Source organism: Sturnira hondurensis, unplaced genomic scaffold (genome assembly GCF_014824575.4).
Source record: "Sturnira hondurensis isolate 20B ecotype Veracruz unplaced genomic scaffold, ASM1482457v3 Scaffold0006413, whole genome shotgun sequence".
NCBI lineage: Eukaryota > Metazoa > Chordata > Mammalia > Chiroptera > Phyllostomidae > Sturnira > Sturnira hondurensis.
This window is the reverse complement of record NW_028079044.1, coordinates 44330012-44618369: the sequence shown is the minus strand read 5'-3', so window position 1 is coordinate 44618369 and position 288358 is coordinate 44330012. Positions and strand designations below refer to the sequence as shown.

The window sequence follows — 288358 nt, the reverse complement described above, 5'->3', positions numbered from 1 at the left end:
AGACCCTGGTTTTCACCTTATGGCTGCATTACCTAGAGCATATTACTCCTTGCTGCACTTCATTTTCCTTGTCTAGGGAATGGGGTCACAGTCAGGATTGCGTGTGTGAGGCAGAAAGGAGTTTTTCTTTATCATTTTCTCATTTTCAAATCTTATGATGACAAAAATCATTTCACCCCCAGTCTCAGCTTTAAAAAATAATAGTTATTCTGAAACTTTTAGTTTAGAAACAAAATGTGGACTGATGTTAGGGAAATCCAGTGATTTATAGTGCACTAAGTTCATCATTATGAGTGGGTTATGCTGCAGAGGGTCATTTGTATGTAAGCCATCCTCCGTGTTCCAAGCACTGAACAGATGTGAGCTGCTGGGTGCCTTCCAGATGCAAATGGCCTCTGGCATTGCAGCCACGCCCACCGCAGCTTGTCTGTCTACCAACACTCACGGGGACAGTGAGGAGGCAAAAACTCACCCCTCCTAAAATTCAGACTCGAATTTCAGAAGGATTCTTCATAACTATAAATCTGATGAAATACATTGCAATAAAAATTCAAAAAACATCTACCCAGTCTTCAGCAAATATACTCATGTGCAAAGTAAGCCTCACAGGAGACTGGAAGAAAGTTCTCTCATCTCAGGCTGTTGTCCTGATGAACACACTCAGGTTTCTACTGAGTTAAAATGAGGCATTGGTTCTTTCCTCTCACTCATCTTTTCTGTGTCTTCCACCCCCAATGGATACAGCAGAACAAGAAATGTCAAGAGTCAGGAAAGAGGACTTGGGAAGTATGATCCTCAATGGTTAATAATGAAAGCAAACACAAAAGATACAAGAAGCAGTGTATTTTGGAGATGAGACAGAACATGCCACATGCGCATTAGAGACAGTAAGGTTCCCTGTTCGATACAATAGATCAATGTTACCTAAATATCTCACAGAAGTCAGGAAATGGGTTAGGAGTCTTGCCCATCACTCCAGTTGTGTATCGGAGATGGGACTCCAGCATTAGACGAATGGGTATCAGAGTTAGGAGAAATCCATACATTATTGGCAAGCACCCAGTCTGGAGACATCTTACTTCCTCCAAGGCTGAGTAAAGAGAATTTTTAAAAATGGACATAAAGAAATTACAGGAAAGGAAAATACAAGAACATTTTTTTGAAAGTGACATATTGTGATAGAAAAGAAAAATATTTTATTGAATATTTGATCAAATAAACCAGGAACAAAGAAATATCCATTAAATAGGAGGTGATGTAAGCTAAAAGAAGAGAAAACAATAGGATGGAAACAAAGTTGAATGAGTTAAAAAATCCAGAAATATCAAGATTATAGCAAAATTACAGGCTATGCTGGATGCAAATGGAGGTGGTAAATCAAATACAGATGGTGGAGGAAAACCTGCGAAAACAAAGACATGAAAATAAAGAGAAGGAACAGCAGAGAAGATGGTCACTCAAGACTAGCAAAGAGAACAACCTGGCAGCATCTGGATAACTGCTGTACCTGAAAAAGGAAACCTACAAATGCAACAAAAGTGGTGACGGAGTCTTTAAGCAAAAAGATCTCTGAGCTAAAGACTAAGGATGCAGATAGAAACAAGTGCATGCTAAGCAAAATCGAACAGCCATGCATTAGACACATCCTGGTAGAAACATGTATTTCAAATTGGAAAAAAAAAAGAAAAACTCTACAAACAGCTACATAGAAAAAAATAAAAAGGTTTCTTTCCACATGGACAAAAAGTAAACTAGCTTCTTTTTATAGGATAGTCTAACATATAAGCTAAATACTACTGAGGAAATTTGACCATGAATAAAAGATCAGGTTTGGGGACTTAGTGAAATTAAGCACTACGCACAGTGAAGTCCATGAGTCAAATGCTTATTTCACCCTACAGGAAAAAAATACATAAGTAGATTATTTTTGTTTCAATCTTATGACACATGCAGATAATTTTAAGATAGCCCCTGTGGCCTCTCATGCTACTAAGCTGTAGTGCACTTGACTTTAATTAAAATTTCCTCTTCCTTCCTCCCTCATCTGTATTGCAAAGATGACTTGCTTACATCTTTTTATTGAGTCCATATAATCTTGAGCACCTCCATGCATAAACAGAACGCAAATGCCTCTCCTAACAGTGCGCCAGGGACTCTTTCACCAAAGCGTGTTAATAAAATTGGAGACGGTGAATGTCTTTAACACATTTACTAAGTTTTTCCTTATGTTCAGGATCTTTATGGACGGCGTGTTGAATCCCATCTACTCCTGGTTCCCCACAGCTACCAATCCTCCCCCAACTGGATGAATGTTCACTTTTTGGTCCACTGTCAAGCTATGCTGTCTCAATGCATTGTGTGTTTTCTCCATCTCCTAGATGGAGATTTGTGTGTGTGTGGGCAACACTCTAACTGAATTCCACCAAGTAATTGCTCAAAAAGCAGGCTGCATAATTCCCAGGGTTAATGAGAAAGCCAAGGTCTCTTTAGAGTCCTGCCTTCCAGCGTCTTTTCATTTCACTACAGAGACTGTTTCCTTTGGGAGAGAAAGCTGTGTGCAGATTACTTCCCCTGCTGTAGGTCCTGAGTTGAAGTGGCCCTTTTGTCGCATTAATGCACTGCACTAGGAGAAAAATAATAACAATTAGCTCACGGCATATGTCCTTAAGGTTTGATAAAGGACCACGAGGGGCATCTCGAGGAAGATGAGTGTGGAAAAGATTCCTTCGTATTAAGCTTAGCAGGGTAGCAGGTTCAGGATATTCATTTCCAGAGATAAACAAACAAGGCAAAGCAAAGGAACATCTGCTTGGAAGGGCTCCTCCAACATGTAGCAGATGTGTTTTAACAACAAAGCGTGTCCTAGAAGCATTTCGGGGTTTAATTATTTAGTTATTTCATTGAGCTGAGGAGCAAAGGGGTGGGGATGGATGGAGGAGGCATATTGTAAATTTACTGAGCCTGGAAATTCCATTTTGAATGCAGTTTAAGCCTTCACATGCTCAAGTGTCTCTCAGAAAATGTGCTAACTGCTTTCTGATGCAAAGACCCCTACAGGATTGCGTCATCTCATTGCATGGATTGGGGGGTATTACCCTGAATCATCCTCTCCACTCCAGCCCCCAAACCGTACCCTCAACATTCCACTGTGTTTTCATGACAACTTCCCATCTCCTCTGTCTGCCTTTAGTTTCACCTGCTAAAAACTGTCATCATGGGACAGTCTTTCTAAAATGCACATCTGATCACTGGAGTTGTAAGACAGAAAGGGAGGGACATGGTGTGAGATATTGGGGAAGGATTGTTCCGAGGCAAACGAAAATGGATCTAGGACAGGAGGAAGGCAGAAAATAAAGTAGCAACAGCAGAATGTGTCCAGACATTAGCCCAAGGGTTCAGAAGATAACAGTTGTATTATGTGCAGTGTGTGGAATCGAGCCCTTCTGAGCGGTGCCTTCTCCGAGGAAGGCACAGGTTCTACAGGAGCATGTCGGTACAGAGGTTATGCAATGCAAGGCTGTGTGCAGTTGCTGGAAAGGCTGGTCAATTGGAGAACAAGGCATCTTGTTACAGTGGCCCAGCAGAAGCCAGAGCAACCTCCTCTGGCTTCCTTTTCAGCGTCCTCCATTGCCCACAGGATAAAAGTCCAAGAACTGTAGTGAGGTTTACCAGAACTCCTAGTTCTCTTTTTCTAGACTCTTCCTCCAAGCTTCTCCAGTGTCCTTGGCACTCCAGCAAGCATTTGCAATTTGCATTGCCCCAAAGAGCTATTTCTATGATTTTATAAGTCTTCCCTTCTCAGGATAGACCATACTGTGAATTTTGATCTTTGTCTTTCTGAAGCCTTCCCCGCACACCTTCACATCAGTCTTTGTAAAGAACAGTCCCCATAATCGGCTTCCATAAGGCCTGGCCTTCCACTCTATGTTTAGCAGTTATCATTTCATTTTTCTCATCTTTTCCTCCAATAGGATACAATTGTGTGGAAGGCCATAATATGTTCAGTTTATTTGAATGGAATGAATGAGTAGTGTGGTCAGTATTGCGTAGTATTACATGCTATATGACCAAGTTACATAGCAGGCGGATCGGGTGGGGCAGCCGAGGGTATTCAGGGACATGCCTTCCCTTTCAACTTATCAGAGTAACAACTGTGGCCAAAAGCAATGTAGGCTGAAGATTAGAAAAGTAGCAAAAAATGCCCCATCTTTTTTATTTCTTTTTTTAAAGATTTTTTACTTACTTATTTTTAGAAAAAAGGAAGGGAAAGAGAAAAAGAGGGAGAGAAACATTAATGTGTGGTTGCCTCTTGCATGGCTTCTACTGGGAACCCGGCCTGCAGCCCAGGCATGTGCCCCACCTGGGAATCAAACCAGCGACCCTTTGGTTCACAGGTCAGCACTCAATCCACTGAGCCACACCAACCAGGGTGATCTTTTTTATTCATTTATGTTTTTCAGTCAATATTTTAGTTACAATGCTTTCAATCCCAACTGTCAAGCAATTCATCTTATCTAAGCAAAAACATCTAAAGTTCAGCTCCAGAGAAGGCTTGATTGAAGACTTGTGAAGAGGGATTAGTATTCATTCCTCCCATTGGCAGGCTCTGTTTTCTTTCATGTTGGCTTCATGCCTAGGCTCCCTGGAGAAGCCCAGGGCAGCTCGGGGTACTGGGCATCTTTGCTGTTGAACGGTCTTGGAGAAGAGCCTGCTTCTCACTTGGCTGTCCCAGCACAAGGCTTATTGCACTGGCCACACCAGGAACCCATCCTCAGAGGGGTCTCTATGGCCAAGTGACATTCTTGTTGACCAGGCCCAACTCACACGTCCATCTCTGGGGCTACTTCATTCCAAATGTGTAGACAGAATGTATAGGACAAAGTTTTCACTTACAGGTAACAAAACTATATAATATATTGAACAAGCCAGGACACTTTTGAGAGTGAGGAAGGTACTTTTAACAAAGCAGTGCACAAGCATAAACTGCACTGTCCAGGCAACTCTGTGTATCATCACCCTGTCCATAAGTAAAACAGGACACTATTACCATACACCACATATGTATGCAATATGACATACCATGTGTGCATACATGGTAATATATGTACATGTATGTATATATGTACACATATGGTCACATTTGTGTGTGTGTGTGAAGTTATAAGGTGTTTTAAGACTTTTATTTTACATAAATTTGCAGAAAGAACTCTGGACTACTTTAGTGAAACACGTTATTAGCTTTACCTCTTCCAACTGGCAGATTACTTTGGACAGATCTCTTTACTTCTCAGGTTCCTATCTCCTTATTTTTTGAAATTGGATGCTTTAAGGAGAATTTCTAGCATCCTCTCTAGCTCTAAAGTTCTCTGGGGTAGTATCATGATTCCAGAGAAAGGACAAGACAAAACCCAGGTGGACTGGGAGGTGACCGACTCTTGAGACAGGCCAAATCACATAGTTATAACGTTTTGGGCTCCATGTGGCGGACTTGACATTTTCAAAGCCAGAACAAAAAAAATCAATAAAAGCAACAGCTATGTATCAGTGCTTATTATCTGCCAACAACAGCACTGAGCTCTTTCTGTGTTATTTCAACTGTCTTCACCCAGCTCATCGAGAAAAGTATCATTACCCCCATTTTATAGATGAGATAGCTGTCACTTTCATCGGTCACTCACTGAATATTCACTGAATGCTTACTCTGTGCCAGACCTTGTCACAGGTCCCAAGGAAACAGTGATGGATATAACAGCATAGGCCTCAGAATTTGCAGAAATTACATCCTATGGAAGTAAAGCCATCGGGGGTTTGCCTACCTCCTATTCACTCACCATTCAAGGGCAAGTCCAGCTCCCAGAGTAGAAGTCTATGGAAAGTAGTTGGCCATTCATGGCTCTACCTCTGTGAGTTCACAGACTAGCCTCTGGTGGTCATTATTGGTCAGCAGGCTGGAAGTCAGGAAGGAGACCTGGACATGGGTTGAGGAAGGTGAGGACACACTGGAACCTGTTCGCATCTCTGCACCTGTCCCTCACCCCTCTGTCTGGTGATGAACTTGAGAACAGTGACTGCTGATTCACTCCCACCTCTCCATCTCATGCAGAGTCTCCTGAGGGCCAGCCCTCACCTGGTTCCATAAAGCAAGGCCGTCCTGAGAAATCCACCTCCTCCAGGTTAAATTGGCACAGCACCATGCCACCAGAGAGGGGACGGGTGGGGATGGTGGTGAGTTAAGAGAGACAGACAATAAACAATTTAAAAATAAACATATCAGTGCCCACATGGAGAAAATTACAGTGGGAGACTGAGCAATAGAGTCACTGGTGGCCAGTTCGGATGAGAATCAGGAAACTTTTCGGAGTGGACAAGTGGAGAAGCAGAGACCCAAACCCAGGCAGTGTGGCTCTGAAGTCAGTTATTTTACCTTCCACACAAATTCTCTGCAAACTTGAATAACAATAATTTCCTGGGGGCAGAGGTTGTATCTTAAAAAATGCCAATGATCAGGCACCTTCCCAGAGCAATGGGATCAGATTCTCCAAGTCCTAGAGTCTGTGGTTTCAATAAACACCAGGGGTGGGATTTAGCAGACCAGTTTAGAGAACACTGTACTGGTGCTTCAGAAAGAGCAACCGGTTCCTGTAATGGGCTGCTCACACATTTCAGCAAAGTCCTTGGGTTACTTTGAGCCATCAGCTTTTCAGGTAGCGACTACATGGGCGGACCCAGTGCACCACAGAGACAGCTGTGCAGTTTTGCTATGACTTCCGCTACAACAGAGAAGTCTCCTCCATTTGCCATTTTGTCTACAACATGCAAACGCCCCACAATGCACACATCCACACACTGTCAGCTTTTCTGATCTAGCACAGAACTCTGTGTGTGTTTGTGTGTGTGTGTGTGTGTGTATTCAGGAAGCTGAACCCGCAAAGCCTTTCAACTCCTCCAAGGTACTTGAAAAGCACTGTTTAGACATTTCAGCAACTCCCCCCGTACACCTGGGAGAGATGGGAATGAAAATGTGCTTCACTTCTATGGAGGGGCTTTATCAGGCTTTACAAGCGCAGTCTGAAAGGCGAAACTTCAACAGCAATAGGCGCACATCAACATTAATGAAAACGTTCGCTCCCCTCGATGCCGACGGCTTCCATAGGGGATTAATTGTTTAATATGCACAAAGGACTCTGAGGATGAAAAGACCGACACAAAAGCTGAAAATGAACCCTCACTTTGTTTGCTTTTCTCATCCCGTGGTTGAATCTGCAGGGCCACCGTGTGTTTGAAGCGGCTCCAAGATTATAATAATTATGATGACCACGCTTAGAGCTGGGAGAGCAGAGTGAGCAGGGAAGAATAATGTAGACTCAGCCATAATTCTAGTAACTGCAAAAGCAAGGACTTTAGTAATAAACAGAGTCCTGACATCTGCCCCCTGCCAGCTGTGTGACCTTGGGCAAGTTGCTTACCCTTTGTGACATTCTATTTCCTTAGCTGAAAATGGGATAATCTGTCTACCTGGTTATTGTGAATTAGAGGTGTTTGAGAAGACTTAGGTGGTGCTTGGCACTTGCTGGTAGTTGTGCAGCTATAACTATTGTGGCTATTGCTGGTGTTTGCGAAATATTAGTAAATAAGGTTTCCATGGCCCAGTGCTGCAGAAGCCAACACTGATCTTAAATAAATTAAAGAGTGACAAAAGAGAAGGGATGAACCACACTGACAGGCAAAAAATCTTTTAAATTATCTTTGGGTATGTGTGTGTGTGTACGTGTGTACATACTAGAGATCTCTGCTATTATTTATTCAAGATTAAATAACTTCAAGTCATTTAGTTCATAATTGCTTAATTTTTCTTCTAATATCCCAACTAATTTCTTTCATATTGCTCTACGTCACCTGCCACTCACACCCTCCCTGCAGTGCTTATCGAAGGTGAGGAGTTAAGGACTTCTGCAAATTGTCTGAGCTGCTCTGCATTAAGTGGAGACTCTCAATGCATATAGTGTAGCTATGAGAGGCTAGGGAAGAGACACTAGATTTTAAAACCACTTCTCTCTCCATCCTGTATCTTCCCACTTTTTCCAAACTGGGAGCACTCCAGGTAATGAGGTGGAAGTTGGTAGGAAGGGGTAGGAGAACCACAGTGTTTCTCTGCTTTGAATTCTACCCACTCTTATTCCAGGTGGGGCTTCCCTGACTGCCACTGCCCAGCTCCTGTGCACTGTCCCCTTGGGTCTGAGGCTGCTTCTCCTAACTCAAGGAAGTAATGACCCTGGCCTAGGCTCCACCCCCTATAATGACCACAGCAAATCCGCAAACATGGTAGTTGTGCATCTATGGGTATCTGACCATACCATCATGGAGACAAAAAAGAAAATCAAGGATCCCCAATGGGTCCATTTTCTCAACTTTAAAAAACACTGGTCTGTAGAGCTCCTGTTTATAGCAAGAGTCATCTGGCTTCTCTGATATAGGCATATTAGATAACCTGGAATCCTAAAAATTGCAGGGCAAGAGTGTAATGCCTGAAAGTTTGTGGCAGGGTCAGTGGCCCTTCCGAAGCCAGAAAGGACTTGAGGAAAAGAGTGTCTCTCTGTTCTCCCTTGTGTATTGTCATGTTATATGGGCAAGGCTAGAGAAGGTAGCTTACAAACTCTTTAAGAAAAATTTCCCTGAGTCCGTTGCAGAAAAAAAAATTCCAGGGCCACAATAACTGGATTGGAAGGGGGAGGGAATGGACCCCATTCAGGAGCAACATTGATAATAAATAGCTCACCAAGAGAACTACCTTTAACATTAATTAGCTGTGTGATGTTAGGAAATTCAATTAAACTTTGCTGGCCTTTTTTTTTTTTTTTTTGCTTGCTTGCTTGTTTGTTTGCTCTTTTTTCCCTCTAATTGAGATAGCAAAAAAACTTTTAATGAGACAACTTACTAAATTTTGACGGGAATTTCTCTGCATGTGAATATATTCCTCCAAGGACAAAACTCACAGTTGGAGCTTCTTAACTTCTCAGTGTCCTTAGTTGGGAGTACAAGTGCGCTGATCTTCCCAGCCACACATGGCTGGGAATGGATCCTAGGCAGAGCAATGGCAATACAGATTTGACTCAAGGGCGCAGAGCATTATAATAAACTCTGTCTTGGTTTGGTAAGAATTGATATCCAGCCCTGGCTGGTATAGCTCAGTGGATTGAGTGCCAGCCTGAAAACCAAAGGGTCTCTGGTTCAATTCCCAGTCAGGCCACATGCCTGGGTTGCTGGCTACATTCCCAGTTGGGGGCATGCGAAAGGCAATCACACATCAATGTTTCTCTCCCTCTCTTTCTCCCTCCCTTCTCTCTTCAAAAATAAATAAGTAACATCTTTTTTTAAAGAGAATTGATATCCACAAACATGCAAACTCGGGGTATATAAATTGTATCCAGGAATACTTAATCTGGAAATGGTGAATAAATTATATAAGGAATGCCAGCAGAAGCCATCCAGAATCAGTGGAACGCCCAGGAACAGCCCATCATACCTGCTCATCACAGGCAACATGCGCAAGGCGAGGGCCCCGGCTAGAAAATGTAGGGCTCAGACTCAGTGGCTTCAGAGGAGGGTTCTATCAGAAATGAGGAAGTGAAGAGAAGGAAACTGAGGCAAAAATCTAGGCAAAGAGGACACAATGGTGGGAGAGGGGGCAAGAGAGTAGGGAAAGGGCTCATGTAGTGGGAGTTTAGGCTCCCCTGTATTTGGGAAACATTGACTAAGTCATGACCCTTTTTCCTGAAGAACCAACACTGCACATATCTGAGAGCCCCTAATAAATGAGCTCCCAGATTTCTGCTTCTAGCCAAGATGGACTAACATAGATCAGATTTACCCCTCCACCTAAAACAAACAGGAAATTAGACAAGATAAATAAAGTCATGATTTTAATACCATAGAGATGAGTAAAGAAGAGCAGTGATTTCTGGCCCTTGGGAGACAAACATTTTGGTGAGCCCTACAATAGCCTCAGTAAAAGAAATTTTAGGCTCAGTTGGTATGGGGAGCGAAGACATGGGCAAAGATCGGTGGAATCCTTGAACTGAAGAAACGGAGCCTGGGAAGGCCCAAGTGGCTATATGTCCAAGCACTGGAGAGGAGACAGCTGCACAGAGAGAACTTCGCACACCTGCAGAGACTCCCCGTGGAATGCCCAGCCGACTACCAAGCAGTGAACGCATGTGAGGCAAAATGCCCGAGGCCAGGGACAGACCCAGCCCGAAGGATCCAAGGAAGGAGTCACTGGTGCTCACGCAGAACCATTAGTACTGCCTTGTGCTATGGTCTTCCTGAAGGTAAAGGAGAACCAATAAGGAGTCTGCAATGGAGGAGCAACATGGTCCTGTTGACCCTTTAGAAACAGAGCTTTGGGTACAATGTGGAAAACTGATTAAAGGAGAAAAAACCCAAATCAAAATAAAGGAATAAAAAAGAGAAATTATTAACTATTTTCTTTTTAAATATGGGCAGGTACTATGAATGAGGCATTGCACTAGGTTGATTACATGCATCATCTTACTCCATCCAACCACTAATTGAGGTCAGACAAGGCAAATAAATTGCACAAGGTCACAGAGCTTGTAAGAAGATGAACCAGGATTCAAATCCAAAATCTGTACCTAGTCCCTACTTCTTGCTGCTTCCTTTCTTGAATTTGGCTAATTCAGTCCTGAGACCATAAATCAAAGTCCTGTATTTGTCCTAGAAGTAGACGTTAGCAAAACTCTTGCCTTGACACATGACAGCACATAAAAACAGTATTCATCTAACAGTAACAACTGGCATTTGTCTCCTATTTAGTATCTCTCCAGTCTATGTGTTATACCTGCTTACCTGTGTTTAGTGCTCTCAACAAGCAAGAAAGGAGTCTGTTAATTTTTCCCTCTGAAGGGTCTAGCTCCAGAGCCGGTACATTAACCAGCCAGGCCTCCACGGTCCACTGCCCTCGCGTCAAGCAGGCCTCCTGACTTCAGTGCAGAGCAGACATCAGCAGCACGCCAAAGAGCAATGTGCAGAGGAAAGTAACATTGCAGCTAATAAAGTCACTCCTCTTTAATGACCTCAAGATCTTTATTTAGTGGACAAAGTGCAGAAACCCAAAGTGGTTCCTCAATACCAAAGGGACAGCTGAAGTCCTAACCAGGATAATATGAACTTTGATTCTCTTTTTCTAAGAACTGCAGAATTTAAACACCATGTTTGAGACTCATTCTCCTGATGCCTTATTGGACCCAATGTTCAGTAAGGTAGACCGATCCTGTTGGGTGCTGCTTCCCAGGTACAGGTCACTGGGCACTCTGAATCCTCGGCTTCCTAGCATAGCTTTTTTGTCCAGTTACCAGCCCTCTTTTCTTCTTTACTGTACAAAGTAAAAATCAGTAATGAATCAGAATGTGCTGGTTTTTAAGAGCAACCTACTTTCCAGTTAAAAGAAGGGACAGTAGACATTAAATTATTCCTATTTACTCAAAAAAAAAGAAAAGAAAAGAAACAAGAGTTTCCAGACAATGTAGCCAATGAGGGGGCTGCATTTTGACCGAAGAAACAATCGTCTCCCTACTAAGATTCTCATTTTGTAACCGTGTGTGTTCATGTGTGTTAGTGTATGTGTGTGCACAAAGACAAGTATGCAGCATTCCTACATACTTTGTTCAGTCCTAAGAAAGCTCCTGACAGATGCTAATAATTGATTGTACAGTTTTTTTCTCCTTGCCCAACATAGAATCTCAGACTCTTTGTCAATGCAGTTCAACTCTAAAAACTCCACCACTTTATCAAATTGGCATTTAAAGTGAATCCTATTAGCTTTCTGTAGACCTGTCTTTCAACTTGACATTTCCAGCAACAGAGGACCCCCTATTTCTAAGCCAGCAAGCCCAATTTTCAGATTGTTTTAATTGTTTGAAGTTCTTTCTTGTATTGAATGAAAATTTACCTTCAATTCATTTGTACCCATAAGTCCTAATTCTGCTTTCTGGTCCCAGTGGAAAATCAGTGTATATTACTTTATACCCTGAAAATGGTTTTCAAACTCCAATCTGCAACTATCTTTATTTAATTTGAACTTCTTCATTTTTATTTAAGAGTGAAGTCTTTCAAGGAGCAATTATCCACTGAGCACTGTACTTGGTTGTGGAGGTAAAACAGCAAGGAAGCAAACTTTGTCCTGTTCTCATGTAACTTTCTATGGAATAAAGGAATCAAGTACATGGCAGTCAGAGCAGAGAGTGATCTGTACTCAGACAGGAGGAGCTCAGGGCACTATAAGAGCATAAACAAGGGGCCAAGAAACCCTGAAATCTGGAGCAAGGGTTGTCAAGAATGGCTTTCAAACCGAAATAAAGCCTAGAAGAATGCGTAGGAAGTAGCAGGCAAGGGTTTGGTAGAGTGGAAGTTTGAGGCACCAAAGTGATCCAGTAAAGAGAATAGAATGCCCAGAGGATAGGAGGTAAAAATCAGAAAGATCTGCCTGTGGAGAGTGTGTATGTGTGAAGCGGGGAGTGGGTACAAGAACCGGAGAACTTTTGAAGCCTTCCTTGTTGAGCTCAATGTCATTCCATAGGCCTTGAGATGAACTGCAGCCAAGTGCAACATTTGTCATGGAGAGAGATCACCCAGACCAGTCAGGAAACTATTCCCCTAACTACGAAGCGAGATGAGGTACAGAAATCGGGATGGCGGTAGACATTTCTCATCCTCTCATCATGATGGTCACTCGTCTCATTAAGTTCAATCTTTCAAAGTTCCTTGGATGACTTAATACTCTGCAAGTGAATAAAAATTCCAGTTATGATCTGAACCACTGCAGAATAAAGATGAGTTATTGCCTTGCTTTTTTCGGACACTGCAGAAAATGGTCACATTTATTTTGGGTCACTGTACCACATTGTTTAGTAACATTATGATTGCAGTGGACTAGAACACATTGATCCTTTTTTGTGCTATATAAGCACATATTTCTTTCTCTGATAATTAAGCTATATTTCTTATTTCAGGTACAAAAATGTTGCATTTATGCTTGATACAATACATATTTCTTAGGTGTCTCCCAGAATTCCAGATTACTGAGAATTTATTTCTGATATCCAGATGGAAGCTCAGATTTAAAACACTACAATCTTTAAAGTCAGACAGACCTTGGCTAAAGTCCTGGCCTGACAACTTAATTAGATTTTTGGTGCTAAGAGACTTAACTTTTCTAACCTTAACATTTTTTAATGCAATTTAAGGTTGATTATATTATTGCATTATATTTATATATATGTAAATATATGTAATGTATAATACCACTGTGAGGATTAATAGAAATAATACCTGTAAAATGCCTGCCATGTAGTTATTAAATGACAATTATCAAACTGTGGCCTCTTGGCTCCAAACACATGATCTGCTTCTAGCTTTGGGACATTGGACCAAAGTAACTTGTGTTTTCCAGTGTGCATACTTACCCTGTCTTCATAAACAAAACTTTATTAGCCCTTGCACTCTCTTAACTTGAGTTTTATTAATGGGACTTTGAATTCGGTGACCAAGAGTAGAAATTAGCAGCTATTTAGAAATTAACTTCCCATAAGAGCAAATACTGTTTAGCAAAGAATATTTATTACTTACCAGGAACTCTTAATGCTTTACATGTATAAACACATTTTATCCTCAATAAACTTATGGAGGAGTTTGCTGCTGTTATTATCACCCCCATTATAGAGTGAACCAGACTAAACATTATACAGTTGAAAATTGCATAGTTTTTTTCTAGTGAGTTGAACACTGGTCTCTCAAGTGATATGTCCGCCCAGAAACTGAACGTGACCTTGTTTGGGGAAAAAATATCTTTGCAGATGTGATTAAGAATTTCAGGAAGGATCATTTTTTATTAGGATGGACCCTGAATTGAATGATGTGTCTTTATAAAAGATGATAAATGGGGAGAAAGGGTGTGGAGATGGAAGCAAAGGTTTAAGTGACACATGTACACACCAAGAACAGCCAAGGACTGCCAGCAACTGGGAGAGAGGCATGGAACAGATTCACCCTTGGGGCGTCCAGAAGCCAACCATTCTGGCCCCTTGAGTCGGCTTTGAGATGTCTGGCCTTCAGACTGTAAGAAAACAAATTTCTGTTATTTTAAGTCACCATACTCATGCTGATTTGTTATAGCGGCCTGAGAAAGCAAATACATTCATAGAGTTAGTAAGCGCCAAAGCTGGGACTTGAACCCACCTAGTATGGTTTCCAGAGACCAACCACTCAACTATTAAGGTTTATTGCCTTTCTATCCTGAAAACAAGGCCATGGAAAAGATTGATGCTAAATTCCCCCAGAAAGTGGAACAGAGGAGGTCAAAGCTGAAGGAGCTGATAAACCTTTCAGAGTTTCTCCCCTGGAAATGGGAATTGAACTGGGGTGCAGGGGCCTCAAGGATGGACTGGTCAGTTGCCATGTTCGCATTGTCATGTGTGGTCACCATCCTCCCTTTCCCCTAGGGGTGACAATATTTCCAATGGTGTGGCTTGTTGATGTTGATGTGACAGAAGTCTTGGAGGAGAGCTTTTAGAGCCACAGGGAAAGATTGCGAATCCAGGGTTGGCAACGGGAATTTTGTGGCCCTGGACCAAGCATCCATCAGCGAGTATAAACCAGGATAAACTCTCGGGGTGATCTGCACTAGGTAAGACCTTAGGACATTTCCATAATCCCAGGGGAGGGATGGGGCAGGCTTCTCAGTTGAGATTCACATAGGCTTTCCTCTGAGCCCAGTGTAAAGGACCTAAAAGTAGATACAACTAAATTTGGGGAAATGGATGAATCAATGAGAGTGACATTTTAGGGTTATAAGGGATAAACTTTCTAGCTGATATTTATAAATATTTGTTCACTCACAGAAGATTTCATTAATGGGCTTCCATGGCTGTGTGAGAGGGCACAGAGGTCCTCTAGGGAATACTTGAACTATTGAAATTATCTGTAAACTGTGTGTGTGTGCATGTGTCCATGACATTGAAAATGTACTTTGAAAGGTCCACATCTCTCAACATAGCGGAAACCACTAGCCTACATGAATTGAGAGGCACCTTCCAGCCCTGGCATTTTATGACTCAGTTACTTTGCAATGGAATAGAGTAGGAATCTGTACAATGCTTAACCTCAAACTACCAGAGAGGTAAATCAATGTTAAAAATGTACCTTCAACACTCACTCTTGTCAAATAAAGAATATAAAGACAGTTCTTGCTGGTGTGGCTCACTGGATTGGGCACCAGCCTGCAAACCAAAGGGTCACCAGTTCAATTCCCACTCAGGGCACACGCTTGGGTTGTGAGCCAGGTCTCCAGTAGGGGGCACACAAGAGGCAACCACACATTGATGTTCCTCTCTTTCTCCCTTCCCCTCTCTCTAAAAATAAGTAAATAACATCTTTTAAAAAGTAAAATACAAAAAATATTTTAAGAATATAAAGACATATTTTGCTATTCCATCGTTGCTGTTCTTCCACAGCTGAAAAACCTTCCAAATCCACATTTCATTGAATTGACCTATGTTCTGACTTCAGGACTCATGGGTTTTCAAGGTTGGTAGTTTATTCAATTGAGGATTAAAACTACCAGTGATTAAATGTACAATTCAGAGGTTTTAAGTTAGGTAAATCATTCTTCTAACTACATAAAGAACATAACTCAGCATAGGAATTGAGGAAGATTTTATAATGTGCCCATAAAGACATCTCACTTATGTTTATTTCCCAGGATGTTGTAAGTATCACTGCCATGCCAAGACCAAAGTCTGTGGGTCATGATGGAGATAGAGAGGACTCAGGGGTTAGACATTTCTGCAAAAAAAAATGGGGAGTGGAAGGAGGGTTGACATTTAGAAGTCTCAAGTTAAAACTTCAAGTAGATGAGAGGGTAGACAGAGTAATAGGTTTGGCAGAAAATAGCGGGCATTGGTTTAAAATAGTCAAGGTTCAGGGACAAGATTTTTATCTTGGGAAATATGAGGAAGGAAATACAGACTAGATAAGACCCTAATTCCAGTCCATTCCACTCGACATACAATTCTTGAGACCTTGTATGCTCTCTACCTAATGGCACTGGGGACACAGAGGTAAATGAGACCCCATCTCTGTCCTTGTAAAGCTCATGTTCTGGGTAGAGAAAGAAGGGTGGTGTGGGGGATGGGAGAGGGCCTAATGAACTAGTAACTCATCCAATTTGATAAGGGCTGCCACAGAGATAGAAACAAAGTGCATAAGCAGGAAACTACTGATTCTACAAGAGTTAAGGACTTGAGGAGGAGTGTATTGTTGGGAATGTGCTAGGGGCTATAGTAAGGAGACCCCAGTTATAAAATAGCCCCAAATAAATTCACTCTGGCTCTTGTAACAGTCCTCAATGGATGAACGGGTCAGTAGGTTGACTGTCCATCAGAATAAGGAGTATTTGTCTCCTTTGAAATACTCATCTGAAATAAGGAGTATTTCAGAGACTCGGGCTGACAGGACAATCGACATACTCGACACACAGCTCCTTGAATCATTGTGTGCTTCTCCTTGTTGGCAGGCAAATGGAAAAAGAGCCTGGATAAGCCAACTTGAAAGGGTTTTTATAAGCTGTGCCCAGAAATGATAATATCCCTTTTGTTTATATTCTATGTCTAGAACAAAGACATGTGGCTATCCCTACCTACACAGAAAGTTAAGAAACGTAAAATAACTGTGTGGCCCTGGAAAAGAGGAGAACATGAGTTTTTGTGAGCAGGTAGCAGTAATATCTGAGCGTAATTTTGTAGGACAAGAAAGTTCACCGGTCAGAAGGACTGATCATACGCAGAAGCATTCCAAATTCCCAAGCAACATTGAACACAGTGTACATTTCTTCTTCTCTGTTACTTACCAATCACTCTGATACCTCTGGAAAAAAAATGTCCTTATAAATACTCTCCAAACACACTCTAAAGAAAGGAAAAAAGTAAAGACTTATTCATGTGCCCCTAGTGTTACATGTATTTATATCAAGGTAAATAATCGTGTGGCTGAGTTTTTTTGATGCTATTGAGTATCACAAGGGCAATCAATCTTTCTCAAGGCTAGAGGGTCAAAAAAATTGGAAATGTGTACGCCTTCTTTCATGCAGAGACAAAATAATTTAACTTGCTGATTCAATAAGGGTCCATCCAGGTAAACAAAAACCATGCCAGGTAAATTAAATAGACAGACATTAATACAGAGCATTAGTTACAGAAATGCTGGCAGATCTGAAAGAACAAAGGGGAAATAATGAAATTAGAAACCCTGGGAAGTCACTCCTGTCCCTAGAGCTGGAGGGAAGATGGGTGGGGCTGGCCCACCACAGCAGGAGCCAGAATAAAACATTGAGAGCTAGACTCACAGTGACTCTGGTAGACAGGAACTGAGCCCATGCATCTGAGCCCAGGAACTGAGCCCAGGAACTGAGCCCAGGAACTGAGCCCAAGGAATCGGGACATGGGAGGGCAGGTGCTGAAGCCACGGAGAAAACACAGGTGGCTAACACACCGCCCAAGGCAAAGAGAGAGGGAGAAATACCTGGGCTCTTCTCTTCTGCTCTCTCTATTCAGCCTCCAGGGATTCCCACTGGCCCTTCCAGCACCTCTGTGGTGTTCAGGAATCTGTCCTTCCAAAAGCAGAACAAAGAAAGGGCACAGAATTCATCTGAGAGCAAGCAAGCAAATGACTGGTCACTTGCCTTAATTGTATTCCAAATAGTTAATTCTTCTATCTAACTCGATGATGAAGGGTAATTTTTATTTTCTGCTTTGAAGGTTATAATGGTTGTGTGTATGTTGTTGTTAGTTTTCTGAAGTGGTGGAAGCTTTAACAAGCTCGTGTAATAGAAAAACAGAGCATGGAATTTTTCCTTTATAGGCTCTGCTCTTAGGTTAGGAAAAGGATGGAAACTTACATGTGAGAAATGAAATGGCCATTTGATATCCTTGCCCTATATTTGAAGACTCTGGCTTGCAAACACAGAAAAAGCAAAATAATTACATGGGTTTATATTTTCACAGTCCACCATGACAATGGATTGAATACTTCCAGATTTCTCAAAACATTTCACAGCTATTCTGTTATCAGATACTCACTATCTGATTGAACAGTAGTTGATTCAGAGAAATGAATCCCTCTTTCACAGGAGAGGGAAAAGGCCTGGGGGCAGTAAGTGCCTTGCCTAGGGTCTCTGTTTGGGGTGGTAGCATGTTGAGAATGAGATCCTTGCTCTCTCTTTTTGAATCCTTACCTTCTTTGCACCAGGCAGGTATTTGGAACCCTGGAGAATTCCCCCATTTCTCTGAGGTCAATCTTACTCACATTTCCTAAGAATTTTCCTCTCTTGATGGCCTAAGGAAACCACTACTAATCAGGGACCATTGGATTGAGAATGGACCGGATGCTCTTTCTAAATAGACCTTGTATTAGCTTCCAAGGGCCACCCTAACGAATGGGGCTTTAGAGGCTGAGAGTCTGAAATCAGGATGTTGGCAGGGTCATGCTCCCACTGAAGTTTATAGGGGAAAGATCTTCTTTGCCTCTCTTCTAGTTTCTGTGTTTGCAGAAAATCCTGGTGTCCCTGGGTTTATAGCTGCATCACTGCAATCTCTGCCTCTGTTTTCTGAGAAAATCAACATAGATGAAGCCAATTCAAAATGGGGTCAAAACCGCCATCCCAGAGGAAAGGGCTTGGATATCTTGCTTCCTGAACCTCTGGAATGTTTGAAGTGGGCAAGGGAACCTTTGGCCTGGGCCACACCAACATTGTTTTACAAGCCGTGTTTGTCAAGCTAACAGGAAAGCAAACTTCCTAACCACAAGGACTGAAAATTAAGGACATTATTTAGAATCAGTAACCAGCCATGTATAACTAAAGAGTAACTTAGCTTATTACCACTAAGAGAAATTCCTTCTTTGGATTCATCTAATTATTTTCTTTCCTTTTATCATAAACCTTTTCCTTGCCTTTACCCCATAATGACAACATAATTCGGTTTTATGCCTGAAGCTATACCCCAGATTGCAATTACATTGTTTATTCCATATAAACACTTGTTGCTTCTCACTTCGGCTTTTTATTTTTAGGTTACTACATCTCTGGACTTTGCCCTTCCCCCCCCCACCCCACAGTGTATCCATGTCTCTATGTGGAAATTTTCTTCTTCTTTTAGAAGGACACCAGTTTTACTGGATTTAGAACTCACTCTTATTCAATATAACCTTGTTGTAACTCTATTGTATATGCAAAACCCCTATTTCTAATTAAGGTTACATTCACAAGGTCCAGGCAGACGTGAATTTGGGGCAAACACTATTCAACCCGGTATAAAACCTGTGTTGTGGTAAACTATATTTAGAAAACCCTTAAGTCCAGTAGAGGCTTCAGCCAGTTTTAAGTATTAGCATTCTATTTTCTATACCCCATTCCTAAGGTTTTTTAAGATTTCATTTTGGGTATTTTAGAGTAAAATATACTAAGCTCTTGAGGTAGAGCTGCAAATATCAAAGATGCTGAATTTGCAGTGACAACCTTGAGTCTGGTTCTTAGCTTGGCTACCACCTAGTTCTTTTATTGCAGTTGTCCCCATATTCCCCCTGTTTCTTTCCCCTGCCCCATCCTTCACAGTCAATTTCCACCGTGCTGTCTGTGGGTCATTTGTACTTGTTCTTTAACTAGGCCCTTCCCTTTCTTTCCTCCCTCATCCCCCTCACCTCCCCCAACCCCCAACCATCCCTGTCCTTTGTTTCCAGGCCTCTGGTTCTATTTTGCTCATTTGTTTGTTTTTCTCATTAGATTCCATGAACATCATATGGTATTTGTCTTTTACCACCTGCCTTATTTCACTTAGCATAATGCTCTCCAGGTCCATCCATGCTATCTCGAAGGGTAGGAGCTCCTTCTTTTTGTTGCGTAGTATTCCATTGTGTAAATGTACCACAGTTTTTTGATCCACTCATTTACTGATGGACACTTAGGCTGTTTCCAGGATTTGGCTACTGTAAATAATGCAAAAATAGTGAGCATAAGGGTGCATAGTACAATTTTTAATAGGAATATTTTTAAAAATTGTTCTGTTATAGTTGACATGCAATATTATGTTAGTTGCAGGTGTCCAAGATAGTGTTTAGACATTTATATAACTTACACAGTGACCACCCCAATAAGTTTAGTGCCTACCTTTAACCTGTAGAGCAAGTTGCATTCTGTTTTTAGTTTGTTCAGTGCCTTTATCATGAATTCCATTGAATGATTTCTTGTTACAATACTTACAATCTGGAATAAATCCCATTTAAATATAATTTGTAATCCTCTTAATCTGCTGCCAGATTTGGTTTGCTAGTATTTTGTTGAGGATTTTAAGGTATTTTCTTTTTAAATGAAACTAAATCAGTTATGATTATATTGTAATGCAACTCATATTTGTTGAATGACTTGGTATCTGTTAGAGAATACTAGTCACAACTTCTCATTTAGAAAAATTCCAGTTTCTGTCTGACCTTTAAAGTAATACCTCTATATCTCTTTGAAATATACTGTAATTTAGATTGTTTTTGCAGCCACACTGCAATTTCCTCAAAATTAGTCTGAGATCTACGGCCTACCCAGCCCAGATGCAAAGGATTTTGTAGAAAATACAGTACTTGCCTTTGACATTAAAATTTCAGCTTTGCCCATTTCAATCCTAGGGGTTGTCGATAAAGAGCTTTGAGACTGTTTGAAGGCCATCTTCTCAAATTGCAGTGGTGCAGACAGGTTCTGGAGTCAGACAGGCGTGGATTTGAATCAAGAGTCAAATATTTGGGAGTCCTTAGACAAGTTATCTAACACCTCTGTGCAGCTATTCCCTCATTGTCATTCACTCACATTATAACAATGGCATCTATTTAATAGCATTCTCGGAAGCACTGAATGAGAAAATGCAGGTAAGCCATTTCAAATCATGACTGGCACACACTGAATGCTTAATTAATGATGGCTTTTACGATAATTATCTGATTGGATTGCAGACAATCAACTTCTTTATTCCCACTTAGGTTTAAATCTATTTAGGGAGCACTGATTTCTTACTGAATTACATATGGTTGTAAATTGTCTGTACATATCTCTGAGCAAATATTAAATAAGAGAAGAAAAGGTAGAAAAGAGGATTGGCAAAACAATGATATAGGTGTCATATTCCACTTCCCGCAGAAATATGTGATGTGACACCAAGCAGTGAAGTCAAAGTAGCTCAAAAGTTTCTCAACTGGAATCGAGAGTGAGATTGGGGAGGGGCAGAGACAGAGCCAAGCAAAGCAAAATATTAAGAGGTTCCTTAAGCCCTGGCTGGTGTAGCTCAGTGGATTGAGCGCGGGCCTGCGACTCAGACGATCGCGGTTCGATTCTCAGTCAGGGCACATGCCTGGGTTGCAGGCCAGTTCCCTGTAGGCCAACTCCCAGCAGGGGATGCACGAAAGGCAACCATACATTGATGTTTCTCTCCCTCTCTCCTTCCCTTCCCCTCTAAAGATAAATAAATAAAATCTTTAAAAAAAAAAAAAAGAGGTTCCTTAATATTCCCCATGACAAACGTATCGTGCATTAAATTAATCCTGCCCATTTGCAAATTGACACACCATGCTAAAAGTGGTCATCCAAAGAGTTATTTAGTATCTGTGATACATTATATTATGTTAAAAATAAGTATATCTCCTTTTTTGTGGTGTCCCCTCTCTGGGAGAATTTTTTTCATTCCACTGACAGCAGTTTTGTCCATCTGTCTGGCTTTAGCCAGTGAAATGTGAATGGCTGTGACAATGGACGTTACTCCTCGGCAAAAATTTAAGGTGGGTCCATTTCTCTGTCTGCCTCTGTTGTAAAACTTGCCCTGTCCAAAATGGAGGCTGCTCCTTCAGGCCAGGGCTGAACATGAAGACAGTGTGGAACAGAGCCGCAATCAACTTGCCATAGACAAATAACCTGGAAGGAAATAAGACTTTGTTATCATAAGCCACACAGATTTGGGGGTAAATTATTGCTGCAATATAATTTTGCCTAAGGGGAAAAATTTCTTTCCAAAACAGTTAAAAAGTCATCCATAGCAAAAGAATATTTTAGTGTTGCCAATACATAATTTTCTAAGATTAGAACAAGACAGTATATATATCTTTAAATGTGCTATATACCACATCCTCTTGAATTTTTAACTACAGAAAACTGACTCTAAAATTCACATAGAAATGCAAATGACCAAAAAAAAGGGCCCAAAATAACTTTGGTAAAGAACAAAGTCCAAGGATTTAGACTCTCAGATTTCAATACATGTCCCAAAGCTAGAGTTAGCAGGATAGTCTGGGTTTTGCTCAAGACAGACACAGCCATGGAGCAGAGCAGACACCCAGAGCTAGACTCACACTCGTTTGTTCAAAGTATGAAAGCAATCCTGTGGGTGCAAGGTGGTCTCATCAACAAGTCATGCTGGAAAAACTGGGGGCCACATGTAAAGATATGAAATTCAATCCATTCCTTGTACCATATGCAAGTACCAGTCAATATTGATCACACACCGAAACCTAAAACTATAACATTTCTAGAAGGACACACTGAAGAAACATTCTGTGGCTTTGGATAAACCAAAGATGTCTTATATGTGATTCCGAAAATAAAATCTACAAAAGAAAAAAAACAATACATTTGGATTTCACCAAAAGTTAACAACTTCTCTTAAAAGATAACATGAAAGGAATCAAAAGACAAGTTACAGACTGGAGGAAGATATATTCCTATAATATATCAGGTAAAGAATTTATTTCCAGAATATACATGTGTACTTTAAATTCAGAAACTCAATAATGAGAAAACAATGCCTTGAAAATGACATGATGAAATATTTAAACACACCCTTCACCGTGGAAGATATATGAAAAGATTCTCAACGCGGTTAATCATAAATGAAATGAAAATTGAAACCGTGAGATTCCTTGGCCATTCGCAGAAGATCTAAAACTGAACAACTGACTGTCTCAAATACTGACAACGATGTGGGGCATCTACAACTTTACTCGCTGCCGGCATTAACGTAAAACGCTTCAAACACTTCAGGAGACTGCTGGAAGTTTTTGAAGATGTTAAATATACACGTATGGTAGGATCCAGCCATTCTATTTGTAGACATTTACCTAGGAGACAGGAAAGTGTATGTCCATGCAAACACTTGTACACACATATTCACTGACGCTGTATCTGTCATTGTCATACAATGGGATATTGCTCATCGGGGAGAAGCAATGGACCATGGATGCACACGAGCATATGGGTAGCCATCAAAATAACTATGCTGAGTGAAAGAAGCCAACCAAAAAGGAGTACACAGCGTATGATTTCATTCGTGTGTAATACTGGAAAACGCAAACTAATTTATGGTGACAGAAATCAAATCAGTGGTTGCCCGGGGCCTGGGATGGGGCAGATGGATGGAGGAGATTCCAAAGAAACACTGGAAAACTTGAGAGGATTGGGTATGTTTGTTATCTTTATCATGGTGATAGTTTCACAGACATATACATGTTTCAAAATGCATAAAATTGTACACTTTTAATAATGCAGCTTATTTCACATCACTTATACTTCAATAAAGATGTTTAAAAATTCTCAATTGTCACTTAATTTCCAACCAATAAGATAAAATCTAAAAATGCTCATTGGTGGCCTAGCCTACTAAGCAGCCTAACTCCAAGACATGATCAGTATTTAATGATTTGTAGAGTTTTCCATTGTACCCTGTACCATTATAGGCATTATTCTCCTCAGGAATAGGTGGCCCACTCCTAACAGAGATACTTTGGGGAGGATGAGTAACTGTAGCTCTCCTTGCTGATCTATTATAGGTCCATCCATCTCTTCATCCATCCACGCCTCCTGACTTCCCTTATCTGTGGATGTTTACCTGTGGGAGCTTACCTGTAGCTGTTTAATATGCACCAACCATAAATTATTGATTCGCTATTCCTATAGCTGTAGACGTGAAAACAAAGCAAAGCAAAAACAAACAGACAAAAATCTCTTTGCTCTCTTTGGGAGCATAAACGTAGTAAAAACATAAAAAATTACCTTTAGAATTATATTATCTTACGGATTTCCCCCAAATGTACACACCCTTATGGAAGACTTTCCTGAGGAGGTAATACTGATTTTTTTTTTCTAGAAAGTCACTTGGGTAAAAAAAGTTTTCTGTATACATGAAAATAATCATTCTGAGCCTGACCAATACAGAAAGAAGTAACTAAATAGGTAGATAAATAAGTAAAGGCACCTATTATTCCAGAATCTTTAAAAATGTGACCTCAGTTTGGGAGGAATTTCTTTTTATGCTGTAACACACAACAGAGTGAAAAGCAAAGCACCTGACTTCCCCGTTTCAGATCGCTGACTCCCCTACCCCACTTTTTACTGCCCAGCAGGTACCTTCTGCCTGAGTAGGTTTCTACCACATGACCGTGTACAAGAAGAAAGAAAAATGCCACCCGGACAAATGATCTTTATAGTGGTACCCCAAATTCCAGCGCAGTCTGCCCCCTGATCACATCTGCTGGCGGCGGCTGGCAGGGTGGCCTTCGGGAAGGACCAGGATCCCCGTTATGGTCTCCAAAAGCACCTCCGCATTGGAGAGAAAATGAGCTGAGCAAACGTGTTGCGATCCTGCTGCAGGCCAGGCGTCGCGCAAGGTTTCCAAGAAGAGGAATGAGGACGCGCTCTCTTCCCTCTGAAAATCCAGCCCGCAGTGCAAGGTGGTAAACTGAAGGGTTCTACCCCGCTGTTAGGCACGGAGAAGAGCACCCTTCTGCAACTCAGAGGAAGAGAAGGGCTCCCTGGACGCCAGTGAGGAGGAAAGACTGGAAGGAGCAGCCCCTTTGTCTTCCCTCCTCCCATCTCCAGCTTCATTGAGTGGGATCAAAGTGATGAGGCGGTGTCTCTGGGTCAAGGAACAAGATGATTTGGGGGATATTATGGATGGTTGCACTGCAAAAGCCTTAGCAATCCACTTTCTCAAACTCCAAGAAAGTGTTGCTCTTTCCAACTCCAGGAGAGAGGGCCTGTTTTTGTTCATGATACCCCTGGGAACTGCAGGTCAAGTCGAACCCCTTCTTCCCCCAGTGATTTCTCTCATGGATGCTCACTACCCCTTCAACTCACAAATCTGCAACATCCATCATGTCTTATGCCAACAAGTAAACAAAAGGCTGAGTGGAGGTATTGGATATTCTTTAGGGTCATGGGGTGGCGGGAAAAAAATTTAGTTATCACTCGGTTTGAACCACTTTATCCGACATCATTTTGTGTCATGATAGAAATGGTAACAAATTCTTTCTCACAGACCGGACTTAAAGGGTGACCGAAATGAAAAATCTCGTGTGAAATCAACCAGAAAGAAATAAATAAAACAGCAGGGGTTGGGGAAGATAGATATTGGAGATGAGGCTTGGATTTAGCATCTATTAGAAAAATTCCTGGAGAAGCAAGTCATTATGCCCTTCTGAGAGCAACGCCGAGGAGCGGCATTTATTGGCGAAGAGGAAGGCCAGGGAAAGCACGCAGGCTGTGACCCGCCGGAGAGGAAGGGGCTTCTAACACCCACATCTGGTCCAGCTCGGGGAGCGGTTTTCGGCTATAAAACCTCTTTCACTCCATTTTTTAAAAGCCACCCCGGCCTCTGTCTCTGCGTTTATTTACTGCCTCCTCCTCCTCGGCCGCCCACCTGGCATTTCCCTTCACTTCCAGGAGTCCTCAGGACCCGCAACAGCAGCCAGCGAGCTGATTAAAAATTAATGAGAGACTCAGAGGGGAAGTACCAAGATGCGGTTGGCTCTGTGATCGGCGATTTTTTTGAGGTTCTTTAAATACCTAATTATTTTCAGGACACCTACAGAACAGAAGCCACAGGACATGGGAAATCAGTTTTCAGGCCAGAGGGAATATATTTTTAAGCAATATTCTTTTAACTTGGAGAAGAGAAGAATTGTATTTGCAGTACTTCTCTTTATTAACAGCCCCCGCTCCCACCCCCTGGCCCATCTCTACGTATTTTGTTTCTCTTTTATAGTTTGAGGAGACTGCCCCAGCAGGTGTGGTAGGAATTTATCTTCAGTGTAAACTTCATTATTCTACAGCGGTTCTTCATTTGCCCAGGAGGTAACAATGCTGTGTTGAAAAACAAAAATACAGAAAAAGCAGTGAGTGAATTAAAATCAGGCCTGGGAATACTTAATGATATACTACGTTCTGACTCAACCAGGAAGAAAATTTAAACCTGCTATGACAAGGAACGGAGAAGCTCAGGTTTCTATTACAATGTTTCTTTGGATGAGAAACACGGTCTTAAAGAGCTTAATGAATGCACCTAACCATAAAATGGTCTCTAAATACTGTAACAATGGATCTGTAGGAAATCTTTTCAGTACCACTTTCATTCTGCCATCTCCTAAAACCTGTATTGCAGTTAGTAAAATATTTATGTTACACTCCAGAAACCTGTTATTTACGAGGCTCACACAGGAAGGAGTGCCTCTGATGACCACATTTTCATTTAGCCATGGGAAGGAGCCAATTGCGATTGAGTTACTAACGCAGAAACAAATCTAGCAAAGGTGCAGAAGATGTGTCTCACCAGAGATGGGGCTGTCAGGAAGCGGTGCTGTTAATATGGCTCAGAGGAAGAGCTGTGTGTTATCTGTACCTTCCAACAGGTTGTCAAAAAATCAGCAGGCTGAGGGGGAGTTTTCAACAAAGGCTGGAAAGATAAAACAAAGAATGGGTTTTAAAATGTAGTGTTAATGGCATGCTGAATTTTTAGCATTGTGGGGGGGGGGAATCAAGCTAAATTTTGGTACAGTCAATTGGACTGTCACTTTCTTATAAGGTGTGTGCTATTTTTCAGTCAAAGCTAATGTGCCTTCGCACCACTGTTAACTTTGAAGAAGCAGAAAGCTCAGGAGATCTGAATTATGTTTTCAGAATTGTCTGGTAGGTCTTACTGTAAATCAGTTAGCTGTCTGAAACAAATTCTTTGCACTCCATTCTTCTGCTGTAAGAAAGAATAATTATGTATATGTTCTGACATGCTACAATTACAAATGGGATGGTGAAATTACTTAGAAGAGTAAAACTAAAGAATAAGGGAAATTAACTATGAAATAATATCCCACTTAACGTTTATTGACCATTTATCAAGAGCTTTTGTACGGAAAATTTACTTAGAACTCTGGTTAGCTATGATTTATGTAACTCATGCTTCTTAACACACTCTATCTTTCTATTTGTTTATTTGATTTGGTTTCTTTTTATGTATTTATTTTCTCTCTCTTTCTTAAAAAAGGATTTGAGAAGGTTAACCACAGGATATTTCTCCACATGGGACAAAAACAAATCAAATTTATTAGTTAAAGAGAGATTACCAAAAGATGGTCATATAATATCAGTCTATTGCTCAAAAAAATGTCATTTGCTCCCTGTTGGCTTCTGACTAGAGTCAAAATGCTTCCAGCATAGCATTCAAGGATCCAGAGTCTGTCTCCAAGCAGCTTGGCAGAAACCACAGGGAGTGTTGGAAGTCTGGGTGTTGATTCCACCTCTGGTCAATTGCATGAGATTTGTCAATATACTTAGTCTTTCTGCATCTAGGAAACAGAGCGTTAAGTTTCTTTGAGGGGTACGATTCAAGTTTCTGCGAAGGATATGGTCCAATCAGGTGTTTTCTGATAGTGACCTCAACTCCAAAGCATTATCCTGACCGTCTAGCTTCCATCACTCTTGGGATTGATCTTCGATCTCGTTATTTGTGCCTTTCCAGATTATCAGAAAGGACCGACTTCCCTTCCTTGGGGTTCCAAGCATCCAGCATGCTTCCTGGCGTGCCCTAAAATGTGTGGACTCTACTGCTACCCCTTCCTCGTTCTTGGATTTTCCCACTGTTCTCCCCAAGTTCTGCTTTCTCTTCATTTAGTATCCACCCTTTCCAATACGCTAGAGTCAGACTAGGAATTTACATAAAGAAGAAAGGCAACTAACTACGCTGGGTACAGGCCCAAACTCAGCACAATGTCATCCGGGTCAAGCCTCCACATTTGGGACTTGAGTGGTGGCGTTTTGAAATCCTCGGGTGTCTAACGGATGGCATTTGCTGGGTAGAGGTTTGAGTTTCTGAACTCAATTCAATGACTCCCTAAAATGTATGTTACAACAAACTTGCTCAAATGAAAATGCTGTGATTTAGGCTGGCCCTTAGCGTTATGAAAGCAGAAGACTTTTTCTAAGCACAGCCTAGAGCAGAAAGAACGTACATACGAGAGTGTGCATGTCTATAAATATGCTGGGAAAATGGTAGGCACTAGACAACTTTCTTAGTAGTCTCCTGGGTTTAAGGTGAGTGTATGTATGTGTGTGTTTTATGTAACTTCAGAGTTGCTGATTCCTAACCTCAGACTTTTCCCATTTTCAAACTTAAGTGTGATAATACATTAGAGACAAATGAAAAATGCTTCGATTTTCTATTATTTCAATTTATGGCATACCTGTTTTCACTGCCTGCTTGTTTAGCCCAAGTTCTGTCACACTGGGTTTAACCAAGAACAGACTAGTCCGGGAGAGACTTCTCTCGCAAGTCCCCCCAGGTGCCACAGACGAAAGTGAATAATGACCGAGACATGACGGATCTGCTTGGGGAGGAAAAGTGAGCTGTGGCCAGTTTCTCAGGGGAGACAAAGGCCAGCAGAGGCCAGTTTCTCTGAGGAGAAAAAGGCCCCGAGCACTTTCCTCCATAGCCTTTTATTGGGTTGTAATACACAGGAATACTGGGCGGCAAGGATCAAACAGTAGATAACATCTCAAAGATATCTGAGAGCTTCAAGGTCTGAGTCAGTGTCTCTCAGGAAGAGAATTGCAGAAACTTTGGGAGACATACTCATTTCCTCTTGGACCCTTATCATATGAATCAAAGCACTCTTACCAGAGCAGATTTCACAGGTTTATCAGCAAGTCTTTGTGATGCCAGATTTTCCCCCAGGACACGCTCTACCAAGGTAAGGAGCTGCACCCTTCCCCATCAGGTATTCAGGCTTAAGGGGATTAGAGCCAGGAAGTGCTTCTCCCAGAGAACATGGGGACTCGAGCTATGTCAAAGCCGGGTTGAGAGTCCATTGCTCTTTGTTGCAGCTCCATGCCCCCCCACCCCGCCGCAGTCCTTCCATGAAGGCCTCCCAAGTGATCCAGTCTGGCTTAGGTTGCTCCCCACCCCCCCACCCCCCCACACACCCCCGCTGTGAGGAGTCTTACCCTTCATTGACTTCCAACCAAGTTTTGGGGGCAGGGAGAGGAAACTGAGGCAGAGTTTGCTACCAGAGACAAGCTTTGTCTCCTGCGGCTGGCATTCCAAAGGTGGTCCTTCGCCCTTAACCACAAGGGGTTGAGATACAGTTCCTAAAACCAGGCAGAGCAGTCTACAACAGACTAGGAATGAAGTAAGTTGGCTCATCATTTTCAGGAAAAAGTTGCTCAGTTAATATAGATCAAATCAACCTTGGGATTAGTGACTACTTTGCATCTGAGCTAAGATCACTGTTGTTTTGTGCCTATGGCCAGCTGGGATCTAGCGTATTAGACTTCGAAGAGAACTCTAAATGTGGGCTCAGAACTGCTCAAAACACATTCGTTTTATGTGTAATGGTTCCACCACCCTCAGACAGAAGAGTGCCAGAGAAGAGTCATTTCTGAGAGTGGATGGCGGTCACGGCGGCGGTCTACAGCAGCAGAACTGCAGTCTAGGGAAGGAGGCTTCGGCCCAAGACAAAGGAAGGACAGGTACGAGCCAGACACTCTTGTAGATGCTCAGTGTGCATTGTATCATTTGGTTCTCACAGTACCCTGTGTATTTGCTGTGTATTTGCTGTGGGGGGATTAAAAAGGTTTTTACATTTTATGTAGAATCTAGAGAACAAAACAGATGAACAGAGAAAGTTGAGACAGACTCATAGGCACCGAGAGGATTGGTGGTTGTCAGAGGAGGAGGGGCTTGGGGGACTGGGACAAAGAGGTGAAGGGATTAAGGGGTATGCGAAGGTAGTTACCAAATAGTTGTGGAGATGTGAAGTCCAGCGTATAGGGAGTATCGGCAATGATGACTGTGTGGTGCAGGGGGGGTAGTAGAAGTATCGGGGGAACACGTTGTAAAGTATATGATTGCCTAACCACTAAGCTGTACATCTGAAACTAAGAAAATAATATTGAAAGTACACTGTAACTGAAAAAAATTTTAAAAATTAAAGCCTAGAGAAGAACTTAATAGCCTGTTAAAGAAAGTAATAAAAAATAGCAAATGGGATAACATTTGGTAATGTTTCGAAAACCAGTGTTTACTTACTTCACAAAAAAAATGCCGTATGAAACATCAATTAAGAAGTTACATCGTACACAATTTATAGTCCTTGTTACAAGCTGTAAGACATCTGTACTGCAAAATACTATCACTATTTTTTTCACTTTTTCAATGAAAGTGGAAACATATTTGTAAACAAAGAAAAAGTTTTTACACCAAAAACTTTAAGAAGACTAAGCCCTCCAGGGTGATTAAATAAGTGATTTTTGCTGTTACGATGTTGACTTCGGAGCCATATTTTTTCAAGGATAACATTAGGATGATGGAAGCAGCAGGGGAAGTGTCGATGATCACAATACTCAGAGGAGAAAACTCCATGTTTTGGATAATGCACCAAAATGGCAATCCTCTACATACTGACTCTTTGAATAACAGGTCAGTGGAGACTGAGGCATGAACGCATTTCTTATCTACTCAAAGGCGTCTTCATGACATTGACTCCAGTGAACCAGGATGCTGAGAAAGAGAGAGAGATTAGACAAAACATCAGAAACCTGTGACTTACAACTTCAGAGGAGAAAATATTTCAGAACACCCAGCAATGAACGGTGAAAATTAGCATTTTCTGTGAAGCCTGTTGGGGCTGAAATAGGAGCCTTCAGAAGGCACTTGATGTGTTTTCCTTCATAGGGAAAAGGTAGACGGGAAAACCGAGTGCCACCGTCATCAGCTGGGATAAGAGTACTTCAGCCGTCATCGTACTGTGTGAACGTAATGTGAATACATTACTAAGGGTCCGTCAATGCTAATACATTTACGTGACTGTGGTGATAAAGGAGAATTGTGTAAGTATAGGAAAGTCTTTGTGTAACCTGTTTCCTATATTTAAATCGTTTACCCTAAAACATCCAGAGATTTTCCAACATGAAAAAATATTTTTAGGTTTATGGGACATATCAATTGATTCCTTCAAGCATGAGGTTATTGGAATAGTGTTTCCACTGAAAAATGGCCTTAAATTCTCATAGCATCTTATTTCTCCTATTTACATTTTGTGCCCTTTTCTCTGCCCTCTCTCATTTCTTCCTGTATTCAAGCAAACATGAAACATGTATACTTATTTAAGGCAGCATTGCAGGCGTGTATGAGAGAATATAGCTATTCGTCTGATAGGCCCACTTACAGGAGACACATACCTACCAAAGTTATAGGTAACTTAGTTCTTCAAGAATTAATTCATAAGGATACCAGAAGGGTTCTTCAGTCTGGGACTTTATGAAGACAATGAGAGGGTCTCTTGGAAATGGTTGAAGTCTTACACACTTATTCACTCATATGCGGTGCTTACTATGTGTCCTAGGTGGTTAATTGTGATAACTCAGGCAATATAAGAAGATAATAAGGCATCTTTTGTGCCTTCAGGAGGTTCCCGATTAGCAAAGCAAAGCTGGAACAAGAACCTAGGATTTCTGAGGACAAATTCAGAGCTACTTAGAATTGTAATAGCTTCAATGAAATATTTTTGTTTTAAAAACCTTTTGGGGACACTGCTGGCACCCTCATTCAGAATTATTGCTTAATTGTTTCAATACCAGGACATCCTAAGCATTTGGAAACATCCTTCTTGACCAGAATGCACATGTCCGGTAGATGACAGATTTCATGGAGTCCATCCAACATAACTGCGTTATGACTAATGCTATATATACAGCATTATATAAAAGCGAATAGGCCAGCAACTAAAAAAAATTAAACAATCAAAATATTTAGTGTAGTATGTCTCAAAAAAGGCAATGGAAACAGAAGTGGCAAGAGGACTCGCTGTATTCTTGGAAGCCAGCAAAACTCCTTTTAAAAATTCCCTTTCTACTTACACTTCCTTTCAATTTCCCGTTTACCTTCATACTTGTCTCAGATCGCTTATTTTGCCACTACCTGCACCTCAGAAAAGTCCCTTCTCCTCACCCTAAAACAACCATTGTCTCTCTCCCCAACATTGACCTCTGTGGCTCAGAGCTTCTGCTCTGTTTCCTATGATCCTTTGTGTTTTGTTTTGATTTTTATGTAAACAAAGGAGAATCTAGAGTTGACCGAGCAAGTCTGAAGTCTCTCTCCTTTGGGAGATGCGAGGGGGGCGGGGGAGGGAGAGAGAGAGACGATGTAAATGTTTATGATTTAATGCCTTTCCTTTTATCCTCTTCACACTTGAATTTTTAAAACTGGAGTTAATGTTGCATGTCCTAGCTTCAGGATGGTGCTACAAGGCCCAATCTGCCTTTTCACTCACCTGAGAAATTGCTGCTGTGCCGCTCTGAGAGCATACGCATTGGGCCTGGCTCTACAACAGATTCACTGGGAGTTTAACAACTCCAGCAGCAGCAGAAATATCCCCAGTAAATCCAAGTTTACGGATCTCACACTATGGACTTCATGAGTGAGAGTGCTGGGACGGGGTGGGTAACAGCGGGCTTCCCTTCCTCCCCGCCCCCTCTCCCCCTTCCCCTTCCCTCGACCCTTCCCCTCAGTCTATACCAAAGGGGCTGTGGAAGGTGAGAGTTTGAGATGAAGGCTTTAGAATGATCTCGACTAAAAATAGACTGTTTTAATCATCGGAATGCCTAAAATGGCTGCTAACCATTGAGAAAGGAAGATTCAACAGAGCAGTTAACGGTGTCGGTGAGAAGAAAACATTCCACGTTTTCGTACCTCATACCTCGCAGAGTTGAACTTGCGCCTTCTGCAGGCAAGGTCCTTCCCGGACTGCGCCACTGATTCCCCGGGGTGCGCGCCCACGTGCTTAGGGCAAAAGCCCTCCTGTTTTTCTTTCTTCTTCCAGCTGAAATTTATAATAACTTTTCAAGTTCCAAGACAAAAATGTCGATTTCCTTGAGTGGAAATGCTGTGAATTCATAGGTTATTAGAGCATTTGGCATTTTTACAACGTTAACTCTTTCCACCCCCCAAATTAGTTAGTTCTCTCCTTTTATGCAAATCTTTTTGTATATCCACAGAATTTATTTCTGTTTCAGCTACATTCCGCATGTCTGGAGATTCATTTATCCACTCATTAAATATTTATTGCACATTAATGATGTGCTAGGCGCTGTTTTAGATATTGAGGATATAGAAATGAAGAAACCAGACACAATCTTTGTCCTTGTGGAGCTTAAATCCTGGTGAAAAAAGACAGAGAATGAAAGGAAAACAAAGAGCTGTTCTTAATGATCACATCTTGGAATTTTATATACCTTTGCACTGAAAAATCTGTGTGTACATTTTGGATTTTTTTTGAGGATAGAACATCAGCAATTAAATTCCTATATAGATTATGAACAGGTACAGAGTTCAGTTGATTTCTGAAAAGGCTTAGACATATTAATATATCCTTGGAGAAGTAATCAGTTTTGACTAGACGACATTCGATGCCGTCTTTGCCACTTGTTAGCTTTTTATTCAACTACGCTGATCTTGATTTTCTCACCTATAAAATCCTGTGATTCTAATCATCACAATCTAGTAGTTAGCATAGAATTTTATCAGATACCATTTGTAGTCCAGCTGAAGCCCTTGAGAAATAATAATAAAAATGAATAATTATAACAGCAACCAGTATTTCCAAGTGTTTCCCACATTCTTTGCATAGTGCTAAGGGCTTTATATTGGTTACCCACTTAATCCTCACACACACAAAAAAACATACAATATGGTTGTATACTGGGATGTTAAACTTCTCAAACACACATACCATACAATATGGTAGCCAAAATATTTACCATCTTGGGCTGTTGAAACAACTGTGAGCATAAGCATTCATTCTACCACACCCATTTTACAGATGGGGATGCTGTGGCATAGGAACTTCCAATAGCTGCCTAAGAACACAAGGCCTATAGGTGGGCATGAGTTTAAATAGTCTGACTTCATAGACTATAAAATGAAAGAATTTTTTCTACACTACCTCCCAATCTCAAGATCCAGCGAGGGTGTCTTTAACCTTTCATTTTATTTCCTTGGGAAGCCCTAAGCCTTCCTGACCTGTCGGCATACCTGTGACCCACCAGGCCAAGCCATCACAGCTGTTCTCTTACTTGCAGCATCCGAATCTTCCACCAAATACAATTGTCAAGGTTTATTGGACTGAGAGCTAATGTTGTGAGTCACTCTGAGCCAAAGTGATTATTGTAATTGTAAGAGATAATAGCAGTTATTAAGAGTGATTTTGGTAAAAGCAAGCTAAAAATTGAGTTTATTTAAATAGTTCAATTAAGAGCAACATTAGAACCTGGGTGTGGAAGGAAGGTCTGCGATAAAGTGAAGGTGACATTAATGGCAAAGAAACCCTCACTAATGAAATGACATGAAATGCCACAACCTTGTCAGGTCCACTTCACACAGGCTCTTTGACAATGGGAGGACTAACACGGAAGGTTGTTTCCTGAGGCAAAATAAATCAATTCAAATGCAGAAAGCAAAACAGATCATTATGATTGAGACACTGGGGGAGTCTAGAGACAGAGGCAAGTGTCTGCTCTTGCCTGCAAGCAGCATGAAAATGGAATTTCTAGGGAGGAATTTCTACAGCCCCTCCAAGACTCATGCCAACTATGAGCCTGTGAAGTAGAACCATGGCATGTGTATATGTGTAGTGTGGTATGTCTGTATGTAGTATGGTGTGTGGCTATGTGTATCTGCATGTGTATCTGTAGTTAGTTTGGTGATGGTAAGGAAAAATATTTGATTTACCTGTTAAACTTCTCAAACACACATACAAATATACATGCATCTTGTAAGTCCCTCATGAAGGAATTCAGACACAGGAGAACAGCATCTGTGAAGCCTTCCCTGGCAAACCCCCATGTGTATCTAAACATTGACCCCCCTCTTCCTTCTCTAAGCCCATGCACTTCCTGTACTGTCTTTGTTTTGATGTTGAATTGTGCCTCTGACCTCCCTCACTCAATGTGTCATCTCTTACTCAAGCCTAATCTTCCCTGACCAATACAGCAGAAAGTTGCATCTGGTCTACAGCACCTGCCCTCTGGCTGATGTCAGGATGCTAATGTGTTCTTTGTTCTTAGTCCAAGTTGATAACCCCAATCAATCTTAGATTGTTCTCATTCAAGCCAGGCAGGCACACTCACGGATCATAATAAAGACATATCTGGGACACTCCAATACTATTCATGGCAATTATCCCTTTACTTGATCCCTATTTTTATCATACATCCAATAACTCAGGGGTCCCCAAGCCCTGGGCGATGGCCCCATCCATGCCTGTTAGGACCCAGGCCACACAGCAGGAGGTGAGCCTGAATGTAAAGCAGCATTTAAATCATCATGAAACCGTGCCCCCCACCCAGTCCATGGAAAAATTGTCTTCCACAAAACCAGTCCCTGGTGCTCAAAAGGTCGGGGACTGCTGCTGAATAACTTTCTTTAAAACATGTTGATTACCTACCTATAGTCACTGTCCAATAGGAAAGAGTTAGGAATTAAAGGAGAGTTTAATACAGGTGTGGCCAGGGGTTATGGAAACCAGCAAAGAATAGTGCGATGCTCTTGGGTTAGAAAGAGGAACCCTTGCCACTCATAGGTCTGGAGAGCCAAGGAGGGGGACTGGGACCTGGAACCCTGAAAGGGGACCTGTGGCCTTAAGTAGACAGACAGAGGAAACCCAGGGTAGATTGACTAGAAAGAGCCAAGGGAGAAGTATCCTGACCTCCCTTTCTCCCCTTTATTCTCTTGCTGTTTCCCACTAGCCAAACCTGAGTGGAGACCACAAGATAAGAAATCCCACTGATGTCATCCATACAGGTCAGTTTCCATGATACAGAGTTAAGAAGTGCAGAGAGTGGACTTGGGGGTGGGCATCAACAAAAACACAAGGGAGCCCATAGGGGTCAGACATTGGCATTAGAGTCTGGGTAGGAGTTCATCAGGAAAGGGGGTTCGTGCAGCAGGAAGGCACAGCTTTCCAGGCTGAGAGGATATTATAAACAAAGGCCTAAAAATGGTCTGTTTTATCCATAAAGGCTATTTTATCAATAAAGGCACAAACCATGGGTGTTATAGTGGTGAGATATGAAAAAAAGAGCTGTGTGTCACCAAAGCTCAATTTCAAACAATGAAAGTTGTCTTGCTTGTATTTCCTGAACTCCACTGGGAGACCCCCTGCTAGACCCAATAGTGTCCAGAAATATTTCTCAATATGTTTCTTCTCTCATCTTTGGGACTCACACACTACAGGTGCTCTCAAACCTATCCAAAATACACAAATGAAAGCAAAGACAAGGAAAAGCAATTCATCTCTATCAAATAGGTCTCATTTCATTACAAATGGCCCGAACTAACTCTTCCTCAAAGGAAACGAAATTAATTAGTTCATGTAATTAGTATATTGGGCGTGGGGGTGTGAGAGGTCCACAGGATTTATTGACATCCTCCTGACTTCTGCTGTGTGCCAGTTGCATTCTTGCATGGCCTCTGACCTTAGGACCGTGAGGTTGAGGTGGAGCCATGATTCCAGGCTTTAGCCTCCAGATTTGGATCCAATCTGCACGCCCTTCACAGACCCTGGGATTTCTCTGTTGCACCTGAATGTGTTTCTCTCTGAATCACTGTAGGCAAACAGATATGCTCCACCTCCTAAGTCAGGGTTCCAGTCCTCCCCGGACCACATAAAGTGGGAACCAGAGCCCTGACTGGTGTGTTTCAGTTAGTTGGACATTGTCCCACAAAGAGAAAGATCCTCGGTTCAGTTCTAGGTCAAGGCACATACCTGGGTTGCAGGTTTCATCCCCGGTCAGGGCACGTATGAGAAACAACCAATCCATGTTTCTCTTTCACATCAATGTTTCTCTCCCTCTCTTTTCCCCTCCTTTCCCCTCTCTCTAAAACTAAACAAATAAATGAACAAATAAATAAATGTTTTATTAGGAACCAGAAATGGTAAACCTGCAAAAAACTAATTTGTACATATTTTTCTGAAAATATGAGAGGCAATTCAACCAATTCCACCACAACAACCAGCCTCTGCTGTCTGCTATTTACTCCATATTTTATTTCCCATTAACTGTCATTAAACCTAAGATTTGGCTTGGAAAACCAGGACACTTCTGGTAGGGAGGGTTCCAAGGTGGGCACACTCCAATAACAGCTTTTTTCTTATCATGTGCATTATTTCATTCCATTATCACAGCCACACTCTGACACAGCAGCATTTCCCCAGGTGTACAGATGATGCAAGTACATTTTAGAGAGTGAAGAAAGAGGCCTGATGTCTATGGGGTTACGGAGAGGGAGCTCCAAGGTTAGACTTCAAGTTCCAAAGAAATGCTGCTCCTGTCCTGAGACACCTGACGATGGAAAGTTCCCTTTCTCTCTCTCTCTCTGCCCTCGAAGTTCTGCCTCTTCACCTGCCTTGGCTCACAATAAACCGCGACCGAATTTTTTTTCTCCTGCTTCTTAAATGTAACAACAATGAGTTGACTTCATTAGACATTTATACATGCTTGTTTAAAAAATCAGAAAATGCCCACAAATAAAAAAAAACTAACGAAATCATCTAAAACAACACCACCTAGAAATAGTAATAATGAAAATTAAATAGCACTCAAAATACCTCACTGTGCAGATATAGCTATGAGAATAAAAACTGTATTACTATCTTATATTCTGTACGCTTTTGAATATTTCTATTTTGGATTACTTCGCATGCTATTTTAAATAAATTTCTACTTTGAGTTTTCTTTGAATTTAGCAAAGGAAATTGCACTCACATTAAAGATGTTTCTAGGCTTCGGACAAAGGTGTGTTATCTACCTGACTAGTCTTCTTACCATTTCTGTTGTTCACTAGGATTTCATCAGTTGTTTTTGCTGAGAAAGGCTCATATTTGAGAACACCTTCCTGTTGCTTTATATTTGATGTACTACCTGGTGGTGTTTAGTTTTCTTTTAGAATTGTGCAGACTTAGTTCCATTGTTGTCTGGCACTAATTGGTGCCACAGAGAACTTGTAGGGAAATCTGATTTTCTTCCTTATAACCAATTTCTTCTTTATTCCCAGATGCCTAGCAGGTCTGTCTCATCTGAGTCATTATTTTCTGGGAACATAAACTACTATTTTGTTCTGAATATTCAGGGTTTTTTTAATTCAAGTTTTCTATTTCAAGTATACAAATGATCCTGTGATTTCATGTCTTTTGTACCATATCTACTGTTGAGTCTTTAGGAATTTCTCCATCTTTATAGACAATCACCATGAGATCACAGTTTTCTTTTGCCACTAATTTCAACTTTCTGATATAGCTTATCTGTTTTTTATTTGTAATTTGAATTGTTTTCTATAATGATACCATTTTATTGTCTATATCCTTTCTCATATAATTATCTTATTTAGTCATCTTGAAACTCTTATTTGTCAAAAATACATCTATTCAGAGGACATGTTCTTCTTGTTTGAGTTATAATTTTTTTGAGAGTGGATTCATCTGCCTTTTTCATGCCATACTCATTTCTCTTTTTTAAATTTATTGAATTATTTTTCAAGTACAGTTTTCTGTCTATGACTCCCATCCCATCCCACCCCTGTGCTCCCCCCTCCCTCCCATTTCCACCCTTCTCAGTTGTTGTCCATGTATCCTTTATATATGTTCCTCTAAATTCCTCCCCTATTTCCCCTGAAATTCCCTCCCCTCTCCCCTCTGGTCGCTGTTCCCCTGTTCTCTATTTCAATGTTTCTGGTTATATTTTGCTTGCTTGTTTGTTTTGTCGTTTAGCTTCCTGTTAAAGGTGAGATCATATAGTATTTGTCCTTCAACACCTCATGCCATAGTCATTTTGGGGGTTCATATTTGAGTATGTGTTTAGCTATTGTTACTTTGCACTGAAGGTCGAGTCATTGTGTTAATCAGTGTTTTAAAATGTGTTGTGATCGGCTCTGGCTTTCCATTGAACTCCTAAGTTATTTGGAATCTCTTTGTCTTCTCAGACATGATCTGAGGTGAGGTTGTTTCAGTGAGGGGCGAAGGTGATTCCCACAGGCTCTATAGCTCCATCTTCGCTGGTGTGCTCCTTTCTTTTATGAAGTATTTTTTTTAATTTCTTATATCAGTATTTATACCCTATAGTCGGACATATATATCTCATTTTCATGAGTGGATACAGTTAAATTTTGATCATTCTCCCATTCACCATGAATCTCTGAGAAAATACTATGAGTCCTAGGAATAGTGTATATGTGTGTGTAGGTCTCAAAATCTTTGAAGATAAATAAAAATTTTAATGCTAGGGATTTGAAAAAAAAACCTTTCCTTGGTCTGCCTATTAGTAACCTCACACTGAGGGGCATTGATATGACTCTTCTTCTAAGAAGTAGGGTCCGGAGCAGGGCTGTTGGGGACATTCTGTGTGTCCTTTGGCAGCTACTTCTACTCTTTGTGGACCTCACATCATGCCTAGTTTCTTACTGATCTGCTGCTGGTGGGGTTTTTGCTGACACTGTTTTGGTGGTGGTGGTGGTGGTGGTGTTAGGTCATAGTAAGCCAAGATTTACTCTGCTGCTCACATACAAGTTTTCAGAGTCAAATTTCATGCTCACCTGCTGCAGTCATCTTTGTTCTGGTTCTTGGAAAAATTATTTCCCTCCTTCATCTGTGGGGTGTTCAGTCTCTTTTTGTATACCATCATAGTCACCATCACCAGCAAGTTCTGTGCATGCCTCAGTCAAACTTGCCTCGGATAACTTTTGGAAGCAGGAATATAAGCCATATGTAACGTAAGTGGAAAAACAGATTGAGCTTTCTTCAACTCCAGTTTGCACTTGAAGAACAGAGATCTAAAGAAATTAAGTGGAAGTTATATTCACACAACTGATTCTTTTCCAAGGAAGTTCAAGATTATGAATGAAGCCAGTTTGGTATTAAGGCCTAGTTTACCCTCAGATTATCTCTGTGGTCTTGGCCAAATCATTTAATTCTTATAAAAATCACTTTCTTATACTTGAAAGTGGAATCATAACATCATGCAGTATTGTGAGGCTCAGAAATAATTTAGCATATTACCTGGCATATAATATTTAATAGTCAATAGTTATGATGGATATTACCTGTTACTTGTAGGCCAGGGTCCTTTCTCTCAAACAGTGTCAGGGTATAAGTTATTATTAAAATTTGTTTAAATCGTTTTTCCTCCATGTTGAACGAATTCTTATTTTCACCTTAAACAAAAATAGTGGCTAATACTTATCATTCCTGTTTTTCTCTACTACATGCAAATAAGCAAAGACTGATATGAATGCAGCATGCTTAGTGGAGTGTTCAGTTTGATTTATTTGCTGATTAGTATCCATTAGACTTTGAAGGGACAGCGGAATGATGTGTTCATACAAATGTTTGCAGGTGACAAAACCGCTTAGGTTTTCGAAAAAAGGGCTCCTGCCCAGCAAGCCAGACACCGGTGAGGTGTGTCCTATTTGTGAGAGTGCACTGAGAACACAATATGCAGTGCACTTTGCATGATGCGGGGGTAAGAGCACAGTGCAGCAAGGGCGAAAGGGCAGAGGAGATGAATGGTGGGAAAACACCATTCACCACAGGAGAAAGCTGGCCTTCTGTCTGCATTAGGGATCCTCCAGCAGTTTAGTTCAGATATCCCCAGGGTCCTGTAATCAAGTGGGATTTATCCAGCACTTTGCTTTCAGAAGGAATCCAATGCAATGCAACAAAAGTCTCCTGAGTGCTCTCTACAACCCTGCCATTGGAGATAGAAGATTCCAGTCAGAATCCCTGCTGTCAGGTAATACATAGTCTAGTGGAGGTGGCAATATGCGTACGAAGCAATCAATTAATTGGCTGATTGTAATAAATGTTATCATGAGAATAGCACCAAAAGGAATAAATGAATTCTAAGTGTGTTTAAACCAGATGCTGATTAATAAAGAAAATGTTGACACATGCAGGACAGGGAGTCAAGTCCTAATTAATTAAATTAGTATGAGCTTCCTGGGTTTTCCAAGGGGTGAGAGGAGAAGGGGGATGTTGAATATCAATACTAGGAAGCTTCAGAGTTCGGGTTGCGTTGGGGTACTTTGCTTGGAATGCACTGAACCTGTTTCACACATCGCCCTGAGCAAACCTTGTCCTTACCTCTTTGCACTTCTGTTAAGGTGGGTACCAGGGCTGCAGGCTATCGGGCACCAAAGAAACAGATGTCCTTTGGGTGTCTGAAACAGGAAACTCAGCCCATGACGAGCTTACGTTTTAAGAGAATAAGTGGTAACTAAATTGGGACAGAGAACTAGCCCCCTGACACTATGGTACCTGCTTTCACTGGGTTTGTATTCCGATGAGTATGACAGATCATAATTAAACAAATAGAGAAGATAAGAGCAGGTTGGAATGAATGCAGTAAAGGAAATAACAGGGGTGGCAGAGAACTTGGAAAGGACTCTTTAGATAAAAGTGTTGAGATGAAAGGAATTTGAACAACAAAGGGGAAGACATTCTGGACAGAGGGGAAAGTAAATATAAGAATTCTACTACTGAGTATATATTTAAAATAACCAAAGCACTAATTCAAAAGAATATAGGCAGCCCTCTGTTCACTGCAGCATTATTTACAATAACCAAGAAGGGAAGCAACTCTACTGCCCATCAATACATGAGCAGATACAAAAAGAAGTGGTACCCATATACAATGAAATATTACTTGGCCATGAAAGAGAAGAAACTCTTACTATTTGTGACAGCATGGGTAAAACTAGACAGTATTATGCTAAGTAAAATAAGTTAGTCAGAGAAAGATAAATGCCATATGATTTTAGTTATTTGTAGAATCTAAAGAGCAAAATAAATAAACAAAACAGAAACTGACTCATAGATACAGAGAACAGGCTGATGGGGCCAGATGGGAGGAGGGAGGAGGGAGGAGGNTACTGAGTATATATTTAAAATAACCAAAGCACTAATTCAAAAGAATATAGGCAGCCCTCTGTTCACTGCAGCATTATCTACAATAACCAAGAAGGGAAGCAACTCTACTGCCCATCAATACATGAGCAGATACAAAAAGAAGTGGTACCCATATACAATGAAATATTACTTGGCCATGAAAAAGAAGAAACTCTTACTATTTGTGACAGCATGGGTAAAACTAGACAGTATTATGCTAAGTAAAATATGTTAGTCAGAGAAAGATAAATGCCATATGATTTTAGTTATTTGTAGAATCTAAAGAGCAAAATAAATAAGCAAAACAGAAACTGACTCATAGATACAGAGAACAGGCTGATGGGGCCAGATGGGAGGAGGGAGGAGAGAGGAGGGTCTGGGTAAAAAGGTGAAGGGATTAAAAAGTACAAATTGGTAGTTACAGAATAGTCACAAGAATGTAAAGTATAGCACAAAGAATATAGTCAATAATATTGTAATAACCGTGTATGGTGCCATGTGGGTACTTAAAATACCAGGGACCATTTTGTAAAGTATATGATTATTTAACTACTATGCTGTACACCTGAAACTAATACAAAAGAATATTGAATATAAACTATAATTGAAAAATTGAAAAGAGTTCCAAGGCGACACAGTATTGGCATGTTGAAGCAACAGAATGAAAACCAGCTTGGCTGGAATACAGTAATTGAAGGGAAGGCTTGAATGAGATGAAACCAAAGATGTCAGGAGAACGATTCAGTAAGCATTGCCGGTGGCACAAGTTTGGGTTTTATCCTCAGAGAAACAAGAAGCCATTGAATCATGTGAGGCATCGTTGCAAAATATTCTGCTTTAGTCTTTAAAATGCATTTGGCTGCTGTGTAGCAGATGGTGGGATGGGCTGTCTCTTGTCAGCTGAGTGTTACCACCATGTCCTTCTAAGGTTGGTAAGTGTTTCTCAGAATCACCTTCTATGTTAGGTTTGGGGCTAGATTTTGCCAAGGAGTGCCAGGTCTGTGGTGTCTGGAAAGTGGAAGTGAATTGGAAACTTTATCTCTAGAGGCAATGGGAAACAGATGTATATGCAGGTGTGAGCATCAGAACAGCTTCCCAGCAGACTCCTAAAAACTGCCTATCGGTGGCTGCAAGACTGAGCCTGCTCAGGAGCTTCTCAGACGTCTGAGAATTATAGCAACTTCCAGGAAAGCTTCAGAAAACCACCAAGTGGGATAATCCAGGCTGAGATCTTGGGTGTGGACTTGAATGGCTTCAGCATTTCTCTGGCATCTGCCCCCACCTCTCAGCTTTTCCCTTTGTTTCTGCAATGCATCGAGTAGTTTGTTTCCTGACTGACATAAAAAATATTGTAAAGGATTAGAAGCCGTGAGAAGACATATGTCATGATAGAGTAGCAGGGAATAATGATGGATTTGAGACATAATTGGTAGAAGCATAGAAACTATTAATGTGTGGATTGGATGGGACAGTGAAGTAAGAGAAAGAATGGCGGATATCGTCCATATTTTTAGCTTGGTGATGGTGCCATTGAATGAGATGCAGAAGTTGAAGGCTGAACAGGTTATAAAGATAGATAGATAACCTGCCCTGCTTGGTGTGGCTCCGTGGATTGAGCACCAAAGGGTGCTGCAAACCAAAGGGTCACCGGTTTGATTCCCAGTCAGGGCACTTGCTTGGGTTGCAGGCCAGGTCCCCAGGAGGGGGCTCATGAGAGGCAACCACACATTGATATTTTCTCCCTTTCTTTCTCCCTCCTTTCCCTTCTGTCTAAATAAATAAATAAATAAATAAATAAAACCCTTTTAAAAATGATAGATAACCTAAGAATGTGGGGAAATCTTTGAGAGAGAGAGATAGCAGGTGAAGACCATGGACTTTCTGAAAAGACATTGGGGTTTCTGGGCCTGATAGGAATGCAGAGGCTTTTGGGTCTAAGAGTCAGTTGGATAAAGACATATTTTCACATTTTTCTGCCTGGAGAGTTTAAAGGACTACAGTGCATTTAAGGAAAGGAATCAGGAAGCGGGCTTGAAGAATCTCAGGAACAGTTCACTTGCAGGGAGATTAGGTTATTTTGAGCTGAAGAAAACTGAGTTCAAATTCCAACTCCACCACGTAGTAGCTATGTGTCTCAGGGGACGCTAATTTCTTGGAGCCTCAATCTCTTTATGTGTGTGTTAGAAATAATTTTAGCATCTACCCAAAACACCAAATTAAACTGTGAGTATTGAATACCTGGTCATTAATTATAGCCCTCATCCATCCTGAGCAACTACTAAGTACTGGCGATGGAGCCAGGCAATTTGAATATAAACGCTCCTAAAAAGTGCGGGGTGCCACTAATCAGATTACGAGGGGCCCTGACCTACTCTGGGGAGCCAGGGAAAGTTTCCTAGGCAGTGATGTTTGTGCTGAGCCCTAGACGTTGAGCAGGAATCAACTAGATATGTATAATGAGAGTTTTTGTCGGCAGGTTAGGGGGTGGAGATGAAGAGCATCCCAGGTCTCAGGTGCGACATCTCTGAAACAGGGTGCAGGAACGTACCTTTGGTGCTCAGAAAAGACCCGTGGGGCTGGTGCTGAAGGCCTGAGGGCAGGGAGAATAAGAAGATGTTTGGATTCTTTCTCACTAGTCCCATACAACTCCCAAGAGTTAACTAGAGACAATAATTTAAAGTAGCTATTTTTAATCAGCCCATAGTCATTACTTGGAAAGAACTTACTATCAGGTTGGCCAAAAAATCTGATACCTTTTTTCTGTACAATGGTTCTAGTAGTGCTTAGTGTCTTTGATTTCATTCAAAAAATTTTGGTTAGGTTGTATTATGACAGCTATCATATGAGCATGCATTAAAAATGTATCAAAATCAGGCCCTGGCTGGTGTAGCTCAGTGGATTGAGCACAGGCCTGCGAACCAGAGGATCGCGGTTCAATTCCCAGTCAGGGCACATGCCTGGGTTGCAGGCCAGTTCCCTGCAGGCCAACTCCCAGCAGGGGATGCACAAAAGGCAACCATACATTGATGTTTCTCTCCTTCCCCTCTAAAGATAAATAAATAAATAAAATCTTAAAAAATGACTGTGATGTACTGAGTATAACAATGGATTGCTATCATTTAAAAAAATGTATCAAAATCAATAAATTTTTTGTACCCATTTTAATATTGAAAATGGAAGAAAATATGCAACATTTTTGGCATATTATGCTTCATTATTTCAAGAAATGTAAAACACAACTAAAACACACAAAAAGCATTTGTGCAGTGTATGGAGAAGGCGCTGTGGCTGATTGGATGTGTCAAAAGTGGTTTGTGAAGTTTCACCCTGGAGATTTCTCGCTGGACGATGCTCCACGGTCAGGTAGAGCAGTTGAAGTTGATAGCGATCAAACTGAGACATTAACTGAGAACAACCAATGTTATACCACGTGGGAAATAGCTAACATACTCAAAATGTCCAGATCAATAAAGTTATTGGTGAAAATGAAAAATGTCTTTTATATTATTAAAAAAACTAAATGGACTTTTTGGCCAACCCGATATTTGCCAGGCACTGCATTCAGCACCTGCTCGTTAGGAGATGGTTGAACACACAACACCCAACGTTGGACAAATGAGTCAGACAATTTATTCGTCATATAATCACAGACAATGGGGAGAGGACACCACATGTCAGTCAAGGGCAAGGTCATATGAAGGGGTGCACTCTGGAACCCAGTGAACAAGTAGGGGCTGTGGGAGGCAGACATTGTAGTATCCACAGGGTGGGGTGCCCCCTGGTTCCATGGGAAGATGCGAGTGGCTTGTTTGAATAATTTCATGGACTGGCATGCAAGCTGAAACCTGCTGTCCAGAGGTGGGCAGAACCGTGCCTGATCCTTTGATAAGGGGGACGGTTTAGCTAGGGACCTGTATTCACAGGAGCAGAGTGGGGAAAGAAACGAGGTTAGACCATTTGAGCCCTCCTGATTTTCCAGCAATAGGATTGAATCTTAATTTTAGATCTTATACCGCAACTGGGAGGTAAATGGTCATCTGATTACTGTCCCATTAGAGAGCTACAGGTAGCCTAGGCAAGAGTGGATTTTATGTTGGATCATATTCTTGTGCTCCCAATTTATTATAAGTCTCTTCTTTTCCATTTCTCTATATCCCAAAGCCCAGGGGAAGTGATACAAACTCAGTGGGATTGTCACAGAATAATGGGTGCACCTTGCAAAAGATTATCTGATGGATGGCAGTAAATCATGAGCTAATATTCTGAGCATTGTGCTAAGCACAGTGAGAAATCCACAGGGCCTGCTTAGCTGAACTTGACATTCTAGCAGGGGAGAAAAATCTTACACATGGGAAATGATCAGCCAAAATGTGTTTATTGTAGAAAGAGAACTAGAATCAATGTGTCTGAACCCAGCCTGGCCAAATAACAAACTGAGGGAATTTGATCAAGCCATTCCCACTTCTGAGCCCTGGTTCACTGTCTATAGAAGGTAGAGAGAGAGATATAATGTAAGCCACATAGAAGTCCCTAAATATGTTGCCCAACTTGACTTGAAACAGCATCTTGGTTCCTAAGAATCCCAACATTTGTCAAAAAGTCAAAGTAACCCTGTGTCTCCTAGGAATATAATTTTTGTATGTTTGTTTTGTTATATTTTTCTCAAATTTTTCCTAGTTATGAAAACCATTCTTTAGGCTATTCAATAAAAATAGAGATTTCTGGGCACCTCCCACTGAAGATTCTAAAAAGTAGGTCTGATATGGAAACTTATAAATGACGCTAGACGTGAAATCACAAGGTCTGAGTTTAGTCAGGTCTCTGCCTCTGATTAGATCCATGACATCAGACAGGCCATTTGGCTTCTTGTCCTTAACATGGAGACAACAACATTGATATGAGAATAAAATGACAGCACCTACCTAAATCACCCAACACCCAACCCAGCACATTCTGGGTGCTTATTGAGTCCAATCTGAGCTCGTGATATTTGGAGGTTAGGTTAGCACGGTAAGTCTTCCACTTTTCATTAGGAGTCACCAGATAATTGTGGACTCAAGTGTCCTCCCCCCAATGGATACACAGACAACATTTCAACTCTGTAACTGAGGCCCATCCCTGAACTTGATTTCTCTGCTACAATTCTTACAGCTGAGACAGTTTTCAATCAAAAACATTGACTTTGCAGCTTCTGAGACGAACACAATGCCCCTTACACCGTGAAGGAATAAAGTTCACAGACTTTACACAGAATATCTAGAAAATGAGAAAGGAAATCTCTGCCCAGTCTTGGGACTGGGCATTTTGAAGAGGCAATCTCTCCAATATTACACATTGGACATAAAATGATGAAGAAAAGAATATCATCTACTAAGTTCCAGGCATCATCCTTATATCAGCCCAACATCACAGATAAGAAAAACTCAGGTTTCACAAGATTAAATGGATGGGATTTCAATGTGATTCTAATGGACACAAAGGAAAGTCCATTGCTGGTGCTAGAACCCTAGTCTCTCTCATTCCCAGTCTGGCCTTCTTTCCAATATGTCGGGATGGATGGACTATTTTATTTTTAAGTGCTTAATGTTAGAATACTGATCTGGAGAATCTAGACCAAAGTCCTGTGATGTGGGCATATTATTCACTGATAGATGATGTGCTGAAACAAAGAACTGAGTTAGAATTCATGATATAAATTAGAAGTGACATCCTGAGCTGCTGAACCTTTGTCAAACAACTTTCACCCACTGGACAGCTTGGCATCTCCTAGCGGAGGCACCGGCATGGGGAACTTCATAAGAAGGGAGAAGAATGAGTGGTATAAATAACACGCATGAGTTACCGGCTGCTCAATAGCTCATGAAGAACAAGCCTTTGTGATATGTGGTGTCCCTCCTCTGAGACCATAGGGTGGCCATAAATGCCATGGAGTGACAAATGACTGTAAAATCTCCAAGCCAGCACTCCACAAAGCCAAACTCCTGAGCTTCAGCAGGAGGAAGGCAGAGCTGTGGAATGACAGAGGGCAGCTGACAGCCTGCGGTATGAACTCGTCACTGCCTCTTCAACCCACTTCATCCCCCAGCGTCCCCAAAGGAACTGTTTTTGCCCGGAGGCCCACCATTTATTTCACCTTTTGTCTGTTTTGTCCCCTTGCCCAGAATACTCTATCCTTCTTGTAGCCGGAGTGACATGCTTTAATATTCAGTGCAAGCACCTCTTCTCCAATTGAGCTTTTCTTACTCCATCCAAGTTCGTTGTCCTCATCTGTACTTTCCCAATTTTCCATGCATATTTATTCCACGCAGTTGTAATGCACTAATAAGTATGATTATAATTGTCTTTATGTGCTTGTCTCTTCCATAAGCCTCTGAACTAGCTGAGGTCAGGGAATCTGCCTTTTCTTTTTAAATCCTTAGTGCCCAACATGCAGCCTATATGCTGTGGTTCTCCAGTTTTAGTGTCTACCTGAATCCCTGCAGACCCCGACGTTTCTGCTTCAAGAAGTCTGGGCCAGGGCCTGAAAGCTTACATCCACAACAAGTTCCCGGCTGACGCTAATGGTGCCGTTCTGAGGACGAATTTTGAGACCCACGTGCCATTCACCGTAGTTAGTCCTTATTAAACACACGTGTGTTATATCGCCTACATGGTTACAAGTACCTGGTATAAAGTCACCCAGACCTGGGGTTGAAATCACAGTTCTCCAAGCTGCATGACCTTGGGCAAGTCACTTAAGTTCTCTAGCCTAGGTTTCCTTGTCTAATACATGGGTGCAGTAAGAAAATACGAAAGCATTTATTAGCAGGCTGCACATGGCTTCGAGCTCCTGATGGTTTGGAGCTGGACGGGGAAGCACCAGGAGGAGAAATGAGAGCAGGCAGGATGCAACAGTTCAGTGATCCCTGAACGAGGACCAGCCTCACACAAGGAGCCCAGCAGTGCCTTTAATTAAATACTACACACATTTACTTACTGAAGGATTTTATTTGCTTAACATAAACTGATAAGAGATCAGTAGGGCATGACAGCCTTCAGGGCGCTGGGAAGAATCTGTTTTGAATTTTTATACATCAATCAAGCGATTCATACACACCCCCTCTTCAGCGAGGGCTTGCAAAATTCAGTCTGGTGGGTTTTCCACCAGGGCTTTCTACTAAAACCCTCTCATTAATAAGTAATCAGCCTCTACTGATCTGCTCCCACGCTGCCCTCCAGAGCAGCTGTTTCCTCCCGTGTTGCGATTTAAGCTCTGCTAACAGTGATGAAAACAGATTTGTGTTGCTTCTCTCCTCATTAACCTTATTATAGAGTTTGGCTCCCCGGATACATACTTTGAAAAAATATGCCTTATTTAGAAAAGGGTGAAAACTTTTTTTTCACCTTGGTTGGCTTGATATTTCTCAATAGCCAGACAGAGTAAATGGATTTGGTCAATTTTCAAATCATGGGCTCTAGAGGAGGAGAGGCATGGTCCGTACATAGCCCAGCCTCCAATTTTTCCTCAGTGAAGAGGGAGAAACTTCAGAGAATAATAACATAGAACAGCAGTTGAACTGGGATGTGTAAAGCCAGGCGCAGCGATTTGTGTGCGGTGGGTAGAGACCAGGGATGCTGCTACACCTCCTATACCTCCTATACCTCCTATACCTCCTACAATGCACAGCCCAGGCTCCTTTTCCCCCACCCTCTCCACCCCTCCCAACACCCACTGTGCTGAGGAGGACGCTGAACTAGACTGGAACTCCTGGTTCATAAACTAAAGGATCTGGAGCTTCAGTGGGGCCATCAACACTTCAATGGTCCACGCCCATTTGAAATGTGACCACAGTTTGTCCTGTGGCGTCTCAGCAGGTGAGTCTCATCTTTTGGGGCCCGTGTCTTGGCCACCTGAAACTTCTCTAGGTAAAAATCAGGAAGTCATCTGTCTCCGTGCTACTCAGAGAGGTTATAGCATCTGTCTCCGTGCTACTCCAGCTTCGTTTAGGAGGTCAGGGAATGGGAGAGGGTAGGGAATGTTCGAGCTGAATCCTAAGAGGTCGGAGAAGTTAGCACAAGTGGAAGAGACACCACCATACCCAAAGGTCCGGGGAGAAAAAGAACTGGTATGTCTGGGGAACCATCAGTGATTCAATATGACCAGAGTGGAAGGATGATAAGGTCTGTGGACATACCAGAAAGCTCTTTGTGCCCAAGTAAAGGTCTTGGGTTTTATCCTCAGGCCAATAAGCAGTCAGTGAACACTTCTAACTTATCCATACGTTTGCTCTTTCTCTGCAAATCTACCTAAAAACTTAATACCCTTGCCTCAGGAATGTATCCCTGCTACCTTTTTCTTCAAGGATTAAAGTCCTTCCCTGGACCCTCAGGCTTCTGTGAATCTCGCATTCCGGGCCCCACCTAAGGCTGTGTGCCGGCTTGCACTTACAGGTATTATTTGTCCTGGATCCTTGAGGCTTGAGGCCAGTTTGTTTTTTCTTCAAATCTTTCTGACTGGCTGTATCAGTGACTCCCACGTTACTGAGCCCTCCAGTGCAGGCTGATCCTCACGTCTCTGTGGGTCTTCTGGGGCAGCCCTCGCTCCCCCAAAACCATCGGCCGGCCTCGTGGGGCACATTGCACTCAGCCAGCCAGATCACCGCCAGAAGGGTGGTGACCAGCTGTCCAGGTTGCCTGGGACTGGGAGAGCTCTAAAAGTGGGATTTTCCAGTTTAAAACCAGGAAAGTCCGGGCAAACCAGCATGAGTTGGTGTCCGCCCCTACCCATTCTGCAAAGGCAAGTGGCCACGCCCACCTAGTCCTGAGGTCCAGACTGTTTGCAATTCGCCCTCGACTTTCCAGCGTGCAAAGTTTAACTCAGGCAGTTTTGAGTTTTCAGATAGCTTTTCATCACCCTCTTGCCACCTGTCTCGGCTTCCCAAACTGGTGGTGCCACCAGGCAAAAGTATAACTAATTAAGCACAAAGGCAGGGTGGAGATAACTGTGAACCGTTTTAAACCTAGCCTAGGGAAATCAGTTGTCAGTGGTTCAGGAAGGCAGGCAGCAGCATGGGCATGGTGATAATCCTTCCCTAAACACGTTTCTAAAATATTGTTTTCTCTGTTCTGTCATTTATTTTTTAGTTAGAAATAATATGTATGTCCCAGCCTCACCTTCGGCTTTGTTATATTTTTCCAATGCCCTGCGGCTCCATTGCAGCTAAACATTGTTTACGTATTTCAGTTTTGAGGTGAGTCAGCCTCAGGCAGGAGGAGGATGTCAGGTAAGATTTGTTTTCTTACCTGATTTCCCTGCCTGATTGCCCCCTTTCATTTCTGGAGCTACAGAGAGCCTGACCCAGCAGTGGACCAGGAAACCCGCAGGTTTAGAAATGCAGAGAATGAAAAGCTCGCCGTCTCTTTGTAACAGCTTGAAGATATTTTGCTTAAATATGAAATGTGCTCAGGTAACCCGTTTGAACACACCCATTCACATGCCTACCCTCTTCACCTCTCAGGTGTCTTCTCGTTGAACTATACCCTTTGAAGCAAGCTGATTCCAGACATACTTACAAAGCGAGCCCAATAATAAAATAAGTATGAAATGGTTGTAGCTTTGGCCGGCACATTGGAAGTGAATGTTTTCCAAGAGAAATGGTGGGATCCTGGGCTCACCACAGTCTGGCCAATATCTGTCTTTCCAGACGTATCATCCCTCCCCCGTACACATGCTGCTCAGCCACACACAATAGTTCTCCCAGACCCATTATGCCGTTTCAGGCCTCCATTCCTCTTCACACTCACTGTTTTCATAACCCAGAATATCCTCTGCACCCCCTTCTTGCCTGCTAAATGCCTACTGAGTTTTTAGGATGCATTTCAAATAACATCCCTAAAGGTTTTCTGGACTCCAGCAAGAAATTATTTATTCATGCCTCTTTGCTCTCTTAGCCTGTGGAGCAAGCCTCTGTGTGGGTCAGATCGCCACTGGAAGCTCTGGAGCCTGTGCCAATCTGGAAATGTCTGGGAGCCCATAGAGACATGGTGTGGCGATGAAATGGAGTGTTGGCATGAGGCACCTGAAACTCCACGTGAAAGGGGAAGCTGGGCTCCTTTGGGACTGATAACAATATCTAAGACTCCTCAGAGGAAAAAATTAGTTTTCCCTTTCACTTGATAGTTGTGACAGCTTATATTTTTTGTTTCTTCAGTCCCCTTTCCCATGAATCTTTTCCCAGTAGCAGGTAAACTCTGTTGCTGGTCATAGTGGTAGACATGTCTAGAGGTCCTGCCAATCATAGAACCCCATCTCTCTAAAAGCAGTGTGATTGGTTCACACTGCTGTAAACATGACTCAAGCAGTCAATCAGAATCTTTCCTGGGACCGATATATAAATAGTGGGAAGAGCCACTGGGGAATCTGGTTCAGAGTGTGAAAAAAGGCCCAAGCCAACTCAGGCTGCAGGAACTGTGGGCTGTTGCCATGGTAGCAGTGACAGGCAAGACAAGCTGATGATGAGCAAGTTCCTTGTCTCTAAATTTCTGCCTGTCTCCCTCTAGTGTCCCCTGGTGGCAGAGCCCAAAAGCAAGTCAACTGGCAAAGGGGACATTTAGTTTGCAGGTTGCAGCTCAACCTTATAGAACAGAGCGTGGAAAGATGATTCGGAGCTGAGATGCAGTAACTTGTGCAGAGAAGAACAGACAAATTCACTTATATGTTAATGACTCAAATTCTCAAAACAGTCCTGAAAAAGGGTATCACTGTCCCCACTTGCACTGAGAGAATAGAATAACTGAGTTACTTCCCCTAGTCACCCCACGAGGGAGAGGTGGCCCCAGCAGGCCAATCAATGCTGTCTTTGTGAATTAGACAGGATTGGTGCCTGTTTGTGCAAAGTGATTGGAGATTTCAGAGTCACTGGTCAGTCACCTTGTCATCATCTTTAGGTGAAATCAGCTGGGAGACAGGTCCTGAGATTGTGTGATTTAGCATGCTGACTAGATGAGAGTACAAAGTCCCCAGGGAAGTATCTAACCTTTTTCCCCAGGCCTCCCACCCCTCTGCCCAGACAGGGGTTATTGCTGTAGTGTGTCTAAAACCTTGTGAGATAAGATAAGTTCAGCTTGGGGAGAGCCAGAGATATATTACTTTATAGGGCTTAAGCCAATTTCAATTGTGTTTCCTTAGCCTCACAAGATAAGCAACTTTGAGCTAAGTAAGGGAGAGAATTAAAGCAACCGACTGTTTGGCACCAGAGAACTCAAAAGATCAAAGTCCCTTGACACCAAGAAATTGATAATATCAAGGGGCTTGTTCTAATAAAATGGTTCAACACAAGACAAGGACCTTTGCAAGTGAGATGTGTACCAGTTGCCCCATTATTACCGGGACTTCCCGGACTTCCCATCTGTGCTATGCAGACATCTGTGAACTCAGAACAGAGGGTAGCTCTGTGCCTGACACAGGAGATTTGCCTAGAAATAAGGATTTTAAAGATTATTTATTTATTTATCTTTAGAGGGGAAGGGGAGAGGGAGAGAAATATCAATGTATGCTAGCCTCTCATGCATCCCCTACTGGGAACGGGCCTGCAACCCAGGCATGTGTCCTGACTGGGAATCGAACCGTGATCCTCTGGTTTGCAGGCCCACGTTCAATCCACTGAGCTACACCAGCCAGGGTGAAATGAGGACTTGAAATAAGACCATTCAATTCCACTTTGCTCAACCGTTTTGGTTTCCTAGAATTTCACTAGTAAGGCTCACGTTAGTCCAGCCAAAACACAATAGCCTACTAGTCACTCAGGACTGTTTTTAACTGGCCACATGGAATGACATCACCCTTCAGATATTGGTCAACTAATGTAATCTGGGATTCATTGCTGTCCAAAGAGTTTAAAAATGGTTCCATTTATGTGATATAAATTCCATCATGATTTTTTACAAAAGGAGTAAAGTGCCGATACATGCTACAACACGGATGGACCTTGAAAAGAATCAGTGACATACTGGGCCATGCTTGTAAAAAGCCAAGAACGTAACATAGACTAAGAAGAAAAAAGATGTATGAGGTTCAATGGGAAAGGAAAATAGGAAATACATGAAATAGAACTTGTCTCTCTTCTCTTTTGCCCTGAATATTTTTGTTACAACACTTATGACCAGCAAATGTTTGGTTGTATGAATGTTGTGTCATTGTATATTTTTAATAGACTTTGTTAGACACAGTCTAAACTTCAGTATACTTTTTTCAGAGCAGTTCTAGATTTGTGGCCTAACCCTGTCCACTCCTCATATAGCCCCAAATCTAGATTTCATGCTAATGCTATGGATTGGAACAACTTAAACCGCATCTCGACCCAGAGCCACAGGAAGGCTACAAATGCATTGTGGGGTTTTACAGTTTCTGAAATTTGGAAGGTATTCTAGAAGAAAGTATAAACGAATGTTGAGCAAGTCAGTCTATACATTTTCCACAGTTTCACAGTATGGACAAGGGATTAGAGAGAAGCCAGATTTTGAATCTTTGACTGGCCAGCACCTTCAGTCCCCTTTTATTAGTTTTAATCATTTGAATCAGTCAATACATCATTCTATAGGGCTTAAGCCATGTGGTTTTTATGTCATTTGCCAGAGTTCTCACTGACACAAACTTCAAGCTTCCTTCCAAATCTAGTGTCCTATGATTAATTTTACTTTGCTCAAGAAATTTACCAGAAATGTGTTGGTGGAAAGGAAATGCAATATTAAACAGGAAAGACCTAGATCAAAACTATGAATAACATGGAGTCTATCTCTCTCTTCCCCGTTTAGCCTACTATCGTCCCTAAAACTTATGTTGATATACCAGGGAACGTATATTACCATTCCTAGAGGGAGCAGAGTGCCCTAAATGAGCCATAGGATATTTAGTCTGGCAAAAGTAGAAAAGGTTTAAGCACTTTTAGTACCTTGGCAGGAGGACTCCAGGCCTATCTAACAATGAAAAGTTCAATGGAACAGGTCTCAGGGCGTAGACAAAGGGGTAGTTGACCTGAACTTCTTTTCCTTGTGCAAGACAATGGAGATAAGGGTTTGGAGCAGATGACAGTACCCAGTGGGAAAGGTATATAAGATAAAAAAGAAATATGCTCTTTCTCTCCATGCAGTACAAATGCACGTTTATTAGGTTCTAGGACTACAAAGACAAATAACATAGAGCTATTAAAAGAACACAAGGAAATAGTTTCCCCAATTCAAAAGAGAGAAGTAATATTTTAGAAAACACATTGACGACAAACTTGGAATTTCACATTTGCATTGGGAATGAATCTTTCTTCAGAGAGTAGAAAACTATGCTTTTGGTGAGATTTCCTCTGTTATATTTTCTCTTAATAGCATTTTATTACAGTTGTGCATAATTATTTGTGCAACTGCTTGGTTAATGTCCATGTCCCATGATAAATATCAAATTCTGTAGGGCCAAATATGTTATCTAACTTGTTAATAGCTGTTTTTCCAGAACTAGCACGCAGCCTGGAAAATAAGAAATTAGATAATATTTTTTAATGTAGTGGAATGGAACTACTGTCCTGATTTCGAAATCAGGATAATTGCAAAAGTTAGAAGCCATTGCTCTCCAAACTTCCTTCGCCCTCTACCTTCAAAGCAAAATCTTCCCTGCCTACCAAACTCAAGATGAAACAGAATAACATCTTTCACCCCTAAAAATTCAGAAGCCTAAATATCTAGAAAGTACTATGCTTTCTGTCACATTCACACATGTTCCCTAACTACCGTAAATGTACATCTGCTCTGTGTCTGATACCTACATATTGGCTTTAATGATAGGATTCAATTTACCCTTTATCATTATCTTCTAAGACTGTCTTCTGAAATAGGCACCATCATTTTATAGATGAGGAAACTAAGGCCCCGAGAATTTAAGTTAGAAATTGATAGAGCTCAGATATAAACCCAGTTCCTTTTACCGGTAATTCCAAAGTTGGAGTCTGTCCCAGGCTGGCTGGGCACATCATTTCCCAAAATGAATCAGGCCAAAGCGTCTTCTCCTCCTGATTTAACCACAGAAGAGCTGATATAAACTGTATTTTATCTCTGGCCCTAGTAGTTTTCAATGGGATTTCTAGAATTGTCCCTGAATCCCATTACAACCGAACAGTTTGGACAAATGCAGAGGTTTATTCTGGTTTCAGGTGATGCAGGATCACCCAGCCACTCTCCTCTGAAAGACGAGACAGACGGTACCCATTCTGGTGGTAGGTCCCACGCCGCTGGTTCTGTCACAGGTGTTTTACTTTAACTCTGAATCTCTGAAAGCTCCTTGGTAAAGTCACGGCAGGCTTGGGTTTGTTTTGGTGTTCAGGGCGGAACGGTGGCCTGCACTTTTACAGTTATGATCTCTCGGAGGACTCTCCACCCCTTCATGATACAGCGCAGCATGAGCCAAACATTTTTATTTTTAATTCCCCAGTGACAATGGCAGTCTAGATAACTCTGACGAAATATGCCTTTGAGTTGCTAGGTAGTTCCACAGGAGGTAGGGACTTGTTATGGTTGGATGCAGGCATGCTCTTTAAAGGCGAGATGCAGCAACCTCTTTTTTTCCAACACCCGGTGAGAAGGCAGAATAGAATTGTAACTTTGCAGATATTATAATGAAAAGCGAAGGCCCTCGTCAAAGAACTTTATTTTTCTAGCCTAAGTTTTGCTCTGCTTTCTAACAGCTGAGGCTCGTGGGGTAGAATTCCCAGAGCTCTGTCAATAATGTGGCTCACTAGCAAATTTGAGATGTTTCCTCCACTGTAACAGAGCCTGTTTGCCCACAGCTCCCCAAGGGATCAGAAGTCTGGAGGTTTCTATCAGCATTTGGAAGACTGTGATTATTTTAAAGTTTTGTGAGCAGGTAGAGAACACTTAGAACTATCTGAAGCTTGAGTACGCTCCCACCCAACTATTTCATTCAGTGTGCCGCTGCCAAAAGGTATTCCTCTACAGAGGGGCCACAGAGATTTGGAAGAAAGAATAGATTCAGATTCATCTAATCTGGTTTCATTTTAATAGCCTTATGTGGTCTGACCTAAACATGAAGAAAGGCCATCAAAGGCATCCATTAACAAGGGTTGTATTTTAAAATCTATCGTAGTTAAGGACGCTGGACTTTTGGGAGCTGATTGTCCTGCATGAAAGCCAGCAGTGCATATTAGTGAATGATATGTACAACACCTACATGTGAATTATGCTCAGGTATAGCTTCCTAAACCTAGGATATCTAAGTGTGTCCTCACCTTGGGAGGCATCGGAGTCTGTATGGAAATTCCATCATCTTTTAGGAAAAACAGGACATAGCCTTTGTCCTTTACAAAACTGTGGTCCTTGCTCTTGGTTGATAATGCTGTATACTGTATAATTGTAGCAATTTTCTAACAGAAAACATGTCAGAGTATATTCTGCTATATATAGGGACCAGGAAAGAAGTGGCATAGAGTCAGGGCTAAAAACTACAGACCTTGAAATCAACAGACCACAGATTTAATTCCGGTTTCTCAGATTCTTTTTTATGCAGCCTGGGACTGGGTAGCCTGCCAGTAGGCCCACATTCACAACGCAAGAATTGTAATACTATCTTTCTTACAGGACTATTATTGGAATCAATCGATGTCATGTATGTACAGTGTTTAAATGATTACTGTCTTGTGGTGGGCCCTCAGTTCCTGGGAACGGCTGTTGCCCTCACTTAAAGGGTCAAGATCAGTGCTGCCAATTAACATAGCCTTTGGCTCCCTTCAGAATGACTGACAATTTTCTAAGTCCATCATTAGCTTTTCCATGTTGCAATCACTTCAGGTGTGACTGCTCTCAAGGGAAAAGAATTGACATGAATCTATTATCATTCACTTACAGAACCACTGAAATTAAAAAAGCCCCCAGATTGAAATAAATGGGAGATGATCATACGCATTCTCACAAATACAGACTGAAAAGCTCCTATTAAGATTACTTTCTCTGATAGCCCGAGCAAGCATTTTGCTCAAGAGGATTTTAAATTTCTTAGGAGATCAAGAAGAGAGAAAGAAAGTAGGAAAAAAAAATACTTTCTGCTCTCAGGCAGGAATTCAAAGAGGAAAAAGCAGTTCTCTTGTTGATCTTTTACCCCGGATTTTTATGAAATAGACTTAAAGATCCCTTCTAGTTTTTATTTTACCATTTTTACCCTCGGGGAAACCAGAGGAAATTGCATAAGCAAGGCCTGGTACAAACTTCAAGCTATGTATCAAGAAGAATTAGAATAAAGACTGCAAATAATAGGCCTTCTCAGCTGCCTACCTCTCCCCCAAGGCAGAATCAAGATTCTATTGTGGGTTGTCCCTACTGTTTTAACAATTTTCACATTATTTGCTAATTGGTTACTTAACTTTCTCTTTGTATGGTGTTCCAAACCATTGTTGTTGTTTCTTTTCTTTCTTTTTTTTTTTTCTCAGCCAAAATAGTGGGTCCCACTGGCCTGGGGGACTCTGTAAGGTTATGATTATTGGGCCCCAGCTGTCTTTGGAGAACGAATAACACCTGGAGCTGTGGTTATCCACCGGGGTGGTTTTGCCCCCTGGGGGCATTTGATAGCTATTCAGAGACATTTCTGATCGTCACGACTGGGTGCTGCTACTGACATCTAGTGGGTAGAGGCCAGGGATGTTGCTAAATATCCTCCAATGTGCAGGAAAGCCCCCAGAACAGAGAATTATGTGGCCCAAATGCACTAGTACCAACGAGGTTAGGAAACCCTGGTCTGGAGTGAAGACCTGCTCAGGGCTTTGGTCAAAGAAATGTACCCATGCTAAGGCTTCAGTGCATATAACTATTTCAGCCACCTCGCAGGGCAGCTGATGTCACATGTGGTCAATCCAGGGTTTTACACAATATCGGTCTAGACACCCTTCTAAGCTTAAAGCTCGTTTGGTTAATCAACAAACTTTCTCATGCTGCCCCTGGGAGAATTAGGTTGCAATCCTTAGAAAGTTTCTAAACTTAGAAACTTAGAAGTTTCTAAAGTTTGATTAATTCAAACTTTAGAAACTTCATTCCTGGGTTCCCCTTGCTGATTGATAGAAGAGACCAGCTTTCTGTTTTCACTTCTTTCTTTCTTCATGATAATTTTATTCCTGGGCCTATTGCTTTTCCATAACTTTTGGTGAGGGCCACTCTTGGTTCCCCGAAATTTGAATCTCTGAGAAAATAGTTTAGGGACTTAGTGCTTCTCCTTGACGTGGGCTCCTCAGGAAAATTGGTCCGCCCCCTTTTCAGGATTCCTTAGGGAATTAGAAGGTTTTTGCTAAAGAAGGAAATTCTCAAATTCTGCTGTACCTTCCCCTGAGTCATAGGCAGAGACATCATGGATTCTTGCCGTAGTCAACAAAGTCTTCACTAATGTCATGAGCATAATTTCTGAGTAGCTGCCTCACATGACACCCCATTTATAGAAACCTCTAAAATAAAAGGATTTTAAGAAGGTTGCTTCCAGACCAGGTGCAGATTGAGTTTCCAGCTTTGACCCAGACATCCTAGGCTACAAGAGAATGGGTGCATCCAAGCAAGACATTTTCTACTTACATGTATTTGGTACTCAGTATATAGCTTACCTGCCTCACCCCTTATAAGAAAACTCATCAGTATGATGCCTGTTGGTCATTAATGCCTCAGGATAAGTAAATACAACACTCATGTCAATCAGCTTTCCTTCGATATCAAGGGTATTATTGTGAGCAAGGATGGGGAGAAATCTCCCACTTGGCATTGCTTTAAATCTCACTGATGGGTGAGAATTAATGAGACAAAGAAGGAAAGAATGGTCTCTTTTTCATAGAGGAAGACATGATCATTTGAGGCTAGAAAGGAGAAAAAGTGGTAAAAATTTGAGGCATGGCTAGGAACCAAGTGAAAAAAAAAAACAGAGATGAGGAAAACTAGGACCATTTCCTCTCCTGTGTAACTTTTCTTCATGATCTCTTTCCACAGGATTTGCTTTCTCTAGCACACATCCAGCTCTTTAGACCACCCTCCATTATCTAGAATATCCAGAAAGGGTAGAGAGAGGAGGAGGGGGCAATCAAACTTTTTTTAAGCCTCAAATCTGTTCTATTGAATTTTCTAAAGCAAGGTCTATTCTGAGAAGCATGATGAAGTATTTGCCAGCAACACTTTGGGGGCCTCTTCAGGACAGCCAAGATGTCAAAATTCTAAAGATATCGCATCATTCTTAGACTGTGACCTTCAAGGAAATTAATTGTCACTCCCGTTCATTCCTCCTTGAAGACACCCCAAGCCTTCGGGTTTGGTGGTGTTTCTGGCGGCATCTGTGTGAATGTTTAAATGGTTAAATCTTAGTCAAAGAGCATCAGTGTGAAATGAGATTTATGCCAGCTTGTCTAATGGACCTGACAAAGCAATTCAAATATTATCCCAACCTGGATGCTCTCGTATCCACCAAGATGCAAATTAAGTACCACATGGGCTCAAGATGAGCATCTCCAAGGGGAAGTCTCCCCCACCTCCCATTCTCCCTTGCTATGTTCTCCACGATTAGATAATAAGCATCCTGCTGAGAGAGAACAGTTATGATTCTACGTAATGGGGTGCATGATACAAAAACAAAGGGAGGATCAGCAAAGATGTCATATCAGTCATTCGAATATTATTACAATGCTCTATTTCTGTACTGTTTTTCCCTTCAAAGCTGCAGTGACAGCCCCTTAAAAAGTAAATTTATGAAGCACCTTGTATGTTCCAGATGCTTGGCTCATTATTCATGAGAACACAGGATAAAAACAGATAGGATGTCTACCATCAAGGTGGTGTGCAGTGCAGTTTCTGATAACGATGAAAGATCCTTGTCAGGGTGACGTGGGAGTTGTTATACCCAGAAGTGAGCCCCAACGATCTGTGCCACAAGGCGCTTAGGAGCTGAGTGGCTCCAGCGTTCCTAGTGGTTTTGGGGGGTTCTTTGCAAAGAAGGTAAACTCCTTCTTAGGAAGCAAACTTAGGCAACACTCTGCATTTTTCTGTATGGCTGTTCTGCTTTTTATTTGATAGGTGTAAAGCATGAGTCATTGAGAGTTTTGCCCATTGTTAAACTAGTTGTACAACTCTGAACACATCACTGAACCTCATTTTCTTGATTTATACAATGGCAACCATGAGACCAACTTTGAAATGTGCTTATGAGACCACTTTCAAAAAAATAACATCAGAAAAGCTCTTTTTCACAGTGAGTGGCTTAGCTGCCTCTGGATTGACCCTATATAGCCTTAATTTTGCATTTATGGTCTTTCTTAAGAGGACCAATCAAAAATGTCACTTCTTTCAAAAGGTCTAACTAAACTAAACAAGCCTAACTGTAATAGATGTAACTATTGCTCCCCTCAGCTTTCGGGTGTGGCTGTGGGAACAAATGTGATGCGTGGCACTTCCGTGTGGAAAAATGCCGTTAGTTGTTGGCGCGGACACCTTCAGCCCACCCCTCTCAGCTGGGGCGACAGTGGAGGTCCCACTCGCTGTGGAGACTCTGTGCTGAGCGGTAACATGAAGCACAGCTGCCCCAGAGAGAGGCCCAAATCCGTAGCAGACTTTTTTGCACACGTAAGAAATAAACCTTTGTTGTTTTTATTAAAACATGGAGATTACCATAATAAACCTCAAAAAATGTTGCTGGTAGATTCACCTAAGTAATCAGCTTTCAGATGAAATTAAGAAGATTAATGCGTTATTATTAATAAGGGACTTCATGCTGAAGCTAAGAAAGAAAGAATATCTGTGCACTACCTGGAGACTCCAATACGTTCCTCTCCAAGGTGTGACAATATCTGAAATCTCAAATAATAAGCATCGATCATCAGAATTCTGTAATGAAGTGTAAGCTCCTTCTCAGATGGTGCTCATTATGTATCAATAGATAAAGATGCGAAGTCTAAAAAAGAATAAAAAATTGGACTGCGGCACCCCATTCTTGCCAACAATGCCATCTGGTTTGGCAAAATTAATCCTTGAATGAGAAACGCGTGGAATTTCCAAGATAAACTTCTTGGAAACTTTTGGCAACCAAAAGTTTGGTTGGAAGCATCCTTGGCCAGAACTCCGCGAGCTGAGAAACTGCTCCAACAACAAACAGCGTGGCTTTCAATGTCAATGCTGCGCATTAACTTTGTGTCTTGGTCCCATCACCTTCACACCTCTGGACCCGAGTTTCCCAGCCACAGGAAGGAAGTGTTGAATGACTGATATCCAAGGTCTCTTTTAACACCGTACGGATCTATAACGTGTATGTTCAAATGAAAAAAAATAAAATAGAAACCTCTCTCTCTGTAAGCTAGAACTTGTTACTCTGGAAAAGTTAAAGCTCGGGATGAAATCTGGATATTTTTCTCAATTTAGATGCTAACCAATCACAGAGAAGTACTATGAATTACCATTATTGCCTATTGAGTAAAAGTGTGAAAATACTCCTGAGATAAAGCCATCTTGAAGGTAAGTTGTCCTCCTCCTCATCTTTTTATATCCATGTAACATGCTGTATACGGAAAGAGTCAACTGTGTTCAAAAACTATTTACTGAGTTGGTAGCGGGAGTGATAATTTTGTGGTTGGTTACATGGAAAAGATGAATATTGAGGATATTCCCTTGGCAGTTTTTGTCCCGTGTATGTAAAAGTTACCACATAATGTGCTCTTTGTGATAAAAACACGGTGAGCACACATTTTAAAGTGCTTGAATAAACAGAATGCAATAGAAAGACGTAGGTTTCAAAAGACCTTGGTTGCATTAATTTATGATGTGATTTTGCATCTTTACCTGTAGATGCAACTTCACCTATTGAAGCCCAGTAAGAGTTTCTGTGAACATAAGAGATGAAACATGAATAATCTTTGAAAAATGAATATGTATTGTCAAATACATGTTTGCTGCCTGGTTGCCAAAGAAGAACGCCTTATAGTTATGAGAGTAAAGGTTCTTTCTCAAAAGCAGTGGCCCCAAACATCCTTTGTGAAAGCAGGAAGTCATCCAGCAGTACACTGAAACTTGTATTTTCATTAAACTTCCTATTCTTCCTTTAGAAAAGTCACCACTCAGAATTTCCTTGTCCTCAAAGTAGACATCACTGTTACTTTTCCTGCCAATAACATTTTTTTCCCCAATCTTTGAAATTCTTCGGTCAGATTTCACTTCCCTTGCCAAACTCTAGATGTCAGTGTGTCCCCAGCTCCAATCTGTGGGCTGTTTCTCTGGACACTCAACTCTCGGTTATGTCATCCAGACCTATGATTTCAGTAGGATGACCACTGCCAAGTTTAGGTCCATCTTTTACCTTGACCTGGAATCTAGACTCTCATTTCATTCTGCTTACTCGGCATATCCAGTTGTGTATGTAACAGGCATCTCAATCTCAACGAACTCACCCATTTGACTCCCCCAGGTCTTCACTCAGCTCTGCAAAAAACACCAAGCACCCAATATCTAAGGCCCCAAACTTTGGGATGCCTTTGACTTCTACTTTTCTCCCACGTTCCACATCTAGTCTAGCCATAAAATTCTGTCTGATTGCTCAGCTTCCCTGTTTTCTCTCTCCTTGATGACTGCATGAGCCGTCCATCTGGTCTCTCAGCTCACATTCATACTCTACTGCCAGAATATTTTTCACCATGGACATACCCATCTTTTAAACATGTTAGATCGAAGCATGGGCTTTGCCTAAGGTTACTCCTTTGCTTGGCTTCCTCCTCTTTCCTGTTTTCTGCACTCTTTACTGGCTTTCTCTAGCAATACCTCCTTCTCAAATTCCTGCCCAAGAATCCTCAGCTTGGGATCAACTTCTATGGAACTCACTGACGTGCATGGCTGTGACGTCTACTTCCTAGTCTCTCAAACAGGAGTAATGCCCCGTATCCAGAGTCCCTGGTATTGACTCAGATGCCAGAAGAGCAGGGGTGTGCACGTTCTCGGGCAGCTCAGTCTGCGGTTTCTTTCTCTCTATTGTCTCTGGCCCTCGGGAATTTCCCATACCTCTTGTGCACTCAGAAATGTGTGTAAAATAAATTTGTTGTAAGTTATCCAGTACGTGTGCATTTTAAGGCAGTTGACCTCTTTTCAGGGTACTCAGAGCACAGTGCTGCTGGAAGTATAAGACTTTTTGCTCATTATTCTTAGATTTTAGGTTAGCTCCTGTGTTTTTGGTCTTTCCGTCTTACCAATGGATTTAAAAATACATTTGTCTATTAACACCCCACATGTTTTTGTTATATATTCTTTCATTGTCATCTAGCTCCAAGTGTTTTGTCATTTACTATGTATCTTCTCTAACACAGCTTTTCTATAAGCATATTATTGATTTAAAGTTATAAATAACTTAAAAGTCTACCCTTTTGGACATTCATTTCTAACTTTATATAGTTTGTGTATAGGAGATACTGTATGGGAAAATGTTAATTTTTCAGAACTGTTTAAAGATAGACTTGTGGTCTAGTGCATGACAGATTCTTGTGACCCTTCCAATAATTACAGAAATTTCTCTACATATCTTCATATTATCTTCATTAATCAACTCATACAATCTGTAGTATGATCTTCTAATTTTTGTCTGTTTTTTGTGTCAGTTTCTGAGAGGGATATGTTAAAACCTCCAATTACACAGCTAATCACTACATTAATCTGAGACTTGTTGCTTCAACATATTTCGAATTTACATATAGTTAGTTATATGCGCGTCTTTGATGATTGCTTTATCTTCAGGATCTATTACTCTTCTTCATAGTAAAAAGCATCTCTCTTCCTTACTGATTATGCTCTTGCCATAGGTTCTATCTTGTGCTGTATTAAAATTCCTACTCTAGTTTTTCTGGTTTACATTTGCCTCACGTTTTCACATTAACTCTGTTTTTCACTCCGGCCTGTACGCTAATTATGTCTCTTACAAAAAGTGTCTTCCACAAATCAGCAATGAAATATGAGTTTGCTATATATTTGTTGTTGTTGTTTTTGCTCTTGTTACCTAATATGATCTGAGTGTTGCTTTCTTTAACCAGAGAGTTTAACCAGTTTTTATTCATTAGAATTTACTTTACATTCAGTATATACTATATAATACAGGGTGGGGCAAAAGTAGGTTCACATTGTGAGTATGTAAAACACAAAGTTTATTTTTATATTATTACTTATTATTGTATTACTTTCCATACAAACAACTATAAACCTACTCTTGCCGTACCTGTATGTATATTAGGTGTGTATCATGATTTATTTTTGTCCTTTAATTTTAATGCTTTCTAATTACCAAGCTCTTTCTGCTTTTAATTTAACTTCTTTCTACCTTCTACTACAGATTGAATCCCAATTTAGTAATGTTCATACTTAAATTATTTTCCCTTTCAATGCTCAAAGTTTACCAATATGTCTATTTCTCTCAAACCTGCTCGCCCACCATCACTCTTCAATTTCCAGGTTATTGAAAATATTTGTACAAGTAATTCCTTATTTAAGGTGTAACATAACTTATAAAAATTTTTATTACTCATATTTCATATACTTTATTATTAATTCCAAGGTTTACGCTTTATCTTATTAGGGTATGTCCATCAAGAGCTCATTCAAAGAAGTTTAATGTGGTCAAATTCCAAAATAATGCCATGTGCATCGGAATACTTTTTTATGTTGGGTTTTTAGATGGGGCTGAGTTAAACATAAATTCTCAGTCCCAAGTTCTTTTCTTCTAACAATTTTTTTAATATTTTATTTATTTATCTTTCGAGGGGAAGGGAAGGAGAGAGGGAGAGAAACATCAATGTATGGTTGCCTTTCGTGCGTCCCCTGCTGGGAGTTGGCCCGCAGGGAACTGGCCTGCAACCCAGGCATGTTCCCTGACTGGGAATCGAACCGCGATCGTCTGGTTCGCAGGTCCGCGCTCAATCCACTGAGCTACACCAGCCAGGGCTTCTTCTAACAATTCAAAGATGCTGTACCACTGGCTAAAGAACTGATGTTGAAAAGTCGGGCATCATTCAGAAATTAATCTCTTTTGGCTTTCAAATGCTGCACTTGTAAAAGGACAAGGCTATTGTAGCAATTGTGTGTAAGGGGGCTGCATTGGTTAGAAACATTCCTGGTGGCAAGGGACATATTTTTTATTAAGAATGGGTTAGTGGACACATGGGAATTTATGTCTCTCATGTAAAAAGAAGTCATTGGGCAAGAAATTCTAAGTTAGCACAAGAGCCCAAAGTCCTTGAATCTCTGGTAAAGAAATCTCTAGTTTTCCCATCCTTAAAATGAAGGGATTGCATAAGACAGCTACTAAGATTTCTTGCACGCCCAGCAATCTGCTGTTCATAGAACAACATCACACAGTATCATCTTATAGCCTCGTGATAATCCAGTTTTCAAGAAAGTAATACATCATGCAGTTTGAGAGAAGCATTTAATGAAATGAGGTTTTTTGTTTTGTTTGTTTGCTTTGGTTTCGTGGTATTGTTTTATGTGTATGTGTGGCTATTTGTTTTTGTCTTGTTTTGTTTTTTGCCTCACAAAGGCTGGCAGATTACTCAGACAGGTATACACAGCGAAGAAAATCTTACAGAGGTCCCTATAGTTCAAGGTCTAATTTTTATCTTTCTTTATTTAAAATAATATTACTAATGTATCTGGTGATCGTACAGCTCTTAAATATTGGATTCCATTACTAAATTTATGTGAGACTAACCTATAAATACCAGAATGACTATGTATTCAATTACAATAAAAACAAAATAAGCAAGTGAGCTCCTTGCCCACGCCCTGTTCTCTTTGCATTCTGTTTCTATGGAAAATTTAATGATATAGGCATATTCATTTTCAGAATGTGGCTTGATGAGCAAGGGAACAGATCCAAGATAGGAAAGTATGGACTCATTCATTTGTTCATTCTTTCAAAGATACTGGTTTAGAGTATACCATGTGGTAGGAACTTCTGAGAAATTAAAATATAAGGGTGAGCAAATTTTTATCTGAAGAAAAATGTACATACAATAAAATGCATAAATATTAATTTAGGGCTCAGTAAATTATTCAAGTCTGTATCTGATGACTACCTTCCATATCTAGAAATAGTATTTCCAACAACTAATAAAGTTCTTTGCTGCCAATATCTGGCCCCAATTATTTGACCGTTATCCTGATATCTACAATACTAAGGACATTTTGTCAGTTCTTGTACTTCATATTCAATGAATGTACAGTCTTTATTCTTTTGTGTCTGTCTTCTTTTTATGAAAGCATATTTTAAAGGCTCATTTTTTAGTAATTTAGAGACTCATTTTATGTGCATAAGTTCATTTCTTTTAATTTCTGAGTAATGTTCCATTGTGTGAACATAGCACAACTTGTTTATTTATTTTCCTGTTTATAAATATTTAGTGTTTCCATTTTTAATGCAATGAACAAAGCTACTATGGATCTTCTTGTAGAAGATTTTATAGACATATGCACTTATTTATCCTTGGTATAGGTCTGAGTTGAATTTCTTGATCACAGGATAGATGTATCTTTTAGTCTTTCAGAAACTTCCAAAAGTTTTCCATAGCAATATTGATATTTTAAATTCCCAAGGGCAGTGTATAAGGGTTCTAGTTTTTCTCGATTATTTATTCATTTCTGCAGTAAAGGTTTAACTCGCAGGTTTGGGGTGCTCGAACCCTGCCCCTTCCATAGAATCAACAGTCCCTTGAGCAAATCCTGGGAGCTAACCTCTGAACCCTCAGAATGTGCTGCCTGATCAAAGTGACTTTACACACCTGCAGCCTTGGCCCCTGCCAGGGGGTTTATGCTAACAGTCTGGTTTACGATGGGGAGCTGGGCCTGTGCTGTATCAGTGTGACCTCTTGGGGGGTCAGCTACATGAGCACAATGTGCCTATGAGACCAAATCCCAGGAAAATCTCCGGACACCAACGCTGGCATGAGCTTCCCTGGTTGATAGTATTCCATATGTTTCGTCACTCATTATTTCTGGGAGAATTATTCACTCTTCACACAACTTACCTGGGAAAGGACTAGCAGAAGCTGGTGCCTGTCCTGTGCTGGAGAGACCTCTGTTTACTGTGGCTGACTTGAATCTGTCTCTTTTCACAGTAACAAATTGTGACCGTGAGTATAGCAGCTTCTCTGAGTTCTGGAAGTCCTTCTAGACACACAGTGAATCTGAGGGTGCTCTCAGAAGCCAGGACACAATATGTTAAAACTGAGCTATTTTGGTGGTTTTGGTACTTTAGGGAGGCGTCTCATCATGGTTTTAATTTGCTTTTCTCTGAAGACTAATGATGTTCTGTACCTTTCCATATAATTACAGGTCATTCTGATATTTTCTTTTGTGGGACACCTGCTTAAATGATACATTATTTTTAATTGGATATTCCTCTTTCTGATTTGTGAAAGTTCTTCATGTACTCTATGTGGGAGTTTATACCCAAGACACACACACATAGATAATCTTCTCTCATACTCTTCATCCCTCTTCCTTTTCAATGTTTTGGCCAAGACTGTGAACACAAAAAAAATAAGATATAGAAAAGCAGAAATGTTTGGTTTTTTTCCACTAATATATACTAAGGATCTGGAATAGTATCTAAGAATTAACAAATAATTTATGAATTTAAAAAATGATTTGTAAAGAATTTGTCCTATAACATATTACTTAGTAATCCCTGTGAGTGATTGAATTACTACTAAGAATTACTTAGTAATTCTCTGTGAGTATATTTAGTAAATAAAAGGGAGTATGATTGAATGTGTATGTTTATTTAAATAGTAACTTAAGTTACTTTACTATTAGATGAGTAATTTGAGCACCTGGGCTCTATTTTTTATTCTCTATTTTACAGGTGAACAGACTAACCATGGAATAGTTCAGTAGCTTGCCAGAGCTATAGACTAGCAAATATCAGAGCCAACATTTAAGCAGATAGACCAGCTCTGGAGTTTAGGATCTTGACCACTATGTTTTACTGTCTGTCAACATGTCATTCGGATTAGTTGTTTTTCCACCACCTTCGATTCAACATATCATTTAATTGCATGATGCTAAATTACTCTTTTAAGAGAATTAGTGCACATTCAAAGTTCTATTCTGTTGTCATAAATATTGATAAGAAACTGCATTTATGTTCTTTCATTACTAAAATTATGGTTTCTTCCTTCCTTCCTTTCTTTTTTTTTCTGCCTATATTTAGATCAACCCAAAAGCAAAGTAATAAAAAATACTTAACACCTTCTTCAATTGACTGGCAAAATATATTTAGGTAAAATACAAGTTCTTCTATGATAAATACTCTTCTTAAAGTTCTTTTTCTTTTTAAATCCTAAATTTATGCAATGTCATACGAACTAAGACATATAAAAATATTCTGAGGTTAAGATTTCTAAGCCTCAGAAATAAAGTCTTAATCCAAATAGGTCAAGTACAGGATATTTCAGTTAAACAGTTGTCTATTCCCCTGTTGGGGTTGATATTTGTTCTATTATTCTCTTTCATGTTTTCCGGAGTTTCTGCTTCCTTGTTCTTTTATGTTATTTTCTATAAGAACAACGTTTCACTTGCTTTTATCTTTTCAGTGGTTTAAAGAGTTCATATGTCATTGTAATTCTACACAAAGAAATCACTAAGTTTTTGAAAAATAGCCCTTAAGCTCTATTTCTCTAATTAATAGTGGCAAAAAATGTGCTGTAATTCATTTCTAAATTATAAGAGATAGAAGTCAGTACATTTTATTCACTTTCACCATTATCTCATCCCCTACAATACCTATTTTCCTATGTTCACAAAAGTAATCTGGTATTGTAAATTGTTATTATTGTTATAGTCTTTTGTATTATTATGTTTAACATATTGGGCTTGCAAATGGTACAAAAATATTATAAAAGCACCAGTGTGCCCATACCCCAGCTTGGGAAAATAAAGCTTTGTGAAGACAAGTGAAGGTTTCTCTATGACCATTGAAATTAACTGCTATCCTGAATTTGTTTTTCTTTCTCTACATTTAAAATTGTTACTACATATACACTTCATTATAAATGTGTACCTATATAAACATATGTCTGTATGTATACACATATGTATCTATATTGTATATTGTAGTGTTTTGTATCTTTTAAGCCCCATGAAATGATATATTCCATAGACTACTCTGCAGTGTACTTCACTCCAAATTGAGGTTTTAGAGAGTGTCTGTGCTGGTATATGATTCTTCATTTGGATAATTTAAAAGTGGCATTGAATAGGCTGACCCTAACCTGATTGTCCTCCCATGAATGGACACTTAGGCACTATGCAGACCCTGGCCATTGCAGACAACATGCTGTAAATATTCTTGCGTGTGCCTTCCTGTGAAAGGGTCTCCAGGGTCAAAGCCACCAAGTAGATGCCTGGGCCATGGCTTTGACTTGACAAAGGCTTTGACTGTACTGGGTAGTGCCAGATTTTTTTTTCTGCCGTTCTGCTGCATATGAAATAGTTCTATATGGGTTTTATTTTTATTTCCCTGGTTATTGGCCAGGTTAGACATCATCTCATTTTTTTATTGGCTATTAAGATATTGTCTTTCCTGTGTATTACCAGTTCATATACAGGGTTTTTTTCTTTTTGGTGGCCATTGCCACCAAAATATCCATTGCCTTTTTCTTACAAATTAATGAGAGTTATTCTACTATTTACTCGAGATTCAAAATCTTTGTCAGTTATATGCATTACTATCATCTTCTCAAAATCTACTGCTTGCCATTTTTTATGTTTTCATAATAAACACCTTTTATTTATTTTTTTAATATAATTTTTATTTAATTCTTGTTCAAGTACAGGTTTCTGTCTTATATTCCCAACCCTGCCCTCCCCCCACCCCATGCTCCCCGCCTCCCTCCCCTTTCCACCCCCCACCGTTAGTTATTGTCCATGTGTCCTTTATACTTGTTCATGTGAGTCCATTCCCTTTTTCTGCTTGCCATTTTTAAAATGCTTTTTTCTGAAAGAAGTATAAAATTTGAAAATAAGCAATGTATCCTTTTTTCTTGAATGATTTGGGTTTTACAGTGTCTTCAGATACTCTTTCCTTCCCAAGGTCATAATATTTTCTTCAAAAGTTGTACTTTACACATTAAGGTACTAATTCACTTAGAATGTGTTTTTATGTATCATGTGAGGTAGAACAGTATCATCTTTATATGTTCACAACAAATTATTTGAAGCAACATGATAGAACAGTCTATTCTTTCTCCATCAGGTTTAGTGACTCATTTGTTATATATCATATTTTTGTATTTGTGGGTCTTTTTCTGGGTTCTTTATTATATTCTCTTACTCAAGGTCTATGTGTCAATTTCTAGCACAATATTATATTTGCCTAATTATTACATGTCAAAATACATCTTGATATCTGATAATGAGGCTCATATTATGAAACTTTGTAATTTGAAAAATTAGAAATATCCATTGCCTCAGTTTTGATCAGACCCTTTTTATTCTGAATATGTCGGCTTGGGAGGAATTCAGCTCTGGAAGATATTCTTAAATTATGTTGTTGATTATTAATATTTGCAAACATTTATCAAGCTGGGTTTTTAATCTTAGTCCTCTCTGTCTAGTGCCTTTTTTCATCCATTTACCTTTTTCTTTACCATTTCAAGAAGTTTATCAATTGTGTTCTCCACATATCTGATCTGACATTTTATGTCTTAAATTTGGCTTTTACTTTCTCTTTCTCATCTTTATAAGAACTCTTACGATGACATTGGGTGCAACTGGGTAATCCATGGTCATCTCCCATCATTTCAAGGTCAGTTGAACCTTATTTTATCTGCAACTTTAATTCTCTTTTCCATGTGACCCAACGTATTTACAGATTCTGGGGATTAGGATGGAGATACCTTTGGAGGACCGACCACTGTTCTGTCTACTGCAGTCTCTTAGATGACCAAGCCCCAATTTTACAAATCAGGAATTTGAGATCAATGAAGTTCCAGTGATCTGCCTCCAATCATAGAGCAAACTCTAATCTTGCCAGAATGTAGATTGGAATCAAATATTCCCGATCTCAAACCAGAGTAATCTTCACACAGCAGACCCAACATACATTATATAACTCAGCCCTCCTCCCACATAAAGTATGTAAACTATTTTGAAAGTCGAATACACAGTCTAGAGATTCTGCATGCACTTTTCCTTTTAAACTCAAAATACAAGGCCTAATAATACTATTAGAATACTAGGTGCAATGAAGATGACAACAAAAACAAATTATGCAACTGAGATTTTAATGAATATTCCTACCAGTAAAACCTGACAATCCAAACACCGATACAAGAAGGAAATTGTTCTTTTTATTTAACATACATTGAATTTGCACACGTCTGAAGGGATTTCCTGTCACAGCACTGAAACTCCGGGTTTGATCTTCAGGTTCAAATTTAAACTGACACACTGCAGATACTTCTCTTTTTTAAATTAATTAGTGTCTTAGCATCTTTTTCTTGGAAAGGTCAGCATTCAGTGATATCACTGAAATGCCTGTCTTTTTCAGCGAGGTGAGTGGAGGCAATGCCAGCTCCTGGAATTGTGAGACCCGAGAGAGCTGAAGAGGTCGACACGCTGGCCAACATGATGCCCAGGTACCACCTTGAAGAGTCACTCCCCTTCAGTGATTTTGTTTCCTTCTGTTTTGACTCCAGAAAGAAAGGTGCTGTCAACCTCATTTAGAAGGTTATTTCACATTTCTACTTAATAGGTATACTTTTCACTCCATTTCTTTTATTTTTATTAGACTCGTAGATAGAGAGTAGGATGACAGCTATTGGAGAGGGTTAGCGGGTGGAGGGATCGAGCCAAACTTTCTCCTTTTTTATTAGAACCCAATGGTCTTGGTTATTATCATTCACTTCCAAGCATATATTTTCTCATGAACTTGTCTGGATAATTTTGATGTATGGAAAGAATCAGTTAGCTCCTGTATACTCTGAAAAGGGCTTCAGCCTCTTCGGAGAGTGATGAGGCAGGCAGAGGAGAGAGAATTAAAAGACCAGCTCCATAGCTGAGTTTGAGGCCTGAGGTTTAAAAGGACCAGAATTGTTCTCCCTGGAAATCTCAGGATCCCTCAGTTCAGGACATATCCAGGGGGAAAAAGTCGCAGGCAGGGAGGTTTGAAAGAGATGCTATTAGGCTACTGGGGAAGTCAGTGCAACCTGATCCTACTGCAGACCACGCGGTGCCTTTCTAGGCACGGACGACCATGCCAATAATGCATAGCCCTATGCACCAAAATCTAAAAATGTCATTGTGGAAGAGTTAGATTATTATTTTTAGAAAATATATTTGTACTATCTGGAGGAACAAACAAACAAAAATAAGATGAAGACGAAGACATCTTCTTCACGAGCAGGGAGAAGGGAAGGGAGAGTTTTTCAAAAAAGAAAAGTTCTTCGAGGGCGGTGATGGATTCTTTGATGTAATTCAAGCACCACGCAGTGTGAGGAGCCTGCAGTATGACACGGAGAAGCTTGTTTGGAGGGATTTTTTTCCCCAAACTGGAGAAGAAATGTGTAAAAGAAGAATAAGAAAGACTGTGTAGTCATACAAACCTTGGTTTGAAAATTACTCTAGGAGTCACTACTGGGAGGTTTTGCAGTGTATTTAACTACCCTTACTCCCAGTTTCCTCATCAGAAAGGGTTTTAGGCGAGGATGTCGAGCTTATAGGCTTGTTCTGTTGGTGAGGTGAGAAACCACCCAGACAGTTGGAATTGCCCAGCAGGAAATCATAAAAGTCATAGGATTCTGATAAATGATAATGATTGCATTCTTTGTCCTCATTTTGCTTCTCTTGCCTTCTCCTTTTTTTCCTTCACAATGGGCCACCAGGAAAGGTAAGAAAGAGAAATGGAACCCACCATCCTTGCTTCACCACCTCTGTTTACTAAGTTGCCATCAAGATGTCCCACCACCATTTCCAATGCTCAGTCCCATACTCCATGTTGGCATATCACATTGGATAAAAATATTTCTCAGCTCAAAACAAAGGTCTTCAGCATAGAAATCAAATCCACCCACAACCTAGTCCCTGTCTACTTCTCTCACTTACAGATATAAGTCTATTCATTTATTCATTCACTCAACAAATATTTATAGAATACCTACTATGAGCAAGGTACTGCTTTAGGTGTTAGGTGATAAAACTTGAACATTGTGTCAAGACAAGATGGTATAAATGTAGTTTTATAGATCTACACTTTCATGCTCCCTAGCTTATTTACTCATATAATTAATTTTTAAAGCCTATCAGGGCCATGTGATCTCTATTTTATTGATGAAGACATAAAGGCTCATGAAAAGAAACAAATTTCTCACAATAAAACAGGTTATGAAGAAGGCAGCACAATTTGAATGATATATTTAAAAATCTGCACCCTGACCAGTGTGCTCAATGGATTGGGCATCGTCCTGCAAACCAAAGGGTCACCAGTTCTATTCCCAGTCAGGGCACATGCCTGGGTTGCAGGCCAGGTCCCAGGTTGGGGGCAGGTGAGAGACAACCACACACTGATGTGTCTCTCCCTCTCTTTCTCTCCCCCTTCTACCTTCTCTAAAAATAAATATAATCTTTAAAAATCTTTAAATTATATTTCTCTTTGCCTTTTAGGTTAAAGAATATTTTTTGTCTCTGTCCTCCCTAATAAGTCTTGTAAAGATATTTATGTTATCAAAGATATTTTAATTTAAGTGGCATCTAACCAAACACTTAAGATTTTGTTGCCCTGGCTGGAGTAGCTCAGTGGATTGAGCGTGAGCCTGTGAATCACACGATCGCGGTTCGATTCTCAGTCAGGGCACATGCCTGGGTTGCAGGCCAGTTCCTGGTTCCCGGCAGGGGACGCACAAGAGGCAACCATACATTGATGTTTCTCTCCCTCTCTCCTTCCCTTCCCCTCTAAAGGTAAATAAATAAAATCTTTAAAAAAAAGATTTTGTTTTTCCCCTCCATCAGCAATAGGTGAATTTCCTACATTAGCGAGAAAACAGTGAATGAAACCATTGAGCAATGCAGTTCCTGAATTTTTATAATTACTTCTGGCCTAGAATTTTTCTCCTTGGGAGGTTCAGAACATTATTTATACATGACATTTTGAGGTTGGTAGCCCTCTTCAGAAATTTTCTTTCCTTGTAATGTCAAGGAAAAGAAAATCTCTTTGCATACATTTTTTTTTAATCTCAAGAACTCTCAGACATGTAATCAATTCTGACCCATTTAGAAAACATGGTCTCTGCGACCTTGGTAACAATTGTCCCAATTTTCCCATCACAGCCCAAGAAGGTCTTTAATGACAAAACTCTTGTCAAAATATCCTCACTTGTTTGTTATGCTGGACTGGCTGGGCAGTGGCCTAATTACAAAGGAGTTTTTTTGGTCTTGTGCTTTTATCTCCTTGGGTTCCGGTGTCAAGTGAGAATGCCGTGCTTCTGCCAACCAAGGACAGGATGATAAATCAAAGGACAGGAGTGTGCCCTGGGTTATCTTGAGGAGACTGTCCCTTTCTCCTCTGGATTCTCTCCTCCTTTGAGGTCTTCTCTCAGAATCCCAGCTCTGAGGAACCACATCTCACACCCAGAGCTTCTAGATCTCCTGAGTGCAGATTCCTCTTCTTTCTTTCTCTAGTCTTGTCTGTCTGTCCTCAGATGCTAAGTGACACCAGGACAAGTATTAATTTCTGTACGGGAGACTTCCTGCTAGGCTCTCCAACTCATCTTTCTGCACTCTCGGCTTGGAGGTAACCTAGAATGTGCTGCTGAGGCTGTCCCCACCCACCACCATTCCCTGGAGGAACCAGCCATCCAGGACACTATCTTACATGTGTAACCCAAGTTCCCATACCCTCTACTTTTCACTGGAAGTAGACACCCAGATAAGGATATTTGGCTGTATGGCTGAGTGAAACCTGTTCTGTGGGCAAAACCAATGAGTCAGTGTGGGGGTTGCCATTCAATTGCTTTTTACTCTGGGTGTACAGGTGCCAGGTGTGCAGGCTTTTGCTGCCAAACTCAATTTTATCATCAGGCCTCCTGTGGTGACTTTAGCTGAGATTTCTCTCTTTAATGCTCTGTTGTCTATTTTAAGTCTTCCTGGGATTTTTAAGAGTTCCTGGTATTTCAAAGACTCTTGTGTACATCACAATTAGGGTTTTATTAACTTACATGCCTTTTTGTCATTTTGCATTTGGAACAAGAATGGGAATGTGTGGCCAGTTTCAGATTGCCATCTTAAACAAGTACTTTAAATCTGTGTTCTCTAAGAGGCTCAAGAAACTGCAAACACCAACAACAAACCTTGAGAGTTTACCCCACTGTTTGTTTTTGCCCTCAACAAATTGGACAGTCGAAATAATGTCTGTCATTACATTCACTCCAGGCTAATTCTTGGTCTTTGACCAGGAGAAGGGAAATAAAAATGAAGCCATAGTCTCATTCCTGCAAGAATTCTCCCCTTGGTAGAAACACTCAGTCAAAGTTGAAGGAGAATATGTACTCTCCACTGGAATGAGCTTAAGGAACCCCAGTGATCAGACTGTGTAGTGAGACTCACAGGAATCAGAGAGTTTATCCATTGCTGGGATTCACTAACATTTTTAAGGATGCAGGTGACTGTAAACACAGGCAAAGCAGAGAGAGGCCCAAGACACGGTGCTGATCCCCAGGCCTTTTCTTCCCACATCAAATGAGCTCTGGTCCTGGTTACAAGGTGCAGTTTCTAAGATGTGTGATCACCTCGCTAACTCCTGAAACTTCTCTGTTTTTTACCTAGCTTATCCAACTTCTTGCACCAAAGCACGCCTCATAAATTCATACATTCCACTTTTGTTGGCTCTAAGCAGCTAGACAACCAGCACATTCTGCTAAAAGCATTCTTTAGATAAGGATTTTTCTGCCAGCAGACACCACAGAGTTTGAGTGACAGGAGGTCTAGCATTAGTGTGTCAAAAGGAGATTAGACTGCGTCATAAGCATCCTTCTTTCTCAGGAGTGTCTCCTTCTCCTCACTCCACGACCATCCTCGTAAAAGGAGTAAATGGATTGGAGACTCGCTGTTTAACTCTTTTCTTCCCAGCAAAACATCAACATAAAATCAATTTTGTGTTATAAGAGCTACTATTGCATTCAATTCTAATTCAGTACACTAGTAAGGAACTGAGCGGTTGCTGTTTTTAATTCTTTCTTCCAATTCTCTGAGAACTGAATTGAAAATTTGAATTAGAAGCAAAGAAATAAAGCAATTATGAGGATCATTCTTTATTGTTTTGCTATACATACTTTCAAAGCCTCTAGTTGGTTGCCCCCCATATTATACCATTAAATGTATAAAATTCTAATTGTTAAAATTTCACTCTTACAAATTAAGGTTTCTAATCTATCTGGAAAAAAACTGGTAATTTTCTAAATCAGAGGCAAAAAGGAACATTCCATTTTGCTTGTCAACTCCTGTTGTTTGAGAGTGGCTATGTGGAGCACTGTGTTGACTGGGGCACCCTCCACTTCCCCCATTAACACCCTTCTGCAGAAAAATAAGCCAGGGTATGCATTTATCAGCCCCCCCCCCAAGGTCCTACTGCCTGTTGTTTAGCCTGATCTTTAACCACCATTGGGAAAAAAGGAGAAGAAAAATAGAACCATAGTACAAAACCTATTACGGAGTTTTAGTAAATAAACTCTAAGGTGGACCCTTTTTTAAAAAATGATCTAATTTTTGTTTCTAAAATAGAAATTATGCCTAGCATTTATAATGGCTCAGGCCTTCCTCAAGCACTTTTCTCATACATTTTAACATTAGTGTCCTTGAGGCTGTGTAACTGCAGGTAACGTGTTTTTTAAACCACATTCTTTTCCTAGAGCTCCTTTAAAGCTCTCATTCCTGTAATGATATTTGGACCTCAAGCTAGACTTATTGGTGCATAAGGAGCAATAGATGCTTAAATGTCAGGCCTACTTACCGACTGGAAGGATGGCTGATGGAGAGGCATTTGTCTTCTGTGGGACACGCTGACTGTGACTCATTTTATTGTTCCTGATGGGACAGAGTTCTCCTGAGTCCAAAGCTATTTAACCCAACCAAGCTTCAGCATGGAGAATTACACTCTGGGTCATGCAACTTCCCAGTATGTTTTTAACTGGAGTGATCACTGATGTTGCCACATGGTCTTCCCCGCTGGCCTGAAGCAACCTCTATCCTGGGCAGGCACTAAACCTGGGTTTTCCAGATCCTCATGTTTCTGGTGCTTGTTACACAAGCTGGAAGACAGAGAGCTGCCCAGTAAATGTTTGTCTGCTTTAGTCTCACCTCTCTTTCTATATCATCTGTTTCTTTTTAATTAATGTTTGGAAGTTTTAGATTCAGCCTCCTTAGTCATAATTCTCACATCCAGCCTCTCTCAGCTCCATTCTCTCATCGCCTGGTCCAGGCCACCATCATCTCCCCACTGGATTCTTGGGCATCCTTCTAACAAGTATCACCCTCCTCCATCCATTCCCCACCTGGATGCCGACTGGAAGCAAGCTTTGCTACCTTCCCACTGAAAACACAGCACTCCCCTCTGCCCAGCTCTTACCACAGGAAAAAATAAATCTAAACTCCTCAGCAATCACACAAGAACCCTTTTGGATCTGGTCTCTCAGTATTTTCTAGTTTTATTTCTTACTTAACACGTCTAGGCAAGCTGTGGTCCAATCAGTCCAGACTCCTCCATCCAAGAATACTTCATGTGCTCTCCTTCATTGTGTCTTATTGCGTGATTTTTTTTCTCTTGAGACTGGAATATTTCTTCCTGTCAACTTGGCTTATCAAAATTCTACTCTTCCTTTCTGATCCTGCGAAAATGCTTCCAACACCCCCAAATCCTTTCCTACATCTTTCCTGTGTAAAATGGTTGTGCCTTCCTCTGTGTTCGCACACTGCACCCAGTGTTGCGGTCTGGCAGGAGGGCGGCAGAGCAAAGCGGTGAACAGCCCAGACCTGGGAACTGCCTGCTGGGCTCCAACCCAAGCCCTGCCACTTGCTGGCCCGGTGACCGTAAGCAAGTTACTTTATCTCTCTTTCTCAGTGTCCTCGACTGTTAAATGGGAAAAAGAACAGTGTCCCCCCCTAGCAGTGCTGTGATAATTAAACGACGTCATTGTCCGATGCATTGTGCTGATACAAGTGCTCTGTGAGCATTTCTTCCGTTAGAGAAACACAGCCGCGGAGGCACGGACGAGCACTGGTCTCCTAACTCACTGCTCGGTGGTTCTCCGAGTGTGATCCAGCCGTGCGCATCAGTCTCGCCCGGGACCTTGTCGGAGATCGAAAGGGTCAGATCGCACCATGGACCCGCTGACTCAGAAATTCCGAGTGTGGGCCCAACAGCGTCTATTTTAACAAACTCTGTGGGTGGTGCTGATGCCAGATCGAGTTTGTGAATCGCTCTAAAGAGGATTTTTAATTTAAAATGCCTTTCAGTCCTCGCCGCCTATAGACTGATTACAATTCTTCTGTTCAGAGTCATTGAAACATAGGCAATGCCCTTGAAGACAATTCTCAAAGTTCGGAGAGAGCAGTGAGGAATTAGGTCAGAGAGCTGGAAATGAAATAGAGGCAAAGTATCCATTTACATGAGGGAAAAATGATGCAAGAAGGAAAAACGTTACAGAAAAAAAGCCAAAATATTTCATTCTATTTCTTCTCTCATAAAATCAGGAAGCTTCACATGGGTTAATTGTTGTAAAGATTTATTCTGGGTTTTAAAAAAATATTTCTATATTCTAGTTCTGTATTTTATATATTCTATATTTCTATATATAAAGGTATTTTCTATATTTCTTAAAATATGTCCATAAGAAATTTTAAGTTATCAGAAAAAAGTTTTAGTAAAACCCTCTTCTCTTTGAACAATTGGGGATTTTTTTTTTAAAAAATGGGAAATTTTACTGAAAAATGCAACCAATTTCATATTTATCTCCCAACATAAATATGTGTAGAAAACTAAAATAAGGTATAAAGGCAGCTGAATGTAGCACCAAGCATACAACATAGTTCTTTGTGAGACTGAACTCATACAGCAGATACCATTGTCAAAACCAAGGGAATTATGAATTATTGTAGACATAGGAAAAGTATGGAATAACAACATAAGTATCTGGACACGCACCTACCACCCAGCTTAAGAAGTAATTTTTAAAGCAGTTGAAAGAGTCTATGCATTCAAATGCTGTCTGCTTGTTGAAATTTTAACAGAAAGCACAGCACAGGGCTTACCACCAAAAAAATGTTCATTCTTCTGTTCGCTTCTTTGCAAAACGTATGAACAAGCTCTCTGGCAGTGGCGGTGGGGGGGGGGGGTCCAACATAGATGTGTTTCTGGGTAAGTTTGGGGATGGTGAAACTGTTACCAGTGAGTAAAACAATTACCACTGTTGCCCTTTCCAAATGATGCCATGTGGTCCTACAGGAGGCTTATTTTCCCCTCTTACAAATAAAGGTTTTGTCCTGAAAATGCTTTGGAAAGCTCCCAGGGATAATTCCATTATTCAAGTACAGTACTTGAGATTCTGAGGGTGGAGGATGAATGATAATTAGTTCTGGTGATTGTGAAGGTTTTGTCATCTCTTCTTTTCATTCAAGCATGGGGGAAAATAGGGCCATGTGAACCTATAGAGAAATTAGCCAAATGTGTAAAATCAACAAAGTCTACTTTCTATGTGCTCTTCTCTTGATTTCCCTGGAACTCTGGATTAACAAGTTGAATAAAAAGAACATTAAGCGACATAATAATCACAGTTGCTTTTATTGATCAGCTTTCAGGTGAGAGTCATCATGCTGAGCACTATAGAGATATTAATTTGTTTAAACTTTATAATGACTCAAGCAATAGGTATATTATTTCATGTACTTTTTCTAGCAAAGGAAATCAATCATAAGAGAAGTTGGGTAACTTCTCCAGAGTCACGGAGTTGAGAAATGGCAGTATTGAGATCCCAACTCGTGGACCATCTGGAGGATAACTGTCAAAGACGGGGGTCCCCAGTGGCATAGGGAGCAGTTGACGGAGAAGTGGCTCATCTAGTCCAACCCCTTCCCTTTATAGGTGAGGAAACTCAGGCTGAAATGGAAAGACGCTTCTGCAAGGTTGCAGAGCTAAGCTTGGAATTCAGGGTTCCCGAATCTCCCTTCAGGCCAGGGCATGTCCGTCTTTGCCTCTGACGCCTGTTTGTCCAGCCATCTTCCAGAGCATGCGGTCAGCAACACCGGGTCTCTCGATGCTGGCTACCCTGGAGGGTCATCTGGGGAAGGGTCAAAAAATACCCAGAGTGTCACTCAAGAGATTTTTATAGATTTTGGTCTGGAAGGGGACCAGGCGTCCATATCCCCTCCACACTTGAAGGTACTCTAGGGTCTTCAAAATGGGATACATCATTTATTATGCACACTTATGTCCGTGTGCACAGCTTGCCCTCTTCTTTCCTATCTCCTCGACCTCACAGCTGAACCTTTCTCATCTCAGTAAACGGCACCACCAGTACCAGGGGTTGCTCCAGTCAGAAGCCTAGCATCCTTCCCTTATTCCTTTCTTTTCCTTCTGTCTACTCTCAATCCATCAGTTTGTGTCGGATGTTGGGTAAATATTTGATAAATGAAGAAATGCAGGGATTTATTGTGGGCTTCCTTCAGAAGGGTAAAAGTTTTTAAATTGCATACATGGTGGGCAGGTATCCTTTTAGAACTGCTAGTTCTGTCATTCCTCCTTGTCTGGAAGGCACGGGGGCCCCTTGGGAAGGGCTGAACTGAAGGCTCCCTAGAGAGAGCCCCACACACACACACAATGCTCTAAGTGATGCCCTGACACCATGAAAAGGCGCGGGTCCCTTTGGAGCCCTCACATCTTTCAGCTTTCTTCTTCCCACCGGTCTCTCCTGCCCATTGCATCCCTGGCGTGTATACACAGGGAATTTGCATGGCCCTGGGGAGAATTCTCAGCTCTGGCAGAGCTGACACAGAAAGGTTCTTTCTAGCAATAATCTCCACTGCTTTTTAGTCAAGCAAAGAAGAAATGGCTGCCAGGCTTGACTGAACAGACAAGTCAAGCAGAGGCTTCCAATCAGTGATGAATGCTCTCTGTCTGGCTGGTACTGCCACCGAGGGACAGCACCTCTCTGCTGCCCACTCCCCAGCCTCCCTCATTCTCAGTGGTGAGGACAGACCCCACGGACCCTCGGCTGTGACTAGCCACAGCAAGGAGAGGCAATGGCAGCTAGCAGTTTGAAAGTCAGAAAAGCATAGAAGGAAGCTACTTGATTTCTGATGATCGTGAGGTCACATGGCAGGTACAGTGCTTCAAAGTTCGGGCTTTGGACTTTTATCTGAGAAATAAAAAGATTCTAGAACAGTCTTGTCAAGTAAAAGTAAAGATGAGCAACATATGGAATTTTCAGTTTTCTAGCAGCCACACTGAAAGTGGTGAGAACCTGGGCAATGAGTTTTAATAGTATTTTTTGTCCTGATACAGGGTAGGGCAAAAGTAGGTTTATTGCTGTTTGCGTGGAAAACAATACAATAATTAATAATAACACATGAATAAACTGTTTTGCATACTCGTGACTGTAAACGTACTTTTGCTCCACCCTGTATACCAAAATTATCATTTTTACATATAATAAACGTAAAAGATTATTGATAAAATATTTTACATTTTTTCTTCATACTAGCCTTCAAAATCCAATGTGTATCTTCTGCTTACAGCACATCTCAGTTCGTGTGCTCAGTTTTGAGCAGTTTAAGTGAATGTAGGCCTATCAAAACAGTAGTTGTATTTAATGGAAAATATTTTAAATTTTAACTGAAATTGATAAAGATGAAATAAAATTAGAAATTGAGTTCCTTGGCTACACTGTCCACATTTCAAGTGCTTAAAGCCACAGGGGCTGGTAGTAACTATAATAGACAGCCCATCTCTTCAGACTAGAATATGGATTTTACTCATTTTATAGTATTCACAGAACCTTGTAAAATATCCTGTTCTCATTTAATGTTATTGACTGGTTACTGGCAAATAAAATGATAACAAATGACTAAGAAACAAAAGAAAGATATCACATTCATAATAACCAAGAGGAGCAAATTTGTTTTCCGTTTCATAAACTCAATTTTCTCACATGTGAACAGCAATGATAAGTACCTTGGTACCTCCCACAGTGAATCTGTGGGTAAATTACTCCCATAAGCACATTTGTGAAAAGCTATAGACTAATTCATCTTATTGAAGATTCACAAAGCAGATGAGCACTATCTTTTGCATTCATGGATCCAATATACAAAACAATCCTTGTTTCATACTCTGTTCTCCTCTTCAGTCTATAATTATCTGTCTTCTTTTCTCTTTCTCCTTTTTAAACAATATTAAAAGCAAGTATGAACCCATCACCCAATCAAAATTCCAAGGCTTTTATGATAGCACACATCCCACATCTAAAATAGCCATCATCCCAAATTCTATGCTCGTTTTTTACCTGCTTGCACTTGCTATAGTTTTATGTCACACATGTGTTGTTAAGAGTGTGATGGCCCTGGCTGGTGTAGCTCAGTGGATTGAGCGTGGGCCTGCGAACCAGAGGATCGCGGTTCAATTCCCAGTCAGGGCACATGCCTGGGTTGTAGGCCGGTTCCCTGCAGGCCAACTCCCAGCAGGGGATGCACAAAAGGCAACCATACATTGATGTTTCTCTCCCTCTCTCCTTCCCCTCTAAAGATGAATAAATAAATAAAAAAAAAGAGTGTGATACATCATTTATTATGCACACATTTAGTCATGGCAGAGTGAGTGATCATACTATATAAATTCTCGAAACTGCTGGATGCTGAGTCAAATTCAAACATTTCTAAGCTATCTCCTTCTTCGATTTCTCTTTAGGCCTTTATCATCTCTAAATATCCTTTTTTATTTTTTTAATTTTATTTTTCAATTACAGTTTATATTCAATATTATTTTATATTTAAATTTTAGATGTATAGGATACATCTAATTTAAGTGGCTAGATAATCAATATACTTTACAAAGTGTTCCCCTTGATATTTCTAATACCCAACTGGATCCATATGCAGTTATTACAATGTTATTGACCATATTTCCCATGCTGTAATTTACCTCCACATGACTGTTTTGTAACTACCAATTGTACTTCTCATTTCTGTCACCTTTCTCACTCAGTCCCACAACTCTCTCCCCTCTGCCAATGTTAGTTTGTCTTCCATTAGTTTGTACCGTAATCTGACATTACTCCCATCCAGTTGTAAAGTTCATTTCTGTATCTTCTTGGTCTACACTAGCCTATAATTCTCTTTGACCTATGGGAGATGACAGAAACGACAGGATGCAACTTCTGGAGTCAGACTTTATGAGACTTTGCATCTTCGGCTTTTGTTCTTCTAGAAAATTTCCCTGAGGCAACCATGGAAGGAAGCTGAATTCACTTACTTAAAAATGAGAGGCCGTGTAGAAAAAATCAGAAATTTCAGCCAAAATCTAGCAGGCAAACATTGAGTGGGTGAGGTATTTTGCACCTTCCAGTGAATCCAGGCAAAATCAGTGTGGAATCTTACAACTGATCCACAAAATGATCAGAAATTTTAAAACTCAGAATTAGTTGAAGACCCAACTCAGAAATTATGGATGTGGCTTTGGGGCACAGAGCGAACCTCTCATCAGATTCCTAGAAAACCCACAATTTTTTAAGGGAATCTCATTGGCGAAAATGTTGGCAGTTTGCATTCAAAGGGACAAAGATAGTTCAGAATTAGCTCTCAACTTCTCATGTTCAGGAAACATGCTTCCTAAGAGCTAAACATCTGCAAACATGAGTCATTTGTTTTCTTTAGTTTTTAACAGCTTTATTGAGATCTAATTTGTATACCCTACAATTCACTCACTTAAATGTATAATACAAAGATTTTTATTACAGTCTCAAATTTGAAACCATCACCACAGTCAATTTTGAGAACATTTTCATCACCTCCGGAAAAAAATGTAGGATTTCTATTCCTCCCACCCCATGCTCATCACCCCTCCTCCCCAGCCATAAACATGAAGTATTTCTTAAGCATCACTGTTTTCCAGGAACACAGAGCTTAGGTAAAGTCCAACATAGTCTTTCCTTCCTTTTGTTCAATATTAATGAATATAACAGGTTCCTAAACAACTAAGAGACAAGTATAAAACTCCTGAGTGAGATGAAACAGGATCTCGTTAATAGTCTTTCTAGGACTCTTGTTGGTGTTGTTTCCATGAAATAAGTTGGACCATCTGTTGAAAGGTCAGTTGTTTTAGAATTTTGAAGTCTGGGCATATGAAACAGGACTCCTGAAATGCAAAAGAAAAATATTAATATAAAAGTTTGAGTTACATCCTGTGGAGTACAAGTCTAGTGGATTCTAAGAGGTGAGTGGTGGGGGGGGATCTTTTGATTAAGCAACACTGCTGTAATAAGAAATGAAAAACCACCCTCTTAAGAATGAGCAAAGACTATTTATGGCTTGTTATACAGCAAGGGAGTCAGCCACCAACACTTACATTTGGCAAAGTCTAAGAAAACAACCAGGCATTTTGGTCACAGAAAAGTAGTACTCAATAAGGACACTTGGAGATCTAGGAAAAAAAAAGAAAGTAATCGATAAGGTATGATCAGTAGATTGTAATAATTGATAAAGTAATTTACTAGTTGATTTTTAATATCATTTTCCATGTAGGTGCAAGCAGAAATGTCATCCACTGTATTTCATTATGGTCTCATTTGATGACATTGGACTTGCCCAGAGGTTTTATAATGGGATCCAGTGATGGATTGCATATCCATCAGACAGTAAGACTGAGGGCAGTGGCTACTGTCTGATTTAACTTAAGAATGGCATTAAAATAAGTATGTTCCAACCTAACAATTATTCAAGGAGGGAAAAATTGAGAGAAGTTGCTATTATATGTGAACAACAACTAAGGGACTATAAACAATGAGAAGAATGATAATGAGCAGAGAGATTAAAAAACAAAACAGGAATCAGACAGAGGTCCTATTCCAGCATCTTGGGCAGAAGCTGTCCACTCTTTAAATCATCTGCTTGTTCTAAAGATCAGCTGTGTCTACACGATCTCTGAGTATTCTCCATTTGATGCCCCCTGTTGGAGTACCTTCCAATTGTGTGGAATTCTGAATTCCTTAGCACAATGGAATTTGACCTAGCACAATTCAGCTAGCACAGGGAAAGGATAGATTTTTCAGAGGCATTGGCATTGGCACTGGGGGTTTTAGGATGGTTGGGGAAAGTCAGAAGGTCTGGACAAAGGGGAAAAGGAGGGAGGGGCTGACAGAGGTGTGGAAGAAAAGAAGTCAGACTGAAGGATAGGAGGGAAGAGAGACAGAAGAGCAGGATATATGGAAGCAACTGAAGGACAAAGAAGATTTACTAGGTAAATTGGTGTGCTTTGTCATTAGTTAAGTTGGTCTAATTGCTCATGGTTTTGGCCAAAGATTCTTTTAGTGGAGCAATTTCTTAAATTCAGAATTTTCTTTGGAGGCTTCTGAATACCCATCTAAAAAGCTACCCATTTAGGCTGAGAAAGCTTACTCCTTTTTGTTTCTAAGAAAACTTTCAAATGAATAATTTTGTTAAAGGGAAATGTTCCCCAGCATACCCACTGAAAGCCTACATCGTACTTGGGAAAATCATGTTATTTGGAAAGATAGATAAAGGAATTAGAACTGTAATGAGAGTAAGTTAAAAAAGCAACACTTTTCCTGGAAAAGGAGATTCAGATTTAGATGAACTTGTGCGAACTGGCAATGGTTGGTAGAAAGAAAATGCTTGTGAACCTCCTATGTCAGGTCCTTAGACTGATGACTGGCTACCTCCAAATATAGCCCTGACAATCTGCACCCCCAGGCAGGTGTAATACCAGAGGGAATTTTCTCTCTGAATCAAAAACTAAAGCTCTTAAAAAAAAAAAAAAAACTAAAGCTCTGAGAACTAAAACTAGAGACAGATGGAGAACCTCATCCAGTTTTATTGGTGACCTACAGCAAAGTTTGTCCAAATGGGCAGTTCTGATAAGAACACAAAGTCACTGGTCTGTAACCTGCCATCAACAACAGATGTATAAGACATATACTTGTGTTCTAGTCTCCTTTTATGACAAATCACCATAAAGCTATTTGTGGTGTCCTTGAGACAGCATACCACTAAATGGTACCAGAAATGCAGCAAAGAGTCATGAAAACAGTGCTAGATTCCACCAAGGAAATCAAGCAAGTGGGAATCTGGGTTCCAACCTGAGAATAAATAACTAAGAAACTCAACACAAAAAGGGTGGAGGGCAGACCTGGTACTGACTTACCACATTGTTGTGGACTTGACAAGAAGCCAGCAGCAAGGCACAAGGGCTCCCACACCTGCGTGAAGACTGGAGTCCATGGCGATGGTCAGTGCAAACTGTATTTTGATGGAAGCTTCTAGAAATTGTGGAAATACATGAAGGTCACTCAAATGAAAACCAAAAAAAGCCATTTATTCAGAACTTGCTATAGTAAGTGCATCACCACCATTACAGAATATGGCAGAAATTCAAATGCATGTGGAGCAATGAGAAAGCTCTAGTGGGAAACAGGAGAGGCTTCAGGTAGGCCCTACCTGGAGGTTGTTACAATGCAGAAGCTGGAATCAAGCTAACTAGAAGTGGGCCAACCTATATAATTTATTAGGAATGTATTTTGGCTTTCTGTGGTTGGTCCTAAGTTAGAAGTAGGGGCAAAAACTTAGGGAAGCTGGAAATTATTGACCAGGTCATGATTCAGAGCTGATGTTGAAGAGGTTGTTGTTGGATAGGTAGACTGGGGGCTACAGAGGAGGTGTGTCAGAGTTTTATTTTTATGTGTGGTCTTGCCATTGTCTGTTTCTATATTCATGCTCTCACCGTTCATTGAATTTTTTGAAGTTACGTTGTCAGCTGCACTGATGATGTTGTCCAAAGCATTGGTTACTTCTCCAATCAGGGCATGAGTGACCTAAGAATTTCACCAGACTTCTTGTAGTAGTTTAAACAGTAGGTTATCCAAGGAGAGATCTGTACCACAAATCGTCCACTAAAATGATGAGTCCTTCTTCTAGGCTTACAATAAGCCCTCAGGCTTGAGCTTACGATGACTCTTCAGATCCTGGGGGCAAGGAACAGCTACAAAGCAATCTCAGGGTCTCAGTAAGGATCTGGAAGTTTTAGTTTTCAGTGACTCCATGTCACAAAGGAAGGAGAAAATTGGAAACTCAGTTTGAAGGCTCAGGTTAGGTTGTAGCCAGATAATGAAGAAATCTGGAAGGACTAAAATTCTGGTAGGGGTTGACAATCTGTACAAGGTGAGAGAATTCAGTTCAACACCAAAAACATGTTTTCACAGTGAATGAGAAAGCTTGCTTACCAGATAATACAAAGTTTGCATATGGCTCAGCTGCAATTTACAAACAAAATAGCAAAATAGGTGCAAAATAGCTCAAAGACAATGAATAGAATCAGAATCTGATCATTCAGAAGAGTTTGTTAGAGTTTCCCAATGGAACACAAATTTCTCTCTACAGGTCTTTCTACCCCTTTTGCTCAAAGGCAATCTCAAAAAAAGCTTACTCTGGCTCACAAAATAAGGTTGGTCTCATTAGATGTGGCCCGGCCATTTGCATAGATGCACCAAGAATGACAATTTACCACATAGGTCTCAGATTTGCTTTGCTGGAAGTTTTCATGAAGAATCTCAGATTGGACACTTCAAAGCCTCATGAGGATAGGAAGCCAAGCCAAGAATTCACCAGGACTTGTCACCTGCAGTGCCCAGTGAGTTGGTGGCAATTCCTCTCTTCCCGAGGTCCCCAAAACAGCCCAAGATTCCTGAGCTTGCCAGGAAGTGGCCCTTCCTCCCTCACCTGTGAGGCTGGGAACCCTAGGAGGCCAGTTACCAGGCCAGTCTGCCCATGAGAGACTTTCTAAGCACTGGCCCCACCAAGTCAAACGTAGTTCCTAGAAGCATCTGGTCATATGTGACGAAATGAGCATCATTCTCAAATGTGACATTATAGGCAAAGCCTTGGTTGCATAACCCATGTTTCCAATTATGTGCTATTAACAAGGTGGACAGACTCTTGTTGAATCTATGCAAATAACTGAAAATAACTTACTTTCATTGCCATGAAAATAAGAAGCCTCAGTGGGAGTTTCAGAATTGTGGAAAGGTGAGTCAGGGTAGACCAGAAAAAAATGTTTCATTTCTGTTTACAAGAGCACAGGCTACTGAATTGTTATGAAAGGTAGCTAGCTTAACAGGAAGCAGTTCCTTATATCCAGAAATAGTACATTAATGCATCAGCACTATTCCAAACAAAGTTCATATTCATTTTGTTCATCAGTTCATTCAGTCCCATGTAATTAATTACTCTTCTTCCACTTGAACTTGGGTCAGTAGTCCCATGAATGCATCTGCTTTCCCGTAGAGGTTTGGAACTCCTGGCTTGGCCCACTGGTATAATTTTACTGTTGTTTAAGCAATGCCATCAGAAGCCGGTACCCAAGGGTAGCTAGCACAGTCCTTTCCACCAGGCTCTAAGACGGTCTTTCTTTGATGAGACGGAATGCTCTGCCCTATAACTGAGTGCGAGCGCCTTCATGGAGGCATCAGGAGTAAAACAAAGCACACAATCAAAACTATCCACAGCTGTCCAAAGACTAAAAATTACTATCCTTTACTTATTGATATTTTTCCAAAGGGAATAAGCTAAAGAGAGTTTGTCACAAGAGTGATGCAATTAACAAGCATATCTAGCTGTTGCCGTGGCATGCAAAACAAACTCAGTCCAATACAATTCTGTACAAAATACCTGTAAACACAAAGATTTAAGTCCGTTTTCAAAAAAAAAAGGTGGATATTACATCTAATTCATGACAGTACCAGAGCATAATCTTCACAGAGAAAACATTCTCAGATATAATATATAACAGTCCTGAGACATGAGATGCCATGCATACCAGCATGTTGTTAGAAAGTAACAAGAATCTATCAAGATTACCAAGCAACGGGGAAGAAGCCAGGTGTCCCAGGGAACCATAGGCAATGTTTTCCCCAGAAAACACTTTCTAATCATCTTTCCTGTCTTCACAGCCTTGTTCCTCTTTGTTCATCCATCTCAAAGAATATATCCCACCAAAGATTTTTTATCTATAAGAATAATAACATTTTGCACTGTGCCTATGGAAGAAAAATTATCTAGTAAATACATTCAGTACATCCGGAATTGGCTTTAAACATTCATAAATTAATAAAACTCCACAGATAGGTGTTGCCAGTTCCCAATAGAAAACTACTGGCCTGCAATACACTAGATTCAAATGAAAGAAGTTACAAGCAAGTAAGTGGTTTGAAAAGTAACTGAAATTATGACTAATAACACTATACAGCTTTTGTCTTACAGGCAAAGCAATACCAGGACCCAGGTAAATAGAAACAAATCATGCTCAACAAAAACATTGACAGTTCTCCAGAACTACTCATACAGAATACAAGTTTTTAAATATTTATGTCAGTAACATTTTACCCATACAAATTCAACCTAGGACAGTCTAAGCATTTCTTTTGATTTGATATTTTTAATGCAACACATCATCAGTCACATATCAACCCTTTTTCTAACATTTCTCTTTATACAAAATGAAAGAACACATCTTGGTGATTTTTCAGGAACCCTCTGGGAAAGCACAAAGGCAATTTTCAGTGTGACAAGCCTAATGAAACTTTGAACTTGACATCATTAAGACCTCAATTCTTTGAGAACTTCCTGCCTTTTAACTTGTTTGCTTCATCTTAGGTACAGACCCAGCCCTTGTACCTAACCACAATCAACATTTCCTGTCTTGACATTTTGTTGATGAGGCTTGGTAAAATTCAAAAACCCCCTCCAATCACCAACTTTATCACCACCCCCCACCCACATTCTACCGCCATCTCTGCATTTAAAAGACTTGCCCAACTGTTTCTTCCCCAGGACATTTCTGAGTTAGCCTCTGGGCATCTTCCTATTATAATACTCCCCTGCTCCTATGGCAATATTCTCTTAAGGAAGTCTTTTATACTAACATCCAGATTGCAATTTCTTTTTCTTTAACAGGAATGACGCCATGACTCTGATGAAGAGATGACTGAGCCTCAGACCCTGCCTTTTTTACCCAAGCATTAAGGTTGTTTAATTAGACTGTGTCCTTTCTCAGCTGGGAAATCAGGATCCACACCGGTAAGTGATCCCTTAATACAGCCTTCCAAATGTTTGTCTGTGGTAGCACGGTAAAGACTTCGCTTTCTTTTCCCTCTATTTTTTGTCTTTTTCTCTGCTGCTCTGTCTCCTCGTTCTGCCAGTGTTGAGTGAGGTTGAAGCCCCTGCCCCTCTCCCTGGAAGTTACCCCTGGGCTCCAGTCGGGAGGTCTCAGCACCAACAGGTGTTATCGCAGGAGACTGTCAATCGGATCATTGTCTCTCAGATCTCTTCCTTCTGGAGTGTGTCCAGTATCTTCAAACTGGCAAAATTTTACTAGTGTCCACTTACAGTGCCAATGGCCTCATTGGGAACTTGGTCTCTCCTCCTTTTCTTTCCTGAAATAGGCCCCAGTGGCTCATTCTGAGTACGGTGCCTGAATCCCCTGATTTCAAGATCTCATCTGAACCATGAACTGTCTCGGAGACTATTCTTTCTCTCAAAAACCACCTTCCTACCTACACAACGCCTAAGACCTATTTCTTCTCACCTCTCACCCTCCCAAATTCTCCTTTTTCCTACTTTCTACCCTCAAGCTCCTTGAAGCCTTTGATCTCCCCCTTCACCACCTCCAATTCCCCCCTTCTCCGTCCACCCTAGCCAGATCTTTCCTTTCTCACTCCAGCTCTCAGCCTCCTTTCAGGCACTTGAGATTGAGCCCCTCTAACACTCTAATGACCAGGTAGGAGCTCAGAGACACCAAGAACAACAGCCTGAGGTTGTTAAAGCTACTAGAAAACAGTCTGGGTAACGTTTCCACTCACAGGGACTTTGGAAACACCTGAGGGCTGCTTGGCCTCTCCTCTGTCCCTCTCCCCTGCCCCTCTCCTGATACTTAGCCCACAGCCTTCACAGGACTGCACTTGGTGGCAAAGGACATCTTAAAGGTCCCCTCCACAAATATTGGTGAAGATGTTTCAGCCTCACACTGAGCAGGTTACTTCAATTTGTCCCATACACTAGGAATAAAGTCTTTGTAAAAATGCCAACGTGAGGCAAGGATGAGAATTACCTATTTCATATGAGCCATTGAGTTTTGTATTTTGGGGTTTATGCCTGAACCATGGCTAAAATTTTAAAATTAAAGCCGTAGGTTCTCTATCTGTCATTCTATATGTAGAAGTGTATATGTATGTACATGTGTGTGTATAATGTATGTGTAATATTTTCCTACCTACAAATTGTATTACTACATTATACTATAAAATCCCTTTTAAAAGGTCCTTTCATATTGGCTAACAGATAAATATGAGGCTATAATTTTTTAAATTCCTAAAATTCTCAGAAATAAAAAAATTAAATTTCTATATATACACAATATAAAAGAAGTTTTCTTACATACAGTTACCAAAATGTTTTAAAAATTCCAGTTCACGTAAGTAAATTCTTGGCAAATGAGACTAGCTTGATGTTTTTCATTTCACAAATACAGCTATGTCTTCTGAGTTATTAATCCCACAAAAAATACACTTTTATTCTAACTAGATATGTTTTTCTTAAATTTATACAGCCTTACTGAACCTCTTTGTTTTATAGTCTAGATATATTATTGCTTTATTCAAATTGTTTGCTTGATATATGGCGTATTATATTTCAGTATTATTACATCTGACATTTTTCTCATTAAAGAGTATGTAACTTCATTTTTATAAATTGGATGTAATATCTACCATTCTTGGAAAATAAGATGAATCACCATGTTTATACACACTTTGTTTAAAACTTTCTGGACTGACTTGAAGTGTCACATGTTCAAATGTCCTTATCTGTTGCATTACTTTTTATAGCAACCCGTCACCAAGCTTTCACTTTTGAAAATTATCAGAAATTCATTAACCATGACTATTTCCAGTCTTTTGTCATCTACAGATAGTTTTGTGTTTTACTCTAATGCATCACAAGGAGCACTTGCAGATCCGCTACCAACCCAAGTGCTTTGTCTTCAAGCAAACAGGACAGTCTCAGAGACTCAGGCTCCTGCTAGCATTGATTAAATAACTCTGGTTATTGGTGGACTAAGTCAGGATTTCCAGAACTTTAGTTGAGAAGGAGATGGATTTATGAGACTGCTAATCCAAGACAGAGTGAGACAGGTTTGATAGCACAGGACTGAATGAATAGATGACAAATAGGCATAGGCTGTGTTTGGAATAGTACTAGTGCATTAATGTTCTATTTTCTGGATACAAGGAACTGCTTCCTGTTAAGCTAGCTACCTTTCATAACAATTCAGTAGCCTGTGCTCTTGTAAACAGAAATGAAACATTTTTTTCTGGTCTACCCTGACTCACCTTTCCACAATTCTGAAACTCCCACTGAGGCTTCTTATTTTCATGGCAATGAAAGTAAGTTATTTTCAGTTATTTGCATAGATTCAACAAGAGTCTGTCCACCTTGTTAATAGCACATAATTGGAAACATGGGTTATGCAACCAAGGCTTTGCCTATAATGTCTCATTTGAGAATGATGCTCATTTCGTCACATATGACCAGATGCTTCTAGGAACTACGTTTGACTTGGTGGGGCCAGTGCTTAGAAAGTCTCTCATGGGCAGACTGGCCTGGTAACTGGCCTCCTAGGGTTCCCAGCCTCACAGGTGAGGGAGGAAGGGCCACTTCCTGGCAAGCTCAGGAATCTTGGGCTGTTTTGGGGACCTCGGGAAGAGAGGAATTGCCACTAACTCACTGGGCACTGCAGGTGACAAGTCCTGGTGAATTCTTGGCTTGGCTTCCTATCCTCACGAGGCTTTGAAGTGTCCAATCTGAGATTCTTCATGAAAACTTCCAGCAAAGCAAATCTGAGACCTATGTGGTAAATTGTCATTCTTGGTGCATCTATGCAAATGGCCAGGCCACATCTAATGAGACCAGCCTTATTTTGTGAGCCAGAGTATGCTTTTTTTTGAGACTGTCTTTGACCAAAAGGGGTAGAAAGGCCTGTAGAGAGAAATTTGTGTTCCAATGGGAAAGTCTTCTGGATGATCAGATTCTGATCCTATTCACTGTCTTTGAGCGATTCTGCACTTCTTCCCAAACTGCAGGCATTTGGTTGATGTGCAAATTCAGTCTTCTCTGGTAGATACTTGATTGGCTTCCTCTCCACTATCAATAAACTAGTTTTGATGCCTATTTATAAATTGGATCTGGGTCTGTTAACATAGTACACATTGTTAACTCTCACCAAATCTTTCAATTCTTTCAGTTTCCTTCAATATCTGGCTACAGACTTCCAAAATAACCTATCTACCTCTTCTCCCTTTCTCTTGACTTGAACTCTAAGATCTAAAACCTGATTGTCCAGAGCTTTATTGGGACTTTGAATTACTCTATAATTTCCTTTTCCCCAAGATTTGAGGAAACACTACAGGCTAAAGCCTGACAACTCATTTTAAGTCTAGAAGGACTCATCACTGCAATAAACCATGCATGGGCCAATTTCTCCCTTGATAAGCTGCTGTCTAGGTCACAGGAAATCCAGCGAAATGCTCAGGTCATGTATACCCTCACCAGAGAAGTAATTTGGATGTTGGACATGATTAAGATCATAAAATTATGCAAAAAGCTGTACTTCATAAATAAATGGTTTCATCCACCTTCCTTGAAATTCACTGGACTAGATATCCTCAGGGTTCAACTTCTGGCTTTTTAATTACTTTGCTTTGTACTAACATTTTTTTAATTTTTTTTTATTTTAGGGATCCTGCTTTTAAGATGCCTGACCTAATGGACACTGAAATGACTGGCCGTGGCCCACACACAAAACAAAGGGTTCAGCCAGTCCTCTAGGGACGTCATGGAGAAATGCTGACCCTGGGAACTGTTTCTCTCAGCCACCCCTAGTTCGAAATATTTCTTATCCCAGTATTGTTCAAGGACAGTCTCTCTGAGCCTACCTTGGACGAGAAAAGGGACTTACAAAGCTTGTTAAACTTTGTGCTGAACACAGCCATAGGCAGCTTTACTGAGGACCACCAGGCCCTCAACTCCATGTGAACTTCCTGCACTTGAGCTTGTTTGCTAGATGTCAGCCCCGGAATCTCAACCCCATACACTTCATTGCACACCAGCTTTGCTGCCTCAACTTTTCTCTTAGTACAATATTTGATACAGTTCAAGTTGAAGGTCTCCTCCCATTCACCACCTTCAGCATTGTACCTCTTTTCCACTTTCTTCGGGGACCTATTCCAGGTCTCAGCATCTAAAGCTTTGCTAGCCCATCCCTTACCTGAAACTTGTCTGTCTTAGGCTTTGAGCATCTCCCTATTGCAAAACTCTTGCTTATAGTGTCTTTCCATACTCAAATCTAGATTTACATTGTTTTCCTTGGCAATGCAAGAAGGTTTTTTGGAAGGTAAAATATAAAAGGTTGTCAGGAAGCTTCAACACTTGACTCAGTAGGGCCGTAGATTACTGAGGAACAGTATTTGGTATCTATTTAACAATATAATAATATATACTTTTAAAAGTAGACACAGGTGGCAATACTATTGTAAAGAATTTTAGCTCTTTTAAGTGAAAACTGTATTCTCTTAAATTATCAAGGGTATGACAAATTCAACACAAAATGTAGAAAAGTATTCTGATAAAACTTTGATTAGTTGTGTTCTAGATAGATTAATCAAAAGGTGAAGAAAAACCCTTTACTAGCTCTTACTGGGAAACCAGTAATCAAAAAAAAGTCACTTCAGTAGGAAGAAAACAAAATCCTACTTTTGAAACTAAAGCTCTTATTTTAAAATCTTAAAAATAAACTCATTAAACGTAAGCCAGTTTTGGCTATAAGAAATACAATTTTCTTTCCATAAACCTTCTACAACTTTCTCTATCCAGGAAGGTTTTTTATGTACTTTTATCTTTCTCCTCTGGAGCATCTAGTCCTTTTACTTCAGAACAAAACTGGTCTCATTTTCCTTAACAAAATACATCCCGCGTATTTGGCATGCAAGGTTTTCTCTTTCCGCTACTATTGCTCCTATTAGAGTCTAATTCACATGTATTGATTATAGTTTTATAACTACAGTAACTTCAGCTGCACAGAGAATACCAGGAGGTGGGTTGAAAAGAACTTATGCCCTGCACACTTGTTGAAGTAGTCAGACAGATCTTACTTGCACTACCCCAGAGAGGAAAAGAGACTTCAGTAAGGAACTGAGCTCAGTTTTCAATCTGGCAAAGACAGCTGGACATGCACAGCCAAGGAACACACTGAAGGGTCAGTGAATGGAAAATTACTAAGAAGAGCTTGATTCCATATAAAGGGTGTAGGGACTCTAGCTAAAATGGCTTAACAGAATTTTGATAGACCAAGGTCATAGATATTCAAGGCAAAGGATTAGGAAGTTGATCCAATATTGGTGGGGGTAGTGGAAGGGGGTTCTTAGGATTCTTTGCTAAAACTGGGTTTAGCAGCCTAAGGTCAAGGTCTAATCTACAACAGGTCTAAGAGCTTGACCGAAGTTTGGTCAAGGAGGAAGTCTCCGTCAGTAGAAAATTATAAACTACCTTCATACATCAGTATATTCTAGCAGACTAGCAAAGCTTATAAATGCCCATCTCATAACTTTCTATAGCTATAAATATCCCTTATTAACTTCTTAATGTGGCAGAAATAAACTTGTCCCTTAACATATTCAAAAATATAGCCTCTCTGTATTACATAAAAGTAGAAAGTAAAAAGTATGGAAAAAATTAAATGATATTTAGTGATCGATGCTTTGGTATTTTATCTTACTTAGATATGTTCTAGGTATCTGACTAATTAACTCAATTTAGCATCAGTCTAAGCTTTTAAGTTACCAAGAGATTTTGAAAACTATCTTCCAGTTGACATACTATAAACATAATTACTTTTTTAATAAAATTTGTCAGAAAAATGATATAATTTGACAAAATACAAATTTCCATTTTATAACCTTAAAAATATAGTAACTGAAATGCTAGCTTACTAAATCATCAAGCCATTATAAGTTGAGAAAGAACATGTCCTAAAAATATATGTTTGTATTATACCTAATGATAATAACTCAGAAGATATCGCTGTTTTTATTAAGCCAATAATATTAAATTAGCCTCATTTGCCAAAATTTACTCAATTATGTAAACTTAAATTCTTAGAACCTTAAAGTTAGTGCCTGTAAGAATATCATTAGCCCATTAAAGTTAGTGCTGTAAGACTATCGTTAGCCCATTAAAAATTAGAAGTTTAATTTTTCTGATATTTGGAAATTTTAGGAATATTGCATTTGCATCAGGTCTTATTTAGTTCTAAGTCAATTAGAATGATGCTCTTTAGAAACTGTTTATACATTTATAAGATGGAGTGTATTTCAGCTATAAAAAAAGAAGGAAATCTTTTCTTTTGCAACTGCATGAATGGACCTGGAGTGTATTATGCCAAGTGAAATAAGCTAGTCAGAAAAAGACAAATATGATTTCACTTATATCTGAAATCTAATGAACAAGAGACAGAATAGAAACAGGCTTGTACACACAGAGAATGGACCAACAGCTGTCACAGAGAAGAGGATAGAAAGGCTGGGTGAAAAAGGGGGAGGGATGAAGCAAAAAATAAAAGCAAACAAACAAAAAGTCTCATAGACAGATAACAGTGTGGTTGTTACCAAAAGGAAATGGGGTTGAGGGATATGAGAGGGTAGAGAAAAGATACAAATGGTGATGGAAAGAGACATGACCCGGGGTGGTGAACACACAATGCAATATACGGCAATATACATGATGTAGTATAGAGTTGTACCCCTAAAGCCTATATAATTTTATTAACCAATGTAACTCCAATAAATTCTATTTGACAATGCAGTAAATTCAATGATATAATTTGACAAAATACAAATTTATATTTTTATAACCTTAAAATATAGTAACTGAAATGCTAGCTTATTAAATCATCAAACTGTTATAAGTTGAGAAAGAATGTGCCCTAGAAGAATAAGAATATCTGTTTGTATTATACCTAATGATGATAACTCAGAAGATACTGCTGTTTTTATTAAACCAAAAAGTTTTATAATATAATTTAGTAATGCCTTCTGAACATAGGATATTACCTACCCAAGACAAATAAATATACATACAGGCATAGAGAACTTAGATCTTCAATTCTAAAATTTCAGTCCATAAGTCAGGCATAAATTCAGAAATACAATGTTCACTTTTCATATAAAAAGAATTATTTTCTTCCTAGTGGATATAAATTATTAATTGATTTGAGTTCAAAATAGAGAAAAGTAAATAAACAAAGAGTAAGAAGTAACAAACTTGATTTTCTATCAGCAAAAAGTAAAAGGTAACAAACTTGATTTTCTATTATCTTTTACCCAACAAAGCTAAGATACCTGTAAACCATTCATTTATAGAGATTACCAAAAGATCACACTATATAACAAAGCCAAACAAAAAAAATCCAGTACCAGAAATCAACTAAGTACTCCAAAAAACAGTCAAAGTCAAATTCTTACCATGCTACCAACAGACAAGAGGCTGAACATAGGACCAGAATCAGAGCTTACCTTTAGATCCCTGAGTTATCAGTCAAGAAGGGAACACAAAAATCTCCAAGTGACCTTATTACCTGGCTGAAGCAGACTAGAGTCTGAAGGCAAGTTATGATCTCAAGTCTTGGCACCAAATTGTCAAAGACAAAAAAGAGAGAGAGACAAGTTAGAAGACTAATATTACTGAGACTATTGCAGTAGAGAGCTTACCCCAGTATGAAGATCTTCAGATGCATGTGTCCTTTTATAAAGAGCAAGGACGGAAATATATGCAAATTGGTGGTTTACAGTGTGGTTATTGCCAGGTGCTGCAGCAAGTTCATTAGTCATCAAAACAGGAAGTGGGTTTTAAGATAGCAGAAATTTTGTGCTAGAATTTCAACTGCAGGTAAAAGTCAATCATGAGACAAAGAACAGGAAGTAGAAGTGTAGATGTTTTGCCTTATCAGTAGATTTAGGCAAAAGGAGAAAGTTTGTTAATTTTTGCCAGATCTTAATAGGAAAGTATCTCAAACACAAGTAACAACAAAACTAATCTAGTCTAGTCTCTAGCCCTCTAACCCTGAATCTAGGCTAAATTATGTCTCCTTCCCTAGCTCAGCTGGTTCTTCTGCATGGACTGGACTTACTTTTCATGCCCTCCTGGACCCCACCAACCTCTTTACATGTTTCCTTTCTTTCTTCTACTTATTACCACTACCCACATCTCTACCTCTACCTCTCTCCATTGGTCAAGATGCTGATCCAATCATTATGTCCCATTATCCCTTCAAGATGGTTGCACAACCTTCCTAAATGGTCTTCTTCCTTCCAGTTTTTTCTAACAGTGGTCTCCAGAGAGCAGTCAGAGGGAACTAAAATGAAAATCTGACTTTTTTACTACTCTGTTCAAAATTTTCAATCTCTATCTATTGCCCTTTAAAAATAGTGGGTACTGTACTGCATAGCCCCCAAGCCCTCTTGCTTGGGGTTCCTCCTTTCTTTTGCCAGCCCTTTGTAGACTTCGCAACCCAGCTCTGTTGAACTAAAACTGAAAAAGTGAGCTTTTGGGCTGCCTGTCACTACCAGAACCAATAAATAGAGACAAGGATTGACTCTTTATGGATGCTTTATCCAGATGCTGGTGATCTGAGAAGACAGTAGGTTATGTACCCTAAAAACCATCTTAACATCTTATCTCAAGCCAACCTTTTTATAAGGAGAAAAAAAAGTAGGTAAGGGGGTTGCAAAAGGATAATCAGATAAGAGTTGCAGTCCAGCACTGCTTTTGCTAGTATTTCTATATTTACTAATCATCGCTTCTTTGTCTGTGTCAACCTCCTGAAGTCACATAGGTCATGCATCCCAGTTTCTAGAACAACAGTGTTCCACATGCACTAATCCCTTGAGCCTGTCAACTGTAACTAAAGTTAAAATTTTTAACTCTTGAGTTCCCTCATTATTCTCCATGGTTAGTTTAAATCATCTTATTTCTATGAGATTAGTTTCATATGCAAGTGATCATTTTGCTGATGAGCATGTAGGAATAAACAGTCCTTCCACGTATTAGACATGATCCTGCAGCAATTTAATGTGACTGAAGGTGTAAGTTGTGTTGCAACTCATCTCCATATCTGGTGAAAGCATAAAGCAGTTTTTTTAAAAAATTTTATTTATTTATTTATCTTCAGAGGGGAAGGAGAGAGGGAGAGAAACATCAATGTACGGTTGCCTTTTGTGCGTCCCCTGCTGGTAGTTAGCCTGCAAGGAACCGGCCTGCAACCCAGGCATGTGCCCTGACTGGGAATCGAACCGTGATCGTCTGGTTCGCAGGCCCGCGCTCAATCCACTGAGCTACGCCAGCCAGGGCTGTAAAGCAGTTTTTAGTACAGTTGACAAAGGTTGCACATTCTCCAGCTGGGGCTACACTAGTGATTTTTAAAGAAGATATTTCCCTGTCCTTTAGAGTTACCACCAGTCCCCAATTGTATTAATAATTTGGGAGCTTTCCAAGGGAGTACAAATGCCTCCAAGACATGAAGTGAAAGTTTGTTCAACATAGGTTCCTCCTGCAAAACCAAAGTCAGGGATATTTAGGATATTTTTACTAAATATACCCAAATATTTTCATCTCCTTTGAAAGGAATAAGTTCTCTATAAGATGGGGAAAGAATATGTCATTGTTTTTGAAAGATGACTTTCAGGTCTTCTTGTGGTTTGACAGTACATTGTCTTTCCAGTGCTATCTTTGTGCTGGTGTGATGAATCCAAGGCTTTATTCCTGCTAATTTTACTACTGTTGGCATGGTTAGGAGTACATCTCAAGGTCCAGCCCACTTTTTTTAATGGATTTCTGGGCATCCTGGCTTCCAAGTCTTGAGTAGCAGCTTATCTTTGTGTTCAAAGGAATGTAGCAAGCCCAGGGGGGAGAGATCTCTAATACAAGCTGTCAGGATGGGCGGGGTAGGACAAAATGGCGGCTGAACTACAACCCCGAAAAGACAGCTGACATCAAACCAGAGAGCCGAAAGGGTGGGCTTTGCCAAAACAGATATCCACATAGCAACCTGAGCCTGAGGAAAGCCACCAATGATATATTATATTGCCGCTTTGTTCAAAGGGGACCAATCCCCAGCTCCTGATACAGGGTGCAGCCAAAGGGGGGTGCCCAGGAAAGATTTGGAATGGTGTCCAGAACTCAAAGTGTACAGGAATATTGGAGGAAATATTAAGATATCCTCACCCCACCCCCAAGGTGTGAGTTGGGGGAAGGGACACATAGACCAGGAACATGCAGGGTTGTTTTGTAAAGCCACAGCCCTGCAGCTAATCCATGGCCTGGTCGTTTAACATATCTATAGCCTTTGGCGGGTCACTTGGATATGTTAAATGGCTGTGGCCATGCTTGGAGCTAGGGGAATGAAGTCACTCCCCCCCAAGATGTGACTGGGGACAGATCCCCTGAGTTACAGCACCTGCGTGGGGGCTTGGAGGAGATTGGCTCTAGGACATAGGACCATACCTGCCCAGACTAACAATGGCAGCCCAGTAAACTTATAATAATACAGAAATACTGGCAGGTGTAACTGATTGTGGGAGGAGTCGGAAATAGGGGTACAGAGGAAGATGGGCACCAGGGGATTTAAACCCAGACACGGCAGCCATTAGGGAGAGAGACACGAGGTTTCAGCAGAGTGAGGACCCTCTGTAGCCATTAGGAGAGAGAGAGCCACACGGGTCTCAGCAGGGTGCAGACCCCCTCTTGGCCAGGTGAAAGGGAAGACCACGCAGCTTTGCCAGAATGGAGATCCCTGCGGCCAGGTGAAGAAGAAAGACGCGCACTTTTGGTGGAGTGCGGCTTTGGTAGAAGAGGCCCACGCAGCTTTGGCGTGCTCCCTTTGGCTGAGTGGCCTGGAAAGCAGGAGAGACTTTGACTGGAACTTGGTACAAAGAACTCTTGCCAGTGAAAGGTGCCACATGACTTTGGATTAATTGGAGATCCTGCCTGGACAGGCAGGCGACACAGCTCACGTGCCAGCGACCTGAAAAACGGACGTGTGCTCTTTTCCTGATTTACGGTACCCGGAGTTGGGACAGTGGGAGAAGGGAGCGCTGTGTGTGTGTGTGTGTGTGTGTGTGTGTGTGTGTGTGTAGGTGTATACCCTTAAAGACTTTAATATTTTAAGGAAGGCATTAGGCCTGAATAGCATTAAATAAACATTTTGTTTCCTTTTCACAAATCTCTGGCATTAAGAGATGTCTTTCCAATTGGCGGCGGACAGAAGAGCCCTATAGATATTAGTGTATCGTCCTTGGGAGGGGCCCCTGTTTTCTGAAGTAGTTTTTGGCATCCCTCGGTGGGCCAAGTATTGCCCCCCCCTCGGACCCTTTGTTCGGTAACACTCCCACGAAGAGAGCCAACCAAAATAAAACCCTGCCACATCCCCTGCTTGGGCACGACTTCCCCAGCCCCACTCTGCGGACCAGAGAACCTCGCCTGAGTGCGCGAACCCCAGTAAAGCTCTATACTGCCTAACTTTGTGGCTGACCGGCATTTCTTCCTCGGTGGAGCCTAAGAAAACCTTTCACAAGCAAGTTCATTAATCATAGCTAAGGTCCGACTTAGATGTTGTACATAGGTCTCTACCTTCCCTTCTTGCTCTACATATATTATCTCCCGCTCCAGTAGCCTTAAATGATCACTGTCACAATTTCATAAGGACTCAATTGAATCCTACCACGAGGAGCTATCCTGAGCCGTGCAATAGGTAAAACTTGATACCGATGGAGATGAGTTTCTTGACACAGTTTGACTACATTTTTCTTCAAAGTGTTATTCATTGATGTGAACCCCGGCTCATGGGGTCTGCCACATTGTGGATGGGGGAGAGACATTCACATGGAGGAAGAGGGCAGGTGACTTCGCTCTCAAGAGGAACCAAAAGCCGCGGCCTCTGCCACGACAGGCTTTTATTTCTTTTTTCTCTGCACATTACATGATGATCCTCATTTACTATGCCCAGGTTGGCTCTAGGTGGTTACCTTTTACAGAACACAAAGAAGCTAATGCCACTAATCACATCACAGAAGAGGAATATTTGCAAATGAAAAGGGAAAAGTAGTTGAACCTGCTACACTCATCCTTGGAAGGTTTAGCATGGATTTTAGGACGTTACTTTGCCATAAATGTTTGCTGTAAATCAGGGTGAGGGAGTTTTTAGCAAAAGCAAGACTCAACGTGCATTGCAGGCCTGATTCCCCACAGGAGAACCTATCCGTGGGTGTGGGTCCTGTGCATCTCCGAGTGGGAACTGGGTCCACACCACATAGAACAGTCTCCTACAATTCATCTTCCCTACCTTCCCAGAAGTCTCTGGGCTCCATGCCATGTGGAATCTCCACCTGACTCCTAAAAATGTACCAATTTTCTGTGTAATTTCTGGAACAAAAGCAGGTCCATTTTTAGCTCTGGCTGCTGCCAGGCAGACCAAAGCAAGGAATTATTTCCTTCAGTAGGGCTTTCACTACTTCTGAGGATTTCTCAGTTCCAGTAAAATAGGGTTCTACCCATCCTGAGAGGGTATCTATAAAGACTAATAAATATTTCTATCCTTGGACCCTCAGCTTCTGGGTAAAGTCTATTTGCCAGTCCTCAAATGGGCACTGTCCTTGGCATTGTTACCCTTCTTTCTTCTGATGGGGATCTGTCTGTGGGTCGTTCTGGAAGACAACAAATCGAACTATTATTTTTCATATGGCTTTAGGAATTCCAGGATCTATGAGCCATGGTTTAATTCAGGTAGTTAATGGAGCCCTTCAATTGTTAGTGACCTCATACAAATGCTTCCTGACTGGCTCAACTAAACGTTCAGGAAGCAGTATAACTCCTTTCTAATGTTTCTGCATGTACTGCTGGTGTTTTCTTCATCAAAACCCCACTTTTTCTCTAAATATGCAGTCAAACATTCAGGGTCCAATTGTGACAAATCTAGAACAGGCACCAAAGGCATTATAAAAGTCCCTTTGGCAGCCCCTTTCAGTGTTTGATCAGCCAGACTGTGTCCTGTAGCCACTTCAGCATCCTCTTTCTGATGCCTGGGCAGTGCATAACCGCCACCTTTAAAGATGCCTGAACAGCTTCTAATAACTTTAAAATTTCTGGTGCATACTTAACATTCTTTTTTATTGGAGGTTCGTAGCCCCCTTTTCTTCCAGACTGAGCCGTGTGCATCCAAAATTAGATTATACCTCAAGTCAGTGTCCGCATTGACTTCCTTTCCATAGGACAATTCCGGTGCCCTTTCAATGCAATCGGTTTGGCTTTTGAGCAGAGGTGCCTGGCAGTAAAATGTTTGGCCTCTGCTTCAGAAGTCACAACTGCATATCCAGCCTTTCTTCCCCACGCCCACGTAACCACTTCCGTCCACATGGAGAGCCCAGTCTACCTCTACTAGAGGATGGTCCTGTAAATCAATCCTGCCAGAACAAACTCCGTCAATCATCTCAGCACAGCCATGCATGAGCACAGCTGAGACAGGCTCCAGAAGAGAGGCAGGATTTAACTTACAGATAGGAGGGAGCTAGGATTGCCAGGAAGAATTGCTTGGCTCTTTCCCATTCTTCCAGCAGAAGCCACGAATTTCCTGTTTGCTCTGATAAACTTGGCAGGGTACATAAATTGTGATAGGCTCATTCTCAGTTTCTCCTGGACAGAATTGCTTTTCTTCTGCCTCCCATGGTTTCATAAGAAACTGCCAGGCATGCTCTAGAGGGACCTATAAGTGAAGCTGTTGTTCTTCTGGAGAGAAAGTGATTTGAGCATGAAGTTTGGACAGCAAGTTCCTTCCCAGAAGAGGAATTGGACACTCAGGAGTATATAAATATTTATGAGTTAAAAATTATCTCCCATAGCACATTCTAATGGCTTCAAGGAAAATTGGCTTTCAGAGTTTCCAGAAATCCCAGTTATAGTTACAGTCTGCCACAAGTACTCAGTTGGAGTTCTACAGACCACAGAATATGTCTCTCTGGTATCAATAAGAAATTCTACAATTTGTTCCCACACTGTTAGTTTTACCCAAGTTTCCAGGGGGTGACATTAACAGATTGTTGTAATGATTAAACCTCTGAGCTCTATCATTCACTGTTGGAGCCATTTCCTCTTCAAAGCATAACTCCTTGGAATACCTTTTTCCTCTGAATACCTTTTCCCTCTCTTGGGGCACTCAATTTTTCCAGGGCCTCTTTCCTTTGCAGTATATGCATTGGTCAGTCGCAAGCATTTTAGACAATGGCTGGGCACCTTTGCCTGCCGATGGAATCGCCCTGAGGCCTGTTCCAAGAAAACAGTGGGCCCTGGCCAGTGTGTCTCAGTGGCTTGAGTGCTGGACTGAGAACCAGAGGGTCGCCGGTTCAATTCCCAGTCAGAACACATGCTGGGTTGCGGGCCAGGTCTCTAGTAGGGGGCGCTCAAGTGGCAACCACACATTGCTATTTTTCTCCCTCTCTTAAAAAAACAGAAAAAGAAAAAAGAAACAAAAGAAAAAGCAGTGGCTTCTTGGGCCTTTTTCTGTTCTCTGTTATTATAAACTTTGAAGGCAATGTCTACTAATTGGGAAGAATTCATACCTATTTCTTTCAAAGTTTCTTCTTGATGTCAGGTGCACTTTGAAAGATAAAGGTCATGTTCACCATTCTAATATTTTCACGGACTTGTGATCCAAATCAGTATAGTTTTCTATAGGCCTGGTGGATTATTTCAAGAAACCAGAGGGCTTTTGTGGGTGTTTGTTGTACCACCTGTACTACATTCAGACTTTTCTGCTTAGGGACTCCTTCCATTAGTCCCTCAAGGATAAACCTCTTACAATGCTCTCAGAGAGGAAGGCCATACTCACAAGGGTCCCAGTTAAAGGTGTTGCCTTAGTAGGGCTGGGAGCTGCATCTGGATTTTCTTGGTCCAGTCTCTGAGTCTCTTCATTTGCCTTAACCAATACCAGCCTCCTCCCATCCCCTATAAATGAAATACTCAGTAAGTCTTCTACATCTGCCCATTTGGCATGGTGGGCGGCAAGAACTGATGTAACTAAGTCGATCATTTTAGTAGGATCACCCCTATGAGAAGGGTTTGAGCTTTTCCAAGTTAACATGTCTGATGTAGAAAAGGGAGTATGTGCCCAATAATATCCAGTGGGCTGGCCCTCTGGCCCTACTCCCACTAAAAGCCTTTGCAGGGGATATTGCCCTGCCCCAGTCAGGGTTTGCCTTCCACTGAATGTGGCTCCTTGATGGGTTCAGGATGGGGAGACCAGTTCAAGCTCACCTCCTTTGGCTCCCTCAGCCATGTAAGGAAAAGGATCCCCCAGGGCTGGAGGGGATGTGGGACCTCTGACCACCATCACGGCAGCCATGACACCCTGCTCTTCCTGACCCCTCTCTTCTCAGGTCCTGCAATCTACCACAGGTAAATTCCCTTTTCTCTGGGCCATCAATTTATTTCCCTTTAATCCTGCATTGGTATCTTTATTATGTAAAATCATAAAAGCCTGTACATACGGTATGCCATCCCATGTCCCTGATCTTTGACAAAACAACTCTAATTTAAGTATAGTGTAGTACAGTATAGTAGTTTAAGACCCATTCAGCAGCCAGTGCTCTCTTGAGTCTGGATTATATTTAAATTAAGCAGTATTGCAATTTAAATTTTTTTCTTTTTAGTCATAGGTTCCTTTTAAGCATAGGTTGACCAATCAGCCAGTATTCTCGCCAAAGGGCTGTTTTCTGGAATAAAGCAGCCTCCCACCTCCATTCTACCAGACAGAGCTGGTAGTAGGACAGAAACCAGAAGGCACCTTAGTTCTTTTTTAAAAAAAAAAAATTATTTATTTTTAGAGAGTGGGTAAGGGAGGAAGAAAGAGAGTGAGAGAAACATTAACGTGCCAGACATACATCAGTCAGCTGCCTCTTGCCCACTCCCAAGTGGAGACCTGGCCCACAACCCAGGCATGTGCTCTGACTGGGAATCAAACTGGTTACCTTTGGGTTCACAGACTACCATTTAGTCCCCTAAGCCACACCAGCAAGGGCAGCACCTTAGCTCTTGATGAAGGCTCTAAGCCATAACCTAGGACTGCAATCTTGAACCAGAAAGCACAACAATTCAATCAAAAGTGAAGGCAGTGGAGAGTGCCAAGAATCAAAGGAGAATCTCCAAGTGAAATCACTTGGTAGCTGCTAGGCACCCCAAGGCTCCCCAGTCCAGGCAGCCAATGAGACTCCCCACTAAATACTTTGACTTACCAGAGAGTCCCAAAGCTGTCCCACCAGAGTCACCAGAAAATAAAGCTGGAAAAGTCAATTTTTGTGCTGCCTGTCATCACCAGAATCAGTAAGTAGAGAGAAAGATTTAACCTTCATAGGTGCTTTATTCAGATACTGGTGATCTGAGAAGATGGAGGGTTATGTACCCTAAAAACCATCTTAACATCTCATCTCAAGCTGACTTTTTATAAGGAGAAGAAAAGGATAGGTAAGGGGTTTGGGAAAAGATTAATCAGATACGAGTTGCAGTTCTGTGGCGATTTTCCTAGTATTTCTTTATTTACTGATCAAAAATCCTTTATCTTTGCCATTACCTCCCTGGAACACAATTGCTCAAATACCATCCCAACTGCTTGCAGACCCCCTGGGGAACAAAGGTTGAACTGCTTGTCAACTTCCTGGAGTCACCTAGGTCATATTCCAGTTCCTAGAAGAAAGAATTTCCACATGCATTAATCACTTAAGCCTATCAACTATAACTAAAGCTAAAATCTTTAACTCTTAAGTTCCCCTATTAGAACCACTTGCGGTCCCTCCACATCCCATGCTCTTCTCCACGCTTATGTCCACACACTTGCTTGTGTGTTTTCTCCTGCCTGCAATGCCCTCTCTCCACTGAGCTAAGTCCTTAATGTGTGTATACATGAAGTTTAGATGATACTGCCCCTGGATTCATCCCTGGTCCCACCTCCCCTCTCAGCCTTCCCAAGTCTGAATGGGCTGAAATTTCTCAATTCCATACTCTTGTCTCCGATAGTACTTACCACACCATTCAGGAAATTTGTAGCAATTTGAAGATCTAGGTATGATTATTATCTCTGTTGCATAGAGACAGAAATTAGGGCTCAGAGAGGCAAAGTCACTTCCTAAAGGTCAGATAACTGCTTCGTAAAGAGGCTGAGATTATACTGCACAGAGGAAAGAGCCCTGGCTTGCTCCTGGAAGGTGGTCAAAAAGGCTGTACTCTCAGTCCTGGTCCTGTTAGCCAAGAGATCAGAAGGAAAATCACACTCTTTAGTCTTCAGTTTCATTTACCGAATAAACCCCCTGACACTCACTCAGTTTATTTCCATCTATCTACCCATCCATTTGTCTTTCCTGGAGCATTTAACTTTCCCTGTTTTTTTTTTTTTTATTTTCTTCATAAGAGTAGTGACTCTTACAGCTCTAAAAGAATAGAAAGTATGTCATCTTCATCTTCACTTCCGTAGTTCCAGGCCACTGTCTTATATGTTTCCAATGTATTGACTCATTTAATCTTCACAATACCAAAAGGAAGGTTTCACTTTTATCCTCATTTATTTCACACTTAAGGAATTTCACACTGGCCCTAATCACAATTATATATGCATGATGTCAGGTGGATCTGAAACTAGGTAGTCTGGATCCAGACTCCATGCTCTTAATTGCTATGCTGTAAAGAAAGCAATTGAATTTTCTTCAATCTAGGTCTAGTTTCATAATGGATTTTTATATATACCTTTATGTCCTCTTTCCGTGGACTCCTTAACTCTTGCTTTTATTCTGTGATCTGCATTTATGTTTGTGAAATAAAATCATTTTACTACACTCTGGAAATTTCAAATATTAAATCTCACTTATATGTTTATATTAATTTATCACTGAGGAGCCACTTTAAAGTCTTCCTCTAATTTTCAACTTTTACAACCTTAAACGGGAAGAGTAATTTCTCCAAAATATGCCACTTTGGCAAAAGGATTACTTTGAACTGCGGCAATTAAGAAAGAGCTGTCAAAAAAATGTTCTCTGTCCTCCCCCTATTTGCCTAAAAGCAGGATATAAAATAACTAAGGTGTCCCCTCTCCTCTCCTTTCTCTGCTGGGAAGGACAAAAGTGAATCATCACAGGTAGCCTTAGACCTTTACCTGCCTAAAGGTGGCACCAGGGAAATGCACATGGCAAACCTTCCTAACTGGCCTTCATCTACCATGAGCTTTGGTGATGAGAAAACAGCTTTTGTGAGTTGCTGCCTAGGTGTTTTACAGTGTGATAGCCGCTCACCCTGAGTTTGGACCTTTAGATAAGGGCCTGAATTGAGGATTTCCACCCCGAGTTCTCTACTTCGCTTCTTTCAGGGCACCTTTTAAAATAACCATAGAGTTGGTGACAGGTGCTTGCTATCCTGCTCTGCCTCCTGCTGGCTTGTGACCTAGGACAGAGGACAGCTCATTGTGCCCGCTCCCAGCCTGCTTCTGGAAACTGTGAGTAATGAATCTTGTGACTCTACTTCCTCTGTTTGAATGTCTTGAAACTGTGCCTTCAATCAAAATGACCCTTTCACTTCCCTAAAGTGAGAGAGTCCAGGTGCTGAGTGGGCTCCCCCCTGACCAGAATCTGTGATTTGCGGCCCCTCATTAAGCAGATCACAGCCTGCATATTCCTAATGCAATACACCAGCTAAAAGCCCCCAACACAGTTTTCTGCCCCTTCTAATATTTATAGTATATTCACCTTCACACAATTTGTTGCCCCTGGAGACCCAAAGTTGTTTCCTTTGTGCTGTCATTTCTCTAAAAATGGATGGTTCCCTTGTCCCGCAAGCTCTAACCAAACCTTTGAGCCTCTTGTCCCTGGCTTTCTCCTGGGTATGTATGAGATGTGCATGTTAACAAACACCTGTGTGTTTTTCCCTTATTAATCTGTCTTTGCTACAGAGCTCTAGCTGAAACCTGAAAGGGGTAAAAGAAAAGATTCTTTTTTCTTCCCTGCAAATCCAAGGACCTGATCTCGCCCATGTCTGAGGGCAGTGAGTGCAACAATGTTAAAGACACACAAATGTGAATGACTGCAGGTGTTGCCTCTTAGACTTGGAGAAGTCAAGGGTTGGGATAGAAAGCAACACAAATCTAAGTAAGGTGAGCAAAACAATGGTGCTGAGCCTGGGCCCTCAATATGCTCATGCTGGCTAGTGGGACATAGAAAACACATGACAGGTAAGGATTAAAAAATGACTGCAACAGTCCCTCACATTTGAAAAATAGAAGTAATTTAAAGGTCCAAGAATAATTAAAGTATCAAGAATAAAACTAAGTGAAACATTAATTTTTAAAAGCAAACACTATGATTTTTGTAAAAGGAAGCAGTAAAGTATCTGAAGAAAAGTGGTCAATTAGGCATTTCGTTGTGAAAGTCGTACGGTGTCACCAAAGAATAAAGCAACTTCTGACAATCAAAACCTGACTCCCAGAGATTTATATGAAGAACTAAAGGAGACCAAGCCTAAAATATAAACAGATTCGCTCTTTAATGTGACTTTTATCATTTACTTAACAACGAGCAATCAGGAAACATAAAATGAACTGCCAGAGTCATTGTTTTCAGCAAGTGTTTTGGGATTCATGGAATGGAATACAATCCAATCAAATACAATATTGTGTAATGCAGTCTGATACAAGCACACAGTTTGAAATAATGGAAAAATAATATATAAGGTAAAGATAGATAATAGATGATAGAGAAATTTCAGTAAGTATGCTTTTAAGAAGATTAGTCACCATATTCCCCCAGACTGTTTAAATCTGAAAAAGTGCTACTTCTGATCTGTCCTCAAACAGAAGCAGGTCAGTGAACTTCTTGTTATCCACCTATGAGAGAATGGCTGTGAAAAACTGATAACAAGTTTTTAGAAACTTTTATAAGAGTCTGACGAGGAAATTGCATGTCTGTTTCATCTAATAATAAAGGTCAGAGTTTCATTTTCTGTCTTTCTGTACTTTTTCTAGTAATTCATTTTTTATTAGATTTTATAAAAGCAGCCGACTATTCTGGATTAGAAATTTAAGAAAATGAAACTGTCCCTTTTCTATAGGTGGTTTGAGAAGCAAGTAATAAAATTATATTTGGTTAAGGAGGATGCTGTGGATTCTTCCCTCTCGGTGGTATACAAATCCACAGGTTTAATTCAGCCATCATTTTTGCCTTTCCAGGAATTATAATTGCCCACGCTGCCCGGGAGAGACATCAGAAGTGAGCTGAGGGAAGGGGAAGACGGCCGTCCTGCTTGGCAGCCGCAACCTAGAACTGTAAGTAAAAACCTTAGAGATTCCACAGTCCGTTTTAGGCCAGTGCTTTGCCCATTTGTACCAAGCGTTCTAAGGTTATTATTAACCTTGTTTGCCTCTTCACATAGTTCTTCAAAACACAGTGCTGGATTTCATTCAATCCCTCACAGACACCACAAGATACCTTCTCCCTGTAAATTCTAGGCTAACCGGCAGTGAAAACTTCGAGGACCCATCTTGGCTTCGGGGAACTGACTGTGGTGTCTCTGATTTGCATCCATCCCCCCTCGTTTTGGTGGTCCTTATGTGACTGTGGATTGGCATCCATGCGGGACAGCGCAGGCATTCATGGGGACGGGGCGGGGGGGGGGGGGNGCAGGCATTCATGGGGACGGGGGGGGGGGGGGGGGGGCGATACTGGAGGCCCTCGGAGGGCTGCAAGCCCCAAAGGTTGCACCACCCTTTCATCTTCCTTAGCTGCAAACCACGAAATGTACAGAAGGTGATTTCTCAGATTTTTGTTTACTTTCACGGCACGTTTTCTGAGAAGAGATAAGGGCTAACTTTCGAATTCGCTTCTCAGAAAATAGACAAAAGGTAATTGACCTTAGAGAACATCTGCCTGTTTGTTGCTCTGCTGGTCTCATGATGAGCCTCGGGACCCCTGGGACCTATAATGTACAAAATCTCTGCTGATTGCCAGATGTCGGGGCCATCTCGCTCTTAGACTGACCCTCTTACTAGTAGCAAATAAAGCCTTTTCTTTTCTTACCTCCAAACCTTTCAACAAGAGGCTTTTGTCAGAATTCAGTCCCTCTTGCTGCCAGGCAGTTCTTTCTCTAGAATTCTCTGACGTGCCCCCTGCCTGTGAGCTGTAGGGTAGACAGGAATGTTGAGTTCCATGATGGGTCCTCCAGATGCTGGAAAGAAAACCTGAAGAGAGTTTGGTCATTGACTAAGCCACATGTTCCAAGGATTCGTAGCTCAGCCTGTCTGTCAGGACCTGTGGCTCGGTCTAAGGACACTTGTAGCTAGTTTTGTTTAAATTGACATCATCTGCTAAAGAGGTTGAGGCCAGAGGCTGCCCAGATTCTTGTTTTGTTTCTCCAAGAGGAGAAGTAATCTGCCCATTAAAAAATGCCAATAAAAATAAAAATTAAAAGGTAAGTAGAAAGAATCCTATAACCTGTGTTAATATTTTAAAGTGAAATAAAAATTAGATGAGCTCAAATGAGTTTAACGAGAGAAGAAAAAGTTACACAACATCTATTGCACGTAGGGATCCATGAAAAGAAAACTCTAGGAAGAGCAAAACTGGATTTATAGGATGAAAGAGAGAATCCAAAGTGTGTTCTGTGTACAAAAGGTATTCAATGCTTTCTCAGATCTGTTAACTTTTATGGCACATTTTCTGAGAAGAGACAGGGCATTGTGCGTATCCTGGTGATTTCCATTGAAAAGAACCTTTTCTGAATTTCAAAATGAGATATAACAAATTATAGCCTACAAAGACATGTTTAACAGAACAAATGAATACATGTATTCGAGCACTGGAAATGGTGCCGGAAGAGTAATTAACTAGCCAAAATGTAGTAATTTGTGCTATTGCTATTACAAAGAGAATACCAACACAATAAGCTTACCCTCAAATATGTATTAAATACATATTTCAAAGGCAGAAGGAAGATGACAACCTGAAGTCATGAATAAAACAATGGAATGATGCCATTGAAGTGATATCTGATACTAGCAATACATAATAATGCTTTGAAAAACATTTTAAATTTATATATTTGAATCTAACCAAATTATCAAAAATTAAAAAGTACAACAATGAACAAAACTTAAAATGAGAAATGAGAAATCTAGTGATCTCCTTATACCTGTATGATATCTATTAGCATTTTGTTGTGTCCACATTGATTTATATCAGTGTCTGTCTCTACAAGTGGATCGAGACCTTCGTAGAGATGGTGGGTGGGTTATGTTCAGGTTTTGGTAAATGTTTTTGAATAGATGAGAATGTAAAGGAAAAAAAAACATCTTTAAGTTACAAGCTAAGATCAAGAGACTTGGAATATAATAGGTTAACAGTGACTTAAAAATTAAAATCCCCACATGTGACACATGTGCTGGCCTTCTCCAGACACCGAAAAAGGGGTAAAGGAAGATAAGAGCAAACTATGATTTTTGGAGGGATACTATGGGCCAGGCACCATGTCCAGATTTTTGTAAATTTAAAAAGGCAGTGTAAGAGTCAGAATAAAAAATGCTGAAATATCAATGTTTGTGGATGATATGATGGTAAAAGTAGAAACCAAGAGAAAAAAGAATCCTAAAACAAATTAAGCTTTTTGTTGTATGATATAAGGCAACCCCCAGCATTGCAATTAAAGTCCTAAGCACCAGTGATAGCTACAATGTGAAGTGAGTGAACTCTGTTCCTGACAGAAGAAAAAACAAGGATTTATGAATGAATGCATTGAGAAATAGATCTATCACACACACACACACACATACACACACCACCCTAAATGTACACGAACACACATATCAGTGAAGAGGGGAAGTATCCATGAGGTTGAAAAGACTTTCTATCTGTACTTTTCTGAGTAGTAATTCATTCCAGCGATTTTATTCCTGAGTCCTATCCTTCCCAACCTCACTCCATTCTAGTTTCCCCCACCAGATTACCAGATTGATTACCCTAAAATAGAAATTGATGAGCCATTCAATGGTCCCAAACTTCTTCATCTGCCTGTCAGAGCCCAGAACAGGATCAAAATCCAGTCTCATCCATTTTTGACATATCTCCACTTCCTTGTTAAAATTTATAATTATTGGGCTTTTATTTTTTATTATAGTAACAATAGTTCCCATGAGACTCTTTTTAACAGATTCTGAAGTGTACGGTGCAGTAATTTCCACTGAAGGCATGACGTCCAACTGATGGCTAGAACTTTATCTGCAGAATGGAAATTTTATGCCCCTTGAATAATAATTCCCTTTGGCCCTTGCCTCCCAGCCCTGGGAACCACCAAGGGGGTTCCCCTTTCTGCTTCTATGAGTTTAGCTTACTTTAGGTTTCTCATATAAGTTGAAGATTATTTTAGATTTCTCATATAAGTTTCTCATTTGCATTTCTCATATAAGACTTTTGTGTGTGTGTGTGCATCTGCTTTATTTCACTGCAGATCATGTCTTCCAGGTTCATCCATGTTATTGCACTTACTTTTTTAAAAATGTTTTTTAAAGATTTTATTTATTTATCTTTAGAGGGAAAGGGAAGGAGAGAGGGAGAAGACATACCAATGTATGGTTGCGTCTTATGCATCCCCTGCTCTGGGAACTGGCCTGCAACCCAGGCATGTGCCCTGACTGGGAATCGAACCACGATCCTTAAGTTTGCAGGCCCGCGCTCAGTCCGCTGAGCCACACCAGCCAGGGCTTGCACTTACTTCTATATCCATGTTTTGATCCCTCCAAAGTTGCCCATGTATTCACCTCCCATGCCTGTGCCACATGCTCCCCACCCTGTATTTTTCTATTTTTGTGCCTTTCATGAAGCTTTTCCAGATTTTTCCAACTTAGGCCACCTATCCCTTTGTCATACAGAATTTAGTCTTTACAGTACATGTCTGCCATTTGCTGAAACCTTATATGTCATGTGACAATTCTTCAGGCTTCACTTTCACCACCATTTAATAGTCTGTGTGTTTCTAACATTTCTAATTAGATGAAACATGTGTTAGATACAATATTTACATCCCTCATAATATTTAGCATAATGTTTTATACATAGTAATTATGCAGTGAATACCGTTTAATCAATTGAATGGTAACAAACTCCTTAAAGGAACACTTTATTTATCATTTTATTTAGTTCATAAGTATAAACTAAATATTTATGCTCAGTGTCCCCAAGGCACAGGAAGTACTTGACATGCAGTAAACACTCAGTAAATACTGGGTTGTGTATGGGAGAGACAGAAAGAATGACATGATTTGGCTACGACCACACTGCTACATTCAGAGGTCAATTCTTTGTTCTCTTCTTTTTTAGTAATTCTTTTCATTTTTCCATTACAGTTGACAGACAACGTTAGTTTTTTCTCATTTGACCTGTCGGCAGTGTTTGACCCAGCTGGTAGCTCCTTCCTACCCGAAACACGTCTTTCACTGGACTTCTAGGAACTCATTCTCCTGGTCTGCCTCCCACGTCACTGACGATTCCTTCTCAGTCTACTTCACTGTCTTTGTCTCCTCCCAGCCTCTTTACCTTCAAATGCTTCAGGGACTACTCCCTGGTGCCTTTCTTCTCTAACATTTATTCCCTTAGGTGATCACATTACTTCATGGCTTTTAAAGAAAACCCATTGCTGATGCGCTGATAGCTCCCATATATACATCTCCAACTCTGACACCTTCACTAACTCCAAACCTGTAATGTCCTATTGCCTACCTGATACTTCCACCAGGGTGTCCAATAAATGTTTCAAATTCAATACATGCCAGCCTGAGCTCTCAATCTTCCTCCTTGAGCTGGCTCCTCCAACGGGGTGCCTCATCTCAGCTAAGAATAGAAACATCATCCTTCCAGTGTCAGGCATTCTTAACTATCTTGTTCTCAATCCATCAGGTAACACTTCTTTCCTCGACCTATACAGATGCCAACAACCTCTCCCCTCCCAGCCCTCTGCCAGCTGGGCCAGAGCCATCGCCATTGCTCACCTGGATTGTTACAACAGCGCCTGCAACTGACTTTCTACACAACAAACAGCCTGAGACATCCTTTGAGAATGTAAGTCAGAGCCAGTCATCTCTCTTTCAAAACCCTACAGGGGCCCTCCATGTCACTCAGAGTAAAACCCAAAGTTGGTATGAATTAGGAATTATCCATTTGGACTGCCCGTGTTTCTCTCTGACTTTATCTTTTACCAATTTCCCTCTTGCTCACTCCCCTCCAGTTACAATGCCCTCCTTGTGATTTATTTCAGCCATGTATTGTGCCTTAACAATCTACCCCCAAATTAAGTGGCTTAAAACAAGAGTTTGTTCTCCACTGTATGTTGACTGACATCAGCTGAGAGATCTTACTTAAGGTTTCTTGTGTGGTTGAAGTCCAAGGTCAGCTGGGTCTGGAGTTATCTGAAGGCTCAGTGGGCTGGGCATCCAAGATGGCCCACTGTCATGACTGACAGCCGATGCTGGGCCTTAGCTGAGGCTGTGGACCAGGACACCACCAGATGGCCCTTCCATGTGCACTGGGCTTCTCACAACGTGGCAGCCAGGGCAGACAGTGTTCTGAGAGTCAACGTCATAAGAGTACGTGTTAGAGGAGGCAGGAAGTAGAAGTTTCTGGGCCAGGTAAGGACCACACCTGGAATGGCCACAGTGACACTTGAGTCAAATTCTACTGATTTAAGCAGTCACAGAGCCTGGCAGAATTTGAAGACATGAAGAAATAAACCCCACCGGTCCATGGGTGTGTGGCAAGACTGCACTACAAAAGATCGTGTGGGATGGGAGAGATTTGGGGAGCTACCTGAAAAATACACTCTGTCACGCTACTTTTCAAACATGGCAGTAATCTCTTGTACTACTAGCCTTCCCTGCTGCCAGGAATGGTTTCTCCCAGGACCAGCATCTTTCGCTCCTTCATGGTTCTCAGGTCCTTACTTTCTAGCTTACTTTGGCTCTGCTAACTTGTCACCTTCTCAAGGAGCCCATCTCTGAACGCCCATTTAACATCATACATAAACACTCCCCCATGGCCACAATCGCACACAATCACTTCATCCATTGAAAATTGGCTTGACCACCTCTAACCATGCTCCTTTCTTCCCCAAAGCCCCTAAAATTTGGTTTTCCCTCAAGTTTCAAGAACCTGTAAGCCACTAAGGGGCAACACATCACCCTCCCCCACCTTTAAGAGCTAATTCTGAGAAATGAATTCACTAACCACAAAGAAAAATATTTTTTGTTTAAGCACCCCAGTGATGCCACCTCCTTGCCCCACCCACTTGCCTTGCTCCCCACAAACTTCCTGCTGTGAAAGAAAGCTATTTTGTTCTTTTTAATGGTGCACTTTTCTGAAATTAAAGCATTCTCCCTATTGCATTCGTCTTTTTAAATAAAGTCTTTCTTATTGTAGGTGTCCAGAAAGCATTTGCTCATTTAATGGACAAACTCTCACCTGTGTGTGATAAAAGCGGGCCTACCTAACATATAAAGATGTAGAATAAAGAAATATTTGCTCATGATTTCATGGGATCTTATTATTCCCTCCAGATAATTGAGTCTCTGACATGTTCCTTGGGCCAGCTTTTCGTTTGAATCATGTAGTTCCTATAAAACTCTCAGTAAGGCTCTGCTGTGTTTTTCTTGGTCCTGCCTGGTCCTTTCCCTCTCCGCTCTTGGACTTAGCTCAGAATCTGGAGGCTGGTTATTTGGGAACAGTTTTCTGTGATTCTGCTAACTCATGGGACATTTATTTTCTCTTGGCACACCCTTGTTAACTTGTGCTGAGTTAATATCCTACATATTCCACTCCTCTGACCTCCCCTACAGTCTGCTCCATGCTCTAAGGCACAATACGGTCATTTATCTGCTCTGGACCACCTATTTTCCTCTCCAGCTAACCTGTCCCACCTAAGCTGGCCCTGACTCACTAGGCAAGAGGCCATTGCTGTTGCTGACACCTCCTAGTCTTCCACATCCTTCTTTAGTAAATTAAGCTCCTTCTAGACACATCCTGAGACAGAAGAAAAAGAGACTTATTTTTTTCTTCATGATCATGCATAGGTGACCATGCAAAAGATGTACCACTGGGCTCAAACAGTAGTTCTCAGAAAGAGCTGACAGCACAGTGACTTTTATGTTCTAAGTTATTCCTCCATTCCTAAACTCCAGGCAGAGAGAGAAAAAGGTGGGAAAAAGTCAAAAATCTTACAGTTATAGTGGACTTTGGTTCATGGGTACATAATTCACCTGTTTTTACACACTGCGGCTCTTTAAATAAAGTTTCAGAGCCCTGTTGGCATGAATGAGATACCAGTGCCTCAGAGCCTCACCCAAGCATCGCCAATAAAAGGGCAATCTTCGGATAGATTAGAACTGCAGAGAGCTCTTGAGTTGCAAGATTGAGCTGGAAATCAGTTGAAGAAAATTTATGGAATTTCCGGATTTATGGGAGATAGGACACTAAACCACGGGGAGAATCTCTCCTCTCCTGGAAGCTTTTGCTGTCAGCGCTGCTTTTGGGAAATGGCTCACACTGGTTTTCATATCTTCCTGCCTTGGTTTCTGACTCTAGTCTTGCAAGTGAAGCAGGAGGAGTAACAAAATTCCCCAGGGTCATCCAAGTAGGCAGCCTGGGTTCCGTCTTCCTCCATCCAACTTCTGAGTCTCGTTATGAAGTGTAAATCATAATTATACACCTACCCCACTGGCAATATATGGATTAAACAAGAGGACAAATTAAAATATTTTTAATACTAAACATAACCAATTGCAGGACTACATAGTAATTTAGGGTGTAAAAAAAAAGCTGGTATAAATGGAAATATACCTGTAACAGATCATTAATATTTTAAATGCCATTTTCCCCAAATTAATATCTAAATTAAATGTATTTTAAAATACACTTGAAAATGAGTCTAAGCTTTAATTAAAATAGTAAATATATGAGATACAGGTATGTTTGAGGGGGAAAGAAGGAAGAATAAAAGGGTGTTTGTTCTATCTACTATATAAAATAAAATATTGAGCTAAAATAGTAGTTCTCAAGTGAGGACAACTTTATCCCCCAGAGGATTTTCAATAATGTGCTTGAGACATTTTTGCTCGTCACAAATGAGTTGGGATACGGGGGGGGAGGCCAAAGACGCCACTAAACATCCTACAGTGCGTAAGACTTTTCTCTACCACAAAGAATTGTCTAGTCCAAAATGCCAATAGTGCCGAGGTCAAGAAACTGAGCTTTTCACTTCAGCTTGCTCGCCAAGCAGTCCTTGAGAGGTGAGAAGGGGAGCATTTATGGGCATGAACACTAACACTGGGATGTGCAGCTCCACTCAGGACAGTGGAGCGCAGCTGGGTTTACTCACGTCAACAGAAGCCACCTTTCTCAAGCTTTCTTGCCCCCCCCCCCCAGCACTGTTCCTTAGAGCTGACTGGATCTGTTGAACCAGGTTTTCTTGGGACAGAACTCAAGTATAATTAAAACTATAGAACTATTTCCCACCAGTGGAGAAATTTCACTGGAAATCAGAATGAAATTGAAATCTGAGTTTTGAAATTGAAAGAAAATGTCTCTTGTAATTGAAATCACAGAGGGTCAAACAGGTCAATATTGTCATAATCCAAGTAGGCTCAGGAAGTGATCAGAATTTAGCAACTAGAGTCAAAATGAGGCTGAAGAAGCTAGAACGATTAGAGGATTAGTAGGTGATTTAGGAAGGAAGTCATTTTGGGGGCTGGGCCCTGAAAAGGCATAACCTGATCTATCTTCTAAACAAATAAAATAATAGCAAGGACTTATATGGTGGGATCTGTTCTAAACACTTCATAAAATACGTATTAAATGATTTGGTCCTCACAACAACTCTGCAACACAACTACTGTTCTTAACCCTGTATTCCAGATGACAAAGCTAACCCAAAGACAGGTTACGTAACTCAAATTCACAGAGCTAATACGTGGGGAATCAGACTGAGATCTAACCTTGTAAGGCCATGCCAGCCATGCTATACTGTGCCTGCACTTATGAAGCCTACCGTCAAAAAGGGAAAACAAATATTAATCTACGGACCCATTAGAGAATGTAGAGCAGCAAAGTGAGTGAGACGCCCTGAAGAAAAGGTGGAAAGGCCTCTCTCTATCAGTGATTATTCACAGGAAGCAGAGCTGGGCCCGTAGCATCAGGGTCGCGTGTGCTGAGAGAGGTGTCAACCAATGCTCTTTGAGACCAATTCAACTTCAACAAAAATCACTAATTTGGGGTGAAGAAGGACACTTTATTCAGTGCCAAACAGCTCAGTTGTGATACAGCACGGCTGTGAAACACAGCACAGCATGGCTGTGAGGCAGCCCTGGGGCCTTGCAGTGCTAGGGGCCAGGTCCCTCTCTGGTTAGGTAGTCCTGCTCTGCTCCTCCTCTCTGATCTGCTTTGCTCTGCTCCCTGCCAGTCTGGTCTGCCCTGCTCCAGCCTGCTACTGCTCTGTGCCAGTCTCTTCTGGCCTGCACTGGTCTGCCCTGCTCAGCTCTGGTGAGGCATCTTTGGTTTTCAGCTCAGCCAGGAATATGCAGTCTTCAATCTCAGTGGAAAGGGAAGTGCACTCGCAATGGGGACCTGACATATACAGGCAGAAGTCTCTTTCCCTGGTACCCAATTGTTCCATCCTCATGCAAATGAAGACTCCAAATCCTCACTGTTCGATTGATCCAAAATGCACTGTCCTGATTGTCAGAATGAAGCTGCTCTGATTGGTCAGTGAAGACGTTGATAGGGATATATCTGTGCAGCTCCAATTAGATAGGAACTCAGTCCTATTGGTTGAAATGGGATTCTAGGAACTGCTAGCTCTGATGGCAAGAACACAGTACAGACATGCAGTTCAGTACAGAGTCAGGTAGTTCAACGTAGGCTTCTCCCTGAAGTGCGATTTGCTTGAGAGGCCCCTGTGTAGAAATGGCAACTAGGCTCTGTTTTTAAAAATTTGAGCCCTGGTAGCCACCAGGAACCCTTCTCAGTATGTATCTTCTTTCTTGGGGTCTACAGAGGCTTAGGCTGGAGCCTAAGGGTGAAAAGGCTTTAGTTAGGTGACAAAAGAGTGACAAAGGGAGACTGCTAGGCAGAAGAAGCAGTACTTGTAAAGGCAAGAGTGAGCAGACACTGAGGCTGCCAGGTGTGCCAAGCTTTCAGGAGAGCAGGTGGGGTGCCCTGAGACTGGAGCAGGGGCCAGTGCCTGGCAGACCAGGCACCTGAGTGCATCACGATCATTGAACGAAGGGCCATGGGAAACCACTGCGGCCAAGGCAGTCTCTAGTCTATGTGCAACTGGATATTTGGACTTTGCATAGGCATAATAGCTGGGTAACCCCTAGCAAGTTAAACTAGCTCTATAATTCTCCATTTCTTCAACTACGCAAAGGCAATTGCAGTGTCAATTATGAAAATAATCATGTTTCCAAATACCACACACAGCTTTTGATATATGTGCAATAAGTGACATTTCATTTGGAGCTATAGCTTTCTCCTGTTTGATCCGCACAGTGTGACACAGTTATGACTCCCTCCCAACCCATTTTGCAGATGATGGAATCACCAGAGCCCAGACTACTTCACTAGCCTACCAGTTGCCAGCAAGTGATGGGACCGTGACCCAAGCCCACTTCATTCTGCTTGCAAACAAAGCGACCTTCCAGACTCTGCTCTCACAGTTAGTGGAGAGAGGCCCTGTCTGTGCCTGTTGGAGTCACACAGATCCTGAGGAGCTCCAAGCCGGTAAGAGACATATTAAGAAAGAGAAATGGTTAGAGTGAAACCCTGCCTTTCCCAGCAGGCAGGGTGAGTGAGAGGAAAAGGGTGGTTACCTGGACCATCCCTGCTGTGGAGTGAAGCCTCGCGGTGGCTACTGGGCCTCCATGAGCTCACGTGGCTGAGATGCTGGCACCTTGTAAGTGCGTACAGTGATGGTTAAGCCAGTTAATCCTGCAGGGATTCTCTGGAAGACATGGTCACTGGCACACATTAGCACAACTTCTTGGGTTGTAGGACATTTCAGAGACTGGAGCAAGTGTGTCATTGCTTTCCCTAAAGCCTTCCCATCCTCCTTTCCCTTTGTTGCATTCATCCCAGTTTGGAGATGGTGGGATAGGCTGAGTGTTTAGAGACCATTCCCTGGCTGTTTTTGTTCCCTAGGCCACCGTGTCTGGAAAATCTGCATACAATCTTGGAATCCAGATTGAACACAACCCTGTCACAGTCTATAAGCTCCATTCACCTCCATATTTCTAGTGGGCATGTCATGGGTGTGTAGTCAATAACTACTGAAATAGTATGGAGTTAGTGAGAGAAGCCCAAAAGGTGTATGTTAGGTTTGATTGAATGGAGTTATGTTTATAAACAAGAAGACCCGACTCGGAATTCTCTTGCTATGGAATGGGTTGTAATGGTCTTCTGCCACTCCTGTGAAGTCAGGAGTGATACTACCTATGCTGAGGAAACAGCAAAAATGTGTTTGTTCTAAAACATCTCTCTCACACACTTCCTTTCAATGCCCTTCTTATGAGTTTTAACAAGCTGTCGAGTGTTGAATAGTGTAGCAAGCTGCCGAGTGACTTCTGATTTGCTGTCAGACACGTGATCCTAGGGAACATGCGTGGGCTTTGATGTTGTACTACGACCCCTGCAACCTCTTGGCAAGTAATTCCAGTGGTTGACTTAACTCTGAGACCCTATATCTTCTTCAGCCAAATGAAACTGATTATAGCCACTGAATGACAGGTGGAACAGTCATGATGTAGTCGTAATGGGGCACACGTCCAGAGTTTAAGTCATTGTCCCATCACTGTGCTGGGTGCTGGAGTGCTCCACTCAGATGCCTCCTCGGGACTGAGAAACTCATTGCTGCCACTGCTGGACATGTGGGGTTCTGACAGCTCACAGCTGAGTTCCCCACCCCCTCCAGGCACTACCCTCCACTGGTTTTGCTCAAAGTCATACCCCTTTTCGTGGGACAATGTGTGTGGGTTCAAGACTTGGCCCTCCTTCATTCAGAGCAGCTCCGAAGGGCCATCCCATCTCCAGAAATGCCTGGAGGGTCAGCTGCCGCTTCGTAGCAGCCGCCTTCACCTAGTCCCGCTTCTCTCCCTCCCCGGCTGATGGTGGTACACAGAACACTGCCGGAGAGGTTCTGACTCCTGCAAGAAAATCTCCATTGCAGAGTCTATTTCCTGGAGTCTTGCCCATTCCTTTGAAATTTACTACTTATAGTGGACAGTTCTTCAAAGGTCAAAGTGTTACATAGAAAATTAACACATGGTAGAATTGGGATCCTGATAAGAATCTCATGATTTCAAGTCCAAGGCTCCTCTTGGCTCTGTCATTTGGTCCTGTACTCATGAAATGAGGTGGAAGAAGTCACAACACAACAGACCCATGTATTTTAGTTCATCAAGGATCACCCTATTCAGGTGTTGGGGCAATTTTTGTCAAGATGTTGGCCATCCTTTCAAAATCAGTGTGATCCCTCCAGTTTTCCCACCACTGAGCACAGACAGTCTGGGCCTCAGTCAGACATAGTAAGCTTTCTCAACACTTGAGATGCATTTTTATTTTTTTAAAAATCTTCCTATTGAACTGATACAAAGGACAAGCTTGAGTGATAAGAATGTGGGGAGTAAATAAGTCCTAGGGATGTACTTCACAATAGGATGAGTAGTTACCATTGCTATATGGAAAAACTATATAGAAAATTATTGAGGGAGTGAAGCTTAGGAGTTCTCATCACAGGGAGATATTTTTTATTTTTTATTTTCTTCTTTCTTTTCTTTTTATTCTATCTATATGAGATGATAGATGTTAGCTGAACTTTACCTGGTAATCATTTATAATATGTGTAAATCAAACCATCATACCATTCACCATAAACTTATACAGTGATATATATCAATTCATTCTCAATAAAACTAGAAAAAAATTCAGAAGGTAGTAATACAAATGAGCAAAGGTATCTGTCATTCATTCATTATTCCCATTTTTTTAATGCACCCACCCATCTCATCACTGTGTCGTGTTTTTTATGTGCCATGAAATGTTTTTAACACTTTCCATACATGTTCTTCTTTCATCTTTACATCAACAACGTGAAGCCTAGGTACTGAAACTTGTCCAAGGTGGACCAGATGGGAAGAGGCAGGTTGAGAAATAATCCAGATGTTTCCCAGGACCATTGTACTTGTATTGTGTTGTCTTCCCCACTGGTCCATAATTAAAATAAAAGTTAAACTGTGACAGTTTAACTAGTATCAGATACAGGAGAGATGATGCATTTAGATAGGTGAGTCTTCAGAGTTTCTTGGAGAAGGCACAAGCTGGCTTTGGCAGACACCAAGACTCACTTTCAGAGTGAAAGCTCAGCAATTTCATTTGAGAGAGACTGGAAGGATCCTGTCCGGCAAACTTGGATTTGAGTCCTGTATTTACTACTAGCTTGTGACCCTGGCTAGAAATTTAAATTTTCTGAGCCTTCACTCTGTCCACATGAGAGACTTCACTGACTTTCTGTAAAGCTTAAAGAAAGTATGAGACATGCCTCTTCCAATACCTGATAACATTGTAGACATTTACCAAATAATGTTCAATTCAGCCAACTCAAATCTCTAAATTGTAGTAAGAAATGGAGAAACATTTAATTACTTTCTCCAGTTTGTGTCTAAGCAAAGACTAAGTCAAAGGAAAACTTTGCTCTTGTCCTCATAACTCATGTTACACTACTGACTGTGACACATACACTTGCGCATGCACTCATGTGAACACACATGTACATCCATACACACCTGCACATACACAGATACTCAAGCAGGAGCCACAGACCCACGAGGAAGTCCTCAGTGTTTAGGCACCATGATAAACTTTCACATGAAGTACAGTGCTGTAGTGTTCTAAATTAAAATCTCTAAAATACTCTAGTTGAGGATATCACCACCCAAAGTTGCATTTACACTGTTAATTATCCAAGTTACAGTGAATAAGAAACAACACCCAGGCCTCCCATAAAATTTCCAAAAATTAAACCAGGAAAATGGGCAATAAATGCCATTTGAAGAGGTACTGATGCCAGTTAATTGCAAGACAACTGTAAAATAATGGGGCGTGAGGTGCTTCAACAATGCCTAATTAGTAACTGTATGGACATTTTCTTGGGGGAAAATGGCAATTACACGGTGCACACACTTAGCAGTCATCGTCAGAGGCCCTTTACCATTATTAGCTAATTAATCTTCCCCACAACACCCGGGGCAGAAGTAGTACAAGTCCTCGTGGAAAGAGTGAGACACACGGGCCAAGATATAAAAATGGCAAATTCCCTTCCTGCTGCACTGCCAAAATGCAGGTTGGCACGCTCAACCTAAAAGCACCAGGGGATCCCTAGACAAAGGGGAATACCGCGCCTGGTGATGTGTAAGGCCGATGTGGTAAATTCTTTGATTCCTCCTGATCTCCAGCCATGCCTCATATACTGTCTGCACATATCAGCTCTTTCCCTTCTTCTCACCATGAAAACTTTTTATTTCAAATGCATTAAACCAAAGAGGGGGAGGTAGCTATGCCTCTTTTCATAAAGCTATATTTATTGTATTAGAACTTGCCCAGCACTTTTGGTTTCAAACCAGCTATAAGGTCTAGAATTATTTCTGGAGTGTGATTGATTTCAGTTACGTATAAATATAAGAAGGAGTGAATGGTGTCATTAATGTGGATTAAATTAGTGTTAGATTAGCATGCACTGATGTAATCCACATTAAAGTTTTATACTAACAATGAGAAAAGGAAGGAGAAAGGGGAGAGTGGAGAGGAACAGAAAGAGGAAGAGGAGAAAAGAGAAGAAGAAGGTTGTGGGAAAGGGGAAAGAGAAACAAGAGCAGCACATGTCAAGCTTGAAACTCAGTGCTTTATCCATATTAGCCTTTAGTCTTCACAGCCACACTATGAAGTGTGTGTAATTACCATCCCCATTTTCCAGATAATGAAACTAAGGTGTGGAGAGGTTAAATGGCCTCCCAGATTCCATAGGTAGTGACCAGTCCTTGATCTTATATTAGTTTTTTCCTATAACACTGCCTTTATTATGAGTTTCTTTTCCACCTTCTGTCTGGCTCCCAGCCAAATTTCCCGGTTTACTTCTACAGCAAGGAGCTCTTATGTGAAGACCAATATCAAGCACTGTGCCATGGTAATGGGAATTTTAAAAATTAAAAGTGACAGCAATTCCCCTAATGGTGACTACAGGCTTGTGTAAAACAAGTTCATGAACTATTCTAGTACCACTCAGAAAGTGTCATGAGTGGAGTGTGCCCCAAATTGGGACTGGCAGGCAGGTTTCATCTAGATTGCCAACTCTGGTTCATTAGTAGTAGCTGCCTAGAATGACTTCCAAAGAATTCCAAAGTGAATCCAGGCTCAGCCAAGAAAGCACACCGTCATTGACAAGTGATGTGTGCCAGGAGAGTAAGGGACAGGACTGTGATGGTGGCAGTACTGTGGAAGCAGAGGAGTGGCTATGAGCACAACCTTGGGACTCAGGGATGACTTCCTACGATGCATGATGTCTGAGATGACCCTGAAGGAGAAGCAGAAAACAGACAGATGAGGTGGGTAGAGGTGCCAGTGGAGGAAGAGAAGGGAGTAGTTCTCTTACACAGGAACAGCCTCAGCAGAGAATATGGTGAAGAGTATGTTCCGAAAGCTTCCAGCAGCTGAGTATGACTCCTGTGTAAAATGTAAGAGGTCAGGGTCAATAAGAGGCTGACAGGTAGACTGGAATCAAGTGGTGTGGGACCCTTTGTCCCCCTTTGGTACACAGCTGATTTGACATGAGAAAAATAAAGTTATACATACACTCATTTACAAGGGACTAGTTGAATGTTTTATATACCTACAAGAGTGGGTAATGGATTACCTGTCCACCTCACATTCATGGCTCATTTTTAACACCAATCAAGTGTTTTCCACCACATGAGAGAGTAAAGTTCAATGACATAGACAATATGGTAAACATAATTAGAAACATGAGGATTAAACCATCTTTAGGTGGATATCCAGAACTGTTGACCATTCCCAGGAAAGTTCATTAAAACCAACTTCTTACCCAATTGAGGAATCCCTACTGTCACATTTTTAACGTGGTGTTCTTGAACATCTCTGAAAAAGGGTCGGGGGAGGGTTAGGAAGCAACTGCTTCCACTACTTAATAATGCTAACATTCTTTCCTACCAGGGTACGATGACATCTTTCCCCATGTCACTTCCAACCCTGATCATTGTCCTCTCTGGAGCTAGATAGAGTGAACTTTACTTCTATTGAATAGATGTTTTCATATTTGAAGAACTCATTTCTGAATCTTTGCTTCTTCAGCCCCAAACTGGAAAGGTCCTCAATGGTTCCTCTTTCAAATTATCTTCATATTTCTCATCCTATGACTGTCTTCTCCTGGGTGTACTCCAATTTTTTAGTGTTTCTCTTAGGCTATGGGCACCTAAATCTGGACAATCCTCTAATCGCCTTTAAAAAGGATAGATAATTCCACAGCCCATGGCAGGATTTTCTGCCACATAGTCTTCTGTGCAATAGAAAGGCCACGGGTCCCCTGGGAATCAGTCACCCAGTGGATATTCTGCTATTATGAGAACATAAAGCAGTGGCCTGGGAAAACCTGCCAGTATTTATTGACCCTGAGGACTCTGATATCATTTGAGTCTGCTCATAAAGAGAATATCCATCCGTATCCCACACCCTTAAGAGTCAATTCCCCAAATCAGCCATAAGGCTAATTCCTAAAACATCCCCATCATCGACTATTTTATGTGCCAGTCTCAATCCAGATGGCATTTGGCTTAACACTTTATTGGCTGACAGAATGGAGATCTTGGAAAATGACACTTGTCTGCCTTCTTATTTATATACATTTGGACTGATTTCTAGTCCCCTAATTAAATCTTTCTGAGACTGACACAAGCTGATGACAAGTAGATCTGCTGATGGAACTCAGTATTTTCAGTTTTCTCTTCTAGGGTAGACATCCAGCACAATTTTAGAGATCAGAGACTTGGTGAATGTAGGAGGTTATCATATAAAAAAGGATGTAAGCAACATGGGTGGCTCTCGGGGTATTATGATAAATAAAATGAATCAGACAAAGACAGCTAAAATATGGTCTCACTTAGTGGTATCTGCAAAAAGCCAAACTCATAGAAACAGATCAGATTTGTGGCTGCTGCAAGCAGAAGTGGGAGAGACTGGGTGAAGATGCTGAAAAGGTACAAGCATTTAATTATGAGATAACTAAGTACAGGGCATGTAATGTATAACATGATGACTCTAGCTAATAATATGATTTTGTATATTTCGAAGTTGCCCAGAGAGTAGACTTTAAAGATGTCACTATAGGAACTGGATGAGGTAATGGATGTTAACCAACTAAACCAAATATAGGAATGCTTTCACAGTACATACATGTATTGAGTTATTTTTTATACCTTGAACATATATAATATTGTAGTCAATTCTATCCCAACAAACCAAAAAACAAAATTGGGATAAATTTAGGAAGTAAAAAGAAAAGATAAAAGCATGAAGCCAGCATCAGAGGAGACATCTCCATGGACAGGGGAAGGAGGCCAGGAAATGTGTTGACGGAAGTCATCCTCTCCTCACTCTCCAGGGACCAAAATTCCCGAGGCAAATGCATAGACACACCCGTGGACAAATACTTTTACTTCTGTAGTAAACATCAACCACTCTCTCCTGATCCCACAACACATCACGGAATGAAGCAGTGATCCCTGGCCACAGAGTTCATAGACTTGGCTGTGAGAACTTAATTCTACTTCTTATTGGCAAAGCCTGTCAGTCCACTCTCTGAACTTCAGATAATAAAGTATATTATCTGAACTTCAGATAATGGCCACTATTGGGTAAGCTCCAAGTTATATAGGTTAGTGAAAATACTTTGTGCTGCTATGAAATGTTATAGAGGGCAAAGCGTTAATGACACCCAATTCTGCCTCCTATAATTACTTGTACATATGACCCTCTAGAATGTAAGTGCTGGACATCAGGAATTGCTGTCATCTCAGCCTTCTCCATATCTAGCATAGTACTTGTCATGTACTAGGAGCTTAATAAATGATTGCTGAATTGCCTTTGATTGAATTACTAACCTGCGTGGTCTTTGGGGCAATTGCAGAATCTCATTTCACATTGCCACCGTCATCTTGCTTGAAGCTGATAGGAGGCAGTGTGCAATAAATAGTGAGTAAATGAATGAATGCATTGAGAAGACTGAAAAGAAGGTTCTCTTCTTTGAATGCACTTTAGAATCAGGTTCGTTTGAAAGTTCCCCAATATATTCTAATGTCTAATACAATCAAGGTTGAGAACCAATGACTTTAAACAATAGGAAAATATGGAAAAGTTCTACCCCTCCACTCCTTTTTAAAACTCTAACTGTCACAGGTGGGCACAGGTAACCAGGTTCTTGGTGATTGGGACAAAGAATTGAACTGAACACACAGAGTTTATAGCAGAGAACATGGGAGCAGGCCAACTCAAAGCAGAGCTTGACCTCATGGACTGGAGGGATTTTATTCTTATAGGGCAGATCCCTCCTGGCTAGTTTTGGCGGGTTTTTATTGTACATGTACAAGTAGTTGTGTTACTTTAAAGCTACTGCGCATGTGGTTTCCCATGATTTTCCCTCATTGGCCACCAGAGAAGGGGTTGCACCATGTTACCAAATGGACCCCCTCTTCTGGGGTCCCCCTGTACTAGGTTTGCCTTGCCTACCACGAGGGAATTATAGCTCTCCATGTCAGAGATTGGTGAAAAGGAAAGGAATTATTTATTCAAAAGTTATACAGACTTAAGAGTAATGACTTAGTGTCTTCATTAAAATCCCAAAGTTCCTTAAAATACCCTCAAACACACACAATCCTTCCTTTCCCCCTGTGTCTGGTCTGGGGTACCATATCTCAGGAAAAGAAATGGATGTCTGTGGCTCAGGTAGCCCCTGATTCTCCCCAGTAATCTGTGCTCAGCTGGCAGGCCTCCCTCAGTTCCCAGCACCATCAGCTGTGTCACCACCATGATCTCCAATGCTTAATCCAAATCCATGCGGCACCTTCTCCTGGCCTGCCAGCCAGTCTTTTCACCCTTTTCCTACCCACAGCATCTGTCCTGAATTCTTCCAAACTGCTAAGACACAGCTCCCCATCAGCACTGCATCTTGCTCTCCAGCTTCCTGAGATGTATGGCAAAGGGAGATCCAAAGCTGCGTGGTCCTCCCCTGCCAACGCCACATTGTTTTTCTTGTCCTGGCTGCTGGGCATGGGTTTAAATCCCAGCACAATCTTTCTTTGCAGTCCCATTTCCGACTCCTCCCACAATCAGCTACACTTGCCAGCGTTCCTATATTTTTCCAACTTTTCTGGGCTGCCACAGTAAGTCCAGGCAGGCGTGGCCATATGGTGTGGAGCCAATCATCTCCAAGCTCTTACACAGGCTCTGTCACCAGGGGGAGTTGTCTCCCAGTTACACCCTGGATAGAAGTCACTCCCATCTCCCTGGCTCAAAGCATGGCCACAGCTATTTAACATATTCATGAAACCGGTCAAAAGTTACAGATATGTTAAATGACCATTCTAGAAGTTATTCGAAAAACTGTTGCTATGCAAAACAACTCTCAATGACCCTGTCATGTGTCCCATCCCCCAGTTGAGACTTGTGAGGGTGAGGACTTCCCATACGTTTAATATTTCCTGGACACCCTGAGTTCAGGACCACATTCCAAATCCTTCTTTGGTGGGGGGGGGGGGGGGCCTGGCTGCACCCTCTTATGTAACTACTGTATGTTTTAGATTCTTGCGTGGGATCTAAAATAAGAGTGTTGATGTTACTGCTTTTTAGAAAACACTGTTAAGAAGTGGTTAGGGTTAGGGTTAGGGTTAGTACTTGAACAAGAATTAAATAATAAATAAATAAATAAATAAATAAATAAAGAGGTTTCCTAGTTGATGGGCTGATGGAACCCTTGGCAGCTATCGCCTTGGCAGACACTTGACCTTGATATGGCTGAGCCATGAGAAGATCTATCACCGACACAAGGGCTCAGGACTTCTGCTTAGCCCTGGGGTGCTAAGACACTGCCACCTTGTGGTCATTCTGCAACGACTATTATAGCAGCTTCCTTAAAACAGGCTTGTCTCAGACTGCTATAGGTTTTATTCTTTCACAAATTATATGCAAAGCCTAATGAAATATTCTGTGAAATGAAATAAGGAAAAAAGGGATTCTGGATTCTTCATGGTAACGAGAATGCTCAAACAGTAACACGGGGCATGATTTAGAGGTTATATGCACAGGTGATTTATTTATCTCTATTGAATAACAAGCAACAGAGGTCAAGAAAAAATAGTGTTCTCAGTAGGAAACCAGGCTTCATGTCCAAGGTCTAAGTATTGGTTAGGTTAACCCATCCATAAATTATTAGTGCCCTGAAAATAAAGTAGACAAGCAGTAACATTCCCACTTCACAGGCTGAAAGACAGAGACCCCAGGAATAAACTATTTTTGTCAAAGTTGGGTGGCAAACTGCTAGAGGGGCTCAAACTGGAAACCGACTATTTAAATCAAAGACTTTAAAAATGAGATTTTTCTTATTCTAAAAAGTAAAATACAGAAGCAAAAGTAAATTTCAAGACTGGACTTATATGTGTGTGTGTGTATAGGGGGAAATATACACATATACGCAACTATTTTTTAAACTTCATAATGAGGACTAATTGGATGATAAAAGGTTTTATTTCCTGAAAAATTATACTGTGTGATACTGTTAAAGAAATACATTTTCTTCGGAGACACACACTAATTCAAACAACTATCTACATTTTCAAGTCTTGTCAAACCTGCTCTAATGAATAGATAAAACTCCCTGGTAAAGGAACCTGGAATCCAAATATGCAGTATAAATTAAATACTTCGATACTTCACACCAGCTTGATTTTTAAGGAGAATTAAATGTACAAGAAGTGGAAACGGCTCTCCTGGGCGCCGTATAGACTGGGATGTGTGTGTCAGCTATACCATCCTGAGCTCTGAGGTATTGCAAAATTTTCTTGAACTCCCTAAGCTTCAGTTCCCTCGCCTACAAGTAAGAGTGGTATTGGCAACTTGCTACTAATTCCTATTGCTGTTAAGTAAAAACATGTACCAGACAGAAGGCCTATGACAGGAAGCACCAAAATATTAATGAGTGAATAGATAATGGTTTTCCTTCTGTGCACTATGATTTTCTTAAAGTGGTTGGGCTAGCTGATAAAATTGCTCATCAGTGGGGACAAATTAATTTGGCACTAAACTACACTAGATGTCCAGAATTTTAAAAGGGTGCAGGAAACAAATGTACACCATCAGGGAAGAAAATGAAAAGGGTGCTTCAGACAGCTATTCTGAGAGGAGCTGGGAAGTGCTGAATGGATTACCATAGTCATCATAGTGGGTTAAATTGCGTATTTGGATGCAGTTTTGGCCGGTAATTTGTTGAGCAGCAGCTGTATGAAGCAACCCTAAACTCAGCTACCAAGAAGCCTGTGATTTTTGCCTCCCACCTGGCTGGGGCACAAGCCAGCTGGTGTCTAAAGAGTCAAATCTGGAAGGAACGGGGCTGGGCTTTGATGGCCACCGGTGGTGCGTTCACACATCATGGGTGAGGGACGCAACTTGAGAAGCTAAGAGACAAAGACTTCCCAAAACGGAATCTCCAAGTCAGACACTAGACACTAGACATGGGAAATCTCTGTTGAAACCAGGGAAGCTTCCTAAGCTGCCTCCCTATTTTATAGGCTCCCTGTAAAATACTTGGTCTTGTCCAAATGCCTGTATTCATCGTGTTTCTCCTTCTTTGTTTTTCTCCGGTACTAGTAAATTGAAGGAAGCGTGGTGTTTGTACAGTGAGTGAACACACAATTATGACAGGGGTAGTATCTACACTCACACAACACATGGGGATAGGGTAACCAGAGGTGGATGATCAAAGCCTTTAACAATGACTACCCATTTTAAGAACGGAGTCTAGAGGTAGTGACTTAAAGCACTTAATGACTTAAAATATTTCAAAAGCTACTGGCATTAAAATCCTATCAGGCTATTAAAGAGGAGAAGCTATTACTCCACATATCAAGAAATGTCAAAGTCAGTAACACAGGAGATGCTCAATTATGCTTTGTGTTGAAACTGGCAGATTGGACACTTACCTGTGAGGTGTGGTTTGGAGGGCCCAGCATAACCACAGAACCCCTTAACCTCCAGAATTCTAGGGAGCCCGGCTTTCTTTTTTCCGATTTAAGAATCCTCTCCAGAAGGATTCTATTAAAAAGCAAAAAATGTTTCCTTGGAAAAAGCCTTATCTGACCTGGGTTATTTTATCACATATACAGAAAAAAACTTGAGGTAGAGAAAGGAGGAAAGTGGGAAGAAAAGGAGGAAAGAGAAGGAAGAAAATTGGAGAGGCAGGCTCCCCATATCTACCCATCTAACCTCTAGACTTGCACTGTCCAATGTGGTAGCTTCTACTCGCATGTGGCTACTTAAATTGAAATTCACCCAAATTAAGCAAAAGAAACGATTCAGCTCATTGATCCTGTTAGTCCTATTTCCAGGGCTCAATAGACCATACGAGGCAAGTGGCCCATGCAGACAGAGAATTTTTCATCACTGTAGAAATTTCTATTAGACAGCACCATCCTACTGAGTGACGCTTACAGAGGAGCCGTATCATGGGCTTCAGAACTCACAGGCTTAAAATAAGAGCTGAGCACACTGTACTAGAGAGCAAGTAATAGTATCATGTGGCCTTTCCTAGCTTTGACATAAAGAACCAAGAAGCACATATTTCATTGCAAGCTAACCTGTATGGGGAAAGGAAAGGATGGGTCACAGTGAAAAAGATTCAGGCATGAGAAGCCAGAGGTCTCTTCCTTAGCAACCCCAGATGAGAAGAGTTCACCAGTGGGCACTAAATAGAGAGGGACGTTGAAAGGCACTTTGTTCCTCAGAGCTAATTGACTCTGACCATGAGTTTGTGTGTTCTCATGGCGGAGTGGGCTCAGCTCTCACAGGTTTCCTTGGACATCTTTATGATTTCCAGGTTATAGAGCCTCTTCGTGTATTTTATAGACAGGGTGGCTGCTACCTGACCATAGGATTATATGAGAATCAAGATTTTGGAGGTTAAATTTAAAAACAAACAAACCAAAAAAAAAAGATAATCTGAATTTGAACCCAAGCCTTTGTGACTCTGGAGTCCAGACTTTTAAATCATACCATGCTGTCTCCTTGATGAAGAAAAAGTATCAGAAAAGAGTTGTTTTAGCCAGAAGTAAGTGCAGGGAAGACCCCTATGGAAGGCCCCTCTCTATGGCCCTGGCAATGTTGGGGAACTCCTGGCTCGATCATATGCTCAGGACACTCACAGCATCTCTGGGCCTCAGAACCCCCTTCTGGAAAGTAGAGGGGTTGGAGCAAATGACCTTGGGCCCCTTTCAATTCTACCTGATTTTTAACACCCTAGATTTTTAAGAAGTATCCATCGTGAAACCTTTCCAAGTGAGGATTACTTTTGTTATCTAGCAAAGATGGTTTTATTGGCGCATATTATTTTAATGCCAAGAAAGGGCATCAGTGCATGTTAGGTAACCACAAAATTGATAGATACTCACTTAAAAATACTCACTAGCCAATTTCTCAAGTACATGTGAAGCCTTAAAGGATTTTTTAATTAAAAGTTATTTTTTTCAGTAGGATTCTTGTCAGTTTTTCTCACATTCATCACCTGAATAGTTTTTGCACGTAAGAGGTCTGTCTGGAAAAAGTCCAGCCATTGTTAATGTAACAAAAATGGTTTGCATGACATCAATGTGACCTGGCAGCCAAGGGGAGGGGACTGGAATGTGCATGTGTGGACAATGACAACTTCACTGCACTAGTGGGTGGGGGTGGTAGATGTCACTGAGTGAGCATGTGTATTGTGTGGTCATTGCATTCAAAGTGACTGAGCAAGTAGAGCAACGAATCTGCATCGAAGTTTGCATTAAGCCTGTACATTCCTCCACAGAAACTATTCAGGTGATTCAGAAGGGTTTCAGGGACAATACAATGAGGGCAGCACAAATAAAATTGTGGCACAAATGCTTCAAAGACAAATTGAGAATCTGTTGAAAAGGACCCACGTTCTGGAAGGCCCGCAACAAGCAGAACACCTGAGAATGTTGAATGTGTACAGGCTACAATCAAATAAGATCAGTGGCTGACAGTACAGGAACTGAAATCCGACCTGGGGATTTCAAAGTCTACTGTGTCTGAGATTTTGACACAGGACCTTGGCATGGAACATGTTGTGGCAAAATTTGTTCTGCAGATTCTCCTACCAGAGTAGGAGCATTGTACTGCAGATGCTAAGGATGCTGGGAGAACTGTGTGAGGTCTCAAGGTGCCTACTTTGAAGGAGACTGAGGAGTCATTGTCCTATGTACAATGTTTCTTGTATCATGTATCTTCTTCAAGAAATGTCTCTATGTTTCATAGTATGTGGCTGGGTACTTTGTGGACAGGCCTTACATATGTCATCTTCACGTGCATGTTAGTTTCTGCCCCTCCCATTCCCCCAAGCTAACCATGTTTATGCTGGAAGTTGTTTTGTGAATCCCAAGAAAGCATTTGAAGAAAATTAAAAATCTCTGCCAGAAACTATAACCATCACCAAGCTTGGCCATAAACTTTAATTGGGAAGCTGATATTATGTATCTTTATTACATTTTGAAAGCATGAATAATATATGTAATCATCCAAGGGCTGAGCTATGAGTGTTGCTTTATCATTCAAACATAAATGAAAGGGTACTATATTATCAATTAGTGCCCAGCTTCTTTGGAAGAGCAAGAATAAAGTCTGTTGGCCCTGGCTGGTGTGGCTCAGTGGATTGAGTGCGGGCCTGCAAACCAGACGATCGCGGTTCGATTCCCAGTCAGGGCACATGCCTGGGTTGCAGGCCAGTTCCCAGCAGGGGCCAGTTCCCAGCAGGGGATGCACGAGAAGCAACCATACATTGATGTTTCTCTGCCTCTTTCCTTCCCTTCCCCTCTAAAGATAAATAAATAAATATTAAAAAATAAAATCTGTTGGACCTCAGCTATTGATTTACATTCTCAAATATCTTTATTCACAAGCTTAAAAAACAGGCTAGTAACAGTCCACAAAACAGTCGCCCAAACAACTTTACTCTGGATTCATTATAACTACTCCAAGAAAAATATCTATGAAGAATTTAATTAACAAATGCCCTCATCTTCTTTGGCCTCCAAAAGGATGGGTTCCCCTTTAATTCAAAGTCCTAAAGAATGGGATTCAATGGAATCAGACATAGGCACACCCACATTCATAGACACTGGGTAATTATACAATAATGAAGCCATTTAGGGGGTTACACAGGGTCTGCCTTGGTAGTTTATACATGTTTATTGAATGATTGTAAGTGAGTACATAAGTAAGATGTTCTAGATATAAATAACAATGCTGTGAATACAGGTATACAAATTATATATTTATATTTATGTATTTTCCTTCTTCCCTCTTCTCAAAAAGAAATAGGCACTCCATTGGAAAATTAATTGAAACAGTATACTAACATCAAAGGAAAGACGAATTAGAAAAACTTGAAGGCATTTTAGAATTTTGGGGACTATGCTTTTTAATTGGTTCTGAGCTTCCAGGTGACCATGGCAATAATGAAAATGGAATAAATTTCATGACTTACATTATTCCTCTCAGAAGGGAATTATTTTTATTCTTCTAAATTATAAAAGAAAACATGATTGGGCCTGGATGTGTTTGAAATCCATATATATTTCTACCATTACCAAATTCCTGATGTAAGTGCCATACGTACCGATACTTCTTTTCTCATTTAGTTTTCATTCTTGTGTCATGCAACTTTGTGAATCTCATCTGTTAGTTCTGATAGCTATTTTTGTAAATTCCATTAGACTTCCTACGTAGATAATAAAACCAGGTTTACTTCATCCATTCCAACCTGGAGGCAGCTACTTTTCTTTTTCTTGCCTAATTGCACTAGCTAGAACCACAGTTCGATTTGGAATGAAAGTGAAGAGAACGGATAGCCTTGCCTTGGTTCTGATCATAAGAGGAAACCGGTCTGGCTTTCCCCATTCAGTATAACACTGACTATAAAGTTTTTTATTTTCATAAATGCTCTTTATCAGGTTGAGTATGCTTCTTTTTTCCTAGTTTGCTGAGAGTGTTTATCCAGAGCTAATTTGCGTTTTCCTCTGCCCTTGTACACTTTTCTCACAGGCATGCACTCATTCATTGGTACTCAGCTAAAAACTAGAGGCGAAGCCACCTGCAGTGTTCAGGGTTCCCCCTGCATGCTGCGGCCCTGTTCTCCAGTGCTTTACTCTGCAACTGACCACTTTGGCTTCTCAGATGTCCAAGTCCACTTCCCCAACCCAGGAAGACCACCAGCAATACAACCTGGAAACCCTTTCAAGACAGTAATCTGGAATAGTCCTAGGGCTCTCCTATTTGTTTCCTCTCATTCAGGGATCATTGTTCTTGGTGGTCTGATGTCCAATGTCTTAAAAATCATTGTTTCATCTGTTTTGTCTGGTTTTTAACTTGTTTCTGCAGGGAAGTTAATATAGTTCCCACTATTCCATCTCAGTTGGAAACAGCAATCTCTCCTGAGATTTTATACACGCACATTCTTAGGTCTTATTCTGTACATAAATCATGGGTTGGCTCTTTAGAATCTGTATATTTTCAAAAGTCCCCACTAAGTTTATTGGCTCCTGGTTTGTGAGGTACAGATGTACCCCTCATTTTATATCTAAGGAAACCCGAGCTCTGTGGGGTAAGTTTCAGGGCATGACTAGAACCCTGGACCCATGTTCTCTGCCCCTTCAGCCGTGACTTCTATGGCTTCCCATATGTACCACCAATGTCCATGTTGGCTACATTAGCACTGATGCTGGGAATGCCAATTTTTTCAGTTGTGCTTAACATCTAAGTGTTAGAAAGACTACCTGTCAGAGAAATTAGGTTGCTCAGTAGAAATTGGATGTCTCTTGCCCTGCTGTAAATATTACATATGACGTGTTTTTAACAGATGAGCAAAGGACAATAATTCTGTTATATATATATATATGTATAACCATTTTCTTAAAGGGAAAAATCATCCAAGTTTTAATGCAGTGCATATTCAGCAAGATTGCCATCCTCCCTTTGTCCTTATGTGTCACTGGACACCTGTCCAAGAGAGCACCACCTCAGTAACTGTGTTTCCCAAAGATGTTGTTTGTTCCTAGACCTGCTTTGAAACGCAGCTGGGAAGCCACCTCCTCTCTGATGTCTTCTCACAAAATTCAGAGTGGCTTTAATCACTTCCACGTCTGCAGGTTTACTGTGCAATGAACATAACAGTGTTTTAGCCTTCTTCACACCATACCGAGAATGTGCATTTATATTAATAATGTTTATATCAATACATTCTCATGTGAATGTCCCCAGGGATATAATTTCATGAAGATGATTAACTTGCCATATCTATTCCTCCTATTCTGTTATTCTAAAAATAGTCAGAAACCTAAAATATATGGTTATATATATACTATAGAATCTGAATATATAATTATGAATACATTTATGATTATGTAATTTAAGTATGCATATAATATGAATATAGATTTATTTCCTCTCTGGTGTTCTGTCTGGAAATAGATGAAAAATAGATAACCGAGTTATATTAAGTTTAATTAATATTAAACAGCATTAAGTTGCCAAGTCCCCTGTTTCCTGTGCAGCCAATTTCTGATCTCATGGGTGTCTAATCTGGTCTACGAGGCTGTATACATAAGGAGTCATTTCTATTTGGGATTCTTCAGGAGCAAACACATCCTGATACTACAGTTCCAATTTCTTAGGGTCGTCCGTGTACCCTTCAACCCAACACTGGTTTTTAGGGAGTCAAGGAAAATCATCTTTGGCAGGGCCTAATGCCTCCACACAAATGTTAATGCACTGAAATGTTATTCCTTTGTTCTTCAGATCATCTTCTAAATTATTCATACCCTGTCAAACTTAATGTATAAGCCAAAGAACAGAATTTCATTCTAGTTCAATAGTTTGAGTTTCAGCGAAGTTTGACTGCTCTGAGGATTTAAAAACGATAGGTGGGCTATGGGTATTCACACAGCTGAAATTCACACAGACTATCCCACTAATCTCAGTAGGGAATTTGACCATGTGCAAACCCAATGGATAATGAACTCAATACTCTGAAACTGAGGTTCAAAAATTAAAAAAATAGAAGAAGGTCTCCGTGTATAATCTAGCTCAATCCATTGATCAGAAAAACCCTACTGCTGTAGAAAAGAGTAGCCATGGACATATTTTATCTGAAGAAGCGCTTGAAATCATCTAGTGTTGTACTTCTCAAATGGGTGGGAGACGGGCATGGTGGTTAGAATTGTCTGGGGTGGTGAGGAAGAGAATGAAGGGTCCTGAACACAAGTAGTTTGAAAAACCTCCAAGGATATACCTTCTAACCTTTCATAATTTATGAATGATGTGTCCGAACAATGCTTTATAGGCCTGGCTATAATTCAGCCCATCTGGGGAGTTCTCATAAATCCATGATCACTCCAAGAACTCCAGCATTGTTTATTGTTTGTTTATTTGTTTGGCATTGGTCTAAAAAATTATAATAATGTTGGGAGAAGAGGATGTAAAAGCTGTCTTGTGTACCAGGATACCGTTTTCTTCTTAGCTCTTGTTCTGCCACTGATCTATAGCATCCCTCACAGTTGGAAGTCTCTGTCTGCAGGTGTGACTTAGACACACCTACCATTATTGGTTCAAGAAAAAGATATCTTGCTTCAGGGAATAAGCTGTTTTCTCTTGATGCTGTAACCTGGTATGGTCACATGAGATGAGTTGCCTTGAGTTCAATGCTATAGCTCAAGTTCTAATGACCTACATCCACACATACTCATGGATATTTTTGTGAGACGCAACCACAGGACAGGTTGGCACAATTAGAAAAGATTCTACCATCAGCCACACATTGTACCCAAAACTGGATCTCAAGATAGGGAGACAGGCATGACACTACTTCATTCTACTCCAAAAGGTCAGTCTTGTTTCTTCTTACCATCTTTTAGCAAGGCAAGAACAAATAAAGATTTGGCCATAAGAATCCAGAGCTCCACCACACTGGGGCTGATGCTGTTACTTGTTCTGCCACTGGACTGAGTTGGAATTGGTAGTACACATACTTGCCTGTCTTCATAAGATCAAAGGCAATTCATACACCTCTGTCCACCTCTCAGCAACCTTCAAAACTGATTCCCACTTCCCCCTGCTTCTCTCTTTGTTCCTCCTAAGTCAATAATTACTCTCCCTGTACCATTTATTAACTCATTATCTATTCAGCATTCATTCAACAGATTTTTATTGAGTACCTTGTACTAGCCAGACACTATTCTTGACACCTGATTCAAGAATGCACAGAAAGTAATCCCTGCCTTTGTCGAGGTTACATTCTAGTCCCAAGGTCTACCTTATTTCCTGTCCCAATTATTGGCAGTTCAAAAGATACTCAGTCATCTTACCCATGGCCCTGAAGGTAATCTCCTAAACAAAACAGCAAAACTTGGTATATTTTCAAGGTCTAGACTCCTTAGTATTATTTAGAGTCAGCATATAAAATTTCAAGAGAAAGGAAAAAACCAGATGTGACACATCAGAAACAAAATTCCATATTGGAACCTAAGAGTGGAATGGGAAGTAATGTTTGGTGCCAATGTGCAGAATGTTCTTAAAGCAATCACAAGCAAGCCTCTGTAGCTGGTTTTTTAAAAAGCTGCATGTAAACCGAAAGATGACAAAAATCTTAGGACTCCAGTAGCAACACCATGGAATCCTTCTCCCCAGGTGCAAATGCAAACTACTGGATAAAAATAAATGATGGAACTCATTGCTTCACTTTGTTTCCCTTCATAACATGATAATTCTAAGAGCCTCAGTTTGGCTCTCTTAGATACCAAAACAAATGAGGTCTTGGATGAATAGGTTTATCTAGAAATCCATTAACTGATGATGAAGAGGAGGCAGAACATTGGAAGCAGAAACCATGTGACCCTCACATATTGAAGCTGAAATAGTTCTTATAATCCAAAGCCCAGAGAATGCTGACGTCAAGAGCTTAGAAGAAGAGCCCTGGCTGGTGTAGCTCAGTGGATTGAGCACAGTCCTGTGAAGCAAAGGATTGCTGGTTCATTTCCCAGTCAGGGCACATGCCTGGGTTGCAGGCCAGGTCCCCAGTAGGGGACACATGAGAGGCAACCACACATTGATGTTTCTCTCCCACTCTTTCTCCTTCCCTTCCCCTCTCTATAAAAATAAATAAATAAAATATTTTTTAAAAAAGAGCTTAGAAGAAGAGAAGCACCTGTGATAGGAGTCATGACCCAAGGGGAGTAGAGAGAGTAGAAATTCAGGACAGATTCCATGAAGACCTTTTGACCCAAAGCCTATGTTGACATGAGTTCATCTGAGAACCTCCCCCTCCCACCTCATCCCACCAAAGACAAGAAGAGGACCAAAGATAGAAGAGAAGAGAGAGGGGAGCCTGGACTCTGCAATTATGCAGGTCATAGTTGAGACCTAAGTTGTAATTTTGAATTGACAGTGTGATTTCACCATTCTAAGGTTCTCATGGTGACAATTAGTTATGAAGCTACAATTATCCTAGTATACATCCTGCTTTTCCCCCTGCCATTCTGAGAATGATAGAAATCGATGGAGTCCTTAGCAATCGCCCTAGCTCTCAAGTGTCTTTGTCACCGTCTTCACCAAATCATTCCACGTCTTGTTCTACTTGGTGACCGGTGGGTGGGCTGAAACTGACAGAAGAATCAAAGTCACCATTTTGTGCAAACACAGGTTTTAAACTAGGTTTGCACGACTTTACCAGTTTAGGGCAAGGGTTAAGAAATGTCTGATTTTACCAGACGAAAATTTGCAGAGGTGACGAGAGGGACAAAGTTTTGATTATTCAATACTGGATCTCGCTGAGATATCTGAAACACCTCAAGCTTTTAACACCTTTAAAAAAAATCAGTTCTCTTTGAGTCTGTGTACTTCTTGTTCTTGATTATGGTTAGACAGACTCAGGCTAGCATCTCAACTTTGCCACTGGCTCTGTGATCTTGGTTTAATTACTCATTTTGGGGATCTCAAATTTCTCAGTGAAGATACAAAGAACTACCTTTTAGGGATCATGTAAAAATTAAATGAAATAGTACAAATGCAAGGGTTTAGTAGAACATATACTCTGTTATAGTTTTTCAATTAATATTTGCTTAATGATAAATGATTGCATGAATGGGCAATCAGTAAAGGGAGAAATGTTTCTTTCCTTACACACCCTCATTCCCAAGTCATCTAAGACATACACATGAAAAATAAACACTGGTTTATTCTCACATAGGAATTCATTATTTATAAAATGAGACCTTATCACATACAATCTTCATAAAAGTCCTTGAAAGACAGTTAAGTCAGGAGTTGCCATTTACATTTTATAAGAGGACAAAGTGAGGTTAAGGGTAGTAATATGTAATTGTCAAAATTCATATAGTTAAAGGAAGAAAGGGAGGGAGAGAGGAAGGACTCAATCCCAGGTCTGCTAACTTTGTCTCCAAATTCTCTCCATTTTAGAAAGCCACCAGCCTGTCGACCCTTGAACACTGAATGAACCCATCTGTAAGCATTGAACCAAAAGTTAACACAATCAAAATAGGTATTTCCTTCCTGATTAAACTTGATTAATGGCATAATCTAGCTACAGTATCATTTCTGAGAAACACAAAAGAGGCTTCATTTTTCATATGATGTTGTCAGCAAAGGTTCGAGCTCAGAAAAAGCCGTCTTTTCAACATCTTCTTCAGTTGTGCTTGTTCCAGTGGCTTCTAGTGGAGCAATGATTAGGGCGTAGTCCTCTCAACAGCTCATTCTTAGTGTTCTTACAGGTCAGTGTCTAGGGCAATTTCCCATGAAGCCATGGTCAGGCTGATGATGAAAGAGAACACCTAGATTAGACACCAAAGAGATGAACTAATTCAGAAATTCCAAGAACACTTGGCTACCTAAATGGGATGACATCTTTAGGTCAAACAGAAAAATTAAATGGCCAAGAGATAGATTAATATTTACCAAATGCCTATTACATGCTAAGCACTGAAGTAAAAACTCTAAATATGGTGTCCCACTAAATCTCCCCACATACATAAAAGGTAGATATTTCTATCCCCATTGTACAAAAAAAGACTCTGGAGTTCATAGAATTAGGTAACTTGTTCAGAATTAGTGCCTTAGCTTCAATTAAAACTCTGACTTTTCTGAACCCAGAGCCCATGTTTTATCACCTGATCAGAAATTCTTCACTAGCAATCTACTGATCAGAGCAGGGCTGACAGAAAAGGAAAAACACAAATATCTATGTCCCATTCTAGCACCAATATTCTGATTCAATACATCAGCAATGGAACTCATAATTCTGTAGCTTCAACAAGTTTTCTGGGATATCATAAGGGACACGCAGGTATGAAAAACAATTCCATATTGCCTACTCAGGGGACAAAAGCATATTTCTTAACAGCAGGTGGAACTTGACATATTTAGCACTTAGCTGGGGTAATGAGTATGGATTGTTCCTCAACATCTTAGGTGCAAGAAAGATCCTATTTCTCTGTATTTGCAAATCAAATTATGTCCTTTCAAACTCTCCCTTATCTATGCTGGTCAGTCATATGAACAACCTTGGGACATGCTAGAAGCTCTTGGGATTATTCAAAAATCAGGAAGGGACCTTTACTCCTGGCCACTTATGGTCATCACCATCACTCAGTCTCTCACATAGCATTGATTCTCCCCATTTGCACAGGCTACAAAACCGCCAGCCCCTCACAGAGACACTGGCTCCCAAGCTGTGGCCCTAAACTCCCATCTCTTTAAGGCCCTGGCATTTTCTGTGCACTCCTGGGAGTAGATCTAACTAACTCAAGGGACCTAAAAGTCCAAGCACTCTTCTTAATCTCATGAAAGCTCCCTTATCTCCTCCTAACTAACTGAGTAAAATCGCCCTTATGTTCAGTCCTCAGACCACTGTTCCCTTGTCTTTCTCCATATTCTCTCTTTGACAAGGAAATGTAATGGTGAAATAATATGCATAAAATAGTTTAGGTCCAAGGATTATCAGATAGCATTTTTATCTTTTATGGAACTAAAATTAGTCTGGAAAATGCATGAGTTAGGATGAACAACTACTACCTCAAAGCAACCAAAAGAAAACACAAGTTTGAGTCTTTCTATTCATCTACATTAAATTCTGATTACCCCACCTTGCCACACTGTTTGCAGACTCCGGTGCAAAATGAGATGGTCTTCGAATCAATGTGCATATATTTGGCCATGACCGGTGCCTAATACCAAATTAGCAGAATACGGTAAAACAAAACAACCATGAAATATGGCCCCTCCCTCACAAAGCCTTCCTAACCCTATTGTGAAATGGAATATATGTGGAATGACCCTGAAATTTCATACACTGAGATTCCTTTCTCTTTTCTGTTATTTACTACTTTTAGCACTCTGAATCTAGATTTTCTACCCTGGGAGAAAAAAATGAAAACATTGACACAACGATACATTCTCTTTAAACAACAAAATAAGGCATGGCAATGTGCTTTGAAAACTGTAAAGTTTTATACCAATGTACCAGAAGTTCCAAAATAAAAGTAGAAAAAGTAGAAAATTTTATCACTGCACTATGCAATAACCTCACCTCTGGCTTCGTCTTATTTTTTCTACCCTAATTTCTTCCTTGTTCCACTGTCCTCAACCACATACGCTTATGTTTAATTGTGTTTTATCTTATTAAGTTCAATGTATTCAAAGAAAATGTTTCACATCCTATCTGTAATAAAATGAGATATTAAATAAATCAGCAAACACAGAAGCCTTATTTTTTAAGAATCTACAAAGTGATGCTAATTCAAGTGCTGCATAGGGGTACAAACCTTTAACGGAGTCCAAAGATGACTTGGCTGCAGTAGCTCAGTGGATTGAGTGCTGGCCTGTGAACCAAGGGATCACCAACTTGATTCCCAGTCAGGGCACATGCCTGGCTTATGGGCCAGGTCCCCAATAAAGGGTACGCAATAGGCAATCACACATGATGTTTCTCTTCCCCTCTTTCTCCCTCCCTTTCCCTCTCTAAAAATAAATACATAAAATTATTTTTTAAAAAAATAAGGGTCCAAAGATTGAAAGATTGAGAAGGACGAGGTTAGGAAAGGCTGGATGAAAGAGACCAGGAAAATTAAAGTTCCAGGGCAAGGGGTAGGATTTGGACAAAATGTCATATATAATAGACAGTGAGGTTGCCTGACCAGGTCAGAGTTCATATTGATGAGCAGTAAAAGACAAAACTGTGCCTTCAAGGAGGTGAAGCATAATTCTTCTCTCTTTAAGTGTGGGCTGCACACAGCAACTTCCTTCCAAAAGGTTCAGTTTGGACAGCAGGTGAAAAAAGCAACTTCACAGTGAAGGTACTTGACAGGCAATCCCTCAGCCAAATACATGAGGTTAGCATCTATATTGATAAGTCATGTTTATAGTGCACATTCTTCATATATGACAAAAATATCACTTTGCCACCTCTGCAGCCCTCCTCCCAGAAACCCATTCCCTTGATCCAATCATGAGAAAAGCACCAGATAATTCCCAAGTGAGGAGCATTCTAAAAAATACCCAACCTGTAGTCCTCAAAACTGCCAAGGTTATCAAAATTAAGGAAAGTCTGAAAAACAGTCACAGCCTAAAGGAGCCTAGGAAGACATAATGACTAAGCATAACACAGTATTCTGGATTGGCTGCAGGGAGAGATTTAAAGATATCGGATAACAACAAAAGAAATATGAATCAAGTAAGAACTTTGGTTGATTCATTCATTCATTGTAACAAATATGCTGTTACAATAGAAGATGGTAATAACTGGGGAAGCTGGGTGAGGGGTATGTGGGTGCACGTTGTGCTGTCTTCATAATGTTTCGGTAAATCTAAAACTGCTCTGAGATTAAAAGTTAATAAAAACAACAGATTTTTTAAGGAAATAAAGGCTACTAAATGTCAAAAAAATTGCAAGTGTTTAGCTCAAGGTCATTCAACCATCATACTTATGTCTGAGTTAGAATCCGAGTTGAGATCTTGAGTGACTCTGGGCCCTGGAAAGGCAAAGCAAGGAATCAAAACAAGAGGAAATTATGGAATACTATGCTTAGAGTATCTTCTTTCAAATGAAAACCTACCTACCTGTTTCTGATCTTTATAGAATACAAAGGAAGCTCAGACAATGACAATGTGCCAACTGATGATGACGTCAACGGGAAAAGGAGCAGAATGCGTTTCTTTTCCAAGTCATGCAGGTTTTCTCAAGTTGGCTTAAGCTACATTAGATATTCCACCTTCAAACCCTAAAGGAAACGGTTAGATTATAGACATGAAACCTCTGCTTTTGCAATCATGTAAACATTCCAAGATTTATAAAAGGCATTGGGTTTACCAGGAGAGAAGATCACTGCTTGGTCTGATGCTAGCTCACACATGCATGGGTTCCTATCACTGGCCATACACTTCGCCGGTGCTTATCCATGAAGCCCTCAGAATAATGCCATGAGGTCAAAAACATCACCTATTTCCAAGCTTGAGCCAACTACACTCTCCAGAGGTTAGGTGATTTGTTCAAAGTCATACAAGTGAATTGGAACCCTGGTATGCTTATTCAGAGAATCATAGTGCCTTTCTAACTCTCTGACCTTAGATGAATAATTGCATTTATTTTTCAAATACTCTATGATGTTTATCATGTGCTAAGAACAATTCTAAATAAAAATATGAATTTTTAATACAACATTTACTAAGTAGTTGTCATTGATGTCCCCATTTTAGAAACAAAGGAACTGACTTAATCTTTCTGAGTCTTTACTTCTTTTTTTATACAGAAGATTTCTACGAGTCCCCTATAGCTCTTGCCATCACCAGTTAAATAACAGACATTATCTCTCAAAGTCAAGCTGGAGCCCTATGCCTGAGACAAAGACCACTTTGAGGACTGGGCAAAATCTTTTGCCTTGTTACCTTAATCCTCAGGTCAAAACACTGGAACAAAAACTCATCAGATTTAATCCTCCCTGGAAAAGTTATAGCAGACAGATGACATCAGCTGACATTTGTGCAAGTTGCTATTTTAATACATATTCATTGAAAGGATGCCTAAAAGTATAATAAAGAAGTGAAGGGATCCAAAAAGCTTTTGTCAAAAGTATTCAGTCTTTCATCTTTTCACTTAACATAAAAAGAAAAGGAAAAAAAAGAGGGAAAAAGGGAGGAGGGAAGGGACAAAAGAAAAGAGAGACAGAGAGAGGCTTAAGGAAAGAAAGAAATGTAATTATATTTAACCTAGTGAAGCCCTTCTAGAAGTTAATGACAGACTAGATTAAATGAACAAGTACAATATATAGACTTAGTGTTAGCTAAACCTGGGATCAAATCTCTCTTCCATCCTTTAAGACTATTGACAAGTTCCTTAACATCTTAAATTACCAGTTTCTTTACCTGAAAATCAGAACATCTACTTTATAAGATTTGTGCTTGATTAAATGAAAAAATGTATGTCAAGAGTCTAGTATATGCCTAGCACATTACAGGTACTAAACATAAATTAATCCTTTGCCAACCACTTACTAGATGCCTCAAAGAGTGGTAGATAAGTCAGGGAGGGAATGTCTAAAAACATCATAAAAATACAAATGGAAAGCCTGACTTTGAACCATCACAACAAAAAGTAATATTTGAATGGCTATTATCACAAGTTGGCACCAGATGATCTAGAAATCATAGAGAAATAAAAATGTATTTTTATTATGTTTTTAGACATTCTGCACTGAAAGAGATATTGCTAATCCCAACTGATCCATTCTATTTAAGTTCACTTTGAACAATGAGCAGAATAAAAAGAGGCTCAGACGGATTGAATGTATTGCTTTTCTTAGTTCCCCTTGTGGCTATCCTTTTTCCCGATTAACCTGAGTAATTTGGTAACCTGCAAATCAGTCCTCTTGGCTACCAGAATCCCTAATCATTGTCAGTCCATAAAACTAATAGGTATGTCTTGAGAGTTTCTTCGGTGACATTGTTCAGTCATGGAAAATATCAACACCACCATCTAAAATTTTATTCTTCTTTCCATTTATAAGCTGGAGGTTGTCTCCTAAGTGCAAATGCCCGAGAATTCCACAAGATAAACTCTCAATAATTATCCCATTTATTCAAGAAAATCCATCTCTCTTTACATCCTTCAGCCAACATTTCTTTCAGGCTCACAATATCAGAATTTGCTACTAAAAATCTGGATTCAAATTCCTGATTTTTTAGTTATATACAAGCTGTCTGGGCCTCAGTTTTCTCGTTTAAAATGTGGAGTTAAGATTAGGTCTTCATAGGGAATCAAATGAACTCATAGAGTCTAAATGTCCATGGTGTCTCTACACACATTTAATACTCAATATGTGGTAGGTGCCAACTTATTTATTCATATTATTGCTTATTGTCATCTCTGAGTTCTGTTCCTTATTAATGCTCTCAAACAGTCTGAACTCATAATGCTTTCATACCTCAGACACCATACCTAAAATCCTGGCCTTCTGGTACAGTTTACAGTTTCCTAATCTGGATGATTCTGACCAAGTCTTTTACCAAGAGCTTCTCAGGAAACTCTGTTTGGAAATCTGACCAAGAGAAAAAGTCCTGCCCTGGCTCTACATAAGATTAAGAGCCGGAAGTAATCCAGTCATTGACCGATGGGCATCTAGGTTGCTTCCAACTCTTGGCTATCGTGAATTGTGCTGCTATGAACATTGGGGTGCATAGGTTCTTTTGGATTGGTGTTTCAGGATTCTTAGGATATACTCCTAAGAGTGGAATTGCTGAGCGAAATAAGCCAGGCCGTGAAAGACAAATATCATATGATCTCACCGTTAACAGGATTCTAAACAAACCAAACAAGCAAGCAAAATACGACCAATGACACTCAAACATGGAACAAGCTGACAGGGTCCAGAGGGGAGAGGGGAGAGAATCATAGGGGAAAAAGGGATGGACTCACATGAACAAGTATAAAGGACACATGGACAATAACTAAGGGTGGGGGTGGAAAGGGGAGGGAGGCGGGGAGCATGGGGCGGGGGGCGGGCAGGGTTGGGAATATAAGACAGAAACCTGTACGTGAACAAGAATTAAATAAAAATTATATTTTAAAAAAAAGAGCCGGAAGTAAAAGTATTCTAACATTATAAAGGGAGATGTGACTATTTGGCACATTGGTTAATAATCAAGGAGAAGATGCCAGTAGCCCATAGGACTGATTTGCAGATTATCAAATTACTCAGGTTAATTGGGAAGAAGGATGGCCCACAAGAAGTGAGAAAAGCAAGACATTCAACAGCAGTGTGGAAATGGGTACACAGCTCTCTCACATTGCCAAAAATAACAAATGACATGAGCATTCCGGATTTTGAAGAGTTTCTGACTCTGATCACGCATTCAAATGGAATCCTTGAGATCATTAAAACATCCCCAAAACTAGTGAGTGAAGTGTCAAATCAGATAACTCAGTAGAGCTGTCAGCTCTCTGTATTACAGCCATCAAAACAATGACTAAGATTTAAGACTAGAATGGTTTTCACTTTCCTTGGCCAATTGGTGGAACGACAGTGACTTTTTCCTAGAGTATGCTCAATAAAGTGTAGGCTTTGGAAAGGAGGGAGGGGAAGGAAGCTGAGCTGCTCGAGGGATTACATCACAGATAACTCTACTGCAAACTGTTGCAAAGACCTGGTTTTACCTCTTCTTCCTGTGCCAGAAATAATTTTGGAAAACGCAAAGGTAATTTGATGTTCTTCTCTGATTAAAACTCTCCAGAAAGGTCACACTTCATGGAATGCATCATCTTTTGTGATCTAACTTTTAATCATCAAATGAACAGTTTTTCATAAGGCTTGTGGACAACTAATTGGCATCCCTTCCCCTCACTTCATCCCTACCCTTTACCAATATATGTCCTATGTATTTCTCTAGGGATATTTTTGTAAGTTATTTGTCCTGGTTCAAGGGCTCCAGTAAGCTATCTCTATGTGGCACAGAGCTCCAGGTGGGATTTCCTGAGTGTGGAGAACCCGAGAACCATCAAGGTATCTTTTGTTATGGTAATGAGGTGACTTTGGGAAAGCACCTAAGGATGGAGGTTGGTTGTCAGTGGAGCCAACCATATAATTATAGGGTTGGAACTTCCAATTCTGTTCCTGACTTCCCAGGAGCAGAGAAGATCTGGAGGTTGAATCAATCACCAATAGTCAGTCATTTAATTAGGTGTGCCTATGCGATGAGGCCTCCATAAAAACCCAGCATGACAGGGTTCTGAGAGTTTCCTTGCTGGTGGACACACAGAATTCTGGGAGAGGGGCATGGAAGCCTCATGCACCTTCCCATTCTCCTTGCCCTGTGCATCCCTTCCATGGGGCTACTCCTGACAGGCCCTTTTGAGAATACAACAGTAATCTAGTAAGTAAAGTGTTTCTCTGAGTTTTGTGACTTCTCTAGCAAATAATCAAATCCAAGGAGGGGCCCTTGGGAACCTCCAATTTATCAGTCAGAAGCATAGCTAACAACTGAGGTTTGTGATGGTGTCTGAAGTAGGGGATGGGGGGAGGTCTCCTTGGATTGAACCCTTACCCTAAGGAATCTGGTGCTATCTCCAGATAGATAGCGTCACATTGAATTAAATTATAGAACATCCAGCTGTTGTTGGAGAATCGCTTGGCAGTATGGGAATATTGCAAGGCAATCTTCTCGCAAGGCTGATGGCTATAAGTGTGGGGTATACAAGGAGTGGGGGAGGAGAAGGGGAAAGAGAGAATTACTTACTCAGCTTCTCTGCAACCTTTTGCACTTCTGTGCCTTTCTGTTTCTGGGTGGATTGATTTCTGCATTTTCCAGAGTGACTGTGCCAAGCAATTGTCAAGAGCCAAGGGTCCTTTGTCTTCTGACACTGAGTATGCCAATTGATATATCAATATTTGTTCTGATTGATTCTGGCTTATCTATTCCCCGTCCTGAAATGTTGTGCTGACTNAAGGCTGATGGCTATAAGTGTGGGGTATACAAGGAGTGGGGGAGGAGAAGGGGAAAGAGAGAATTACTTACTCAGCTTCTCTGCAACCTTTTGCACTTCTGTGCCTTTCTGTTTCTGGGTGGATTGATTTCTGCATTTTCCAGAGTGACTGTGCCAAGCAATTGTCAAGAGCCAAGGGTCCTTTGTCTTCTGGCACTGAGTATGCCAATTGATATATCAATATTTGTTCTGATTGATTCTGGCTTATCTATTCCCCATCCTGAAATGTTGTGCTGACTCAAGTACCATCCAGGGAATGTGGAAGAATTTGGTGGGTTTTCCGGGACCGTTTCTCACCTTATCTCACAAGTTACTGACAGTCCTGTGAGTGGATTGAGCTACTTAGGGGTGGGTGACAGTGGAGTTCATTAGATTAAAAGTAACAAACATCGGGAATAGAAAACATATGGATAAGAAAAAAGATAATAAACGGTAGAGCTCTTTAGCCAGGGAGTGCTGGAAAGAGTAGGAGGAAGAAAATATCCAAGACTTTATACATAGTTAATGACTCACTTCATTGAATTTTGAGCAATGTTTTGCCTGGGTAGTTTATATCTCTCAAAACTGCTACTGCTTATGTGCACAAATAAAACCAAATAATATATAAGTTCCACTCAACTGTTCTGCTACCCATTAAGGGGACCATATTAATATGAACATATGACCCTCTCGAGGTCATGCTGTCTTGTTTTCTAGAGTCTTCAGTATGTTCACGAGTCATCTCTCTACTAGATAGAGATGTCCTCTAAACCCCAAGGGTCCTGATGCTCTCCAAAAGCCTTCTTGGATACTTAGCTCTGCCGTGGGTCTTCCTGACAGCAGTATGGCACCTTGGTATAAGGACAATGTACAATGTACAATGTACAGAGTGCATTTGAGAAATCAGGAGTTACCTACTGATGACTCACCCAGCTCAAACTGATGCCACTACCTGTCTCATACCAGCAGTGCTCTCGTTGCCACATGACACATGGCTTCCCTCTTCCACCTGTCCCTGCTTGGTGACTGTTATCAGTTATGATGAATGGATTCTCAGCTCTTTGCCAGAGAATAAGGAATGGTTTTCAAGTTCACATTTACAAATGAACACACTGTGAAGATAAAGGGAAGTGGATGAGAGAGAAAATGTTCACATGATTTCCCTTCATCAATGATCCTAAAGTCTCCTTTCTCTTCTGGGTGGCAGCAATCTGTGCCTTCCTCTATCAGAATTCAAATTTCCTGCCTATTAGTTGAGACTTAGCTTGTAGCCTATTCCTGAAGACTTCTCTGATCATTCATTCCATCTGTCCACGGAAGAACTTGAGCAGACTAGGCACAGCATAGCACCTAACTCTAGAATTTGCACTGCTTCTTTTCTGTGCCATTTCACCTTCTCTTTGTCCATGTTGAATAAACTTGAATCACAAACTATTAGATATGAAAGGGGAGCATTAAAAATGAAAATAACATGGGATCTGGAGTCAAGGAGACATAGGTTTGAATCCCAACTCCACCACTTAGTAGCAATATTAGTCAAAAATTGACTAAACAAACTAACCTGTACTAACACTGGCTTATACAAATAGGGATTCATTTTCCTCATATAAGTAAGGATCCAGAAAAGGCAACCCAGGACTGATGCAGCTGTTCACAGATGCCATCAAGACCCTAGTGTCTAATTGCTCCTCCCTTCTGAGTGTACTTGGATTTCAACCTCATGCTTGTAGCCCATGGTTGTATGATGCCTGCTGACTTCTAGTTGATAGTAATTCCCTGTTCTGTTTTTCTATTATAAGCTGGAAAAACCATTACAGATGGAGAGGTGACTGATATAGAAGGGAAGGAGGATATAATTTTGCAGAATAAAGCAGACTTATCTTTCTGACATATCATGCAGCAATTTTTATACTTCATGTATTGTACTTGGTACATGAAAATATACTTAGTTACACCCCCTATACTAGGATATACCCCAAATCAGAGACCCAAACAGTTTTCAAATTCTATCCTCTGCATTTGAAACTGTGCAGAGCACATAGTTAGCATGTCACTGTTGAGCCATTGAATTGAACACTTTAAAAAATTTCAAAACAATTTTAAAAGCATAAACCCTGTGAATATCATTTTTAATTAACTTTAATAAGAAGTGGAACATTACACATGTTTAAAGTAACAATAATATCTCCTACCTACTGTGTAAATTCACCTTTTTGTTGGTGTGGGTCAGGGGGAAAGCACAGATGTTTCTTGCCATAATTATGTTGGATAATTAACAGACCTGGATTCTGGTGGCCCCTGAGACCTATCCGCTTGTCAACTCATTATATAAATAAGAAAATCCAAATTAATACATGCACAGCCCAGGCGTTTATATGCACAATGAGATTTGGAGGCATCCCGAATTGTCTTGAAGTCTTCCTTCTTTATAATAAATAATGTCTTTCTTCTTTTTTGAAGTATCTGCGGTGAAGGATGATTAAAATGCAGCTTATTGGATTGGAAACCAAATAAAGCGATGTTGTTTTCTTTAAGGCTAGGTAGCTCACCAGGAACGGATTTTTCAATATTTATTTATCTTTAATAATCTCCAATGGACAGATCTTTACGATTGATCTGTCGAGAGTCAGTGAAAAATGAGGGGAACTCTTCTTCTTGTTCACCTCTGTGGGGCCTTGAGTTCTCGCTGGCATTCGTGCTGTCTGTGTCCCCTGTGGCAGAAATGACAAGCAGCATTGCAAGAAAGATTTGTCTGTGGCTTTCATCCCTGGAGCACTGGAGGGATGTAAAACTAGGTGTTCTTAAGGGAACAGCATCATTACAGATCCTCGGAATTTTCCACAGACGCCTCGAATCCAGACTGCCATGTGATTTTTAAAAAATACCTATTAGTCCAGAGAATCTTTAATATGAGCCTGTGCAGTGCTCACTTTGGGGGGAGTTTGTGATTATCGAAATCCCTGAATCTATATCGAGGGGCTTCAATACATGCTGAAAAATAGCCAAACACCAAATAGACTACTTCAGTCCAAGTATTAGACCCTCAACATTTCCTTTCGAAAAGGAAACATTCCAATAAATAACTATAGTGTATGTAAAGAAGTTTTGGCCTCCAGTCCTAAATACAGCTTAGGGTTTATCTATTAAAAGGGAGAGGACCATTGAAACTTCTGAGAGATAGAAATGCAGTCAGGAAAATAAGCCATTTTTTAATCAACACATTAGAACTTACCCAAGTTCTTGGCCAATTAAAAGTGGTCCCTTCAAGAAACTAACAAGCTTATTCTTACAAAGTTACCACAATGAGGACAATTTGGGTATCCCTCTTCTGGAATTCTTTTTAGAGCATGAAATGCATCCTTTTAAGTAGCTTTTGTGCCAGTAATTAGATCTTTATGCTCAAAAAGAGAATTTATTTTTTGATGTTTATTATACATTAGAAACTATCAAAAATCACTCAGAGCTGAACTTGAACCAAAAACTGAGTGACTAAAGGTGGGTCACAGCTCTAGTCTAACTTTGATTTTGTTGACTGAATTACTTAGCAATGCTATTAGAACCTGGTCAAAAAGGTGACTGACGGCCCAGGGGGGAATCTTAGAAATAGCCTGGGTGAGAGAAGGCCACTGGGAGTCATTGTGTGCCCTCCCCAAGAGATGTGCTTTGAGCAAAGAAAAACTGCAATCATAAGTATGACTCTAGGCATGCTTATGGAAAAGCCCTTCTGTTCATTCACTCACTCACTAATTTAGCAGCATGTTCAGCAAGCATTATTGACCAACTGCCAAGCTCTGACCACAGTGGTAAATGCTGGGGACGTCTCTTCCCTGGAGTGCCTACAGTCTAGCTGGTGAGAGACAGATGGAGTATTACAGAAAGGGCGGGGGGGGGGGGAGTTCTTTGGTAGAAACATGAATAGGCATCACAACAAGCAAATATGACCAAGAGAGTTAGGATGTCATAACCTATTTTGGGTCGTGGAGACTTTGGTGATCTGGTGAAACTTATGACCCCTTTACAAGTGGTGGACTTAATAACTACTCTAGTTACCAAATAATGAAGAATGTAGTCAATATTTTGAGATACTTGCAACAACTGGAATTTGCTATGAAACTACCTGTGCTTTCTTTGGTAACTAAATCACAAACACTGCTATCACTAGTGGGATTTTTTAACTACATTCATTGTTAAAAGAAGTGATTGACTTCTGTCAAAAGTTAATAAAAATAAAGATAATCCCCCCATCTTTAGGTCCCCTGAATTCTGTTCATGCATATGTTGAAGGATTTAAACCCTGATGAGAACCCTTGTCTAGTGGACAATACCCAAGCTAACTTAGGGGCTAAGCAGAAGAGTCTGGGTATAGCCATGAGATTCCCCCAGGCCTCCGGGGCTCTGTGAGCAAAGACACACAGGTAGGAAGAAGCATGGCATCTTTGGGGAATTTCAAGCCATTTTCATTACAAATAACTGGTATTTCATAATATTATTTCTAGTGATGATGACTTATGATTTCATTTCTTTCCATTTGTTGTATATCTGTGGATGTGCCAATAGAGATAATCTATAGATAGCCCCTATTCTCTAGGAGGTATTAGCTTCAGGACAACTGTTACCCTTCCTAGTCTGTTTTCTCAACATTGCTCAGAGGAAGTGTACAAGAGGAAACCTGGATTCTAGTTCTGGCTTCTGACATTCTTTACTTCCTACTGCAAGACAAAATATTCATTCATGCATGCACTCACTACATTAGTACTGCTTGAACACCTAGTGTGTGCCAGGCACTGTGTTGGGCACTGAGAGTACCTAGGTGAATAAATCACAGATTCTGCCTTCAAGGAGGTCCCCATCTAGTGGAAGATATATGACTTGAATGTGAATACCCACCAGCACAGCGACCAAACCACTTAGTCCAGTTCTTAGTGCCTAGAAAGCATTCAATAAATGATCATTGTGTTTAAGTTCTATTGGGCTCTCAGGGCGAACGCAATGCGTCTTTCTGAAGAGCATCCACGAAGGCTTCCCATTAAAGATGACTCCCTTTCTGAGGCTCACTTTCCACAACTGTGAAACAACAGAACTTAAACTAAAGTCCAGGTTGTCTCGGACATCCTTTCCTGCCATTCTCTCTCTCTACAGATTCATGGTATGGTTTTAGGTAGCAGGAGGGGTGGTGTTCAGTAAAGGGTTAAGTCATCAGGCCTGGGGTGCCCAAACTGAACATTTCAAAAGATCTTCAAAACTGACCTTCAACCATCTCCTGGCAGTAATCTCTGAGCCCCTGGAGTACCCACTGTCTTTCGATACCTGAGGCCTTGGCCGCAGCCAACAGTTTATCCTAACGAACTGACTCAGGTGGCATGCCTGTTTTTGTCCACCTGGGACTTTGAGCTACAGTGTATCAATTTGACTTTTAGAGGGGTTTGGAGTCTGAGCCACTGAGGTCATTTGCACAGTTGTTCCATGCCTATGTGGCTGACCCTCCAATAACAGCTCTGGACACCACATCTTGGGTGAGCTTCCTGGAGTGACAATATTCCGTGCATGTCACATGTCATTACTCAGAGACTGAAGTGAGTTTTCTGTGACTCTGCTGAGAGAGAACAACTAGAATCTGGCACCTGCTGATGGATCCCATGCGATGTGCCTTTTTCTTTTGCTCGTTTTAATCTCAATCTTTCTCCTGAAGCTGTGATATGTAATAGGTTGCCTTTTTGATCTCTGAGACCTTCTAGGGAACCACCAATCCTGTGTGTTCTTGGGGAGCCCCAATATACGTTTTTTTCTCATAAAGCCTCCCCCTTTTAATCCAAGTTGTTCTCTGCTTCCAAGCTACTCTAGAACTTAAAGCATAGTCTGTGACACACGTATGAATTTATATCATTCAGTTTTTTTTTTACTGCTTCACAACTGGGTACTCTATCCACCAGAGTCTTAATTCTACAAGGCCTCCCTTGTATCTTCTACTCCACATAGGTCCCACACAGCCAGGACTGGGCACACAGCATCCACCCGATGCATACTTGCTACAATAAAGTGAATTGCTGGGTTGTATTTGAGAAAGCCAGCAGGAGAGGAGGAAATAAGACTCTTGAACACAGGAAGGAGAAATGAACCAGAACCTTTGCTTTGGTATAGAAGGTGAACAAGTTGGAAAGTAAGGAGATTAGGCAGGTATGAGAAGAAATCTGCCTAGAATAGAAACAGGGAAAATAAATAGGAAACCTGTAGCAGGGAGATGACACTGAGATTATATTGGAAGTTGCAGGATAAAAGGGGAGGCAAGAGGAATGAAGTAACAGCAATAAGCCAGGTCCTAGCAGACACAGCTGTGCACTGAGTGGGGGCAGGGATGGTCTCTGTTTTTAAAGATTAGCAGGGAGGAGACAGGGACAAGGCCAGGAAGCATGATAAGCCTGAACTCTCTTGGGGCCACAACTGGGTTTGGTGCTGTTGGGCCTTCTAATGTTGTGGATGAGATAAGAATGGATTAACCAGAGGTGGAAAGAGGTAAAGGGGTTTCTAGCAGGTACACATTCTAATCAGGTCAAATCTGGATTAAAGGGAAGACTGTCACAGGCCAGAGAGGACTTCAGAGGCTTCCACACCCAGCCCCAGGTGCAGGCTGACAGAGGGGCCTCCCATGCTTGCAAACATGTTTCTCTCATGGAGCTCCCATGTCTATGTCTGACCCTGCCAGCCTCCCCACCGCTCTGGAAGTTAAGGGCCTGAGGGACCAGCATTTTTCTTCTTTACTTAGGAGCCTCACCCTGACCTAGTATTGATGTCCTATGTCCTTCCATTCAGTTCAACAAGGACCCACTGCATGTCAGGCAGCATGAAGCAGGCTGTCAATGCCTTGGGCAAACCCTTAGATCTTCCAGAGAATAACCACAGACAGGTGTCCGGCACCATCTCTGACTGTGGGTATTCTCCAGCAGGGGACATGCTTAGGCAGCTCATAGCACAGCCTAGTACAGGGGAACTAACTCCTAGGAGCCAAGCTGAACAAATGAAGGGTTCAATTTGGTGGACAAATACCGCAGCTTCCTTGGCCCTCAGTGGGACAGGTCTGAGGTGGGTTCTACTGAATTTATCACAACCTGCACACTCACCCTTTAATGCTTTTACTCTCTTCCTTATCTCCTTCTCCATCCTTAACAGTGCTCTCTGGAATTAATTCCCAAATGAACTACTTTCAGCCTAATCCTTGACTCAGGGGCTATTTTTAAGAGAAACACAGCTAACACACCATGTCTGGCATGAATTATAACAGAAAGAACACAACACTTCTGAGTGCTTACTGTAGCTAAAGACTTCATAGGTGTGACCCCCATTTAATCCTCACAACAACCTGTCAAGGTAAGTGTTATTATCCTGAAAACTAAAATCCAGACAAATGAAATAGCTTAGCTCAGAGTGCTTGCTAGGAGCTGGCAGAGCTGGGGGACAAATGCAGTCCTGTCAAATTCCCAGTCACACCCCTTTCTGCTCCATCATAGCCCTTTCTACTGCATTACACAACGGCTCTGGCCAGCCGTGCTATTGTGGGACTGGTGGTTATTCGAGGTGGTATTCAGGGCGGATTGGATGCAAGGACACCACAGACCAGAGAGCAGTTCAGAGGCTTTTATAATCAGCCATGTGGAGGAACCTGAATTAGCCATGTCATGAAAGTGAACAGGGGAGAGTTGACTCCAAGATTGGGGAAGCAGGAGTGTCCAAATCTGACAACATACTACAACTCACAGTAGTCACATCATGGCACCAGCCCAGGAAACCTGCATCACTGACCCCCGGAGGCACAGCCTCACACATTGCACAGAGCGTGAGGTCATGAGAAATTGGGAGTGGAGAATAATTAGTGATGGGTAGCAGTTACATCCACATTCTGATGAAACCGTTCAGACCCGAAAGTGGACCTATGAAGGTTTTCATTCATTTGAAATCTTACCAGGCTGTCAGTTTATAGCCCTCTTCAAAATTCAGAACAATGGGTCAGTATTCCAAAAGCCTCCGTGGCGAGTCTTGATGGGATGTTGCCAGCATAAACCAGAGACCAGGAGGGAGCTGGGCCTAAAGAGGAGTTCCATGGAGGAACTGACCAGCTACTGGACCATCCCTAGTCAGGGCAGAGGACCGTCTGGTCGACCCATGTGCAGAAGTTACCTGAACATGGCTGCAATCAAGTAGTTGTTGGAATATATCCTTCAAGGACCTGTCCAATGAGTAGAATAAGGACAATATTCCACAGGGAATATTCCAAGCTGGGGTAACTATTACCCCCAAATAGCGTATCTGTTTCAGAATGTGACCAAAGCCAGCAATAGAGAAATAAGGGTTCTAAGGAGAGGTCCTGACAAAACTTATGTAGGCAAGACATCAAGAATCCTGCCATGTCTAGAAGGTGTGAGGAAAGAGATCCAATCCTAACAGCGTCATTGGACTGAAAGTCACGGCCCTAAGTTTAGCAAACAGTGCAAATACAGGGTGACTTAGGTAGAGGGTGACCCCTAAGTCAGATCACAGCAGCCAGATAATTGTTACTGATCCTCCTGATACCCTACCAACCCCCATGGGTTCAGTTACATGGACCTTGGGAAAAGTAAAGGTTGAAAACTGCAACAATGGCCCACTCTCCGTTCCACTTTAAGCAGTGAAACCTCAGCTAGGGTAACATGGTATCAATTCTCAACCCTATAGTGTCCCTACCTCTACAGAGCTTGTATGTACTACACTACTTCAGGGTAGGGAGGGTACAGGTCTGAGATCCAGTCTGCCAGGAAAATGGAAGGCTATTATAGTTCAGTATGTGCTCATATGAGGTTGAATGTGAGATGAAATGGCTTATTCATTCATTCCTTTGTCGTTATTTTTTTTGATTATTCCTCTTATTCCATGAATGTTGGTTGCTAGATACAGTAGTCCCCCTCATTAGTAGAATAAGGAAATGAAACCATTATTCCTGGTTTCATTTTCCATGGTTTCAGTTACATGTGGTCACCTTTGGTCAGCTTTCGACTCAAAATATTAAATGGGAAATTCCAAAAATAAACAACTCATACATTTTAAATTTTACACCAGTCTGTGTGGTGTGATGAAATCTCNACGGGGTGACTTAGGTAGAGGGTGACCCCTAAGTCAGATCACAGCAGCCAGATAATTGTTACTGATCCTCCTGATACCCTACCAACCCCAATGGGTTCAGTTACATGGACCTTGGGAAAAGTAAAGGTTGAAAACTGCAACAATGGCCCACTCTCCGTTCCACTTTAAGCAGTGAAACCTCAGCTAGGGTGACATGGTATCAATTCTCAACCCTATAGTGTCCCTACCTCTACAGAGCTTGTACGTACTACACTACTTCAGGGTAGGGAGGGTACAGGTCTGAGATCCAGTCTGCCAGGAAAATGGAAGGCTATTATAGTTCAGTATGTGCTCATATGAGGCTGAATGTGAGATGAAATGGCTTATTCATTCATTCCTTTGTCATTATTTTTTTTTATTATTCCTCTTCTACCATGAATGTTGGTTGCTAGATACAGTAGTCCCCCTCATTAGTAGAATAAGGAAATGAAACCATTATTCCTGGTTTCATTTTCCATGGTTTCAGTTACATGTGGTCACCTTTGGTCAGCTTTCGACTCAAAATATTAAATGGGAAATTCCAAAAATAAACAACTCATACATTTTAAATTTTACACCAGTCTGTGTGGTGTGATGAAATCTCACACTATCCCACTTCACCCTGCCTGGAACATAATTCATTCATGCTATATATGCTCCCCACCCCCATCCACCCCTGAGTCACCTGAAAGTTGTCTTAGTTATCAAATTGACTGTCACAGTATCACAGTTCTTGTGTTTGAGTCACCTTCACTGCACTTAATAATAGTCCCAAGGTTAAAGAGTCCTGATTCTGGCAATCTGAGTATGCCCAAGTGAAGTCATAAAGTACTTCCTGTAAGGGCAAAGCTGAGCGCAGTACAATAACATATTCTGAGACAGAGCAAGGCCACAGTCACATAATTTTTATTATAGTGTATTATACAATTGTTCTATTTTATTACTGTTTTTAATATCTTACTGTACCTAATTTATACATTAAACTTTATTATATGTATGTATAGAGGAAAAACATGGTATGGACAGGGTTTAGTACCAGCCATGGTTTCAGGCATCCACTGGCGATCTTGTAATGCATCTCCATAGAGAAGGGCGAACTACTGTAATTAGCATAACCCTACAGGTTAAAAGGCTTATAAAAATAGTAGCTACTATTTATTGAGTGGAACTTGTATGGTAGACCCTACACTAAGTGGGTTTTTTTTCTCTTTTTCAATCCTTACAATAAAACTGTCAAATAGAAAACATTATTTCTGTTTTATATGTCCAGGAACTGAGATCTGGATTGTGTAAGTAATTTGCTTACTCACAAAGATGATAACCAACAGAGTGATGTGTGCACCCCACTCATTTGACCCCATAGCCTTTTTCCTTCCTTACTTTGCTACCTTATGTAAACTATCATTCTGAAAATACTATAAATGTCTATACCTATAACAATTATCAAAGAAGAAATAAAGTCTACGCATCAGATATTTGGAGATACTTGTGTATTTTAATATACAAACAGCCCACTGTCAATAAAGAGAGCTCTTAAGAAACTGTGCAAGCAGAACTTCTCAATCAAAATTCTAACCTAGGCCTTTGTTGGAGAAAACCAATGTTATGTCATTGAAATGGACAATAAAGAGAGTAAAAAGAATTTGGTGTGGGATCTAATTGGGCAGGAAAAGTGTACTCTGAATGTGTATTTAATTTCAAAGAACAAATTGTCAATCAGAATTCAATTCCAAAACCACACGAGAGAAAGCTGGAATACCATCTCAACAAATCTACAGAAAGTGACATGTCCTTTTGAGTACAATCATCACAGCACAAATACCAGAAGACGTAAGAGCCTAGATATGTACATTCTAGTGTCACAGGGACATTCATACTTTGCAAAAGTCATCTCTGAAAGGCCATCTCCAAAATGACAGAGTGATTCTTGGAAAAGTGAAGGTCAGACTTCATCGCACCATCTTGGATATTTTCAAGACCCCAGAGGTTAAAAGTACAGGAAGACCACAAGAGCTTCAAGAAGGGGACTCGAGTTCTTTCCTAATCTACTTGTCCTTAAAGCTACACAGCTCAGGGGCTTCAAGCTCAAAGGAAGATTCTCAGAAATTTACCTAAAGGGAAGCAAGCTCTGAGACAGTAAAAATGTCTTTCTGGATCACCGTTTGGGAACTATTGATACACAGACCTATTGATATACAGACGTAAGAACAAGACTAGAAGACATGTGATTCAGGTTCTGACCATGACATCTGCACTTTCATCTCCAGATGACATTGAGCAATTTAGTCACCTTCACTATACTTGGCTTCCCTACCCTCAAAATGATCTGGTAATGTGAAGGCTGTCAAACTTGCATCTTTGTGAGGACCAGAGAAATAAAGGATGCAAATCTATGCTGTAAATAATATGGTTCAAATGTAAAATGGTGTTAGTATCTCCCTCTTCCCTTAAGACTGAACAATTTTCCAATTTTTAAATTTTTAAAGCTCATTTTAATTAGAAATTTAAGTCACCATCAAAAGAACCAACTATGCATATAGTTGCTCAAGGTTAAAAGCAGGGTTTTTTAGCGAGGAACCTGGGAGTGAGGGGGCATGGGCTGGGGACTATTGCATTTTATTATTGCCCTTCAGTACCTTTGATTCTTATAATGTACATTTAATTCCAAGTAAACCATTTACAGACAATTAAGTATCAATTCACACCATGCCATTTTCCCTTCCCCCACCCATACACTTATATGACTATTTTTCTAACCATTGACTTTTATGTTTAAACACTATATTTGCTCCTTTGTTTTTTATTCATCAAATATTATTAGCCATAAAGCAACTTTTAAGACAATACATGACCAGCCTTGCCCTTTCTTTACCTGTTTTCCCCCCATACCCCCACCAAGTTCCACTCATAAATTCTGTAGTTTACGTTTATATTGGCAAGATTGACAGCATTTGCATTTTGTATCAACGTTGTTCTAAGCATTAATTACAGTGTAAATAACACCTTCAAGACTCGCTTCTTTTAGTATATTGGGGACTCCTAGGCATCGGTTAACCTCAGCAAGCATTCAATCAAAGGATAAAACAAAAGGGGGTGGGATTTATGCTTGCCCTTCGTGGAGTATAAAATTTCTTGACCAAGAAAGCTACATTACAGATGTGATATTGAGGAGGAAATTAAATGCCAAAAACGTTATTTTCCCCAAGAAGTTTGGGTCAGGATATATGAAGTACTCTTCTGGAACAACAGAGCTCTACAGATTTTTTCCAGTCCAGGTTGCTTGCCATGAACTCCATCCATGAGTGCAAAGTGCATATGGATTCAGTCAGAAGGTACGTATCTGCTCATCTACACTTTCCTGTTTGCACAGTAATGACAGATAAATTACACATATCAATGAAGCATCTTGGAAGCTGGCTCTTCCCAATCACTGTCACCTTAACCTTTCCTGAAGAACTGACACATCTGGAAACAGTCATCCTATCACATGGTAAGTCACATGTTTAATCACTGGGGTGTACACCTGAAGCTAGTATATACTATATGTCGATTGTAATTGAAAAATAAAAACTACTTTAAAATAAAAATAAAAGCGGTCACCCTGGGCTCAGTGTCAAAAACCCCTGTTTGTCGCGTCAGCCATAGCTAAGATTTTTCTGGAAATAGCACCAGTGCAGAGTTGTTTCATCGGCATTTGCAAATTTGTTAAGGATTAAGTTTTCATCAGAGGTAATCTTAGCAAATTTATATATGTAATTCTCAGCTGCTTCATGATCAATGGAAGCTTTTCCACCACAGATTATCAAATATTTTTACACCATGACATTTGCTAAGTTTCTGCACCCAACTTTCTGAATATTCATACCCACCTTCAATATTTACTTTTTTCATGGAATAGCCTGGCTGGTTTTAGGATCAGCAAGTAAGTCAGTGGCAAATATTCACTTTATTATTTTTTTTGATCTAAGAAAAAGCGATAACATTTCTTAATGGACTGCTTTTGTGTACATATTATTTCAAAATATTTTTAATAATGTACATATTTTTTCATTTATTAAGTGACTGAGTAGATAGCTCTGCTCTGCTTTTTGTTGTTACAGGGGTGACTCATTTCTAGCCGCATCCTTTCCATAGGTCTCTGGTCTATCGCTTTTGAAAATCTCTAAACATATACATTTATCTCTGCCCTTTCTAAGAATCCTATTTAAAACTGTAAATGGATGAGACACAACCAAACAAAATAAACCATGGACACACAGGGGAAAAAGAACATGCAATAACAGCACCAACATTTGGAAGCTAGAAAGGAAAATGAGCGATTGAGCAATAACCTTTATAGCAGACTGGGAAAAGCTGAATTCTTGCCCAACAGTGGGTAAAACAAAGAAGCAGCCCTCTTCATTTCTAAGAATCTTTAGAGGGTTTTGAAAAATGTTTGCACCAAATACCTTTGAAAGAGAGTTCGAGCAAGGAAGATTACTTGAAAGTCTAGTCATAAAGTAGCCAAACTGTATGGCCTTTACTCCATACCAGTTGGTTTATGCTCCGTTTGCACCTAGCAGAACACAGAAGTCCTGTTCTTAAGATGGTAGGCTGAACCCACTGATTTAATGGTTATCAATGAAATGGCAGTAAAGAAATGTAACGAGGCAATGCATACTAACCAAGATGATAAGAATGGACTCATCTCAGGACAAGAAAATGGGAATAGATCCCTCCAACAGTAAGAAGTTTCAAAAATATTCAGGAAGGTGGAAAGCAGATGGCCTAAGTAGATGAAAGGGCTGGTGGGGCGGGGGGGTGGGGGGGGCTGCAACCTGCAACGCATTTGGATAGGGCTGCCCTGAAGTCCGGGAGCAACACCTTTACAGAACATTGCAAAGGCTCTGGACTTGGCAACAAAAGGTGCAACCAAAGCTGGTCGTGTGAACTAGGGCTAAAAGGAGGAGGGCTACACAAACATCCATTTGAGGAACAATGAACTACGCCCCAAATGCTCCGAACCTGGAAGAACAAAATGCCATACCTTTTACTCTTAGGAAAACAGTAAGATGGAATGGGGAGATACTCAAGCCTGGCGATACCATGAACTCCTGGGAGTTCTACAGACGGAACTACTTCTGTAGCACATGGCTGCATGGTACATCTAGAGAAGCAAGGTCATGGGTACCAGGATCCCCAGACTCAGAAAAGTGTCAGGTGTCCGTAAAAGGAGCAGAGCTGCAAACATTAAGGAACAGTGTGGTCCTGAAAAATGCTCATCAGTACGGTTCAAAGATTGGGAGGCCTCCCCAGAGGTTTTCTCTCTTCTTAAGACCCCTGAGGCCTCTGTAAAACCCTTGGAATTAAAGACAAAAGGCCCAATAATGACTGTGATTGAATTTACTGCTGGCCAACCTGGCTTGTGTTTAGATTTAACCTGATTTTAAGAAAATAAGTATTGACCATACATTTTTTATCTCTCTTGGTAACTTTTATTTCCTGGGAGTTTGTAATTTTTCATAACTATAACATATATTTCATGCTCTATATATAACATGTATTTTATGTTCTATAACATAAAATGTGTCACTGTATCTTATGAGTTTTTAACGTCTGCATGCTGAGTAATAATTTGATATTTCATTTCTTGTTTGTGTTTACTTTTATTTTTAAATTACAGTTTACTTTTAATATTATTTTGTATTGGTTTCAGGTATACAGTACAGTGGTTATATAATCATATAGTTTACAAAGTGTTCCCTGTGATGCTTCTGATACTCACCTGTTACCATACAGTTATCACAGTATTTTTTAGTGTATTTCCTATGTTGTACTTTATATCCCCATGACTATTTTATAACTACCAATTTGTACTTCTTAATCTCTTTACCTCTTTCACCCAATTCCCCAACCCCCCTCCTATCTGGCAACCACCAGCTATGTATTTTAAGTCTAAAAACAAAAAAGAACTGTACAGAAATATTATATTTTAGTTAGTAAGTTTTTACAATATGAATATTGGTTGACTTAAATATGATTTTAAACACTAAGTATTGACTATATATTCTAAAACTAACCACAAAGAGAAGCATGCACAAATATTGTATTCTAGTTAGTAGGTCCCTTTTTCACAGGGGTATGTTTGACCATTTTGAAACTACTTATATGTATTCTGGGATTGAGCAAATAAGTTAATATATTATAGATACAGAGACCCAAGCTGGTTACTGCTGGAGAAAGGAAGTATAAATAAGGAAAGAGGGAAAATTCTCGTGAATCCTGTGTTGTTCCATCGGAATTGGATGTATCAGAATAAACGCAGTTTTTAAACACACAGATACAGATAGATACAGAAGTAGATGTAACTGTCTGCTGAGAGGATTCCAAGCAATGACATCCTGATAACTAATGAGAGGCTCTTGGTTTCCGCACGTCACTCTCCAAGACTTTGAGAAATGGTTGATCCAAGGGACTGGTGCAGGGAAAGTAGATGATGGGTGACTGGTCACTAGGACAAGGCCAGGTTTCATTCACCATTATGCGTCCAGCCATTAGCACAGTACCCGCCTCTAGTAAAGACCCAGTAAATACTTGTGGCTAAAATTGATAAATTTTAAGCCATGCTCAACACACAAGCTTTGATTAATGACTGTTGATGTGATTAAATTTTCCTTCTTCAGGATCACGAGCAATGTAAAAAGACTAATTGAGCCTCTTCATGGGCCTGCGTCAAGCTTACAAATGTACCTTTGTCACCTTCCTGCTACCCTCCCATAGAAAACAAGAGTCCTGACTCTGGGGAGCCCTGCATTGTGAATCACTGTGTTGATGGTCATTAACATTAAACTCGGGCATGTTCCCATCTCATTATGTGTTGGAGAATGTGTGTTTTTCACAAGGCTATCAAAGTGAGCTGCAGGAAAGCTACCAATGGGTTTCTGAAGTGCTTTTTGGCAATCTTATTTCCATCAGCTTCATGTGGTTCTGCACCTATTAACACATCCCTTTGAGATTCAATTTCATTCCAAACTCCATCAGTTCAAAACCACGCGGATCAAATGAAACACCAGGACATTTCATCAAAATATGCCAATTAATTTCAACTAATTTCATTTAAGCTAGACAATTTCAAACACTGAAACTTATGTCATTCTTGCAAGGGCATACATGAATTGAATTTGCACCCATCAGATTCTTTGCTTTTTACTCCTCTTACAAAGTGCCTCTCAACATGTTTACTATCACACCTCTATGACTATACAAAATCTCCTCAATTCCTAATAATTTGAGAAGGTCAATGTGTTGCTATGACCATCTTAATCACCTCCCCGCTAGTAGCCGTGATTCCTCTGCTATCAATATTATAACAGAGAAGCCAGAGCTGCCTCAGGACATTTATGGACATGAGAGCAGATGAGAGTAGACATCATTCAGTGCCGCTTGCATGACCTTTTTCCCACATTGACATCTTTTCCCATTTCCCCCCACCTTAACTTAACCTTCTGCCATTNGTGTCTCTCAACATGTTTACTATCACACCTCTATGACTATACAAAATCTCCTCAATTCCTAATAATTTGAGAAGGTCAATGTGTTGCTATGACCATCTTAATCACCTCCCCGCTAGTAGCCGTGGTTTCTCTGCTATCAATATTATAACAGAGAAGCCAGAGCTGCCTCAGGACATTTATGGACATGAGAGCAGATGAGAGTAGACATCGTTCAGTGCAGCTTGCATGACCGTTTTCCCACATTGACATCTTTTCCCATTTCCCCCCACCTTAACTTAACCTTCTGCCATTGTACCAATCCACAGTCCGTGATGAATAGCTTGACCCAGTAGTGCACACTTTCAGGTTCTTTGGCTTGGTGTGCAGAGGAAGTCTTACTCTCTGAATTGAAGTCTTACTCTCCATTGAAGAAGAGGCCACACACTTGCATTTTCTACCCCCCCCCATGCAAGCTCCCCCCTCCCCCCAATGCAAGCTCAAACTAAGCTAGGCTCCTTCAGTCACATGCATCTGGATGCCAATGTGGTTTGAAGGAGAGGGAAGAAAGTGACACACCAGATATACTACAAATGACAGGCAGCATTCTGAGGAGACAGTGGAGGACATCCTGGAGGCTTTGCTTCCTGTCCAGCATCGTCCATGAAAGATATGGCATCTGTGTCCACTGGTGGGAGCAGTCAGGTCTCAGTGGGAACAGTCATGGAGGGCCGTTGGAATATTTTCCACCTACATGGTCTCCAATCATTATTTTCTGATGTCCCCAGAGGTTGAGTAAGATACATGATACCCTTCAAGAATTTCTTAATTTCCTTAAGTTGACTGGAGCACGGAAATCCTGTTGTGTGTGCTCTAAACCCTGACTGATGCAGGTCTGGGATCACCACTTCTAACAATAAGGGTTCATTGAAGCGCCACCTATGTGCCAGGCATTGTTCTAGATTCTAGATCAGCATTACTGTCTGACACTGTGTAGAACAGACATGGGACCTGCCTAACTGAGCTTGTGTTCTCATAAAGAATTGAGCGGAAAAGTGTGTCTCTTTTCAGAGTCTGAGATTTCATGGGAATGAGGACTATAGCATACAAACCTTATACAGGTGGCACTTTGCTGTAGTAAGCTCAAAGATACATCATCTTTTGAAAAAGGGATATCAGAGCATATGAGGGTCGAGACACTTTGTGAATATGGCTCGGCGGAAGGGATTCATAGGGCCAGGTATGGGACAAGAGGCAAGGAGCCTCTTTGTAGGGCACGCCATCCTCTCAACACCTCTGTGTGTTCACCAACTCCAAGCTCTGAACCCCTTTGTTTACGGTTTTTATGAGGTTTCAGTTCAAAGACTCAACTGGTTGAATCACTAGCCATTGATTAATCCTCAAAGGTGGAAGATGGGGGTGAAAGTTCCAACCCTTTAATCAAGTCTTGATCTTTCTGGTGACCAGCCCCCATCTAGAAGCTGTCTAAAGTACCCAGCCACCAGCCATTAAGATACAAATGACACTCATCCCTCAGAGATTCCAAGAGTTTTAGGAGCTGTGTGTGCCAGAAACAGGGAACAAAGACCAAATATTTATTTGTTATTATTCTACAGTATTTTAATAGATCCACAAAGAAAAGGCTTTAGGAAATGCAGGAGTGAAAGCAATGAGGCGCCAGCCAGGAAGCTACTGGCATAATCCAGGCAGAGACAAACCTATAGTAGCTGGGCTACGGGGGTAGCAGTAAAACTATTCGAAGGGTCTCTGCTTGGGCAATCCTAGGAAGGGTGCCTACTAAGAACACAGAAGCGAAGGGTCCATTCCTTTCTTGGGAAGTCTAAATAGTTAGAAAATTCTTCTTTAAGCAATTTGACAAAACATATCTATATTCTTTGGTTAAAACATCCTACTCTGGCCTGGCTGGTGTGGCTCAGTGGATTGAGCACAGGCCTGTGAACCACACAATCACGGTTCGATTCCCAGTCAGGGCACATGCCTGGGTTGCAGGCCGGTTCCCAGCGGGGTACTCATGAGAGGCAACTGTTACCTAACAAGGGTCCGAGGGAGGGCAATACTTGGCCCACCCAGGGACGCCAAAAACTGCTTCAGAAAACAGGGGCCCCTCCCAAGGACAGTATACTAATATCTATTGGGCTCTTCTGTCCGCCGCCAATTGGAAAGACATCTCTCAATGCCAGAGATTTGTGAAAAGGAAACAAAATGTTTATTTAAGGCTATTCAGGTCTAATGCCTTCCTTAAAATATTAAAGTCTTTAAGGGTATACACCCACACACACACACACACACACACACACACACACAGTGCTCCCTTCTCCCACTGTCCCAACTCCGGGTACCGTAAATCAGGAAAAGAGCACACATCCGTTTTTCAGATCACTGGCACTGTGGGCTTTGTCGCCTGTCCAGGCAGGATCTCCAATTAATCCAAAGTCATGCAGCTCCTTCCACTGGCAAGAGTTCTTTGTACCAAGTTCCAGTCAAAGTCTCTCCTGCTTTCCAGGCCACTCAGCCAAAGGGAGCACCCCAAAGCCGTGTGGGCCTCTTCTACCAAAGCCACACTCCACCAAAAGCGCGTCTTTCTGCTTCACCTGGCCGCAGGGATCTCCATTCTGGCAAAGCTGCGTGATCTTCCCTTTCACCTGGCCAAGAGGGCATCTTCACTCTGCTAAAGCCACAAGGCTCTCCCGTAGGCACTATCTCAGAGAAGCAGCCCCCAATTCCATCCTGGGTAGCAGCCACTCACCTCTCCCTGGCCCAAAACTTGGCCACAGCCATTTAACATATCTATGAAACCAGTTAGAGGTTATAGATATGTTAAATGACCATTCCAGAGGTTAGCTGCAAAACTGTTGCTATGCAAAACAGCTCTCAATGGCCCTGCTCCATTCGTCCCTTCCCCCAACTGACACCTGAGGGGTTGGGGGGGACATCTTAATATTTCCTCCAATATTCCTGTACATTTTGAGTTCTGGACACCATTCCAAATCTTTTCTGGGCCCCCCCTTGGCTGCACCCTGTATCACAACCATACATTGATATTTCTCTCCTTCTCTCCTTCCTTTCCCCTCTAAAGATAAAATAAATAAAATCTTAAGAAAAAAAGAAATCCTACTCTAAATAATGTACTTTAAAGAAATATTTTAACAAAACAAAAGAAAAAGGGAATATGTAGACCTATTTATTGTGGTATTAATTTTGACAGGGAAAAACTTTAAAATCCGGTCATAGAAAAATGATAAATAATTACAGTATCATAACTCTGTGGGATTTAATGCGACATCTAAAAAATTAAAGTGTGAAGAAAAAGTTCATCCTAGAAATTGTGTGGAATATAAAGCAAAGAAGATGACTATAAAAGGTAGGTCGACTTGTATCCACTTTCTTAAAGTAGGTCAGAATGTGAGCAATGCTTGGAAAAAAACATGGCGAAGTAATTGATGTGCTAAAGGAGCTGAGAGTATTTTTCTTAAAAACCATTTTCTGTGGATTTTACAGGCTACTGGTTTTGATTTTGGCCTCTAAGAGATTTCCTGTTCCCTTGAGAGTGGTTCCAGACCAAGGAAATCAAATGGCTCTCTGGTAAGTAACACATAAACTTCCCCTATAAATTTAACCATACCCCTAAATGAATCAGAGGAAATTGCTCTTCTTTGGCATCATCAGTCTTTCTTTAGAACCCAAGGCCAAGGATGAAAAGGTACAACTATAAATCTGGAAACAAATCTTGAGGCCTTTATGTCAGTTTAATGTCTTGGAGCAAAGAATGCACTGGTTCAACACTTCTCTTTCCTTCTGTAACCCCCACTTCTTGACAGAGCAAAAGAGTCAGCTCACTAGGTGACCCCTCTCATTTTGCTCTAGTGCATGAGTAGCTCTAACTTTGCATAACTAGAATTTCAAAGAGAAGTCAGTGAGATCTGTTGAGTGTCTTGCCCCATGAAAATCTAAGTATAAGATCTCCTAAGGAACAACCAACGCTACTACTATAAAATGATAGAAAACAGAGAGAAGCCTACAACCCTGACGTTAAGGGCATATGACACAGGCCATTTTCAAACAGAATTGGAATGCTCTTTGGGGGAGGATGTTATTATAATAAAATCAAGAAGGGATTTGGTAAGATTTAATTTTATCACTTTTTTTCCAAATCCAAATGGCTTTATCAATTGCATGCCCTCCCTCTGTTTAACCTTGTAACACAAAGCAAGTATTTATCAAGCATACGGTGCTCTTAGAAACTGTTCTTTGAAATCAATGTGTTATCTTGTGGGCATAAGAGATTCACACCAGCCTGAATTAGAGACCACACCAACACATATGTAATGAAATCCTGGACTTAATGGTGACGTTACATGGTATAGGGGACAGAACTTCCTTCTGAATCACTAACTTGACTTTACATTACAATTCTACCAGGCACTATTAAGTGATCTTGGATGTGTCATTTTAATTTCTTTGAGCTTCTGTTACTTGTTTTAAAATAGAAATAACAACACTAATAATGGAGCCCCCTGCGTGTGAGAGAGTTGCCTCCTGCAGTGAAGTTCAGGTTTCAGAAGAATGTCTGGAATGAATGCCTGTGGTTTTGAGTTTCAGGCAGAGACAGTTGAATACAATTATAAAAGTAATTGGCATATCCTGAGGCCAAAATAGCTGCCCTTTTTGTAACAATGAGCGTAGAGGTAGAGGAACTGACAAAGGGCATATCCGACTCCTTTTGTCCCCACAAAGAAGCAGGGGACAGGAAGCGGTTTGGAGGAGCCTCTTGAGTTGGGCACCACCTGCAGGTGGTTACCTGTTGGCCAAGGATCGGTATAGGCTGATAGCATTCAGTATACACACAAGCTGGTGTCGTAGAACCGAGGTAATCCTTGTTCTCCTGGCTAAATGCTGGGGCCTCTCTCCACATGCAGACGGGACTACTCTACAAAACTTTACCGCATTTAAAATCTGAGTATTTATCAAAAAAAGTCACCCTTCCCAAAATGCAACAGTTGCATTTTTTAAAAGAGGAATAAGTGACAGTAAGCTAAGTGGCAAAGATCACTCACCAGGAAAATATGCCCATGAAAGCTGTAATGGTAGATAAAAACTGTAATCAAGTTTAGCACCATCACAATGAATGAAACAATTGCCCCTTTAAAACAATGGATATAAATGCTGGCTCAGCCTTAGCTCACTGGATGAACTGATGGTTCCCACAGCGGAAGATCCATTTCGGTTATCAAGCAACTGCAAAGCGACTGACTCTGACTGCAGGTGCTAGAGGAAAGTGAGGAGTTTCTGCAGGGCCTCTCTGAGACACATGAGGCAAGAACCCCACCTGCACCAGAGTCAGAGCCCTCCATGCCTCTTCCCATGGAGGGGACAGCCAACATGAGTCAAGTCAGACCAGGGATGACTCTCTTGAAGCCACCGTGATGATTTCTGCGTGTTCTAACATTCCTGGGACAATCATTGACCAAAATTCAACAGTACTCCCTGTGATAAAGCCCTTAATATGGAGACCTAAGTAAGACTTCTTGCCATGAACCTGAAGGTGACCTCCTGTGACCAGGGAGAACCCACAGCAGCCCACAGTTTGGTAGGTGTTTAGCACTGCGCCACCGCATAATAGGGACTGAATATTATTTGTAAGCTTAAAACAATGGTATAAAAGGTGGGGAGGGCTGGAGGTGTTGGGCTTGCGGGGGGGAGGCAGAAAACTGTACTTGAACAACAGTAAAAAAATTTTTTTTAATTTTAATTAAAAAGAAAATATCTTTTAAAAATGGTATAAAGTTTCAGTAATGCAAGATAAGTTCTCAAGTTCTTAGGAATGCTATAAGGAGAAACCTGAAAACATTCCTAAAGACACACACATACAGAAAACTAAAACCAAGGAAAAATATGATGTGTTCTCATTATAAATATAACATATCATAAATATATTCATTATTCCCACTTAATGTATAAATTTAATGCAATCCAGATAAAAATTTATAAATTTTACATTACCATACATTTCAAATAGGCACTCTGGCTCTCAAGTCTCTATGCAAAGACAGATTTTCAGTATATTCTAAAAATTAAAAGTAATGAAGTAGGAACTGCTCTAATCAGACACTGAAATATTTTATAAAAACTGCAAAAATTAAAATAGCATTATATTGCCACACGGGTTATAAAAACATTAGAACAAGATGGAGAACAGAATCGATGTGTATTAAACCCCAATACATATAAGTGATACAGGTGGCTTTACATACAAGTTGAGAAAACATGGATTCAACTGAGTAGCTATGTGGTGAAAAAAGCAAAATTATATTTAATTCCAATGTAGTTATTCACAAAAAAGTAGGCTTTAGATAGAAAAAAATATCAAAATATAATATTATACAATCATAAGAGTTCTAGAGGAAAATAATTTTGAAATTTTAGAGGTAATTTTTAAAAATAATTTCTGCATTTTAAAGGTAAATATTTTTCTAAGTAAGGCATAAATCCCAGAGGCCATACAGGGAAACAATTGATCATTTTTATTAATATTTTAAAAATATATCATGAAAAGGAAAAAGATGCTTTGAGAAATGAAATTATAACTGGCACTCAACCATTAAAAATTGTATGCATGTTCTCATATAGTGAGATAGGCAGACATCCCTGTATGATTAACACCACTCCCTAATTATCAGACTGACAAAAAGTCAAGAAAACACTTAATAACACAATAGTTTGACAAGGACATTTGCGGTGGGATTATAAATTTATATATACTCTACGAAGAGCCACTTGGAAATATCCATTACACATAAAAACATACATCTAGCAATTCCACTCCTTGAAATTTATCCTACAGGTATTCTTGCACTTGAAAAAAAAGTGATATATGTATACTGCAGAATTATTTGTTGTAGCAAAAGTTAGGCAGTGACCTAAAATCCCATCAGTAGAGAATTTGTTAAATAAATTATTGTGCAGCTAATAGCAATGAAATAATTTACAGCCACCAGGCGAATGAAAAGTTACTCTACATACAAATAGGGAGTAAATCTTCAAGATATATTGTTAAGCAATAAAAGCAATGTATAATGTGTGTACAGTAATGTAGTATGAATCCATCTGTGTGTGGGTGTGTGTGGGTGTTTGCATATGCATTTGAAACCTCATGGACTATTTCAGGAGAACTACAGAAGAAACTAGTAATAGTATTTATCTCTGGAGAGTGGAAACGGGTGTCCAGGGGACAGAAATAGGAAAAAAAAGCTGCTTCCTGCCCCCTCCCCCCTTTGATTCTGCTAAATTTTGCATTGTCTGGTCAAAAAAAAATTGATTTCTTAAACTATTGCCTCAGGAAATTGGGACTAGATCAAGGACAGGGGAATGGCAGTTTTTGTTATTTTTTGTTGTTGTTGTTTTTTTTTTACTGTAAGCTCATTTCTGTATTGTTTGACTTAACGTGTGTTATTTTTATGTTGCTTTAAAATTAAGCATAAAAATCATTTTAAATATTCTGTTCTATTTAAAATACTCTATCCCACTATTCAGCTGTTTGTGCCAAGTTTAAGAGTAGCAAATATGTCACTGTAGCTAAAATAGTGACAAATGTTCAGCATATTGTGGGAACACAAAAGAGAGATCAATTAATTCTGGGGTTAGATGGATTGGTTACCAGGAAACTCAAGGATGGGACGTTCAGGTTAAGGGGCCCAGAATGTATATTAAGTTCACCAGGCAGATACCTGTGCAAAACCCTTGAGGCATAAGGACGCACCCCTGTAGGAACCCTTGTGGGATGCAGCACAAGCAAAAGCATTAAGATGCACGGAGCATGTCGCTTTGAAGAGCCACATGTGATCTGGTGGGGTGGGAGGGAAGGAATGACACCTAGGAGAATAGCTGGCCGCCAGCTGGAAAGGAGAGGGGGAGTTGGGGGGAATACCGCAAAGGGCCTTAAGTAAGGAATATTGACCTTGTTCAATACCTCAGTGGATCCTAAACTAAAGTGTCATTCAAATTAAAAGGGGGGACTTTGTAAAAATACAAACCCCAAGCCCTTCCCACATACCACTTATTTCTGACTTTCTGGTGCAAAGACCTGGGAATCTGTAATTCACAACTGAAGTCCCCCTGCCTCAGCCGTAGACAAAGGAGAATCATCAGATTCCCCCTTATGGTGTTTAGGAGCACTGTTCTGGGTGCAAGGGGAGAGAGACGGAGCCAAATGCACCATTAGGAGGTGATTAAGAATTAATCGTACATACGGTCTCACTTCTTATACCTGTCAGGCTGGGAATTAAGATCTCTGTCTAAGTACTTGAAATTCTGAACACATTCTGGCCTGGGCATGCTGAAGATAGGACAGCAGAGACAAGGAAGGGCTGCTGTTTAATCTCCTACCTTTGTTTTCCCCAGTCGCTCCCTCCAAACATTCTCATTATGTTCATGCGGTGAATACCTAGTCAGGAAGATCCAGCATATTTATTAAGGTTTTCCCTTAGAAGCAAGGATTCTTTCCCTGTCTGTTATTAAAACAGCAATAACCACAACCCATAACCAGTCCATGTCCTGGGCAGCAAGTTTTGTGTGACCTGGACAGCAGATTCAATTGCTGTCCTCAGGTCCCAGGCTGATGCTAATTGCACAAGTGATGTTTGCCCCAAACTGGTGCTGATGAATTCCTCCAGAATTCTCCTTCCACTAACGTTTTGCTTCGTTTATGTAACACATCTGCTGCACAGAGATATGAGGATACGTTAGACACAGGTCCTGTCCTCAAGGATGTCACCCTTCCCTAGTGATGAATACATCTGCTGTGATTTCTTCATCCTGCCCTGATCCTAGCAAGGAAGAGCCACCTCAGAGTAGCAACAATCCAAAGGGCAGGTCTTCAGTAGGATAATCCCGGCTGATTTTAGTCTGGACCTAAACACAGAATATTGAATTTGAAAAGAAGTTGTTTTTTTTAAAGATTTTATTTATTTATCTTTAGAGAGGAAGGGAAAGAGAGAAGGAGAGAAATGTCAATGTATGGTTGCCTCTCATGAGTCCCCTGCTGGGAACTGGCCTGCAACCCAGGCATGTGCCCTGACTGGGAATCGGACCACGATCCTGTGGTTCACAGGCCCCACAGGCCCACGCTCAATCCACTGAGCTACACTAGCCAGGGATGAAGAAGTTTTAAATCATTTCATCCAACCTCCTCAATCTATAAATGACAAAATGAAGATGCAGAACAATGCATTGGTTTGTTTAAAGTTACACAGGAGGCNTTTAGAGAGGAAGGGAAAGAGAGAAGGAGAGAAATGTCAATGTATGGTTGCCTCTCATGAGTCCCCTGCTGGGAACTGGCCTGCAACCCAGGCATGTGCCCTGACTGGGAATCGAACCGCGATCCTGTGGTTCACAGGCCCCACAGGCTCACGCTCAATCCACTGAGCTACACCAGCCAGGGATCAAGAAGTTTTAAATCATTTCATCCAGCCTCCTCAATCTATAAATGACAAAATGAAGATGCAGAACAATGCATTGGTTTGTTTAAAGTTACACAGGAGGCAAAGGGTAAACCTCAAGGTGAATTCAAGCAGCCTGACTTGCATCCCAAATCTTGTAGATGGGGCAGCTACAATTTCATGTCCCCACGCTATAACCAACCTGCCTGAGTGGAGTGGGAGCAATGGTAAGCATTTGAGTCACTTCCTCTCTTGAGGAAGGTGAGACAATTTGAGAACTTTAAAGTTACTGGGACGGGATATATTGACACCCAAGAGGGATATTATGACTTAAATTTATTCCTGTGAATGTTAAATCATGCAGATTAAGTCCAAGATTTTTGACTTGATTATTGCCAATTACCTCACCCAAGACACATAATAGTGAATGTGGTTAATTGTGCTTGTTCTCATCTATGCTATCTCCAAACCTACAGTTTACCCATATTCCCTTATTTCCTTCTCAAGTTCGGATCTCAAGGAAGAAGCAGGGATGACAAATACACAGCATGCATGCTACCTCTGTCCTGGCCACTGCACTTGGCAGACAGCATTAATCAATCATAGCACTCTTTCACTATATTGTATAGAGACCTTAGAATCATTCCCCCACGCAACTCTAGACAATGGCTGTCAATCTACCTAGGATGACAGATGAGTGCATGCATCTGCTCACTTGCCTTCCTACACCAAAACTGAAAATAGAATTGCTTTAAGGATAGAGGAGAGGAGAAAAAGCAAGAGGAGTGTTCTATTGGGTAACACAAAACAACGGGCTGTAGCATTGCTCAGATCAGTTCAGAATGCTTCAATACATGTTTATTGAGTGGCAGCCCCACACTGGATGAAGGGTATACGGATATGAACAGTCAGATTTCCATCTTCAAGAGTTTCCACAGCAGAGTGAGAACAGTTTCTATAAACAGGTAATTTGTAAACAATATAGTAATGACTATAACTGAATAAGTTCCATGCCTTCAGGTAGGGATCGTGACTATATTTTTCACAGTTCTCTACACAGCGCCCAACATCATATCTGGCACAGACTAGGAACTCAATAGTATTTGCTAAATGGCCACGGAAGGGATTAGAGTACCTAATTTTTCTGGAATAAATGGGCAAAAGCCTTAAGGAACAAGTCAAACTTTTTATGAATGTTAAGAAATCAGTATAAATTTTCCAGATGAAGAACTTAAAGAGAGCTCTTATTTATAATTTCGCTCTAATATTATGATGAAAAACAAAATAAGCCATTTGTGCTTTATTTGTTCATAGATGACAATCACTCACTTCCCAAATGATTTCAGAGAGTGCTTAATGAATATACAATATAGTGAAAGGCATAACTGTTTTCATCAAAGCTGTTGTAATCTATCTTTATTTGCAATAGATACCCTAGAAACCCCCAATTCAAGAGCGCTCAAAGATCTCACCTGGGTACATGCTCACAGAGTGATATTTTATCTGGTTTCTTTTGTGGAGCGCTAATGAAAATCAGTTAGGGTGACATGTCATTTACTAGCTTGGTTTTCCTAGAGCATAACAAAGAGAGGGAAGAAAAGATTGAAGGGTAATAATGTGCTACTTGTTTTTACTCCTGAAATTGAGGATGTCTGTCTGTAATGGATGAGCAACTGAAATTTCAAAGCACCTGCTTCAAGCATAACTAAACGCCTTCCATCAAGCTGCGGTATTAGAGATTTGATTAACATGATCTCTTCGATTGTGCTTGAGAGAATTCACTCCCCATGCTTTTCGTGAAGAATACCTTCGCTCCTATTTACCTTTGAATTTTGATAAGCCTTTGATAGCCCATGCCCCACTCTCTTGGGCTTAATGATATACTCTTTTGTGTGATGTATTGTTTATGTGTGTGCTAAGTTGTGTGTCTCCAGCAAGCTTGTCGGTCCAAGGCAAAGAGATCCGGTCTCCTACTTCCTTTATATTACACGTAAAAGGAAGGAGAGAGGACAAAGGGAATAAAGAAGAAGAGAAGGGAAGGAAGGAAAACAAGGAGAAAGGGGGGAAAAGAAGGAAGAAGAGTGAGACAGGCACATATTGAGCATCCATTATCTTCCCTGTGAGGGGCTATGTGCTTTTATAGGACATATGCCACTCAGTCCTTTTACGAATATGGAAAAGTTGCCCTGGCTGGTGTAGCTCAGTGGATTGAGCGCGAGCCTGCGAACCACACGATCGCGGTTCAATTCCCGGTCAAGGGCACATGCCTGGGTTGCGTGCAGGTCAGTTCCTGGGTCCCGGCAGGGGACGCACGAGAGGCAACCATACATTGATATTTCTCTCCCTCTCTCCTTCCCTTCCCCTCTAAAGATAAATAAATAAAATCTTTTAAAAAAAGAATATGGAAAAATAAGCTCCTCTTTTCTCTTTGGAGATGAGAGCCCTGAACACAAATTGGTCACCAGCTGAATGGCAGAAGCAGAAGGGAAATCCAGGTCTGTTCTTCCTGCGCGCTCCTTCCGAAGGCAGTCGCCCTGTGCGAGCCCTGGCCAGGCGACGGTGGGGGGCAGGCGCGCTTTATACCGTGAGACTCTGGCTTTCCCCCATCCCGCAGGCACCAGTGACTGATGTCAGCATCTGAGGTGTGGCCATATGCTGTATGAAAAGATTAAGCCATTCAGATTATTTTTATTATTTGACCTCAAAAATACGTTAGTTAAATGTGAGACATAAAATAAAATTTAAAAACGAAGACATTTCCTGTCAGGCCTCAGAGAGGAATATATTTACAAAACATGTAACCCACAAAGGACTTACATATATAAGGGTGAGGCAAAAGTTAGGTTTACAATTCTTCGCATGGGAAATAATACAATAATTCATGAACAATAATACAAGGGTACTCTCTGTGTTCCATGTATTCACAGTTGTAAACCTGCTTTTTCCCTATCATATATATATATATATAAGAAAAAACAGACAATATGACAGATAGTGAAAATATTTGAATGGATACTTCACAAGAGAATATATACTACACAGAGTGGCCATGGAATGTGTCCTCCAAACTGTGACACTTTGCAAGGTGAAAGGGAGCCCTACTCCAAACTGTCCCAGACCAACGGGAGTAAGCCAGGACTGACCTAACAGGAGAACTACATTCGTATGGTAATGATTTTTGCACAAAATTGAAAGCCCCCTTCGGATCTCTTTTGGTGAGCAAAAATGCATAGTAATGGAGGCCTTTTGCAAAAGCGAAGTCGTGTAACTTTCAGAAAGTAGCAGACACCCACATCGACATTCGGATGATATGATCAAGACTGGCATAAATTTCGTCTTCCTGCTTCACAGTTTCATGTATAGAAAATTTGTTCTTACTGTAGATCTTAGCCACCTTAGCGTACTTTTGTTTTCATTTAAGTCAAGAACTTTCATCTTTTCACTTAAAGGAAGCACTTTATGATTTCTCTTTGGCATATCCGAATTGCCAGAATCACCACTCTTGATTTAGGGGAAGTTATTAAGTCACATAAGGGTGACTTGAACACAAGCACTGTGATACTGTGACAGTTGGTTGGATAATGAAGACAGCTACTAAGTGACGAACAGGCAGGTAGCATCTACAGTGAGGATACACTGGACGAGGGGTGATTTCCGTCCTGGGCAGGAAAGAGTGGGAATCCCCAGATTTCATCCTGTTACTTGGAGAAATGTTCAATTTAAAACATATAAATTGTTTATTTCTAGAATTTTTCTCTAACATTTTTGGACTGTAATTGACAGCAAATAACCGAAACTGTGGAAAACAAAACCACAGATAAGGGGGACTATTGTAGTTAGTTATTTCTCCAGGAGGCATGAGAAGAAGCTACATACAAAGAACTATCAGGTTGAGCCCCGAAGAACGCTCTCTAGTTTATTTGGAGACAAGGAAAAACATCCCAAGGCAAAGAGAACACCATGGGAGAAATTAGGGGCATGTATGTGTGTGCATAATTTGTTCACACTTCTTGGTTGCAACCCAATCAATAAAAAGTGGAAAAATGTGGGTAATATATGTTACCAGATAAATCAAAGTAGTTGAGGATTAAGTACCCTGGCTTATTGATTTTCAGAGGTGGTCTTCACACTGAGTTTCATAGAGCCCTAAGAGCAACCACCACATAAACCACCCTGGAGTGAAAGAAGGAAGGAAAGCAGACCCCTGGTTTAACGAGAACAGCTCCTTTCTCATCTGTCTTCTGAATTGGAGTTTTCTGTGAGATCTTACTGAGAAAGTCATTTTCCATATAAGTGGGAAGTTACTCTACTTTTTTATAAGTAAGATTTGTAAACAACTGATCTATAAAGTACACATTTACAGAGTAATTATACAGCCATTCACTACACTTTGTGTAGACAAAATTTAATAGCAGTAAGTAAAAAAAAACACTCTACTGACTTTTATTCCTTTGAAATTATAAGCCACCTTGACATCCCTAGTCTATAGCAAAGTAATACCTACTTGTGATTTTTAAAAGAGAAGAAAGACGTCTGTCACAATGGTGTCACAGATGAAGGAGCTAGTCAGTGTGCTAATTTTGGTTACCTCCCCTCACTCTCATATCCTGTACTGTGTGGGGTTTGGGGGTATTCTTTGCACTGGGAACCATGGGGCCCTTTAAACGTGTCTCTTGGTTGCCATGCTGCTTTGGTGGCTGGGGTGAGAAATAAAACATGATCTCATACTCTTCTCTCAGATTTCCCCATGTAGTCACGGCTCATGACTTCATTTGCATGCACTCACATTCTTTATTTCATTTATGAAATAAGTCACAAGATTTTGTAGGCCCACTTCCTGTGATAACACAGAGGCTGCCCATGCGATTTCCAGATAGTGTGTATCTTCCATTGATTCATTTCCTTTGTCTTTCCCGTCAGCTCTCCTGATGTCACTGTTCCTTTTTTAGCAAAGCAATTTTATAAGTTCTTGAAGTAATAGATGTCTGTGTATATATAATTAAAATTGACTAGCTACATATATGTGTACATATATTATTACATTATATAGACACATATATAATTATATATATAATTTCACTATATCACCTGTAAATAAAATTAGTCAATTTCCCTTCTCTTGCTTACTAGTTGGCTTCCTCAACTGTAAAATAGGAATAATTGTGCCCTGGCTGGCTCAGTGGGTTGAGTGCCAGCCTTCAAACCAAGGGGTCACCAATTCAATTCCCAGTCAGTGCACATGCCTGGATTGTGGGTCAGGTCATGTCCCTGGTGTGGGGCACGTAAGAGGCAACCACACATTGATGTTTCTCTCCCTCTTTTTCTCCCTCCCTTTCCCTCTGTCTAGAATAAATGAATGAAATCTTTTTTTAAAAAAAATAAATAAAATATAATAGGAATCGTTGTATCTAAATTTGACAGGTTTGTATAAAGATGCATCGTATTTGTATAATAGGCTAGCATGCTATAATTGATCTTCATGCCCTGCCATTGTTCTTCTATGGCTTTAACCATAAACTGAGAAATTAATTTTAATTAACTGTGATTAGAACTGTCATATCCAGGTGAGTACTGTTTTTCCATGTGACTACCCTAGGAACCTGAAATTTATTCCAACAATCTTTGTTCAACAAAAACGTATTGGCTACCCCTATCTGTAAGGGAGGCACTGAGTTTGGGAGTGAAATTGAATTATACAAAATCTATGCTTTCTTGCAATTTAAGGGAGACAAAGATCAATCAAAAAGTCACATCATTAAATGTATAATTACAATCATAGAACAAGTTTTGACTGAGAGGAAACATTCCCACGAGGGCTTATGTAAAGGAGCTGACCCAGCCTGGAAGGGTCAGGGAAGGGCCTCTGAGTGGGAATCTGAAGGATGAGTAGAAGTTAAGAAGGCACACTGGGTTGGAGGAGGACTAGAAAGAAAAGACATCAACAAGAAAAACTCACAGACATGGGGGATAGGAAGAACTAAAGAAAGGCCTTGAGTTAGGAGCACAGGTGGAGGGAGGAGAGTGGAATGAGACTATTGGCCAATAGCGACCCATCAGAGCGCCCTCTTTGGAGACTAACTATCTGGTTTCGCTCTAGCCTACGCTGATCCACAGCTTTCCCACATGCAAGGGAAACTCCCCTAAACATGGCTGCACCAGTGTTTTCTATCTCACATACTTCTCTGCCATGTGACCTTGAGACTCCCCCATGAAGAAGGAGACTATATTTCCCTATGCCCTTGAATTTGAGAGAGCCTATGGCAGCTTTCACCAACAGGATATGGTGGAAATGATGCTCTGCCAGTCTCATATGTAAATTTACCTGTCCTGGGAGCTTCTTCTTTCTACCATCTCAGAAGCTAACTATCACCCAAGAAGTATGACTACCTTGAATCCACTATGCGGTAAAAAGTACAAGACAAGATGTGATGTAGGAACAGAAAAAGGCCAAAAAACACCAAGACACCAGACGTGCAAGTAGAAAGACATCATGGGCATCTGGCCCAGCTGATTCTTCTGATGGCCCCAGCCCCAGCTGCCACCGCGTGAGAGGTCCCAAGTAAGAACCACCCAGCTGAGCCCAGGCTACCCCTAGCACTCTGACATGTAATAATAAATTGTGGTTTTAAGTCCCTACATTCTAGAGTGGTTCGTTAGCAATATGAGATAACTGAGAATGCTAGCTATGTGATCTTGGGAGAGCCACCTAATCTACCTGAGCCTCAGTTTCCCCAGATGTCACAGAAGAGACACAAAAGACATATTCATTCCTTTACTATCTTTTTTCAAGGCTGTGGCAGCGATTTTATATTTGTTTTTCCATTCTCATGCAACATCTTTAGAGGGAGGATGTGCTTCCTCTTGATCTAATGGGGATGTAAGAAAGCAGAGGCATGCATTATTGATGTACCGAACACTTCACCTCTTCTTCGCTAACATTAACTTGAGTATCCCTTGCATTGTCACTTCTATAAAAAGATGAGAGACCAGCTGTCTGAGCTCCACCTTACCTCTTTCATCCTAATGGAAATCTCAGAAAGAAAAACACATTGCATTCAGACACCTTCCCTGGAAGCCGGGGCCTTTCAAGCCCCTGTCTTTTGCATATTTGTCTGCTGTTAAAAGGGGTAACTTCTTCCAAACCATTGTCAGTGTGAGTGCCAAAAATGCCTTCTTAGGACTATGACCATTATAGGTACCTAGTATTCAATGAATCTTAAATGATGCAGAAAAGGAGGATGCTTTGCATCATTTTTATTGGGAAACTGTATTTCAAAACTTCTATTTTCAAAGGATGTTCACAGAAAATACCACAACATAGTCATGAGGCTGCTTGGTTAAAAATGTAGATTCCAGACACTAATTGAATCAGAATCTCTTGGAGAGGAAGCTGGGAATTTGTATATTTAACAAGCACCCACAGTGATTATTAACAGCATTAAAATTCAAATTCAAGAACCACACTCTAAATTCTCAAGTTTAATTTGGAAACTATTAAATGGTTTAAGATTGTGAACAAAAGATCCAGGAAATTTTTTAAAACTCTGGTGCCTTGCATACTTCTTTACAGAATGAATTATGTCTGTGGACTTCTTCTACCCCTAAGGATATAAACACTACAGATGGTTCACTGATTTTTTTAATCTGTTTTTCCTTAATGTGCCTAAATGTAAAACAAAAATGAGAATATTTTAATTTCTAAGGCTTCAGTAAAAGTGTTTATTTAAATGCATGGAACATATTAATGGTAAAGTGTGGTTGGTTCTTTCCCAGAATAAAGATAACTCCCTAGAGTTGACCAGGTTCTCTAAATAAAGGAGCACAGGATTTAGAGGATGACCTTGGGCAAATCAATTAACTTCTCTGACCCCCATTTATCTCATCTAAGAGGATTTCTATGAGGATTACATGAGGTCATCATATTGCACAACTTGACATTGAAGTCTCTGTGCTGTTCACAATTTGAACATCTATACATAGAAGTCCTATGAGTGAGTGAGGCAATGTATATGAAGGCTTGCCATATACTGTAGGGATGCTAGTATGAGATGGTGATGGGATGAAAAAATTAAAGCTTGATTTGGGTCTATAAAACAAGTACCTGAGAAAGAGATTGTGTAGATATAAAATTTGAAGCTGTTGCTCAGTAAGATAGCTGCTTAGCCCGGAAACATATGCACATGTGTGCACATGTAGCCACCCACAAACATGCAGGAATACACATTGCAGTTCCCTACCCATACTTTAAATGCATTCTCTTTCCTTCTCGAAAATCCCTTGATTTTTGGACAGACCTACTATTCCTTCAGTCTCTGGACATGAGGTCTGTGTAGGGCTCCACATTCAGCTATGAGGATGAAAAGCACAACCCATGCTTTAGCCAAGCATCTCACCTTGGGAGAAGAGAAGGAGTACACACCCCAAACTGGACCAGCCGGTCAGTTGCAGACTTGTACAGGCACTCCTGGAAGGGCCCTGGATTTCCTCTGCTGGACTGGAACTGAGATGGGGTGAGGCAGGGGCTGTTACTGCCACTTGATAGTAGGAAGGGTGAGCCTGGAGCTGCTCAGACAGGGGGGAATCACTTGGAGTTTGAGGACTGGATCCTCCTATGCCTGAAACAGAATTTTCAGCTATATATATTGGTCAGTTCTTCTTCATGTTTTTGTTTTGGTCAGTTTCAGTTGTTTTGCTATTGTTTGAAAGTCACAAAATGAATACTACACACAGCAACAACTTCCACTGTTTGGCTATTTACTCTGTCTGTTGCTTGCCTATCTGCGAGTTTTAATAGCTTTGAGACATCAAATTTAACTATGGTGAATATATAATTTATCACTCATAGCAGGACACTTTGAAGAGTGAAAGGGGTACGATTGATACTAATGTCAGGACAAAAGCATAGTCCAAGGCAAACTGGGACATGTGACCATTCTAATTATGACCAAATGGTCAGACTGTTGATAGTTTGAAACTATAACCAGAGTCCATTTTTTAAAGTGATTTGCTCTATAAGGCTCACCACTGTATTCCTAATACTTAGAACAACATTCAGCACAGAACAATACTCATTTAATTAATAAATAAATTTGAACATTTCAGTGTATTTATTTGAACAAATAAATTTGAACAAAAACATTTCAGTGTACTTATTCATGTATGCTAACAAACACTTGAGTGCATTTTCTATGCCAAGCATTGTTCTAGGCACAGATGGCACAGATCTGAGTGAGGGAAATAAGGTCCCTCCCCTCCTGGAGTGGTTATTCTTGGGGAAAGGGACCAAACGATACACAAGCAAGCAAAGGAGTACTTTCTGGTAAGGGTACATGCTGGGGGAGAAATGAAACAATGGCATCTGAAGAGAGAGCGCCATTTGCCTGCAAAATGATCAGGAATTATCTCTCTGAAAAGTTGAGTCTCTGAAAATGTGCACTGAAATAGAGCCAACCAGGCCAAGAGTGAGGGGGCTCCCTAGGGCCAAGAGCAGTTCTCCATCTGCTCCTATGCACCGCTGCCCAGCTCACAGCGTGCCCCACATGGTCACACAGGGCTGGGGACTCCAACTGCTGCCAGTGGATTGACCTTGAGGGGGTGCCAAACTGGTGCTATCAGCATCTCAGGACAGGAGAGATTAGAGCATTCTGGGATTCAGGGTGGCACAGGGAGGGGCTTCGTGGAGCAGGAAATGAGATTTAGGGTTACCGAGTAGAGCAGTGGCCCAAGGCTTTCCAATCAGGCTCTGAGATCAGGTTCTGGCTTTGAATATTGGCTCTTCTGCTTATCAGCTTTGTGACCTTGAGCATATAATCCCTGTGGAATTCACTATTTCATCTGTAAGACTGAGATAATAATAATAGTATCCCAGTATGTACTCAGGGTTTAGCACAGCATCTGAGAAACAGTAAGTGATCAGTAAATATTAGCTATTATTACAGAATAGTAAGAGACAGTAACAACTTAAACAGGTTTGCCAGCATTTCCCCTCAGGAATCTCATTGTATATTCAGTCACGGGAATTCTCAAACATACTCGGACCAAATGCCAGGCTCCTGATGGAGATGCTCTGCCATCCAACAAAATAATGGCCATTTTTCCTAATGAACAGGGAAAAGAAATCCGTTTAAGATCGCATTTTTTCCAACTTCAAGTTTTCTTCCCAGCTATATTTTTCTTAATCTTTGGACACCTGCTACCTAGAGTACTGGCAGATGAGAAAACAAGAGAACAAGCCGCAGACAAATATTACCAGGAAAAACACAGGAACAGCTGATGGTGTTTAGACCAACAGCTTGCTCTTTTCACGGACATGTGTGCTCAGGTTGTGGTTCATCCATGATACGCAGACGGTCAGATCATCTGGAAGTAAAACCATTTCTATTGCATATCCCCCAGTTAAACATATCGGTATTTTATGACGTGCTTTCAAAGAGTGCCATGTCTTCCAGATGCTCGTTCTCCTAAAGAAGTTTGAGAATCACTCTACAGAAAGTTATTAATTTACCCCCCCCCACTCTGCTAAGAGCTGGGAAGTTGAATATGGCAAAGATGTAAGATGCTGCACCATCACCACTCCCCCTCCCCCCCAAAAGTAAGAGGAGACTAGGATACAGTTATCTCCTTGAAGAAGAAAGTGAAACCCAGGAGATGGTTGGCAGTGATTTGTCCACAGTCACTCAAAGACACGAAAACCAAGAATGACACCTCAGGGACCAATATTTCACACAGGTCTCTGCTGTGTGCCTAAAAATTACTGAGCCTCCTACCAGCAATGATAATAAGCAATGTGATTTAAGAAGTCTGACTGCAACATATTTTAAGGTTCCTAGGCCCAGAGGCATAGTAACAAAAAGGTTTCAAAGGGTCTGTCTGTCGGCAGGCAGACAGTGTCCAGTTCTTTTAATGGATGATACCTGGGTGGCCACAAATCTCCTCTGCACCCTGCACATCCATCCAGGCCACTGAGTTTGTTTACTCTAGAAAGTTCTCTCATCAGTTGTGACTAGTGCCCTGCTCAGAGGCTACTTATTCCATGAAGTCTTTGATTGGATCTCTCCCCACTCCAAACATCTTTAGTGCTGGCGTGTACCTGTTTCCTAGTAAGATCCACACGAGAAATACCTCGATATGCCTGCATCCATTTTTTGTTGCTGCCCTAACAAATTACCGCAAATTGAATGGTTTAAAACAACACATTTCTATTATCTTACAGTTCTAGAAGTCAGAAATTCAAAATGGGTCTCACTGGGTTAAAATCGAGGTGTTTCTTTCTGGATGCTCCAGGGAAATTTCTTTCTTTTTTTTTTTTTAACTTTTCCATCTTCTAGAGACTGCCATCACTCCTTGGCTAATGGATCCCTCCCTTCATCTTCTAAACTAGCCTCAGAGCATCCCTCTGAGCCTGCCTCCGTCATCACATCTCCTTTTCTGTTCACAGCTGTAAAATAGTCTCTACTTGGTTATATCAGGCCCACCAGGATAATCTGGGGCAATCTTTCAATCTTAACGCCACTAATCTAATCACACTTGCAACGTCCCTCTGCCGTGTAAGGTAACATTGTCACCGGCTTCAAGAATTGGGATACAAACATCTTGGAGCAGATTATTCATCCTACTCACAGTCTGCCTTTGGCTCAAAAGATGGTCCCACATGCGGAATATATTCACCCCACTCAAGTTCCCCTAAAATCTCAACCCACTACAGGATCAATTCAAAATTCAAAATCTTATATAAATCAGATCGGCTCAAAAGTCCCAAATTTCAGTATCTAAATCATCTAAATCAGTAAAGGGAAAGCTCTGGGTATAATCCATCCTGAGCTACAACTCCTCGCCATTGGTGGGCCTGTGAAACTCAAGGAGCAAATTATCTGCTCCCAAATGCAATGCTGGAAAGATATAAAATGACAGTTATAGACATTTCCGTTCAAAAAGGGAAGAAAGTGGATGGGAAAAAGGAGTCAAGCAATTTTGAAATGCAGCCAGGAAAATTCCATCAGGTTTTGAGGCAGGTGAATAATCCTCTGAGGAGTGTGGCTCCACCCTCTGGACTCATGGCTCCGCCCTCTGGGCTGGAGGTTTCATCCCTTGAGTTATTCTTAATTGTTTATTAAAAGTAGTGTTTACTTGTTTGCTTGCTGCCAGTAAAAAGTTGAAGGCTGACAGCTTTCTTTGATTTAGCACTCCCCTTCAATCTAAGCTAACAATGATTCTTTTTTTATTAAAAGTTTTTAACAAAACTTAGAGTGATATGCCATTTTAATGAAGAGTATAAATAAATAGTTTTTAAATAAGAAATGTATTTTTTTCTCTCTTGGTAAAGTTTAATTTCTTAAGTCCTTTTTCTTTTTTATTTTTCAATTACAGTTTACTTTCAATATTATTTTGTATTGAAAATAATTATCAGGTAGCCCTGGCTGGTGTAGCTCAGTGGATTGAGTGCGGGCCTGCAAACCACACAATCGCAGTTCGATTCCCAGTCAGGGCACATGCCTGGGTTGCAGGCCAGTTCCGGGCAGGGGACTCATGAGAAGCAACCATACATTGATATTTCTCTCCTTCTCTCCTTCCCTTCCTCTCTAAAGATAAATAAATAAAATCTTTTTTAAAAAAAGAAAATAATTATCAGGTATATAGCATAGTGGTTAGACCGTCATATACTTTACAAAATGTTCCCCCTGACACCATACACAGTTATTACAATATTACTGACTATATTTCCTATGCCATACTTTACATCCAATTTGTACTTCTCAATACCTTCATTTCTGGGTGAAAGAGGCAACAGTGTTTCTCATGGTATAAAATTCTCAAGAACTTTGTAGGCCTCCTGTATATGTCATGGGATTCACACATGAGTCTCATCTGTTTTCAGGGTCTTCAAAACCTACCCAAGGTTGAATTCTGTCCTTCTACCCTGACAGAAACAGATTCAGTGCAGGGATGAGGCTCATGATCCCCTTAGGAGCATCACCCTGGTTCAACTCTCTCACTTTCCTTTGAGCTACTTTGGCATATGTATTAAGACACAGGAGAAAACCTATTCTTATACCACTCTGTATTCATCACTTTGCTATTATTTATGATATTAAAATCTATGCTTCATGAGTCCCTGGGGCTCTTTGATTTTGATACTCAAATCCAGAATTTTAACCTATAAAAAAAAAAACACTGCTCTCTCCAAAAGTGTGGCTCCTGAGACTAAAAGCCTTGATTCTGAGTGCCTGAAAGTTCATTCAGCTACTCATCTGACTTCGTCATTCACATTAGTGTATTTAGACAGTTCTCACTGACTCCTGTGTGTGGAAGGATGATGCCGGACAAGGAGAGCCCAGCAAACAGGGCATTACATCTGTTAACCAGATTATACACTGAACTAAGTCATGTGATTTCAATTCTGTTGGTAATTCTGAAGGTGGGAAGTAATATTGCCATTTTACCATTGAAGCAATAGATACACAAAACATGGGCACCTGCCCAAGTCGCCCCACTTAATGAACTGGTTGCATGTGTACTCAACATTGAGTTTGTCTAAATGGAACTGGAACTAGCAATTCTTACAAATGTCCAAGCCAGATAATTCCTGCCAACTCTTTATTTTCCACATTTCTCAAATAAAAATACGGTTCATAGTCCCTCATCCACAATTCAAGAATCCAAAAAACTTTGAAACCTAAATGTGTTGGTATTGTTGTTTGGTGCCAAAATAAGACCTGAACTGACATTCAAGGCCAGTTTTTTCTCATTGCTTCTATCAGTCACATGGGCCTCCACTGAGAGCTAGTATTTTTTGTTAAATTTTTGGTTGGGTTTTTTGTGGCTTTTAACTGCACTCTGAAACTTAAAAAAATAAAGGTAAAGAAGTGTCAATTAATAATAAAGAGAAGTGTTATTTTTATCCATAGCAAAGAAAGGGAAATGAGTACAGAAATTATGGTGTTTCTGTGAGATCACTTACCATAGACTATACCGTGGGAACCACCACCATGTGCAATTTACTGAAACAGAAATACAATATGTTAATGTTTTACAGTGATGATGACAACAAAGAATTGAAGAAAAATGAGTGAAACATTGCCTGGAGGAAAATGTGAAGATCTGGAATTAGGATTTATTAGATTTGAAAACTATAATTTCATGCCACTGACTTGCTTGCTACCCTAATACCAGCCAGGCTATTCCATGAAGAAGTAGATATTGAAGGTGAGTGTGAGTATTCAAAAAAGTTGCAGAAACTTAGCAAGTGTTATGCTGTAAAACATTTGAAAATCTGTGGTGACAAATCTTCTGTTGATCATGAAGCAGCCGAGAATAACATGTAAAAATTTTCTAAGATTGTATCTGATAAAAACCTTAATCTTTTTTAATGCCAATGGAAAAGGTCTTGACTAGTGCTGTTTCTAGGGGGGAAAAAAACCTTAGCTATGGCTGACAAGAGAACCCTAGTGGGTTTATCACTGAGTCTGGGGTGACTGTTTTTAGATGTGTCAATTCTACAAGAAAGATTGAGCAGACAATTCTACCGGAAAGAGAGAGCCAACTCCCAAGAACTTTAACTGATGTATGCACCTCACCTGTCATTAATGTGCAAACAGGAAAGTGTAGGTGAACAGATAGGTACCTTCTGACTGAATCCATACACACTTTGCACCCATGACTTGAGTTCATTACAGGCAACCCAGGCTAGAAAAAGTTGTAGAGTTTTACTGTTCCTGAAAAGTACTCCATACATCCCCAACCTAAACTTCTCAGGAAACAAGATGCTTTTGGCATTGAATTTTCACCTCGATTGTACATCTATGAGAGGGCAGCCTTGTTGGTCAAGAAACTTCACACTCCATGGAGGGCAAGCATAAATTCCCCACCACCTCATGTTTTCCTTTAGCTAAATTGTTGCTGCAGTTAACAAAGACCTGGAAATCCAAGACATGCTAAAGCAGTTCGTTGGCCATTTCTACAGTAGTTAATGCTTGGAACAATGTTGAAACATCAACATTGCCAAATAGGCTTTGCACTATAGGGATATTTGAAAATAAATCTGCCAATGAAGACTTCAAAATGATTTAATCAGAAGTAAGAACAGAATCGTGCCAAACTTCCTGGATGACACTGAAAGTTCATTAGTTGAAGATGTAAACAAACTAGAAGCTAGCGTCGAAGTGCTAAATACTGACCCTACTGTGCACTGAAAGAGTGATGGGAAAATGGTAGAAGTATACCACTGGTGGTATACCATTGGTGGTGTTGAATGCAGGGATGCAGGGAAGTATACCATTGGTGGTGTTGAATGCAGGGATGCAGGGAAGTATACCATTGGTGGTGTTGAATGCAGGGATGCAGGGAAGTATACCATTGGTGGTGTGGAATGCAGGGATGCAGGGAAGTATACCATTGGTGGTGTGGAATGCAGGGATGCAGGGAAGTATACCATTGGTGGTGTTGAATGCAGGGATGCGGGGAAGTATACCATTGGTGGTGTTGAATACAGGGAGGAAGCCTGAGCTCAGTACTGACCACAATGATAACGACATTGTGAACCCAGGTAAAAAAATTCCCACAGATTACAACTTAACAAAGACCTCAGGAACAAGGCTGTAACTCAGCAAGAAATGGAGAATCTGCTCTCCTTCCACCCCTATTCCTCCCCATTAACCACAGATTTCATGAAGATATACACATACCTGCTCCTGCTAAGGTGGATTTTTTTTATCTTGCAGGTAATTTACAGAGTTCACTTAAGATGTGAATTATCTCCATTGACTCAACTTTTTTCTATAATTTACAAGAAACACCTGCAAGATCTCATTAGGGGGATGTGATGTATGAAATAAGTGAAAATAGGATATGGTTTATTCCTAAAATAAGTCTATAAAGAGGAATGTAGTACAGAGCAAAGGCACACGTTTTCCAGCCATATTTGCCAGAGTCTGAGTCCTGGTTTGGCTATTTGCTGACTATATGACCTTGGGCAGGTTGTACCACCTCTCTGAACATCATTCCCTTTGTTGTAAACTGAGGGTAATAATAGAAACTACCTCACTGAGTTCTTGTGAGAGTTGACGAGTTTAGACCACTTAAGACAGTGCCAGGCACACAATAAACATGACGAAATAAGAGCTATTATTCTTATCCCCCTTGAGAAGGTGATATTGAGACAAGTGCTAAGCAATTGATTACCTGGCATAGTTCTGTTTTCCTGCTTGGCTGCCAGCAGATAACAGAGTGATAGGATGACAGTTAGGTATTGGTAGTTTTCTGGGGGCTCTGACAGATTTTCCTGGGAACTAACTAACTGGCAACAAAGAAGGAAGAGCACCGGGCTAGGTGGGAATTCAGAGTCTGGGTTCAAGTTCCTGTGCCAAAGTAGCTGCTGTGACTTTGAACACGTCATTTTTCCTCTCCGGGTCCCAGTTTCCTCATCTAGAAAATGGGCACGTGGACACTTTCAAGTCTTAGGAAATTTAGTATCTCATCCCAGGTGTGTAGCTTCCAAAGGCATCACTGTACCCTTGCAAGCAATACCTGCATTGCCCTCATTAGCCTCTGAGACCTCCCGCATCCACCTGCAACGTAACAGATTTAAGGGAGTGGGCCTGGACTCCGCAAGGCTCCATGATGGAAGTGGTCTTGCTCCCACCATTTTCTTTCTACCCAAAGCAGAGACCTTGTGCCCTGCACACCCACTTGCTTCCTGCTGACGCCCCTCAGGGAACTAGCACATGTTTCCAGGAGCATTCGTGGTCTCTTCAGTGTAAGTCATGAAATGACCATGTCGTATAATTCAGTAGCTTATTGCGAACCATGGGGATCAGTGATTTTTGCCCTGAAGAGGTTCACTCAGAATTCAACTAATTGGTTATAATAATTACCAGAAATGTACCTCATTACTACTCACTTGGGAGCAGACTGACTGGAATATCCTAGGCAGCTGCTCATACCCAATGCCACAGACACACACACACAAGTCCAGCAGGCATCCTTATTAGCATGTGGTTCTGTCTGTTATTCTAAAGTCATATGTTTTGAAGCCCCACTTCAGTTTCATAAATGTCTCTTATAAGTCCCGGGGCCACACGGAGTAACCAGAAAGAGGCCCAAGACAGGAACGTGCCCTTGAGGAAACCCCAGGAGAACGTTCTCAATCTATTTTTCTACCATACCCTCTTTGTATAAACAGAAAACCCCTTTTCTTTCCTAATCCAACATTTCGAATTAAATTATAAAGTGGATAAAACCAATGCTAATATATTACACATTTTTTCCATAAAAATCGAATCAAAAAGTTATATGCTGTTTCAAACTTGGCTATCCCTATCTCCTAGGGACTGTGACACACTCCCTAGGGTGACTTCATTGCCCCTACCCATGACAGTTGAGAATCATTGACCTGGTTGTATATCAGATCTTTTAGTATAAAAAATAAGTGTTCCTCCCACCCCCAGGGCTTTCTCAATTTAGATGCAAGAGGAAGCACGAGTCAGTGGGGACGATGCAGGCTTTGGTGGTTGGCACACCTGGGTCCAAGTTCCAGCAGCTTTGCTCTTATTTCCAAACTGAAAAAATGGTCAACACCCACCTGACGGGTTGGTTGGGAGGATTAAATGAGATGTGCGAACTGATAGCTGAGGTCAGTAATCCACATTGGCTTTTCTACATTCAGGGGCTGCATCAGGCATTTCACAAGCTCATCTACTGCTCACAGTGACCCTATAGGACAGATACACTATCCCATTTTACATCAGGGGAAACTAGGGCTTAAGAATTAAGTCTCCGACCCAAAGCTCTCAAGTTATTAAATGATCAGGAAGGAAATTAGATCCAACTCTGTCAGACCCCATGCTCAGTGTTTTGGACCATTATGTTTAGATGCCTCCCAGCATGTATGTTAGAGCTCTTCCCTCTGCTGGCAAAACTAGCTACTTATGCTGAGAGCCACCATGATGCTATTATTTCTACGAGAGCAGTTGTATTAGCCTGCTCAGGCTGCCATAACAAAATACCATAGGCTGGGTGACTTCAACAACAAAAGTTCTGGAGGCACCAGTTTGGTGTCTGGTGAGAGCTGTCTTCTTGGCTTAAAGACAGACTTGTTTCTGCTGTGTCTTCAAGTGGCCTTTTCTCAGTGTGTGCAGGGGAAGACAGAGAGAGCAAGCACTGGTGTCTTTTATTATACAGACACTAAGCCTATCAGGTTATTTAACCTTAATTACTTCCTTTGAAATAAATCTCCAAATACAGCCACACTGGGTGTCAGTGCGTCAACATATGAATTGCAGGAGAGACCCAGCCTTCAGTCTGTAACAGCAAGAATTTTGGATGAGTTCACCATTTTATCCTCTATCTTAGTGTCGTCTGACACTGAGCTGACACTCAGAAAATATTGGCAGAATAAATGAGTGAGTTAATAGATGAATGAACACAAAATAAACTTGAATTAATATAGAACACTCATTCTACACCTTTCACCAGCAGGGATTCATTTTATTCGTTTCTTCCCATGAGCCTTGTGCTTTGATAAATTTTGTCTTCTAAGCTAAGACTAGTAACAAATTGGTTTTTCCCATGTTTAATTAATCAAAGACAGATAAATTGCTAACCAGTACTTCTAATCAGCATGAAATATGTAAGCTCTGTAACTAACCCGAGGTGTTTACAAATAACCTGTTGGCTTAGGTGCCCTTACTGTGAGCCAACAAACAATTCATTACTCCTAAGAGTGCAAATTCTAAAACTAACGTATGAAACTGTAGCCCTCTGGGGAGCCCAGTCTGGGAAACGCTCGCCCAGTATGATCAATATCATACAACAAAGTGGCATCTTATCAAAGATTTTGGTTCCAGTGTGAGCAATTAAACACGTACATTTAATCAAAATTGTCTTTGAAAATGCATTAAATCACCCAGATGCAAAGTTTTGTGTATGCAGCCTTCTGTGTCTGTGAGTGTGCAGTGTGTCCAATAAAACAAAGCATATCATCAAGTTTATTTATGTGAACCACAACTGAATATTATGTAAGTAATTATGTACAATTGAATATTCGGGTGCATGTATGATTGAATTAAATGTAAGAAGTGCATAAGATGTGACTCCATCATAATATTTTCTTATATACAAATTGATGCACATAAATATTTAGATTATAAAGAATAATTAAACAAACACCAATGCGCTTCCAACCAGATTTAAGAAATAGAACATGCCAAAATTTCGAATGCTATGTTGCCCTCCCTACCAGCATTCCTTCATCCACCCTACCCTGGCTCAACACTATCCTGCATTTTGCTTTGTTTTTCAACTTTGCCACATGCTTGCATTACTAAACAATACATTGCTTAGTTTTGCTTGCACTTAAGTTTTATATAAATGGCACCGTATGCTATATACTCATGTGATTTACATTATGTAAATGTGGTTTTGCCCAACATTATGTTTCTGTGTCTGTACATGTGGCTGTAGGAAGTAATTTTTCAGCCTACAGTGTAACTTTTCTTGAATTCAGTCATTTTTGTCTAATTTAGCCATGGAATACAAATGGATTAGCATAGAAAACAAACACTAATTGCTGCAACCAACAATCCCTGATCAGAGTCTTATTAACAAACTAAAAGTTTTATTTTGTACTCATATCAAAGTCTAAGAGCAAGTGGGCAACCCTGCTGTGCTGCTCTCCTCCAAGAAGCAACTCAGGGATCTATGCTCTTCCCATCTTGTGATACAGAGATCTTTAACATTGGACTCCTGGCAGCCATGGAAAAAAAAAGATAGAACAAGAAGTCTCTTAGAGTGCAGGGAGGCTGAGAAATGCCTCCTATGTGCCCAGAAAAAAAGGAAATGAAGTTGCTGAATTGCCATGGTCTTTGTCACATTCAAAATGCTGTAGAAGATTTCACCAGGCTTAGGATTGGAGGGTTGGCAAGAGCACATTTAAGAGTTACCTAATCTAAAAAAGCTATCTAATCTAACTTTCCTTGTTTTATCACTGAGCCAGTATTTTTTAGCACCAAGTATATGCCAGGCAATGGCTGAGTGACCTCTATGGCATCTTTGATAAGGAACTTCCCAACCTCTGCTTGAATACTTCCCAAGTCAGGGAGTTCACTGGCCCCAAGGGAAAAACAGCGGGTACTGATTACTACTGGTAATGCACACAGCCACCAGTTCCAAGTAATGACAAGCACCAGGGTGTGTCTGCACTCGTGCGCAACTGCAGCGGACTCAGGATGACCCACAGGCTAGATTTCCAATGGGGTCACCCATGCTGGAGTCATCTACGATGATGACAGTAATTCAAGGTTTTGAAGATGACACCCCACTATGACTTTTCCTTCTGATTCATGTTCCAACAAATTGTCATAGGATGTTTTCCAAAGTTTGCATGTATCAGATGCCTCCGAATCCCCAAAATAGTTGAGCCAGCTGGGTTTCCCCTTAACCCAACTGTTTCCCAGTTTTTCTCTGTACTCTGCCACACAAACACTCACACGTACGTGTACACACACATACTGAGGCCAATATGCTATTTCAGCTCTTATCAAGATTCCAGAGCACTTCCAATACCTAGCCACCTAGCACAAATACACCACATCTCCCACATGGATATTCCCAAGAAGTGTGCTTGATAATGTCAACAAACTGCAGAAGGTCAGGATTTTTGTAGGAACACAGGCATACGCACTAAGGCAGGGCCCAGGTTTTCAAAAGAAGAACCAGCTCCAGTGAATCTCATTCCCCAAAAAAGTACTGCTGCGACGTTTCCTCCCTCAAAAATGCTTTGAACTCAGTGAACTTTTACCCCTGTGACTTATCTCTTCTGTTGCCCTTGAGTTTGGAATTTGACTATGAAATCAAATAACCATTTTGCTTCTGGATGTATCTGTATACATCTCAGAGATATATTTTAGGGTAACAGCTTCAATTCAGATGTACTAGCTATGTTTAGGTTAGAGGCTGGCAAACTTTTTCTATAAAGGACTAGATAATAAATATTTTAGGTTGTGGGTCACTATGTTCTCTGTTGCTCTTTTAAAAGCAAGCAGTGAGCCAGCTTTGGCCCTAGGACCATAGTTTCTGACCCCCTAGTTTACACCATAAATGCTGTAGCCCTTGAGAAAGCATCAGAGTTAGCCCAGGGTTAGGTCAGCTGTAGACAGAGATTCCCTTGTCAATCACCTGAGTGAAAGAAAATAAAACAGGAAGGTAAACCTGAAACCAAGCAGGAAAGGGCTCTCCTGGCTTCCTTTGAGCTTCACTTACCCGAGTCTCAATTTGGAAGGTTGTAAACTTGATGATGGGTAAGAGCGAGAGGATGTGTTTTGCCACCGGCTCCATGGAGGCACTGGCAGACTTGGCAAAGAGGAGGAAACCTTGAAATTGCCTCCAAACTGAAAGGAGAGTGCACTGTAACCGCTGAACTGCTTTATCTAGCCTCCTCCCATTCATTTCTGCTCCCTCAAACCTGCCCTGCTCCATTTACTTCTACAGCTGCTGTCTCAACCAGAATGGATCAAAAATCAAATTCCTGATGAACCCTCCCACACCAGCTCTTCCTCCCATCGCCTCCACTCCTCTCCCCCTCCCTACTCCAAGCCAGTGCCACCTCTCCCGTATCACATCTCTCAGAGATCTTGTCAGGTCTCCTGACTTGACACACCCTCTATCTGTACATGACGACTTCCAGATGGACACCTCCAGCTGAGGCCTTCCCGAGATCCTTACTTCCCTTGTCTACTGTTCAACGTCTCCACCTGAGCACTAACAGACATCTACAATTTAACATGCATCAATTTGAATTCCTTGTCTTCCTCTTTGACTCAGCCTTCCGGTAGTTTCCCCTATTGCAGTAAGTAGGAACTTGGTCCTTTCAATGGCTCAGACCAAAACTAACCCGTGTGTGTGTGTCTTGCTCTCTCTTTTTCTCTCTCCCTCTTCCTCCCCCTATCCAAGGTAGTACCAGCAAATCCCCTGGCTCTATCTTTAAAGTAAATCTGAATCCCAGCCATTCTCCCCCCTCTGCTTTGCCACACTCGTCCATTGCTTTCTTAGACAGTTATAATGACCCTCTGGTCTTTGTTTCCAACTTTGGCTCCTGCAGTCTGTTCTCACCCCAAACTGCAGAGCGTTATTTTAAAACTGAAGTCAAATAGTGTCACTCCTCCGTTCATAGCCCTCCTCCCTCCAGGTTACTTGTCCGATAAGCTTTGCCTACACAACTAACTACAAAGTGAGAGAGGAAAAGAAATAGAGGGTCCTAGTGTTCATGGTCGTGAGAAAGTTTGAGGATGTTCATTCTGGTCTGGGACTTAACCAGAACAAAAACTTATTTTTGTTTACACTGTTCACCTGCTTGGATACAGCCAAATGCTCTCTATTCTTTTTCTTTCTTTGGCCAATTCTCTTGGACTTATCACATGATTTGTTGGTCATTATTGTGACTCAAACTAATTTTATAAGAAGTAGCTCTTCATTTGCTAAATATTTCAGGACCACACACTTGCAATAAATGTTATGAACTAAATCAAGCCTTCTAGTTCAAAAACGCTTTCACTTCTTTAAACCCATTTTTGGCCTCGCAGTATTGATTAAAAGACAGCTAGGATGATTTTTTTAATGTTTACTATAGCCTTTGCTTGCAGTGTTATCTCAATTGATTATCAAAAGAAACTTATGAGGTAGCTACTATTGTCCATATATTTCAGACAAGCAGATTGAGGCCAGAGAGGTAAACTGACTTTTCTAAAGACACACAAGACTAAAACTAGAATTCAAACTTGGATCTGTTTGAATCCAAGACTTCAAACTTGAAGTTTGAAGTTTGGGATTCAAACTTTGAATCCCAGACTTCAAACTTGTCTGACTGTAAATCCTTCCTCTTTATGATCTCATTATAGTGTTGCTATAAGGGAAGAATTGTAGCACAATGAATCTGAAAGAATGAACTCTAGAGCTGACTTAGCCACAGTTGCGTTCCAACTGCAGCACTGTGTGACTTTATATGAGTTACGCTGCCTCTCCAAGCTGCAGTTTCCTCATCTGAAAAATGGGGCAATTAATACCTGCCATAGGCAATCGTGAGGATGGAGTGAAACAAAGCAGGCAAAATGTTAACACATCTTATTTATCATTATTTCTGATCTTATAGGTGAGAAAAAGAGGAAAAATGAAATAAAGTGAGTTTAAGCTAAACTGCTATTAGTGGAAGACTCAAGAAGAGCTTAAATGTGTGAACATTTTGACATTCCATGTCATTTACAGAAATGGCCATTTCACACAGTGCAACCCGATAGGTCTCCTGTTCCAAGCTCTATGTTCCGTGTACGGGGCTGTAGACCGGACCTTAGATGAACATTTAAGAGCTGTAATGCTGGCAGCTTTTAGTAATTTTGGTTATAAAGATCAGTCTTTTAGGATTCTCTGGTGATCACTGTCAGTGCGAAAAGAGAATGGAGGTACTTCTAAATTTCACCACAAATTATCAGCCTAGAACAACACACATTTGCTATCTCACAATGTCTGCAGGCCAGACATCCAAGCCCAGCTCTTAAATGACCCCCCCAGCTGGGGGATCTGCTCAGGTGCTCTCAAGGATGCAACTAAGGAGTCAGCCGGGGCTGTCATCTTATCTGAGGCTCAACTGGGAAGGATCTATTTCCAAGTGTAGGTAGGCTGTTGGTCCACTTGAGTTTCTTGTAGCTGCAGGACTGAGAACTTCAGTTACTTGCTGATTGTCATCTGAGGACCACCCTCAACTCCTAAAGTTGTTCATAGCTTCTCTCCACCTGGGATTTCCCAACATGGCAGCTTGCTTCTTCAACACCAGCAAGGGAGACAGAGGCTCCAGCAAGGTGGGCCCTACAGTCTCATTATTAGTTACACAATCACATCCATGTCATCATGGATATCTCATCATGTCAGCCATGTGTGGTTGGTTAGAAGCAAGACACAGGTCCAACCCACACTCAAGGGGAGCAGATTACAAAAGGGCATCCCAGAAGATAAAGATCTTGGAGACATCTGAAAAGTCTGGCCAGCACACAGGGGATGGTCCCAGGTCACCATGGGAACAAAAGAGTGATGATACGGGGTTGTAGCAATACTAGGAGATGTTAAAATGTCAGCCTACAGCTTGCCACAGGTTATCCACTTCTGTCATTGACCCAACAAACTGGTTACTGAGGTGACAGATTCAAGCCCAGGGTTGGGAAGTCTTAAAGTTCTACATTTAAGATTTGTGTACTTTAGATATGTTATAACTCAATAAAATAGTTCTGGAGTTTTTACTATTTCTTACAATTTCCATTTAAGTAGGCATAATTTCTTTTTCCCATGAGTAGTAAGCTGGTTGTGTAACCAATTTTTAACACTGTTAGAGGTCTGATTATTTTTCTTATTGTTCTAAATAACAAAAGAAATTATTCTAATTTGGTTCTTAGTCAACCAAACAAAACAAAAATCCTAATTTTGACATATTGTTACCCGCTGAAGAAACTGAAAAAGTCAAGGATGGTTGTTTCATTTTAATGCTCGATCTCTGAAATAAGCTGACAAACAAATGATATATTTTGATTGAATTTATCAAAAAAAAATTTTGCCACAGCTATGTGGGGGTAATTATGGTGCTCTAATTCAGTAAACATGTTCTGATGTAAACAACTGCGAAAATTGCATTTTTGAATGTTCCAACTGTGCCCGTAACCTACTCAGAAGCAGTAATTTATTATTTAGACTAATAATTAAAAGTAATTAACTACTAGAAGCAATTAGAAATTGTCATTTCTTTCTTAACATAATGCAATGAGCTGCTTTTTGAATGCATGTTTGAACGCTTAGCAACCAGTAATTGCTTCTAGAGGAAAGGGAGAAATGTGGCTGTGGAGTTGACAATCCAACATGCCTGGCACATGTCAGTCTGGCCATTAACATGGAGGTTTGACAGTCACTGGGTAGAATCCCCCTGGAAGTGACAGTTCTGTGACACACTTGGAATGAGACTGTCTCTGAATTTCATAGTTATTCAGTCACTGAGTACATAAGTATTGGGTACCTGCTAGGTATTTTGTCACCTGTACCAGGCATTGGTGACATAAAAGTGAATGCTATAGGCACAGGCTCTCCCTCACTTTATTTATGTATTTACTTTTTTGTTTTTATTGAGTTAATTGGGGTGACATTGGTTAATACAGTTATATAGGTTTCAGGGGCACAATTCTATAGCACATCGTCTGTTTATTGTATTGTGTGTTCACCACCATAGGGAAATATTTAGAAAACTGTGGTATGTAGCGTGAGAGGGAAGTAGGGGGTCCTAATGGAATGTAGCCTAGAGAAGGAGTTTTGTTTTGTTTTTAATATCTCACCAGAATTCCCTGATTGGCACATGAAGTTGTTAACTAGATGAAAAGGAGAGAAAAGAGTCCCTCTCACCAACAAAACCACAGATGCAAAGGCCCTGAAGTGCAAGTGAGCTGGGGCTCCTCCGAGGAACTAAAGAAAGACCTTGCAGGCAGGACCAGGCAGGGCAGGGGAAAGAGTAAGAGGTAGCGTGGTCTCTTCCAGCCTGGCTGCACCAGCTGCATTCAGGAGTATAGTCATCACGTTAAGAACAATACAAAAGCACCAAAGGATTCCAAGTTCACCAATGATGCAATTAGATTTGCCTCTTCTAAAAGAGTCTTCATGGCAACTATTCGAGCCAGGATGTGAGAAGGCAAAAGAGGATGTGGGAACCCAACAACAGGTTGAAGGTTATGGGAGCAGTAACCACAGCGGTGGCTGAGGGATGGAGAGATGGAGACTGAGTCATGAACACTTAGGAGTAAACTTGGCAGTTTGTGACAATGGAGTGAACAAGAATGGGGAGAGGAGGAGCTGACGGGTACAGCTGAATAGTCCTGCAGCCATACACTGACCTAAGGAATTACAAGAGGAAATTGGGTTGCAGAGTTGACTGATGGTGCTTTGGGGGACATAGGGAGCTTGAAGTGCCCAAATGCATCAAGGGAAGCTCTTAGGAGCTTGGATGACAGGCTGCAGATAGAGGTATATATTTTGGAGTCTCCTCAGTATATAGGAGATTACTTGAAAAAGAATTTAGAGTAAGGGAAAAATAGAATCAAGGACTGAACCTAAAGAAATGCCATCTACGTGAGGCCAGCAACTAAACACTCTGCATGTCTCCCCTCTCTCCCCAGTTATGTCTCAGGATCCTGAGGAGTGACGCGTACGTGCTGACAATCCTTTCCATTTAGCCCCTTCCACAATATTTCTCTTCCCATAAGTCTTTTCAGGGAGGTAGCTCTGATGCTACTTTGGCTGGTTCTAGCTTCTGAGAGCCAAACGCTGCTTTTCTTCCTAGGGTGGTTCTGTTGTTCCCAGAGTCACAAACCACAAAGGAGCCAAGTGTGCAGTGTTTCCCTGGCAATGCACCCACACTGACGTGGATGCATGGATGAGACTGTCCCCCTCGGAATCTCTGGGACAGGCACTCTTTTCATCTGGAACATACTGCCTGCCCTGTACTTAAGGACCAGGCATAATCAGCATGGCAAGTTTAGGGAACGGATGCCACACTGGTTTCCAGCATCTCTCCTCTCATCTGTCTTAAAATCATCCACTTCCAGGGATTGTGCACGTGGAAACTTGGCTTGGGGCTAAGGACAAAGCCAGTTTCCATAACCCACTTTCGTTTCAGCCACACCTACCTTCCGGAAAAGTCACCGGTAATGGTAGGGAGCCAATACCAATGAAATCAATAGGCATTTCCATAGTGTTTGCAGCTTATGAAATCAACATAGTTGATCTTATTTAATTTCCATGACAATTCTATGACACAAATGGCTTGGAAACCAAGGCCTGGAGATGAGGATTACCAGAATTACCAGAACCACACAGCTAAGGTTGATGGAAGAGTAATAAAAATGATATTTTGTAACTTGAAAATGTTAGACACAATATACCAGGGTCAAAACTGCTGAAGCTAGGAGAATGGTAACTGATAAGTCACCCTGGTCAGTCTCGCCACACCCCGGGAAGTCTGAGCCAGATGTGATAGGACTACTCAGGGCACACGAGACAAGGAAACCTTTGGCCACACATACTGATGACAAGGCTGCAGAAATCAATGGCAGAGTCATAATTCCAGGGGGAACCCTTTGGGAATACTGAGAGACAATAAAACATAAATTCCGAGACAAAAACAAAAGAAAACCCAATTATCCAGTCTCCATTTGTTACTGGAGTATGAACTAGAAAAGTTACTGGAGCTGTTCTCACAGTGTGGTCCTCCACCCCAGGCTCCTCTGCAGAATTACTTAGGGTGCTGATTGAAATGCAGATCTCCTTAAAAGCTTTCCTCCTCTCCCCCCAGCCCTGAGGCCCTGGTAGTCACCATTCTACTCTCCGGTCTTTATGAATTCCACTCTCTTTTTTGAGGTTCCTTATATAATTGATGTCATAAGTATTTATCTTCCTCTGTCTGCCTTAATCTCACTTAGCATAATGTGCTCAGGGTCCATCCATGTTGTCACACGTGGCAGAATTTCATTCTTTCTCGTGGTTGAATAACATTCCATTGTGTATTTTCTTTATCCATTCATCCACTGAGGACATTTAGCTTGTTTTCATATCTTGGCTATTGTGAATAATGCTTCCATATAAACAAGGGAGTACAGATATCTCTTTGAGATCCTGTTTTTATGTTCTTTGGATATGAACCCAGAAGTGGAATTGCTGGATCATATGGAGAGAGCTTATTTAAGGGGACAGACTTGCAAGTATTATAAGGATCAAACTTGCTAAGAGACAGGATGTTCATTATTCCCACCACAAAGAAAGAGGATAATTATGTGATGCAATAGAGGTACTAGCTAATGCTACAGTGGCGGTCACATTGCACTCTATGAATATACCAAATAAACATGTCGTACACTTTAAATTTACACAATCTTTAGTGTTGAAGATATTTCACAGTTTTAAAATGCAGATTCCCTGGCTCTTCCCCAGACCTATTGTCTCAAAATTTCTGGAGGTAGGACCCAGTACTTTGCATTTTAAAAAGATATTCAGTGATCCTTCAGTATCCTAAAGTTAGAAAACTACTGAAATAGGACATTGCAAAACTGTTCCACCTGGTAACAGAAAATGAAAATAGCAGCTGGGTGCAGGACAAACTATGTTTTCTTAGTGTAATGATTTTCACAGAAAGTAAGATTTAGAGCCCTTGGAGAAGTTTTAATCAACAGAGGCAGGTGTGGGGGGAAAGAAAACTAAATTTGGCTGTGTAAATTTTAAGTTCCTGCTTTGCCAGATCCCTTGGGAAAATCACTTAAATTCTGAGCCTCCGTTGCTTCCTCTAAAAATAGAAACAGAGGTGTGGAAACATGGAACAGACTGACAGCTGTCAGGGGGGGGGAAGGGCTGAATGAAAGGAGAGGAAGGGATTATTAGCCAAAGAACATACATGCATAGCCCATGTACACAGACAACACTGCGGCGTTGGCCAGAGGGAGAAGGAGGAAGGGGATGGGTGGAAGTGGGCAAAGTGGGGAGAAATGGTGTCAATGATAAAAATAAAGGAAAAATAAACTAGTGATGTAAGGCAAAAAAAATGACATAAAAATGATGAAACTAATTCCTGCCTTGCAAGGTTTTTTAAGCATTAAATAGGATTGAGCGGGTGGAAATGTGAAGAAGGTGAAACTCTCTGCATGGAAAAGCAATGTGCCTTTGATGTGATGTATACTTTTGTGACTTCCCATTCATGCACCACCACAGTAAAATCTCAGCTCTTTGTAAGCATCCACATCAAGTCCACGACCATGAAGTCTTGACAAGTTGAGTTGTCAGTGTCCTGAGAACCAGTTTCCTGTTTAATTTTATTGAAAGAAAAAAGATGATGGCTGCAGGATCTCAAGCTAATTGTTGCCATGCAGGGAAACTAGGGTAGAGCCACACACACATGCTCTCTTCATTCCTCGATGCCCATTGGCTCCTGAGACGGGCAGCTCTCTACCCTCTCCTCACCTCCCCCAACCCAAAGCAGATTATTCTCTGAAAAGCAGAAGTTATCTTTCTATATTTTTGAATTATATGCTAAACACATAAGTCTCATGAAGTGTTTTTTAATTATCCGGCCCTAGACAATTTATTGTTGTGATAGTTACTGGATTTCTAAAAATACAACATGAGGTTGACTCTACTGTAAGGATAGCCCTTAATTAACGGAGTAGTGTCATCATTTCATTTTAGTTTGCACTTTGGACTGGCTTTCACCTTCATTTCACCTAGCCAGTGTTCCTTCTTGTCCTCAAAATATCTGTATATGCATTGCATCTTTGTAGTCCATCCGCAAGCATTTACCCATAATGAATCCTTCTTCTGAGAGTGGTTGAATTATTTCAACCCAAACTGTCTCTTTACTCTCTTTCACGGTCTTTCCTTGTGATAGGAACGAGTTTAAGTCAGCTAGGAATGAGTTTTACTAGTTTCCTAAGGAGGCAGGTTAGACCACCCACGTGTCATTGTATGGATCTTACGGTGCAAGGAGTCTTGGAAAACTAAAGATGAAAGAGCGGGGATAGAGGGTGCAGACCGAAGGAAAAGATCTGGCTTGTACCAAGCCCCTGCAACATGAAAAGCACTAGGCTAAGAACTTTAGACTATTTCTTCATTAGTTTAAACCCTCACACCCCCCACCCCTGCAGACTTTGATCTTAATCTCTCTGAGCAGGTCTCCACCTTTGCCTGCACTTACAGTAGAAATTTCATTTTCCTAAAAAAAATGCATCCAAGGAATGACAGAGTAAAGGTCTTTTATTTTTCTAAGAACACAAACTGAACTCTCCACCACTTAACCCATAACGAAAATGTACACACTGTGATGTACTGGCCCCCCTAGCAGATACCATGTAAATATTCACCAGAAGATTAGTTGCATACCATTTCTTTGCATACTTAAACTGTGGACTTTGGTGAAATGGCTGCCACTCCACTCATAGTCATCCACAGAGCTGGAAGGGCCTTTATAGATCATCTAATCTATTTTCTTTTTTTAATATAATTTTTATTTAATTCTTGTTCAAGTACAGATTTCTGTCTTATATTCCCAACCCTGCCCGCCCCCCGCCCCATGCTCCCCGCCTCCCTCCCCTTTCCGCCCCCCACCCTTAGTTCTTGTCCATGTGTCCTTTATACTTGTTCATGTGAGTCCATTCCCTTTTCCCCTATAATTCTCTCCCCTCTCCCCTCTGGACCCTGTCAGCCTGTTCCATATTTGAGTGTCATTGGTTGTATTTTGCTTGCATGTTTGGTTTGTTTAGAATCCTGTTAACGGTGAGATCATATGATATTTGTCTTTCACCGCCTGGCTTATTTCGCTCAGCATAATGCTTTCCAGTTCCATCCATGATGTTGCAAAGGGTAGTAGTTCCTTCTTCCTTTCTGCGGCATAGAATTCCATTGTGTAAATGTACCATAGTTTTGTGATCCAGTCATTAACCGATGGGCATCTAGGTTGCTTCCAACTCTTGGCTATCGTGAATTGTGCTGCTATGAACATTGGGGTGCATAGGTTCTCTTGGATTGGTGTTTCAGGATTCTTAGGATATACTCCTAAGAGTGGAATTGCTGGGTCATCTAATCTATTTTCTATTCCCCCACTTTAAACGTGAGAAAATTGAGGGCAACCTGGCAGATAGGCAACCCAACAACCTTTCCACTTTCCTGTGCGTCTGCAGGTACTTAAAGGGGTAGAGAAATTCCCATAATCCACCATCTGTCATTTTTAGGTCTTCTATGTAACCCTCTATTAAAACCTATTTTAATTGTTTATATTGAGTTACCCATCGTTTACATTGATATCGGGGACCACTCAACACACTGCTCTGAGCAGAACTGAGATACATCCAAACATGCGTCATTCCAACAGAGAGCAAAATTGGCGTGTCCTGTTCCTTAGCCGAAATCACGCTCATTAGAGCTTAGCATCAAGGCTTGGCCCTTCACAACCCACTTCCATTGTTCAGGGACATTTTCAACCCCGCCTTGCAGAGAGCAGAGAAGTAAAAAGGAAGCAAAGATTATGGGATCATCGGTATCTTCACAGCAGAGAAGTGGAGACCTGATGACACCTACAGCCAATGACAATACAGAACCACCACCATAATATTCTTGAGCTACAAAGCCTTGTCTTCTGAGTGTTCTCACTGAAGGAGAGAGGAGTCACTCTGTGTTCAAGCCAAGGGTCATTGTGTGTTAGATAAAAGAAATACTTTGAAGCTGTTTCAGAAGTACCTGGGATCTTTCTTGGGAAGATGTAACATGGAAACTCACAGAAAGCCTAACACGTGAGAACACAGACAGCTCTCACAGGACTGGAGCTGGGAAGCTGAAAATCTCAGCTCTTCTTTCTGTCTCTCAGTCTACAGGTGGTCTCCTTTAACTCTGCCTCCCCCTTTCACCAGCTCTCTTCTCTGATTGGGACCCAGACCCACCCCCAAGGCTCAGCTCTACGTGACTACCAGGTAAGAATTTAATATACTGACACCTCTGTGTCTGTGCACTGCTACAATGATTTACCTTGGGTCATGTGACTTTCTCTGGTCCAATCAGCAATGGCTGGGGATGGGTTATGAGACACCTGTGGCAAACGACTCCAGGGATTATTAACCAATTACACGAGAAGAGAAGTTGGCATGGCAACAGACTGCCACCCTCGAGGCAACAATATAAGTGGATTTTCTGAGACCTGTCATCCATGGTTTCTTCCTACCCGCTTACCTCAACTTCTTTTCCTGAAATACCAAAGGAAGAATCAGGGATAGGCCCAAAACAAGATTTGAAATTTCCCCAAATAAACTATAAGTTAATGACTCAGGGACAAAGAAAATACATATCCTTCCCCTCTCACACAAGCCCACACATATACACACACACTACCTATCCCAACTACTTAGCATGTACAAACCCATTGGTAAACACTCACCAAATATTCCCTCAGTGAAAAAATACGAATGAATGAATGAAATGTGTATGTTTGTGTAGATGTGAGTTCCTATAGGCAGTAGTGACACCAAATTCTAAAGAAATAGTTTGGCTACATGTAGTTAACTTTCTGGCCCTTGCATTAGTGCAACTGGGAAAGAAACACAGAATAAAGAACATGGAGTCCAGAGACAGACTCTTAGGTGAGATTAGTGTGACCTTGTACAGTTTACTCAACTTCTCTGTGTCTCCGGTTCATCCTCTAGAGAATGGAAGGTTGGTGTGAGGGTTAAAAGAGTTAATGCATGAAAATTTCTTAGAGGCTTTCTGGCATAGGAAGTGCTGGGTAAGAATTAGTTATTAGACTGGATAAGTAGGTTTTGTCCAGGAATTCAATGTAATTCAACAAATATTTATTGAGATATGTACATCTAGACACATATACACACATATCACAGATATATGTGTGTATACATATCTGTTTGTCTATCTACCTATCTACTATGACCTTATGGGATATGATAAGGATTAGTCGAGAAATCAGGTGAGGAAGATAATTGCATAAATAACTAGCCCAAGAGGTTTGAATTTTTTTAAATGTTACATAAAAGTACCCATAAGGTGATGAGGAAAAGGATAGGAGAAATAAGAAATTTATTTATATATGACTCAGAAATGTCAAGTGTTTAAAAAGTTTGCCTGTTTGTACAAGAACTGAGGTCAAATCTGTATTAACATGAGCCCATTCACAACATGAAGCAGGGGTGAGAAGCAAAATAGAAATGGCAAAGGCAATTTGTAAATCCTGACCTGAGAATCATAGGGCCTTGTCTGCAAAGTTCAGACGGAATTAGATCCAAAGAAAATCATGCATTCTTCTCCAATTAGCATCCTGAGTAGAGCTACTTTTGGCCGAGACAAGCCCCAAAGGCCCAGGTATTAAAATAAATGAACGACATTTTCTGGCCACAGATAATAAGTTAGCAATGCCCTTCCCCATAGCTCCTTCTCTCACAACCTCCCACAGCCCTTCCTCCCCCCATTTGTTCAACAAATTCCAATTGCAGCCATTAGCTATCTAGAGATGTGTTGATAGGGGAGGTGATACCTGTGGAGGAGGCTTCTGTCCCCTCCTCCACATACAACAACACTGTCTCAGGTCCCCTCAAAGGTAGCTGTTCTTTACTTTCATGGACTCCGTAAGGAATTCTCGTCCTTAGGCTGCACCACTCCGTTGGGCTTCTTCACAGGGCTCCGGAGTGGAGTTTGTCTAGATAAAAACAGATTTTTCAATCAATTCTCAAGGTCGTTTCAGGACCACTCTATTCCAATTTGGTATTGATCTGCCATGATCACTTGCTCTGAGTGTCTCTGTCTCAAACTCCAAAGCTCTCCTGGGGTCTGAAGGAAGAAATCAGTTCAAGAACGACATATTTTAAAATGTCCCCATCCCACTTAATAGAGTCCAAACAGAAAATGAGTTGGCTTTCAAAAAAGCTGTGAACATAGCCACAAAGCCTGACTCAAAAACAAATACCATGTAATGAAAACAGCATGTCTCCAAGAAGTCAACAAACTCTGTTGACTCCGTCAGTTACCTGGATGCACGGCCTAGCAAACACCTGTCTCAAATGGCGAAAGTGAAAATCAGGTAGATGATGCTGGGAATGTACCTAGCTCAGCAGGTGCTCCAAAGTTTTCCTCTTTCTCATTGTCTCCCTTTTCATTAATGAAATACCAGCTGAAACTCAGGGCCTAGAGAATGGAGCTGTGGCTGTGGTGTAAACCAGGGAAAATATAGTAAATTTCCATTCATTATTCATTCAAAAAATCTTTACTAAGTTCACCTCAATAGTAGGTCCCTTACTCAGTGGTTTTTAAGGTCCAGTATTAGGTGTTGTGAGATATACAGAATTAAAAAACAGACATGGATTCTACCTCCAAGAAGCTAAAAGTCTAATACATGCTAAACGTTGTGTATTTAAACCAATAAGGTATATGTCAGATCATAATATGTGATCTAGAAGATGTACCAATAATTACTTTGGGATTTCAGAAAATAAGAAATGGTATGTAGCTGCTACAGATAAAGAAGGAATGATGGGCTGGAAGTAGAAACACACAGGTAGCAGGACAAAAGGACTGAGTAGGGTCACTGATGGCCGATTCCATCTAGAAGGAATGCATAAAGACGTAGCTAAACTTCCAATAATAAGTCAAGTGTTGTACGAAACACTTTTCAAACATTTTCTTATTAATCTTCCCCCCAATACTGCAAGGAAGATCCTGACTTTATCTCCTGTTCACACGACAAGAAACCATCTCTGAAAGAGTAAGTGACTTGCCTGAGGTCACACAGTGAGTGGCAGCTGAAACTAGAATTTGAGCGCAATTTGTCTAATTCAAGAGCCTGTTCCGATTGCCATGCTGTACACAGATGGAAGGAAATGCACGGTGTGGACGACAAACAGAGAAGAGCCTGGCTTGGCTGGAGTTGTAGTCTTTCAACGTAAACGAGAAGAGACACTTAACAAGAAAGGGTGGGGGAAAACTCAAGAACACCTCCAATGTTACCTTAAAGTTTTGGCCTTTGTTTAGGATTTCAGAACAGATTCAGGAGACAGACACCAGAAAGATAGTCTGCATGTTTTCCATTCAGGAAGGCTTTGAGCACAAAGACAAAAATGAGGAAGGGGTCTACACATAGCGGGAGTTTTCTCTTCTATCAGCAAATGGGTCAACAGTGTAGGCTACGTTATGCCCCAGTTACAAATAACCGCAAAATACTAGTGGTTTAAAACAATATTTCTGCTCATATTGCATGTCCACTGAGGGTCACCAAAAAACCTCTTCTTCAACCTAGACTTCAATATACAATGAAAATACCTTTCAAAAATGAAAGCAAAAAAATACACTTGTCAAATCAACAAAAGATGATGGCTTGCCTCACCGACACACTTACGTTTCAAGAAATGGTCATGGTAAATTCTTTATGTAGAAGAGAAATGACATTGAATGTGAATTTGGATTTACACAAAGAAAATAGAACTCATGAATAAATATGAAAGGTAATTTCTCAATTTTCAACATGTCTAAGATATAATTAGTGAAGTCACACAAAAGCAATAACAAATCAGTGTGGGGCTCGAAGTGTATGTACAAGTAAAATGTGTGGCGATGTTACAAACGANCATTCAGGAAGGCTTTGAGCGCAAAGACAAAAATGAGGAAGGGGTCTACACATAGCGGGAGTTTTCTCTTCTATCAGCAAATGGGTCAACAGTGTAGGCTACGTTATGCCCCAGTTACAAATAACCGCAAAATACTAGTGGTTTAAAACAATATTTCTGCTCATATTGCATGTCCACTGAGGGTCACCAAAAAACCTCTTCTTCAACCTAGACTTCAATATACAATGAAAATACCTTTCAAAAATGAAAGCAAAAAAATACACTTGTCAAATCAACAAAAGATGATGGCTTGCCTCACCAACACACTTACGTTTCAAGAAATGGTCATGGTAAATTCTTTATGTAGAAGAGAAATGACATTGAATGTGAATTTGGATTTACACAAAGAAATAGGAACTCATGAATAAATATGAAAGGTAATTTCTCAATTTTCAACATGTCTAAGATATAATTAGTGAAGTCACACAAAAGCAATAACAAATTAGTGTGGGGCTCGAAGTGTATGTACAAGTAAAATGTGTGGCAATGTTACAAAAGATGGGAGAATGAAACTGAAGTGTTGTTATAATTTCTACGCGTTGTCTGTGAAATGCATTATGTTACATGAGGATAGACGATGGTAAGGGAAAGCTGCGCATGGTAAACCCCAGAGCAACCATTACAAAACCAAACCAAAATATAGTTAATAAGCAGTGGTGGATAGAAAATGGAACTCTAAACCACACTCAAAAGATTAAAAAAAAAGAGAGCAGGTGGTAGATGTAGAAAACAATAGCACGAATGTGGATTTAAATCCAAATATACTAATAGTAACGTAAAATGTAACTGCCTAAACATTCCAACTTAAAGAAAAATATGTGTTCATTTTCATATATACAGAAAATATACTTGGCAGTCTTAACATTTATTCATGATTATAAAACAAAAACTCTCAGCAAGCTAGGAATAGAAGAACATTTCTCAACCTTAGGAAAGATTCCTGAAATAAAACCTACAGCTAGTATTAAATTTAATGGGGAAAGACTACAACTAATGCCATATTTATTGGCGAAAGGCTGAATATCCTACTTAATGTGGAGGCAAGACACGGATTTCTACTCTCAGAAGTTCTAAACACTATTCTGGAGGTCCTAGACAATTCAGTAAAACAAGAAAATAAGCATATAGCCTGCAAAGAAAGAAATAAAACTGTCTTCATATACAGAGGAGATGATCATGCACAAAATTCTTAGGGACTTAAACAACTGAGCAAGATGACAAAGATGACAAGATAAAAAGTCAACATATAAAATAATTTTATTTATTTTACATATAGAAATATATTTATATATAACCATACATATTTGTCTATTTTATATATATTATTAAAATATATTTTAAATATATAAAAATGTATTTTAATATAAAAATATATTTCTATATACAATCCATGAAAAATTGGAAGTTGAAATTTTAGAAGCTATCATTTACAATAGCATCAAAAAACATGAACTCCTTAGAGATTATTTTTTAAAGTATGGTAAGGATACGAACTAAGCACCCCTCTGCCCTGACATCTTACTGATTACATGCATTCAGTAACAAAGGTTGTCACTCAACCAGCATTCATGGAATATTACAATGTTTCTGGTTCTTCACTAAGGTCTGGATGCAAGGATGGGTAAAATATAAGACACTCAGAGAGAGAACATCTCAAGTCAACAACACAGACTACCATGCCTTCGAGGAGACTATGACGCAGCAGAAAAGACAAGATGTACGGCAGTAAGTGTGTTAGCACAAGACACAGAGCACTACAGGTAGAAAATACTACAGAACCCCAAAGAAGGGTGAGATCACAAAGCCAAAATAGTTGAAACTAAATTCTGAATGTGATTTATGCTGATGAAAAGTTATTTCCCACTCTGCCCTGTCTGTGTGTTGTGTTTCCCTCTTTGAGGCTACCGTGAAGTAGGTCAGCAAAAGCAAATTCTGCAATCCACGCTAATGAAAGCTTCAGACAATTAAAATCTTTCACTGGGTTTGATCCTTGTCCTAGGGAAAACCTGTTATGTGCCAACTCAGAACACAACAACCCACGTTTAAACATTCTATCTCCTCCAGTCGTCTCACCAGAATGCACACAATCCATCTCATATGAAGCAAGAGACGTAGTCGGATTTCTGAGTAAAGAAATCCTTCAAAAGGAATCTGGCTGCCACGTGTGAGATACTGCTCTATTAATATTGGATTGATGAAAACATAGGACTGGTTATCAATAATTAATTCATCGCTTAATATCAGAGACGTGGAATGTGACCAACTGTTGTATTCACGGACACATTAGGATGACTCAGACGTAGCATGTTATTGCCACTGTCACATTTCTTATATTACACGATGACAGTGTAGCTTATGAGGAAGGAGGTGATATGCCTATTCTGCCACCCACATCTATAAAGCAACTGGGAAGCAGCTAGACCAGCCCTACAGAAAGGAGTCATGAGGAAGAATGCAGGCTAGATGTCTGTTTTAGTTTGGATTCTTCCAGAAGCCCACTCTGAGATGGGGGTTCAAATGCAAATAATTTATGTAGAAGATGAAAAAATAGTAGCAAAAAGAGTGGATAAGACAAGCATAAGAAGGCAGCCAACCCAAAGTGTGTTCTTAGCCAGCTACCATGACGGGTGGCTGGAGTTCACTCTCACGGGCTCACTCTGACCATCAGTGTAAAATACTTCTGAGTTACTAAACCCAAGGAGTGAGGAAGCGGGGTGTTTGTAAACAGTTCCCATTAGTCACTGTCCCCTAAGAGTGTAATTCCCCAGAGTCTCCACCTTGTCACGTAGGCAGGAAAAGCATGCCTCAGAGAGAAAGTCCCCGAGCACCGGAATGTAGGAGATGGCAAAGGAACATGGGGGATGTGACAAGGCACTCGTCTCAGTGTAGGCTGCTTTAAGGAAATGCCGCAGGCTGAGTGGCTTAGAAGTGGCTTAGACAACAAACACTGATTTCTCACATTACTGGGGACTGCAGGCTCAAGATCCAAGTGCTATCCAATTCAATTCCTTGTGAGAGCCCGTGTCCTGGTTTACCAATGGCCACTGCTTCAGTGTGTCCTCACATTATGGAGAAAGAGTCTCTTCCTTTCATTAAAAGGACACTAATTTCATCATGAGGACCCCACGCTCATGACCTCATCTAAACCTAATCACCTCCCACAGGCGCCATCTCCAGACACCCACTGGAGGTTAGGGCTTGGATATACGAATTTTGGAGGGACCCAAGCATCCAGTCTCTAGCAACGCTGGTGGTATCCGCCACTCAGTCACAGCAGTGCCCCATTCTGGCTCTGTTACCCAAACAGAAGGGAAGGGAATCAACATTTTTAAGTACCCACTGCAAGACAAACACATCGCATGGGTCATAATATCTAATCCCTACAATAAGGTGTAGCCCAATTTTTCCAAGTAAGTGAACTAGATGTCAGACGAATAAGTGACCTACCCAAACCAGTCCAGCCCGTGTAAGAAATAGTGGACTCACACTCTACCCTCTCCAACCTCAAAGCCCACACCTTCCCAATAAAGGGCACTAGAATGTCCCTGTGCGGGGGCATCAAGCAATTGCTGCCTCATTTTGATGCAACGTGCAAACCTAAATGTTGACTGTTGGGTTTCAGACATTCAGACAGTGTTTGCCTCATTTTTCTCCTGCCTAGAATGTCTTCTCCTTTTGTATCTGCTTATCTAAGCTGGGCTGCTGGGGTATCTGAAGCCAGCCTCCAAAACAGACTAGAAAGGCAGAGTCAGGCACGGAGACATCCTACACATAAGAATAGCATGAAGCTGGTGCTGGTACTTTCCACGAGTCTCTTCATTGATGCTCACGCACACCAGGGTTTGAGAACCACCCACACAAGCAAAAAACAAGAGGTGGAAATGTATATGGATACTCAGGGAGAACCCTTTGGCTACAGCTGTGGAAGATGAGTCTCACAGGTGGGCAGACGCCAGCACGAGACAACCTTTTTCAGCTAGGCTATTGGCTCTGGTCTCCTTCGGGGGGCAGTAAGCCACTCTTGTGGATTTCTGAGCAGAGAAAGGGTCATACACTACTAAACGGTATTTCAGGGAGATTACCCTATGTTTTGGACCATAAGATGCACCCAGGTCTTAGAGTAGGAAAACAGAAAAAAATTTTGAAGCAAAAAATGTGGTAAGATATTTAATAACATAACATAATATTTCACCAATGTAAATGTAAACAGAACTCAACAGCAGCATTAACAACCATTATCCCTCCCAAATTTGCAGGGGAGGGGGCTAGAGTGAGGTAGGTCTATAGTCCAAAAAATATGGGTAATCTCACAACCATGAACTGAATGGATTAGAAAACAGAGAATTGGAACAAGAATGCAGTAACAAGATACAAGAAGCATTTTGAAGTTTCTCTTGGCTCCCTGGGGTTTACATTGTTACTGATTCATTTTCCCCTTGTCTGTTTTAAATTAGGGATAAGCCAGGCTGGCTCTACTCAAATCTTGAACTGGGTTTCAAGTACTTACCTTTGGCAAAAGACACTTTCTCTGGCTTTATGAAGTATATCCAGCCAGGCTCATTACTCTTACTTTTCACTCATCACTCTGGCTCATAAGAGATTTTAAAGAAGTCTTTCCCCTTACTCTCAGAAAGTGTCTCCCACAACCCGACTGGCATGGCTCAGTTGGTTGGGTGTCGTCTAGCAAAGCAAAGGGTCACCGTTCAACTCCCGGTCAGGGCACACGCCTGGGCTGCTGGTTTGATCCCCGGGTGAGGTGTGTGTGAGAAGCAACCAGTCCGTGTTTCTCTCACACATCACTGGCTCTCCCTCTCTCTCCCCCTCCCTTCCCCTCTCTAAAAATAAATAATAAAGCCTTTACTAAAAAAGAAAGTGTCTCCCCCTCACCACCACTTTTATAATGGTAAGTTTTTTAAATCAAACTAAACGAAATGAAAGTCCTGGTGCCTGGAGGGCCCAGATGCTAAACAAAGAAACCCATTATCTCATCTTGCCAGCTGAGTCACAAAACTTTCTCTCTCAGGGACAGAGAAAGAGGCTTGATGCTAACACACAGAGGCCTGCGGTTGGAATCGACCCGTGCCCTGAGCGGCACGTCAGGCCTGCCCTTTGTGTAAGTCAGGACTACGGTTCTCAGTCCGAAGGGCCATTAGGAAGACATCGCAACAACCTGAGAACAGGACTGTGTTACCCCGGGGACTTCCCAAACTTTCAGTGGGAGCCTCATGTGAAATCCCGTGTGCACACATCCCGGTGCCAGTTCCTGGGGCCCCAGCCAGAGGCCAACACTGCCCTTCCATCACTGAGGCAAGTCCAGCCGGTATCTGAGTAGCTAGGGATTGGAAGAGCCATTGATTGCGAGAAGAATGTGACTATCAAATAAAGGCTAAGAATCCTTTTGAGTGGCAGTTTTCCAGGGGAACCAAAATTTTAAAGTGACCTAAACTGCAACAGTAGAAGTCACTGGTATCAAGGAAATTAGATCAGTATTACTGGAAATTCTCAGTGCGCACCTGACACCTCCCTTCCTTCACTGACTCTGCACAAAATAAAAAGGAAGGTAATGAACAGCAGGGGGAGGGTCACACTATCACCTTTCCACCCTAACACACAAGTCACCTGATCCTCAAGGTCTCTCTCTGGTCCACACAATAAAACTCAACACCTATGTGGAAAACAGCGAGGGGCCTATCAGGACCTCATTGTCTGCTGAGCTAAGACCCTATCTTCACAGATGTGTTTGGCATTCCTTGAAAAGCAAACACATTTTTACTTTTAAAACAGTGTGCATGTCGTTTATACGAGTGGCACGTGACTGAAAGTATTTCCATTGTTGGCAAGAGGGAAAGATACAAATGTGTATCCACGTGGCCTGGAGGGATGAGAAATAAGTCAGACCACATTCCTCCATTCCAGGCAGACGCGCAAGAGGTTCTTCCGAAAAGTGGCCCCTCCAGAGCGCACGTGAGGCTGGTGAGGCTTCCGAAGGACGCGGGAAGGCTCAGTGGGTAGCAGAGCATGTGGGAAAACTTCAAGCCTGCTTGCTTCTGCTGTCCCAGTCATTTAGGCTCCAGTGCGACTTTCCCTAAATAAGCCACTCCAGAAGATTTAAGAGACAAAAGCATTTTGATCCATTTATTTTAAGGACAGACTCTTTTCCAGTCCATTATAGCAACTAACAGATACACAGCAAAGATGGATTTGTTACTAGACTTCTCTTTACAGTGCTACAAATGTCTGTGGCTAATTATATAACCACCTGCCGTTGTTCGGATGGGAACATCTCAGCTCCAGCTGGAAAAACCGCCAAGGCTAGAAGATGCTTGGCAAAGGCAGCTACTACTGGCTTCGGCAGCTGAGGACTGGAATGATTTGGCCTGTTTTCCCTTTTCCATTTCCGAACTACAGCTCAGGTGGACAGAAGTTGCCTGAGCTTTAAAATATTTCTGCGAGAGGTTAGGATGGCCAGCGCGACTGGCCTTTTCCAGTCCGTTCTGGAGCCTTCATCTACTTCCTTAGGATTCAGGTGGGGGGATTTGGGGTGGAGGGAGGAAGGGGTGGAATGGGCATTTGACCAAACAATGTAACTTTATTTGATTTACTTATGATTTATTGTATTCCATTTTATTGAGCTCTGAAAATATACAAAGATAACAGATGTGCCATCTACTGGTTATGTTCACAATAATGGCTAATAGGCCGGTACCCTTTTGAGAGAGGAGGGAATGGAGTCACCCGAAGGTGTTCACAGGAAGAACCCAGAACTGAGTCCAGGCACTGCATCCTCTCAGGAACTTCCCATTGCATCTCAGTGACCTGTGCCCCTTGAGGGCTTGCTGTGGGCACCTAGGGAATTTCATGCCTCACTGATGTTTGAGAATGTTATGCTAGATTATTTGATGAAGTTGTAAACTAAGAGCAGCAACCAGGAGAAAACAAGTTTTATTTGGTGTTAAGCTTCTGAAAATCTGGATGCCATTACAGACTAGCTTTACACTGCTTCTAAGGAGGGTCTTCTCCCTGCTTTATGGACACAGCTACAAAGCAAACCTGAGCAATAACCTCCCTCTGGCCAGGCTGTGAAAGACAGCAGAGGTGTTGATTTTATGTGAACTTAAGGTCCAGTGTGCTTCTCTTGAGACACTGAAAACCAGCTTGAGGTGTATTGCTTCTCTTTGCAATGGTTGTTCCAACACACAGCACACAGCTTTTTGGAGACTATTAAGCAGTGTTGAAAATATGATGAGGTCGGACATCTGCTCACACCACCCTAGTGATGTGACGAGAGGCGACAGTCTGCATTAAACACCCTTTATAGGCCAACCCTTGGAGAGATCGATGGCTTGTCATCCAGAGCACGTCAAAGGCCTGCCAAGTACATTAACTTCCAGTTTATCTCTTCCTCTCTATTACGTTCCTCGGCTGAAATGAAATGTTATTCCTGTCGACACCACCATTGTGCCACACTACCCAATTTCAAAACTTACTGTAAGTCCAGACAGTGTGACAATGACCTAAAGAATGACTTAGAAACTCAGAGAGTCCAAAAATTAACCTTATATTGAAGGTCAAATAATGTTTAACAACTTCCCCAAGGCAATTCAATGGTGAAGAATAGTCTTTTTAACAAATGGTGCTTGGAATAATTCATAAGGAATAACAGAATTTTAAAAACCTAAGACCTTTATCTTATCCATAAGCAAACATTAAACTTCAAAAAATGGATAAGGACCTAAATACTAGAATTACAAAATTGGAGGGGGCAGGGCTGAGTCTTCCTGGGAACACTTTGCCGGGAAGTCAATGCTTTTTTTGACCTAAAGAGGCTTTGCTAAAGGAAACAGACCATACAGGAGCAAACTGGAGCAGCAAAGCCACTGAAGGTATGTGGACTTAGTGAATGTCTCAGCAGCCTGAAAGCAATGAGCCGGGGGCAGAGAGGGGAAGGGGAAATGTGGGGGCTGCCCTTAGGGTAAAAAGGGAGAAAAGGGGAGATAAGGGTATTCAAACATGAGACAGTTTGGGGAAGGTCAAATACCTGCAGAAATTATTCAACAGAACTTTAAAGATAGAAAAAAATTTCACTTTAAAAAAATTCTGGCTTACGCTTTACATATGATGTCTTCCCAATTACCCTCTCAGGCAGTTAGCATAATTGCCACTTTGCAGGTGAGGTCTGAGGCCTGGAAGTGATTTGTGCATGGTCACATCACTGGTAACTAGAACCACCATTCAAATCTAAGGGTGCCTGACTCCACTATTTCCTGCCTTTCCAAATGTGTTCCTTGTAAATACGAATACCCATCAAGCAGGGAGCAGAGTGCCTGAAGCCTCAGACACACTCTCTTTAAATATGAATTGGCACTCCATTTGCTCAAGACTCCACTTCGTAATGTTTAAGGATGCCAGGCCACCCAGCAGCTATGCCTCCCCACTCACTGTGAGCAAATTCAGGCTGTAACTGCTGCTACCCAAGGAACACAGGACAGAGAAGTTCACTGGGGGAGAGGAACCATGGCCACTTGCGAGGACTTGCAGCCAGGACAAACAAAGCCCCCTCAGCAGAATATCTGGACGCTGAGTATGTTGCAGAGGGGCCCCTGTGAGGTCGAGGCAATGAACATAAAAAGAGAACAGATGGGGAGAGCAGATCAAAGCACAAATGACACGAGGAAAAAAATCACCAACCTACAGAACAGCCAACTGCCCCTGGCACAATTAAGTTGTAATATTTGGCCTAACTCTTTAGCAAATCTGTACAATGTTATCTAGTCATTCTTGTGAAAGACCAAAGGACACTAATTAAGATAGGAACGGAAATGACTGTATGACTTGCTGGTGACAAAGCAGGTGTGTTGTGTTGCAGAGGTGGATGGAGTGCCTCTGCACGCTGTCCCCTGAGCTGAAGGGAAAGGCTGGAGAAGCAGACAGTTGGAGGCTGAATGCGGGCAGTTCCCTTTAACCTTCAGCGACTAGTCCTTAGGTGTGTTTCTGCGATAATAACAACTCATGTTCTCCAAACACATGCCTCACCTGGGTTATTTATTCGTTATTCGCTATTTCATGAGAACCCACGGTCATCCTCACTCAGATGAGAGACTGAGGCAGAGTGCCAGCAGGTAGAGAGTAAACTTAGATCGAGGTCTACTCAACCTTAAAAACGAAGCCATTCGCTGTAGCCGGAGACACATCCCTATCACCCCACATGTGGTCTGATACCACATATTTTTGCTTCTCTCCTCCAAATAAAACTGGCAGCAACTGTGGTTTATAAATAATCAAGACATCTTTCCTACTTTTCTGGCACTTCCTTAGGGATCCGCTTTTAGAATATTCTAATTTCACTCTCGCAAAGTGAATTAATCGCTATGGAAGTGGTTAATTCATTGATAAGCATTAAGATCTTTTATTAAGGAGGATACAACAGCATAGGGGACCCATCATTGAGTAGCTCTGCAAAGAGAGACATCCCAGAAACAGTGAACGGCATCATGGGAGGGTGGCCTCAGTCCGCCTGCTGCGGGGTGTAAACACAGGGCAGCCACTCCTGGCACGCCCATGTGGCAAATCCCGGAGGACGATGCAGTGCTGGTCTCTTCGGACCTCATTTCCCAAACCTGCCACCCGCTCAGCTGCCCTCAGAGCACAAAGTGGTCTTTGTCCTCCTCACCTCGACTTCCCAGAGGGCTTTCAAGTGACCTGTGAGGCGGCCAGACAATTACTGGGCCTAATTAGCTCCCCCACCAACAGGGGTACTCCCTCCCCAAACCCTGTGGCCTTCGCACAAAAGCTGCAAATTGCTTGGCGACCTTCGAAGCCATCCCAGGAAGCCCTAAGGAAGAGCTTCCTCGCTGTGCCTTTAGTGCCCAGCACCCTCTGATCAAAAGCTTAGACAAAAGGCAAGAGACCAGCCCCTGATGGGCAGTGGCTTTGGAGAAGCGCTGATGCCTGGAGCTCACCAAGGCCAGCTGGCCGAGGGGACATGAAGGCGACTGTGTGTAGAAGCCCAGCCTCTGATGCTGGCTGTGTGGACCTGGCCATTCAGACACGAGGCATCCCAGAGCCTCTGGCTCCTCCCTTCCTCCTTGTGCTCCTCCTCATTTTCTCTCTCCTTCCCTGGGCAGCTTTGGCATCCAAGCTTCCATGCTCCAAGGGCAGCAAAGTCAAGGACAAAGGCGCTTTCTGCATCTGGGGCCCTCCGCCACCTCCCCACCTGCTGCCCCTGTTCTCAGGCAGCCTGCATTCAAATCCTAGCTCCAACACCTTTTAGCAGTATGACTTGGGACTCATTCCTTGACACTCCAAGCCTCAGTTTCCTAGTCAGACTGCCTCAGTTTGCATTCTAGCACCAACACTTAGAAGCCAGCAATCTTGGGAAAGTAACTTCGGTCTGTCTTACGTGCCAAATGAGAGTAATAATGGCGCCTGATAGGCAGAAGCTGGAGTCCCAGGGGCCTACCTGTGAGCCTGGAGTCACGGTGGGAAGAGCGGGGTAGTAGGAGCTGAGCTGTGAGCGCAACATAGGCACTGCTGACAACATCTTTCCTCGGCTTAACCGCAGCCAGCAAACCCAACAGCCTGGGAAGTGCAGTTTGCAGGGCTCCAACCCCGTAGTTCAGGGCAGAGCGAAGAAGGATGGCAATGCATCTGAGCACCCACAGACACAGGACTGCGCACTGCCCCCTAGAGTTGTCTGCAGGGTTAAATATGCCATGCAAAGCCCCCAGCACTGGGGCCAGCCCCTTGCAGGCGATCAATTCATGTTATACGGCAGTCAGTAGTTGTGATGGTTAACTACCGCTGACCACGGGCTGTCCAGGTCAGACATTTTTCTGGGTGTGTCTGTGAGGGTGTTTCCAGATGAGATTAGCATTTGAATCTGTGAACTCAGTGAAGCAGGTGGCCCTCCCCAGCATGGGTGGGCACCGTCCAGTTTTTGGAGGGCCTAGATAGAACAGAATGGAGAAGGTTTTACCCCCTTTTTCTGCCTCGCTGCTGGAGCTGGGACCTCTTATCTCACATTCTGCCCTCCAACCAGGGTTTACATCATCAGCTTCCCTGGTTCCCAGGCTTCAGACCTGTACTGAGTTATGCCACTGGCTTTCCTGAGTCTCCAGCTTATGGCTTCTGGGACTTCTCAGCCTCCAACACGGTGTGATCCAATTCTCATAATGTATTATTTATATACACATATGTATGTATCTGCATTCATCCCATGGGCTCACTTCTCAGCAGAACCCTAAGTAATGCAGCAGTCGCAGCCCAAACGTTGTGGGTGGATATTAGGCTCTTCCATGCGATCACCCGGAAAGCCCTCCGAGGACCCACGCGCAGGAGACTGTGGTGTGGCAAAACAGTTTATTTGTGTAGAAGGCTGCCCCTGGGTTTCTAATGTCCCATTTCTGTCCATCCTGCCACGGAAAAAGTTCAACCTTGTCCCCAGCAGCAAGGCCAAAACCAAAGCCGGTATCTAGAGTTTCTGCTTCATGTTAAAGCTCAGTCCTTCTGGAGTCCCTGCAGTCTGCTTCGGGCTCGGGTAGCTGCTAGACCCACTTGGTTGCTGGCTCCCAGGCGAGAGAGAACATACGAATGGCCAAGTGAGTACGTTACCCAGTGAGAGAGAGGAGAGAGGAAGAGGGAGAGAGAGAAGGAGAGAGAGGGAGAGTGCGCTTCTTTATTCCCCTGGGATTACATATTTTAGGTTTGGAAAAGACCAGAAGGTTTTTCAAAATGACCAATCAACTTCCCAGGCTTTCACAGGCTCCCCGATGGGCCCACCCCCTAGTTAGACTGACAGGCCTCTGTGGTCCAGCACCGCCCCCTGCACCATTTTGACTTCTATTGCGCAGGTGCCTGTTCTCCCTGCTCCATCCTGGCAATCTGAGGCTGGACTGGGGAAGGGAAGAGTGTGAAGCTGTCGCTTTTTGGTGCAGCAAACAGGCTCATGCTCCCCAGTTTATTAAAGCTCAATATCTAATCCCCTTTGCCCCTCTTTCTTTTATTAATAATCTAGCTAAAGGCCGACAGTAACAACGACAGTGGTGGTGGTGACGGAGGTGTGCAGATACCTGACTCCCATGGCACGTGTGGGTCCCTGTCTAGCCCGAGCAGCTTTGCCAGCCACTGTAACGCTGCTCTTCTGCATCCGGACAGCAGAAGCCCTTTCTTCAGTTCCAACTGCTACCCCACAACACACAAACCCACAAACATCCCCTCTGCCTTTTCATCTCCCTTGTTCCCAAAGCCCAGACTATTGTCAGAAAGTGTCACAGAAACACGCCCACCAGGTTCAGCTTCCAGCCCACCATTGTAGGTATCATCGCGTGTCCCTGGGACACCATCCTCCACATGGCCCCTCTTGCAAGATCACTCCCCTGCTCTTTCACTGAACCAGGGCCACAAGAAACAAATCTCCCCTCACACGAGTCAGCTGCGAGGTGCAGGGTAGTAGCTAAAGGTATAGACTTGGGAATTAGATCTGAAACCTGGCTCTGCGCTGACTTGCTATGAAACAATGAACAAATCACCTAACCATGCTGAGCTTCAGTTTCCCCATGTGTACAATGGGTGGTTCTGATGATTAAAAGAGAAATGCCATCAAAAGCACTTAGCACAGTTACAGTAATACATTAAGTGCCTAATTAATGTCAGTTATTATTTCCTAATGTTGTGTCTCTTCCACCTTATCATTTCTCTCAGGAGAAAATGGGTCCCTCCATGTTTGCAAGCTTAAACTCACCTCCTGTCCTTCAGTGACATTGTTTAATTTCTCTCCATCAATTACCTCAATTTTTTTCAGTATCAGTATTTACTCTTTTCCTTCCACGTTCAAATGATTTCTCCCTTTGTAGGTAATTGACTCAAAAAATGCAATAGAAAACAGGAAAATTGCCTTTACCTGAGTGACAAAGAAATGCGCATTAAAACAATTCCAAATATCTACTTATATCTACCAAAATAATAAAAAAAATCTACTTCTTTGTTCTTTTTTTTTAATAGCCAAGCACCATCAAGAAGACAAAGGAAAAACGAGTTTGGTGGTGGCCCTCTACAGTGACGTAATCTTTGTAAAAAGCAATTTGGTGGGTGGGGTCGGGAGTCACAAAAATGTTGACACTCTTTGACCCTGAAAATAACAATTTGGATGTTTCATCCAGAGGAATTAAATCTAAAAAGAAAAAATGTGCTCTGCAAAGATGTTTGCAGCTGCCCTGAATATTGTCACTTGAAACTAAAAGCAGCTATTGCTCAGAGACCGACTAACCTGCTCAGATACCATGTTCTCAGGGGAAGATGTGGTCCTGTGAGGTGGCAATTACAGTGGAATAAAGGAGAAAAGTACTGGGTCGGTTGTTACCATAGCTGCCTCTAAGAACTCTATACAGGCCTGAAATGGACCGCAGGGTAGTGTGAGGAAAAGCAAGTTGGAATCAAACAGCCATGAATAAAACAATTAAAAAATCTATCTTTTAAAATTATACAATGGAAACAGGCAGTAGAATTTGGATATAGTTTATGCTGGAAATGGCTAAGCATTATTTGCTCTCACTTCATTCAGCAGATGTAAAATCACTGCAGTCCTATTTGGTGGGGACTAAGGAACAGTGACACAGAGACAAATCGCAATGGCCCTGCCATCAAACACTCAGCATCCCAGCTTACTCAACAGAAAATCTCTCTGTTCACAAAGAGGAAGGCAAGATTTTCTCTGAAAACCACAAGATGACTGGCACCAGAAAAGTTTGTTGTTGTTGCGGTTATGGGTTTTTTGTTTTTTTTTTTTTGAGGAGGTATCTCCTGAGCTAAAAGGAGAATTTACCCAAGCAGAAAGGGAGTGGGATAGGAAGTTCAGGCCCGGAGAATACTGGAAGGCAGATAATTTATGTAAAAGAGTGCGGTGCCTTCCAGAAACTGCAGGTGGCGCAATAGAGCTGCATGGTGGCCTCCTGGAGGGTGGAGGGAGATCAGGCCAGAGAAGAAGCAAGAACCTGGTCAAGGACAGCCACGTTGTCAACTGGCAACTGTAAACAGAAGGTTCTGGAAAGTCCTGAAAGACTTGAATAAGGCAAGTGATGGAATGACAGCTGCAGACAAGGTGAGGAGTTAATGGTGTTTAGATGACTTTTAACATGAATTGTTTAATGGAATGAATATGTAATTGAGGAGAAAAAATTAAATTATTCTAAAAGAAGACTTATTTCCTTCCCTTCTGCCTACTAATATTCTTAAGCCATGTACCCTTTATCCTGAAATAATAAAAATACATTTATGCAACCATGCTGCCTACTTTAGCTACCCCTACCCATTTATTTTTGATTGGGTGGCTGATGTCTCCAGTTTCTACATTTCCATCTCAAACTTTCTCCTGAACCTCATCTGTCAGGCTTCTGCCCCTATGATCCCACTGGACCAGTTTTCTCAAGTGTCTCTCTCAAACAAACCATCGGTTTATTGTTGCTATGAAACAGGAACCGTGTGAGGTTCTAGGATGGAAGGGAATAGGCAGTCTGGTCCCCACCCTCCACAAATATATGGGGCAGGGGGTAGGACAGATTCAACACAGAGCTCAGCCACAGCTCACCTGCTCTGAGGAGAGCAGATAAAATGAGCTCAAATCTCTATGTGTTTACATCCTCCCCACAAGATTTCTAACAATGACTCCAGAGATCTCACCTCCAAAGTCATGACTTTCTCTACTTCCTATACTGCCAAGGCTTTCTGTGTGGCCCCTCAGTCAAGGAGGGTGCACACTCAGATGGGACACTCAACCCCTTTTATGAGAGTCCCTCTCCCCACCAAGAAAAACCACAAAAGGTCACTCAGCACCAAACATTTGCACACGTCACGAAATTCTCTGCAGAATTTATGGGGCAGGGAGGAGAGACCCAGGAGACATGGAGAAAGAAATCACGCCAGCAAGTGGAAATTGTTGCTGAGGCCATCAACCTTGGGAACAGGGCATGGAGGACAGGGGGTCACTGCCTTTCCTTCACCTGCACTGTGTGTCCATCCAGCTTCTAGCCCCATTCACAAGTCATCACTCCTTCTCTCTAGGGAACTCCAAATTTTCTCTCCATTCACCAGAGCCTTTCAGTATTCTGTAGGGTCCCCTAAAAGTGGCATGTTCCTGGGATTTCCGTTCTGCCTATCACCAACTCCACAGCTTAGGGGGAAATTTTTTTTTCTCTGAGCCTCAGATTCCTCTTCCATAAAATAAGGGTAATCATCAGCATAATATTTTAAAGCAATTAATGGGCTTTTCTCTTTTGCATTTCTGTATACACAATCTGTATCAGCAATCTAAATGGTCCATCCGCCAGGACCGGGGTAGAGGTAAGAAAACAAAGATAGGAAAGAATACGGCAACTGATTTGAAACCAGACAATGGTATTAAAATACAGGTTTCGTCTAGAAAGAGATTTTTCTAAATTCCTTTGTTTCTCTCCTTTAACATAGCAGGAGTTTCCCTGGTGTAATTGATATGCACTTTACATAAAGGAGGTCCTAGTCCAATAAGGAGAAAAGCACTGGAGAAGCCTGTCCTTTGTGAAAAGGACAGTGAGAGGTGGGGAAGGTGGAAGGCAGAGGAGCCAGAGGGACGTGGACCACAATACGCCCAGCATCCGTCTCCAAGGCAAAGTGCCAGAGTGGAGGACAGGCGGGGACGTGGGGGGCCTGGGAGGCCAGTTAGGAGCTGATTGAAGTAGTTTAGAAAGATTTAATGGAGACCTAGACCTTGATACCTGCCATCAGGGATTTAAACAGAGAGAGAGGAAACCCAGATATTAAAAAGAGAGAATTGCCGAGTGTTGATGAATGACTGGATAGCTCTCCAATGTACAAACTGTCTCTATAATCTGCTTCATTTGTTATTTTTGAGGTCATCTTCCTAAAATTCTCTCCTCTCCTGACTTCCATGCCCTCATACTACATAATCATTCTGCCTGCTCTCTGAAGTCACCCCTCCGGCCATGCTGAAGAGTTAGTTCATTTTTTATGGCATAAGAGGCTAAAGAAGTTTATAGACAGGGAATGGCTGCTTTGCTTCAGGCCTCATGTTTGCAATCCATCAGACAACAGTTACAAGATTTTCTTTAATCTCGTGAAACTGTCTAATAACACTACCCCACCCTGGCAAAATTACTTACACAAGAGTGTTCTTAAAATTACTTATACAAGTTATTGTCTTGTGGAAAACTCTTACACAAGAATATAACTTAATCCAAAGGGGGAAAAGCTAATTTAGATTGGACTGTTGACGGCTAATCAATATTTCGTACAGTGTAGTACTAAACACATTATCATTAACAATCATTACCGGAATGCAAGTTGGTGATGAAAGAAGCTACGCACTGCTTCCTGACTAATACCGTAGCCAGCTTGATAAAAGCAATGGGCCCTGGCCTTTCTACACAAAGTAAATGTGTACAGAGCACTGCCAATCCCTGGTGTTGTCTTGGAACATGTGAGTAATGCAGTGGGGTGTTGTAGTGTCTATATTGCACCAAGAAGAACACCAAGGATCAGAGAGAGTATGTAGGTTGGGATGCAAAGAAGGTAAAGAAACTCCTGGCTGTCCTTCCAGGAAATACACTTCTATTTCCCACCATGTGACCCCTCCCACATCCTCTGTGATTCCTGGAAGATTGTGAGGAAGAGCCCCGAGTCACAGCAACCACTCGCAATGTCCTTGGATGCCCTTGGATGGAACTGCTCTGGACTGAGACACTTGAGCATTTCAGTGTGTGTGTGTGTGTGTGTGTGTTTGTTTGTTTGTTTTGGACTTCCTTTACTCTACTGGGGCTTAGTCATATGGGGGTCTCTAACGTGCTCCCTTGCTTCCACTCATCTTGAGGGACAAGTGTACTTACTAGAACTCCTCTGGTTGTTACAACTCCTCTGGTTGTAACAGAGAGCAAACTCCAACTCTGTTACGCAAAGGAAATAAGAGGTTAATCAGCCTAGTGGAGAAGAGCAGATGCGTAACAGGTTCTGAAGACACGCGACCCACAGACTGGAACCTGCCTGGACAACCACAGCGGTTTCCATCCCTGCTTCTCCTTCTGTGCTGCCTTTAGCTTCTGCCACTGCAGACTGGGTTTGTAGACTCACAGGAACTATGCTCACTGAATGGTCCCACCTCTTCAGTCTTATGGATTTGGGAACTGAAATTGACAGCTCGCTAAATCTCTTTTGCCCCAGTTTCAAAAGTTCCGTGGGAAGGATTCACTGGCCGAGCCCGGGCCCGTCGTCCATCCCTGCACCAATCCGCCTGGCTGGGGACCAAGACAAGTTACATATTTATGGCAACCCCTACGTAAATCATTTGGTCAAAGAAATAGAAAATTCTTAGAAAAGGGAGTTGGATACAAACACTCAAGGGTTGGCCACAAAGAAACAAGGCAAAGCAGACACTAACATCTGTTTTCTTCTGCCACTGTTTACCACCTCACTTGACCCGAGCTATGGGAATACACATATATATTTCTTGTTCTCTTTTCCTAATCTACCTATAACTAAACTCACCATTCCACTTTTATGGCACTTTTGCAAAGCCTCTGATTTGATGCAGATATATTAATTTTTATAGTAGTTTGCCTCATTTTCTGCATCAGGATCACTTATCATTAAAGTCAATGGTCATTCTGCTCACCTCCCATATCCACGGCGCCATTTCCCTATTTGAAGTCATTGGTCTGAAAGGCATAACTGTACTTTCTCTGAATGTTTACAACATCCCAAGCTTCATGATAAAAGGCACCTTAACAGAATAAATCAACGTATCCGCTCATTTATTCCAAGGACACTGAAGCGTCAGACACTGGACTGCATCCTGAGAGCAGGGAGGTTGATGTGGGAGAAGGAAGCGGTACCCGAGATGACTCTCAATGTCCACGAGAGCCTGGCAGGAGAGCAGATGTGGACACACATTAAATAAGGTCTAGCGTGTGAGAGCTGAAGGTGAGGCAGCCCTGTATGTGGGAGGCCCGCACAAGGAGGCACTAACTCAGAGAAGTAACTGAAAAGGAAGGGCAAAGTCCCTGGGCTGATATTAAAAGATACATCTCCCCCTTTTCCGTCTTCTCCCACCAGACTGCGAGTGTCGAAAGATCGTACACTCACCCACCTTGGAAGGTCATTCAGCATAAACTTCTACCCAGGCACAAATCTCCTCTGCCCGCTCCCTCCTCTGCCTGGGGAGCCCCCCTCCCTGCCATGACACAGACCTCACTGAGATGATAAGGGAACAGGCTGACAAGATGCAGAAACCAAGGCGTTTAAGGCCAGGCAGACCTGGGTTCAAAAACCAACACATTTTGGGTATGTGACTGCAGTCTGGCCACAGGGCCTCTCTGGGCCTCAAGTTTCCTGCAGGCCAGTGTCCCTACTATATAGGGCTGTTGTGGGCGGTGGCTCTGACTGTTTGCCTCCCTGAGGAAGCCCGTTCTATCACGGGCCGGATGGAACAGACAGGAGGTCCCTGTTTGATTAAGATGAAACCTGCCTGTGCACTCTGTGCACTGGTCCTGGTGTTATGTTTTGCACTGGAAGGAAAAAAAGAAGCCTTTTTCTTCCGCCTATCTAAATGTACCTGAGACTGGACTGTAATTACATCACAAATGGCCTTTCCCGTAGCTGTCCTGTCCCCGAGGTGGTCAAGTCTCCTGGCTTGTGGCATCCCTGCCAAATCTTTGTATTTTTCCAAATGCAACCCTCTTAGCCCTCAGAGGATCAGACTGGTAGCCCTCATGCTGTCTGCCTATTACAGTAAACAGGCTTTAAATTAAATCTTAGGTGCCACAATTTCCTTGTTGTAGAATCACATGAAATGGAAGTGTTGAAAGTCAGAGAAAGTGAAACTGTTCGACAATTGAAGGTAGAACTGTAAGCTGTAGGAATTCAGACCAGCCTATGGGGTTACACAGTAGATGTTTCTGTTACAAGAAAAACAGCATAAAGGTTCTCCCACCTCTCCCAAATCAAATTCATGGTGTTCTGACACGATGCCAAAAGGAATCCCATTGGCAGATGTAAAATTTTCAGACTGCAGGCTCTGTGGCTGAACGCCAACCTCTCCGTTCTCTTACCAACTTCAGCAATACGGAGCACTGCAAATAAAATGAGGCCTCTTTCATAAGAGAATACAAAGCTCTTACTGACCCCTGTACAATGCAAATTGCTCTGGCCAATGGTGGACTAATAGTCCAATTACTTTAACATATTTGCAAGTTGTACACCAAAACAGTGTGCCCTGTTGTACACAAGTATGTCATCGAATTCCACTTTCTGTCTGTATTTCTCAAAAATGTTTTCTAGGTGGGTGAAGGAGGGCAATCAACACACCTTAATGTCATTTTTAAATATAAAGGGAAATGGAGACATTCAGAAATAACTGCAGACTTCAAATTCTTCCATTTGCCATTTGTCTGCCATTGTTGTGTATCTGAGCAGGTGAAAGAGTGAATGAATAGCTTGCAATAATATTGGGAGTCATAGAAAAACCCATGATTGCCGATTACACAGCATTCTAATTTAGAGGTGCTTCTTGGGAAATGATATGTTCATTTGACCTTTCCCTCGGAAAATAATGGAGTGGGGAAACAAACATTTTGAGAGCTTGTGGGGCAACTACTCAAAAACCAAACTGCCGGGCAGGCCCAGGTTCAGGGAGAGACGTCCCTGGGGGCCGACGGTGACCTGTCATTTCCTACCATTTTCAGAGTCAGCCCACCACAAAGAAACATAGTCTACAGCCATAATTAAATGTAAATGTTGCTTGGAAAAAGGTATTTCTGAATGGAAGAAGATGCCTGTAATATGAAATGCCGTCAAAGAAACGGGCTGGCAGGCAGGTCACTAGATACAGACTCAAGCCAGATGCCTAACGAGAAAGCCAGACGTGAGACCTTCTGAGCAAGTTGAAGAAGGAACTCCTGGGCAGGGGATAGCCCAGAGGGGCCTCTACTCTGCACCAGAGCTGGTTAGAGGACCACCTTTATGTCACATTGCCTGAGCAAGCCAGCCTGTTAGCATCTAGGCACTCTTTTGCATCTGTAAATGAAATAATGGTAGTATCTAGCTCAATGGAAAACTTTCAGCCCAGGGCCAGGTACTCGAGAAAAGCACAGTTGTAATTAGCTATTAGTCTAGTGATAACAAGTGCCCCTTAGCCCCAGGCAGGGGGCCCTTCATGATTGAGGTGTCCTCCCTATTTCCTAAAGGCACTACTGAGTCTCCGGTGAACAATGTTATCAGGCAGGGTGCATCAGACCTGGACCAGGAGTACACCGTGTGTTCCATTTCTCTTTTGAGATGCTCTCCACCTCTCTAGTTCCACTCCTATGTGTGGGGTTGACTAGATGCCCTTCAGAACTCCAAGACTTTTGCTTTGTAAATTGTCTAGGAACCTAATGGCCAATCCTTAGTTCTAGGAGGATGGCCCAACAAAAGAATTGTTCACAATGGCTACTGTGGTATTTCTTTTGTGGAAATCATGCAAGATTTGTCCATTGGAATGGTGCCAGTGTGAATGATTTGAGGTGACTCAAATTGTTTATGTAGGTAAGGGGTTTGTAAAAAAATATCCTCTAAGGCCCCTACATACCTTAGGGGCAGCCCTGGTAATAAGACGCTGCCTGGTTCTGGCTGGTGTAGCTCAGTGGATTGAGTGCGGGCCTGCAAACCACACAATCGCAGTTCAATTCCCAGTCAGGGCACATGCCTGGGTTGCAGGCCAGTTCCCAGCAGGGGACTCACGAGAGGCAACCATACATTGATGTTTCTCTCCTTCTCTCCTTCCCTTCCCCTCTAAAGATAAATAAATAAAATCTTTTTTAAAAAAGATGCTGCTGCCGTAGCATTGGCTACCCCTCTTCTGTTCCCATTCCAGAATAGGACTCTAGAAGAAGTTCAGGAGAAACACTGCCAAGAACTCCTAGATGGCCCAGGATGCTACAAAGGCAAGTTATTCCAAGCTCTTTAATGACTTCCAACCAGCAGACCACATCAGCTCCTGGAGAACACTCCTAAACCTCAGCCAGCCCCAGAAGATTTTTGACACCTAAATACAGATTTTAAAAGTTACCATTCATCTGAAAAAAATGAAATTAAAATGACAATTCCACACTGTGTCTAGCAGAAAAACTTTTAAATAATGACTCCAAATACTGGCCACGGTGAGTGAAAGAGGCCCCCTTTCAACCAGATTGCTGGTTGTCGTTCGTGCGAAATTGTTCAACCTCTGGGACAGCAATTTGGTAACACATGTGAAGGAAATCGAAAATGTGTGTGCCCAGTGATGTCGCTAAGGAGATTATCATAAACAGAAAAACCTGTCAACTTTTCTCTACATAGCAGTGGTCCTCCATGTCCTTTATCTTTCTGTTTTTTAAGAACTTCTGGAGAACCACATAAAACATGAGTTATACATTAGGATACTCCTGGTGACAGATATAATGAATTTAGTTGTAATTTTATTAGTGCTAGCATTTATTGATTCTTTATTAAATGCCAAGCCGTGTGTGCAGCATTGTACATGGGCTAATTCATTTAGTATTCACCACAACACTAATAAGTGTACCACGTAAGATTCCTTCAACCTCAAGAAATAGGAATCCCAGCTCCACTGCTTAAGCCATGAGGAAGGTTAAAATAATAAGAAGAAGCCAGAGGTAGGTGATACAGTGGGTGGTGCCATCCAGCAAGCACCCAGGTGCTCCCTCCTGTCATACTTGTTTCCATCCTCAGGCAACGTGGTCCTTTGTGGCCACAAGACGCTCACTCAAGTCCAGGCCTCACATCCAGACCTAAGTATCTAACAGAGATAGTTCCATGTCTCCTTGACCAGAATGCATTTCATGCCCATTCCTAGCAAGTAGCGTAGAAAATAGAGAATAAACTTTTTCATGAAGGTCTCCATAGCCTTTACCTCTCCCTTGTCCTACAAAGAAAAATCCTGTATTTGTTCACTGAGATTTTCCCACTCCTCCCCCTCTCTTCTAGCAAAGCAAAATTCCTGCTTGAAGGAAAAGAGACCAAGGTGATTTACATTTTTTTAAAAAATGGGGATGTAGGGAGAGACAGAAAACCTCTTAAGAAATGCAAGGAAGTAATTCTTGGGGGTGGTTCCTAGAGAGACACTGGAGCTTATGAGAGAGTTGGAGAGAAAAGGCAAAGGGATTATTACAGTGTTTCAAAGGATAAAACGGACCCTCTCCTTCTGATGGTCTCTGAGGAAGTAAAATAAAAATGGACGTAAATTACTTTTTCATAATTTTCACTTTGCATTTTTTGGTTATTGGAATGGCGTGTCCATTGGCATGAGCCCTGTCGGACATGGGACCAAATAAATCTCTGGAATAATGAGGATTACAATGGACAGTGTGCTGTGCTCCCCCACTGTCAATGCCAGTAATGCACAAGTTCAGTTCTTAGGACAAATCATAGCTCTTTCACTCACTTACCAACATTTCTTGAACACGTACCAGGTGTCAGGGATGTGTTGTATTGGGTTTAAAAGTACCAGAACATTCTTGTTTTCACACAAGCATTCAAAAGCCAGTTCCAGTGAAGCGTAAATGACAGTGTGGTTTTCAAATAAAGATGTAAAGGCTTTGGAGATCTGGAGAAAGGCTAAGTGTTATTTAGCAGTCGATGTGACAAAACATTAAGCTTTCATCCTTTATGACTCAAACTTCTTCTCCTACACTCCCTCCCCACTCCGTATAAAAACATCCTTGAGAGGAACCTGTAGTGACATTCTATCATGATGTCCATACTTAAGCCTTGTCAGATACAGAAAACAAAATTACCACCCGTCACTCAGTGGCTCGGGGACTGCACACCTGGAGCATCAGCGGAAACCTCACGCACAGCTATTGTCCATTTGCAATCAATAAAGATCAACACCAAGAAACAAGAATTGCACAGAAACAAGTGCCCTAAAAATAATGCACCAGGCTCCCCTGAGTTTCCAGTCTGGCTCACTCTCTGCAAAAAGACCCACTGTGATTACCTAGTGACTCTGACGGGCATGATAAATATCCAACAAAGCATCTCCCAAGCTCCCAAACGTTGTTAGGTAGGATGGAGAGAAAATCTGAGGCTGTACAGAGGCATGACTACCTGAGGGGCACTGGGAAATAGATATCATGGTACCAGCGGGAAGGCACGGAGCAGCGCTGGGGTTAGTTCAAGCTTAACCCTGACATTTTTCACGATGCTGACAAGTTTAGGACCTTCGCGTCTACAAGATCTTTGCTACCTTGTCCGAGATGAGTAACTCATTCAACTAATATGAGTCTCAATGTTGCTAACTATAAAATGAGGATATTATTACCATAACAGAACTATTTTAAAAAGTTTAAATATTTTTATATATGTACATATACTACATATACCTTTTGCATGTATACGTACAGATACAGATATACATACTTGGCCCAAGTAGTGTGTGGTATATAGGATAACGTAAGTAGGTGTTCTTTTACATTCCCCCTTCACCACTAGTAAACGTTATGCTGTCTGGCATATCAGGCATTTAGTTTCCCGAAAGGGGCTCAGAGATGAGCACAAGACAGAGCTGCCACGTTTTGAACAATGAGTCATTCAAGCTCAAGTGTAGCCCAGTGAACTGGCAAGTCTGGAGGTCAGCAGAGGTGGACTGTGGTTCTCACTTAGCCACTCACAAGAAAACTGTCCATTCCAAAATGTGAAGGGTGCTAAGACTGAGAGACCCTGCCCCGGCCCTGGGGGAAGCCAGCTGCGGATCAGAATTCCATCCACCCTGAAGTCACCACGTTGGAGGAAACACAAGCTGTGCTGGCCACGTAGAAAGAGGAAACGCCTACGTGCCTCCAGCCGCTCCAGCCCAGACGCCAGACATGAGTGCCAGCGCCATCCTTGCACATTCACTTCCAGCAGAAGCAATGCGGAGAGACAAGGACCCCACAGACCTTGAGCTGAGCCAGCCGAGACATTTCCAGCAGACAGAGCCACTCAGCGGAGGCCCCTCATCGAGAAGCCAGCCCCCTGTGTGCTGACTAGGTTCCTCACCAACAAAAGTGCGAGCACAGTGAAATGATCGTCGTTCTATGTCACTTAGTTTGGGGGCGCTTTGTTCACAGCAGCGATAACTGAAACAGCAGGTATCTTGTTCATCTTCCAGGAGAGATCAAACGCGGGGCACCGTGCACCTGGTTTCAGGAAGATGCGAACCACGTAGACAGCGCTACCCAATCCATCCTCGTCTCAGTGATCCCATGTAATATAAGGAAATTGTTTTCTGTCCCTCCCGATACTGAGACAATTAAATAAAATCAGGTACTTAGGACCGTAGCTCTCCCGATGGAATTCAATAAATAAATATTGGTTGGATTTGATCTGGTTTGTCTTAAAAAATACAGAAGAAAGTGACCTTTCTCTCAGTCCCCCTTCAATATTGAGTAATTTACATGGACATGAAGTCGTTCTGTCTTAGAAACCATCTCTTCCTCTACTCAACTCCTGAAAATATGTCTTGCGTACCGATGCCAAACGGACCTAGCTAGGTAGGAACCTCGCTTCTCACCGTTACTCACTGAACCACCTGGAGTTACGTAATATCCCGAAGCCTCTATTTCCCTCCTGTGTAAAATAAGGAGAGTAACACGACGTCCATCTCATGGAGCGGTTCTGTCGATTAAATGAGAAAAATGCATAGGCAGGCCTTAGCACAGTTCCTGGCACAAACTAAACCGTCAATATCGTTTTCGTCGCCTGCCCGTTCATCAGCTTGAATAACGTCTCAGCATCCCAGCAGCAGGTGTAACTTAGATGCTAGCTGCGTCCATCACAGCAGCGATAAAATAAACTTGAATGATCCCAAAGGGACCGAACCAGTAATGACAAGATGAATCTATGGGAATAGATTTCGGCAACCATGACCCAAGCCTTCCTTGCAGCCCCGGGACATTTTCATAAAGTCAAAGAGGAAAATCACGTGACTTTTTCTGAGGTCAGGAGCTGAGGAGTCCCCTGCTACAACTGCACTCAGAAAACCCATCCCAGACGGACCAGGGCAGCGCGTCTCCCTAGGTAACCCATGTCTGTTTTTTCGATTCTTTGGCCTCGTCACCTCGTGTCCCAAGCAACACAAAAGATTGTTCTGCAAAGATATAAAAAGTACCAATTTGAGTCCATAGCTCTTTCCAGGCCTTAGTAAAAGCTTTGTAAAAAAAAAAAATAGGTATTACAACACCTGTCAGCAAGAAATTAGGCTGGTTGTTCAGATGCAAGTCTGGTTTCCTCTGTGCCGGTCTGTGGAGTTTATTACAACCCGTGACCGTGCCCTTCTGTCCAGAACCCTCTGCTCAGATCATCCCTCGGGGCTCTGCTCTGCGAAACCTGGAAGGGACAAGCTGCTACCCTAGGCAAATCTTCCGAATGAAAACCCCACTGGGGGGCTTCTCCGATTCAACAGGCCTGTTCGATGCTCATGAATGTAAATGAGGAAGATGTAGCAACAATTATGATTGGACTCTTTTGTGAATTGTGAATGAGGAGGAAAATTCTAAAAGCTATTATTTGAAAATGGAATCTCTTTCTGGGCTGTAGCAGCCAGGGTTTAAAACGAACCTCAGAATCTGTTCTTTAGGGAAAACCAACAAATTTAATGATTATGCGGTCAATTCAGGGAAACACCACGCACACACTCATTTGCTACCCAATTAAAACATTTTATAGACAGAAAACTGTACTTGAAAAATAATTAAATAAAAAATTGGGGAAAAAAAAACATTTTGCTTTTTTTTCCAGGTATGACACCCACGGAGAGCCTGTTAATTCTCTACTCTCTCTGGTTTTACACACTCTTCAAGGTTTGCAAAAAGGCTATGCTACAGGTGAACCCAACAGAACGAATCCCAATATTTGGACAACAAAGTATTTTCACAGATATGATGAGAGGTGTCGGGTAATCACTTCAGCTCAGACTGATGCCACTCTCACGCCAGCATCCTCCACCCCTTTCCTGGTCGGTGTTTCTGGGCCGCACTTGCCTCCCTCTGACACACTGTAGCTTCCTATACGGACATATGTTTATCACATTGGGATACGTTGATATTCTGTTTTGCCGAGACAGAATGGAAGCCCCATGAGGACCTGCTTTCTCTATTTCGTTTACTGCTGTCTCCATGGAGCCCAGAACAGTCTCAGTGAAGACTGGCCCATGCTGGTCATTTGCATAAACCGGGGTCCAGTAAGGAAACCACACCAGCTATTGAAACAGAGATTAAAATAAAAATGTGTTAATCGGACATAAAATCATTAGCTTTATGATGAAACGAGCAAAAAGAGAATTCTAAAGCAACCATCCAGGTCTAGGTTAACCAAAGGAAGAGATGGAAAGGATTAATTATTTTGATTAAAGTGTAGTTGACATGCAATATTATATCAGTTTCAGGTACACAACATGGAAATTTGACACGGATATACCTTATGAAGTGCTCACCATTTGTACCCATTCAAAGTGATAATGCGACACACTACAACCCTGTGACTTCCTTATTTTGTAACTGGGAGGGTGTACCCCTAATTCCCTTCACCTTTCCTGCTCATGCCCCTCACCCCCTTTCCCTCTAGCAACCGTCAGTTTGGACTCCGTGTCTATGAGTCTGTTTCTTTTTCATGTGTTGGCTTATTTGTTTAGTTTTGTAGGTTCCACATACGAGTGAAATCATACAGTATTTGTCTTTCTCTGACTTATTTTTCTTAGCACTTAGCACCTAGCACTTATCACCCTAACACCTAGAAGGTATTAACCTTCTAGGTCCATCCATGCTGTCACAAATGGTGAGATGTTATTCTTTATTGGGCTTCTTTATCCATTCACATATCAATGGGCACTTAGGTGGCTCCCATATCTTGGTGACTGTAAATAATGCTTCCATCCACATAAGGGCGCATATACCTTTTCAATTCATTGTTCTGATTTCCTCAAACGAATGCTCAGAAGGGGGCACCTTTGTCCCGTCCTGATTTGGAGAACAGGCTTTTGGAGTGTGGTGTTTGCTGTAGGATCGTCATATGTGGTCCTTATCATGTTGAGGTGTGCTCCTCCTGTTCTCACTCTGTTGAGAGTTTTTATTATATGTGGCTGTTGAATTTGTCAAATGTGTTTTATGCACCAGTTGGGATGATCAATTTTTTAATGTGGTATATCACATGGATTGATTTGCAGATATTGAATCATCCTTGCATCCCTGAAATAGATCCCGCTGATCATGGTGTATAAGCCTTTGAATTTATGGCTGAATTTGGTTTGCTAATATTTTGTTAAGAGTTTTTGCATCCATTTAGATGCCTCAAGGATATTGGCCTGTAAATGTTTTTGTAGGGTGTTTGGTTTTGGTAACAGAGTAATGCTGGCCTCACAGAACGGGTTTGAAAACATTCCTACTTTTTTGGACTAAATTGAAAAGGATAGGTATTAGTTCTTTTTCAAATATTTATAGACTTTACTTGTAAGGCATCTGGGCCTGGACTTCAGTTTGCTGGGAGTTTTTGATTACTGCTTGAATTTTATTACTGATGATCAGTCTGTCCAGATTTTCTGTTCCTTTCTCATTCGGGCTGAGCGGATTGTGTGTTTCTGGGACTTGTCCCTTTCTCCTAGATTGTCCAGTCTGTTGCTATACAATTGTCTATATAGCATTCTCTCGTGACCCTTTGTACCACTATGATATCAACTGTAACTTCTGTTTTATTTTATTTCTTTGGGCCCTCTGTTTTTTTCTTAATGAGTCTGGCTAAAAGCATATCAGTGAAATTAGAAGTTGGAAACTTAAGAGAAGGGGCCCCATGGGGCTGAAACTCAGATCTCTGAGAAGGGCACACTGCTGATCCCTAGGGCTGCTGTCCCCAAGCTTAAGGAAGACACCAGGGACGCGGGGCTCAGTCTGGAGGGTGCACTACCTTGCTGATGTCATCAGGGTGGAGCATACTGCAGCTGAAGCCAACTGCAAACTGGGTTCCAGTACTGCAGCTGCTTTCACGGCGATGCTCTCAGATCAGCTGATGGAAAGCTGCCCAGAGCTCACAGAGAGAAGCAAGGCCCCTTTCCCCATCCTTCACTCAGCCCTAGAACCTCAAGGCCAAGTACAGAAGGAGGGTGTTTGTGCTTAGCGGTAATCATGTAATAATTTTGCTGGTAAGGGCTTCTGGAAGAAATGAATGAAAGAAAATAAGAGAAGAAGAAATCAGGACTGCTGGATATTACTGAAGATAAATAACTCCATTGTATTTAAGGTAAGGATAATACCAATGCCTACAAATAATTTGCTTTTACATGGTGCTAAGTTCTTTACACATAGACATTCTCATGCTTTTGACAACTCAGTGATACAGGATTTATTATTCTCACTGTATAAATGAGAAAGCTGAGAAGCAGAGGGGTTTAGAAACTTGCTCAAAGTCACCAAGTGGATAAACTCGGGACTGAGGATTTGAACCCCAGTGTATTTAGTATTAAAATCCATACTCTTCCTGCCCTCCAACCTCATGCTTATTGGCCAATGTGTATTTGAAGAGTTAGCATTTCAAAAGTAAGGGGTACTTGGAGAAAGAGAGGACTTGGACTTTGCATGGGACACAAGTGGGTGGGTGTGTGTGTGTGCGAACTCTAGTTTCAACTGTTAATGTAACCCTATTGACATCCCTGAGGTCATGAGGCCTGGGGACCCTAAGTTACTATTATTGCCATCAAGGGCTTCAGTCAAGGAAGGGAAGAAATAAAGAACTAGAAAAAGAAAAGGAGAGGCAAGGCAAGGAGGGCTGAAGGAGGAAAGGAGAGAAGGAGGGGAGGATAAGAGGAAGAGGAGGAGAGGGAAGGGGAGGAGAGGAGAGGGGAGAGGAACTGTCCTGCTTGGCGGGGACGTAACCCACTCCTGCACAAGTAATTTCCTGAGAGATTCAACTTTTCTTGTTTTCTCTCAACCAGAGCAAAAGAAGCTGTAATGAGGTTATTTATTCCCCCCCAAGAAGCACTGTGGTAATAAGTCCCTTAGCTGACTGCTCTTAGGCTAAGCTTTCTCACAAATATATGAAATGCCCAAACCCAGCAATCAGTACAGCTAATTGAAATGCCAACTGGAAGTTCACTAGATGAGCGCCGCTGGGGTCACAGTCATTACCAGCGACTTAAATGTTATGCGAAAAGAGCCATGAAGAGACCCAGGTTTAGCAATATCCTTTCACCCTGCACCCACGGTGGGAAAAGAAGAAGAAAGACAAACACTGGACAAACACACGACGAACACGTGGATGGATAAAACCAAGATACACTGGCTGGGGGGCGTAGCAGGCGCACACAGGCAGACTGCAGCAGGCAGGATTTGGGGTAGCTGTCTGGAAGCCAATAGGAAGAACATGGATGGATTCAACTCTCTTTCTTACGGAAGGTCCCCTTGATTAGGACGATATAGTCGACCCGGGGATCAGATCTGGTGCCTGCAATAGCTTCACCTCTTTCCCTCTTGCCTGTAAACCAAAGGCAATAACATCTACCTCTCAGAATTGCCGTGAGGATTAAATAAATGTGCAGTTTAAACGCTGAGATGACTGCCTAGCCTACAGAAATGATTCAATGAGGAGACATTTCTACCATGGGTCAATAAACAATGAATCCATAAATCTTGGTTGTGAGTTAATTATGTCTGGGAAATCTTAAAGGAAACAGAAACACATACAACCCACATTTGCTGAGCACATACCAGGTCCTCTCAAAGGGCACCAACAACTTCTCAGTTGTCTCTTCTCATGGCTTGTTTCTGTGAGGCCTCATCTCTGCCCACATTCCCCTTCCCCACTCAGCCCCAGCCACGCCAGCCTTCTCGCTGACTTGAATACTCACTTGCTGTTTCAAGGATTTCTGTTCTTTCTCTCCCCTCACCCTGTGTCGGTCAGGGTTCCTCAGAGAAACAAGTCATGTGTATGTGTGTGTCCATGTGTGTACAGAACCAGTCATGTGTGTGTGTGTGTGTGTGTGTGTGTGTGTAGAGATTCCTTTTAAGAAACTGGCTCACACAATTATGGAGGCTTCCAAGCCCAGAATCTGCAGGGTGTGATGGCAGGATAAAGAACCAGGAAGAGCTGATGCTGCAGTTCACGTCCAAAAACCTTCCTCTCACACAGCAGGGGTCTGTCTGTCGTTTTATTGGGGCCTTCAACTGATTAGATAAGACCCACCTACATTAGGGAGGGCAATCTGCTTTACTCAAAGACCACCTATTTAAATGTTCATCTCATTCAAAAACAACCTCACAGAAACATCCAGAATAATGCTTGATCACATATCTGGGCATCATGACCCAGCCAAGGTGACAGATAAAATCAACCGAAACTCCATCCTAGGTATGGATTCTTCAACTTTTCTGCTCTCAGGTCCCCACTCAAAGGCCCTTCCTCATCCTCCAATCTAAATTGCCCTCCCATTTTGTTGTCTTTGTAGCAAGTTTCAGTCTCAAAGATTAGTGTACTTATCTCTTTGTCTGTTTTACCCTCTGTTCTCACCACCACCACCCCCAACCTCACTACCAGCTGCATAGCTTTAGGGACTTTGTCTTGGCCAGAACTACCGCGAGGGCATAAAGCAGTGCATGCCGCATACTGAGTCAGTGTATTAGTGCGGGTCCCCAGGAAGCCCATGCAAAAATGGAGCTAGAAGCACTGGGGTCAGAATGGTGTTGCCACCTGTGGAAGATAAAGGGGATGGGGAGACTCGGGACTGTCATACACCTGACATCCATGAAAGCAGAAGTCGGGGAGAAGACCGGGTAGGAAGAGTCTTAGACTGCAGTGCCAGCCAGGAGGGAGTCCCGCACCCCACAGGAAAAGACTGCCATCTGCAATCATTGGCGGGGACCCACCGGGAGCAATGAACCAGATGCCCAAGCAGGGGGCGTCCAGAGGGCACAGGCTGGGCTGCCGGTCACAATCTGTTGGGAGAAGATCAGAGCCGAGCGTTTCAGGGCCACGCCAGGCCCTTAGTGGCTGATGGGTGACTGAATGGCTGGATGTCCTCAGTCCACATCCCGCTCATCTCTCCTGACACAGGGCACTGCTGACTGCCACCTCCGTCCCTCCCTCGCAGTCCTTGCCACCTTCCCTTGGCCCCTGGGTGCTTATATTCCTCCGGTTTACCTCCTATCCCTTTAGCCCTTCGATTTGCATCTCTGGTCTCTCGTCCTAATATCACCCCTGGAATAAAGGTGTCCCCAAAATTGCTACTTTCTTCCAGGTCCCCTTCCCCTGCCGCCCTGTCCTGCGTGCCTGTGCCAGGCTGGGGACGAGAGACGCATGCGCTGGCGTGGGTCTGGGTGAGTCAGTAACAGCTGTAGTTCCTGGTGTGCTCTGCGTGCCAGGCCTTTCGCTTCCCCTTCTGTTTGCACCACGCTGCTTATCTTCACTCTGTCCCGAATGAGGTATTAGCATCGCATTTTGGAGATGAGGAAACTGAGGCTCAGAGGGGCCACTTAGCCCAAGATCTCACAGCTTATAAATTGTCAGGATTCGAACTCAGGGCTCTGTGACTCCAGTGCCTTTGTTCTCACTAGACTGAGGATCTTTGTGTTCAGAAATCGTGGTTTGGAACTTTATGTTCCCATGACACCTAGCGCAGCTGAGGTCTCATTAGGTGTTTTGCAGGACTTCCAAGTGGCTGCTGAATGCCCCTTGCCAGGGAAGAAAGGGTTAACAGCTCCGGTGGAGGGAGCCTGGCTCTGGGCAACCTATTCTAAATAATGAGCCTCTGGTACTCTTGCTAATGACATGCTCCTCTCCTGGTGTCAGGTTTTACTCACAGGAGTAATGAATTAATTAATTAGTGAAAATGGGTGAGGAGCTCTTTGAAGTTGTGAAAAGCCCCGAGTACAAATGCTAAGAAAAGGGACCGAGCAGACTAGATCAGATACCCCGTCAGGGCTGGAGAGCTGGCCCACCAACTCTCCAGGACAAGTGCAGGCAGAACAAAGGAAGGGAAGAAGGGGCATCCAGCGACACTGAGAATCCACCCGAACCTCCTCAGCAGCCTTGCGGGGCGCCCCCGTCTCCTCCTCCTGGAGGCTGGCAGAGTTTGCAGGGGCTGCCGTTCCTGCAGAGTCGCAGGGGCAGCCTGGACGGCGGTGTAGGACGAGAATCTGAGGCCACCTAGGGGCTCAGCAAGAAATAGCACCATGTTATCAGCGTCATAGGTGATGGACGGGTGTAACCAAGGCTACAAAATCGCTACACAACCAACGACCACCAAGCCCAGGGACTTGCAACAATCACTCAGTTCTATAATCTGCAGGTCATCTCAGAGGGTCAGTTGACCGATGGCGAGGGCTCCGCCCCTCACTCTCTTTTGGGAACCTTTCCCTCCGGAGGAGCTAGCTGACGTCTGCCTCCTCGTGGTGATGGTGAGACCCACTCTCACAGCATACCCCAAGACTCCATTTGCATCTCCTCCGCTCTGTGCCCTGTTGGTCAAAACAAGTAATAAGAATAAGAAAAGCCCAGAGACAAGAAAGTGTGCCCAACACCGAGGGCCATTTACAGAGAGCAGTAAAGAGTTGTCACCTACCATGGAGACAGAGGGGTGCTTTGGTGGCGACAGCCGATTCAGATGTTTGACTCCCGTGCCCAAGGACCCAAACTCCTTACCTGCTCTTTCTGCAAGACAGTAGGCAACGCTGAAGAGCAGCCCCGTGGGGCAGGGCACAGCTCTCTGGTTCACCGACCCGTACGCCAGGCCTGCTTCCTCCAGTTCTGTCACCTGCCCGGCTCCCAAAGGCACTGGAGGTTGAAACCACCATCATAAGATATGACGTGTAGGATCACACATGACATTGCCTCAACAGAGGAGTCCGCTGCTGAAAAGAAGACGTGCCCAGCTGTGCTGTGGGATAAACGGTTCATAGTAATGGTGGGTAGTGTTTGAATGGTCTGCACCCAGTGGAGAATAACATAGAACCTTTACTCCGTCTACTCACTGCTTTCAATGCTGTGTCACACCTCCTGTTTCATCCCTTAGTGGCATCCCATAACTTTTCAGTCACTCTTAGATATTAAAAATTCAGTCCAGCGGGCCTGTGAACCGGAGGATCACGGTTCGATTCCCAGTCAGGGCACATGCCTGGGTTGCGGGCCAGTTCCCTGCAGGCCAACTCCCAGCAGGGGACGCACGAAAGGCAACCATACATTGATGTTTCTCTCCCTCTCCTTCCCCTCTAAAGATAAATAAATAAATAAATAAATAAGAATCTTTAAAATAAAAAATAAATAAATAAAAATAAAAATTCAGTCCAGCCCAGTTGAACACATAGGGTCCTGCCTAATTTTGTATCCTCATCCCTGCTGGGACTCACCCTGTCTTGGCCTGGAGGACTTGGGGTGGTAGGTTCAGTCCCTTCTTCCCCTACCCCGTCTGTCCCCACTCCTAGCTCCTCTGGGGGGGAGTGGGAATTAAGGGGGCGAAGGGGTCCTCTTTAGGCCACCTATGCACTCTGAGTGGCCGGCATCCAAATGGAGCTGTCTCAGGGCCACAAGTAGGAGACCCCACAGGGTGTCTCCTTTGCAGTTTTGTGACCTGGGGAAGGCACCCTGAGTGATCTCTCCCAGGGCCTCCACTCCCACTCTCAGATCTCACCCTGCGGCCTTGCCACAGCCCCCTTGGGTGGGGCATCTGGAAGTCAGACACCCTCAATGCCCCTCTTCTCATCCTCTCAGCCACGTTGTGCCCTGGCCATTCTTGCTGCAACAAGCTACAGCCCTTCTCTGAATTTCCATTAGGAAAAAAGAGGTGGGGGAGAGAAAGATTTGCAGAATTACCAGAGGTGCTAAGATCTGGGAATATTTTCTCATTATTGCTTTGCCACGATCAGTAAGTAGGTTGGGGCCCAAATATGCTCTTTGAGTGGTTGACTTAGGTATTCCAGAATAGAAAGGAAATTATTGTCCCCAAATTGGGGAAATACATTTTGGGTGTCTTTTAAAGAAGTGTATCAAACCAAGGCCGTGGATGCTAAACCCAAGGAAAATGTTGCCTGAACCCAGAAAAATCACTGACCACAAAAGGGTTCTTTCCAGGAAAAGGTTAATAATTATCCCCTATTTCTTGAAGTGTAATAAATATGCCAATGGCAGGAATAATGTGATATACGTTCAGCAAATCATCATGACCTGAAGCCAAACACTCAAACTCACATGTGTGTGTGTGTGTGTGTGTGTGTGTGTGTGTGTGTATGTTACATCTGGTTCTCGTTACTGACCCACAGCAAACCCCTGAACCCCAAAAACCCTGATTTGGGCCTATAGGGAGCAAGGAAGCAGAGGTAGGTCTGATCCCAGCAGGGCTCTCAGGTGGGACTGAGGGAAGAACGCTCCTGCAGAGCAGGGGGTCTGGTGGCTGGGGCAGCTCCTGATGAGTCCCTGGGACCTGTGCCAGCAAAGGCAGATGCATCCCAGGAGCTGGTCCCTGAGTGAGGAGCACGCGTGGCTTGGACACCTGTGTCTTTGCCAGACAGGTCCATCCTCATCAACAGTTTGTGTCTGAGGGAAAGTGGCATTGAGTGCTGTTGACGGGTGACAGGTGGCCTACACCATCAAGGGCTACTGCCTGTCATTGTGACAGGGCACCTACACTGGTTCTTGGGTCTTGATCCTGGGTAGACACAGCTAAGCAAGGCCGGTGGTTTCCACAGCGACACCCACAGCAGCAATCCCTCCAAAATCCAGGGTGATGTGAGGACTCTCAGCCACACCCTGAAGACTGATGCTTCCAGTAGGATCCAGAGGGCCAGACCTGAGGGTTCAAATAACGCAGACGAGCATCAGAAGTCAGGGAGTGATAGGGACTTGGGGACACGGGGGTGCAGGGTGAAGGGTAAGGAAGGGTCTTGCGAGTCCTGGTCAAACCAAACACTGTTCCTGCCAAGGCCCTGACAGGTCCAATCTCAGCTGTCACCTGCACCAGCCACAGTCTTGGGGGCCAGCTCTCAGACGGCTGTCATCCCCACACCCCACACTGCACCCCCCCCAAACTTGAAGCCTATGGAGAGGTCCTTGTAATAACATTAAAGAACTCAATAGCTCCACCTTCTGGCAGAAGGGAAAACTATAAGCACCCGAATGAAACCAACATTAATAGAAGCAACCAAGCAGTTCAAATCAGAGGGACCTTCAAAAGTCATATTCTAGGCCAAGTCCCCCATTTTACAAAAGGGAATACTGAGGCCCTGAGAGGAGAGGAGACTTGCACAAGATCAAATAGATTTATGGTGCCCGGGCCAAAGGCTGAGGGCGAGACTCCAAGGGTGTCATTGGGGGCATTCCAGAAAAGGCTGCAGAAAGCAAACTTGTGTCTTTAGTTGTAAAGACACAGGAGTCGGGACTTCATGCCCCACAACCACGGTGCCTCGTGGCATGCTCATTAGGTTACTGTGGGCCCCCCTTTACACCAGAGGCCCCGTTTCTGGGCTCGGGTCTCAGAACTCAGAGTCGGGGGCGTTGCTGCCCCATCTGGGATCCTCCTTGGTGGACCGAAAACTGAAGCCTGGGAGATTTCCCTGGCAGCCGCCTCTGTGGCAGTCCTGCCTCCCGTCTGCATGGAGAAGGAAAGAGGGGTGCGGAAAGAGCGAGCACTGGGCCAGCCTAATCTGCTCAGTTACAGAGAAGACTCCTGGCGTTTCTGAGGGCACGTACAGAACATGTTTACGTCTATTGCTTTCCCCCAAGATGTCTAACAACCACACAGTTGAATTTTTGGCCAAGCCACGTCAGATTTTTCCAACACTGTGCCCAGGACGGGATTCCACAAGGACCCCTATTTAGAAATGGGACGCGTCCTTTCTTCTACACGTGGAATGCTAGGTGGGGATCCCCAGAAACAAGAGAACCCCATTCCCCAAATTACATTACCTGAGACAGACGGTACACCTGGCCCCCTTGGCTTATTGGTCCCAGTCTTCCAACTCTTGAAAGGCCCGCCACTCCTAGGTCCCCCTCACTTGTCACACTGCGGTCATCTCCACCATGACTTGCACTTCCACCTAAACACCAGTGACCTCCAGCCCCGAGTCTGCAGCCCCATCTTTCTGTAGGTCCTGATTTAATGGTGTCACGACCTTCCTATAACCAGTGAGGGATGCATTCTCAGGATTCATCGGGAAGCCTACGTGCGCCCCTGAGTTAAACAAACAGGGCTTTATCTTGCTCGTACGCCAGGTATTCTGAAGGTAAGTGGTTGCTGACATTCATTCAATAACTCGATAATGTCGAGGCTGTTCTCGTGACTTTTTCTCCTGCTTATCACTTCAAGGCTTCGTGAGGCTACTGAGTACGTGACCGGAAGGAAGGAGAGAGAGGACTGCCTGGCGTCCTGTTTCAGGAAGAGCATCCTGCTCCCCAGAGCGCCTGGCAGGTTCAGAACCCAGGTTCAGAGCTGCCCTGATGGCAGAAGGCATTGCACACTGTTGTGGTGCTGTGAGCTGGGGACAGTGGGGCCCTGATATTGTCCCAGAGGTTGTCGGTGTCCGAGGTACCACCCTGCCCTCCTAAATCCATAAACTGCCTCAGACCATGCCTCACTACCCCGTCCTCCACATGGTTATCATGTTCTGTGTTTCCTGTCCAGAGGTTCCTGTCTAATTAATCCTCTTCCATCTGTCTCCCATGTCCAGGACTATCATTCTTCACCTGGGTCCTTTAATAACATTGAAAAGTCCATCAGTGATCTGGCCCCACCTGCCTCAGTCCTCCCCTGTCCTCACTAAAACCATCACTTGTGAGAACACAGGCAAACACACTGACCGCACCTCTTCTGTTAGCTCTGCTCCTTCACGCTCATCGCCCCCCTTCCCACCTGGACCAGAGTGCCCTGCCCCACCCTGCCCCACCCCCACCAAATCCCACCTCTTGCACTCCAACATACATATCCTCTTGTCTTCTGCTTCAGGACGGCCTAGATGACCATTCCTCCCGGAAGCCTTCTTTGACTCCCCACGGTGGGCACATGGCCTGTGTCTGTGCTCCCGCAGCACCCGGTACGATGAGCCCTACTTCCACCTAAACAGCGGCGGCTCCTAAAGCCCAGTCTCAGCCCCGCCCTCCTCTCTGTGGCCTTCGAAGTAATGGTGTCACGACCTTCCTGTATCAGCTGGGAATACCTTCACTCGGTCTGCCAAAAAGCCCGGTGCACATCCCTGAGTTCAACAAACAGGGCTTAACCTTGCTCACGTACCAAGTAACCTGGAGATAAGTGACTGCGGGTATTCATTTCAAGGCTCAATAATGTCAAGGCCGGCATCAAGGTCGTTCTCATGACCCTTTGAGGAAGTCCAACACTAATATTCCTCCCTGCCCAATTCACAGTTGGGTGGGAAATAATTTAACTGCTGAAAACTGACGCTGGAGAATGTGTATCACAAACGTAGGCAAATGGAATTCCTTACGTGGAAGCCCAAAGTCAGACAGACATTCCGCTCAGCTTCAGGGGCCTGGGGCAGGCCCCAGGCCCGGCCATCTCTGCAGGGGCAGCGCTGGGCATGGGCCTGCACGCTCNTAATATTCCTCCCTGCCCAATTCACAGTTGGGTGGGAAATAATTTAACTGCTGAAAACTGACGCTGGAGAATGTGTATCACAAACGTAGGCAAATGGAATTCCTTACGTGGAAGCCCAAAGTCAGACAGACATTCCGCTCAGCTTCAGGGGCCTGGGGCAGGCCCCAGGCCCGGCCATCTCTGCAGGGGCAGCGCTGGGCCTAGGGCCTGCACGCTCCAGTGCGGCCGCCTCCTCCAGAGAGGCGACCAAGCGTGGGGAGAAGTTCTCACCTCCATACCCTGCACATAACTTTACCTCCCACCGTGCTATTCCCGGGCTGTGTGGCCCCATTCCTGTCACACAGCATGTTCTGCGCGTCTCGCTTCATGTACTTTCCAGAGGGTTCATCCCTGCTCCTGGTCACCTAGAGGGGGAGGTGTCTTGCAGTTTCTTATGGCGTACAGATCCAACCCTGTCTGGCCTGATGCACCTGACCTCCAGCCAGCCAACCAGTCTCACCTCCTGGGTTCCAGCCCCGCCAGGCTCCCCAGCCTTCCCTGAGCAGACCTGCTCTTTCTTGCCTCTTCCTCTTTGCACGCACTGCAAAGCTTGCACCCAGCCTGAACTAAGCATTCCCCCTTGCTGCTTTCCTGTAAGACTAAGCAAAGTTTCTCTCCTCTGGGAAGCCTTCTCCTCACACCTGTCCCAGGGCAGGGAGCGTATATTTGGATCCCCCCAAAGTATCAGGAATACAACAGGTGCTCAGTAAAAGCTTTTCACATAGAGGCATTATTGAATGATTTTATTCTTCTAGATTTTAGATTTCTTACAGGCAGGAGCCATGCTTTGTGCTTTTCTGTAACTTGCCACAAACAAAAATATGTTGTTGTTGATGGTGGTGATGATGACAATGAGGATGACAACACTCGAGGACAAGGCGAGCGACCGCCCCTGAGTCAGCAGGCCTCTTGCCCCCTCCGTCGTCCTAGATGTACTCGAGGAAGCTCTCCAAGGTCCCGGGTCTGCTGATGGAAATAAAGGATGACACATCAGAGAAACCTTTCACAAATACAAAGCACTCTCCACCCTCCACCTTGTTTCATTCCCAGGGGGCAGGCCAGACTTTGAGTGGAGGTGGCGGTCCAACCACCTGAGCGAACACGTGCGCTCTAGACACACCCAGGGCAATGCCACGTCATCTGCTGAAGGCCTCGGGGCAAGGAAGCTTTGAGAAACCTGGAAGAAACGTGGGCAACTTCAACCTCGCCAACGCCGAGTCTACGGCCACTTTCACGGACAGAGGCCGAGTCGAGCAGTGGCAGCAGAGACTGTAGGGACTATAAGACGTTTGTTGTCTAAGAGTTTGAGAAGGCACAGCTCAGAAGCCAGCAGAGGTTAAAGGTGAAGGTCAATTAAGCTACTCCCCTGCAAGTTCACCACCAGGGTCTATGAAAGCAGGACTCAGACCAGGCAGTGCTGGTGACGGTTCATTATGGGTGCCCACTTGGCCAGGCAGTGGTACCCAGGTGTGACCAAACACCAGTCCAGGTGCCACTGTGGAGGTTTTAGGTGACGTCAACGTGAAGCCAGTAGACATGAAGTAAAGCCTGTCAAAAGTAGGACAGTAGGGCCCTCCAGGACTGGACGCCTGGTGCAGAGGACAGGTGGGCAAACACGCCAGGCATCCCAGCATGAGGAGGCGTGAGCACAGGAGCAGGCACGGAACTGAAGCAGCCCATTCAATTCTCTGAGCCTCGATTTCCTCACCTGTAGGATGGGATCCTATTTCCGACTTCACTGAGTTATACTGAGGACCTAAAAGATAAGATAGATGGATGCGCCCCACAGGGTGCCTACAGCAAAATACATGCTCAACAAGTGGTATTTGACCCTGAATCCAATTCTCAACGTGAACGTTCCAGAACATTCCATTGTCAGCAACTTCTCACCTTCTGCCCCCATCACCATTCACACCCATGTACATGTATGTAAACACCAATACGCACACATGATTCATCAGGCTTCTTGGACTAAAGCTGCTATGAAAAACACATGTTCAACTTCAAAGGTGTTCTTGCTCATTTTCTATCCTTTCTGACGTTGTCTGGGTCCCCCAAACCTCCCATGCACCAAGGCCTGAACTGGCCCGTGTCAGAGGGAGCGTCCCTTTCCTCTGCTGCTCAGTGTCCAGCAGCAAGCCAGAGCGCCCCCCAGCAGTCCCCATTCGGGGGAAAGGCCCGCACCCTGAGTATCAGGTTGCAAAGAGAACAGCTTCAGTCCCAGGCACTTTCTTCCTCTCAGTGGGGTGCAGGAGTCTTCCAACCTGCATGCTCTCTGAAACCTGCTCGTGTGTGGAGATGAACGGGAAACACAGATGGACACGGCCATAATTTGGAGGCTGTGCTTCCGGCTGGTTTCATGTGACAACGGTCCCTCGAGATCCAAGAGCGAAAACAGACAGTGACTTCAGTCAGCGAGCAGATGGACCACAAACCTGGTCCCCAAAGCTGGGTCAGCTCAGGGCACCCGCCATTTCTCACCTGGAGAGGAGGCTCCCACGGCAGGTCAGAGCCCACAGAGGTGTGCAAGAAGCCAGGACGGCACCATCACCTTCTCTCAAATCCTTCTCAAGCCCCACCCCTTCTTCCCATCTCCTTTGCCAAAACCTAAGCCCCCGTCACCTCCCGGTCATACTTGTAAAATTGCCTCCTCACCCAGGTCCCCGGCTCTCCTCACATCCTGGCACCTCCACCAAATTCCCCTCATCCCCTCGAACCCAGAGAGCTCCTTCCAAACTTGGCAGTTTGTCCTGCCGGGAACCTGCTACGCCCTCTCTTCATGTGGCCGAATCCTAGCCCTGCTTCATATCTCTGTTCCAAAGTCACCTTCCCAGAGTTCTCACAGACCCCCATCCCCATCCGAACCAGTTCCCTCGCTCATCGTCGTCTCCCCAAACACCCATCCCAGTGTGCAGGTATCTATCGACCTATGAACCTGTGCACATGTCTGTCCCCTTCACGGAGAGACTATAGGCTCCAGGAGGTCAGAAATAACGTGTCTCGTCCACCACCCTATCCCAGGGATCTAGCACGCTGCCTCCAGCAGGGTAGGGGCTCCCCAGTGTTTGACTGATTAGATGATTGATTCTCTGGAAGGTGAGCAGTGCCAAGCAACCTCGAGCTGCCGATGAGAAGGCTCTTTCCTTCATTCACGACAGGTTTGGGAAGCAATGGAAGACTCACAACTAGAAATTGTGGACGGCCGTGTGGAATGAGCACAGAACCAGACGGACCTGTTCCTGCCACCCGCCAGCTGTGTGACCTTAGGAAAATGACTTCACCTCTCTGAGCCTCTGAGTTTCTTTCTAGCAACGGGGGAAAAAATCATTCATTGTTGAGTTATCTATAGGATCCAATAAAATAAGGAATGGTAAGGGCCTCATAAGCCCATAAGCCCATGGGAGAACTCATGGGCCTGAGTGAAATGAGCCCAGCAGCAGGGGAGGCAGAAAGTGATGGAAGTGTGCAAAGCCTGTTCCGGGTGCCTTTCACACTTATGCACATACAGGCAGTGCTGTGCTGAATAGTGTTCCCCAGAAAGTCACGTCCACCTGGAACCTGGGAGCGGGATCTCATTTGGAAACAGGGTCTTTGTGGATATAATCAAGTTCAGATGAGGCCATACAGGACTGGTGTGAGGCCTAAATCCAGTGACTGGTGGATATCTAAGCAGAGAGAAAGATGAACACAGAGACACAGAGGAGAAGACCATTGAAGACAGAGCGATGCACCTACAAGCCAAGGAAGGCCTCTGACGGCAGGGAAACACCAGGAGCTGGAAGAGGGGAGGAGGCCCCTCCTCCAGAGCCGGCAGAGCAAGCATGGCCCCGCCCACGCTGGCTTTCTGGGTTCCTGGCCTCTGGAACCGTGAGAGAATGAACTCCTGCTGTTTTAAGCCACCCAGTTTGTGGTAGGTTGTCACGACAGCCCTCAGGCACTCTACAGACTCGCTGGCAATTTGCCATTAATACATCCAGGTGGCATGTGCACCCCCCTCTTTGCCCTCATAAGTGAGCCTTTGTAACCAAGGAAACAGCCCCTGATGCTTAGCCCTGACGAGCTCCCAGGAAGATCTCTGAGCCAAAGATAAAGAACAAAGACTAATTGTTCCCCTTGAACTGCCTGCTCCTTGGACGAGCCTTGTCAGTCTTCATGCCCCGGGTCCCTGCTTGGCGTCCACCCCCACTCTGGCTTCCCCTCCTCCTACCTGCAAACCGTTGGGAGAACAGTTCCATCACAGGGTCAAACTGACGAGAATAAGTGGGCAGGAAGGATTCTTATTCACAGCCTTAGGTGAGCAGATTTCGTATCAATGACCCCCTAAGGGGAAACTGGCCAGAATGCCTTGGATCAGAGTGTCCACAGGAGGTCACCTCCCTAGCAGGACACCAGAAAGTGACGCCCCTTGGCTTGACTGAATGTCAGATCGGAGACTAGAAGGGCAGCCAGCACGTGGCAGTGACAGGGGAGTCCCAGCTTCCCCACTGAGCCCACGGCGCGGTCTACAGCACCCCTCCCTCCCACCTGCCACGGGAAGCAGTTAGCTCTTCCCCCAAACGTCCCCGGCCCCTGGCCCCTGGCTTCTGACCCCAGAGGTGGGATGAGTCTCCTGGTGCCTGTACAACAGCCATTGGTCCTTACTTCTCACCAGGGCACAGCTGACCCTTCAAAGATGCTGAGTGAGGGTCACTGGTCTCTGCCTCCCTCTCCACCCAGACTGGCAGGCAGCAGCAGCCTGAACAGGTGTGTCTGTGCTGCAGATAATGACTTCCCCTTGGCCAGACGGGACTGTGGGTAGGGAGGGAGCAAGCCCACTGGGCTCGCCTTACAGCCTCAACTATGAAGGTGGCAGTTTGGTCTCCATCTCTTAGCTGCGTGTGTGATTTCCCAACTGGTTTAGAACATCAGTGATGAGGAGAGCTGCTGTGTAGGGACCCCCATGACCTGGAGACACGGTCAGTTCTTGTCATTCACGATAGTTACAGTCGATAAAGTTGTTGGGACATGGAAGGAGCGAGGACACTACACCACGGCTCCTAAGGATACACACACATCTCACACAGTCCCAAACCGTAAACCCTAAAAGCAGCTCGTCCTGGTAGATTTCATTTTTCTTATTTGACAAAGAGAACAAGAGGCTCACAAGTGTTAAGTAACTGCCTGAGGCCACCCCACCGACAGGAACCACGGTGGGGATTCGAACCCGGTCTGCTGGCCTGTGTCAGAGCCCTTGCCCCATCCCCTGCTTTTCTCCATGTGAGAGCTGAAACTTGGAGCCAGAAGTTGCCTCGTTCTGCCTCAGCTGGGGACGCACGCATCAGCCCACTCAGAGATCTTGCTGCTCTGCCCAGGTTCATGAAAGACAGCAAAGGGGCCGAGGGGCTCGCCTTAGTGGTTACAGGTGAATTTGAACGTGCTGCTGAATAGCGAATGTGGACCCTGTAGGTAATGAGGATCCACCGTATGGTGCAGTATTGCTCTAATCATTCCCTGTCCTCATGGTAAGAGCTTACACCCCTCACCCCTGTCATGTGAACTGTGGGGCCTCCTGAGGGACCAGGGTGGGTGTGCCCCTGTCCTTGTCCTCGGGCCTGGCCATGAGACTTGCACTGGCCAGTGAAATCCGAGGGGCAGTGATATATGCCAGTCCCAGGGGACCCTCTCCAAGCTCTCTCCCAGTTTCACCCGTTCTCCCCATCTTCTTCCTCTTCTGGGAGGACAGCATGTCCCAGCTGAGGCTGCCTGCTCCGCCTGGATCCCGAAAGGAGTAAGTCACCTGGGCCGCAGCCAACATGCTCTGTGAGTGACAACTACACCTTTGGGCTCGGAAGCCACTGAGGTTCTGAAACTGCAGCGCAACCAGCGCAGGCTGACTAAGGTAGACCCCGATGGGACGAACAGACAGCCTTGCTCTGACCTGCATCCTGTTGGCTAAAGGGAGACAATGCTCTCTGATTTAAACGGTGGTTGCGGGGGGGGGGGGGGGGGGGGGGGGGGGGGGGGGGGGGGGGGGGGGGGGGGNACACAGTCCCAAACCGTAAACCCTAAAAGCAGCTCGTCCTGGTAGATTTCATTTTTCTTATTTGACAAAGAGAACAAGAGGCTCACAAGTGTTAAGTAACTGCCTGAGGCCACCCCACCGACAGGAACCACGGTGGGGATTTGAACCCGGTCTGCTGGCCTGTGTCAGAGCCCTTGCCCCATCCCCTGCTTTTCTCCATGTGAGAGCTGAAACTTGGAGCCAGAAGTTGCCTCGTTCTGCCTCAGCTGGGGACGCACGCATCAGCCCACTCAGAGATCTTGCTGCTCTGCCCAGGTTCATGAAAGACAGCAAAGGGGCCGAGGGGCTCGCCTTAGTGGTTACAGGTGAATTTGAACGTGCTGCTGAATAGCGAATGTGGACCCTGTAGGTAATGAGGATCCACCGTATGGTGCAGTATTGCTCTAATCATTCCCTGTCCTCGTGGTAAGAGCTTACACCCCCCCACCCCTGTCCTGTGAACTGTGGGGCCTCCTGAGGGACCAGGGCGGGTGTGCCCCTGTCCTTGTCCTCGGGCCTGGCCATTAGACTTACACTGGCCAGTGAAATCCGAGGGGCAGTGATATATGCCAGTCCCAGGGGACCCTCTCCAAGCTCTCTCCCGGTTTCACCCGTTCTCCCCATCTTTTCCTCTTCCGGGAGGAAAGCATGTCCCAGCTGAGGCTGCCTGCTCCGCCTGGATCCCGAAAGGAGTAAGTCACCTGGGCAGCAGCCAACACACACTGTGAGTGACAGCTACACCTTTGGGCTCGGAAGCCACTAAGGCTCTGAAACTGCAGCGCAACCAGCACAGGCTGACTAAGGTAGACCCCGATGGGACGAACAGACAGCCTTGCTCTGACCTGCATCCTGCTGGCTAAAGGGAGACAATGCTCTCTGATTTAAATGGTGGTTGGTGGGAACTTTACTTTTGCCTTCCTGCAGACACGTGGAGCAGAAAAGTCGAACCCATGCCCTGGAGGACAGAGAATGGCTCAAAAGTAGGGACCTAGACTTCATCCGGTGGCAGCCTGGTCTGCCAGCTCAGGCCTTGCAGGAAGCAGATGGCAGGCTGGGCTCAGATGGGCAAGACATTCATCACCAGGAAGGGATGGGGCGGGGGGGGGGGGCGCGGGTGGAGACGGGGAGGGAAGGAGGTCTCACGCCTGCGAAAGGAGAGAGCGAAGAAAACACCTCACATGACGTTTCTGGAAAAGGGTCAACTAGAATGACAGTGAGTCCCAAGCCAGAGCAGCTCATCAGGGGACCCTCAGGGTGGGCCGAGGCTCAGGCACCGCTAGGAGCTAGGAGCAGCCTTCAGGAAGCAAGGCCTCAGTGTTCACGGTCAAGCGCACTCCCCACGGCCTCTCTTCTGACAGACAGCTGAGCAGTGTGTCTGCACGGCCACCGCACCCTTCAAGGCCGTCAGAAAAGGCCTATGCCCTGTGGGCCCAAGGAGATACAGGTCACAGGTCAGAGGAGGGACATGCTAGAGATGAAATCCGGATGGCACGGCCCCACGACCCTCACCTGGCAGCCTCCAGCACATGTGATACACTCAGTGCCCGGCATGTATCTCTATTTCTGAAAGCACGGGAGTCCATCTTGTTCCAGGACCCGTACTCTCCACACGAAGGGACGGCTGCTCCGTCACAGAGGAGGCACCGTGAGGTGGTGAGGCAGCCAGTGCAGGTGGAACCAGAGCCCGGGCAGAACCAGAATTCAGGTGATGCTCACCTCCTGCCTGCACAACCCCCACTTCCTTCTCAGGAGACTTAGGCAGATTTTCCAGCCAAAACGACCATGAACGTGACAGCTCCATGACCACCATCTCCTCCTAACTTGGAGGGTATGTCCACATAGACTCTGCATGGGGTCACAGCGTCTACTCCACCCTCTCATTTCACATGGACGGTAAATGATGCCAGGCAAGGGGAGGGCCACACCAGGGGCCGCACCAGCAAACAGGGACAGGAGCCCAGAATTGTCCAGTCTATCCAGGAATGCCACAAGGAAACTGAGGCCTGGAATCCCAGACTCTGCTTGTGCTGTGGTATTCATGTTAACTGCGCACCTACTATGTGCCGATCATTGCTGTAATATGGATGAGAACAGGTAGTGGGGGCCCTGCCCTTTCGGAACTTAATGGCTTCAAAGCCTTCCCAGGTGCGGTTCAGAAGCGGGACTCAGGCATGGATGTCCTGGTTTCATTCCAAATGCACAGAGGTAAAAACACAGCCTTTCCCTACTGTGTGCGAGCCCGAGATTCTGCCTCCCGTGTTAGCGAGGTCAATTACTCTCCCTCGGTTTTGCGGGAAAGCTTTTCAGGACTCTCAAGTCACTGCTCTTATTAATTACTGTATCAACTGTTTTACATACCCTAATTATCTCCCTGCGGCACTGACAATGGCCTTTGTAAGGATTTTTTCCTTACTCCTTCTGGTTAAAAATAGAAAATATGAATATGTATGTATTTTTAAGCTTTTTCAGAATTTAAACACAACGTGGGCGCCATCTGCTGGTTGAAATGAGCTTCGTGCTGTTTCAACTAGGAATATACTCCTATTCATAAAATTAATAGTAATTAACATAATGATTTATTTCAAAATAATATTTTTAAATGCCATTTAGTCACTAATGCATTCCTCTGCTAAATACGTCAATCCTCACAGCATTGTTAATTATTCTAAAATATTTGTCACGAATACCAGTGCCGACACTTGGTAAGACCCATGTGCACAGAGGGATCCATCACAGAAATCAACCACATCATGAATAATTCATGCAAAATCTATATTCCCAAAGCACCTACCACGGGCCAGACGCTCGGGCTGCCAGGGAGCTAGGATGTGGTCCCTGCCCACCAGTGGCTGGCGGTCCGGCGGGGACAGATGAAGACACTGCCGTGAAGTCTGTGCTATACCAGAGACGCAAGAGGAACCCAGGGAATATGAGAGAGGAGGGACACCGACATCGTGGTAGCATGATTTGGTAAGCATCATTTCCGGATCTCACCGAGTGAAGGGAGATCAGGAAAAGCTTCCCACTGGAGACATTTGAGCTTGGTGCTAATGGCCATGTGAGCGTCTTCCAGAGAGAGATGAGCGGAGCACTCACCCTGGGCAGAGGACTAAGTGCAGAGGCAAGAAGATGCTGGTGAGAACCCATCGCGGGGACCCAGCAGGGTCCGCCCCACCCCCACCACAGACGACAGAGCAACACCCGGAAGGAGCGGCCACCCCAGGGGAGCCCCTTCAGCCTCCGGAGCACAGCAGCGCCCCTCGGGTGACTCGGAGAATGAAGAGGGATGGCTGGCGGGGGGGTTCCCAGTGGGTTTCCGCAAGGGCAGCTGCTCCAGCTGGGGTCGTGGCTGGTGAGTCACGAGACAAACAGGTTTGATCCATGGAAAGTGGGACAATAAAGTGCTCAGAGCGGGAAGAGGCAGCTGTGGGTGAAGCTAAAGAGAAGCGAGTGTTCTGGATCCTGTGTTTGCGGACCACACAAGTGCCAGGCCAGCTGCCTCCTTGCCTGCCCTCCTCAGTGAAGAGAGAATCTCCGTCCCACAGCTCCACCAGCCGCACAGGCCCAGCAGGATGCTCATGGGGCCTCTCCAGACATCCTTGCCCTCTGCCCAATGAAAGAACTACAGCATCGCCCTCCCCAGAGTATCTGGCCACCGCTTTGGGGTCTCCGAGGGCCATTCCCTGCCCTGCGCCCCCAGGATGGGCCTTCCAGAAACCCAGGACCCGACTCTCGTCTTCTTGGGCCTGCTCCCATGCTCAGCGCTGGCCTGGCTAGAACTCAACAGAGGCCCCATGGAGAAAAGCTCTAGGTAATAAGAAGAATGATGCTCAGAAGAGTAAACCATCTCTGCCTTGCCCGTAACCTCATTTGAGGATTCTCCCAGCAGCCCTTGTGGAAGGCCTGTTTGTCCTCCCTGCTCAGGTGGGGAATTGAGGTTGGAACTAATTGTGCCAAGGCTCTTGCCAACGCAGGTCACTCTGGTCACCATACCACTTGCTCTCTGAGAAGGTGGTGTCTACTCCTGACCCAGGCATCCCATTTTGGCATGGCACACATGACTGAAGACCTTGCTAGGCTCTCCGCTAACCGCATGCTGTTCAGGGGACCGTGCAAATACAAAGAAAATGAAGGCATTGCCTTTTCGCTCAAGGGCAAGGGCATTTAAGGGAACGTCTATACCAGGCGTGGTGCACGGTGCCGAACATGACTCATCTCTTCAATCCTTAAACTACAATGAGGTCAGGATTACCATGCCCGGTCTGCGGGTGAGGAAACGGAGATCTGGGGAAGCTGCAAGTGATTTGTCAAAGATCCAAGAACCAGTAACTAGAAGGTTCGGTCCCCAAACCTGTGCTATACCAGAGATCACTGCTGTGAGCAAAGCAGATCCCTGGGCCCCGCCCCAGAACGGCTGAGTCAGAATCTCTGAGGGCGGGGCCCAGGGATGTGCTTCCAACACCACTTCTGTCCATGTTTCTGTGGATGGCAAAGCGTGAGAGCACGGTCCTCATCCACAGGCCCCAAGCTGGGGAGTCAAGACTTTCATGCCTCAAAGGTCCTGTCCCTTACACCATGAGCCAGGGCTTGTCACCAGAAGCCCCTGTGACATGAGAGGTGGATGGCAGAGAAGTTGGGAGCATGGTCTCTGGGGCCAGATTGCTTGGGTTTGAAACCTGGTTTTGCCGAATGTTAGCTTGTGACCTTGGGCAAGTCACATTCCTCATGGTGCCTCATTTTCCTCCTCTAAAAAACCGAGGTCACAATAGCGCACACCTTTAGGGTTGTTTCGGGGGGTTGAAGGAGAGAGGTGTGTGGGGAGTTCAAAGCACTGCCTGTCACAGAGGAAGCAGCCAAAACGCCGTTGCCACTGTTACAGGATGATTCCCAGGGTGACCCAGGGGAAAGAAGAAATTTAAGAAAGATATTCTTAAATTCCTGGAGGACTTGGGCTCTTTCCCACTGCTTCGTTTTCACTCAGCCTATTTCTCCTGCTTAGAACGCCTTTACCTGCTGTCAACCTTCCATTCATATTCATACCCATTCCATTCATTCTTCACACTCAAACCACCCTCAAGCCAGACACTGTGCTACCAGCCATGGGAGATACAAAGGAACGTAAGGCCTTGCCCTTGCCCTCCAGGGTAAGATACAGGCTTCCCGCCGGACCGCAGTGAGTTGCTGTTCCAGGCTCAGTTCAGCAGGAACGAGATGTGCGGTGCTATTACTAAGTGCCAGGCACCATGCTGAGACATGTACATGGATTCGCTTCTTTAATTTGCAGAACTACCCAATGAGTAACTATAACTATTACGCCCATTTCGTGGCAGAAGAGACTGAGGCTTAATGGAATTAAATCGCAGCCTTGCCCAAGAATACGGAGCTAATAAGGGGGTGTGGTGGAATTCAGATAGGAACCCTTGGGGTCTAGTTATCAAAGCAAAGCCCCCCGGACACCTCTCTGGTCCCTCCACAAAGCCTGGACCCATGGCCAATCTGTGCACTCGCTTCCTGGGTTATGATTGTATTTCTAGCCAACCCGAGACAGGGGTCTGTACTTGCTTCTTCTCTCGCACACGCAGGCAAACCCCGGTCTCCCTCCCAACACCATCGTACCCTTTCCAGGCAAAGAAAGTTTCCCCGAAGGCAGGGACCCCTTCTCTCCGTGTGCCCTGTATCCACCAGCCTCTGGCCGGACACTTAGCAGCAGATTCATTTCTCTGACTTGAGTGTTTGCTCTTTGTACCTTAAATTCCAGCCCCGAGTGCTTGGTATGCCTGTAAGTGCAGGTGTCCAAACACAGGCTCCATTCCCCGACGGGGGCACCTTCCATCTGCCCTGCAGGTGCACTGACCCCAACTCTCAGCCCTCAATGGGCTGGTGCAATGGAGAGCACACAGCGGAAAATCCCACGTGCCCAGGTCGGACTCCGGGCCTCACCACTTACCAAGTCCCTCCGCCTCTGTCTGCATCGGTTTTCTGTAAAACGGGCCTATTCGTATCTGTGAAATGGGTGTATTCACACAGCACAGGGAGCTGTGCGGGTTAGGCATAATCTCACACCGGTCTAACCACGGCAGCTGTCCCCTAAACAGAAGCTTACGGTCCTTTCACGTAAGCCTTTCCCCAACATGAGGCCAAAGGAGTGCCAGCCCCGTGGGACACACAGCCAATCAGGTGTTGCTGTTGTTGCTGCTGTTGTTGTTGTGTTTTCTAGACCTGCGGAGGGATGGGGGTGTGGGCAAGAGGTGTGTCACCGCTTCGCGCTAATAGGAATGCCCTGAGGCGTTTGTTGCTAATCAAGACTCTTGGGCTCCACCCACAGAGATTCTGATTCAGTGAGTCTGGAGGTTTAACCAGTTTACCGGGCTTGCTGACACAGGTGGTCCCCGGCCCCCCCTCGAAGGAACCCTTGGGTCACTTGGTTCCAACATCACCATGCCCACCGCGTCCTCACACCACCTTCACAGACGTACCTCACTTTCTTGCTCATCGTTGCATTCCCATCCGCATGCTTCTGTACCTTTCCATAAATCTATTTTTAAAAGCGTATTCTATCTCAGTACCTTAAATGCAAAAATACTGAAAGGAGACATGACAGGTAGGTCACCGGAGCTCGGGTGCCAGAACCAAAATGGCCTGATTGGAATCCCACGTCAGCGGGGCCCGTGTGGAAAGGCCGGGTGAGGTCTGTGTCTCAATGTGCCATGTGGCCAAAGGTGGCTGCTGCGTCGGGTTGTTGTCATGACTGAATGTCTTACTGTAAGACACTCCCAACAGTGCCCGGCATGTCATAAGCACCGGGAAAATGTTGTTATTTTTAATGTGATTGATTTAGGAAGGAAACAGTATCACGTTCTACGAATAGGACGCAATCACCAAAATCCATACATAACTGAGAAAAGTTGTTAGAAGTTCATCCGCAAACCACCTGTAGCCACGCGCGTGTCACAGGTGGTGTGCCTGCCAAGCTCACACACACATTGCTCCAGAAGTGCCAGGCAACCCCAGGACCTGGTGCCAGCCAGTGGGCAGACGTTTTGGTCGTTGTTGTTATTTTGTTGTTGCTTCAGACCTCGCTTTGAGTTTCCAGGTAACCTGAGAGCCACATGGCTAGGCAAAATTTCCTTCGGAATGCACTGTTCGGGGGCGTCAGGAAGCAGCCGGAAGACAGCCGTCTGCTCAGGGATTAGGAACTGATCCCTGTTCTGTGGGGAACAAAGCCGCCTCTGGAGGGTGTTGCTCAATACAGGCTCATTAGCACTCTGGGCTCTCCCTGGGCTCATTCATCTGCAGATCTCAACATGCCTGAAATCATCCAAGATTGCTCACAACACCCAGTCAGCCCAGAGTCGCAGTCCCCATTCTGCAGATGGGGAAATTGATAGAAAGGGCTATTAAGTGCCTGTGTTACTAGGTGCCAGTTGGGCAAGCAGGGCTGTGGCAAGGAGGAAAGTGATGTGGGGACCCGGCGCCTACCCAGGTCAGGGGCTTGCCCAGGGATGGAGACAGACTTCTGGCAGGAGGTCCCATTGCTCCCTCTGCTGTCCCCACGGCAGGGTGGGACAGGACAGGGTCTCTGCTGAGCGTTGTAAGAGCCGGACGTGCGGTGGGCATTTCAGAAAGTCCGGTTGCACTCAAGGGTGGAGGGGATCTTCCCGAAGGAGTCCAATGGCTACTTGGCACCCAGTTTCCCGCCGGGGGAGTGCAGATCAATGTGGCCAGGTCTGGAGGCTGAGTCGACCTGGCTGTGAGATTTGTGACCCAGAATGACAAAGATAGTGACCAGAAAGGGGACCTAGGGCATGGCAGGTGCCACGTCCGGGGCAGTAAGGTGAAAAATAAGATAGCTCAGGAGATGAAGTTCAACGCTTACACTGGGAAGATGTACAGAAAATCTTCAAAATGGTCATTTCAGAAATATGTCCTAAGTGAGTAATAGGAAAGTATTTAAAGATGTCTATACAATCATATAAAGGTATCTATAAGTGATATGGCTTAAAACGGNGCAGATCAATGTGGCCAGGTCTGGAGGCTGAGTCGACCTGGCTGTGAGATTTATGACAAAGATAGTGACCAGAAAGGGGACCTAGGGCATGGCAGGTGCCACGTCCGGGGCAGTAAGGTGAAAAATAAGATAGCTCAGGAGATGAAGTTCAATGCTTACACTGGGAAGATGTACAGAGAATCTTCAAAATGGTCATTTCAGAAATATGTCCTAAGTGAGTAATAGGAAAGTATTTAAAGATGTCTATACAATCATATAAAGGTATCTATAAGTGATATGGCTTAAAACGGGGTAATTTATATTAACAAAAATTATAAAAAATATAAATACCCAAAATTGGGAATACTTTTAAAGAGGTTATGGTACACCTATCTACTACACAATCATTAATAATCCACTTAAGTCTGTTTACTCATCATAAAAAAATGAAACTTCAGCATACGAAATAGAAAACATAGAATTGAAAAGCTGTCGAAGGAAATAGAATTCTATGCTTAAGGAGAAATTAGAAGGAGATGCCACAGAAGTATGGGGATGATCTGAGTGGTGGAATGAAGTGTGATTTGATTTCTGTATATATGTTTTGTATTTTTTAAAATTTCAACAAGATATATGTGTAAATTTCGACAAGATGAAGGGGGCAACCACATGTCCTCTCTCCGCCTGGGGTTCGCCATTCCAGTTGCTCTCTTCACCCACCTGGGTGAGGAGTTTTGTAAGGTCACCAAACTTGGAGATGAAGATTAGGACACCAAGAGAAAGGTACCAGTGACATGGGTACCTTTGTCCCCTCTCAGATACAGTGCTGAACATTTCTCACACTGCTTCCAGCCCTCTGGCCTACGGCAGCGGTCTTCGTGCCTGGATGGGAATCCCGGGGGTGCTCTGGACCTTGGCTGCCCCCTGGGGTCCGGGTGGGGCTGGGGTAGGCAGCCTACAGAGGAGGACCCGTGGGAACCCCTGGGCAGGCTCCAGGCTCCAGAACCACTTTCCTGGAGCATAAATTGTGGGCCCATGAAAAATCCAATCACGATTTCCTTCTCTCACTTGGAAAATAAAAAGACACTCTTCCCTCCATCTACCGGTGGACACGTAGCTGTCCAAAGGAGCAAGGAAGGGGCATTCCTCAACAAAAGGGCCCAATCCACCGCCCCGTGCTGGCTGTGTATCCCAGCGCTGTAGCCTTGACATTCCTGGCTTAGGAACATTGGCCACGATCTCTTGTCTTACCTTGGGTCCCACAGGAAGGAGAAGATCTATTCCGAGCGCTCCAACGCATTGCCAGGGACCTCAGTCTCCACCTACTTGGGGATTTTCCTAAGAATCCCCATTGAAAAGGGGCCATCTTTCCTCTGTCCTTGACCCTCATTTGGCCAAGAAAAGAAGCCAATGCCCCACCTCCCCAAAGAGCTGCAAACCAATATGTTTTTTTTTTTTACTCTGAGTAAATCAGTGGTCTTAAATTCCACTGAAGAATCTGTTAAGATCATTTCCTGTCACCCTGTCTCTGACTCAGAAGTTTATTTACTGCTCGTTTGTAGACTGATAAACTTTTTGGAGGGCTGTCTGGTTACGTTAGAAGTTGATCTATGTGTGCTCCAGAATTTCTCACTCCACCTCTGAGCTCATTTTTTAATCTCATGCTTGCACTTAGTAAGTCTCTGGCTGTGCTTCAAGAGCCCAGGGGGGCAGGGATACACAGAAGCTGCAGCTAGGAGGCTATGCTTTAGCTCATAATTCTTTGTTTTATTATCCTCACCCAAGGAGAGTTTTTTATTGCTCTTAGAGAGGAAGGAGAAAGGGAAACATTGATGTGAGAGGAAACATCGAGTGGTTGCCTTTTGTACACACCAGGACTGGAGATCAAACACGGCCAGACCAGGAATTGAACCTGCAACCTAGGTACGTGCCCTGACCAGGACCTGACCCTACAACCTTTCAGTTACAAGATGACACTCCAACCAACTGAGCCACACCAGCCAGGGCTGGCACCTAATGCTTAATTGCATTTCTAAGCCCAGGTTTTCCTCCGATCCAGGGCATGTCCATCACAACAGCTTCGAACACCGAGAGAGGGTAGAGAAGAGAAATAGGACCTTTCAAATTCTAAGGGGGGAAAAAAGCCCAAGGCCCTATTTTATTAGTATTATTACTATTATTACCATTGTTGTCTTGTGAGACAGAGATTCACAAAGTGCGTCTAAGGAAAGCCGCCAACACTTCAGCCAGCACTGGGAGCTCCGGCAGATTCAGCTCCACGGCAATGGGTGAGCTGGTGTCGCTTCTAACTCCCCAGGAGTAACTTAGGACTTGCAGTCTCCAGTGACCACACTGGCGGAAGGAGATCCCCAACCCCCTTAATAAATCAGGCTCGTGTGCTCTGAGGTCAGTCATGGAAGGAAGTTAGACCCTGAGAACTGAAGTTAGGGCTCTTCACCTTCAAGAAGATTCTTCTTTCATGGCCAACTCTGACGGACCTGGGTTCAACTTTATGAAAGGATCTGGAGACTTTTCAACTGATCCCAGACTATCTATCCTTCCTTTGTCTCCCAGCCTTTTAGGTAGGTCTTCAGGTGGAGGGATTCCTGAGAAATTAAAGATTATTAGAGCCCTAGAGGACCCTTGTTCTCTGGCCCTGGTTACTGACCTTCTTAGAGGTATTTCCAAAGTGTTCTCCCACCTGACCCCTCTTCGCCTGTGATTCTGCGGCTCAGATCCACAATTCACATAGTCACACGTGATACTTTGCTCTCCTGCTGTCCCATCAGGCCCGTTGCTCCGGCCTGCCAGAGTTCATCTGTGTTCTGAAACCAGCTCATCGAGATGCTTACTCACTGTGCCTCCCCTCTCCGTGGCACATGCACACCTAAAAGGCAGGAGACCCTACCTTCACCCAGGCCCTGGATTAAAATGTTGAACATCACAAAACCAGACCCATGCATATAACACCCTCTCCTACGGCTCCTGCTGATTTGCTAATGCATGCTTTTAGGGTAAATGGTTATTCGAGTACCTTAGAATGCATGGAACTGTTTTATCTTCCAGCACCCATGATCCCAACTTTTCTGAAAAAGACCCAAACTTGCCCATAAACGATCTTGTTGAAAGTCGTGCTGAAATCCAGACACTGCTCATGAGGATATCATGAGACAACTAGTCTAGTCAGCATATTCAAAATGAAGTCCTCGGCCTTGAGTGGTCGGCATATTGGTCAGTACGGAGCAGACTCGGCTGCAATAACAGCTACGCCAGGAAATCTCTGTGGCTCTTCACGATGCTGGATTCTTCATGCACATGCATTCCAATGTGGGCCGGACAAGCCTGCGTCTCGTTACTTTGCCATTGGGAACAGTGGCCTCTGAGGCTGCCGGGGCCCTTGGAGCCACACCAGCCCTTGCTCCTGCTCACCCGTCCGTGAGCAGGAAATAGTCATGTGACCCCACCCAGACTCCAAGGACACCTGTGCAATGTCGGGGAGGAAACGGCCATTGCGGGGCATGAGCCGCATCTGTCACAGCTGGGGGTATGTTTCCCCACAGCTGGGGGTATGTTTCAGCTTGGAAACTTGATCATCACTTGACCATATTTCACATTTCTAGAATTCTGTACCCTGATGTCTTTGGACAGACTCCATCAGCATCCACTGCCGTGGTCACAAACGCCAGCTCACTAACCTAGATGTTCCAAAATACTGCTTCAGTCCTTGTCATGTCCTGGAGAAACACATCGAATCCCCTGGCCACTGCAGGGCAAGAACCCTCAGTTCTGAACAGCACGCTTGTCTGATTAATAAATTTCTGAAGTTATTTTTGTTAATCCTCCCACCCTTGACGCCATAATTTGCCTGTGGCAACATGTGTATAGATTAATGAGGCTTTTAGCAGCTGGTGGAAAAGCGTTCATTAGCTTAATTATCCACACCTTCGAATCGAGGGCAACTCCAGGCTGTCGGGATGCAGCTCGGCGTCTGCGCAGGCGCAGGGCTACCCAGCCGGGGTGGTCTTCACTGGAGAGCGAGTGGAGAATGGGGAGACAGAAGCCACAACACAGAAGGCGAAACGGTGAGACGCAGTGTGATTACCTGTTTGTATGCAGGATGTGCAGGTATTTATTAGGCACCTCGGGTAAACAGGCACTGCCTGTTTCCAGACGGCTTGATCTTCACGCACCGTTCAAGCTCAGAACCAACTCGGGACCAATCTCTCCTAAATTAATGGGGATTGCATGTACGAATCCTGGTCAAGAAGACCCAAATGATAGTTTACAAAGTGTTGCCCCCAGTGGTTCCAGTACCCACCTGGCACCATGCACAGTTATTACAATATCGCTGACTACATTCCCTATGCTGTACTTTACTTCCCCGGGACTGTTTTGTAACTACTACCTAAATTGTACTTCTTAATCTCTTCACCTTTTTCACCCAGCCCCCAACCTTCCTCCTCTCTGATAACCATCAGTTTGTTCTCTGTCTACGAGTCTGTTTCAATTTTGTCTGTTTCTTTTGTAAAGTATATTATCTAACCACTATGCTGTACACCTGAAACCAATACAAAATAGTATTGAATGTAAAAAAAAATAAAATACAATGGAGAAAAAAGGAAGATCAAGTGATAAAGCACCAGGTCTCTCCCACCTGTGGACCTGTCTGAGTTTCTGTCTCAGTTGTGGTCAGCCCCATGGTGGACCTAGGACTTAATGACACAGAGCCTCCCCAGGGTGCCCGGGTGCCCTGCGTCACCTCAGACGACACCTACTCTGGCCCTCGATGGCCTAGTCTTTCTGAGCCCCGGGCCCACGGGGGAAGTTCCTCCGGTTTCTTTGCTCTGTCCTCTCCTGCCCAGATCTCAGCCTGTTGCCTTTCCCAGTCTTCCCATCGCTGTGTTCTGCCCAGTGGAACCTGTCTTTTTCTCCTAATCCCAGACATCAAGCTTTCACTTTCACCTTTACTGCCCAGTGGTTTATAGAGCTCCCTGCCTGACCCAGGGCAGGACTTAGGTAGCAAAATGGGAGTCCCTGGCTCATAGGAGAGAAGACGCCACGTGGAGAAGAATCACCGGAGGAGAGAGAGCTTCGGCGCCTTGTAACTCAGTCCTTCTCAGACGTGGTTTATCCTAACAGTCGCCTCCTAAAGACAGCCTTCAAGGCCTCGCCCATGCAGATTCTGACTCAGAAAAACTGTTAACGAGCACTGGGGAGATCCTTATTATGTGGCAACTTTGGAAAGCACTAGTAAACAACTATATGACAATATCTGGGACTATGATTAACCTTCCACCAGCCAGTCCAGGTACCAAGAAATTGGTCAATATTGACTCAGTATCTCAGCAAACTTTCCCAGACAGGTGCTAAATTCCCATTCGACTAATGAGAAAATCAAGGTCCAGATACATCAAGTAACTGCTCAAAATCATACATTTAGTAAGTGGCACAGGCAGGATTCAGAATTCTCTGACTCATAACCCACATAAACTAAAACAACCTGTTACCTAAAGTTAAGTACTAGTGTAGACCAGTGGTCCTCAAGCTTTTAGTTCATCTAGCAATTATGTTGATGACAAAATGTTGAGCATATGCCTAAAATGTATGTGTATCTCTCATTTATATACATGATTATTCTAATCTATTATTGATATAGTAAAACATACATAAAATGGCAATCAAAAAGGTTGACATTAATATGAATTAAATAAATTTTAATAATTCATATTTTATTTAGCAATACCTAATCATCTTTTTTTGCTTTTCTGAAAAATGATTGCGAGTGATATGATTTTGAGTATGCTTTGCTAAATTTTTAGTCTTCGTTTAATCTTTCTGATGTAGTGATTGATGGTTTGGTTCTAAAGTCAGTTTGTTTTGATTCTTGCTTTTAATGGTTATCATAACTGGAAAAGACAGCTCAAAAAGATATGTAAATTCAAATGAAAGAAATGTAGCATTGTAGCCTTATTGAGTCATAATACATGCTTTCCAATTCCATCTTCCAATCATACAAAGATTATTAATGAAATTTAGCTAGTAAATTTCCAGCTTCCCTGATGATAATCCATTTTCCCCACAATTTACTAGATTAAAAAAAAAAAAAACTAGTTTCACAGCCAGTAGCATGTCATTTGGAAATTTAAAACAGGCTAGCATATTCCATTTTGATCTTTCCAGGGAGAGATGTAGCTTTTGTGTGTCCTTTTATTTTGCTTTTACATTTTATTGCCTCTTTTCTATTTTTCCATGATCCTCAAATATATCCTCTTATTTATTTTTATTTTTTTAAGTATAGTTGACAGATAATGTTGCCTTCAGGGTTACAACATAGTGATTAGACATTTATATCTTACAATGCAATATACATCATTTTTAATAGTGGTAACACTGGAAATATTTCAAATCATCAGTGCTCAAATATTGTCTTCATAGAAAATATATCTTCTTTTTATTAAACAATAATATGCACCCAGAAAACTTCTCATACACGTACAGATCAATGTATTTTCATAGGGTAAGCACATCCAGTTCAAGGCACAGATCAAGACGTAGAACATTATCTGCAGCCCTGTTATCAAAAATCCCCTCCTCACCAAGAGAAAGCACGGTTCTATCTTTCAGATTAATCTTTCCTGTTCTTTGTTATTGTTGTTGTTTAATTCCATATAAGTAGAGTCACATAGGAGGTACCCTTTTGTATGTCTGGCTCCTTTGGCTCAAAATTTTATTTGTGAGATGTGTCCACATCACTGAGGTTGTCACAAATCATTCATTCTCACTGCACATAGTATTGCTCTGTGTGAATACACAACATTAAGTTTACTAGTTTCACACTTGGAGAGCATTTGGATAATTTCTGGTGTTCACATGTTGGGAATAGTGATGCTGTGTGCACTTCAGTACCCTCTTTGGGGGAACGCATGTTTGCATTTCTATTAGTATAAACCTAAAGTCCAATTTCTGGGTCATTGGGTTTGCTTAAGTTCTGCTTTTGCAGACACTGCCAAACAGCTGCCTGAACTGGTTCCATGAATTTACCCTCCCACCTGTGAAAGTTCTGAGTGCTCCGTTCTTGTCAACTCTTAGTATTGTCTGTCGTTTTGTTTTAGCCACTTTGGTGCAGAAATGATGGTATCTCATTGTGGATAACAAGTTTCTTTTGGAAAGCAGTTACTATCTTATTTATAATTAAATTGTAACAGTTACCTTGAAGGGACAGCTTAAGTGCATGTTTGTATTCCTTCAAGTATATCTGCTACAGTTTACTCCCAACACTCACTTGACATCCTTCAAAAGGCCAAATAACTTGGAACCCTTGATTTTAAATTCATTTTCTGTTTCAAATACTTTGCCAAAAGACGCTGAGGGAACCTGTGCTTGCACAAAATATTTTTAGGTGTATTCTCTATCTAATTACAAAGTATTATAAAAAAAACCTACTATACTTTAAACTTCTTGCCTTGACACAATAAGCCACATCAGTGACATCCTGTTGTGCTCTTTGCTCTGGTGGCTCTGACTTCTTGGTTTCAGTATCTTGGGATGGAAATGCAACAGCTAAATCTCACATGAGGTGCTAGCTCAGGAAAGTTAACTTTTAAAAAAATTTCAGTCAACATACATACCAAATGCATTGCTTTTTTTACAAAACTCACTTACTATGGTGAATGTATTTTTTCAGGTAACTCTTTCCATTAAGAGTTCACAAGAAGGAGTCCTCTAATATATGTCATTGCTGAGATGAAGAATCTAGAAGTGATATAAGCCGAACTACTATGGGAACCACTGTAGTTACAAGCAACTGTGTCCCAAACCTCTGACACTATTTGTCTTCGTGTCCCTCCAAGTCTTCAATGACAAGTTCTGGCACCTCCCAACAATAGTCAATGACCAAGAGTTCGCTTTTGTGTGTTACTACATAGTCTTCAAGTATTTCTTTAGACATTTTTGTCATACCAAAGGCAACAAGTATTTGACCAATGGGCCGTGGCCTTTCCCTTTCACTTCTCGGTAATAAAAATTCAAACTCAGGAAACCTCATCCAGCTTTGTAAAGGCATAGGCTGAGCACACCATGGTTTTAAATACAAAGCACAGTTTGTAAATGCCTTGCCAGTCGCCATGGCTTCACACTGTCATTAGTCACTTCAAATACCATATTTACTCAAGAGGAAAGTCACCATTAATGACAGTGGGTAAAATACCATATTTCAAATGGTCTTTATAATAATTTTATATAAGTCCTTTGACAAATGTCACAATTGGTATAATTAGACCACCAGTAGTTTTAGCCTATAATTAGCCGAGGAGCAGTGAAAACCAGGAGGTGCAGACGCATCCAGCCAGCCATTCTCCTGCTCTTACCCAGGGCCCTCATCCTCACTATTGTCTTCAGCTTGTGGGTTCTTCCCAGAAATCCTTTCAATCACCTGTCCATTTTGTGGGGATTAGTGAAACTGAAATGAGAATCGTGAGCTGTACATCCACTTAGTGAGCCACCTGCACAACTAAAGTCGATGGTCACAGGAGGCACACAGATTTCCACGTGGGGAAGGTTTCCCTGGGAATAAGGGGTGCTCCCTGCACTGAACCATGGGAGTCTTCAATGTCAGTGCTCTGAGAGCGTCCAGAGCGCAGCTTGTCAGCCTCCGACAGACGAGGCGTCGGAGGTGCCCAGAGAAAGAGCGGAGACCGTGTGGACAGATGGCTTTGTAAGCCGGCTCTGGTGAAAGAGAACGCAGGCTCAGATTTGCCGGGTCCTCTGCGCTTGAGCACATTGTTTCATCTCTGCTTCCTCGGTGGTACACCTCAGCAGGGTAAGGATCACTCATCAGGGTAAGGATCACGCAGTGGGAATGGTGTCTCAACAGATCGGCCTTTAGAAGGAAGAGAGGGGGAGGAAGGCAAGGAGGACAGGAGAGAAGGAGGAAGGAAGAAGGGCGATAAGGAAAGAAGGAAGAAAGAAAAAGAAGGAAGGGAGGGAGGGAGGCAGGAAGGAAGGAATGTCTCAATGCTGAGGCCTGAAATTGCACAGCGATTCTCACACGATCCTGGAGGCTCCTAGGGGCAGCGTCTCTGCCTGGATTATCTCTGGATCCATGGCAGGCTTAGCACAGTGCTACACACATAGCAGATGCTTAAAAGTTATTATTAGTGATTGTGGTGGCCCCAGAAAGACATGTCCACATCCATGCGGAGCCTATGAGTATAACCTTATTTGGGAAAAGGGTTTTTGCAGATGTAAGTTAAGGANAGGGAGGGAGGGAGGGAGGGAGGCAGGAAGGAAGGAAGGAAGGAAGGAAGGAAGGAAGGAAGGAAGGAAGGAAGGTCTCAATGCTGAGGCCTGAAATTACACAGCGATTCTCACACGATCCTGGAGGCTCCTGGGGGCAGCGTCTCTGCCTGGATTATCTCTGGATCCATGGCAGGCTTAGCACAGTGCTACACACATAGCAGATGCTTAAAAGTTATTATTAGTGATTGTGGTGGCCCCAGAAAGACATGTCCACATCCATGCGGAGCCTATGAGTATAACCTTATTTGGGAAAAGGGTTTTTGCAGATGTAAGTTAAGGATCTCAAGTTGAGAACATCCTGGATTATCCCGGTGGACCCTAAATTCAGTGACAAATCTCCTTATAAGAGAAAAAGAGAAGACACAGAACACAGAGGGGAAGGCCATGTGCAAGTGGAGACAGATATTAGAGTAATGTAGCCACAGCTAAGGAGTGCAAGCATTGCTAGAGCCACCAGACGTTTAAGAAGGGGCAAGGAAGGGTTCTCTCCTGGAGTCTTTGAGCAAGTACGACTCTGCCAACACTTTCATTTTGAACTTCTGGCCTCAGGAACTGTAAGAGAATACGTTTCTATTCTTTTTCAGACACCAGATGTGTGACAGTTTGTTGCCACAGCCCTAAGAAGCTAATACACTGCTCCTGTTGGCTTCGCACAGTCAGACAAGGTTGGTTACTACCTAACCCAGTAATTTCCAGATTGAAGCTCTGCAGAGCCCTCGGTGGCCCCCACGGTACAATGACAAGTGTGGCACCATTCTGCATGGGGAGGCACTTCTCGTATTTTTTGTAATCAGAATATTCTGAAGTGCATTTAAAAAACTAAATTTAAAAAATCTAATCAACCAACCCTAAATCTTTTTCTAACTCTAAATGTTAACGCTGAAGGTCGGAGAAGTTACGCACCCCGTCCAAGTTCTCTGGAAAGCCGGAGGCAGAGCCAGCCAGCAGCCCCCTCTTCTTCTTTCCTGCACAGTGCTGCTTTCCACTGTCCTTGGGAAAGGAGGGGGGAAACGTTAGCATCGGTTCCATCAGAGTGAAAGACAACACAAAGGTGCCTTGATTATCAGCGCCGCCATGTGACATTCAACTTGAGGCTCCAACATTGATAAGTGAAGATAAAGAAAATGGAAAAAGAGAAGGGAGGAGAATTCAGCCGGTGGGGCAGGGGGGCGGGGGGCCTCCTGGTCAGCTGCAGGAGACTATAGGAAGGTGCCTATGGACTCTATGACTGTCAAGGTAGGACATTCTTCCTCCATGGATGGAGCAGTTAGCTCAGCCTGCTGTCACTGTGGTGGAGTCAGGCAGAAGTGCATTCCATGTGTAGCCCTGTCACTTATATCTGTGTGACCTTGGGCAAACTGGACTCGTATGAGTCTCTGTGTCCTCTGAGTAAATGGGAACAATTTTTACCTTGCAGGATGGTGATGAGAACTCCAGTGAAAGTTGTGAGGCTTAACTGAGATGACATAGGGATTCTGACCCCGATTCTAGAGCCGATCTGGTAGACTCTTCCCTCTATACTGGCTGTGCACCTCGGACCGTTTACTTTACCTCTCTGTGCCTTGGTTTCCTCATCTGTAAAATGGGATAATGCTGCCTGCCTCAAAGAGCCATTACAGCGGTTAGAATGAGCTAAGAGCTGTAAAGTACTTAAACAGGGCCTGGCAAGAGAGGACTGTATGAGACTCCTACATGATTTAGAATATGGTAAAAAAAAAAATTAAAATTAAAAAAAACAGAATTTGATTGCATAAAATGAATCGGAGTCAGTTTTAGCAGGAGCAAAGTGTGTTTTTCTGACAAATGCTCCACTCAAAAGATTCTGAAAGCCTGGCCGTCTCCTCCCTGCCTGACTCGGTGTGGGCAGCACAAGACTTTGGGGAGAAGAGTAAAACCCTGAGAGTTTCACAGTCCCCTGACATTCCAGCCTTTCCTTTTAGGTGATGGATTATGGCCTGCCCGTCTTTACCACATCGGGGGCGGAATTGAGGGGCGTGCAGAGGCCCAGCCCCTGAAGCAGAACCATGTCGAGTGACCCTCACTCTGTTTCCAAGTGTCCCCCCTCCGAGGTGATGGGACCCAGCGTTCCTCAAAGGTCTTGCTAACACCTCGCATTCCCATAGCACTAGTCTTCAGGCTTGCAGTGCATGTCATCGCTGAGTTCTCTCATCTCTTGTGACAAAAAGTGGGAATCATCAGCACCGGGTACATGCCGGGCTCCCTGCTGCTAGTCACCAGGATCCCAGAGATGAGGTCATGGGAAACAAGACTGACAAATAGAACATTGCACATCCTGTGAGGTAGGAACACAAAGGAGACAATTCAGCTAATGGGGGCGGGGGGGGGGGAGTGTAGAACAATTAGAAGCCTTTGCTATGTGCTCAGCATGACTCCAAGCACTTCCACTTATTAACTCATTCAACCCTTGCAATCTTTCTATGAGACACAGGGTCTGTCCTCAATTTGCAGTTAAGGAAAATGAATAACAGAGAGGTTAAACCACTTGCCTCAAGTCACACAGCGGGTGGGGGGAGAATCACTGTGCACTGAGTGAGGGGGACTCCAGAACCTGTGCTCTCTGCCTCACAGAAGAAGTGGAGGTGTCACTTGTTAGCGGCTCAGAGCCTTTCATCTTCGGGTCCTCGATGGCCTGAACATTAGAGGAGAGTGTGATCTAGCTCGAAGGTCAAGTCCGTATTCCTATCAGAAGAGAGGAAGGAAGCTTACCCTCTGGGGGCCCTGTTGCTCAGACTGATTGCTCTATGCAGGGTGAGATTTCAAAAAACACGTTTTCATCATGCACACATGACTCACATTCTAACAGGATCAGCCCACTTCTGACTTTACACCCTGCACTCACCCCAGCTCTGGAGAGGGGTGTTCAAGCCCCCATGTCACTGATAGAAGGGCAGAGAGTTAGGGAAACCCAGTGCCCTGCTTGAATCACATCAGAGAACAAATCTGAGCATGCAAAACCTCCCTGTCAGCCTGAGTAGAAATTGGAAAGGGTCTTGGTGAAAAATCCGTTTGCTGATACATGTCCCTTAGAATTCCAGGCCTTTCACACCCTTAAAGTTTCCCCCACCCGCTGGAACTTTGTTTGTTTGTTTAGATGTGTGTTGAATTTATTGAGGCGACACTGGTTAATGAAAGTACATAGGTGTCAGGTGTCCACTTCTTTAATACACCATCTGTACATTGTACTGTGTGTTCACCACCCGAAGTCTCGTTCTATTGCTATTTATCCTCACCTTCCCCTCTGCTAGTCACCACACTGCTGTCTGTGTCTGTGATGGCTTTTTTTAATTAAAGGCTTTTTAAATTAATTAAGAGACAGAGAGAAAGGGGGAGAGAGGGAAGGAGGGAGGGAGGGAGGGAGGGAGGGAGGGAGGGAGGGGAGAAACATCTCTGTTCTTTGGCCAGACATTTTGCTGAGACCCCTGCAGGGAAAGGGAGGGAAGTGTAAAGCATGAAAAGTAAAGTTCACGGAATGATATCAGAATCCGGCAGGGACAGAAGGAAGGAAGAGACACGAGGCTTAGAACATTAACCCTGCTCAGTGAACAAACGTGACCTCGGTCTCCCCCAGCGTCCCCAGTGCACCCACAGTTCTGCACTCCCCGTGAGGACACATGGGGGAAGTGGTAGACGGAGAGAAGGTCTGTCCCTAGCCCCTCCATAGAGGACAGACCTATTGATGCAATTTCACATATCTGTGTGTCAAGGCAAAAGGTGAGGGCATCCGTGGGATAGTCCAGAAATCACACCAGCCCCGTAAGCCCAAGGGCAGTCTTTATCTCATATTATTCATCATTTTCAATCTCCATTCATGCAACCAACATCTGCATGTCCCAGACACACAGTGGGTATTCCAAGAGCTCAAAAGAGATAGAAAGAGAAATCGGTTTCCACCCATGCTTTAAAAAGTTCCTCAGACACCAGGATGACAATCCATCAGCAGGAACAGAAGCTGGCTGCCAGGGAACAAGGCTGTTCTTTCTTTCAAACAACCCTTTCCAGGCTCCCAGCAACCTCAGTCTCCACCCCAGCCACCCCCGTCCCCACCGCCAGCTTGTGCTGCAACTTGAGCAAGTCACCTGATTTCCCTGACCCAGGATATCTCGCAGATTAAGATGACAGTATTGCTATATACTGAACCAAGTCCGTGCGAACTCAGGACAGAGACCCATGAGGCTGTGCTTGCAGGTGGGGTCCATATAGAATGCCCTGGGCAGGGAACATCTGCCCTGCACCCCACCCACCTGGCAGGGAGAGGAGGAGGCCGCTGCTTCCGATGGTAGCGACCAGGATAACCAGAGCCATGACAGTGCCCCTTGGAATGGCAGAGTACAGATTCTGTATGCAGACTGAGCAACCGCCAAGTCAAAAAGGAAAAGACCCACAAGCAGGTCACCTTCTCTCCTCCCTACGGGCACAGCTTGGTTTAAGGCATAATCCTAGACCAGAGGACTCATGAATTTGACTTTGCAAATCACGGTCAGCCTTTTCTCTTTGTTGACACTGAGGAGAGTGTTCCATGGAAGGTGTCAAAGTCACGATCAGATTAGACTGGGTGGGGATGACTGCCAAGCCTCCATCCACACAGTCATGTTGACAGGCTGCCTCTCTGCCCAGGGGCTCAGCGAGCCAGCAGATGGGATCTCGTAGGTGCACCCAACCCTTCCCCTGGACCCATGGGAAAGGGAGGCACTCCGCCCTCGGGATGCTGTACCAAGACGTTGCCACAATCTTTCTGAGCCACGCACCAGAGTAGGAAGGAGGACAATGAATGTTTATTGAATGTTAACTAGATACTTTACTTAATCCTCACAATTACCCCATGCCATAAAAATGATTATCCCCATTTTATAGATGAGACAACTCAAGGTCTCAGAGATAAAGTGACTTGTCCAAGATCACACTGCTAATAGGCAGTGGTACTGAGGCTTCAGGGAGGGCCGGCTCAAAGCCCTGTGGGCTGAGTGCAATGGCAGAGGCAGAGGTAGGTATTCCAGGGTCAATATGTACTTGTAGGAGCCTTCAGTCTCCTGAGGGAGACGAACAGACACAACTAAAACAATACAACGTGGAACGTGATAAAGGGTAATGTACAAGGAATGGCCTCTGGGGGCTGGAAGGAAGGAACGATAAATTCTGACCCCAGGGTTCCAGGAAGTCTCCACAGAACAGATGGCATTGGAAGGGGACCATGAAAGCTGGCTGGAACCAAAATATGGGGGTGGAAGAGGAGGGGAGAAGGGGTGGGCAACGGGGGAGAAAGACAAGCCCTGACGAAAGCCTGGGAGTCTGAGAGCACCCAGCAGGTTAGCTGGGCAGGAGGGCGGTGACCAAGTCACCTCCCTGCTTGTAGCTCCTCTCCTTCCCGGGCCGGGGCCAGGCCTCTTCACAAGCCTCACCAGGACCTTCAGGACCCGGGCTCCTTGCCAAGCCATGAATGGCCATAGTCATGTCAGTTTCCCAAACGTCCAAGTCATTCCTGCCAGGACACATTTTCCGCTCCACACCCCTGCTCCTTGTTCAGCTCTATCCTCCGCATCCTGGAGTCTTCGTCACCATGCCCTCACCCCAGGCAGAGTTGGGGTCCCCTCCAACAGTCTCCCGAGGACCCTCTGTTTTCCACATGATGGAGCTTACCAGACTGTGTGGCACTCACCCATGTGTATGTCTGCATCTCCCACGAGGCTTCGAGCTCCATGAGAGCAGGGACCTTAATTTGTTCCCCAAAGTGTAACGTGGCAGCTGGTATAGAAGGTCATACGCAGATAAAGTAGAATAGTTGACTGAGTGAATGAACCAACGATAGAAAATGAGAAATGAGGGAAGAGAGGCAATTTGGGTCTAGGTTCTGAGTTAGGACTGTGAGCAGGGTTTTCAATGCTGGGTTAGGTTGTTCCATTTTTACTGGGCGGATAGTGGGGCAGCACTGGGGGATTTTGAGGAGAGGAGCCATACAGCCTGTGGATTGGAGAGACAGCAGGGCTGGACACAGGGAGAGGCAGACTTAGGCAGACTTTGAGATGGTCCAGACAAGAAATGAGAAGGCAGCCATCCTCCTCAATGGACCAGTCTGGGGAGGGGCAGAACATTGCCCTGTGCACATAGGAACGCTTAAGAAATACTACATAAATAAGTCGGAGTATTGGCAAGAGCACCCCTGGGAAACCGCCTATTACATGACTAAGGCACTGGGAAATCTCTGCTGATGGCCTGGCAGAACCTCGGCCAGCCGAATCCATTGCTGCAAACCTCAGAGTGCTTCTGGGAGCACATGCATTATGGGCTGTGGGAATCTCGGGTCATAAAACGTTTGCCCAGCTGCTCAGGTGCCTGGCTGGGCAATTAAAGAGGATTCTTTCAAGAAGATCAAAAGGCTCTGGGGAGGTGATCTCAGGAAGCTTCCTGCCCTTCCCGTGAGGAAAGCAGAGTCAGGTCTCATTACCCTCATTTTACAGATGAGAAATGTAGGTTCCCTGGTGACTAAGTCCCTTTGCCTGAAGTCAAACAGCCAACAAAGGGTGGAACCCAGAATAAGCATCTTGGTCACCCAACTCCCAGGACACAGTCTCTCCAGAGCCTCCCATTTCATGGAAGATAGATGGTTGCTGGGAAGTCTGGACCCATGATGGCCATGCTAGGGCATGGAGTTATCCCAACCACGCAGCACACACTGCTGCCTCCATGCACACACAGTGAGTTGGCATTCACAGTACGCAACGTAGGATGTTTGGATAGTCTTCTCACGTCACCATTTTGTGAAACCCAGGACCCCCACCTAACAAGAACAGCCCGGTCGCTACCTACAGGCAAACGATTTCAAGGGGCAAACATTACCTTCACCGTCATCTTACAGGACTTTCTCCCGAGTTCCTAAAGTCAGATCTGGCCTCAAATCCCAGTTTTGTCCTTGCTGTTTCCAAAACCAAGGCCAGTTACTTAACCCTTCAAAGGCTCGTTTCCTGCGTCTATGAACTGGAGACATTCAGGATACTTCTCTAATCAGGTTGCTGTGAGGAGTCAGTGAGGGCAGGCAGATAAAGAATATAGCAGAGAGCCCACCATGTAGTAAGGACTCAATAAATGTCAGCAATTATTAACAGCATTGATCACATGAGTACACTGAGTTTGAAAAAATAATTATCCATTATTTATCTATTCATGGTCTGACTCTTGAGGAACCCAGTCCAAATGTTAGTATTTGACCAACTCCTCCCCTTCTGAGACAAAAAAGTTCATTTTTACTCTTAGTCATCTCATCCACCTGCCTCGTACCTTCCCAGTCTTGCCACGCTAGCTCGTCATCCATGGGCCCAGCATCCAACCACAAAGGGAGGCCAGAGGCCTCTTCTCACGGTTTCTGGGGGACAAGAGTTCAGGCAGAGCTTGACACGGTTCTCTGCCTAGAGGCTCACGGGGCGATAATGCAGCTGCCAGTTGGGCTGCATTGCTATCTGAAAACTGTACTGGGGAAAACTGACTTCCATGCTTATCCGGGTTATTAACAGAAGGCATATCCTTGTGCCTCTGCCGGTGGGGGTCCCGGCTTCTTGCTGGCTGTCAACTCGTGGCTGTGCTCCAAGCCCAGAGGCCACCCCACACAGTTCTTTGCCGGAGGGGGGGGGGCGCTTATCTAACGAGGCTGTTACTTCATCAGCCCACAAGGAGAACCTCTGATATGACAGAGTCTTACGTGACATCGCCCAGTCTCGAGAGTGACATCCCATCATCCCATCATCTTTACTATGTTCTCTCGGTTGGCCGGTTCTTGCTGGCAAACGTATTTGAAAACCACCTATATTTCATATTTTTCTTTCCATTGACTCCCCCCGTGTTTTTTTACTTAGCCTTTTTTTGACCAGTAATATCCAGTTACTTTTTCCCTACCACATCTTAAAATAAATGGCTAATGATGAAGCGTTTTCGATCATAGTTTCCTTACCATTGAAATGCATTCCACCCCAATCCTGCTACCCAGAGTAGGCAGCCTCTAACAGGGTCCCCCATGATGCCCACCCCCTGTTACTCAAAACTTGGGTAATCCCTTTCTCACTTGGGGGCACCGAACCCAGGTACTGCTTACTAATTAATAGAATGGCAAAATGATTGATTTCCAAGACAACGTTCCAAAAGGCTCGACTTCTGTCTCGTTTGCATTCTCTCTTTCCCTCTCGCCTGCCCGTTGTGGCGAAGGAAGTGCGTGTTGTAGGACTGTCTGCAGAGGGGCCCACGAGGCGAGAAACCAAGAGGGCCTCCTGCCAGCAGCTACGGGGGCACAGAATCCCTCAGCACAATAGCCACCAGGAGACTGGATCCTGCCAACAGCCACCCAAGTGAACTGGACAGCACACCCTTCCCAGTCAAGCCTTGTGGTGACGTCAGCCAAATGGGAGACCCAGAGCCCAAGGCCCCAGTTAAGCCAGAAAAACCGTGCGACACTAAATGATGCTCTTTTAAGCCATTAAGCGTGGGGGGTACTTGGTTCCATGAAAATAAATAATGGAGACACCCCTGACCAGTGGTGTGTGCCCCACACTTGAGGAAACATCATCTAAAAGGAACAGTGTGAAGGCACCCTTCCAATGGGGTAGGTGGGGTCACGGTGGAATGGAATCTCCCCAACCTTCCTCTTTACACCTGCCTGGGAGCTCGTACCAGAAGCCGTGCGGGCAGAGGCTGAAACAGAAGCAAACAAACAAAAGAATGATTTCATTGAAATTTCCATGAGCAAGGTGGCCTTGTTTAGGGCACGTATACGCCGACAAGGTAAGAACGGAGGGAAACAGGTTCCTCGGCTCAGCATGGGACACAGACACCAGCCACGCCAGCTCTGGCAACCATCTCCGAAGCCTGGCTGTGGGCATTGGAGCCCAGAGAGAGAAGCGTAAACACTGCGTGGAGTCAGAGGGTCAGAGTTCGCCCGTCCACACGAGCCATCCCCTGGCACTTCCAGAAACAACTGAGGTGAGACCTTGACAGGGAATCCCAGGTGGTGGGGTAAGAGACAGGCACAAGGTGAACATAAGATAACTATAAAGATTTATGGACAATTGACAGAGTGGAGGGTGTGGTGGGTCAGGTGACCCTGATCTTCCCCTAAAGGCGGGGGACTTTGAGGACTTATGAATATGACATATCTTTCTTTCTAATGGTATGGTAAGTCCCTCCAGGGCAGCAACCCACCTTGTCTTCTGATGTGATGTTCAACACCAGTTGCTTAGTGAAGAAGACGGATGGAGAGCAAAACACGGAGGTCTTTCTTACTTAGTGATTTACACACACATATGCTTGTCCTTCACCCTCTTGGTGCTGTCCCTGGGCCAGCAGGTGCTTTTGGCTGGTTCTGTCGAGGACTGTGCCCACGAGCTCAGTGTTCCACAGGACAAACATCGGCCAGCCGCCTTCCTCCTCATCCCGCCACACCCAGAACTCAACTCAAACCGCTGGGAAGCATTGCCTCAAAGCCCTCCCTGGCTGAACCCCCTCCTCACACTCTGGGTGAACAAGCCACCCAGAAAGAGTGAGGCAGGAGAAGGCATCCAGGCGTGTGGGGACCACTTCCACACTGTTTGGAACCACTAGGCATGGGGGAGGTCGGTGATACGGCAATCGATAACTAACGCACCCTCTGCTGACAGTGTGTGTCCCACTGAAGGAAAGACCATCCTACAAGAGCAGCATTAAGGCTCCATTCCAGAGGGAGAGGGAGTAAGGATGAAAAGTACGAGGGCACCCTGGGGAGAGAAGCTAGAGGGGAAATCAAAAGCCTTAGGCTTTGGTTCCAGCGCTATCAAAACCCACCAGCTGTAGGAGCTCGGTGAAATCATTTCCTCTTCTGTAAAGTGGAGTTAACGATAAATGCCACTCTCACGTCACACTGTTATTATGAGAGTCAAATTACAGAACCCGAGTGAAAGCTCTGTAGTATGTGAGGTTATAGACCCAGTAAGGGATTACAGTCATCAACAGTGTCATCATCATCTTTATGGCTGGCCGTTACGAGGTAAGACCGACAAGAGTGTGAATGTATCCGTCAACATCTGAGCAAGTGAACAGAAACCACTCTGAGTATTTGAAATGGGTCATCGGGACGCGGAGGGTGGGTGTTTAACATGGGGGATGGGTTACACGGGTGATAGGCTAAAAAGACAAACAGAAAATAAGAGGGCAACCCAGAGATTAATAATAGCAGGGGGCCACTACCACCCCTCAGCTGGAGGGACAAAGGCAGGAGGCAGGATCCTAGGGACCCAAGGCCTGGCTGGGGTCACCCCAGGAGAAGTGGGACCCAGAGCCAAAGGAGAACTGTGACCTGTGCCAGACACACCTCCAAAGGCCGAGGGGAGGAGAAAGAGCGTGGTTCCTCCTTTCCTGACACCCTTCACAGTGGTCTCCTGCCTCCCTGGCCCAGGCCCATACAGAAATCAGCTGATAGGTGAGGGACAGAGGGTTCTGGTGTCAACAAGTCCTGGGCCACAGAAACACTCTATTTAGCAGAATTGCAGTAATAGGCTAGAAACGAAAGTAGCATAACAAAGAGACTCAGACTTCCAGAACAGACTCCAGCAGCACCTGGGAATTCCTCTGGTCCCGCCCCTGGTTCTTCCGGGGAGGAAAACGGTGTGACTTGCCCAATATCATGAGCCAGCCAGCCAGGGGCAGCTGGGAACCAAGGCATCCCAACTGCCAGTGCACAGCTCATTCCACAGCACTGGCTTCCCAGTCAACAGCAGAGGCCCCCCGCCTAGCGCCTGGCGCACAGTAGACGGCCCCCCACCCCCGCCCCGTATAAACTAGGGACTTAAGGCGCAATGAATTTGAGAAGCAAGCCAGCCCTGCTCCCAGAGAGAAAAGAAGTAATGGCTTGAAACGGGAGTAAAATCCTAACTGCAGTGTGGGTACGTCCTGAACTAACCTCAGACACTTTAAAGGGCATACCTAACATGGAGGTCAAGGTCCCTGGCTCTGCAGGTCAGAAGGATGTGGAGTTGAACTCCTCCTCCACGTTTGCTGAACCAGGCTGGGCGCGCTCCGAAACTAAGCCTCGGTTTCCTCATCTATGAGGATCCGTGGAGATAAGGTCTCAGCATCGGGGCTGGTACCCAGTGATGGTCAATACATCCTAGTTGTAATTACGAAGGAGGTTGTTATGGCAATTAAGTGATAATCCTAAAAGACATATTTTAGCTGTCCAAGTTTACATCCTAGAAGACGGAATATGCCCAACACATATGAAGTACTCCATTAATGTTATTGAATGAGAGAGAGAAAAGGGGTAGTGGGAGGGAGGGGGTACTGAACTGAGAGTCAGAAGAGAAGCCGCTTCAGATCTGCCACCACGGACGCTGTGACTTTGAGTGAACTCTTTTCCCGGTCTCAGCTCTCTCCTTTTTAAGGTGAAAGGTCATCAGAGGAGGTCTCAGGTCCCTTCTTGGGGATCCATCCCCTCCAGCAGAGAGGAGCCCACCTGCTTCAGATTAATGTCCCATCAGATCCTGCAGGTGGTGCTGCTGAGTTAAGAAGAAAACCTGTTTTTCCACAGCCCGGCTCCCAGCTGCCAAGTCTGCGTGCACAGCAGACAGGAATTAGGGAAATCACTTACTTGTTGCTGAAAATGCCTGGGGCAGTAAACGACTCATTCCATTTCCTTTCTTGCCTGCTTGGCCTCTCCCTGAGCCCTGAAAGTGCCAAGGGTGTGGAGAGGCAGCTGGCTCTGGGTTCCAAGTTCAGTCCCATCACTTCCGGCTGTGACCTTGGGCAAAGGCATTTGCCCTCTTGGGGCCTTTTCCGTGGCCTGCAAAACGAGGATACTTACACCGACAGGTGGGTATGTGGACTTCAGGGAGCACTGAGAAAATGAACGGAATAACGTTCGCTATGGACTCACACAGAGCTTGGCCTAGTAGGTGTTCAAGAAATGTTAGCGCCTTCCCCGCCTTTCTCATTCACTGCACACCCTGGGTCCTGCTTGAGAAGAAATGAACAGTGGTGACAGAGTGGTGAGGAGGTGGGCTTCCCAAGGGGGACCCACGGACCAGAGGATATGTCATCTGAGGCTGGAGGAGGGAAAGGAGAGGTGTGCCAGGCCAAAGGGCCAGCAAGGTCAAAGACACAACACATCTTATCCAGCCCCTCTTAACCCCCACCTTGTCCCTTACAAAGGATCCGCAATCCAGCAGCCCTGTCCTGTGAGCCCCGTATCCACCTTGTACACACCTGTTTGACAGTTGTCATGTGCCCGTGTGGTACATTATGTGTACCCGGTCATGTCTCTCAGAGGATCTGGAGAGCATTTTAATTCACCTGTATCTCCCCAGAGCCTGGTGGGCCAATGCCTTAAGGAGTAAGTGAGCCAATGACAGGGCCACATTGGTGTTTGTTCTGTCCCTATTGGCTATCTTTATATGCAGGCATCCTGACTGTCAGCTGCCACACTCCTTGCATATCTACAGCTGGGCGCCTGGTAGGTGCTCCATAAATGCTGATTTGTTGAAATTGAACTGCATTTTCACTGATCGAGCCCCTATTCTGTGCCTGGCACTAGAGTGAGCCCTGGAGATACGAAGATGTGTAGGGGCCACTCAGGCTCTTCAGGGCTCACTCTAGGAGAGCGAAAGTACAGGAGCACTTCTGCGGAGCTCACTAAGTGCCTCTCTCACGGCCAGGTGCTCTGGGTGCAGCCTTTCACTGAATCCTCCCAAACCCCTGCCACACAGGTGCTAGCACCGTGTCACCAATGGGGAAACCGAGGCTCAGGTGGGAAACTTATAGGAGGAGAAGGCAGAGCCAGCCTGAAAGTCAGGAGCCTGGCACTAAAGCCCTGGCCATTCACCACTCTGTCATGAACACACACGTGCGCATGTCTCTAAATGACTCCATGTGAGCAAGCTGAGGGAGGGGGGTGGCAGCTGGGAGAGATTTCCCAGAGGAGCATCCGTGTGCCCTGGACCGTGAAGGACAGGAGAAGTTTTCCTGATAGGATAGCGGTGACGGTGGGGGTGGTGCAAGAGAGAGGGAGAAGGAACATTCTAGGCAGAGGGAAGGGAAGAGGCCCAGCAATCTGCAGGTGCAGTGGCGGTGAGGAGACAGCACAGAGCTGCCTGGGAGACGCAGCTGCTGCCCCCCCCCACCCCCCACAGGAAGATCAAGTGCAGGGTCCCGAGCAGGCCAGCTCAGGAAAAGATAAACGGGACAGCAGACTCTACAAAACTTTTTCTAGAGATACGTTTGACAAATAACATGGCCCAGTGCCTCTGTGACATGCCTGCTTTTAGTCTAGACGATCAAAACACACACAGGGTCCACACACTCACTCAACATTCACCAAACGCCTACTACGTGCCAGGCACTTCCCCCTGCTCACACATTCTGTGCCGCTCTTGCTCTGCTGTGAGAGGCCGTGGGACAGTTGGGGCCTGAACCTCCCTGGGTTTGAAGTCAGCTCCGGTGCTCACCACACAGGTAATCTTCCACCAATGGTTTTTCTCCTCTGTGCCCCCGTTTCCTCATCTGTTAGATGAAAATACTGACAAAATCTGTTGTGTACATTCATTGTGTTAAGTGAGTTGAGCCCACAAAAGAGCTTAACACGGTCTGGCCGATTGTAAACACTCACTGAATGTCGGATACTATACACATGTGCTACTTGAGTGTATATTCCTTATTGGCCCTACTAAGTGCAGTCAGTGGGCTAGAAGCAGAAGGTTTAGAGATGAGCAGGACCATGGCCCCTGCATTCGAGTAAGAATGAGGCTTACAAAAGGAGTGATTTCAACAGAGGGAAATAAATGCTATAATAATAATAATAATAATAATAATAATGAAGTAGCACCTGTGGGTGAGTCACAGATGCCAGGCACTGTATAAGCTGGGACACACTCCATCCCCCTCACAGAGCTTTAGGGGACACTGTCGTTGTCTGTAATCCTACTTGAGGAAACAAGAGCTCAGCCAGGGGTGCAGCTGCTATCTGAAC

The 288358-nt window shown here is 42.8% G+C and overlaps 3 long non-coding RNA genes across 3 annotated transcripts; 1 reads left to right on the top strand and 2 right to left on the bottom strand.

The window, feature by feature from the left end:
• Positions 1–85464: 85464 nt before the first annotated feature.
• Positions 85465–87898, bottom strand: LOC118988935 (uncharacterized). The gene is made up of 3 exons (XR_005066882.1): positions 87779–87898; positions 85964–86038; positions 85465–85753 (listed from the first exon to the last, which is right to left on the bottom strand). It is a non-coding gene; the product is annotated as an uncharacterized LOC118988935 (long non-coding RNA).
• Positions 87899–91409: 3511 nt separating this feature from the next.
• LOC118988673 (uncharacterized) lies at positions 91410–218120 on the top strand. The gene is made up of 6 exons (XR_005066828.1): positions 91410–91704; positions 122370–122561; positions 172293–172376; positions 192261–192430; positions 209640–209742; positions 217887–218120. It is a non-coding gene; the product is annotated as an uncharacterized LOC118988673 (long non-coding RNA).
• Positions 218121–285710: 67590 nt separating this feature from the next.
• On the bottom strand, positions 285711–286631 carry LOC118988934 (uncharacterized). Its single transcript, XR_005066881.1, has 3 exons — positions 286600–286631; positions 285986–286347; positions 285711–285893 (listed from the first exon to the last, which is right to left on the bottom strand). It is a non-coding gene; the product is annotated as an uncharacterized LOC118988934 (long non-coding RNA).
• Between the last annotated feature and the right edge of the window lie 1727 nt (positions 286632–288358).